Here is a 263,398-nt window from a genome sequence, read left to right on the forward strand (position 1 = left end):
TATGCAGTTGTCCCATATGGGGATCAAACCTGCAAACTTATAAGGATAGTTCAGTTGGTTACAGTGTGGTGCTGATGACCCGCACTATAACCAGGAAGCAGAGAGAAACACTGAGCTGGGATGTACTCAGCAGAGCAAGAGAGGCTGTAGGGGAAGGATGCTGATGTTGCTACTATGGAGTAAGCTGGTGTGTTTTGGGGTGCTGCTGCTGCTGCTATGAGTCCCTCCAGGCTCAGGTTGTACATGTGTGTAAATAAGCCATAAAGACACTATAGCATGGGTAGGCAAACTAAGGCCCGGGGGCCGGATCTGGCCTCATCGCATTCTAAATCCAGCCCGCAGATGGTCCAGGAATCAGCGTGTTTTTACATGAGTAGAATGTGTGCTTTTATGTAAAATGCATCTCTGGGTTATTTGTGGGGCATAGGAATTTGTTCATTTCCCCCCCAAAAATATAGTCCTCTGCCCCGCCCCCCCCTCCAAGGTCTGAGGGACAGTGGACTGGCTATTGTCCCAAAGGAAACTCAAACTCTGGATAAGCAGGCCTGCAACCCCTAGAATCTTGTACAGCCAGTCATCAGAGATTGAGGTGGTAACTATATAAAAACAGTTTAAAAAGGAGGACATCCAAAAAAATTGATCCAGGGCAGAAGGCAACTGGGTTAAAGATTTTATAAGGTTTGTTGAAAGGGGAATGTTGTTAGCAGGTGACAAAAGAAAACAAACACACACCCAGTATCAGATTACCAAATAGGCAGAGTAGGCCTGTGGTCCCCAGGCCATTTAGGGTTCCCACAACAATGGGTCAAAACTGGTTTATTATAATTGTTGGTTGGTGAAATAAAAAAAATATGAGGAAATAATTTGTGAGGGCCCCCCAAAAAAATTTTGACTGCCATGGGGCCTCCACAGGGTTTAATCTAGCACTGCACACACCCGCAATAGAGAAGTAGCCTCTCTGATATGCTCTGGAAGTTCCAAAAATAAGTACCGCTGCACTGAAGGCCTGATTCCAACACTGTGGAACAGACCACCTGATAGGATGGTATATGCAGAATGCCCCCCTTGTGCCAAACACCGTCGTTGGTTAGGTATTTATGGGCTGCAGCACACATCTACCAACCATGTTAGAAAAGGAGATCAAATAGTTCAAATACGTAAGAACCTTCCCTCTCAACTGTGGTTCTTACAATGTCACTGTCACTTTCTGCTAAGATCTGAAATCATGCAGTATTATGAAAAAATAAAACGGAATTTCAGTGAATGATTATCTGGGTCTACTTATTTATTCCCTTCTGCAGTTTGTCCCTCAGGGCTTCTGTAAGTGGCTGCCATAAGTGATAATATATATGGTTGTATATATTGAAGCTGAAAGGAATCATCTTATGGAGCGTCTGTCTCTCTGATAGATTGATAAAGGCACCGGTCTATTAATCAATGTCAGAATTTGGCTTCCCATTCAAAATACGAAAGCCCATGTTTTTGACTGCCTCGATTTGCTTCTTGAAACACGTTGTACTCACAGAAATATCCTTGAGGGAAGTTTTTGAGGGAGAAACAGCTGTATAGCAGACCTCAGTCATTAAGACGGGGCTGCCCCAGTCACATGTAGAGTGGAGGAGGGGTGGCTCCTGCTGGACCAGACCAAAGGCCCATGTAGTCCACCATTCTGTTTCCCACAATGGCTAACCAAATGCTTCTGGGAAGTCCAGAAGCAAATGTGTGGATAGAGTACTGAACCTCTCTCAGGCCCTCACTTTCCCCTTACACTTTGCTTTCAACCAGGCTTTCGTATCAAAGCTTGCATGAAAATGAAATGATCTCAGGGAATGAGAAGCCAGAGGCCAGAGGCAGGATAGGGGTTTCATCTCCACCCCACAGCTTCAGACCTGATGTTGATAAATTCATGTTTAAATTCCTGTACAGCTTGGCTTCAGTTATACAAACAAGCCTCAGCACCAAGTATAATAATCAGGGTCCTTCTCACAGGGCATCTTGCTCTGTGGGGCAAGAGGACAGTCTAGCTAAAACAGGAGAAGGCCTTGGGGCTTCTGCTATTTTAAAATAGCACATATAAAAATTCTGCTGGGTCTACCTTGCTAAACTTGTATTGCATTTCTCATGCATTTTCCAAGACAAAAAGGTTCTTGCTTTCCAACAGACAATGTTTAGAACTTCAGTCTGCTCATATCCTCTTCCATGTTAATTCTGTTAATTGCCAAGTTCATTACACCATAATTGTGGCACCATTTATTTAAATTTTTTGGAGATTTTTGGCATGGTTCCCCCCCCCCCCCACTTGCCCATGGATGATTAAGGCATCAACTTCATTACAGAGGAATCATAGCAATGAGGTTTATGTATAACCCAGAATATTTGAACCATCACTCTTTAATCATTGTGCCATTCCACACAAACCAAACACTTGGCAATGTTAGCCTCTTTGAAGAACTGGACTGGCTTCTGTCTGTTGCAGAAATCATTCCCATTCTGAAAGGTATTTTCTCCATATCTGCCTAGTCAAGAAAGCCAAACACTCTTGGCTTCCTGCAGGGGCAGCAACGTAGTTGTTCTTGGTAGTGTATAAGCAGAAACCACACTGGTAGGCAAAATGATAGCAGCATTGCACTGGCAAGGAAGTGATCGCTTCCTCTGGTACCCTCTTCCGGTTGGTATAAAGCTGCTCCAGAAGTTATATTTTGATTTATGCTGCTGTAACATGACTTCCTCTGATTCTCCAGTGACTCCACTGGACTCAGATGCAGTAAGGACTTGATTGGAAACTGAGCTTGCTGTCAGCACTGATCAGCTGATAGCTAACTTCAAAGGGGCTCACTATAACTACTGATCAACAAGCCCCTTTGAGTTTGGCAGGTGGGCACAAAGTTGGGCACCCAACAGGTGGGTGTGACAAATAAAAGATCAGGCCTGATGGTCAGGTTCAGTTTCCCACTCCTGCTACAGCTCCATAGGCAGTGGGTCGCAAATATTTTAGAAGTGGAGCTCAAGAGAATAGGACTGCATCTTTAACGGGGCTCTTGTTTCTAATATATTTTCATGAGTACAACTGGCAATATACAAATCTGTGAATAAAAGGGTTATTATATTAGCTCATTGAAAACAAAGTCTCATCAAAATAGAAGTTGCAAATATTTATAATTGATACTGTTAAGGTTATGCCATAGAGTCTAGTTAATAATTTTGACTGGAATTCCAGCATTTCAAATCTGAATATTTATTTCCTGTGTGGATCTTTTCTAAATAATGTTGTTCTCTTTTTCTCCGCTGGAAAGAATTTCATTATCCTCCTCTTCCACCCCCCCAGCACTGAATATATTTACTTCAATCCCATAACTGCTATTTAAAAGGCACAAACAAATCATGAATATAGATCTTACATGTTTCAGACTATGACACAGAAGCATTTATAATGCAACTCTGTTCTACCCCAAAACACCGGAGACCATTTCTTTGTATAATTTATTATCTATAACAGTGTATTGAGCAGAGGCTGAGGATACAAATTGTACTTCTGGCTTCAGAACAAGTAGACTTTTAATACATGTTAGTCAGTATTTTTTTACAACTAAAATCAATTTAGAATATGAAAGGGGCAGTTTCAGCTAATACACTGAGACAACTACTAACATTTGAAACTAACATCTAGCAAGACAGTTGTTCCTATGTGGGGGGGCACCCTTTTGTTTGAGCAGGGGGGAAATGGATAATGCAATGGCCTAATTGCCTGTGAAAAAGGAGAGGACTTGGTAAGATGGGGAGAAGGGTGGCTGGGCAAAATGAAAGTCATCCTAGAACTAATGGAGTCATCATAGCTAGACTACTGCCCTACCCAACTGCAATCTAATGCACATTTACAACTAGGAAGTAAGGCCAGCTCAACAAAAGAGAGAGTTCTGATTAAACACACAGAGAACTGGAACACAAATTTGTCATCTCATCTAGGGATTTTGCTGGAACAGGAGACTGTTCCCCCATAGAACACCAGTCCATTTGACCATTTCTGCTGCCAGACAGAAAATGGTCAACAAAGGGTACCAGCTTGCTCTACCTAGGTCAGGGATAGGGGGGACCAGATGTTGTTGGATTCCACCTCCCCCCCCATCAGCATCCACCAGCACAGCTAATGGTCCGAGGTGATGGAAATTTAAGTAGGCTACAATGGAGGGCTGTAGGTTCCCTATCTCTGATCTAGATATGTTTCTACCTGCCCCACACCTGATACCATGTTGGGAGCCAAACATGGAGTTCTTAGAACTGTAGAGCTGGAAGGGACCACAAGGATCATCTAGTCCAACCCCCTGCAATGCAGGAATCTTTCACCCAATTTGGGTCTTGAACCCATGACCGTGAGTTTTATGCTCTAGCAATTGAGCAATTAAGCACTTAGCATTTGTTAACACTTCCAGGTACTCAAAGAACTGCACATGCCATATTTGACCTGTGGTCTTCACTCCTGTCATAACAGAGTGTTGTAGTCAAAAAATATTCATGTATGCCACTGTGGCCGCAGACTCTTGAAACAGAGGATTACAGCTGCCATTCTATATCCACTTTCCTGCGAACAAGCTCCACTGAGCTCAGTGGGAGCTAGTTTTGTGCAGACATGTATGAACTTGTGTTGTAAACTATGATCCTGTTGTAATGAGTTAATCTCCATGGTAAATCCTGAATGTGCTTTGAAACCTCTTGTTTATCTTTTTCACATTATTAAATAGAGGCGATTTCAATAAAGGTCAAAATTAAATTCTGCTGCCACATCTGATAAATAAATGCTCCTCCAGTATTCAATCTTTGGAAGTTCATTTTCTACACTGCCATGTTTCATTTGCTGATAACATAAATAAGAGCGATATTAAAATAGAAGGCAGTAATATGAGTCAATGTGCTGCACACTTTAAAATTTAAGCTGATGTGGTTTATAAATTATTAGATGTATTTAAGAAAGTACATTCTACTCATTCTCCTTGCAGAAGGACAGGATGTCAACATTTCTATTGTGGTACTTAACAGTTTTTCTTCTTCTGAAAATTGCGAATGCATGTATCAGATAGCCTAAAAATGTGGACTACCAAGTAGATCAGAAGCTTACTGTGTTGCACAAACTTTCTCAGAATTGATACTCCAAATTCATGGACAGATTTATCCCCGCACACTCATCATTGTTGATTGTACTCCTTTTCTATGCCACTCATTTCCCACCCATGACTCCATCCCACTCCAGCTGTTTCACCAGTGTATCTGATATTTCTCCAGGGTAGTGGCATTTCTTCCAAATCCTATAGCTCCTCTGTTGCTGAACCTTGACCTTAATCAACTTAAGTTTTTTGACTGGTTGACAGTCCTGTTTCATGGGTTTAGCATTCATTCAATTAAATAACGTCCTATAGTATAAGCTCTTGAATTTACTAGGCCATCCTCACTTCATAGCTCATAATTTTTATAAGGTCAAAGAACTACTGAGAGCCTAATGCAATCCTCCATTCATTTGCCTAGGAAAATCAACTTGTGCCCTTTGCAAGGAACTAAGGATTCCCTTTGTTTGGATGAAGGATACAGCACAAGCCTGACTATTTATGAACATCTAAATATAGGAGGCCTTGGAACCGTCCTTTAATTTCTTCGGTAAGGTGAGCGTTAGCTTCCTACTTGAAGCAGTCTACCTTCCATTTGGAAGCACATTCAGCATGCGTCATTGTGGTAACCCAAAAAAAGTAAAGTGGTGATGTTATAAGGCAATAGGTCCAAAATGAATGACACATTAATAACTTGCTTACTTAAGTACAGCATTTTTTCTCAACTATTTCTACAGAAAAGCCTCATTAAGCTAAAATGGTTTGTTGCAGGTTTGTTTTCCAAGTCACACTTGCTGACTTTGAAAAGCCACAAGGCCCCTTTATTCCAGAAACCTTGTAAAACCAACAATGAAAGCAAGTTGTATTTTATGTTGACACAAGAATCATTGTCAATAAATCCATTGTATAAATACTAACATAGCAAGACATGATATTGCCCATAAAGATCCGTGCTTCTACCTCATGTCATGACATTTAACCCACAGAACCTCATTCCCAATAAAGATTTCAAATGTGCACCAGTTCATCTTCTTCTTGTCCTCTTCCTAAAAGACTATTTAGTTATTAACGTGCATATTGGACAGAACTGAACACTCAATCAAGTACTTCGGAAAAAGAAAAGGCTAAGGAGTAAACACAAATCAGGAATGAGATGGTTGGATGGCGCCCTTGTATGCCTCCTTTTGGCAACTCCTGCAGCCAAGTTGGTGCCAAATGCTCTGTTTTCCTTTGGACCACATCAGCAAGGCTGAGAGGGAGGTACTGTTGTCTAAGCAGCCCAGGACCTCTATACATAATGTCCTGGCTTGCACACTATGGAAGGTAGCTTCAGTGCTGCTAATGCAGCAGTTTGACTTCACCCTTAGAGGCACACTCTACTGTCTCTCGAGACAGATAGGTGCTAACAATATATGTTAAGAATCATGGCCAGATCCAGCCTGTCCACATATAGCCTGGACAAAAATAACAAGGTAAATGTGCATCTGCATTAATACCAACTGTTCACCTGCTTTCTATTTTGTTTTTTTTTAAATAATATTTATTAAAAATTCAAAAGAAGAAAAATCACATTAATAAGAAAATTAACAATAAAAAGGAAAAATACAAAATACAAAAAAGAAAAAACAGTTAAAAACAATTCCATCTTTTCATCACTTCTTTTACATTTACTTGTTTCCCGGACCTCCTCATACCTCCCTCTTTTGTATTCCAATTCAATATGTTAATCCAGCATTTCCTTTCCCTCCTTTTTAATCCTAATCTTTAATCTTGATAAATTATAACATTAAATTTTTACATATTAAAAACCAATTTTTCCATATTTTTTTATACCATTACCGCTAGAAACCGCTTAACTTCAATCCGTCATCATTCTAACATTCATTAATTTTACAATATTTCTGTAAGTAGTCTTTAAATTTCTTCCAATCTTCTTCCACTGACTCTTCTCCCTGGTCTCGGATTCTGCCAGTCATTTCCGCCAATTCCATATAGTCCATCATTTTCATCTGCCATTCCTCCAGTGTGGGTAGATCTTGTGTCTTCCAATGCTTTGCAATAAGTATTCTTGCTGCTGTTGTAGCATACATAAAGAAAGTTCTGTCCTTCTTTAACACCGATTAGCCGACTATGCCCAGGAGAAAGGCCTCTGGTTTCTTCAAGAAGGTATTTTTAAATACCTTTTTTAATTCATTATAAATCATCTCCCAGAAAACCTTAATCCTTGGGCACGTCCACCAAAGGTGAAAGAATGTACCTTCAGTTTCTTTACATTTCCAACATTTGTTATCGGGCAAATGGTAGATTTTTGCAAGCTTGACTGGGGTTATGTACCACCTGTATATCACTTTCATAATATTCTCTCTTAGGGCATTACATGCCGTGAACTTCATACCTGTGGTCCACAACTGTTCCCAGTCAGCCATCATTATATTATGTCCAACGTCTTGTGCCCATTTAATCATAACAGATTTCACCGTTTCATCCTGAGTATTCCATTTCAACAACAAGTTATACATCTTTGACAAAGTCTTAGTTTTGGGTTCTAACAATTCTGTTTCTAATTTTGATTTTTCCACCTGGAAGCCAATTTTCTTGTCCAAATTGTATGCCTCCATTATCTGATAATAATGAAGCCAGTCTCGCACTTTGTTTTTTAGTTTTTCAAAACTCTGCAGTTTCAATCTATCTCCATCTTGTTCCAAAATTTCCCAATATTTCGGCCATTTGACCTCCATATTGAGCTTTTTCAGAGCTTTTGCTTCCATCGGTGACAGCCACCTTGGTGTTTTATTTTCCAATAAATCCTTATATCTTATCCAAACATTAAACAGTGCTTTCCTAACAATATGGTTTTTAAATGCTTTATGTGCTTTGACCTTATCATACCACAAATATGCATGCCATCTAAATACATTGTTAAAACCTTCTAGATCCAAAATGTCAGTGTTTTCAAGAAGCAGCCATTCTTTCAACCAGCAAAAAGCTGCTGATTCATAATAAAGTTTGAGGTCTGGCAGGGCAAATCCACCTCTTTCCTTTGCATCTGTTAATATTTTGAATTTTATTCTGGGCTTCTTGCCCTGCCAGACAAATCTAGAAATATCTCTCTGCCACCTCTTGAAACAGTCCATTTTGTCCACAATTTGCAATGTTTGAAACAAAAAAAACATTCTAGGCAATACATTCATTTTAACCACAGCAATACGGCCCAGCAGTGAAAGCTTCAAATTTGACCAAATTTCTAAATCTTTTTTCACTTCAGCCCAACATTTTTCATAGTTATCTTTAAATAAATTCCCATTTTTTGCTGTCATGTTAATCCCCAGGTATTTAACTTTCTTAACCACTGTTAAACCTGTCTCGTTCTGAAACCTCTCTCTCTCTATTGCTGTTAAATTTTTCTCTAAAACCTTAGTTTTTAACTTATTCAATTTAAACCCTGCAACTTGACCAAATTCTTGAATCAATTCTAAAACCCTTTTGGTACTAGATTCTGGCTCCTGTAACGTCAGTACTAAGTCACACCTGCTTTCTATTTTGAAATGCACCCAAGTCTATTTTATTTGCTAAATGAGTTTAAACCAGGAAAGGGAAACCTGTGATACCTTCCCCTCCCCCCCCCAATACAAAATATTATTTGACTCTCACCAGGCTAATGGTCAGGAATGATGAGAATTGCATTTCAACAATATCAGGGGTGGGGGGTGGGGTGAAGTGTTCTTCATATCTGGCATAAAGAAATAATGCTGTGGGAATATACTTTGAAGTTAAAAAAACCAATACTAAATAACCTTGAGTAAAAATACTCTGAATATTTTATAGAATGGAGTGATATACCGTAACTTGGTAAAGAAAAACAATTCTGAACACAGTTTCTGTTTTAGGGATTATCATTATAAGAAACCTGCCTGATGAAGACATCTGGATACAACACACCTTCATGCTGTTAAACCTTGATTATGAAACGAAAAGGATATCATCCTTTCCTCCCTTCCGTTATGAGGATTGCTCAGAACACATATCTGCATATTATTTCTCCATGTTCAGGAAATAAGCCATTCCAGGAAACGAATCATGGGGAGAATATAGCTGTGGAAACTTTCCTACTGCAACCCTGGCTCTATTCTGCCAGAGGACAGGATGCTGTCAGTGTGACAGAGTGAGCACCCAAACTAGCATGCTTCGCCAAGCATACATGATGCAGTTGTTTCATTTTAATCTTGGTAGCGGAGTGTCCACATAAGGCACTCCTGACAAGATCAGAGGTTTTCTGGAAATGGAGTTTTATTAAGAAGCCATAATGAAAGAGCAAGTTAACTGTAAAAGGAGGGAGAAGGAGATAGAAAGAGCCACGAGGAGTGTTGTTGACTGCAGTGGAGCTTGCAACGAATTGCTTCAACTTCTGAGGTGAGAGGATGGAGGAGTTGCAGTGATAATTGGAAAACTGGCAAGTGGGGCAGAGAAGCAGAAAGAGGCAGAGGGAGAGGGAGAAAGGGAGTTATAATATCTTTCCCTTTTTATGCTCTCTCCAGGAGAGGGAATGGGGTTTGGCAGTGCAAGAACAAGGACCCTGCTGGAAGTTCCCAACAATTTAATTAGGCAGAAGGTCTGTCAGCAAAACTAACAAATGACACACTTGAAAGACTGGGCAGCCTTGAGGAACAGGATTCTTAGAGAGTTTTTTGTAGTTCAGGGGTTCTGAGTCAGCTACAGCCTTGATTGCAAACACTCACAAAAGTGTTGGGTGGTTTTAGAATGACGTTTTGCAGGTTAACAAAAGAAGTCTCCCCTCCCCACCTAGCAAAAGAGAAGCGGTGGGCTTTTGGAGTACTTCTTGGGAAGCGCACTCACAATCTCAAGGGTAGCTGACATGGTCTCCTCCAGATGTTGTTGGACTCCAACTCCCATGAGCTCCAGACAGCATGGCCAATGGTCAGGAACAGTGAGAGCTGTAAGCTGTAGTCTAGCAAAATCAGGATGGCACCATGTTGGCTACCCCTGTGATGAACAATGCAGGATTGCCTTGGTTTTATTAAACATGGATAAAGATTTGGCTTTGTGATTTTCAGAAGTCCTGCACTGTACACTGGTACCTCGGGTTACGTACTTAATTCGTTCTGGAGGTCCGTACTTAACCTGAAACTGTTCTTAACCTGAAGCACCACTTTAGCTAATGGGGCCTCCTGCTGCTGCTGCGCCGCCAGAGCATGATTTCTGTTCTCATCCTGAAGCAAAGTTCTTAACCTGAAGCACTATTTCTGGGTTAGCGGAGTCTGTAACCTGAAGTGTATGTAACCTGAAGCCTATGTAACCTGAGGTACCACTCTATAGAGAGTAAAGGCACTCCTTTGTCCATTAAAATAGAGGTTTTCAGTGCGAACTTCAAATTCAGAGTCTCCAATGACAGGGTGGAATCAAGCAGTAGACCCAGGCTACGTACTTGATCTTTTAGGAGGAATGCACAACAAGCCATGAACCCAGTTTTGGGACCTAGGAACCCCCTAGCCTCCACCTTGTCAGTATATGACTTTTGTTTATTGCTGCCATCTAGGTACTGGCCAAAGACCTGCACAGCTTCCCCTGATTCCGAAAGAGAGATACAGAAGGACTACTACAAAACAATGCTTCCAACTCCCAACCTATGGAATCAGATGGCATCAAGCATCAGTTGCACTCCACTTGCCTTTCTCTCAATCAAGCAGGGTGACCAAAGAAACTGTTTGAAGGCCAACCCCAGGCCTGGTGCCAGATTGAAATGGGTCTGAATAACTGAATGTGGACAGCGTTCTCGAAGCTACCAACATGAGTTTGACCAAACTGCAGGAGGCAGTGGAAGACAGGAGTGCCTGGCGTGCTCTGGTCCATGGGGTCACGAAGAGTCGGACACGACTAAACAACAACAACAAGCATGCCTGAAGCTGACTACCTCCTTCTCAAGCACCTTGTGGCAAAGGTGGAGCTAGCTGCTCCGGCACATGGAGCGGCCCACCGGGGCGGGGCTAGCCGCCCACCGGGGGGGCGGTGATGCACGTCCCAGTGGGGTGCGCTGGTTGCAGTGCGCGTCCCGGGGGCGCTGCCTTTGGTGATGTCACCCCCCCTCAAGGATGACACCTGGGGCGGACCACTCCTGCCTTGCTCCACCACTGCCTTGTGGTAGCTGCCACAAGCTTCTGGTTCCAGAGAGGTCTTCTCCATGACATTGCAGGAGGTTGGACTAGATGACGCTCACAGTCCCTTCCAACTCAACAGTTCTATGATTCTATGAGGGACTGTGCTGCCACCGCCGCCACCAGTCCTGTCTTCCTGCTGCAAAGAGATGGAGATGCTACTGCCAGTACCAGTCCTGAAAAGCAATGGCACTGAGCAGAGCCCAGCAGTGAGGTCTATATTCAGAACAGCAAAACCGCGGGATGAAATGGCAGAACAAATGAACACTTATGGTGGAATAACAATGAAAATGAACTTTACCATCTCTCCCCGCTCCCCATGGTCATTCCTGGTGTGCCCTTTGCTTGCAGAAAGAGAAAGAGATTGAATACGGGTAGGTACGTGAGAGTGTGGGCCATTCCAGATATCCAGATGTGTTATTTATTTTGAGAGAGAGAAAGAATCTATAGGTATGCGTGTTTCCTTTTTTTTCTCTCCTCCCCACTCACTTTAGTGAGCTGCCCAGCTGGAACCAGTTCAGCAGCTGACGCGCGACCCGTTCCCGGTTACCTGAGCCGGGAAACCACGTGAGCGCCACATCATCTGAGCTTTTGAAACGGAAAGTCACCGAAAGGAGGAAACAGGAAAAGAACGAAGCGAAACCCCGCTGCCAGACGCCCGGAGAAGGGCTCGTTTGAATGAGTGGCGGAGCTTGAGCCTCCAGGCAGGGGACGCGCGTAGGGGCCGAGCCGGTGCTCATTCCCCACCCCGTCGCCCGCCCCGGGCGTCCCGCTTCCTCTCCTCCGCGCGCGTCAAAAGGGCGCCGAGCTTCCCGCGCCTTCCTTCCCTCCCTCAGGGACCGGAGCCTCGCGAGTGCTGAGGGCAGGCGGCGGCAGCAGCGGCGGCGGCGGGCTGGCGCCGGGTGCGAGCGCGAGGCGCTGGCGGGGGAAGATGCTGCAGTCGCTGGCCGGCAGCTCGTGCGTGCGGCTGGTGGAGAGGCACCGCTCGGCCTGGTGCTTCGGCTTGCTGGTGCTGGGCTACGCGCTCTACCTGGTCTTCGGCGCCGTGGTCTTCTCGTCGGTGGAGCTGCCCTACGAGGACCTGCTGCGCCAGGAGCTGCGCAAGCTGAAGCGGCGCTTCGTGGAGGAGCACGAGTGCCTCTCCGAGCAGCAGCTCGAGAGCTTCCTGGCGCGAGTCCTGGAGGCCAGCAACTACGGCGTGTCGGTGCTGAGCAACGCTTCCGGCAACTGGAACTGGGACTTCACCTCGGCCCTCTTCTTCGCCAGCACCGTCCTCTCCACCACGGGTAAGGAGGAGGGCGCCGAGCGCCACGCGGGACCAGGCCTTGCCGCGCGTCTCCCGCCTCCGCCCCCCCCCCGCTCCTCTTTCTCCCTCACAGCTCCAGTCGGGGGGCCTCACAGGGAGTCAGTGAACCCCGGAACCGAGGAGCGAGTGCCTCTCCCTCGCCCTCCCAGAGGCCACCCTGAGGGACCAATGGCTTCCCCCCAGGGCCGAGGCCGGTTTCCAGGCGCCGCTCGCTCGACGAGCAGCCCCTTCTCTCCACACACCTCCCTCCTCCTCTCCCTCCGCGCGCGTCCTTCTCCAGAGGCTCTCGGAAGCCCCGCTTGCCGCCCTTTCCATCCCGCCGCATTGCCTTCGCGCTCTGCGTGCGGGACTCCCGCCGGGTCCAGGGCGCTGCAGAAGGGAGCGAGGCTTCGTCTGCGCCAAGGCTCCCGAGAGCTCCTGAAGCCGATCTCTGGACCATGTCTGGGCGAAGTCGTCGAAGCGATAAGAAAAATAATAGAAACTGAAAAGTGCCCATCCATCATCACCAAGGAACCACAGGCTGTCCACTCTGCCCCCTCCCGTGGTTTAAAAGTTCAGGCGTCCCTGGCACTTTATGTGGCTATTGGTCATGCATGTGGCTGCAGAACCTCACACACACACACACACACACACACACACACACATATATATAACAGCACAGGGTAGAGTCCTAGGGCGGATTCTTTTATGATGTTTATATTTGATATTTACTTAAATAGGTGAGTAGAGCCAATTGTGGCTGGACTGGTTGTTCAATTTTAAAATGGCTGTTTTACCCAACCCTGACAATGTACACAAATGTGAAGATGGTGTAAGAAGCACTCAAAGGGCCTTTTCGCACATGACCTTAAAAGAAAAAAGCTCAGCAGTAATATGGATGTGATGCTTACGTTGCCTAAAATGTACATTGAAAACACTCAAAGCTGCTTTTTGGCTGCAGTCCTAAACACACCAGAAAGTGACCACCGAGAGCTTACCTCAGAGCAGACATGCTTGCAGTAAGTTCTCAGATGGTGTAAAGGTCTGTACACTTCCTGCATCTGTAATTCAAGAATAAAAAATGCATTGGTAAGAACGTACATCAGTTTGAAACTTTATAATCTCTTCAGCTTTCTGAGCCACATTAACAAATAATGCATTCCAGGAAAAAAATGAGCATTATTTGTAAAAGTAACTTTATGGAGCTGCTTTGGTTCCCATACAGAACAGGGCCAAGAAGTAGGTTATAGGTTTCTAATTAACCAGAGTTTAACATTTCTGAAGCAAGCCTTTGAGCTGCATGTTCAGTCAGAAAAATAAGCATGTTGCAGTGTCATGTCAATACAGCTTTCAGAAATTAGAGAGGAAAACCTAGGGCTAATTGATGGGTGAATATTTGAGTCTTGTATCTTGTAGCGTGTGTGTCTTCTCAACAGTCTGTTACACAGGTGGAGCTGGACTTTGAACAAAGGACCCCCTTGATGAAACTTGGCAACCATGTTACTAGACCTTTTCTATCTGCTTCTCTGATGTAATATAAACAAATATAAACTAGAGCTACCAGTTGCAACCTTGAAATGCTATAAAAGATGTATAGCATAGTCTGATTTAGTGAAACTTATTCCCACTGACATACAAACAGTTTAGGGGGAGGTTAAACAGTATTAGGAAAGAATTCAGTGCTATCCTGTGCACATTTAATCAAGTCCTGCTGTGTTCATTGTGGCTTACTCACAGATTAGTGTGCATCAGATTGCAACTCTACAGTATTTATTTTAATAATGGTTGGATGAAAGTTGTAGGTTGAACTGAATTTAGGAATAATTGCTAGAAAGAGTTGTGGAACAGGTTCCATTCTGTCAGGACAACTTGATGGATGCTTTACCCTCATATGTACAACCATGGCATGGTTATCTATCTGGGCAGAAAAGTAGCAATAAGGGCATCACTTTTTAAAGAGTTGAGAACCATGGTTATACATGCACAATAAAATGGTTTTCTCTTATTTCAGGGCAGTCAATAGGCTCTGGATCAGTTTTCTGAGCAGAGGGGCCAGGTTGCCCCCAAGATTGAAGGGGACCGGTGCACGTTGTGTGTGCGTAATGCCACGCATCGTCTAGAGGAGGCTGAGTGCTCCAGAGGAGCCGGCTGCTGAATCTGCATCGTGTGTGATGGCATGTGTGTGTGATGGCATGTGTGTGTGTGTGATGTGTGCCAGGCTCCTCAACATTGAGGGGGCCCAGTGCCTTTCCAACAAAGATTTTGAGGGGGCCCTCAAGAGTGTTAGCCCTCTAGAGTTTGTGTGCCTGTTTCTAAGGTATCACTTGAATGACTTAAAAAGCATAGACCATCAGTTCTCTCTCTTTATTTCATAAACATGAGTTTTCAAAATGACGATGCAACTTTCCCCCTTACCTTTGGTTCCTGATTTCCATTTAAACTTCAATGTTCTCTGAAATCAGATTATGGCCTTGGTATCAAGTTTGCCATTCATGACATTCTGCCTAAGAGAAGCCTAGCAAAAATAAATGTTTCCCAGCATCAGAGAAGGGGGTCTAGTATGCTTAGTTTATATGTTTTCAGTCTTCTTAACTGGTAGAACTGGAAAATTCAGAAGCTTTGTTTCTGCAGATTGAGGGCACAAGTTTTTGCAAGTCTCCTCAAAGATCACAGTGCTGTTGAGAGAATGCAAGTCTGCTACTGTGTTTCTCTTGCTTTCTGAATAAGGTGACCTGATGGGGAGAAGTGGGTATTATATTTCCTCTTACAATGGAAAAACCGATTGCTCATCATGTGCGGTCAAGAGATAAAAGCACACCCATAACTAATTCACAATGCACTCTCAATCGGGGTAGCTTGTTGTCTCTGCAGCTACTTTACTGTGAGCTGTTTTCGGTGCTCTAAATATATGTTGTTACAGTTTTCTCCTGCATCCTAAGCAGCCTAATTAGGTTTTGTTAAAGTTCTGAATACAGATTCTTTCCAGAGATCAAATATTCTTTGTTAATCACTTATCAGTTCTGTTGAAGTCACTGAGATAAAACTGCTTAACGTGACATAAGGTCACCGCAGTTCTGCCCATCATGACTCATATCACGTCCTGTAACCTGAGCAACATGAATGGCATGGGTCAAGTTTAAGAATCAGTTGCACCTGCTGTATGTAAAGCTTAAGCAGTTGCAGTTTCTTCCCAAAGCTAATTTATGGTTGCTGGAAACTACCACAGTATGATGTGTCCTCTTCGCAAGATTGCTTTTTGGTTGCACACAACATAGCTGTTATCAAATGGCACTATTCATTGCTTGAAACTTTTTCAACGTTACCATTGCTTTCTAAGTGAACATCAAAGGCTTGTTACCACTTCACAATTTAAGCAGCTTCAATTGTTGTTTGTTTGTAGTTTGTTGTTGTTCAAGCACCACATCATAATGCAATGCGGGGGTGCTGTTAAGGGGTTAAGTTACAAGACAGATGCATATTTTGACATGTTGTGAAAAACAGGAAATGTGATCCCAGCCATATGGAACAAGCAGAACCTGTAATAACACGTGGCACTGTATAAAGGTAAAGGTAAAGGTACCCCTGCCCGTACGGGCCAGTCTTGACAGACTCTAGGGTTGTGCGCTCATCTCACTCTAGAGGCCGGGAGCCAGCGCTGTCCGCAGACACTTCCGGGTCACGTGGCCAGTGTGACAAGCTGCATCTGGCGAGCCAGCGCAGCACACGGAATGCCGTTTACCCTCCCGCTAGTAAGCGGTCCCTATTTATCTACTTGCACCCGGGGGTGCTTTCGAACTGCTAGGTTGGCAGGCGCTGGGACCGAGCGACGGGAGCGCACCCCGCCGCGGGGATTCGAACCGCCGACCATGCGATCAGCAAGTCCTAGGCGCTGAGGCTTTTACCCACAGCGCCACCCGCGTCCCTGTGGCAGTGTATGCCCAACCCCTAAGAAGAGGAGTGCTCATTTTCAAGTTTCCAACCAATCCTAAACAAGAACCTTGTTTTTAAGTAACACGTGGCAGTGTATGCCCAACCCCTAAGAAGAGGAGTGCTCATTTTCAAGATCCAGCCAATCTTAAACAAGAACCATGTTTTTAAGACCTCTAGAGGGGAGGGAGTTTCAGGAAGGGAGAAAGGAAAAGAGACATTTTTTTGTCTGCCCTCCTGAAGTCTTCCCCTGTTGTGCTATGTAACACTGGAGGGCACAGGTTTGAGGCTCTTTGAGGTTTGACAGTAAGGAAGGAAAACATCCCTGTGTAGTGCTTATACAGGATACTTTCTACAGAATAAACTCTTTGGGGCTTCAACTGACAAATTTCCTTTCCAAACACACTAATCAGTATTCTCCATCCCTCAACTGACATCTTTGCCCTGGAAGCTCACATGTCCTTTTTAGGGTTTTTTTTAAAAGGGTTTTAAATTTACAAATGTTGCAAGGGTGGTACTGTTTTGCCATTTGAGGCAAAACAGAAAGTGCTGCTCTGCCATGCTGCCTGCTCGCCACCCCCCCCCCGCTGGGTCACTCACCTCCTTCAGCACTGTCTCCACACTGCCCGCCTCCACCAGCACTGTCTGCTGCTGGCATTGATCAGCATTGATTTCTAGCGAGAGAAATCCAAGCAATCTCTCCATGAGATCTCACTGGAAATCAGTATTGATGCTCTGCCAGTGATGGAGGTGGCAAGGCAGCTGGCATGAGGGTGGAACCTTGTGGGACCTTCTGCTTCTCCCCATTTCATGGGTAGGGCAGCCCTGCAAATGTGTTTATGTATGCCTAAGGAATGTCCCAGGTCTGTCACATTTAATACACGGTGACAATGCTATAATATTTTGGACTTGGTGACAGTGTACTCCAAAAACAGTGAACTAAAAAACTGAGCTAGGAAAACTCAGGTTCTGACACACGATGCTGGTAGTGCAAAAGGCTCTTTTATCTGATGCTGGCAAAACAATATTGCACAGGAGCAGTAGCCTTACCATGGCCTCTTTAGATGTGGGAAACAGCTTTTAAGCAGCATAGAAGTGTCAAGGAAGTGTTTTCAGACTGGGAAGCCCATAACTATTTAAATTGGGGAGGGGAAGACTGGATCAGGGTATAGGAGATCAGTTTTGTGCTCTTTTGTATGGCATCAACAAAGCATAGAATCAAATTAGTGTAGCAAGAGGAATTGAAGGTGTTTTCTACAGACAAGTTATGGAAAGGATGATGGCTCTACCTCATTTTGTCTCACATGGGATGCTGATTTAGTTATAGCTTGGATAGATTATGGGCTGGTAATGTCTCATCTCTTTTTCTTTTTCAATTTGTCAGACTAATGCATTGGCCACTGAATAGAATAATTGTCATCAGGGTGGTAAAAATATCACCGACTTCAGTTATTTGTTATTTTAAAAAATAATCCTCCTTTGTGCAGACTAGTAGTATTGACACTAATGCTTTAAAGGAAAGGCGAGGGGGGAAACACAGCTTAGGTATGGGTGGAATTTGAGTGCTAATTAAATGTGCAGGAAAGTGAGTCATTGAAACATTTTAACAAGGTTTCTTTTCATAAACATGAGGTGCTTTTAAAAAACTGACTCACACATCACAGTGCCCCAAGTGAAACTGTTGACTTTCAGAGTGATATTTGGCAAGCGTCTGTGATGATGAAGGAACAACTTCTTAGAAAGCATTTCACATTTCCATTGCACTACATCTGATAACAGCAGTGGTGTTTTAAACATGGGAGTGGAAACATGCTGTATTAAAATCTGGATTTCGTTCCTTTCTATCTCCTTGAAAGAGAAGAAGGTGAAACACACCATAGACACATAGAATTGTACATTTGGAAGGGACCACAAGGGACATCTAATCCAACCCTTTGCAATAATCTTCTCCCTTGAGGTTGACTGATACAGTCTTACAGATAGGTTCACCAAAGTTACTATTCTAGTTCGCCTGCCTAAATGTACCAATGGCAGGAATTTGTGTCATAAAGAAATCAGCTTTCATAAGCTTCCCTACACGGTTTCTTGTGGACACTTCTTAGATAGCTTTACTAATACTTCTCCTGGTTGAAAACAATCAAAGCTTCCATTTCTGTTATGACTAACAAAGTTTTTGTAACCCAGACTTTCACAACCATAGGTCTGTGGGCTTCTTCTCTTCGCTGCTTGCATTTTTATACAACAACATGAAATATTCATTGCAGATGCATTTATAGATGATGCCTATTAATAGAGAATTAGCAGCAAACTATTTCATATGTAAGCACTTCATTTATTTCTGTAAAATGTTAATTATAGGCACCACTGTATTTTACAGTATAATTCTATGTATGTCTACTTAGAAGTAAGCCCCACTGAGTTCCGTTGGCCCTAGGCTACAATGCTCTATATTCTTGTATTAATTTACTATGCCTTTAACAATTTTAGTCCAGAATACCTCAAGGACTGCTTGGTCCCTTATATTCCTGTTGGATCACTGAGAGCTTCCAAGGAGTCACTGTCAGTGATCCCCCACGGCTTCGGTGCATGGTTCATATCCATGAACCATGAGCTGTAGGCTCAGTATTATGAGCTTCGTTTTACAGAACTTCCTTCCATTTGAAGTCAGATAGGACCCTTCCCTGTTGTTCTTCCGGCACCTGCTGAATACTTTTTTCTTTCAAAAGGCATTTTAATTAAAATCTAGTTTTATCATTTTAACCAATGTTTACCTTTTTCTGCATTATATTTTCAGTATATTACTGGGAGACAATTGTTAAGTGGTATATAAACTGTTTAAATAAATAAACAACACACTTGGGATTCAGTAGACATGCACAGGGTTGCATAATAAGACAAGTAGTGAAAGAGCCTTCTGCTTTTCTCCTCCATTTTCAGGGAGCTTTCAAATTTCTTTAGAATTTTAGTAAACATAAGTTTGAGCTTATTTTTTCATTGCAAGGTGGCCATGAGTGGTAGGTGTGTGTTTTCTTTTCTTCCTGTTACATATTTCTCCCAGCGCTCAGCTATCTATCCAGAAGTTGGCTTATTTAAATTGGCTACAGTTAATGTAAACCATGATTCCCAGTTCAAATGAAACCAGGACCCCTCAAAGGCCTGGAGAGGTCCAGACTGTTAGCAAAGTAGCTAAAACTGCAGCTAGGAAGCCTGCGTCATGTGCAATACTGACTCGTTTTCTTGAAATTAAAACTATGACCAAACATTTGTTAAAATATTCAGATTAGGAAGTATCATGACCTGGTATCATGACCTCCCGACAGTTAACTCAAACACATACACTGCCTGCATTGCACCTTGGGTGCAGTTTAGAGCATTTTTCTGTTCTGTTTCTACAACCCTTGCCAGCAGTAAGTTCTGATTGATTTACATATTGTAATATTTCTGTACATAAAAAGGTATGTCAGTTTTTCATTCAGAGGTGCATTTTGAGGCATAAGGGAGAGTTGGTGGCGTGGGACTCCTAGCTGCTCTTCCCCCAGAAGCACCTCAGATTTCTCCATTCCCTACTGAAAAATAAAAGAGGAAGGACCATTGCAAAGAGACAATGCAAACAGGAACAGTGGGATATCAGGAACCAAGTAATCATTAGCTCACTCCTTGTCCCTCATTTATACTATTTCTCAACCCTACATCAAAGAAATTCCTCTATGTTTCCATAAAAAGAAGTGAATGGGTTTTCCATGATCTTAAGAAATGGTGGGGGGACATGAGGAAAACACAGAAAGGCAAAAAGTTGCTGATGGTGGTGCCATGTGGCCCCGTAAAGGTGAGTGAACAAAGAGTGGTAGTTACAGAGTTTAAAACCTCATCTGGAAACACCCCAAGAGGACAAAAAATGAGGTAATGTCTAATAGTAGAATGAGGACCTTGGGATCTAATGGGAAGCTCTGTGGAATTCGATGAGCTTCTGTTTCCTTACACCTACTTTCTAAACACAGCAGATAATAAGCCAAAGTCCTTAAGCACTTGCGCTGAGAAATTACACATGAATTATATCCAATATAAATTTATTCCTAAAGCATGCAGTTGTATGTAGATTGCTGGAAATGTAATTTTATATTTCAAAAAATACATTATTTTAAGCATGGAACAACATTTCGTGAGCCTTTGGAGGTAGTATAACCTCCTATTAATGCAGATAGATCTTGCTACTTTCTAGCTGGCTAGGTGTCAGATTCCAAAAACTGCAGTCATTGCACAAGGATTTTTGCAACCAAGTTTTGGAGCTAATACTTCTCAAATGAAGCAGTATCTTTGAAAAGATGTAGTACTTGACATCTGCAAAATGCTGAACCAATCTGTCTATTCTGAAATCTAAGTGCTCGAGTTTCTGCATCTCCCTTTCTCTGCTATGGTGCATTCTTAACATTTGGAATTTTTTCAGCCATGGATACTTCACTGAGTTTATCTCCCATGAACTGTAAGGTGCCAATTCACTGCCTCTTAATTCTTCATGTACTGTAATAGGTACCCACATTTGTATCCACCTTTCATCCTGCTCCTGGGCATCCATTCCTATTCATTTTGTATTGAAAACCCAACCCCTGCCTATATCTGCAGCCTTTGTAGATGAGACCTAGTTGTCCCAAGCAGAGAAACCTACCAAGGCCTGGTCCAACAGGAGTATAAAGATGGAGCAGGATTCTGACCTTTATCTTTCATTTGCCATTCCTGGTTGGAAGTTGCTTGCCAATATTGGTCAATGCAGCAGCTTTTGTTTTGCATGTTTCCTCTCTGTAACACAAAAGTTAAAGTATTCCTGGTTTATTAAAGGAAGAATAGAAAATTGTGTTCCTCTTCCCGCTCCCTACTTTTATGAGGTTTATTTTCTGCAGATCATAGGAAAGAGTCATAGCTCAGTGGCCAAACACATGCTCTGCATGCAAAAGGTTCCCAAGTTCAATTCCTGGTGTCTCCAGGCAGGGCGTCCTGCTGATGGTCAGTGTTGATATTAATGAGCTAGATGAACTAATGGTCTGATCTGATACAAAGCAGCTTCCTATATTCCTGTGTTCCAGGATTTTGGCTGCTTATCTAACAGGAAGAAATAAATTTCCCAAGATACATAACCTATTCCTTACTTGGTAGATTGTGGGGGGGAGGGGGGCGGAGAGAGAGAGAGAGATTAGTAGATGGCAATGAATTGCTGTTGACCAAATCATACTGCTGGCATGCTAGTGACAGATGCCATGCACCAGTGTTTAGAAGCCTGTTCTGGATTAATTGCGACTGACATTTGTTCTCAGGCTGAGTCACCATCCTGCACAGGTGCTTTACTCAGCAGTAGCTATCTCCACAGCTGGCAATCGCCACAGTGCACTAAGAATAAACAGTGTTTTTCAAGAGCTTGGATTAATTAGGATGAGTATTAAAAATTGATGCCCATTTGTAAATGCTGCTACAGAAAATGAAAAAGCACTGAATGCATCTTTCTGCCTCAGAGAGACACTTGACTTACCATATTCCTTTTTATGTTCTGTTCTGCAGACAAGATAAATGCTGCTAATTAATAGCTTAATATTAACACATTCACATTTTTGTAGGAGGCACAACTAAGATTTAATCAGTCACAGTGCAAGAACATAGTCCACAATTATTTGCAGTTTTCTTTTTAAATTCGGTTTTGGAGTACAATTTAGTAACTTTTATTAAGATTCCTTGTAATATTTTTAGGATAAAATATTGTTGCACACCCAGAGCCCTTCGGGTAAGCACACTGCAGGTTGAAATAAACAGTTCATCTGAAAACTGGAAGTACTACCCATCCAGCCCACACCAGAGCACATTTATGCTCCATGGGTGGTATCCAGCAGTGTCCATCTGCTGCTGGAATATATTTGTTAGCATAAGAAGGGAAAGAGGCAACCTCTAGCAATTACTTCTCCCCCTGCAACCCCCCCACCCCTTTAAATCTGCACCAGAGTGCAGGGGTTGCAGGTATGCCCCCAAATGCCTCCCTCTATTGGATTCTCTCCATCAGTGGACAGATGCCATTGGATACCACTCTTTCCAGATATGGTGATAGTTAGCAGTTGTTTATCAATTTAGCTGTGCCTGGCAACATCCAGAGATTACTAGCTGGAGCCTCACCCTAATAACTGCTCTTGATTGTCTGTTGCCTAGCAAGTGGGTAAACAGACAGCTGAGTAAATTGATAGTTTTCTAGTTAGAATGCTCAAAGAAACTTCCCAAAGTTTAACTTTCTGGCTTCTTTCATCCTAGCTATTAGGTTTTATTAAGTTGTTGTTGTTGTTGTTTAGTCATTTAGTCGTGTCCGACTCTTTGTGACCCCATGGACCAGATCACGCCAGGCACTCCTGTCTTCCACTGCCTCCCGCAGCTTGGTTAAACTCAAGTTGGTAGCTTCGAGAACACTGTCCAACCATCTCGTCCTCTGTCGTCCCCTTCTCCTTGTGCCCTCCATCTTTCCCAACATCAGGGTCTTTTCCAGGGAGTCTTCTCTTCTTATGAGGTGGCCAAAGTTTTGGTGCCTCAGCTTCACGATCTGTCCTTCCAGTGAGCACTCAGGGCTGATTTCCTTAAGAATGGAGAGGTTTGATCTTCTTGCAGTCCAGGGGACTCTCAAGGGTCTCCTCCAACACCATAATTCAAAAGCATCAATTCTTTGGTGATCAGCATTCTTTATGGTCCAGCTCTCACTTCCATACATCACTATTGGGAAAAGCATAGCTTTAACTATACGGTCCTTTGTTGGCATTTATTACATAGAAATGCATTACTTTGCCCTAGATTTGGTAGATGGTCAAGTTGACTTTGTTGGGGTGGCGGGTATCTAGATTCAGGTAGGTAGCCGTGTTGGTCTGACACAGTCAAAATATATATAAAAATTGTCCAGTAGCACCTTAGAGACCAACTAAGTTTGTTCTTGGTATAAGCTTTCATGTGCATGCACACTTCCTCAGATACGGGGGGCGGGGGGTATGTTTGCTATTGTTATATTAACTAGTCTTGGTGTAGTTTCGTTATTTGAAAGTCTGTTGCCTGGAAACAAGATTCAGAAACTTTGATATCTTTTGATACTTTTTCTTGACGGTAGCAAAAGTTAACCATGACAGATGGGGTAGCGTGCTGGGAATTATAGATGAGGTTTGAAAAATCAGCATGCTTACTATCTCTGATTTTAAGTAGAAAGCACAGAACACCATTTGTTGATGCAGAATTCAATTTTTTTTGCCTTTTATCTAGTCTGCTTAAAGAAATTGTTGTGGTCAGAGTGATTTTGTGGCTTCTTCCCTTCCTCAGTTTCTTATTCGTGAGTGGAGCACATGTTGTCCCTATGAGCTTGTTAATTACACCCAAATTGCAATGGTTTAATGGTTCAGCTTGAGTTGACATTGCATGCTGAGCTTGTGTATATAGTACAAGCTGAGCAGATTAAGCAAGCAAGGACCATACTCTTATCACGATTCAGCTAGTATTCCTTTATTCCACTTAGTCATTTTGTCCTTTATTGGACAAAAACGAACATATATTTTCCTCTGCTGCTATAGCTGGCATTTACACATGTATATGCCAGAAGTTTAATACTGCATTTATCAAAATTACTATTTAAAATGGGGGGGGGGGGAGAGGACGTGTGCCCCTGGCCTAATTTCATGTAACTAACTCTCCAGATGCTGCCTTCCTCTCTCTCTCTCTCTCTCTCTCTCTCTCTCTCTCTGTGTGTGTGTGTGTGTGTAGGCAGCAGAAGAGGCAGCTCCATCCAGAAAACCTTGGGAAAATCCTTGTGCTGAGCTATGGAAATGGGGGTGGGGGAGAGCTCAGAAGGCAGAAACTGAAAAACAAAACAAAACCGTAGGAATAGATGGAGTTGTGAACCTGATGGATCCATGCGAGGAGGGGCAGGAAGCCCTCTGCGTGTGATCAGAAAATATCACTTAACTGGATAACTCATTTAATTGAATCAATTACACTGAATCACATTTGTCATTTTCTTGCCAGTTCACTTGCTATGGAGAGATCTTTTTATGGTCAATCAAGGCTCTCTTTGGGCTTCACCATCCTGAATAATTTCATGTTGCTCATAATCTTGGTACCTTCCAATCCATCTTTCTAGGGAGGAGTTAGAAATGGGGGCAGACAATCCTCAATATGCACAGAGGGATGGAGCAATAGAAGCACAAAGAGAGAGAGAAATGGGATAGCAATCCTGCAAACTCCATACACTTCCCAGGTGCACACATTGCCATTTACTCCAGTTCAGTGTGCTCCCACAGCTAGCAATCAAAGTTGTGTATACACAATATTGGTCACAACCCGTCTGTATCCTGTAGGTTCTTGATAAATACCCCTGTTTTATGCACTTTCCCCCAAATCAGCTTCTACCCGGTTAGATAATGGAAGGTGCAGTTAAGCATGCATAGATGACAACTTCAGTGGAGTTCATTGTGGGAAGACACTGAATTAACATATGCAGAAATAACACAAATCAGAAACAGATTGATAAGTCCATCTCTGCTCTGAATATGATATGCCAGGGTCATAGAATGGGAGAGAACTGTTGCTTTCAAGCCCTGTGTGTAATTTTCCCTGGAGTATCTGTCTGGCCAGTATTCGAAACAGATGAACTAGGAGGACTCTTGATCTAATGCAACAGGTTTCTTCTTGTGTTATTCACAGATTACACTCATTTCCTCCCTATTTTATGATTTTGTATATCTCATGTGCATCCAGCTTAGAGCTGTAACAAGCTACACACTTCTATGAGAGAAAAACTTGTGCTCCCGTACGGTTCATCAAAACAGCAGTTGTGTCAGTATTGCAGGATGGATGGATGGATGGCCCATGGAATATTTTATCTGCTGAGAGATAGGCCTAGAGTGAGGGACAACAAGTAGCTTAAGTCCTCTCCAGGCTTCATGACTTATTACAGTGTTGTTTTTAAAAAAACCTTCTATTTGTAATCTTTGCAAAATGAGCCCAAACAATCAAAGAGGCTGAAAAAAAACTCATCAGTCCTAGGGGATGTTAAATTATCTGGCTAACAGATTATCTAAACGCCAACAAAAAGCAGGTCTATATAAAGTTATCCTGAACGTTGATTTAATGGGCTCTCCGAGGAATAATGCCATAAATTAGGTTTAGCATGCTTATTGGTGTGCTAGAAACTGGGCTGAAAAGCAGTCTTCAAATACGTGTTGAAATGAGTCACATTTGAGAGGGGATTTTGTTAGATTGATCTAATGTAACAAGACAGAAGAACAGACTAACGCCTGAAGTAACTTGCTCCTGGGTCAGAGTCTTGCCACCCGGTGAGAGCAAGCACGATCTTGCCTGTGCTCTCCAGAGCTTGTGATACCTGAGGGATCTATAACAATACAGGTGGAACTTTTTTCTTTCTTTTTTTGCAAATTAATTCAACTTCAAAGGAGAATAATCCTTGAAATTTCATTGTTACAAAGAGAATGATAGCTTTGATTCGTGTTCAAAGCCAAATATCACCAAGCATAGTAATAACTTCTTACAACTCACATGAAAATTACAAGACACTTAAATGGAACACGAATTGCAGTCTACTAGTCTGCTGAGTCTATAGGGATAGCAAATGTTTTGGCCTTAGCACTCAGAACATAGTGTGGGAACTTGCATCCTTCAGATAGTCAAGAAATTGTGCTGGGGGGGTGCTTGTGTGTTTCTGTATATGTCTTAAGAGGTCTTGCAAGCTAATGCTCCAATTATTTCTGCCTTTGCAAATATATATTGGGTCAAAATCTCAACCTGAGACCCCAAACACACAGGAATAATTTGATGCTGGTGTATAAGAAGTTGCTTCTTATAGAGCTTCATGCCTGACATGCAGAAAAATAGTGTGAGGAAAAGTGGGTGGGGTGAATAATGGAAGAGAAAGGAAGAGGAAATTGTGTTTGGCAGCTCTGTCATTAGGCAAAGTGAGGTATTTGCCTGAGGTGCCAGGTGCCAGGGTGCAAAGCTGGGTTTCATGACACCTGCCCTTCAGCCCTGTAGCCTGCTGCCTGTCTGGTTAGTGCCTCTAAGTGAAATGGAGGAACACCATCTCGTGAGCAAATATTACGTTTTAAGTGCGTTTTAAGTACATTATACAAATGTGACACTAGATCAGGCTTCCTCAACCTCGGCCCTCCAGATGTTTTGAGACTACAATTCCCATCATCCCTGACAATGGCCCTGCTAGCTAGGGATCATGGGAGTTGTAGGCCAAAAACATCTGGAGGGCCGAGGTTGAGGAAGCCTTCACTATGGCAAATTCAATATATTTTTCAAAACATTTTTCAACAAAGCATTTTCACAGTGTGAAATGCCATTTTTGCATTTCCTTTGAATTAGGCAAAAGGTCATTGCCATTTTTATTGCCAATTTATACTGAGCGGAGGTGGGGTTAGTGAATGAATGAAAAGAAGAAACATCCACAAACCTTTCTGGTACATGAGTGGAACAAAGCACACTCAGTCAGGAGCTCCAGGTGCAAATCATTCTCTTCCACTGTGATCAGTCCCCTCCTGAAAAACGAGCAGTTCACAGGTCAGACTGTTTTTCCAAATCTCACTCCCGTCTCTCTTTCTATGTTAACAGGTTATGGACACACTGTGCCTTTGTCAGATGGAGGGAAAGCCTTCTGCATCATCTATTCAGTCATTGGAATCCCCTTTACACTGCTTTTCCTGACAGCAGTGGTGCAGCGCATTATTGTCTATGTAACAAGGCGGCCTGTGCTGTATTTCCATGTCCGCTGGGGCTTCTCTAAGCAGATAGTTGCCATCATCCATGCGGTGATTCTGGGCTTCGTTACTGTCTCGTGCTTTTTCTTCATCCCGGCAGCGATATTTTCTGTCCTTGAAGATGACTGGAACTTCCTGGAATCTTTTTACTTTTGCTTCATTTCGCTGAGCACCATTGGCCTTGGTGACTATGTTCCAGGAGAAGATTACAACCAAAAATTCAGAGAGCTGTATAAAATAGGAATTACATGTGAGTAGCAAATTATTGGTACAAGTAAGAGGGTGAATAGTTTTTAGAGCTGTGTTTCTTGGTGTTTCTTTTGTGACTTTTGCAAAGCAGTCCCATTGAGTCCAGCCATTCATATAGCAAAAGTAAATGGAAAAATCCAGATTGGATTTTTGAAATGTCTATCAAAATCCTGTTAAGTATGTTTTTTATTAAGGTGTGGAATCACATGTTTCAGAGGTGCTCCCAAATCCTATTTGCTATGGAACTGTTATCCAAAACACCATTCTGAATGATTTGGAGAAAGAATAAGATGCAAATATACTACATTATAAACAAAAACCAATGTTGTGGGCCACATGTAAGGACATAGTGGGCTACAAAGTGTCTGCCATATAGATATTTAAAGATGCACCTCTCTATGTGGAATTAGTAATAGCTTGTGACTCAAGCACAAGCCATTCCTATCTGGTAGCATTCATATGACACTGTAGATAAAGATTTTTTGGAAGCTTCAGCTGGTGCAGAATGACTTACCGGGCTGTATTCAACATGGCGCTAAGTTGCTGGTTCCACCAGCAGAAGGATTTTTCCTTGTGCAATGAAACATTCTCCTTCCCCCCCTGCCCTATCCCTAAATCTGAGAAGATTTGGGAGTGTCATGGGGTGCACAGAAGGAGGAAAGTCCTGTTGCATTGGCAGTAATCCTTGCACATGCGCAACTATTTAAAGGAATGCCACACATTGTTTTCAAAAGAGTTTTAAAGACCTAAAGATTCCCGTTTGCTCATAACTGAATAACGTTTCTGGTTTATATTTTATAAGCTGTGGTTTTAATTGTGGGTGACGAATTTTTTTTATACTGCTGTTTCATTAGCTGTATTTTATACTTTTACAGTTTTATTTGTAAATTGCATTGAGAGTTCTTATACTCGAAAGCCTGTGTGGAAATGTAGTTCTAACTGGAGAGATAGAGCCCTTTCCATTTTGGAGACCTCTCTGACTTGGAGCATTGTAGCAGACATACCTGTATTACCAGTTCACATTTTAAACACTGTTTCGATTTCTTCCTAGGTTACCTGCTGCTGGGCCTCATTGCAATGCTGGTGGTTTTAGAGACTTTCTGTGAACTTCATGAGCTCAAAAAATTTAGGAAAATGTTCTATGTGAAGAAGGACAAGGAAGAGGACCGAGTACACATAGTAGAACATGACCAGCTCTCCTTCTCTTCAATTTCAGACCAGGCGGCTTCTTTGAAGGAAGATCAGAAAATAAATGAACCTTTTGTGACCCCACAGTCTGCAGTTAACTGTGACGGCTGCATAAACAATTAACCAAGGGCTTCCGTTTCAATATCAACCGTGCACTTACATCCCTTCAGTTAGAACTAGTACCATTAATGAAACTATAGAGGCAGAAGGCTATGCTATATTATCAAGTACTCATTGCTGGGAATATTTTTAAAGTGTATGAGGCAAATAAAGCTCTCTTTAGCTGGAACAACATTATGGGAATGTTGGCTGGGGGGAAATGTGCATTTGGGAACCCCTGGATTAATGGTGCGTACATGGAGCATACATTGGGGACTCTAGATTTAAACAACAATTCAGTTCTCATTTCCCCAGACTGCTGCCCTAAGTCCCCTCCCGCCCCCCTGAAAATAATGTTGTGGTTCATTGACAAAATAGGAGCTTTCTGATGCCATTTGCAACTTCTGGTTTTGAAACATGAATGGGGGACCGAAGCATTGAGTTGGAAGGGTTTGTTGTTGTAGCCCAGAAAACAGGAATAGTCTCTTGCCATGTCTCCTTCAGTGAGATTCCCAAATGACTGGGTTCATGCGCACTGGGCTATCTCTGTACTCTCTCTCACACACACACCCCAAAGTGGAAAGATCCAGAGCAAGTGCATTGTATCAGTTCTGCAGCTATTTTAAAGCTCAGCTGCATACCTTCGAAGCCTGGCTCAGTAAGGATAAAGGCAGACAGATATTCTAAAGTGTGGTGGGAAGTGGTTTGAACTCATTATTTGTTGTATGCCAGTCACACTTCGAATGTATCTGATTTCACCCTCAAGTGTACTATAGTCGTCATTACTGAGCAAGAATTCTGTATCCTGCTTCCTGTCAGAAATCAAACTGGGTGCTTTCCTCCTGGCCTTAAAAAATAAATAGCAAAAGGGGTGTTTTTGCAACTGATTTCAGTGGATATAGGATCAGGGACCCATGAGCACCAGCATATACAGCACTTGTAGGCACAGCTTAGGGGAAAGCCATCTTCATTAGCACTCTCAGACACCCCTTTCGCTCTAATTTTACCCCATAGGCTGTGAGTCTCAAACCATTTATTGTCAAGTGGTTTCAGAGAAATGGTCCTATCTGATCAAAGTAGTAGTCAAGCCGAGCGCTGAAGTATCTAGACTTCTGTGAGAAAAGAAAAATACTTGAAACTTGATCACCTAAAAGCACTGTATATGAGTTTAGTTAATACCTAGTGTTTATTAATAGATTTTATACCTTTACTAGGAAAGTTGACTCTCTTGATAAATCTGCTTTAAAATCTATGCGAGCTGAAGTTTATATTTGAGAAAACACAACTCAGAGATGCTTTTTGAATTTGATTTGAAGCATAGTGTATTTGCATGTTCTCATCCAAGCGGATATTTTTGTACAGCCTAAGTTGGTTCTGTTTATAATGTTTTAACCTTCGTTTGTGTACATAAATGCATATATTTATATACTGTACATATGTTGTAGATCTCCAGAATTTAACTGACTTGGCTGTGAAATTTTAAAGGTATTTTCATCAACAGATTTCTCTTTATAGAGAAGTAAAACTCAGAACTGTGGCGCTGAAAACAATGACTTAACTCTTGACCAAATGAATGTGGAAGGGTAAGTCTGTAGGGCTGCAATTTTAAAATTCTTATTTTTTAAATAGGCCCAGCCCACCCATCTCGCTGAGGCTGCTGGTAAGTAGCTTGTCTGCTGTGGCCTTCATAGTATACTGTATCATGGAAGCCTGGTTTTAAGCAAAATTCTAATGATAGTCGATTCTGGAAAACAGGGACAAGTTGAATTAATTTCAGACTTTCTGTTTTCAAGAGTATGCTCATTTGCAATTATTATTAGTACTAAAGCACAGAACTTAATAATGGACAAGCTGAATACCATACCGTGTTATATATTAGCTAATCAGCATTTCAAAGTTGAATAAATAAAAGTGTGGCTCCAGTTGTCTTTTCGTGTGATGTCTTAACTGCTTGTTTTCATAATTGACCAGACGTATCTAAGGGCTTCGAAGGCCTGCACACTCACTGCTGTGCTCAAGAATCCCTTGCCATTTCCTGCCAAATAGATCACCAGAACTGGCAGCGCTGACCACCTTATTTGATTGTGCAAGACAAAGTTTCTGTTCACAATACATCCTCACTGGATTTTGGCAAAAAGAAAAAATATTTAAGAAAAAATAGCTATCCAAAGATCACAAGTCAATGCGCACTTCTAATATGCTTAGTACTAATGGCAGCTGTACCCCATGATGCTAAGCAGTAGGCAATGTAGAGCCCCACAATGTGGGGTTATGGAGGTGGAGCAGAGTTAGCTATGCTAACTGGCTGCTAAACATCTGGGAAAGGAAGCCAATCCAGCTGATGTGGGGGGGGGAATGGCACAAAGCCCCCACCATTCCTACCATCTACCCTGGCCACCTCAAGCCAGTGGGACTTTAAATGTGTCCGCTCTGCCTCCTGGCTCCTGGCCATGGTTTAGGACTATGGTGCAAGTTATTTAGACAAGATTGTTCAGTCCAAACCCTCATGAGTTTATCTTGTCTAGGTTCTGGCAGAAACCAATGTTTGTGATGCTAGTAATAAGTTCAAGGCAGTGAAATAACATGGAGTTTGTTTCATCAGGACAGAGTTAGGCAGTGCAATGCTGAAATTCTTATTTTCAAGCATCGTTGCAGCTTATGGTAATAAGTTCTAGCTTCTGCCAGTGTAAAAAAATCCACTTTTGAAGCCAAAAGTGCAATAACATAAGGCATCAACATGTTGATGCTAGTCTGAAGATTAAAGGAAAGAGAGGAGATTACTCTGCGGAAAAATTGCCCGTATAAATGGGAATTGTATTGTGTGTTGCTGAAACTAATCAGAAGCCAAGCTGACAGGTGTAAATTGAAATGGAGGGCAAAGGCAGGTGGACAAAATTGAGCTCTGTCAGTTCAGGCATATGACGGAGAACTGCAAGTTATATCTTTGCCCAGCTTCATCACCTTCACAATATCCAACCTGTCCTTAAAGAATATTGCATGTTTGTCTGATGGCTGTCTCATGCGTCCTTTTGAACTTCCAAAGAAGGGAGGCCCCTGGGGTTCCAAAACAATTTGTTACATGGTGAAACTACTCTAAAAGTTAGGGAGCTTATTTTAATGTTTAACCTTATCTGCTGTAGACAGTGTGGCGGTCATTTCAGGGATAGATGCCATATTCTTTGTAACCTTGTTTTTCTTGAAATGGTCAATATTACATAAAGATCACAAAATATTTTTTGTCCTGCCCAGAGATTGTAATGGCAATGGTTTAAGTGCACCCAAACCTTACTAGATTGTGGCCACAGTATTAACAGTAGTAGTATTTCTTTGACTTATTCAACCCCTTTTTCTATGAACATTTGTATGAGAAGATTTCTAAACTCATAATTCAAATGCTCTGTCAAAATGCTGAAGCTCTGGAGACCAGGTGGGCACATGTGAGATGCAAGTGGGGATGTGGTTAATATTAAGTGTCTGACCGTAGGCTGAAATAATCCATGCAATGAGTAGATCATGTATTTGTTTGGAACATTATAAGCTAGGTGTGATTTGTTCACTGGTAGTGAAATGAAATGAATTATTTAGGGCATTATTTGAAATTTCTGTAAATATATTATTCAACAGATTATAATAGGAGCAAATTTGCTTGCAGAGCCCAGCATTTTTGACCACCTGCTTTAATGAGTGTTACTTTCCCAATGGAAATATTCTAATTTGACAGTCTTCTTTCCAATCACTTTGACAACCAAAAAGAAATGCCATAATATCTTTGCTTTCAATTGCAATCTATTGTCCTAGCCTTTATCTGCATTACATTTACCTTGGATTCTTTTTGAAGTCATGTATTCCTAAGCTTTCATCTGCAATGGCTTCATTTTGCTTTATTATCCGTGTTTTAGCATTTTGTATCCTTTATACTTCTCAACAGTTATTCTGAGAGTTGTTCTTAAATTGATTTATACATTGTACATGGGTGTTTATGCATGGAATCAAAATTTTGGTCCAATCAGTGCCTAGGCATCCACAATGTAAGTCTTTTACAAAAAATAAAAATAAAAAATTATTGAGACGGCGCCAGAATAAACCCACAGAATGCCTTGGGGCAGAGGGGGGTTACAAATTGAGTTGATGTGGATACATTCTGAGGCAACATGACACTGAACAGCTTCTGAGAATATACACAATGCATCCCAATTTAAACGCACCCCATTTTAATATGATTGTTAATAGGTTATTATGCTTTTCAGTCATATACAAACAAAAATTTGGAACCTATTTGCTTGCAGAACATAACATATGTCCTGATGACTTGGAAGAATTAGTGGACACACCAGCCAAGAAGCTGCACAAAACTTAATTTCTCTCTCTCAAAGAACAGAAAAGATAAAGGAAACTTCTGACTTACAGCTAAGCCCAGTGCCCCCTAGTGATTACTGATTGTCTCCCCCATCCCTCTCTGAAGAAAGGTAATCAACATGGTTGACCAAGGCAGTTGAAGGCAGGGCTAAAGCCAAATTAAAATGTGTCGCAGTATCTGCAACAGACCTTGGAAAATGTGCCTATATCAACTGAATTTTGTACTTTCTGTAGCCATTATGTACAATCCCAAATAGACTTTGGGATCAGACATGAATTTTCTCCATTTTCTGGTCATTATGCATAATCCCCAGCAGATCGATTGTGCAGATCTTGACTGCAGTTTGTACATTCTCTAGGCAATGTGCACATTCTCTGGTCAGTATGCAGAGTCTCCAAGAAACATTCCTTTTTTCTATCTTTGGTTCAGAAATGTACAGTCTGCATCCCCAGAAGGCTGGGTGAATGTGACTCATGGCTGGTTGTTTTGCACATTAACCACACAACTTGCATCCCCCTTAACACATATACAGCTATGCATAGTTTCCATTCTCCCTCTGTGTTATCCAGCTGCTTGGGTTTCATCACTGACTTCATATGGCTGTTGCACCGTACACAGCAAAGAAAGCTCATGTAGGCACAGCAAGACACTGATTTACCAGTGTTTGTGTCCGCAGAGTTGAAATGCCACATTGTTGTATAATATCATTTTTCAGCTTATCAGACAGATGCACTAGAGCCATTGCATGAGCGACAAAATTAAACTACCTTGCACTGTATGGATGTTGGTGAAGTGACAGGTTTGATAATGAAGGCGGCAAATATGGATGAAAACATAGGGGAAAGCTGACAGTCAATCCGGTTGAGTGGCACGATGTGAAGGCTTCCTGGGATGAGATTGTAAGTCAGGATGATAATGAATGTCTTGGCGAAGACTTGCTGACATTTCGTTTAAGAGTTGCAAGCGATCTGAGCCACGGCTGCGAGACTATTCTGCTGAAGTGAGAAGGGAAAGGAAGTTTGTGGTGGCAAGTCGTAAGTTCTCTGGGTGACAGATCTGCTTAGCAGAATATATTTGTATTAAGGTTTTCAAAATTCTTGGTGCAGATAAAGAACACAGGCAAGCCTACCAAAAGGCAGTAACTTCTGACGGCAGCGATAAGGCACCTTTTATCTGCTCTATCCTCCCTAGACCTAGTGAGTGCCTGAGGCAGGAACAAGATGTTTGCTCCACATCAGAGAGTAAACATGCTGGTGGCAGATGCATTGCCAGTGAAACACTATCTATGACAGACTTTAGAAAGCCAAGATGAAAGAACCAGTGAACTCAAAGGTGCTGCTTAGGAGAATGATGTCAGAATGGGAAAATACTATGGGTTACACCCAACATTAGTTCTGCTAAGAGTGATCCATTGAAATTAATGAACATGACTAACAGGTCCATTAATTTCAGTGACTCTGCATAGAAGGTGGTTGGCTATAGCTCTGTGAGTCCCCAAATATGTAACACGTCCATTGTTAATATGGGTATATCCAATCCCCTGCCCTTTAGCAAGAGTTCTTCTTTGTGCCTAACTTGATGGGGAGAGGGAACATGGGAAAGGGTGAGGCGGGTCTGCTCAGAGCCTAGAGGAGATACCTTGTCTTTGGTCCACACCAGGACAATATATCAGATACTCAACTCCAAGTAAAGATCCAGATCACCATTTATAAAAGCTTGGGGAAACAGTCTAGGAGGGTAAGAAAGTTGAGCTGGAATAATCAAATACACCCAGTTCCAAAATATGCTGTGGAATTTGTACTTAACACCAAAACCTTTGTTTATTTATCTGATTGTTTCTTATACAGTGGTACCTTGGTACTCAAATGCCTTGGTTCCCAAACGCTGAAAACCCGGAAATAAGTGTTCCGGTTTTCGAACATTTTTCAGAAGCCGAACATCCGATGCGGCTGTTGGCTATTGTTTCTGGGGCGCCTGCACCAATCATAAGCTGTGCCTTGGTTTTCGAACATTTTGGAAGTCAAACGGACTTCCAGAACGGATTAAGTTTGGCGCTTTTGGGGGGGGGCACCAGGGAGCGCATTGGAAGATGGCCGACAATAACATCTCTCCGACCCACACGAGGTAATTAAGAGGCTGTTATGGGAGTATGCAGCCTCCCTTGCCCCCCCCAAGGGAATGGGGGGGACTGCCTTGCCTGCTGTGCCCATAATTCACCCCCAGATTCGAAAGAATGGGGTGAGGGCACTAGGCACAAAGCCCTTGGGTGGAGTCGGCTCTCCTGGACGCTGTCTCTGAATCGCGCACTGGTTTGCATCAGCTCGAAATATATAATTGGAAATAGTAGCAAATGCACATACTTCAAGTGAAGCTCGGGAGTAAAGACTGCTAATTAATGGGATCTCTGTGAGCGGAGCGATGGGCTGGACAATAAATCAAGTGAAGACTCATAATTAAAAGATCAGTATGTCGGAGCGAAAAAGAAAGGAGGGGGAGGAAAAACTTTTCTTTTTTGTCTTATGTGAGTACACAATAATCCTCCCTCCCAGAGAGAAAGAATCATTGCAAATTACTAATCACAAGCAGGAGATTAAGAGATGTGGAAATAAATTATTGTTCAAAGAGAGGACTGGTGGGAATGTCTGATGGAAAGAAAGCTTTGTAACGCAGTTTTCAAATGGAGATTTGTTAAGACAGGCCTGCCCACAGGAGGAAGAGGGGGAGGAGAACCATGGTCATTGGAATGTGAATGTATGGTTATCGGAATGTGGATTTGATCTGGCAGGGCCCCCTGAGATACAGATTCGCAGGCCTGTGGAAATCAACGGACAGACTGTGGGAATACTCTTTGCGGAGGTGTGGAAATGGCGTCTGTCCTTTATGTGATATGGCTCTTGGAGAGTGTAAAATCCACACAGGATATGTTTGTTTTCAACCCGCTTGTGAAGATTATCAGAGATCACAAAGAAAGGAATATATGATAACAACAAGAAGATGAGGAAAATAACAAAGAGACTATCTGGACAGAACTGGACAGAACTGTGTAATTAAAGCAGCAACAAGAGTGATGTTTGGATCCCTTTCGGAGCTTGAAGTATGGGTACCCCCAATAAAATTTTAAAAATCTGGCTGTATAATTTGGAACTAATGTGATTTGGAATTAATGTGATTTGATTGGCCTGTTAATAAAAATTATTTTTAAAAAAAAAAAAAGTTTGGCGCTTTTGTTTTTGCTATTTATTTTGCATTTTTGTTTTTGAGACTTTTTCGGTTAATTTGTTTTTGTGACTGTGTGGAACCCAGGTCAGCTACTGATTGATTGATTGATTGATTGATTGATTGTGTGACTGCAGAAATGGATAAAAAGCCCCCCATCCAAACAATGAGTATCATCAGTGCAGGTAACTAAAAAAATGTAATTTTAATTTTTATCATCTACAATGATTTATTTTATAGTACACTACTTTGATTATTGTTTTCATTTTATGCATCAATGGTCTCGTTAGATAGTAAAATTCATGTCAAATTGCTGTCTTAGGGGTTGTTTTTAAAAGTCTGGAACGGATTAATCCATTTTGCATTACTTTCTATGGGAAAGCGTGTCTTGGTTTTGGAACAGACTTCCGGAACGGATTAAGTTTGAGAACTTAATATAGCTGTATAGACCTTTCGACAGCAGGAAGGTGAAAAGAATGAGAATGTAAGAAAAGCCTACTGGATCAGGCCAGTGGCCCATATAATTGAGCATCCAGTTCTCACAATGGTCAGATGCCTGTAGAAGCCCAAAAGCAGGACTCAGGTGCAACAGCTGCTCTCCCCTCCTGTGGTTTCCAGCAACTGGTATTCAGATGCATACTGGAAATGGGTTGGGCATCTGAAAAGGGATTGTTTCTTATATAGCCCTTTCTGTGCAAGAAGAAAGTGGGGGGCAATGAGGAATGAGGGTGAGTAAAATGAGGCAATATATTGTGTGATCTCCAACATAATCAAGGGAAGGGGCGAATTTCCAATGTGTTTCCTATGTGTTGCACTTTAAGCAAACAATTTTACAAGGTCCCTCCTTTAAATTCCTCCCTCGTTTAGATGTGGTTAATTTTGCAGGCCAGATGCACAGCTGGCACGCTTTCCAGTCCTGTGTGTATTCGGCAGCGTAAACATAAAACTTGGTCTAATTTGTATTCAGCCCTTAACACAGTATGCACAGGCCTGTAAAATCCTTGTCAAGGGAACTGCACAAAAAGTATTTGGGACAAGTTTTAAGGCTGCCACCTAATCAGGATAACAAGAATAACAGGTAAAAGGATGGGGTCTTTAATTTGGCTTTTGCAGCTTTGTGTGTTTAAAACAGGTTAACTTTTTAAACAGATATTGGCCTTTAGAGACTGCTGGTTGACAAATTAGGGAATTTTATATGGTAGAACAGATGCTGAAGCTGAGGCTCCAATACTTTGGCCACCTCATGAGAAGAGAAGACTCCCTGGAAAAGACCCTGATGTTGGGAAAGATGGAGGGCACAAGGAGAAGGGGACGACAGAGGACGAGATGGTTGGACAGTGTTCTCGAAGCTACCAGCATGAGTTTGACCAAACTGCAGGAGGCAGTGGAAGACAGGAGTGCCTGGTGTGCTCTGGTCCATGGGGTCACGAAGAGTCGGACACAACTAAATGACTAAACAACAACAATATGGTAGAAGTCTACAATCATACAGTATGTAATGGCTGCACTGTAATTGCTTCAACAAAGTTTGGCAGATAGAAAAGTTCTGTGATGGTGAACAAGCTTGGGATCTCCCTCTGGGACCAGAGAGAGGAAAGTTTACTGAACTTCAGAAAGGACTGAACCCCATTGTTTGCTTGTATTGTGTGGACTTCATTATTTTTTAACTAAAGAAAAAACTATTAAAGATTTTCTTGGTTTACAAAAGTGTGTCCATTGACTCTTTTTTTTCAGGTTGTAGAGTCTTTTCTACAGATCAGTTACATTGGATGTGAGACATTAGTGTTACATAAAGTATAGGGTTGGGGAAGAAGAGAAGGGGAGAAGGGTGGGGTGGTAAAGCTTATATTCTTTTATTTAATGTATGTGTGGAGCTTTTGCGTCAGCATCACTTGGGTAGGTTCTCTTTCTATTCATTTATTATTTTTCCTTGGCAGTGAGAGTGGGGGGAGGGCAGGGAATAGCTGCTGGTCTTTAATTGACTGCAGTGACAGTTGTTTGCGTGGGGGGGGGGGATTGTTGAGTAAAGTTAGCCATATCAATTTGTGTGCTCTCAGTGGGTTCTTGTTGTTGTCTTGTTGGGCTGTGTATGTAATGAAGGGGAGCCATACTGGGGTGAATGCGTCCTCTTTTATTTCTCCCCATGTTAGTTTCAGTCTGACGGTTAGCTTTTCTAGTAAGGCTGTTTACCATAATTTTTAAAACATTTATCTTATTGTAATTACTATTTAAGACCAGGACTTTTTTTCAGCCACAACTTGCCAAAACTCAGTTCTGGCACCTCTCAGGTGGGTGCCATTGCCTTTATAAGAGAATGAGGGAGGCGTTCATGATGAGTTCCGGCATCCTAGTCTAGAAAAAAAGCACTGTTTCAGACTGTTCTGCAGTAAAGCCTTGACATGCATTCATGTTGTGGAAAGAATTGATTTCTACACGAGGTCCAGAAAAAGGATTCTGCTGAACAACTCTAACACAGGATTGGGTGTTCATTTTCCTTTAGAAATGTGGTGCTGGATACTAAAACCAAGCTTGCCATCTGACGCTATATTTAATTTGCTGAGAATATAAATCCTCAAATCCAAGTCACCCATTAGTTGTCTAGGTAATCATCCACTTGGGCAATTTTGCTCATTACCTAACAGAAAAATGGAAAGAAAGTGCAAGTCACTCCTTTGGCATCAACCAGAGCTTCTGTTGAAATTCAGATAACACCTTTAGAGAAGTATTGGGGGGGGGGGGGCTGTGGCAAGGAGAGAAAGAGTTAAACTTCCCTCTTTCCAGGCTTCCTAGTAGTTCCTGTTTACAGATTTAAAAAAACAGGTGTGTTTAATTGCATTACTCCAATTCAAGTCACATCTTGTTGTTCCTCTTATATCCTCTCACACCACACTGTGAAATAAAATTCCCATCCTGAATAGTTCACAGGAAGCATGAAACAGAATATGTACGAGCCACTGGAATTTCCTATTCTGCTTTCATATAAAATGTGAAGCAGTAATAGCCTAGAGCCTTTTAATCCAGTTTATCTACCAGCAAGATGCCTCAGGCTCAAACTAGATGTGATATCATGAATGTAATTAATTTGCACATTTAAAAGATGTAAATAGCAGCTGTGGTGTGTGTGAGGGAACATAAGCAGCATCAGAACTGTAGGCGCTGGGAAGGGAGAGTTTAACCCATTTGCCCTCTCTGCCATGGTCCTGACAAAAAATCCCCACCCCATGGGACTGATCTTTACATTAAGTGATTGTGTATCACATCTTATAATGTCTCATCTGATTTGACCCTAATACCGGCTGTGAATGAGGAGCAATTGGTATTTTCTGCAAAATATGAAGCAAAAGGCCAACCTGGGATGGGGTGAGGGTCACAACAGCTCAATGGGTAACAAACGGAGGGATAAAGGTGGCCACCAGGAGTGACAAGGTGATAGAAATGAGCCCCCTGTAAAGGCCCAAGGCCTGCCTCAAAAAGACCCCAGTGCATTGCCCTTGTCAGGTAACTCAAGGCCTGTCAGTTTCTCTCAGAATTAAAACAGGAGGCTGTCCTTGTTCTCAGGAGATATTCCCCGCCAAAAGCAAATATGATGGCTGAGCCCAGCTGTGTACATCAGGTCTTCCCATTCTTCTCTCATAAAAGTTGAGGAAGTAAAACAGAAGTAACTCCTCGGGGTTTAAGAAAGTTAAGAATTCTTTCACAGTAGTGGACTTGACACTTCAAGGAAGATGGATGGTTGAAAGAAGCAAGGCCCAGGGGGCCTCAGGTGACTGGCTTTTTTACCTGTCACCCAGACAGCAACACATTGCTCTCCTCATTGATTTGGGAAGGAAGAGGCAAAAAAAGAGTGTTGCACTGTTATTTCATGAAGAATTCTTGCCGTCGACTCTCTGTGTTTAGCAGCAGAAACCAGGAGAGTGGTGAAACCCTGCTAGTGGCAAGATCTGCAATTCTTTCCCCCAGCACTTGCCATGAGGGGAAATTGTAAGAAAGAAATACTAATATAGTCTCACTGTCATTCGTACTCTATCAAACCCATATTCCACAGACCTCTTTAAAGATTGATTTGAACTGATACCGCTGTAAATCTTGAGTAATCACTGCTGTTGCCTTGATTGATACGCCACCTGAAAGCATTAAAAGCAGCAGAGAAAGTAACTCTTGGCAGGCAACAGACACACAGCTCACTATCTGCTGCCCAGGGATGCTGCTCCATCTTTCTATTGTTCAGATCTGACATATTTTATTATATGTTCAGGACAAATATTATTTCAATAGTATGAAAGCAAGCATGCTGTACCTTTCCAGCTGCCACTCCACACTCACGTGACTGTTTTTACCATTTGTACCACAGCCAGTTCCCACCTTTTCAGTGTTAAAACAGTCTCAGCTCTCTGCATGCACATTAAATGCAGCAAATTTAAAATTGTCCACTGATTGACTGTAATTAAAATCAGAAAATTTAAAGCTCTCAAATAAATGTGCACTGCTCTGCTCTCTCTCTAAAAAAATACATAAATGTACACTGCTATAAATTTACCACTTCTTCACCCTGACATTCAACACCTAAGAAATAGCTAGATATAGATATTAGGATCCACATTATTCTTCTGATTGCAGACCCTCCAAGTGTCCCTTTTTTCCAAGAACAGCCCCAAATTTACAGACGCCATCCCAATTTCTGATTGATCCAACTCCCGTTCATTCCCCATCATATAGGCCCTCAGGCATGGTTTTCATTATCCTCTACTGCACATACCCCAGCAATAGAAGGGATATCTGGGTTAATGAGGAGGGTGATCAGGAGTCATTTGCAGGAAATGATTATTCTTGTTATGGAAATGATAAGGCGAGAGTACCATACAAGTTTCTGTGCCAGACTCTTGCTCAAGATAATGACCACAATTATTCTCAGCTGCAGACATCCATCCAGACACATCCAGGCAGCATTTTCTGGCATACAAAGGCTATATATGTTGCCACAGACATATACTGCTTACAGATTGCCACTTCTGCAGTATGTTTTTCCACAGGAAAGAGCTTTTCATCGATATCATATTTATGTGAGAGCAACAGTGTTTGAAATGACCCCCAAGTCTTGCCCAGTTGTGGAACCTCCACATTGCTTGAGCTTCGCAAGGCAACTGCTCTACTCAAGTCGGGGTAGCCAACCCCAGCCAGCATGACCAATGGCCAGAGATTGTGGTAGTTGTAGCTCACAGCATCTGGAAGGAAGCACATTGGATGCCACTGACTTCAGTAAAACCAATCCTAGTTTAGTGACTATGGAAATAAGTAAAAATAAATTAAAAATTGTCCAGTAGCACCTTAGAGACCAACTAAGTTTGTTCTGGGTATAAGCTTTCATGTGCATGCACACTTCTTCAGATAACCAGTTTATACCCAGAAGAAACTTAGTTGATCTCTAAGGTGCTACTGGACAATGTTTTTATTTTTTCATTTATTTCAACTGTGTCAGACCAACACGCCTACTTACCTGAATCTAGAATTATGGAAATAAGGCTAGCAAGCTGTCCTCTAACATTAGCTATGCCCAAATGCCTTGTTTGTCCCACAAACACTGGTAACATCATGGAAGAGAAGATCGAGGCAACATTTCCAGCAATAAATTACAGCCTATTGTTCTTTATCCAAGAGCTGAGAAAAGCGTCTTTCCCCCAGTTTTCTGAAATATGAAAGCACAACATAGCCCTTAGCATTATCACTCTTAAATCTGTTTCAGTGGTTGCTGGTGTTATCTTAGATTGCTACTTGACAGGTAGGGGCTCAGGAAAACTTGACATCCTTCCAGTTACTGCCAAGTTCCATGTTACCTTTCAATGAAAGGTTAACTATATGCTGATTAACAGGAAGCTCTTTTTCAAGTCTTTTCATTTTGCCACAGTCATACACTCAAAATAGTGCCTGTGTTTCCTAGCATGAATTTCATATTCCTTATTCCAAACTTTAAAAATATTTGTCCTTCTTTCTTGGACTCTTCCCTGAATGCTACTGCTTGCCTGCTCTGTTCTGCTGCCTCCTGTTAAGTTTGTCACACAAAAAAAGAAAGAAAAAGATTTTAAGTGCTATATAATTAGCCAGTGGTTTGCCAATCAGCCTTTATTCCACTGTCAGTTTGCATTTCATCTCTGCTCTGATTCCAGTTAATGATTCCATTCTTTTTGCTCTTCACTTAGGACTTCGTGTCACATGCTACACACCACAACTCAGTCTTTTCTGCCTTCTCGTTAACACGCAGCTCATGCGATAAGATTTTCTTTCTTCATTTCCATAGCATTCACTTTCATAGAACACAAGCTGGTGTTTCCATATAGCATCTCCCTCTTCCTATAATGGCAAAACTTGGTGGTTTTTTAAATGGATGGATTGCAGGAGAAGGGAGCAGATGGAGGGGAAGTTCCCTTGCATAAGCAGAATTTCTTCCACTCACACAATGACTTTGTTAGATACACCCCCTAGTTCATAGTTCCATTTAATGGTTTGCATTTTGGTATGAACCATTAAATATATTAAAATGCACTTGTTTTTCCCTATTGAGAGAATATTCAGTGGACCACATACATCACTATAGACCACATCAAGCACTCTAATGCTTCTTTGCTCAGTACATGAAGGAAAAGTAGATTTAATGTTTTTCTCTGAAAAGCAACTTATGCACTTTGCTGTGGTTGAGGCATCTTGGGTTACCTTTATTCCTCTTGCAAGGTCTTTGCATCACAGTTCTATGATGGCTTTGGTGTCTCTGTGGTCAAGTCTTCTGTGCCATAAGTCTGGGTCCATCTCATCCTTCTGGTGGGTTTTGAGACACATGCAGACTGGGGTTCTTAAAGATTAGTCTCTTATACATCATTGATTAAATGTGCTTCAGGAAATATTTTCCCATCTCTGGATACTTGACACTTACCATTTTCAAGCAACACACTGACACCGTTTCTGTCCAAAGTAGACACACTTAGCATGTTGCAGTTCAATTCTGGAACGTAAAAAATTGCTGCAAGGGGTTCTGCTTCACTTTGTTACATAGCTAGCCGCTTAGAATTCCTGAGCCTGTTCCAAACACTTTTATGGCTTTGCCATTTGAAATTCTAATGTTGTCATTCACTAGTGTATTAATATTTTTAATACCTCAAAAGAAATTATTATCATGTAACACGTGCAGAGAACTAGGAATTGAGCTCCTTGGAGCAGCTGGTGGTTTGACTGGGTGATGATTTCAAGCTCCTTCTTCATAGGGCTGAGTCAACCCTGAGCTGTCTTTCCCTGAAGTGCTCCCCCTTTGCTGAGGTTTGGGGTTTGCCCAGTCTTCTGGGACAGGCTAGGATCTGGAATATTCCCTGAGGCAGGCTCATCCTCCTAATACAGTGGTGACTCGGGTTACAGACGCTTGAGGTTACAGATGCTTCAGGTTACAGACTCCACTAATCCAGAAATAGTACCTGGGGTTAAGAACTTTGCTTCAGGATGAGAACAGAAATTGTGTGGCGGCGGCACAGTGGCAGTGGGAGGCCCCATTAGCTAAAGTGGTACCTTAGGTTAAGAATAGTTTCAGGTTAAGAACGGACCTCCAGAATGAATTAAGTTCTTAACCCGAGGTACCACTGTAGCTGTATGAGTTTGAGTTCCTTTCATCTCAGAATCCCTGTGGTATCCAAGGATGTGATTCTGACAAAGGATGATCTAATATGTCATGAGTTGAGGGGGTGGGACTGCAGCTTATTATGCAAACCATATAATGTAGCTTCTGATCTTTGACAACTATTAGAGTCCCCAGGGGTCCTTAATTCTAGGGCTCATGGTGTTTAGGAGTCTTACAAAAAAAGAAGAAGCATAGAATCTAGCATTTTTAATTACAGGCATGAAATAAATATAAACAGTCATAGAAGGAAGATTCTAAACCAAAGGGAGGGGAAAATAAATGCCCCAACCCTTTCAGACTACTGTTGCCTGGCAAAAGACTTGTTCCCAGCACAGTTGTTTGACATAATTACCTTTTTTGTTTAGTATTTCCCAGTTTTTCTGCCTTGCATGTGTATGAGGGGTCTGATGGGAGCCCGGTGATGAAATGTGCAGGTGTGGTCCGCACATGTTATTGTTTCTATCTTATTAACATTGTCAACAGATTTTGAAAAACTTTTGCATGAACTACAGAAAAGAGAAACTGCAGAAGCATCATGTTATCTGAAGTTACCTCCCTCTTCCTTTCTGGAATCCCAATCCTCCCCCTCCTTCTACCACATCCCACTTCCCTTATTTATTTTTTAAATGAACAATTTAATAACAAGACAAAACAGTGTGGGTTGGTGTATACATGAAATAATATAAGAATTTTTAAAGGGGAATCTTTTTGGGCTTAAGCTATAAATGTGCATGTGATTTGAACTGAGGACTAGGGCTGAGCAATATCTGGTTTTCCACATGGTGCTATATCACTATCTAAGCATCATGTTACTGTATACCGATATATCACGATGTCTGAAATAAGGATGGAACTATGTAGAGGCATTGGCTGGCTTCATGGTTTTCCCCGCATTGTGATTTTTGCATAGTGTGCGTGCACACACACCATGATCCTCAATATATTGCCAGGTCAAAAATTATGAAACCAATATCACAATATAGGCTTCAAACCATCTTTGGATGATATATTGATATCATCCAAAGCACAGACCTATTAAGGACATGGTGTAAGGGCAAATAATTGGATGCTCATTTTCTTTGGATTTTTTAAAAGCATAGTTGTTGTTTTTTTTTAAAAAAAGAATTTATATAGCTCACCACAATGAGTGTCACCCATATGGTTCACATTCTCAGCAGGAGCTACATGGCTGGTGTGACATATTAAACAAGACATAACTGAGTGTTCAGTGTTTGATTCACAGTTTAGCTATATTTGATAGTTTGTCTGCCCTTCTTTCATCCCAGCTCTGCTTTGGACAATATGCTAGAACTCTCTTCGCAAGTCTGTATCTAGTCCTTCCTCTCCATTTGTCGGCACCACAATTTATCTTTCCTTCTCGCTCTCTGCTATCTTACTCACTGGAAACTGGGGACATTGTGCTACGAAAAAGACAAGATTAAGAAAGAGATGTACAGTATGGATCTTTTTGTACAATTTCACATTAGCCTCAGGACGCAAACATAAAGCTAGTAGCTAGTACCCTGATGTGGTAAGATCGCCCCTTTTTTTCTGTAGTGACTCTGTGTGGCATTCAGATGGGTGAAAATAGGAATTGGCTATGTTCACTTTTCATACCTGTGAAGAGATCAGACGCCGCAACACGATTAACATTTTGGATCCATATTTGTAACAACGTATTATTAAATGCATTATATTAAATGTGTTTCAACTGAGCCTGGAATCTCCAGCTCTTTTGAATGAAGCTCAACGCTACGTGAACATTATTCTGCAATATTTGCCCTGTAGTGCTGGAGATAAGATTAGATGCCTCTGCAGCTGCGTGAAGACATGCTTTTAGAGACAACCTCTTGGACACATGCGGAAAAGCTACTCTCAGCCCAATTTTGGAGCATATTCTGAACCTGGAAGCCCAGAGTCGACCGACCCCCACATTACAACATAAGGGGATAACTCTCTTCCCATGGCTGCCACTTAATGAACAGAATCAGAGTAAGAGAAATGGATGGGAACGGACAGGAGAGTATACCTGACTCCTCGTTTGCCTGCTTCATTTGATGTGTATGAGCTGCAGAGCAGCACAGGTCAGGAATCAGAGCCTAGGTAGGAAGAGACAAAGGCTTTTCTGTTGCCCCAGGAACAGGGGCCTTTGCCCCAAACCACTTCACAGCAAGCTAAGCAGGTCCAGTTCTGAGCTGTGGTTGGCTGGTGGGCTGTAAATCCCTTGCATTGCACAGATGAAAGGCAAGACATCAATGTAATAAATAAAATATTTCACAACCAGCTCCAGTTTTGAAATATTTTTAGCAATAAATCAGTACATATGTGGGTGTGCTTTGAACATGAGTTCATAAGAGTTTATGTGGGAGGCTTCCCTCCCCCTTTGATATATCTAATTAGTTTTTAATAGGAATCGTGGGAAGAAGATCTGTTGGTGTCATGCAGCACGAGTAGATAACTCATTATAAAATGTACCACATAATCATTCTTTTTAAAAAAAACAAAAACCATGCTTTCAATAAGAAGGATTAGCCTTGGGTTCAAAAGTTTTTCAGAGCCATACATGACACTTTGTAGCTTAGAAGACAGGTTCGTTAATTATGTGGCTAATGGCTCTTGTAGGCTGAAGTTAAAGCAGGCCCTCATTAACAAGTTCCATTGTTATGCAAATGGAACAAAGAGAACAGGAACTTTCATTATCGAGCTGAATCTTAATAAAATCAGCATGGCTATGTTTCTAAATAGCTGCTGGTTTCTTGGCTGAGGCTTATGAAAAATCTGTAATAATGTCTCTGCTAGCCACATTGGACTTCATCCTGAATATTCATGATGGCAGAGACAGATATACATGTATGGCCTTCAGTTGCCATCTCTTAGTGCCAGGACCGCAATACCTCAAGAACCACCTCTCCCCACATAAGCTGACCTGGACTCTGCAATCTTAAACTGAGGCCCTTCTTCGTGTGCCTCCTCCATGAGAGGTATGGACGGTGGCAACACAAGAACAGGCCTTTCCCGCAGTGGCTCTCTGTTTGTGGAATGCTCTCTCCAGGGAGGTTTGTCTGGAACCTTCATTATACATCTTTAGGCACCAGGCAAAAACATTTCTCTTCACTCAGGCCTCAGACTGATTCATATTCTACATACTTCTAAATGTGTTTGTGGGAACGGGGTTATTGTTTTGTTTCTGTTTTAACTATTTATTTTGTGCTTTTATCCAATATTTTTATCTTGTGAACTGCCCCGAGATATTTGGATGAGGGGTAGTATATAAATTTCAATAACAACCATAATATCATACCTCGCCTTTAAAATACTATGATAGAGTGGGAGAAGATACAGTTGTGGCTCCTTCCACCCATTCCCTTTGCAGTCCTGTCATCTTGTGCAAACATCTCCCCCTGACACCTGCTGTAGTAGAAATACTTGGTTTAAGTTTGAGAGCTAGGTCTATGTCTTAGAAATCAGGCTTAAATTCTTAATACCCTCCTTGTTTTCCCACCTCAAATCCTGCCCTTTTATTCTACATATGGTTCATAATCCACTGAAATCTCTTTCAAAAACACCATTAAAATAATGAGGGTGTTGTTTCTTATCTGTATGTGATAACTATAGAATTCAATTTTCAATTTGGTGCATACCTGATTCAAATGTTAATTATGGTTCTGCTGTTAATTACAGTTCTCATAGATCTTGCACATGTATGCGATCAATAAGAATTGAGCCTTCTGTCCTATTCTGTCAAGTCATTTGTATTCCTAACTTGCACAGTAATTGTCTGCCAAACTACCATCCTCTCAATGAAAATGGCCCCTAATCGTTTGAATGGTGCAGTTGTTAGAACAATGCAGATTTATATTGTTGTTGTCTTCAAGCATCCCTAATCTGAAGATGGGAGGCATCTGCTACAGTCACTTTGAGAGAAGTGATGCTATCAGTTAGCAATCCTAACGCCCGTTGTCTTGTTTGATACATGCTCATACTGGCTGAAATTGTCCATAAGGTTTGAAAGTACGACATGTTATTTCCTCACACTCTCCATTTGCTACTCCTTCCTTTTGTATAGTGTGATGCTGGGATTTGCTTAAGGATCTCTGTGGACAAGGCGGCAAGAGGAGAATAGCAAGGCATAAGGAAGGTTTCTCTGTATCTGTAGGTCTCAAAGACCAATACCTGAAACGGCTCCTTAAAAGTATTCAACTGTTACTACACATGTAGTAATAACCATGAGCACTAGGTGGCAGCCTACTAAAGTTCTTGGCTGCTGGGGGGCTTTGTGGCTCCTGAGCAGCTCATATCCAGTGCCAGATTTATGTATGAGCTAAACAAGCTATAGCTTAGGGCCCCACTCTCTTGGGGCCCCCAAAAAAATTTAAAGGAAAAAAAATGTAATATTAATATTAATATGCTTCTTGTATTTCATTTCAATAATTACTTTGATAAAATACATATTTTGTTATGTGCAAATGGCTTTAGATACCTATTAGGTCCATAAATTACAATATAGCACATATTCAACACAAAAAACACAGATAATTTGTTGTTGACAAAGCACAGCTGGACATATAAAGGGCCCCATTATCTTCAGTAGCTTAGGGCCCCATCAAACCTAAATCTGGTCCTGCTCATATCCCATCTGAGTGAACTATGCAAGTATTTATATAGATGCTTTTGTGGTCTGGGTGGCTATTCCCTGGGAGATGGCTGAAGAGAACCAATTAGCATTTTGAAAGCAGGCTACGATGATACTAGTGGGGTATACAGAGAAGCTGCCGAATTCACCATTCATTTTTGCCTCATTTCCACCACAGCTACATTGAGCCACCCCATTGATAGTCAATGCATATTCTTTCTGGTTTTCTTTCCCTCAGTTAATTAAAACTTTTACATCGTATCCCACAGGGACTGGGTTTCTCTATGTCTAAGAAAGGGGAGAAATATCTGTTACATATTTATGACAATTTCAAGTCAATGCATTTAATAATAGTAGCAAAATGACTCACGTTCTTACAAGCAATTCTGCCATTTGAATTTTGCAGTTGGAGGAAGTTATAGTCCAAAACAGGGACGTGGGTGGCACTGTGGGTTAAACCACAGAGCCTAGGATTTGCTGATCAGAAGGTCGGCGGTTCGAATCCCCACGATGGGATGAGCTCCCGTTGCTCGGTCCCAGCTCCTGCCAACCTAGCAGTTTGAAAGCACGTCAAAGTGCAAGTAGATAAATAGGTACCGCTCCGGTGGGAAGGTAAACGGTGTTTCCGTGCGCTGTTCTGGTTCGCCAGAAGCGGCTTAGTCATGCTGGCCACATGACCCAGAAGCTGTACACCGACTCCCTCGGCCAATAAAGCGAGATGAGCACCACAACCCCAGAGTTGGTCATGACTGGACCTAATGGTCAGGGGTCCCTTTACCTTTTATAGTCCAAAACATCTGGAAGACACCAGTTTAGGGAAGGCTGCAATACACTCCCATGCAAAGAGGTCCACAATGTTGCAGTGTGAATGCAGATGTCTTAGAATGATAGAATCGTAGAATTGTAGAGTTGGAAGGGACCGAGAGAGTCATCTAGTCCAACCCCCTGAAATGTAGGAATCTTTTGCCCAATGTGGGGCTCAAACCCATGACCCTGAGATTAAGAGTCACCTGCTCTACTAAGCTATCCCTTTTGCTTGTCTTGCAAGCATGGAGAGGACAGGTGTTCAAACAGAGAGTGTGCTTTGGCACACTGGAGCTAACCTGTATATAAGGAACCACCACAACAGAACAATTACATGGAGGTAAGTTCAAGGTAAGTCTACTTAAAAACCTGGCATCTTTTCCTTTACACACAAATTACTCAGCAATTGGAACTCACCCATATTACTTCCAATTCTGTGACACCTGAACAGGCATACCAAACCCTGTTTTATACAATGTCCAGAGGAAACATTTGGGTGTAAATGTCTGTATTTCTTTGCCCTGATATTAAGGGCAATGGTCAGTTTGATGCCTTGCACTTTTCCCTCAATGAAGGCTATATACTTGCAGAGGAAAGGTGTATTATATGCAATAAATGTGTTTAAAATAAAGAATTAAGCCACAGCTCTTGCCATCTACCAAAAAGAAACTTCAAAGAAAGTCTTTTTCAAAGAAATGCTCTGGCATTTCTCAAAGGAATATTGGCTGGTTGGCCAATTACAGAGTGGAAAGTCTGGAAAAACACAAACCACGAGGAATAAATGGGGGTCCCTAAGCAGATGGTGTGAGGCGAGGCAGGGAATTTCATGGTAGCAGATGTTGCTGCATAAAACAAGCAATCAGGCAGTAAGTGGACAACAGGTGTCAAAGAAAACTATAAACACCGACAACTGGGAACCACTGGCCTGTGAGCGCTCCAATTGGAGAACAGCATTTACCAAAGGTGACATGGGCTTTGAAGATGCTCGAACTCAGGACAAAAGAGAAAAACGTGCTAAGAGAAAGGCATGTTTGGCAAACCCACACCGTGATCAACTCCCACCCGGAAACCTATGTCCCCACTGTGGAAGGATTTGTGGATCCAGAATTGGCCTACACAGTCACTTACTATTCATGTAAGACAATCTTACTCGGCTAAGAGTGATCACCACAGAAGAAGAATCAGATGTCAAAGAAAAGTTCTTCTCCTGAGCCACATCTTCATGTTGTTTATTTCAAGGAACAGAGGAATTCACCTGATTTCCATATTTCACACATTTAAATTCCCCTCCTCCCTTCTCGCCCCATCTAGGCTGCAGCTGATTGCAAAACTGAAATGGAATATACAGTCTGCACAGTCAGTTCCCCACTCATTGATCTGATTGATTTATATGCCACCTTCACACATTGAAATGTGCCCAAAGGGCACTTATCAAAATATTAAGCGGGGGAGGGAGGAGAAAAACACATCAATAAATTCAAAGAGGAGAAAAACCACTAAAGGATAACTTCAATATTACAAAAGAAACAATAAATATAAAAAGAGTGAAAAGAAAAAAGTTAACGGCCAATAAACCTCCAGTGGCTGATGCTGGTCTTCCTGTAATCCAAGAAACCTTAGCATCCTGGTCTAAATACAGTTCATAGAGGAGGGGTCTTCTCACCAGTCTAGATGCCTTTCAACTGTCTTCTTCATCTCTCCTCTAGAAGAGGCTGATAGCAGCAAAAGGAAAAGGTTGAGAGGGCTGCAATGGTGTCTTCTTCTTCTTCAGCCTCCCAAAGGTTTCAGCTGCTGACACTGGTCTTATTGCACTCTAAGGAGCCTCAGCAGCCTGGCTTACAGTTCAGGGGAGTTGTGCAAGGATGTCCCTGTGTGCTTTCCCTGGGCCATTTCCCATTGTTCTGGCCGAGCGCTACAATGATGAATCAGCCATTTGATGTCTCCTCAGTGACTAGGTAAAGGTACCATATGCAAAAGAGCCAGGCCAGTTTCAAGGACAGCAAGGCTGGGTGGTGTCACTCAAGTTTCCTCTTATTGTTTGTTGTTGTTGTTCATTCTTCCGGCTGATGTTGATAGGGATTCTGACTGCTGATTGCCTAAGTGCATTTCATGGACTCCATGCAACTCACAAACTGTTTCTTGGCTGTCAATATACCTGCCTGCCCACACCCGTCCACCACCGTACACAATCCTACATGATTTAAAAACTCATACATAATGTGAAGACCAAAGCCAAGAGAGACGGGAGAGAGAAATCTACGGTAAGCATCAACATGTCTTCAAAGACTAAGAAATATGGAGCCTATTCTCCTAAATGTTGTAGGAGTTTGTTAAATCACTGCTTTGTCACCTAATGAATTGCAGCAAAAAGTAACAGTTGGTTGATTATTGGCTGCTGAAAAACTGATTTGTAACTAACAGGAATATAAAGGAAACTCACTTTGACATGTAGGTACAGGCTCTGCAGTTCTCTAACTAGGAGGAGGGGAAATTGTTTCTTTCAATGTGTATTGTTTAAAATTTGCTTCCACTGCAGAGCCAAAGTTGTTAACAAGAAAGCACAATTCTGTGCACTTTATTTAATTGGCAAATGCCTTACCATTCACCTAGCAACATACTTCTTTTTGAAGGATTATGAAATTTGCATGAAGCAAGCTGTTGAGGTACAATGTTTGGCAAGTGAAAAATGTCACAGCTAACAGGCTAATCTGTGGTTTCTCAAAGGCAGCCACAAAGGATTTGTTCCCCAAGGTGCTGTTTACCTCCACTGACTTCCATGCAGTATAATGGCACTGAGACAACTACAGTATGTCTCAGACCACATTAATAGCCACTGTGAGAATCAATGAAATCCTTGCTGATTCATTTTCTGAAACTTCAGCACAACTCAATAAAAGCTCAAAGTTATGGTTAACAAAAAGTCTCCTTCTTCTTCTCTAACAGAGAACAGTATGCCAGTTATATCTCTCTTATTTTGCACTATTATTTACTATTGTGCACTATTTTTTGCACTCCAGTGTCTTCCACAAATCATGAAAATATTATAGTGTTTCTGACATATAGAAATCCCATTTAAAGGCCTCTAACAATGTTTAGACCTCATGACAAAAGATTATTGATATCTGCCATGGGTTAAATATGATGGACTAAGATATTTTTAGGCAAGGAGTTTCTTGGTGCCAGGTCAGAAAATTCTGACAGCTAATTTACTTGGTTCAGTAAAGGCTGAATGAGCAAAGTTGGGCTGGCTTTTGCTTTGGTTATTTCTGCTTCATCTGTAACCTTCCAAGGATAAAATCAGCAACTGAATACCAATATAGTTTACTGGGCTTTTAACAAGTTCTGATTACAGATATTTCTTAGCCATTTAGCTAGCGTCCACTGGCTATTTAGCTAGCAATCTCTTTAACAGATAGGAAGTCTGTAGACCAAATCTGGCCTGTAGGTTTGATCAACTTTTAAGTAGTCTTGCTGGCCCTAGGAGGATTGGTAGGTACTTAAAAGACATGAGGCAGACGCTCAATTTGTATATGCTACAAACACAGTATGTGGATTGGACCTTCCACAAAGTAAGAAGGAGGTGGTTGGGGTCTCCACCAGCCCTTTGCTTTGCAACATGCCTAACTGACAGCAAAGTAAAACAAAACAAAAAGTTTATAAATGGGAAGGATCTAAAGCTTGGGCTGCCTGGGTGAGCCCCTAATAATGCCTCTGTCTGGCTCCATTAAACTTTCCCTGTTTAAACTCTGCAATCTCACAACATTATAACAACAACAAACAAACAACAACAAGCAACAACAACAAGCAGAACAGTTGCCAGTTTTTCTGCACCAGGGACGCCTGTTGGTGGTACCCTGAATATCACTCCCTGGTGATTCACAAGTCTCTCTGACACTCAGCTGCACCACTTTGAAGGAGCTACCTGTTTCCAGCTACTTTCCTGCTGTTTCCTTTGACAACTGAAGACTTCTAAAAGTGAAGCCTGTGTGCTCACTCATCATCCCCAGCAATATTGTACATAGCCGCCCTGCTACAGTTAAAAAGTGGGGTATTAACCTCATTATCTCCCAGCAACAAGGCTAGCCCTGCTATTTTCCATTCTGTGGAGATGCTGGTACCTCGTGGTTAGCACAAGGAGAGCCAATGCCTTCCAGTTATTGCTGGACTCCAACCCCCATCATCCCTAGCCAGCATGGCTAATGGTCAGGGATGGTGAGAGCTGTAGTCCAACAACATCTGGAGGGCCACCCTTGAGTTAGTGCTTTCAGTAAAGTTCTAAGAGATATAGAATCCCCGCAGGCAAAGGACAATGCTCGCCAATCCCCGCCAGGATGACTTGAGAAGCAATCCTCAAACCCGAGAAATAATTTTAGATCGCCTGACAAGGGAAGCAAATTATGCAGGATAAACAGGGCTGCTTGCTAGAAGTTAAATGCAGAAGTCTTTCATGGTACCAAATGAAATTGTCCTAGTTGGGCTCGAGGTGTCAGGCTGCCAGGTGGTTTCGATGACTCTAATAAATCAAATGTTATTTTTGGAAGTGCTGCACATTTAATGAGATTTAAAACATTAAGACTTCATTCATCCTTTGTGCCTCTTACCTGGAACCAAGCCCTCCCACCCCACAGGGCCTTGTGAGTCAACATGCATAGAATTGCTCTGGGAAGCATGAAAAAGGAATATATTGTTGTATATTATAAGCAATTATGGAACAGAAGCAGTAAGGAGGAAGCTTCTAATTAAAGTTGCAGGAGAGCTTTGTTAAATGGGATTTCTCAGTAAACAATTTAAATAGATCTTGGCAGTGGGAATGGACACTGTTGATAAGTGCTGTATGAGACACTCTTTCGCTGAACAAACCTGTGCATGTGTACTGGAAGTGCATCTCATTATTTTCAGTTATGCTTCCTCCAAAGAGTAAAAATAAGGGTGTTGAGTATTGTAGCAGCAGCCTAAAGAAAATGAAAGAGCTGGGCTCTGAGTTATTGTTCATACTGGGAATAAGACAGAAAAGCATATATGAAGTTAGATTCTTAATTTGCCAGAGTGCAAATCTCAAAAATTCATATATAAAGAAGTCCAGGGGCAGTATCTACTCATAACTTTTATAAAACTGCATGTCTCCAGGTCTTATGCTGAAGGATGATTTAATATTGTACTGCTCCACAGTTTCCAAAATGCACTGCTAAGTCTATCATTTTTCATTGTTTATTTAAGAATCTATTATCTACACGGTGTGGCTATAAAAGGCAGATTGACAGCTACAATACTTACATTCTTTTGTGAACCATATATTAGCATGCTGTGATTAGATTATTCATTTGTGTATAGATATCAGAAAATGCATTTATTTCAGATGATCTAGTCTTTTCAAAATCTCCTCTAAAGATATAAGCAATTGTGTGTCCCAATTAACATATATATCTTCTATATTCTTAACAATTCTCTATGGTCTTGTCATGGAACACAATGTGCCCCTCATAGAAAATACATGTGTTCCACTGAGCTTTCACAAGCAAGAGTCAAGGGCACAATCCAACTAAAATAAACATTTTTAAGCCACACTGATTTCAGTGGGGGAATTATGTATGTGCCTAACAATGTAGTATGGAAATAATGGAGATTAATAAGTGCTAACCTTTGACTCTAAACTCTTGTGTTTTTGGTCTAGCAAGAGTGGACACCTACAATAGGAGCACATTGCAATATGTCGTAGTATGTGCAGGAAGCTGCAAGCAGGTGGTGCGTTAGAAATATGCCTCTCTTCAGACATGGTGCTATCCAGATGTTTTGGATAATATCCCATCAACTCCATGTTGAGGCTGAAGGGAGTCATACGTCAAAACATCTGGAGAGCACCAGGTTGATGAAGACTAGTCTAGACATATTGGCTGCCTCACTCCTCTACAAATCAGAATAAAAGGAAGATTCTCTGAACCCATCAAGTCCTCTAATCTGCCACAAATTATGTTCAGGATTCTTACTGAGCTGCAATGGCTTGCTTGAACCAGTCCCACTGCTGCAGATCCTATTTTCATAAACTCTGGAAACTAGCTTGCAATCAAATGTAGCTTTTAATTTAGACTGGAAGCCATATAAGCCATGAAAGATGTGGCTAGGGATGGATGAATCTGTCCATTTCAGTTGCTCTCAGTTTTTCAATCTTAAATACTGTTCTCCACATTTCCAGGTCAATTTGTGATTATTTTTTAAATCGTCATTAAAAAAAAAAAGTGAATTTATCCAAAAGTTCATATTTTTGTCTAATATACACATTTTTGCAAGCAATCTCCTCTAATATGGTGCTTTTTTGTATGTGATTTTCACTAATTCATGAATTTTTATGGAAACAATTTACATAATATATGCATTTTTGTATACATTGCTTGGTTGGAAAACTGCGACACAAAATTTAGTGCAGTGCAAATCTGGAAGGATAGCTATGTTTTGGTTTGCACAAAGTGAGAATTAGGTGGTTTTTCATTAAAATGCATAGATAGTTAGATAGATATAGATAGATAGATGATAGATAGATAATAGATATATCTCTTCCCCAACCCTCAATGTGGCATTGCTACTTAGTGATGTCTGTTTTCAGAGTTACAAGTCCAGATACAGAGATGACACTAACTATACCATGAAAATTACAAACAGTTGGTTTTTGCTAGGTCATTGCAAAAAATAAACATCACCCCAAGACAAAGAGGTAAATGAGAAATATATACAGTATGGGCTTGGGAAATGTAAGACCCAGCAGCAAAACAAGCCTGACTCCAGTAACATGTTAGTGTCATAAAATAAAAAATAAGTCAAAACATAATAATTATTAGAGTAGACTTAGCAGACGGCCCATTTTCATTTGTAGATGTAGGTCTTTGTTTCACCCTCTTGGAACATTTCCCAAAACTGCAAAGTGTTCATGTGACATGCAACCAGCTGGAGAGCTCTCACTCCTCTTCTCTTTCCTGAGCACTAACCACTAATTTGAAAGAAGCCTGTGGGAGAGAATATCTCTGGCATCTTGCTTTGTCTGCAGAGAAAGAACAACAATAAGCTGCTCTGGAGCTATGTGTTGTTTTTGCTTTTCTTGAACATTTTAGAATAAGGTTTGCTCAACCCTTTCATTTCCACTTGGAGAAGAATTTTATTTACTCTGTCGAGAGCTGCTTAGTATTCAATAGCACAACCATTTTTGACCAGTTTCCTAACAATCACTTTTAAATAGCCATTTTACTTAACTTTACTTAATAGTTTGTAGGAAAGTGCTGTTTGGTTTCCACTTACTAAAGGAGGGTGCAAGACCTAGGGGACTACAAAAAACCCCACAGTTGTGAAGAGCCAGTGTGGTGTAGTGGTTAAGAGTGGTAGACTCGTAATCTGGTGAACCGGGTTCACGTCTCCGCTCCTCCACATGCAGCTGCTGGGTGACCTTGGGCCAGTCACACTTCTTTGAAGTCTCTCAGCCCCACTCATCCCACAGAGTGTTTGTTGTGGGGGAGGAAGGGAAAGGAGAATGTTAGCTGCTTTGAGACTCCTTAGGGTAGTTGATAAAGCGGGATATCAAATCCAAACTCTTCTTCTTTATGCATTCCATGACCAGACTTAAGGGAGCAATTCTTACTCTCTACCCCTCAGCCTTTAAGAGTGATGGAGCCATTACATCCACAGCCCTGCCACACATGGCTGCAAGGGTAAAAGGCAATGCAGCAACTGGGCATTCAGTGAGAGCCCTGTTCTTAACATAGAGCAGTAGCTGAATCCAGCAGTTGGCTTAGCAGTGGGGGACTTTGGGCTCTCAAATTTCAGTGGATCCCTGTGCAATGCTAAAATCCAGTGGCCTGCCTCCCCGCCCCGTACTTCTTGCACTGCATTCTACAGCCCTGTTGTGGTGCCCCCTGCAGTGGCCGAACCAGTCAGTCTACCATAAAACCACCTCTGGGCTTAGGGCACTGTAGGTATTGTGTCACGTTTTGTCCTGTTACACTGCTACTGCTTGTGCAAGAAAATGAGCTTGCACAACAATGCTAAGTCTCCTGCTTCTTATGCTAACGTTCTGTTGGATCTGGACCATATATCCCAGAGGGAAGTCTTTATATCTGGATAATTTTAACCTGACATCTGATAGCGTCTACCTCTTTAGAACTACGAGCTGTCTGGTAAAAAATTGGTACAGTGGTACCTTGGTTTCAGAACAGCTTAGTTTATGAACAACTTGGATTAAGAACGCTGCAAACCTGGAAGTAGGTGTTTTGGTTTGTGAACTTTGCCTTGGAAGCAGAACATGTTCCACTTCCTGTTGAGTGTGTTCCATTTGTAAAATGAGTCCCCCGCTGCTATGGGAAAGCACGCCTTGGTTTAAGAATGGACTTCTGGAACAGATTAAATTCGTAAACCAAGGTACCACTGTAATTTACTGTTTTCTTGTATTGCACTTCGGAGAGTAATAGTGTTGTAAATAAAAATATGCCCTTTTCCCTTATGGGGTATCCAAGAGCCCAAATAGAGTCCTTACATAGGTTCCCTATTGGTAGGAGAAAATAACAGAGGCCAACCAGAGAATATTGAGAAGCAAAGCAGCTAGTAAGCTTGATCTTTATTAATCTGTTGCAACAGGGTGCTCCCCTCACACGCAGGAGAGGAAGAGGACCCAGAACAATGGCATGCAAGGCCTTATAAAGACTTTTGAAATTCCCATTCTCTAGATCAGGACCACCCCCAGAAACATTATGCATACATCACAGAAGGGGTGTAACCTAAGACCACCCCTCAGATACATCCCACCTACATCACAGAAATTTAAATATTGTTTTTCTCCTGTTGTTGTTGATCTCCTGTCTAGCAGGTTACTTGATTGGATTTCCTGGGGAGCCTGGCCATTCTTTTGTAGTGGTAAAATACTTATTTCCTGGGCCAGGTCACAGGCTCACACCTTATTCAAACAGACATATCCTTGAGACAGGATTTGTGAGGAAAGAGACAATGGGGAGGCTTTTTCAGGTTAACCTTGCAGAGAAAGGATTTGGTCAGTTTAGGAATCAAAATGGTTCCAGGTTGGCTTTCCTGTGCTGATCTATGTATGTGCAGTTATGAACATTACTATATATCTAAGACCATAAAATTCCTATCACAATAGCAAATGGCATATTTCAAAGTTGCAGCAGGACTGTAACATTTAGGATGCAATCCTATACACCCTTATCTGGGAATAAGCCTGTAGGGGAAGACATGATGGCCTCTGGCTGGTTGCATTACTGCTGCTTACTGGGCAGTAGAGGGGGAAGGGCAAGGCAGTATCAAGGTTGGTAGGGTGCAAATGTGTTGGCAGGGAGAGCACATTGGCTCCGCTAGTTTGTTTGTTTGCACTGCACTGACTTGGCTGCCAACTTGCCCCTCCCCTTCTACCTCCCAGGTAAAAAGCAGCAACACAACCGACAGGTCAAGCGACTGGCAGCACCCCAGCATGCTGTCTAATGCTGGTATAAACCCCATTAACCTCAATGGGGCATATATTTGAGGGGAAAACAGTGGAGTCTAAAGCTTGGGGCCTCATAGATCAATGAGAGGGAGCACATCAATGTTGGCAAATAATAACTACAATTCAGAAAAGAATATTCAGCCCCAGGTGTCTTAGATTTTTAACAAATATTCAATGGTTAGGATACTCAGAATAATTTGATCGGTTAAAAATTAATCAAGAAACTTGTTTGATTTTTAAAAAATGCTAACAGTTTTTAAAATAATAATAAATATGGGTACTTAGAAAAACTTTGGTGGCAAGTAACTGCTTATAACAAGCATTCCTCCATCTTTCATAAAGACAGCAGCAAATGCTTCTTCTCAGATGGTGCTTGCTGTAACACATGCATGCAGTCTCAAAAAGGGAAATAAATATACTTTCCCCCTTGAGCATTATCATTAACTGATTCATACGTATTAGGCAGTAATGATAAGGAAATAATAGCATAACACAATAAAAGCATAATAATCACCGTGGTTTTTTTTTAAAAAAACTGTTATTTAATTTGCATACAGATTTCTGAAGGTTTGATCAATTAATTAATATTTATTTTGCCCTGTTTAAAAGACATCTCATGATTGCCACATAGTGCCTCCACCAAACTGGTTTTCATAGGTGCCAAATATTTAAAGCTGTTTTCAGAATTGGTTGGGATCTGTAGGAGCTCAGCATCTGTGAAAAGCACCCTGCAGATGAAAAGGAGCCATCAAAAACTCCTGACTTTAGAACACCCAGCAATGGCATACCATCAACAAACAACAACACAAGTCTGAACTTTATCAGCCCTCAGGATCTGAAGCACTGAACTTGAAAGAGAAAGCAACACTGGGGATTTTTTTAAAATCCCAAGAATCCTATTTACTTCCAAGAAGTGATTATAAAACTACATGTATAAAAAGTTTTGGTTTTTTTTTTTAAAAGTGAACAGTAGGAAAGGATGGAAAACAGAAACTATAACTGCGCTCCACCTCAGATTGGATCAAGTTAAGACCAAACTGAACATGACTATAAGTGCAAGTTGGCACTGAATGTTGTTGGCAGCTGCTATTCGCATTTTGAAAAAGTGCACAGCCAGTGCAAAGATACATTTAATGCCCAGTCTGGTCATTAACTGACATCATAGGTTTGCTATGAGACTAAGCTGTGAGAAGGTGATTTGCTCTCCCTGTGTGTTGCATAGATAAGCAGGGGTCTAAACCTGGGCTTCCCACACTAATTATCTCAGCTGATTCATGCTCTACACAGAAAACACATTTGCTGTATGAAATGATATTTTTTGCAGTTGCAAAGTTGGGTTGCCATATGTCCTGTTTTTCTAGGACATGTCCTCTTTTTCATGGGAATGTAAAATGAGAGTTGTCATAGCGATCCATAGTTAAAAGCAGAAACTGGCAAATGTGTCCTCCTTTTTGTACATCAAAATATGGCAGACATATGGGTACAAATAGTGGGATCAGACAATTGGTCATTGCTTGCATGTAAATTCCACTATATGGTTACAGAGATGCCACTTCCAGTTATACGGGTACTTTAAAGGAGATGAAGGTGTTTAGCCACGGCATTATGTGATAAAAAGGAAGCAGATGCATTTGCTCCATGAACTGTGAATCAATGCTAAAGAGCTGCTGCTGGAATGCAGAACCAGCTGTGTTTACAAACCGGTGACAGAATCAGGCACGACATTCTCATTCTAGCCACAGGTCATTCTTCTCTTTTTGGCCTGCTGGGATCCAGAGCTTTATTCTTCCTCTGCTCTTCCTACATAATTTACGAATTCAGTGTTGATAGTAGAGAGAGTCTGGGAGGCCTGTTATGTATGATTTATTATGAGTGCAATGTTGATTGAAGACTCCGATCCCACAATCTCATCAAGAGGCACATTTTTGTCTGGAACGGAATTGCTGAGATCAGTGAAAAGGTGTGAGTTAAGACAAAATACTTTTCTGCCATGCATTTGTAAACCACCATAGTTTTCTAGCACAAATACAGGATCACAGAGTTGGAAAGGAATCTGCATATCATCTAAGAAGCCACTTTCTTTCTCATTAGGAGAGAGGAGGAGAAGTGCATGTCAGGAGGAAATGAATTCCACACTGAGGGGCACACAGCAAAGGTCCAATCCCTCAGTGAAATATGACACAGCCCTAGGATATCCCAGCAGCAGTTCTGCCTTTGATATGTATGTTCTTTCTTCATAACTGCAGCCAGGGGTAGTTGAACTGAGTACTCACCTGGGTTAATGTACTGTCTGCAGTGAGCTAGGGTAGCAAAAAGCATCTGTAACATTTTTAAAAAGGTTTTTAAAGTTGTTAGGGTAGGGACACAGGTGGCGCTGTAGGTTAAACCACAGAGCCTAGGACTTGCCAATCAGAAGGTCTGCAGTTTGAATCCCCACGACGGGGTGAGCTCCCATTGCTCGGTCCCTGCTCCTGCCAACCTAGCAGTTCGAAAGCACGTCAAAGTGCAAGTAGATAAATAGGCACTGCTCTGGTGGGAAGGTGAACGGCGTTTCCGTGTGCTGCTCTGTTTCACCAGAAGCGGCTTAGTCATGCTGGCCACATGACCTGGAAGCTGTACGCCGGCTCCCTCGGCCAATAAATCGAGATGAGTGCCACAACCCCAGAGTCGGTCAGACCTAATGGTCAGGGGTCCCTTTACCTAAAGTTGTTGGGGTACTAGCTACGGAAACGACCTTCCTTCAAGTAGCTCTAAATTATCTTTCTTTTTCAATTTCAATTTCGATGTCGTCTGTGCTAGGTAAAAATCAGTGGAATGAAGCTTTACTTTGAGGCAATGTTACCAAGAACGTAGCACTTCAAATAACATAAACACTATGTAAATGATAATAAAATAATGATGATAAAAAGCAAAGTCATAAGCTGTAAAAGGTAAGCTGGATACCATTTATACTTATATTCATTTTTAATTAAATTTATATTATGCCCTTCATTCGAAGATCACAGGGCAGTTTACAATATAAAAACAGAAAAATGCATACCATAGTAACAAACCAAAACAATACCCACACACCCCAGTTTAAAAGGCCTGGAATGTTTCATTAGCCAAAGGCCTGGCTGAAGAGGAACGTTTTTGCCTGGTGCCTAAATATATTGTTACAAAAGCCCAGTGCCTATCCCTGTCTCTGCAAAGCCGTTGGAAGAGCGCATGGGATCTCAGGTGCCTCAAATAATGTTCACAAGGTTCAGGCCAGTTCATATGGGGAGAGTCGGTGCTTGAGGTATTGTGATCCTGAGCCATTTAAGGCAGGGGTTAGCAAACTTTTTCAGCAGGGGGCCGGTCCACTGTCCTTCAGACCTTGTGAGGGACCAGACTATATATTTTTTGTGGGGGGGAGGGGGATGAACGAATTCCTATGCCCCACAAATAACCCAGAGATGCATTTTAAATAAAAGGATACGTTCTACTCATGTAAAAACACACTGATTCCCGGACCATCCGCGGGCCGCCTTTAGAAGGTGATTGGGCTGGATCCGGCCCTCGGGCCTTAGTTTGCCTACCCATGATTTAAGGCTTTATAGGTCAAAACCAACACTTTCTGCCTGGAAACTGACTTTTCATTATTATTTTTAAAGATTTTAAAACGTGACTTGCAGTGGGTAGGAAACATTCTAATCACCTGAGCATGCACGAAAGGTTTGAGAATGTCTGGATCTGAACCTGGTCTAAATGTTGAGTGTAGAATCATAGAGTTAGAAAGGACCCCGGATTTAATCTATTCCAACGTTTCCTGACAATCCAGGAAACTCACTTATACAGCTTCCATGACCATCTAGCCTCTGCTTAAAATTCACTAATGAAGGAGAAACTGAGGCTGCCTGTTCTTCTTAATTGCTTCTTCTCTGAGCTAAATAAGTTCCTTCAACCTTCCCTCATAAGAGTAGTTGGTCTCCAAGCCCCTCGCCATCTTTATCACCCTCCTCTGGACCTGTTCCATTTTCCTGATATCTTTCTTAAATCAAGTGATGTACATGGATATGTGAATCAGGCTTAATGGTCTTTCAGAAGAAAATCTCCTTTAGACATATGGGCATCAAACTGGAGGATCAGCTTAATTTTTATTTTTATACGTTTAAGTGTAGCAGTTAAGAGTTGGGATGTTAAGATTATAATATTATTGGCTTCAATGCATGCCAAACACATTACTAATCATGAGAGGATTACTGGTGGGAGGTTTTGAATTTGCATTTTGATCTTAATGGGCAAAGAAAATACACCAGACGTGAATTTCAGTAAGATGCTTTTAAGTAACCAAAATAATAAACTCTGCTGCTATTTGCTGCTTTTGTTCTGCCTGTTAAGCTTCTTCTGTAGTGGTAGGGGAGGGAAAATACATCAGGATACCTTAGAATCAAGGTCCTCTCAGAAGGTCACCTGCTCCTGACTTAACTAACAAACATGATTCAAAGCTTCCTGAATTTCCACAGCCTGTGCCCTTTGGCAGAACAAGAGCAGGCTGCTGCCAATGCAGGTCAGTGCCAAGCATGTTAATGAAGCATCTTGGCATTTTATTTTATTTTATTTTTTGTTCGACAGGCAAAAAGATCAAATCAGTGGAAAGCTGTTTTCCAAAATTAACAGTGGTGGTGGACCCCACAAATGGAGATTATGGTGGGAAAGAGGCCCTGCTTCCTGTTCCCTTAGTAGCTGTGCAGAAAAGGGAGTTGCAGCATGTGTATCTCGCTCATTGGTGTCTGTGCTCAGAATCCACAAGAACTGTCAAGCAACAGATTCAATGCACCTAAAACATAACTTCTTTGGACTCCAGCACAATGTTCCTGGAAGGATTTTCTCTGAGAACCAAGAACTTGCTTCAATATGGTTGCAGTATGATTACATTTTGCTAAAGGGGGGCCCCCTGGGAGTGGGTTGGTGCAGGGTTACCAAAGAATGATTGCAAAAATGCTAGAGTGATCAATTCTAGTGCTTTATTGTAACCTGTGCTGCCATTACAGATTCAGGTCGGACACTGAAACAGCAAGCCGCCGTCATGACTCGTCTGTGCCTGAGCAAATGTTTATACATTACTTATCCAAAAAATTTTTTTAAAGCATATGTCAGTTTGGTCACAACCTCCTATTAGTCCACCTGCATAGGTGGCAGATTCAGGTAGGTAGCCGTGTTGGTCTGATGCAATCGAAATAAATTTAAAAAATAAAAAATTGTCCAGTAGCACCTTAGAGACCAACTAAATTTGTTCTGGGTATAATCTTTCATGTGCATGCATACTTCTTCAGATACAGTGAAACAGAAGTCACCAGACCCTTATACATAGTGGGAGGGTGGGGTGGGGTTTTTCTCAGAAGAGTAGTAGAAGATGGATGATTGACTCAATGGGTATGGTAAACCTGTTGACGACTGTTAATGACTGCAATTAGTCCTATAGGAAAAAGCAAGGGATAGTATGCAGATTACCAAAAATAGCTTTAGCATATGTAATGAGACAAGAATCCAATATCTCTGTACAGACCAAGTCTCTCCATAGTTTTCAGTTTAGTAATAAGTTGTAATTGAGCAACTTAGTTTGCATAGGTGGCAAACATCCAATTTTTATGGTCAGAGCCCAGCATCCCAGGCCAACAGATATGCACAGCACCAAAGCAAACCAATTAGCACATATCAAAGCAAGTGGATAAACATATATGAGCTCATTCTTGCCTCAACTACCAATTGGTCCCGGGGTAACCTTGACGACCAAGATGGAGTTTACAGGCCTTCTGGAACATCTTCACAAGTTTACATTGCATAAGCCTGCCTTCTTATACAGCAAACATCTCTCAGTCAACAAATATTTACACTTAATTAATTTCCTATTGTCCCTTTAATGTGAACACATTGGAAGATAGTAAAGTTGTCCACTGTAGGAAAATGTCAGAAACAGAGAGACCTCTTCCTTGTTTTTAAAAAAGCTTGTTTCGGAGTGTTTTCACACTTCATAAATATTGGATTTATGCCAAATTCTGGGTGTGCTCATGTAGCTTTGACCTTGCCTCCACCCTGCCCATTTAGGAAAATGGCAGCAATGCCACTGCCAGGAGTGTATACCATCCTCAAGATACAGGGAGGAATTCAGCATCACACCAAGGCAATCATTCCACCCAACATCGCTCAGCCTGGACACTGAGGTTCTCCTCCGAGGGTCTTCTGGTATTTCCCTCACTGCGAGAAGAAATGTTACAGGGAACCAGGCAGAGGACCTTCTCAGTGGTGGCACCCTCTGTTCAGATGTCAAGGAGATTAAGAATAACACAACTTTTAGAAGACATCTGAAAGCAGCTGTGTATCAGGAGGTTATTAATACTGGATGCTTTTATTGTGTTTTTAGAGATGCTGTAAGCCACCCAGATGGGCTGGGTAAAAATAAATTATTATTATTATTATTATTATTATTATTATTATTATTATTTTATTATTATTATTATTATTCCATCACAGCAAGCAAGTTCAGATCCCACTTTGATGCATTTCTGAAGCATCAAGAGCAAGATTCTCACCCAAGGTTAGAAACCTGCCAAATTAAAATTAGGTTCAGGGGTTGGTGTTCTGTCTGTGTGTCTGTGTGCTACACACTTTTAAGTTAATTAGGTGTGTGTGTGAAAAACTAAAAGGGGTTTCCTTCCCTCCCTGTGTTTTTTGGCGCAACTATTTTATTATTAAAATGACATATATCATAGAGGTGCCCTGAGAAAGGTAACTTGCACAGTTTCAGAAGGTTAGGTGTGGGAGCTAGGGAATTGTGATGGATGGGGGAGGAGAACCACTTTAAGCTTGTGTTCCGTTCAATTGGTGCCAAAGGTCGTAGCAACTAATAAGTGGAAAGCTGATTTGACAGGAGTGTTTTGACATGCAGCGCAGACAAAAAAAGGACTTGAAGATACAGCATCCCAAGCAAGCATCACTAGCAGAACTAGCAAAGAGCACAGGATAGACAAGAGAAAGGTGATACTCTAGCACTCTGTGACTAGAGAGCCTTGGCACAATAATGCCCTCTTATTCACAGCTAGACCTGTCTGCTGCAGAAATCTTCTCTTTATACCCACCCTGGCACTTTCTTTATATGACAAGCTTGGGGAGAAATGTTTCAGTTTTTGAAGTCACACTGCCTTTAGGTGTGGGTGGGTGTGGGTGTTAATCTGGATATCTGAAGTACCACCAAGTGAACTTTGGTACAGGCAGCATTGGAGAGATCCTGTTTTGGCTTTGATATGCCCCATGTCTGTTTGAACTGGCTGTGCTCCTGTTCTAGGTTTAGGATTCATCTAGCACACCTCTAGCATATATCTATTTATCCTTCTTCTGAGAACAGTGTGGCATCTATGGCCCTCCAAATGTTGTTGGGCTGCAACTCCCATCGTTTCTATTTGCCATACTGGCTCGGGCTGATGGGAGTTGGGAGTCCAAATCTTCTGGAGGGATGCAGGATCTCCCTTTTGTTCTAAAGGTTCATAATGGCTGAAGCATTATCACTTTTTATTTGAGATCTTGAGAAACATCTTTCCCTTAACCTCAAGCAAGTGAAAAGGTGCATTTTACAGGGGAAGCAGGAGGGTCCTGGGTGTAGAACAGTGTTTCCCAAGCTTGGGTCTCCAGCTGTTTTCTGACTACAATTCCCATCATCCCTGCTAGCTAGGGATGATGGAGGTTGTAGTCCAAAAACAGCTGGAGACCCAAGCTTGGGAAACACTGGTGTAGTCTTATGACAGGAGAAAAGAATGGCAGAGAGGAGCATGCCATTCCTATTAAAGTGCCAGGGGACAGCAAGGAGCGTTCTTTTGAACAAATGGTTGGGAAGGTTCACATTATATATATATTTGAATGAAACTCATACATAGTTGCTTTAGTTTAGCCATGTCTGAAGTCAGAGCAATAGCAGCAAGCCAGTACTGCTGGGTTATTCAATTAGCCCCACACTCACAAATATTATGACTCACATTGGCACAAAAATGATTATTGCCAGTAATCAATACTATTTATTACTTTAAAGCCTCTATCCATAAAAAATGGGAATTCAACTGATTCTCAATAAATAGTGTTGGATTAAACTGTTGACGAAATTATTTAATAATACTTTTCAAATCTAGAACTTGGCAATAAACTCATGCTTTGCATGCCCGAGGTACAAGGTTCAATAACCATCAATTCCTGAGAAAGGCTCTTGGGTAGAAGGTTGTGCGGGGGGGGGGGGGGGCTTCCTGGTATCTTGGAGTGATAAGAGGAAATACTCATCCAGGTGAACGAATTGAAAATGGATGGGGAGTCTATGACCCACCAGATACTGCTGGATTACAACTCGTATAATCCCAGACCACAGACTATGTCATCTGAAATTATGCCTCTGAGTTACAGTTGCTGGGAAGCACCAGTGAACAGACTGCAGCTGCGCTCATGTCCAGCTTGCAGGCTTCCTAAAGGCTTCTGGTTAGCCAGAGAATGGGATGCTGAACTGATGGGCCATTGGCCTGATGCAGCAGGCTTGTCATATGTCCTTATTTATTTAAAAGCATTTATAAACCATTAATAATTTAAAATCTCTAAGAGTTGGAATCCAACAACATCTGGAGAGCCAAAAGCTCTCTGTCCCTTTAGCAGAAATAACTTTTATATTATGTATAGTATTGTGGCATGCCTCAGCAAAGAAACCACATATGACTCACTTATCTAAAGAACTGGAGGTGCTGGGCTTGAAGCTTGCAATCCTGTGCACATTTACTTGGAATAGGTCCCATTGAACTCAGTGGGTTCTCAGAGTGAGACCTCTCTGAAAAGATCAGGCTGCAATTCTAAATATAAATATTTTATAAGAAGCCTGTCTTGGAAATAAGTAGTATTGGTTTCAATAGGATGTTCATAGCAGTTTGCTTTGGACTGTGTTGCTGTAGCCTGTATGTTAATTGGGAATCAGGAGTGTTGGATATGAAACTCCTTGACTTTTGCATTAACTATTTTGTATTTCACATGTAAAAAATACATTGGGCATAGTATATTTTCTGTTTTAAAGTAGCTTCCTTTGTCCTGTCCTACATTAATAGCATGCACAGTGCAGACTAAAAGGAATATACTTAGTCCGTTGTCTTTACTCTGCATATGTACTGCTGAACGTAGGTAAGATGACATAATGCATCTTCTGACACCGGTCTAATCACATCTAAATTGCCATTTTTGTCATGCCAGTCATACTATCTGCCTCTAGGTTGACTCATTTATTTGGTGAAAAAATGTTTGCTTCCTGGGGAAAACACTGACAAGCCAAAGTGAATGAAGGTGAATGTATTGTAGAACAGGTAGTATAGTCATAAAGATGAACATGAACAATGCCATTTTCAAAGAAATGTCTCCTTAAAGATCCTGAAGGAGGATAGCCAGATGATTCTGGGCTCCAGAGAAAATATTGATATGTAGCGTACTGAATAGTTCTTCTGCTGTTTCTTTGAAATACTTATTTTGCAACCATCAGAATAAAACACTAGGTAGAGATCCATCCAGGTCTAAGAATACCAATTTAGATCTGTGTCATCCCCACCATGTTTATTAACAAGACCGATAACTACAGATTGATCCGCCTTCTATTATCTCTGTTTTCACAAGCAAGATGATTGAGACATTACCCCATGCCTCATACGTACTTACGTGCTACAAGAAACCTCTAACAATCAAATAAAATAGACCTATCATTAGAGGTTTTTAAACAGAAGCTGAGTGGCTACCTGCCGTGGATGCTGGAGCAGATTTCCTGCATTGGCAAGGGGGTTGGAGTAGATGGCCTTTCAGACCCCCCTGCCAACTCTATGTTTATAGGATCCTTTTAATTTTCCTTCTGAACTAGGCATTTTTGTTGCCCATCAGTTAATCCAGCCCTGCAAGCAGATCACAATTAATGTGTTCTACAACTTCATCCCCTTGAAATCAGGTAGATGAATCTTTCCAGAGTTAAAATGTAGAACTCTATCCTGCATGATGATGACAAGTTTTGTTGTTTTTCTCCATGTCAGAGGAACAAGACGAGCAGAATATGACGGAGATGTGAGCTGAACCAGTGTCTCACTTCACTGCGCCAATTAGCTGTATATACCTCTGTTCATAAGAATGCTGAACCAGGAGAAACTATACACTGCCGGTGGAAATAACTTACACTTTAGTAGAGGACTCACACAGCCAGGAAAAAGGAAGGGATGGCGCCACATGACGTATCTCATTACAAGTAAAAATAAAAATAAAAATTATCCTCTTTGCCTTCCTGATCTCTTGGTACACACAAGTACCTTGTTGCTAAGCTAGATCAGTTAGGCTCCTTTATATCACACCTCCCATTTGAGGGCCAAACTACATGTTATGTTAAATATACGATCATGTTCAATGTAACTGTTTGTCTTATGGGTTTGGCTGGTGTCATAGTATGGGAGGGGGATCCGGATGGTGGTGTATGGAGAGAGGGGTATTATTCTGTTCTGCTGGGACATGAGGCCTACAGGGAAAGTGGGAATGAGTATTGGAGGCTCCAATGGGTCAGGCCAGGAATATCAGGACCTTGGACAACTCCCAGTGGGCCCTACTAGACAAGTTTGTTGTTCCAGCAAAGATTTACAGGCAAAACCCAAAATAGATATACAGTGGTACCTCGGGTTAAGAACTTAATTTGTTCTAGAGGTCCGTTCTTAACCTGAAACTGTTCTTAACCTGAGGTGCCACTTTAGCTAATGGGGCCTCCCGCTGCCACTACGCCGCCGCCATGCAACTTCTGTTCTCATCCTGAAGCAAAGTTCTTAACCTGAGGTACTATTTCTGGGTTAGCGGAGTCTGTAAGCTGGAGCGTCTGTAATCAAAGGTACCACTGTACATTAAATGCAATTCCACATTTAATGTAACATGCAGTCTGGCCACTAGATGCGATACATGCATGAATCTTGTCTCATTTTCCTAGTGCTGTCATGTTTGGATGGATTTTGTTTGCCATTTGCTGGACAGTTAAAAAAAAACAGAAGTCCTCCGTTAATAAGGAGCTGTCAGATGAATATATATTTTGTTCCTCTGTAATGCATCACCAATAAACATGGTGCATTATAGAGGAACAAAAGCAAAAGAAGCAGATGAGGACTCAAATGCCTTTCATAATTTTGCAGAGGGAAGAAATTGGGTGAGTGCTGCCCCCCATATTGTTTTGGCAACCAAGTATCAGGAACGAAGAGGCACAACCCTGTCTCAAATGCAGCCCCATCTCCACTGAGATGCTTGCCTCTGCTTCAGACCAAGTTCCAGGCTGCTGCTGAAACTGAATTCGAGAGGCTGCTGTATTTGATGGCTATCAGAGACAAACGGGCTGCAGAATGTCACTTTAGGGTCATTCTCACTTTCCTCCATGAGCAGCATATCAAGAAGTTGTTATATAGGCTTTCTTGCTTTCACCAGCTTTTTAATCTTTCTGGTGTTATTGATCCCAAAGCAGCAAGGGATGTAAATCACACAGGACCCTGGAGACTGCACCGTTATCAGGAAAACAGAATGCTTATGAGAGACAAGCCATGTTAAAAGATACTACCTGGATTAGCTGCACTTGTTTTGCAAGGGTGTCCACTTCACACACCCCATTTTTGGTGTAAGCCTGTAATGTTCCAAATGTACACCTACAATGCTTAAAACAGTATGCATTGCTATGGCAAATGTATACCATGCAGGTAACACACTAGAAGTCAGGGATCCACCACTGCCTGCAGCTCCCTTTCGAGTAAACATTTTGCAGCAAATATTTGGAATGGCTCTTTGCATACAAGCTTGTGAACTGGGACTTAAAATGGCCATACCTGCATGGGTGCAGACTTCAGGCTTGTCTGATCTTCTTTGCTTTTTCTAGAACCCCAAGCTCATTCAACCACAGACATAGTTTTAAAACAAAACAGGATGCCTCTGAATGCATTCTGAATATATAACACCCTCCCCGCAATATTATAACTGTACTGAGTTCACAGAGTTGTATCCAGTTGCTCCAGCTGAAGTGACTATTAATGGAAGAGGAAGGAGGGAATGTTTGCTCTGCCCACCCGCACCCCCGCACTGCTGTGTCCCAATCTGTTCTGGATGGCTGGGACTCCCCGGAATAGATGGTGTGGGCATTACGGGAGGGAAGAGTGAATTTGCACCCTCCCCTCCTATTCTTTTGGAAGGTACCTCGGGGGGGGGGGGAGTTGAAGGAGAACCATTTGGTTTCCACTTACAGTCCTTTCACACAAGAGTTAACATAGGAAGTTGCCTTATACTGAGTCACACCATTGCTCCATCTAGCCTAGCATTGCCCAAACTGACTGGCAGTGGTTCTCCAGGATTTAAGGCAGGAAGATCACTCAACCCTAACTGGAGATGCCAGGGATTGAAGGTTCTGCACGCAAACATGTGCTCTGCACCACCAGCCTACTACAGCCCTTCTCCTATCCGCTTTCTTCATTTCAGCATCTTACTTTAGGTGGGAAAAGCCATTTTGTTGTAAAACAGCTGGGATTCAATTTACTGCAAATCGCTCAGAATTCTACCAGTAGGTTCCAATCCGTCTTTTGCCTACGCCTGCTGTAAGGCATCCCTCTTGAAATTATCCACAGCTAGGGCTGCCATATTTCAAAAAGTAAAAACCAGAACACCCCGAAAGTTGATGAAGTCCCCAAAATTGTAGACCACCTGCTTTGCATGCCAAATGTCTCGGCTTCAATCCTCAGCATCTCCAGTTAGGGCTGGGAAAAGATCCCTGGCTGAAACCCTGGAGAGCTCCTCCCAGCCAGTGAACACTGAGCTAGATGGACTGTTGGTCTGATGCAGTAGAAGTCCGCTTTCTATGTTCCTAGTTGTGAATATAGCACCACCATGTTCTTGAGCAGCTCACACTAATTTCAGTGGAGACTGGGCAGGAGAACACCACAAAACATTCTGGGTCAGATTTGCCTATATCGAGTTCATTCTGCCTCCTTTAATGGCACAATTGGGAGGTTGAGGCAGCTGCCTCACCTTGCCTCTTGATGGGGCTTCTGCTTTTGGCTTTGCCGTCATTATTTGTCATGTAATAGAAGAAGCAGTAGAAAGATCCCAAGGTCAAAGGAAGGAGCTTTCAGCTCCCATTTGGATTTTCACAAAAACTGGCTGATTGAGTAAGCATTCCTGGGCTGATTTCAATTGACCCTCATTTTGAAGATCATTCTCATTCTCCCTCTTTCTCTAGAGGCATGGAGTGGTGGGGGCAGGGGGGACAGGAATATAGGAAACTGCCATTGACCTTTCAATAGCCCAGTATTGTCTACACAGACTGGTAGTCCAGGGTTTCAGACAGGAGCCCTACCTTACCTGGAGGTGCCAGGTATTGAACCTGGGCCATTTTGCATGCAATAAAGGTGTTCTGCCACCTTGGATCCTCTTTGCTATGACAAAAGGCTGAATCACCGAGCAGGTTGGCCCAAGACATTTTGCTGCTTGCAGCAGGACAGCAAATCTCCTCTCTCTGCACCTCCGAGACAAGATGCACAGTTCCCAAGGCCAGCCAAGTCAATTTGGCACCTGAGGCCGAAAATCCCACAAGCACCTCTCCGCTCCTGGGTTGTAAAAAACACAATTACAGCTAACTAAATGACTAACCACTTGGTGCCCTTTCCTGACACCCAAAATGCGGCTACCTCACTCAGGGACGCCACTACTTATGAAGGAGCTGGATCCGTAATAGTTCCCTTATTCCTCCCCCCCCCCTTTTTTTTTCCCTTCCAAAATCATCCTCATCACCAATAACAAATGTTAAGGACTGACTGCTATTGCTGAGCGAGCTAATTCTCCTACCCCTTTGGAAACAATCGCATAAACCCCCCTTTCTCTCTTCAAGAATATACAACCCGCTCCACGCTGAGATCAAATAGAAACTAATCTGAGAAGTGTGTCTCGAGCCTTCGCAGAGGGCGCCTGCCTCCCAGCCGCTGCCTTTCTTCCCAAGCCAGGAGGAGGGGCGCCGCTCTCTATGGCGGCCTCGCTCCCTCCCCCTCCCCACGAACTGCGCACGGGCTCCCCCTGTCGGCCGCCGCGCCACATTCACCGCGCGGAGGGAAAGCGGGAGGAGAAGGGCGAGCGGGCTCCCCCTGAGGGGCGCGCGGCATTTCCCCCCGAGAAGAGGCGAGCGAGAGCGGCGCTTGCCTGCGAGGGGGCGACGACGAGCGTTGCTCTCCTCCTTCGCTTCACTGCTGGAGAGGTAGCGGCGGCGAGCAGCAGCGGTAGCAGCAGCAGCAGCAATAGACACGGACAGCAGGTTGCAGCCGGGAGCCGACGCCTCGCCCGCGCTGGGGACTCAGGCAGGCGGACTCTCATGCGGCGGCGGCGGCAGCAGCAGCTCTTCGCCGGCCGCTCCAAACTCCGTGCCTGCGCGGCGGCGGCGGCAAGCGCTAGCTCCGGCTCCGTCCTCCTTCCTCTTCCCGCCTTGGCGACCCGCGCGGGAGCCGCCGCCCCGTCTCTCCAGCCCGCCAGCCCGGGGCGGCTGCACCTTCCTTGAAGCCTGGGAGCCCCCACTCCCCCGCTGCTCTTCCCTATGGGAATTCGGGAGTTTCCCAACGGCACGGCCAGGGGCAAGACCGTCGCCATGTGAGTGGGGGGCGAGGGGGGGCTGGGCGTGGGGGGCGTCGCGCGCAGCAAAGGTTCCCTCACGCAGCCATTCCCCTTCTCCAGGGGGGGCGCCGACCCACCGCCGACCCCGTGAGGGAGGACGAGGGACACCGGGAGCAAAGTTTTCAGCCTCCCCTCCTGCTTGCTGCTCACTTTCTCCCGGCCGCGCTCTTCTTTTCTGCTCCTCGCTGGGTCTGAGAAGCGGAGGAAGCGGCGTGTTTGTGTGGAGAAGGGAGGTGGTGGTTTTGGCGCGGAAAGGCGGAAAGTTCGCCCGGAGCCTTTCCTGGCCAGCTCGGCGGGGAGCGGAGGAGGAAGGCGCGCTCCCTCGCGGCAGCTTCGAGCCCCTCGGGGTGCGCGGAGAGCGGCGTCGCGCTGGGCTCCGTCCGGGCGGACTCGCAGGAGGAGGGGCTTGGCGCCTATTGACAGAAGACCAAAGTAGACCACGTTTTCTGAGCGGGGAAAAAACCCCTCTACAAATCGTTGTACCGGGCGAAATGGTAGTGGAACTCGGCTAAGGGGAGGTGCCCAGTGCCCTCAGCGGGGAAGGACCGCAGCCTTGGCATGCAGAAGGTCCCGGGTTTAATCCCTATCATCTCCAGGTAGGGGTAGCAAGGACGCCTGCTTGAAACCTTGGAGAGTCGCTGCCAGTCCGTGTAGGCAATACTGAGCTAGGTGGACTGGTGGTGGGGCTTGACATAAGGCATTGCAGGGGGTTGGTCTAAATGACCCTTGGGGGTCCCTTCCAACTCTACAATTCTGGGATTCTAAGGCAGCTGCCTCTATTCCTCTTTGTTGCATTCTTAACACCTTGTTCCTGAGAGGGTTTGCATTTATTACATTCGCCTTTGCCTTACCTTCTCCTCACCCACCTCTCTTGTCTCTGCCTCTAGTGGCATGAGGAGATCTCCAGACGTCAGCCCCAGGAGGCTGTCAGACATCAGCCCTCAACTCCGGCAGCTGAAATACCTAGTGGTGGATGAGGCAATCAAAGAGGATTTGAAATGGTCCCGATCTGTGGAAGACCTCACCAGTGCGACCGTGGGGCTCACCTCCATTGAGGAAAGGATTCTACGGATTACTGGCTACTACGGCTATCAGCCCTGGGCTGCCAGCTACAAAAGTAAGTCCCTTGTTTATCCCTGCCTGCTTCACAGCAGCAGTCACCATTCTCTCTATATTACACACACACACATACACAGTCCTCAACTTTCTGTCACAAGGAACCTTCTCAAACTGCCTGGGGAGGATTCAGGTTGTACTCTGGAATTAACCCCTTGATTCCTTTTCTAGGAATCAGTGGGTTTTTGTATCTTGTATTATCAAAGTAGATGAGAGATGGCCTTTGCTGTTTGGCTAGTTTATTGCTCCTTCTTTTCCACAGCTGTCTTAGAATAATAGAATTGTCGAGTTGGAAGGGACCCCAAGGGTCGTCTATTTCAACTCTCTGCAATCCTGCCCACAGCCGTTCTTGGGTGGGCTCGAACCACCAACCTTTCGGTTAACAGCCATGTGCACTGACCCATTGCGCGCTTGTGTATATGCCATGCATTTTATATTTTTGTGTCAGTATAGCAAGACTGATAACAGATGGATGGATGGGGGTGAACTTGCCCTCTTTCTGTGTGTGTGTTGTTTCAAAAGGATGTGGGGACATGAGGAGTTAAATGCAGATCAACTGAACTTTCTGGTTGTCTGAGGGGGGGGCACTGTGGAGATTATTATATAAAACATATAATTCTTCAGATTTAGGAAAGGATTTCAGCTTAGTGCTCAAGCTTGGATCAAATGTGAATTTTATAAAAGGTCACTGTGGCATAAAGGGCTTCTTTACGAATAAAAATTGTTAGATTAAATGGCGAAAGAAGCTTTTGTCTTCAATACAAGGAATTGATCAGGAAAATGTCATACAGCTGGATGATTTAATGAATTGCTTTCAACTTCAAAACAGATTTGCACATATTGTATTATTATGAGTTCGGGGTGCTAGACTCCCCTAAAATCATGAATCAAGCAATGATTAAAATATAAGTCAGGCCAGCTTCCTTAGGAGAGACGGGCCATTAAAGGAGAGCAAAGAAAATGGGCTGTTTACAAAGTAAAGACTCTGTGTCAGACTCTCCCCCTCCCTAAGCTCTGAGATAATTAGCAGAGACAAAGCAGAGTGGAGAGTTTAGGATTGCATTTGGTGGTGATGTAACCTAGGAGGAAAATGGTTGCAGGCTGTGAAAGGCAGCAAGCTAGAGCAGAAGTTCAGAGAGCCATGGCTGATTTCTGTTTGGATCCAAGGCTGCAACCATGAGAAATACAAGACCTTTTTGGTGTGTTAATGCTGTGAACCCCTCAGTTGTAGGCTCAGGTGGTATATATGTGTAACTAAACCATATATCATAAAGACACCACAGTCTCCGCTGTGCCACATTTCCAAAAGGAAACACAGACCCTGGGTAGGTGCCTGGACCCCTGGAATCTCTCACTGCTCTGAGATTGGGGTGGCTTGTAGCAGTCTTAATCAAAGCAAAGTGGACTTTCATGCCAGAATCCTAACTTCACTTACCTGGGAGTAAACACCATTGAAGTTACTCCTGAATAGACATGGTTAGGATGCAGCCATACTGTATTGGCTTGAATATAAGCCACACCCGAATATAAGCCACACCTTTAAAATTGGAGGGGGGGGAAAGAAAAAAATCTGGAGTATAAGCCGCTCCACTCCTCACTGCTCCTGGCTGCATACTGGGTGCTGGGGCGGGGGGAGCCACGCTGCATTGCCAGTGGCCTTTCCCCTTCCTCGCTCTCTCCCTTCCTGACCTTGGGGGAGAGGATGGGGAACTATGTGCTGGGCGGACACCGCTTTGCTGCACTCCTGGCGCTGTTTGTCCTGTGCTCCTGGCTGCATACCAGTGCCACGAATATATGCCACACTTTAACTTTTCACGGTCGGAATTTGAGAAAAAAACTGAGGCTTATATTCAGGTCAATACAGTATGTTAATTTTGGTGCTAAGATATAGTTCTTTATTTCTTAATACCATTAATGTAATATAGTGATTAGTTTACTTGTGATGGGTGCTTTTGGTCAGTTAAATCTGTACTTGTGAGAATATATTAAATAATATACTGTACTGAACCCAGCCAGATGGGTGGGGAATAAATAATAAATTCTTATAATAACAAATTCTTACAGGATTCCTTTAACAACAACCACCACTAGTTAATGCTGGTGTTCCTACCAGGCTGCAGTCCTATACCCACTTATGAGGAAGTATGCCCCATTGAATTTAATGGGACTTCTGAGAAGAGTTGTATTGGATTGTGCTATAAATGTGTACAATAATCAATACAATGTATTACACTACACTGATCATGATTCATGTTTCCATATTTCCAAAGTCTGACAAAATATTTCTCTAATATCTCAGGGCACTGATGGTTGTTACAGTGTGCCCATTTTGTGTGTTTATCATACAAAAAGACAGGAAGGTTCCCCCTCCTGCTCCATTTTACGCATCATCTGTAAGGGGTGACAAATTCCATGTTAAGAATTTTATGCATTTGCATGGTGACATCACAGTACATCACAATAACTTGCCTCCTGAGTTGTCCAGGAAGAAACATATTCATTCTTCTCATTTTCCTTTCTCCAAACATGTTGGTTCAGAAGACGCCATGTTACCAGGAGGTAAGTCTGGAATTTCTGCATTCAGTAATGGTGCAGCTTGGTTGTTCAAGAGCCCATCCTCTCAGCTCTGAAATATGGAAACAGGGCTTTATTCAAATTAAATAACCACTCAATCCCTTGGAAAATGGCTTGTGGAGTGTTGCAAGTTTCTGTTTTGATATCTGCATGGAGTCAGTGGCTGAAACTGTTTAATGTTTTGGAGTTGGATGTCATTAACATGCTGATGATACCCAGCTCTGTTTTTCTATCAAGATCCAGGAGCTAAAGCTCTCCCGTGAGCCAGTGTCTGGCAACTGCAATGGACTAGATGAGGATGTATAGGTTGCAACTGAATGCAGATGAGGCATAAGTGATGACAGTTGGGGTCCTTGGAGAGAAAAAACCCAGTGATGGGATTTGCCTTCTTTTAATTGAGTAGTTGCGCATTATACGGGATCTTTTCAATCCTTTCTTAGTTTGGATTCTAAGAATTCTTGGTTACTGCTTCTACCTATCATTTTTACTGCGCCCTTTCCTGATGTACAGGGACCTGGCCAATATCTCACACACTATTTGTAATATGAATGGATCACTATAATGCGTCCTGTGGGGCTGACCTCTTGCTAATGCAGCACTTCACTTATTTGAGGGAGTAGGGCAATGGAAACAGATAAAATATGTGTAATTGCTGGACACTCCTGGCAAAGATAGGAGAGTCTGAAGCTAGCTAGTATGAGTTTAGAGCAGGGGACTGACCAGCAAGGAGTTTGTACCCACTTGAAAGCCATAGGTCAGAAAACAAAAGTAGTCAGAAACAAGTCTTTCAGTACCTTGGACAGGTCTCAGGGAAGAAACTCAGGTGGAGACAACTTCTTCTTAGAAGGACTAGTTGCTGAGCTCATGTAGTTTTTCAGCTTGACTACCACCTCACCAGGCTCTGCCCCCTTACTGGAAAATGGAGATCTTTTAAGGAGCAAATCTCTGGCCTGGAGCCTGACATTTTGTTGTGTCTCCGTTGCCAAGCACATTGCCTGTGGTGGCGAACAGATGGCACACAAGGCCTTTTGTGTGTGGGTGAGGAGCAAGGATTCTGGTTCTGTGATGGTTCCTGGATCCTGGACTATAGTCTCTGGGCATCCTGGCTGAAGGGTTTTAGGAATGGGTCAGCAAACTTTTTCAGCAGGGGGCCGATCCACTGTCCCTCAGACCTTGTGGAGGGCCGGACTATATTTTTTTGGGGGGGGGGGGAATGCATCTCTGAACAAATTTCTATGCCCCACAAATAACCCAGAGATGCATTTTAAATAAAAGGACACATTCTACTCATGTAAAAACATGCTGATTCCCAGACCATCCGCGGGGCAGATTTAGAAGGCGATTGGGCCAGATTTGGCCCCCGGGCCTTAGTTTGCCTACCCATGGTTTTAGGTTCAAAGTGTCAGATTCCTATGGTTGCTGGACTCAGCTTGAGTTTCAGTTCCCAAATCTGGTGTTTGTGTGGGTGATATTCCTGACTCATCTGATCTCTAGCCCTCAAAGTCAGTGCCCAAATCACTTTTGGTAATCTGGATCTTGACCATTGCAATGACACTGGGATATTTTTCTTTGAGCCATAATTAAAGGGGGGGTTCACCTTGACCTCAGAAGACATATAAAACCTGTACCCTACTGGTTGACTGTGATCTTCAAAAGAGGCTTCCCTTGCCGGGTTAATTTTCACTTTTTGAGAGGTGGTAGAATGAAAGTCCCCTTCATGGATCACTGCCTTGACGTGGCGAAGGGGCTTGAATAACTCGGAGAAGCTATGAGCTATGCCGTGCAGGGCCACCCAAGATGGACAGGTCATAGTGGAGAGTTTTGACCAAACGTGATCCACCTGGAGCAGGAACCGGCAAGCCACTCCAGTATCCCTGCCAAGAAAACTCCATGGACAAAGACAAAAGGCATATAAAAGTTATGACGCTGGAAGATGAGCCCCTCAGGTCGGAAGGCGTCCAACATGCTACTGAGGAAGAGCGGAGGACAAGTACAAGTAGATTCAGAGCTGATGAAGCGGCTGGGCCAAAGCCGAAAGGACGCTCAGTTGCGGATATGCCTGAAAGCGAAAGGAAAGTCCAATGCTGTAAAGAAAAATATTGCATAGGAACCGGGAATGTAAGAACCATGAACCTTGGTAAGTTGGATGTGGTCAAAAATGAGATGGCAAGAATAAATATTGACATCCTGGGCATCAGTGAAGTAAATTGGACGGGAATGGGCGAATTCAGTTTGGATGACCATCATATCTACTACTATGGGCAAGAATCCCATAAAAGAAATGGAGTGGCCCTCATAGCCAACAAAAGAGTGGCAAAAGCTGTATTGGGATGCAAGCTCAAAAATGATAGAATGATCTCGATACAAATCCAAGGCAGACCTTTTAACATCACAGTAATCCAAGTTTATGCACCAACCACTGGTGCTGAAGAAACTGAAATTGACCAATTCTATGAAGAGTTACAACACCTTATAGAATTGACACCAAAGAAGGATGTTCTTCTTATTATAGGGGATTGGAATGCTAAAGTAGGGAGTCAAGAGATAAAAGGAACAACTGGCAAGTTTGGCCTTGGAGTTCAAAACGAAGCAGGGCAAAGGCTAATAGAGTTCTGCCAAGAGAACAAGCTGGTCATCACAAACACTCTTTTCCAACAACACAAGAGACGACTCTACACATGGACATCACCAGATGGGCAGCATCGAAATCAGATTGATTATATTCTCTGCAGCCAAAGATGGAGAAGCTCTATACAGTCAGCAAAAACAAGACCTGGAGCGGACTGTGGCTCAGATCATCAGCTTCTTATATCAAAATTCAAGCTTAAACTGAAGAAAGTAGGAAAAACCACTGGGCCGGTAAGATACAATCTAAGTCAAATCCCTTATGAATACACAGTGGAAGTGAGGAACAGGTTTAAGGAATTAGATTTGGTGGACAGAGTGCCTGAAGAACTATGGATGGAGGCTCGCAACATTATATAGGAGGCAGCAACGAAAACCATCCCAATGAAAAGAAAATGCAAGAAAGCAAAGTGGCTGTCCAACGAGGCCTTACAAATAGCGGAGGAGAGAAGGCAAGCAAAATGCGAGGGAAACAGTGAAAGATACAGGAAATTGAATGCAGATTTCAAAAAAATAGCAAGGAGAGACAAGAAGGCCTTCTTAACCGAGCAATGCAAAGAAATAGAGGAAAACAACAGAATGGGAAGAACCAGAGATCTGTTCAAGAAAATTGGAGATATGAAAGGGACATTTCGTACAAAGATTACCATAATAAAGGATAAAAGTGGTAAGGACCTAACAGAAGCAGAAGACATCAAGAAGAGGTGGCAAGAATACACAGAGGAATTATACCAGAAAGATATGGATGGCTCGTACACCCCAGGTAGTGTGGTTGCTGACCTTGAGCCAGACATCCTGGAGAGTGAAGTCAAATGGGCCTTAGAAAGCACTGCAAATAACAAGGCCAGTGGAAGTGGTGGTATTCCAGCTGAACTACTTAAAATTTTAAAAGATGATGCTGTTAAGGTGCTACACTCAATATGCCAGCAAGTTTGGAAAACTCAGCAGTGGCCAGAGGATTGGAGAAGATCAGTCTACATCCCAATCCCAAAGAAGGGCATTGCCAAAGAATGCTCCAACTACCGCACAATTGCACTCATTTCACACGCTAGCAAGGTTATGCTTAAAATTCTACAAGGAAGCCTCAAGCAGTATGTGGACCGAGAACTCCCAGAAGTGCAAGCTGGATTTAGAAGAGGCAGAGGAACCAGAGACCAAATTGCAAACATGCGCTGGATTATGGAGAAAGCTAGAGAATTCCAGAAAGACATCTACTTTTGCTTCATTGACTATGTAAAAGCCTTTGACTGTGTCGACCACAGCAAACTATGGCAAGTTCTTAAAGAAATGGGAGTGCCTGATCACCTCATCTGTCTCCTGAGAAATCTCTATGTGGGACAAGAAGCTACAGTTAGAACTGGATATGGAACAACTGATTGGTTCAAAATTGGGAAAGGAGTACGGCAAGGCTGTATATTGTCTCCCTGCTTATTTAACTTATATGCAGAATTCATCATGCGAAAGGCCGGGCTGGATGAATCCCAAGCCGGAATTAAGATCGCCGGAAGAAATATCAACAACCTCAGATATGTGGATACACAACCTTGATGGCAGAAAGTGAGGAGGAATTAAAGAACCTTTTAACGAGGGTGAAAGAGGAGAGCGCAAAATATGGTCTGAAGCTCAACATCAAAAAAACGAAGATCATGGCCACTGGTCCCATCAGCTCCTGGCAAATAGAAGGGGAAGAAATGGAGGCAGTGAGAGATTTTACTTTCTTGGGCTCCATGATCTCTGCAGATGGTGACAGCAGTCACGAAATTAAAAGACGCCTGCTCCTTGGGAGAAAGGCGATGGCAAACCTAAACAGCATCTTAAAAAGCAGAGACATCACCTTGCCAACAAAGGTCCGTATAGTTAAAGCCATGGTTTTCCCAGTAGTGATGTATGGAAGTGAGAGCTGGAGCATAAAGAAGGCTGATCGCCGAAGAATTGACGCTTTTGAATTATGGTGCTGGAGGAGACTCTTGAGAGTCCCATGGACTGCAAGAAGATCAAATGCATCCATTCTTAAGGAAATTAGCCCTGAGTGCTCACTGGAAGGTCAGATCGTGAAGCTGAGGCTCCAATACTTTGGCCACCTCATGAGAAGAGAAGACTCCCTGGAAAAGACCCTGATGTTGGGAAAGATGGAGGGCACAAGGAGAAGGGGACGACAGAGGACGAGATGGTTGGACAGTGTTCTTGAAGCTACAAACATGAGTCTGACTAAACTGTGGGAGACAGTGGAAGACAGAAGTGCCTGGCGTGCTCTGGTCCATGGCGTCACGAAGAGTCGGACATGACTGAACAACTAAACAACAAAGAATGAAAGTCTTGGGGAATTTTTAATGGGTTGTTTCAAAATGCTCCTTTCAGAGCTTGAATTTTCTGTGCATGGCTTTGTGCCTGTTGTGCAATAGCCCCTAAGCCAAGAGAGCACTCCCTCCCCTGAGATGTGGCCATTTGTTTTGCATGGTTCTCAAAAAAGGAAGAAGTCTAGAGGCTACTGAGGCCTCTCAAAGACATCTCCCATGACAAGCAGCCCATCATGATCCTTCAAGTCCTCCCTGGAGAAAACCTCAGAAAGTTGGGAGCTATGCCCATGTACATGCTGCCTCCACGAGGGTGTGTAAAATACCACTGGGGATTCCCAATTTGGATGATTGTCATGCAAGGGACTACAGTGCTTTCCACCTCCAGTGTTAAAGGTGCTAGAGCTCTCTTGGGATTATTGGAGATTAATATCATCCACCACCCCACTTAGACGGGCCCTTCAAACAAAAATATGGTGAAAGTAGATGATAGTGAGACTTTGAGTGACAGCTGAGAACCAGTTTGACAGAAATGCCAATCCAGGAGATGCAGGAAGGAAAATACTGGATAATGTCCACCTGAAAATGTGCCATGTTCTCTACATTCCACATCTCTCTGCAACAGCAGCATGCTGCAACCAACAGAGCTATCCAGGCTGTTTTGAAACTTAATAAAAATATAGTAAAAGGGGGATCAATTGTTTACAATTGAAATCTATCTTATCCTGATATCATTCACAGTTTTAGAATTTTGCACTGGAAGAGAGGGATATTCTAAAGGATTGTGAGTGGTTGTTTTTACAGAGTGCCTTGATGTGTAGCTGTAGCTTGATGCAGCTGATATACTGATTTTGTTTATCTGACAGAGACCCATTATCGTGAAGGAGGAGGTGTTGAAAGTGTGCTGTGCAGGATTTTATAATTGTTCATAAAGAGTTACAGTTTATTTAAAATGTTACTGAAAGATACGTAAGAATTTATAACTTCTTGGATAAAGTGTTGTCTGCTTTGTTGGCAAAAACTGGCTTGCTACTTGTACCTCTGCAGTAATTACTGCCTTGCAGGCTTTGTTCTTTCAGTCTTAAAATGAGTGGTACCTTGTCTCATGAATGGCCCTATTGCCCATTAAGAGAAATATCTTTATTGGTGTTTCTGCCAGATTGGACCTTATGGGAGGGCCAGCTTCTGAGCTAGTTGTTAATGCTCCTTTCTGACATGATGACTAATAGTCCAATTGACTTCATGTTGAGCAACTGTGGGTAGACTTGCTGAAGTAAGAAAGATCACATCCGTGGCTCAATTATAACCTGCTTTCTGGGATTTAAAATTTGTCTTTGAATGCTAATTGTAACCAAAGCTTAATGTGCAATGTTAATTCTCCACAGCAATATTTTAATGGCATCTGTTTCTTGGAATCTATTTAATTTGGCAGAAGTTATGACTAAAGAAGAGGTAGCAATGCTTTTGAATTTACATAGCTTTGAATTTAAAGCTATGCAAATGTTTGATCATATTGTTGAGATATGTTTTGCATATTACACCTGAAAAGTGTTGTGTGTTCTGAGAAAAACAAAGAATCACCTGCACTTAACCACAACCATCAGAATTACTATGCAGAAATTAGTGTGGGAAAAGCAATGTTCACTTTTCTGTGATTACACAGCTATAATGTACAGAGAATATACAGTGGAATGCAGAGGAGGGGGGCACAGATGAAGGAACAGGATTGGGAACAGCTGGCATTGTGGTGCAGTTGTTCTGCAAGTGACCACTAACTTGTCTGTTTTGAGTTGTTGGGGGTTGGATGAACTGCAGACTAGAAAGGGTATATGTGGCATGCTCAAGTATCAGTTGTTGGTTTTTTTACATTAGCTTGGGCTGTAATGAATTCAGTTTGTGAGTCGGGCATAAATAAGTGGCAACATATGTGATTGTTGTTTATATGGGTCTGAGCCATCTGCTTCCAAAACTAGTCAGTCTTCTGCGGGGTTTGAAAAATGCTTTATCATGCTAATGGTCACTCAGACAATAACTCAAAGAATGCAAATTTTCTCTAAGAAACCACTGGCTTAGTGTAATATACATGGAGGGAAGGCAATTTATTTTTTTTAAAAAAGGAATAAATTCAGTCAAGTTTTATAAAGGAATTGGCATGTTATATCATACTTCTTAGGATCCCACCTGTCTGATCTTTGACCACAATAAAGATAGATTGAAAGATTGATTGGGATCCACCAAATCAATGAGACTTCCAAGTTAAAATGTTTAAAATTGAGGTATTAAACTAATAGTATTTAATAAGCACAGAACAATCATGGTTCAATTTGTGTTCCTTAACTACTTTCTGTCACATTCCTGGCATGTACTGTGCCCACTATTTTGCATGTAGTAGAACATTAATCTGATTGCTATCTAAGCAAGTAAACATGAAAATGGCATGAAGCCTCATAATATGATTGCACGTTAAAACTTTGAAGGCAATTAGAAATTTCTTTATGAAAAAGTTTTTACAGTGTGCATTGAATTCTGGAGATTAGCAATTCCCTATTAGATTGTTTTTAAACTGTAGGTCATGCAGGGGATGGAAGTAATCTACACTGGTCCTCTGCCACCTGGGCCTAAGAAGCAAACGGCTTCTCCATCTGCCACCTGTTGGAAAGTAGTCTGCAAGCTGTTGCTGATCTATCTGGGAATCTGATAGTTGTAGGGAATACAGAAATTCAAGCACTGTGCTTTTGTGTGCTTTTGAATACACTATGGTGTCATTGAGGACCTCTTCAGATAGCAGAAAAAATGTAGCTGCCTCCCTTTCTAGTAATGTTCTGCTGTATATTTTTTTCCTGGATATAGTTCAACTGTGTTAGTTTATACTAAACTTAAGGGTTCTTTAGTGTACGTATTGGGAGTTGTCATAAAGATATTACTCACTTTTATTATAGGTTCAATCCTAAATATTGTTCATGCGAGTAAGTATTTTAGGTGAGGTATGCCTTTAGCTATGTCAGTATTATGGCTCAGATTATAGACACAATAAAATAAGGATGCAGAGGCTGGAAAATGATGCAGCTGTTTAGAGTAAGCAAGAGGGCAGGGAAGAGCTTTGAACCATCTGTTCCTCTTCTGCATACCTTTGCTTGCTGCTTGAAGATAATGGGCATGTATGGGCCATATTTTTTCACTTGGGGGTTCCATTCTTCTTCATGAGCAGTGTGAGCCTCCGGATTTAAAGCTTCTTATATCGCCAAAATGGCACTATTCATGCCCAAGAGGGGAGGTATCAGCAAGTATGAAGTAACTTGGCAGAAGTTTTTTAAAAAAAACACTTTGAGAGGGGAGCGTAAGGATGGAGAACCCAAAACAGCCAAATTAGACCTTTAAGCTATGGGACACTGGATGAAGGGACAGAAAACCAAGGGAAGAGTTCTGAAATCCTGGAAGAGAGCATGGATGGGCGCTTGAATAGTACTGCTTCATATTGCAACATTTTCTTGCAGGTCACACCTATACTTGTTTCTAATTGTACAGGTGTTGTGAAGGGCAGGATACAGGATGGTCCAGAAGGAAAAGCAGAGAGCTTTGGATTGGCATGCAGTAGCTAGGAGTGTTGTGTTGCCAATCATAGCATCATTGGTGGAATATATGAGAGGCCTTGGGATGCTGCAGTCCACATTCAGAGTGCCAGATCATAGCCTTTGATATCCCAAGCCTTATAAGGTATGGTTGATGGAGTTGGATGTGTTTAGCCTAGAAAAGAGGAAACTGAGAGGAGATAGGATAGCCATCTTCAAATTTCTAAAGGGTTGTCACATGGAAGAATAGAAGCCGGACCAATGATTTTAAGTTACAAGAAAGAAGATTCCAAATAAACACCAGGAAGAACTTTCTGACAGTAAGAGCTGTTTGACAGTGGAACGGACTCTCTTGGAAGGTGCTGGACTCTCCTGCAAAGGTTAGATAGTCATCAGTCATGGATGTTTTAGTTGAGATTCCTGCATTGCAGGATATTTGACTAAATGACTCTCAGGGTCCCTTCCAACTCTACAATTCTATTATTTTATCTAGGCTTTCATAACCCCCAGATTTGATTGCTGTAATGCACTGTATGTAGGGCTGCCCTAAGATTGGCCAAGAAGCTGAAGCTGGTGCAAAATTCAATGGCTTGAATACTCACTGGGACAGAGTGTTGCCACCATGTCACAATGCTGCTGAAAGAATTGTACTGGCTGCCAGTTAGCTACTGAGCTTAGTTCAAGGTGCTGATACTGTTGTATAAAGCCCTACATAGCTTAGGACCAGGACACCTAAATGATCATATCATTTCTTATACACCAATCTGATCACTTCATTCTTCAAGAGAGAGCCTTCTGCAGGTATCTTCTCATCAGGAAATCTTTTAGTGCCATGGTACCTACCCTTTGGAAATCTCTTACTACCTGAGAAGTATCTTCTCTGTTGTCTCTTTGGCACCTACTGAAGGCTTTCCTTTTCAACAAGGCTTTTAAGTGCAGAGTCTTATCCCAGTCAGTCTCTTTGCTGAATTTTAAATTGTTTTTATATGTTTTATTGTTGATGTTTTTAATGTTAGTAGCTTTGGGGTGTTGCATGGATGGAGTTCCTCAGTGAAATGAAATCAATAATAAAGTACTGCCTTTTACTATATTAAAAATGGTAAAACTTTTAAAAATAATAATGGTATGAGTTGCAGTTTCTTTTCCTCAGTGAAAGAGGAATGCTTGAAAGCAATCAATAATGAAATTGTCAGATATACAGTGGTACCTTGTGTTACATACCATCCCCCTTACAAATGCTTTGGGTTACGCGCTCCACTAACCCAGAAGTAGCTGCCCCTTTTTGCGAACTTTGCCCCGGGATGCAAGCAGAAGTTGCTCTCCGTCGGCGCAGCAGCAGCAGCGGGAGGCACCATTAGCGAAACCGCGCCTCATGTTATAAGCGGTTTCCGGTTATGAATGGACTTCCAGAACGGATTAAGTTTGTAACCAAAGGTACCACAGTATAAAAGTTTAGTTTTGTGTGGGTATCACATAGTCTGTTGCAAATGGAGCAGTGCTCAAAGCCAATTCATTTTCCAAGACTAGGAACTGCAAAACAGATAATCATTCCCAAACTATTCATTTTCCTTATAAACTAACTCAGTGGCTTATTTAGGCTCCTTAACAGTAAGGAGTCATGGAACAGTGTGGGTAGGACTCAGTGGCAGAGCATATGCCCACATTGTCAAGGGTGGGCGTGCTCCCGAGGGGGCCGGGGTACGGAGGGGGCCCTTCCAGGCGCAGGATAGACACTCAGGTGCACAGAGTGGTGCACGCACCCTGCAGCTGGGCATGGAGCGAGCCGCTGATGGCGGACATTCGGTGCACTGCCCGCCCGCAACTCCCAAGCCTCCCCCCCAGCTGTCAAAACGAAGGGGGAAGGGGGGAATGTCACCAGCAAAGTGGCGCAGCTCACCCCCTTCCCCTGATGACTTGGGATAGACTTGGGAGTCATGGGTGGGCGGCACACCAAATGTCACCCCCCTCAGCGAAGACACCTGGGGCGATTCGCCCCCACCACACTCCCCTTCCTCCACCTCTGGTGGGACCTCTAAGTAGAGAGTAGCGTTGCAGTCATTAGCGTTAGTCATTTTGTATTGTAGCGTTAGTCATTAGGAGTAGCGTTAGTCATTTTGTATTACCGCAGTCCTGATCCCAGCTCAGTAGTGGCACCCCAAGTTTGGAACTCTCTCCCTTCTGAGGGATGAATAGTGCTGATTTGGTTGGGTTTTCTGTTTCAGTTAAGGACTTCGCTATTAGCCCAGGGCCTTTACTGGAGTTTAGTTTACTGTCAGAATGGATTTCAAGTATTTTTCCAGTTGTGATTTGTCCACCTACATTTGATTGCACCATAATATCTCATAGCAGCTATGTCAACAGGGTAGATAGAGTATGGTAAAGGTAAAGGTACCCCTGCCTGTACGGGCCAGTCGTGTCCGACTCTAGGGTTGTGCGCTCATCTCACTTAAGAGGCCAGGAGCCAGCACTGTCCGCAGACACTTCTGGGTCACGTAGCCAGCATGACAAAGCTGCTCTGGCGAGCCAGCACCAGCGCAGCACACGGAAACGCCATTTACCTTCCCGCTATAAAGCGGTACCTATTTATCTACTTGCGCTTAGGGGTGCTTTCGAACTGCTAGGTGGGCAGGAGCTGGGAACGAAAGACGGGAGCTCACCCCGCCGTGGGGATTCGAACCACCGACCATACGATCGGCAAATCCTAGGCACTGAGGTTTACCCACAGCTCCACCCGCGTCCCTATTGTATCCATAAAGCAACAGAAATAAATGATCAAGGATATGCAAGCTCCATTGTAATGACTCAAATATGCAAAAGAGGCATCTTGATCCCCATCATTTCAGAATTCCTGTTGTTCATATTGCTACCCTTAATATATATGCTTTGCTTGCATCGCCTTCAAATTTCCCATGAGACGGGATTCACTGACTTGTTAAAAACTTCTTCACTTTCCACCCTCAACAAGAGAATTGTGAAATACTGTAGGACAGACCCTCAAATGTTTGTTTAGTGGTGCATGCCTTGTTTAATGTGTCCTAGAAGAAAATGTTGATGTGCTGTTTCTACAGTTATCTTCCACTTTTTTGTTTGAACTAATATAATATAATATAATTTAATTCAGTTTTGTTTTGTTTTGGATTGAGGGTGCAATCTCAGGATGAAAAAGGGGGAAAGGGAACTTGATTGAGCTAGTGGCAGCCCATCAGTGTACCAAGAGCTGTATAAGCTCTTTAGTCCCATCAAAGTTACCCTTGCGGTGAATTAAAACCACTAAAGAATTACATTATTTCTATGGCCTTTTGCAGTTTCTGATCAGGTCAATCAGTTGATTACTTTGGAGAAGAGTGTTAGGTTAGTAATCGGAAATAAGTTTATTAAAACATGTTTAAACAATTTCCCCACAAACTCAAAGCACTTTACACTAAAAACAGCAACACAAAAACAAACAAATCAATATATGATTGCTTAATGGTTTTGTTTAACTGCTTGGAAGATTCTGGTGTGTGCAGGCATAGGAGTCTTGTTGGGTTTTTTAAAGTTACTTGCCAAAAATGCTGTTAATGCAAAACACTGGAAATCTAATGGTCTGTATCAAAACTCAGTGACTGAAAAAAGCACTCTTGGTAGTAGCAATGGACAAGCTAACTGTATTGTTATGATTCTGGAATGATTTTGCGAATAATGAACTGTTGTAGCAATGGGATGCTTTGGCGACTTATTGGAATAATTACTGTAATTTGCCTCAGCTCAATAAACACCTCTCTTTCTGTCTTGTAACAAATACAGTATGTAAAATAATGATAGTTTTAGATGATACTCTTTTTGTTTCTTGTTTATTATTTTGTTTTGCTTATTATTATGGCCTCAGATGTGCTTTCTTTTAAAAAAGGGGGAAGTAAATGTGCTCAGTGGTTCTTACACATAAAACTGAGTCCACTAAGTGATACTAGAACTTTGCCCTTTTTGGAGGGTGGGAGTCTAACTATTAATAGTATATGGTTGAACATTTAACTTTTCTTTGTTTCTTTTTTTACTAAAAACGTTGTGACAAACTGCTGTAGCGAATCTAGTGACCCAAATCTATAAGCAGCTGGACAAACACAGGAACAGATCATAGGATGGGGCATGAAGTGCAGTGATGGTTTGTCAGAGGGCCAAACAAGATGTGGCATTAAACATATATTTGAGTTTAATATGCAAGCAGCTGCTAGAGGCAGGCTATTAATTTCTGACATTGCAGTGTGTCAACCTTTTCTCTGTTACCATGGTCCTAACAAAGCTTTGGAGCTACTATTTGTGTTCAGAGAAAATCTCCTACTGGCAGAAACAGAGCTTTCATGATAATAAGCAAAATGAAATATTTGTGAAATTTGCTGGTGCTCCTCTCAGCAGCCCTGGCTGGCAGCTGACATATTTATGTCCCAGAAAGATGACCCAGTGTCTTTTGAAGGGGCATTCAGTGACATAAGCTTGGCAGCTACCAGCCACTGGCTGTAGGAAGATTAGCCTTCACCACAAAATAGGTGATGGTGGAGGAATCAGAGAAAAATACAGGGCAGGTTTGTTCCTCCTTTTATCCCTAAATCTCCCCCAAGCCCTATGCAAAGACTTCCAGTTACGCAATGAAGCTTCCCCCCCCCCACACACATGTGCCCCTATGTCCCCAATTGGCTGGGGGGAAGGTCAGGAGAATAGCACATGGGGGAAGGAGAGAGGGGTTTCGATGGATCCCGATGCTTGTGCAGCTGGAGCTTTCATCATGATGCAACACAGAATTCCACCCAGTGTTTCTAGAAACAGGCAGTACTCTGCAGATAATTCATTCTGGAGATACTCGCTGGTGTAACTCTGATCTGTATTAATGAAAAGCTGATGTATTGCACTGGTCAACAACAAATTTGTTGTCTGTGTTTTTTCAGCTGATTTAGGACGAATCTGATGCGCTGAATCCAAAAATCACATTGGTTTTGCTCAATCAGGTCAAGTTTTTGAGGTATGACCACATGTCGTTTTTTTACGTTTTTGTTCACATGTACGCTTGTGTGGAGTATTTTAGAAGAAGTTGGTGGGGGTAAAATGCCATGTCGAATAATTGTTTTGATTGGAAATGATTATTTTAATGACAAGAAGTATTCAGGTCCGATAGTTCTGGGTGATTATTTCGAAAAGGGATCAGTTTGAAGTCATAAAACCTCGAAATCTTCCTTAAATTGGTGCGGCAAAGCATAAAGTTGGGGGATCAAAACTAAGTTAATGGGGCAGCCGCCCCACAAAGTGTAAAGCTTGGGTGCCACACATGGTGTGCAAGGCATGCACCGAGACTCTGTGTGGGTGGACCAATGGCAAGAGGAGTCTGAACTTTGGAATTCCCATGGTTTGGAGGGAGCCGACAAACCATGTCACTGACTGCTACTTCTGCACTGTTGATGTGAATGGGATCAACAGAAAGAACCGGAGCAGCCTCAAGTATACTGATCTTCAATCAGCACGTCGTCCTGTAGCTCATTGTGATGAAATTCCAGTGCCTATCTTCGGAGAACTTCCTGACATTAGTGACGAAGATGCCTCCAGTGTTGAAGGACATGAAGAAGAAGAAGTGGTTCTTGAAGATGATGCTCCACATCCATTTTCCCAAAAGGAGTTGAATGATCCAGTTCACGACCTCAGCTTGTCAAAGGACTCTGCCGAACTGTTGGCATCCAGATTGAAGGAAAAAAACCTCCTCTCTGACAGTTTTTTCTCGGAAGAGAAGGACTTGGTGTACTGTGCAGATATTGCGCAGCTTCTGCTCAAGCTTGGAGTGCCACAGTATGAACCCAAAGATTGGAGACTGTTCACTGACAGCAGCAAGCGATCACTGAAATGTGTTCTGCTGTACAACGGCAACCAGTTTGCCTCTATACCCCTGGCTCACTCGAGTACACTGAAGGAGAACTATGAAGCGGTGAAGTATGTGCTGGAGAAAATTGGTTATGATCAGTATAAGTGGTTTATTTGTGTTGACCTGAAGATGGTGAACTTTTTGTTGGGACAACAGTCTGGCTTCACCAAGTACCCATGTTTTCTGTGCATGTGGGATAGTAGGGACCGTGCTCAGCATTACACGAAGAAGGACTGGCCTGTGCAGGAGGAATTGGTGCCTTGCAGAAAAAGGAACGTCATCAACGACCCTCTGGTGGACAGAGACAGAATACTCTTCCCACCGCTGCACATCAAGCTCGGCTTAATCAAGTAGTTCACCAAGGCTCTGGACAAGGATGGTGACTGCTTCACTTACTTGTGCCAGGCTTTCCCAGGATTGACCATGGAGAAGTTGAAAGCTGGCATCTTTGACGGTCCTCAGATCCGTCAGCTCATCAGAGATCCAGAGTTCGGAAACTCAATGAACGAAGTGGAACTGGAAGCGTGGAAGGAATTTGTTCTGGTAGTGAAGAACTTTCTTGGCAACAATAAGGCCAGAAACTACGCAGAACTTGTCAACAACATGCTGACTGCTTTCAGAAACCTGGGCTACAACATGAGCGTCAAGATGCACTACCTATTTTCACATATGGACCAGTTTCCTGAGAACCTGGGTTCAATGAGTGACGAGCAGGGGGAGAGATTCCATCAGGACATGAACGAGATGGAGACCAGGTATCAGGGTCGCTGGGACGCAGTCATGATGGCTGACTACTGTTGGACTCTGAAGAGAGACCTCCCTGCCGCTGAGCATTCCTAGAGTTCCAAGAAACAGAAGTTCAAGCCCTGAAGTTTGAAAAATGGTGAAGCAACATGCAATTTACGTGTACTTACCTTTATCAATGCCCACCATTCAGTTTACAGTAAACCTGACCTGATGGAGAGAAACGAATGCCATTTCCTGATTCAGCACTGCAAAAATACCCTAAATCAGTTGTAGAAATCTAGACAACATTCAAAAAGTAAAAAATTGTTGCCCAGTGTTGTCCATAGTCGGCTGCAAAAGTATTAAAAGTGCACCTGCACGCCATTATTCTTATTGCTGATGGATTGTAGGATCTCTGCTTGTTTTGTTGTATGTGGATTATTTTAAATTTTTAAAAAAGTAATCAGTTTTTAAAAAAATGATTTTTAAAAAAGGAGACTTCAATGAAGGTTAAGCCACAAAAATAAAATATTGTGTTCACAACATGAGAGTTCAGCATTCACATCTAATACCAGAGGTTGTACATAGCTATGATTATTAGTTAGCCATTGACAGTCTTAATCACCATAATTAGTCGAATCCCATTTTAAAGCCACCTTTACTGAGTCTATGCCATTGCTATATCTTGTGTTAGCTAATTCTGTAGGTATGCATTGTGCAATGAAGTTCTCCCTTTTTTTGTCTGTCATGAATCTGCCACCCTCAGTTTCATTGGATGATTCTGAGTACTATATTAATTTCTCCAAACCATGTATAATTTTATATATTCCTGTCCTTCTCTTCTCTTCCCTCCCCCCCCCCAAACCCCCTATATATTCCCAAATGCTGTGACCTTTCTCATAGTGGAGTTATTCCAGCCCCTTGAGCATGTTGGTTGTCATTTTCCACACCTTTTCCAGCTCTATAAGAAACTTTTCTTTCCAAGAAAGTTTTTTGTTTTTACAAAATGTGGCTTGTTTAAAGGAGGCGATCAGCAGAATGGAAGGGGACTTTTAACTCTTTCTGGGCAGACAGTGGCACTGAGACCCACCTGAAAGTTCCGCAGGTCCACTGGTGCGTCCTGGTCTACTGTTTGAGAAACACTATTTCCTTAACATGACTTTCATTAGTGGAATATTCATTTAGTGTGGATCCTAGTGCACATTGTAACCAATTCTTTTAAAGGTGCAAACAGAAGTTGTTTCTTCTTCAGAGTGCATATATACAAATGCTTTTTCAAAAATAAATAAAAATTAAAAACCTGCTCTTGAGGGCTTTAGCTGTGCATGATGCCCCATTCTAAATCCAGCTTAAAATCACAAGTTCTTTAGTGAATAATAGAATGCCAGGATCAACTTTAAAGACAAACAAATGAAACCAAACAGAAAAAAGCTGGGTTGATGTGGCAGCCTTCTGGGACCTGCAGCAGGAAGCTGGTGTTTGAGTTTTCATTTTTCTCTGCTGGTTGGTGGGTGAAAGTATAGTTTTGTTTTTTGCTGATGTGCTGCCAGCATTGTTATTGCTGTTAGGGGTAGGGTTTGTTTTTTTTGTTCTATTTTATAATGTATTTATGTATATATTCTTCATTGTAAGTTGCTTGAAGACATGTTAGGTGGCAAGGGACAGATAAATTTAATAAAGAAATAAAACTTAAAGTGATATGGAAGTCTCTAAATAATGGAAATTCAGTAAGCTGAATACTTCAATGGGCATGCCTCTCTGATTTCTGATACTCTATTTTTTATGGTCTCTTTTCAAAATTCAAAAGTAACTTAGGAGGATACAAACCTTGGCACACATACCCTGGAGTTAGCCCTGCTGAACACAGCAGAGCTTACTTTTCTTGGTAAACATGCATATGATTGTTCCCGCGGGCTCGCAAGGCTTGCGGGCGACAGCCTGCAGCACGGAGCATGGGGCGCCCTCCGCAGGACGCCCCGTGCTTCGCACAGGTGTCGGCAAGCCTTGCGCGCCCAGGGGAATTCCCCCCGGGCGTGCAAGGCTTGCGGGCGGCAGCCTGCAGCGCAGAGCACGGGGCGCCCTCCGGAGGACGCCCCATGCTTCGCGCAGGTGTCGGCAAGCCTTGCGTGCCCGGCGGGAGTTGCCGCCGGGCTCGCAAGGCTTGCTGATAGTAGCCTGTTCTGGGGGCTGGGGTCGGGGGAAGCTCGGGCTTCCCCCGCCCCAGCCCCGCGGCTGGGGGGGGGAATATTTTAAATTCATCCCCCCCCCCCAAATGAGGTGTGTCCTATGGGCCAGTGCGCCCTATAGGGCAAAAAATACGGTAATCATTCTGAAATCTCAGACCACTATTAAGTCTACCAGTTGGCATACTCACAGTGAGAATCTGGTTTCAATTTTTGAAGAATGGATTATTTTTTAAAATTATCTACTTATACTAAATAGAGGAGGTAAGCTACATTTAATGAATAAACTAGAAAAAATCATTTCATATTAAGTAAGCTCATGTTACTCACTGAAAAGGCCATGAATGTCTGTTGGGAAATAAAGAGGCAAAAGGGTAAGCAGAGGAAATGAATGAAAAAGACAGATGTTGGATAAAATCTAGACTAAAGCAGGGAAAAATAGTTTCGTATACAGTTCTTCTGCCTCTGTTTTATTTTATCTATTATATAAAGTGCAGCACAGATCTCTGCAGAGTTCACATTACTAAACAGTAACATTGAGTTAATGATTTTAGGTCCTGATCTTAATCTCCCTAATCAGTCAAAATTTACACTGAGATTTTGTAGAAGCAAATGAAACAATGACTTGGGCTCAGTATACATATGTTAGTGGCATGGAAGCTGCAACAGCATGTGTGCAACAGCACATGACCACATGTGCATCTCCATAAGCTTGGAACCATGTGGAATACTCCAAAGTTCCCTGTTGCCTTTGGACAGACAGATTATCAGTCTGATCCCTCCAAGAAACGTATGGCAGCATACATGGGATTAACCCCTTTTATTTCTACAACAATTCTGTGAGGTAGGTTCGACTGAGACATAAAATGACTCATAGTCACCTAGTGAGCTTAATGACTTGAGCAGGGTTTGGGACATGGTGCAACAGACACAGTTACCACTGTACCACATTGTCAAGAAACAAATATCACAAGGGTCTTTAATTTTTTTTATTTGCAACCTAAAGTAAAAAATGGTTTAACTCATTAGATCATCATCCTACAATATGCATTTCTTATGTATTTATTATACATGTATATAACTTCCTTTAAGAAAGTTTTCAGGGCAGCTCAGTGGCACTGGCAAAGCTTTGTCACTCGGCCAAACCATATCTGAGTTAGGAGATCCATGAGTGTGTGTCCTTAAAATAACTACAACAAAAATCCTCCTTCTCTCGTAACTGCTTTAAATTTTGTTGCCGTCACAGCACTGAAGGGGATGTATGTTGAACCTTTTCTTCCTGCAGCATTTTCTTGATCTAAAGCTCACCCTTTGAAGCTGCTGTTAGCCCTGCTGGGGGCAGTCGTGGTTGGCGGAGTGGCATAGACCTGCTTTCTGAACACTGAATTGACAGGAACTAGTGTCTCTTCCCATTCCTGAAAGGGGAATGTGCAGGAAGCTCAGTGTGATGCTGTTGCAGCAGCAGAGCCATCCTGGCACTCCTACCACCACACCTGCACTGTGCTGAGCTCCCCATGCATCACTCCTCTCCCTCTCAGAAACCAGCAGTGACATTTGGTACTTAGAAGACAGGTAAGCAGTGCTGCCCCACTGTTTTCTACTGGAAAGGGACATAGTTAAGATAGAAATACCTAAATATTTTCTGCTAGATGACTAATAGCAGCTTGGGAAAGTGTTCTCGTTCTGGAAAATGGCATAGGCAAAAGGGTTAAATACCATCACGGGAAATTTAAACCAATTTTTAACACATTAGGAGACCCATTCATGGATTTCCCGCATTGCCTGTGGCTTGAGTCTTTATTGGCAGAATTGCTCTGCCTTCAATGAGAGCATTGTGTAATCACAGTCCCAACTGAAGAACTGGCTGATTTCTTTTCCCCATCCTAATTGCTACTTTATTTCCAAGGTGGAAGAAAAATCAAGTAACTGTGCAGAACAACTACTTCTCTACATGGTACATAAAGTTTCCTTTCCTTGTATAGTTGCTTTTAAATTAGCCTTTTCCTCTAGTCTCAGCAGTGAACAAGACAACTTCAGTATGAAGTTATTTCAAAACACATTTTAATTTTTGACTGCAGTTTTTAAGGGGAAATAAAAACAGACTAGGAGCTGTGGTGGAAAAGCCCATGCACTGTGTTTTTTAAACAACCTTTCTTCTCCTACCCTTTTCATGGAGGGGCTGCAGGACAGTGGTAGAATTTGCCTGCTTTGCATGCATGAGGTTCCGGGTTCAGTGTCCGCCATTTCCAGTTTGTTTGTTTGTTTTTAAGGCTCACCTACAAGTGATGGGAAATACCCTTTTTCTGGAGCTCTGAAGGGCTGCTAGCAGTCAGAGTAGAAAATGTTGCACCCAATGGAGAAATCAAATAACCTGGGTTAAGACACCTTCTTGCATTTGCTGTGTTCACCAGCTCTGTAGAATGGAAATGGACAATCATTGTCATGATGCAAACCACTAGCAGTGACCTAGGCAGTGACCTCAAGGGAGAGATGCCAGCTCAGGAAGGCTGAGATAAAATATGTATTTTTAAGTTAATTTTTGATAATAAAAAATTGAGTTTTCAAATATATTTGAATATAAATCTAAATACAGAGTTCCATGGAATTTTTTTTTTTATTTTAAAAATTGCAGATTAATATAGAAACAAGACTTACAAATGAGCACATGCAAAACTGGCATGAAATGCACATACAGTGATCTGTCCATCCCTGTGTCCAGCAAAAGAATGTAACCTAGGAGGAGTATGTAAGAACTGTGTTAGCACCAAGCGCTCAGGGAAGAAGTAATTTGCTCCCTTGGACCTGTCCAGGGTACTGAAGGAGCTGTCTTTGATTACTCTTGTTTCCCCGATGTCATACTTTCAGCTTTAAAGTGAGCAGACAGTTCTAGCTCATTGACCTCAGACTGTTCTCTATCCACTGACAGACTTTTCCTCCTTCAAACCCCATGTTAGATTCATCTTCAGTAGGACTGGACAATCATAGACCTGCTCTGTATCTCTAGAGTCAGCTCTTCAAGTTATACAAGGACACTTCACAAGTGTTAAAAACTTGTAGGTTTGACAGGGCAGGGGTGCCACCTGTTCACTTGAGTTATAGGAGTAGAACCAGAAATGTCTAAATTCCTGGGTTAAAATCAAGGTGGTTTCCTTGATGAACAAACATGCCTGTGCTTATGTGAATCTAAGGTCAGGTCAAGGACAAAGGAAGTTCTTTTGGTTGCACAAAAAGCGGGTTGTGAGAGCAGAAAAACAGTGACTGTAGTGAACTTCTATGCTCTTATTTGAGGTAGAAGAGATATTTAAACCCTAAGTTCTTGTGGCCTCTCTGGATTGTTGATAGCTTACATTAAATTACTCAGTTAACAAATAAGAATAACATTCTTGTTTCCATCATGGGGCCTGAAAAACTGTGTAGCAAAACAGAAGAGTGAATTATTGCAATGACAGCTGGTCTTCTTCAGGTTTTTGGTTGTTGTTTTTTTACAAATGGCCTAAAAATATTCACATTAAGTTGTACCAAAACATGTACTAAAGAGCAACTACTCTTAATAAAAGGCTTTGTGGCAAAGTTAGTATGATTCTTCACTGAACCTGATGTAATTTCTGTCTGTGTGCATAGCAGTAACCTTGAATATGCTAAGCACTTGCAACAATGGACTTGTTTGTGTGAATTCTTCACATATAATTTCCACTTCTTGGTGGTTGAGTTAGTATTAAACAGATGAAGGGCTTAGGTGCAGCAAATGTTTAATGCCTGCAATCTCCTCTCGATGTATGCTGAGCACTGAACAGGTTTCTGCTAGTCCGAAGAGTACATGAGATATAGCTTGATCAGCATAGTGGTCCAGTGCAAAACAGAGGCTGTAGTTCAATTCTGTAGCTTCTAGCTGGTATCTTTATTTTGAGGAACAATTCTCTTCATTTGCAGTTTAGTGCTTCAGCATTAAATCAGCCCTATAAAAAATTGTGGCCAGGAATCAGCTTTGAGGGAGAAATAAATGACAGGCACATCATAACTTCTCAGCTAAATGAAACAGTGTTTTCACTCAGGACAGTAAGATGAGGATAGATGCAAATATTTCCACTACATTTTCAAGTGGTCAGCAGTGGACATTTCACTGGGTTCTAGCCAATGGTGGCTTTGCACTAGTAGAAAGCAGTTCTGTTTGTAAAAGGTGCAATTTTTCTAATTTAACTTATTCTCCCAGCAGCTCCTGAGGAAACAGCATGAGATATGACACAGGTGGCCACTTTGGAAGTGTGGAGGCAAATCACTGAAAATTAGGTAGCTTAGCTTGTGTGAGTGGAAGTGCTTTGTGCTAGCACAAAGCCACCACCATATACAACTCAATGGTAGTTGGTCAGAACTGTGTTGTATAAACAATAGCTTGATCTATAAGTTTGTTCTGGTATAAGCTTTCGTGTGCATGCACACTTCTTCAGATACACTGAAGCAGAAGTCACCAGACCCTTATATATAGTGGGAGGGTGGGGGGGGTATTTCTCAGAAGGGTAGTAGGAGATGGGTGATTGGCTTAATGGGTATGGTAAAATGGGTATAAGGTGTTACTGGACATTTATTTATTTCTATTTCTATTTCTATTTCAACTGCGCCAGACCAACACGGCCACCTACCTGAATCTTGATCTATAAGCCCTTTCATTTTTATTGTAGTTTGTGCTCTTTTAATTATCAGATTAAAAGGTTGGACTGTAGATGCAACAGAGATGAGATGCAATACGGGAATCAAAAGGAATCTGCTTTCAATAAGGACAGCAATAAAGAATGTTTGCCTGTCTTTTTTAAAAAAGGCAGAATGTTTCTAATTATCTTGTTTCTTTATTGAGGAAAATACAGTATTATCTGCATTTTGATTCTTATATTCCATGCTGTAAAGGCATAGCATTGAATAAAAACAGCACTCCCCGCCCCCATGTTGGAGGAATGCTTGCATGAAAAACGTTGTTTTAGATCACTGAGGCTTATAGGCTAATGAAAGATCTACTTGGCCTACTTGGCTATGACCACTCTTTTGTCCATAACATACATTAAAACCCAATGAATAGCCCAGTAGAAATAAGGCTTCCCAGTGATGCAGTGGGATAGTAAACAATCCGATCCACATGTAACACTAAGCCATGCCATGGCTTAGCATAAACAGGCAAACAAGCAGGTTCCCAGAGAAAAGGTCATTACTGATTTGCTCTTTCTTCAGTGTCACTGCCATGCAGCTGTAAAATAACCTATATTACATCTGAGTCTGGGCTTATCTCCAGACAAACCATGAGAGGTGGCCAAGGTTTGTCCTATGACTTACCCCTTGTGGTTTGTTTGGGTGAGAAAATGCTCAGAACCGATTTGAGTCCACCACACCACCTCAGCAATACAGTTGGATCCCTGGATGCTTTAAGCTGAAGTTCAGCATCAGCTGGAAATGTTACTGGAAGTGGGGAATTGTCTCAGTCTTCACATAAATTGCACATACTCTAATGATGTTCTGCAACACAAGCAACAAGTATCTTGGCAAAAAAAATAAAGTCTGAAAATGATCACACCCTACTGAGTGCAACAGAGCTTACTTCCTAGTGAATATGTTTAGGATTGCAGCCAATGCACTACAATTACCATCTCTGCAATAAAAGCTTTGCACAGTAACAACTAGTGCCAGTTTAGAGAGCTCTAGTCAGGATGAGTCCTTTGTATTTTTCTGTGGCAATGTTAGGAACAGAAAATTAGGAACAATTTCCTGAGAAGTAAAGATTGTGTCTGCCCCATATTAGCAATACCATCACAAGCAGCTCTGCAGTGTAGAGGGTTTTGAAGGAGCTAGGGCTTCTGCTACCAGACTACTTCACTTCTTCGTTATTTTTCTTTTGGTTGCCTTGGTTACTACAGTTAAACTCATTCTAGGTTTATCAGGCATTCTTACCTCTGTATCTTTTTGTTGCTTTTTTTAATCCTTGAAGATTTTGTATGGAACAATCCTATATGGGTTATTCTTGCAATAAAATTGGAACATATTTGAGTAGACAAATAATGTTTACTGATTTATTCTGATTTCTTGTTTTTCTGTCTTCCCAAACTTGATTTGCCTTTAACAAACTACTTTTGGAAGAAATAAGCTTCCATTAAGGAATAAAAAGTTTACAAGGCTTTTCTTAAACTACATGTTGTTGCTTAGAATAGGGTGATGCATGAAAATGTTGAGAACTGTAGCTTTGAAGAAAGTATATTTATTTTATTTTAAAATTTTATATCCCACCAATTTTTAAGAAGAAATTCAAGGCAGTTAACAACACAAAATCAACAGTAATACAAAAAATATTTCAAATCTTAATCATTGCCATGAAAATACACTGGGAGAGATCATATGGAAATTTGGGGTGCGGAGTCAGTCCTCCAACACCACCTTCTAGGTCCTGTCTCTTAGGAATGAATAGAGACAGAGTCTTCATTATGGCAACCAAGAGAATTTCCATGCCAAAGACAGACTGAAAAATGCTTGGAGCTGTGCCACCCAAACTCTCTCTCATACCTTACCCCAAAAGGGACTTTCAATATTAGGTAAGGTAAAGGGACCCCTGACTGTTAGGTCCAGTTGCAGACGACTCTGGGGTTGTGGCACTCATCTCGCTTTACAGGCTGAGGGAGCCGGCGTTTGTGCACAGACAGTTTTTCCGGGTCATGTGGCCAGCATGACTAAGCCGCTTCTGGTGCAACAGAACACTGAAACCAGAGCAGCGCATGGAAACGCCGTTTACCTTCCCGCTGGAGCGGTACCTATTTATCTACTTGCACTTTATGGCGTGCTTTTGAACTGCTAGGTTGGCAGGAGCTGTGACCGAGCAACGGGAGCTCACCCCGTTGCGGGGATTCGAACCGCCAACCTTCTGATTGGCAAGCCCAGGAGGCTCAGTGATTTAGACCACAGTGCCACTCGCGTCCCATCAATATTAGGTTATACTTATCCAAATCAGAGGAGTCCAAATATGGACCCCCAAATATTATGTATTTAACAAAATGTATATAATACTTGATAGAGGCCACATTATTGACTCTTTCAATATGTAAGGTACCAAGTCATTGCTTGCAGCAGCATTTGTTACTCTGTACCAATCAAAATAGCTCCAAGCAATTTTACTTGCATGCCAAGAACTCTGATCACCACAGTCCCTTAGCCTGAGGACCAAGATGTGAGAGTGCCACTCTAGGTTTTGTTTTGTTTTTTAAAAAAATAAATTATTATTTGATGTTTGTGTTTGAGAACAAACTGTTTTGTGACACTTGTTTTTATGAGTAAGAAGACTAATTTCCATTTGGCTCTTTATTTTACCCCAAGGCCCTGGGATTATATGGGCTTAAAATCTAAGTAAATAGATCCTTCACCTCTTAGGTCATGTGGTAAAACTGATTACTTCAGGGAATGCATTAAGCTTCCATTCTTTGTATGTATTTGGAGTTGAGATGCCTCTTCTTTTCAGGTGGGTGGGCATAACAGAGTCTGCCCTTACTCTCCCACATCTCTCCCCACCCCAACACTTTGAAGTCATACCGCTTCCTTCCTCCCCACCCCCTGCACTTCAGGCACTGACTCTACATATCCAGGTTAATGAAGGAACAGTAGTGTTAAATTCTTGATATACTTCATGCATGAAAATTAATAAAAAACTTTGTTAAAAGAAGGAGGAGGAGGAGGAGGAGGGAAGCTGATCTGTTTACTTCCAAATGAGAAAAAACTCTTTTGGAAAGACAGCTTCTGAATCTTTGGCAGCAATACATTTTAGAAATTAATTTTTAGGATATTTTCATTTGAAATTCATGTTTTATTATATGTATAGCCTGGTTAGGGCAAGTTACAGCAATTTCACCATAGCCAAAGTTTTGCCATGATGCAAACTCTAAATTCTTGTGCTTCGCTTCCCCTTCGTTTTAAAGCAAACCTTGCAAGGACTGACAGAAATCAACATCTCAGCACAATTGTTTATATGAGTAAGCTGAGGGATGAGGCAGAAGTATCCAGAGTTCTGAGGAGCACATTCAGTCTTTGCACTACACAAAACAGATACATTCACTGCAGTGCAACTGTTGAATCCACTGTGTTTTGTCGTTGTTACTGTACATGTATAAAACTATACTTTTAAAATATAATTCTTAACTGATCATAGATTGTAGGTAGTTTGTAGGCAGGTGTTTAAATGAGTGGAATTGAAGCAAAAATACATTTTTAAAAATCACAAGTTGTATGAGCTAGCATAAAACAAATAAGCTAAGGGGGCTGAAGGCTTAAGCAATGCAGACATCAGGTAAGGCTCAGGTTCCCAAACATTAGTTGCTTCCACCATCCACTTTCCATTAAATTTAATGAACAATGAAGAGAATGAAGGTGTACCGCTGTGCCTACCCTCTGTCCTGCTGATGAGACTGATTTATTACTTCATGTTGTGTCTTGCCAAGGTTACAAGAAGTTACCTCAGAACTGAAAAGAAAAGGAGTGAGAGAAGGCAAGGGGAGAAAAAATACTGCTAAAATTCTGAAGTAAAATCATTTACAATGAAAACTTACATTTGTTGATTGTGCAAATGCAGAAGGACATTTTATACTGCAACACAGAAGCCCAGTAACACACCTTATTTGCAAGCTTTGGCTTATCTGGAGCAAGATAAACCATGAGTCCAGGTTTGGCTGTAACACTAAGTCAAACCATGGTTTATCTAGTGTGGCAGCAACAAGACTGGGGAGGAGTGCTGTTTTAGAGGCAGTTCAGAAGGGGAAATCAGAGATGCTCTAAACTATGCTTTAAGATTATGGCTTGTTCCAAACATGGTGTTGTACAACTGCTAGAGTTGGTGTTCAGGATTTGAGTTGGCCAAGAAGTTTTATTAGCAGTTTTATTACCAGTAGAACAACAAAGAACAGCAAAGCAGATTTTATGTCCTTTCATCGTTGGGAAGCCCTTTGTCAGCAATGAACAAGCTCCAGACCACGTTCCTTGGCATACTCTGCAGTCCTGAACAACAGTAAGATTTCATATCAATAATAATAAGCAAGGGATAAGCCACAATTTCTCCATTAAAGAAGCCACAGGCAGCTTGGAAGGAAGGGACGCAGGCCCAAGGCTTGTTCATATCTCTGCTTATTAAGCCAAGATATAACCATCTTGGTTTTAGAACCAGGCTACTTACAGTGTTGCTACTGCTATGTGCTCAACAATGATTTCAGTCTAAAGCCAACCTCAGCAATACAGTAATTGTATTCAGTTACAATAATCTTTAATTATACCCATCTCAAGAACAGGTGCAGATGAGTCAGACCTTTAACATGTTGAAGATTATAATAACTCAATCTAAATTATTTCTACATTTCAAGGTTTCAAAGTCCTATAGTTGCCTGGCAACTACAGAGGAAAATGCAAGCATGAAAATGCTTTTAATTGTGGAAATGGCACTTAAAATGTTAAGAGTTTCACATGAAATTTTATTTGATTCCCTGATTCTTTCATCTGGATTATTTGCTTTAGAGCTCTGTTAATGCAAACCTATATCCAAAGACAAAAATAAATAAATCTCAGCAATAGGCAAATATGGTAAATTAATATTTCTCTAGGTGTGCAAAGCTGGGATGGTGCATAGATTAGCTCATATTGATGTAACTGTAGCAACATCTTAGTATAGAAAATGGGTTTTTTATATGCTGCTTTCTTCAGTTTCAAATTGTCCCACCCGTCTTTTATCTAATTTTGCTTATATGCACTGCTGAGCCACAGCATCAATGGCTGCTTCTAATCCCTGCCATTGGGACAGCTAAATCCTCATGGATCCTGTGGCTGACAAAATGTCTAGGATGCTACATAAGGGAAGTGATACCCTGTCTACTCTCAGTAAAATCACATATCTTCTCTACTCAACTCTGTGTTCCATGGCACCTTTGAGTAGCACAGCACTACTACACTTAGAGGATGTGGCTGTTACTTCCCTAGAAGAATCAGCATACCATTTCACGACACCAGAACAATCCCACAAATGATTATGTTGTGTTTGTGCAACATCCACTGCACTCCATTCTGAATATGTTTTTATCAGCACTACTGCTTATAGCTCCTCCTTTGGTCAGTAACTGTGTGTAGGGTTTGCCATCAGTAAGGCTCTGCATTACTGTTATAAATGGAGCTGTTCTTGTCACAGGAACAACAGAAATAAAGTCAAAAGCATCTGAAGAAATCTTGCCTTTCTACTTCAGATCACCTAGACAGCTACCAGTAGATCTCAATCTACCATCTACTGCCTCTGGGTTATCAATTTGAAAAGATAATATCTGATTCATTTATTTGATTTGTGTGGCATTTAAAATCGATGATTAGCCTCACAGAGCTTAATTGATCAATTATCTTCAATTTGGATTTCAAGTAATTGGTTACATGAAATAGTTGGTTACATGAAAGAAAAAAATAGATTTTTTTAAAAGCATGAGCTAAAAATAGACCCTTTCATGTCAGATGCACCTGAACCTACTTATGTTGGGATTACTTTCCAGCCTTGGATATCAGCAATGAAGCTTTGATCCTCCATATAATTTCTGCTTGAAGGTGTAATCATCTTTAGAAGTGCTGCTTTCTTCCAAAAGTGCATGTTGTTCACCTCTTCAATAGCTTCATGGAGAACAATTAAAAGGAGGAAACATAAAAATTGATATTAAAGTTTGCCATCAGCTCTGATGGGAGCATTATCTTGAAACTAAGTAGTGGTGTGCATTTGAGTCGGACAGATCCATAATCCCAACATCCTTTTTATTTCCTTGTAGTGGTGGCCTGGCTCAGTTGTTGGAGCAATCTGGATCTGTTTGCTCCGACATCACCTGTCTCCATTGCATATCCTTTCTATTTGTTTTCTGGATTGCATATGTTAATCTGTTATGGGTTGGTTTGTGAGATAGTTGATAGTTTGTTTCCAGGCCCCAAATTCATGCCCCAAATACCTGAAAGGCTACCTCCATCTGTAAAGACCCTCTTAGGTGCCAAGATCGGTGGAGGGTGCCCTCATAATTGTTTTACTCAGAAGCTTTGGGGGGTGGAGGCCCAGGAGAGGTCATTCTCTATGGCTGCACCAAACTTGTGGAACTCCCTTCCCACAGAGATACATCCAGAGGCATACCTAGGCTCCCTTGTGCCCTAAAACAAGGAGATGTGCCCTAAAACAAGGAGATGTTTTAGTGCCCCAGTCCTTTCCAGAGCAGTGGAGGAGCAGCCTGGGGAGCACATGGGAAGGTGGGCTCCTAGCCACTCCTAGCCAGATTTAGAGGCATGATTTTTACCTGCCCCGCCCCCCAGAACTTTCATTATACTTCAAAGAATGCTGAACATGCACCTCTTTTGACATTTTAGGTATATATGTTTAGGACCCACCTTATTCTTTGTAAGTTGCTTTAAACTGTTTTTACTATTGCATTTTAATATTAATGTTATGTTTTAATAGCTGTAATCCACCCTGGGGCCTTAGGGTGAGGTACCTTAAGGTGTAATCATCATCATCCGGTCTTTTAGACAGGGACTTTGACTAGAGGTCCTGGTTCCTTCAAACTCTTACCTATGACTTTGATGTAGGAAAGAGGGAGTTGTAGGAAGGGACAATGGATGATTGGATTATAAATATTAACTAAACACAATTGTGATTTATTTCATTTCGTCCTTCCAGCTGGTATGAGCTTTTTTTATTAATGAAGTTATTAATATTAATATTTTCAATGTTATAGTGCTGTAAAAGCCTATTTTGGACTTAATGGTCTTGCCAAATAATAGCGTTGATCACATTATTTTAATAGGCAACAGATGTATTCAGAATTCTGATGCAAAGGCAGCAATATTGTTCCTAAAAATGTCAATAGTACAAAACACAGGAGGAATTAAATCAGACCTTTTTTATTTAAAAAAAAAACCCACCCCACCCCAAATCCGCGAAAATTGCTAGCAGGGAATTTAATGTTCAGAAAGCAAAATAAAGATTTGTAGAAGGGATTTGTGCTTTTATGCCTTTAGGAAAGCATTCAGACCAAGTCAGAGAAGTAAAAGGCAACAATTTGCTGCTGCTAATTCCTTCATCCAAACTGACCTTTGTAATCTCTGAATTTAAGCTGTGATTCAAATCTAATGCCTGAGCTTTTGACAAGTGAGGCAAACCCTGGGGATTTGTGGTTATTTGTTTAAAATATTTCTACACAATCTCCTTTGTGCTTAAGGTCACTCACAACAGCTTGTGCACCATGTGTTGCTGGTAGAACTGAGTGGAACCATGGATCCCAAATTTATCTTGTGCATGTGTTTTGATTAATTTAAGCAGTAGTGCTGGTCTTCATTCCCCTGAAGAATTCTTCATTTCCTGAAGAATTTGGCTGTCATGCCTGAGTGCTACATATCAGGGTATAGGCAGAAAACAAGTATTGTAGTTATCATCATAGGCTGAGGAGCAAATACCTGGAAGTCCTCTTCACACATAACTGATGTTGAATATTATAATGATTTTCATCCTGGGGCAGTGCTGCCATAGCATTATCCTCTTGCGTAGGAAGAGACAACTGGACTGATTTCAATTACTCTCCCTCTTTGTCACTGATCAAACACAAGGAGGATAATATCCAGTCACAGTGGAGATGGGGGGGGGGGAATGGTGTGACACATCACAGAAGGTGCGTGATCATTTAGAGGGGTGGTTCGAGTGGAGAGTGATTTATTTACATTTATATATGAAAGTTTAGACTGCCGTACAGAAAATACCAGGGTGTTGTACAACAATAAAACAGCTTTAAAAACAATGCAAAAATCTTTAAAGTGATTGGTGAAGAAGAAGACAGTTCATTTTTTAAAAAATAGAGTTAAAAACGGTGCATCTTTTGATGAAAGTGAGTTTAATCTTCAGTGAAGTCACAATTGCTATCAAACCAATCAGTATCACTTAAGATTCCACCAAGCATTGGCATTTTACCTTGGAATTTTTTTATTATTATTAAAGAGAAATACAAATATGTAACTGAATCAGGAGAGAAGAAATAGCTACACAACATGTTACCATACATTCTGTAAACCAGCAAACAATTTTTCTGAAATGAAACAAATGCTCTACATTTATTGTTTTAAACTTATTTGATTAAATACTGGGCATACTAGCAGAGTAGGTGTGATGTTTTAATATAAAATTATTTGCCAAATTTTAATCAACCATTTTTTTATGTTTAGAACCCATTTCTTATTCTACAGATTCTTCCCCACCCCCACCCCCAAATTAACATTAGCTCTCTTAGGTCATGCATTATGTAAACAGGGGTATAACCTAATAATAACACTTCAGGGGCTTCTAGTTTAGTGTGGGTCATTATTCAGCTGATACCTAAATAATTTCTTTCCAACATTCAACATCCACACCAGACAGGGATCTATGTACCTTTATTATTGCTGCCTATCCAAGACAAATCTACACCTGTCATTTTTAAAATACTGATGGTATCAGCAGCCATTTAGATGCTGCTCTTAACTGTGCCTCTCTCAAGATGTCCTGACATTCCCATCTTCAAAATATATTGCCAAAAATTATCTTCCACTTCTCCTACTTTAGTATTTAATTGCTCTCATATTTATATGTATATTGACACCAACACCTTACACATTTCCCCAATTTATTTTAGCAATGCTAAGTAGAATGCTAAGTAGAACTACTTCACTCATAGTTTCTTCAGCAGCAGCAAATGTAGCCAAATAAAAGTAAATGGAAACTTGAAAATACCGTACTCACCAGGTCCATGTTAGTTAAACATATTCTCTTTCCTCCCCTTTTCCTCCTCAAGCTTTTCTTTGCACAGTGAAGCACTACTTGCAAGTTGTTGCCTCAGATGCTTCCTGTCTTTTGGATTCGCATGCACTCTGGGTCTCTTCCACTGTGTCTGGTGTTCTTCAACTTCTGTACCTGGAGTTGCAGACTCATTCATTGCATGCCTCATCAGCTCTGGCTCTGGCATATTTTTATTGTTTATATGCAACATTAACTCAGAATATTAGCTGCCCTTTTGATTTGTCATCTTGACTTTGTTGAGTCCAAGTACTTTCTTGTTTTGAACTTGTGGCTGGGTTGTTTTTTTGACTCAGAGTATCTTTTTCACTTTACTTGAGGGACCAAGATATTTTTGGGGGGGGGACCCTTGCTAACCCCATAATTCGTTGTGACTGACGATCCATAAGACCTGTCATCCCATACTTTTGTGCATCTGAGCAGCCTGGTTTGTTATGATGGCAGGAACATATAAAAACTTCAGCAGGCAGTATTCCATGTAGCTAGCATTTTGTTCAAACCAGGTTGCGTTGCCTCACCTGTGTATGCAATGTTGTCTAGCAAAGAAGGTCAATAGGTTTAAATGCAGCTGGGGGTCTAATTTAACCATGAAGGCAATCTCATGGAAAGCTCCATAGCCAGTATGCCTATCTAATATAAATGAGTATGGTAATTCCTTTACTTCACTCACTACATGCCCTGTTGTGTCCCAGAATAACCCAGAGTCAGAATTAGCCATTCATAACATACACTGTATTTTCCTTTGCTACATTTTGGATGGCTTGAAGCATGAACTGAAGTATACTCTGTCAACAGCAAGCACTGATCAACCAGCTGCAGTATGTTGGATAGCATCTCAATCTTTGCTATTGATTCTGCAAATCTCAGTTACATTCTGCTTTAAATAATGCTCTCTTTGGCTGTTGGTGCTCATGACCTCATCCACAGTAGTAGAGGTGAACCCTTTTGACTCAGTAAAGATCATCCCATTATGGAGCCAAGTTTGTGATTCACCAGTGCTAGCAGGAAGAGATGAAAAGGCAACTGAGTACCTGCTGTTCAGAACCATTTACGTCCACTCCTGTCTACAAGGAGCCTTATGTTGAACTTCTTCTGACTGCTTTAAGTCACCCCTTGTTTCTCACTGTCACTCTGCTGCTCCTCCTGCTCTTTGGGCTGTGGACTCTTTTTGAATAATATAAATAGCAACTTTTTATATAGCATTTTCTTCAACAGTCAAAGCACTTATGTTTTCTTATGACAATGAACACGTGAACAGCAGCCGCCTTATCTTTTCTGAAAACTGGAAGCAGCTAGATCTGTGCAATTGAGAAACTACAATGGACAGTGTGCATGCGTGTATATATATTTGCTTCCTATTAGCAAAGCGATAAGCCTGAGAGGTAAAATCAAGTATACTGGCAATGCACAAGTTAAGACAAATATCTTCTTAGATACTGCAGTGTGGTTTAATTTAACTAGGATATGATGGCCTGAAATCCTTGCTGAATGATTATGTACACACTTTGTGCTTTTCAGTTTTTAACTTAGAAATCTGCTGTACACAGAGTCGGAGACCACTTGTCCACCTAGCACAGTGCTATGTGCTGCAAATAGCTCCCTGAGGTTCTTTCAGCCAACAGAGTCAGATACTGATCTGGATAAAGTTCTTACATATGCAAGGCATGTACTGTGCTACTATGCTATGTCTGCTATTCAAGGAAAAAGGAAACCCAGTGAAGTATTTTCGCTAAACGTCTTCTTTCCCTCCAAAAGGGAAGGTATTAACTTAGAAAACCATACTGGGGAAAGGCTCAGGCCATGCCTTTTCCTGGTGCTATGGTCCCAATCTGACTTGCATGTGTATGTATGTGTACAAGTGTGTTTGTGTTTGCTGTAAACTTTGAAAACAACTGCAGAAGGTATTGGCCGTGGATCTCATTCCTCACATCTAGTTGTGCCTTTAGTGTTTTAAATATTCTTAAATATTTATATACAGCCCACTCATAAAAAATATCAAGATGATATACAAAAGTATATAGAAATACAATAAAATATAAGACATAAAAAGGACTGGCTCATTTTTTTCATTAGAAAAACAGTAACAGAGATTATTATTTTTCCCCATTTCTTGTTAGAACTCCTATATTTAATGTCTGAATTGGGCCTATGAAATCTCTAGGAGTCAGCTTGAGACTTAGAATTAATTGTTCTGGAAAATACTTAGTTGAACAAATGTCTGATTTCAGCTAACTCCTGAATGGGCAACAGTCTTAGTAATTATCTCCTGAAATGCAAGGTTGGCCTCTCAGGTTGCTTTCTTCAATACATAATGTTAAAATAATTTTATTTTAATAATCCACTTTTCCAATTTTAATTTGACTTCATTTAACTTCAGATAAATGGCGGCATTCTAGTTTTAAGCTAACAGAAAATTAAAGTTTCTTGATACATGCAATGAAATTTTAAGTAGCCTAATCCCTATTCTCTGTTGCTGGCTCTGTTGAACTGTAGCATCACAAGAGAAAAAGTAAATTCTGACTAGAGTATAACTAGGCTGTTTTACATGACATGCTTTATATGTGTCAAAAATGTAATGCCCTTTTCAATTGGCTGTGAGTGATGCTCTAACTTACAAATCTGAAAAGATATTTTAGAAACCTTTGTCATTCCTGTTCTTCATCAGAGATGTTAGTGGAGCTTTAACAAGTATTTTAGATGATATTCCTGCAGTGTTTTCTGTGCACATTTGGCATAATATTTTTTTCTAGAGTCTTTGGGAACAGTCCTAACAAATTACACTCCAGTAGCAAAAATAACCACTGAATGTAATGACATTAAGGTTGTATCCCATGACACAGTAAATAATGTTCACACTTACTAGTTATTTTCAGATTGATCCCTGGAGACAGGGAGGCTCCACCAAAGTATAGAACAGGATAGTTGTAGATAAGAAAAATACTAAACCATATGCATGATGATATAACCAATCCAACCTGATCTGGATGCAAGCAGCCTTGTTTAACTACATTTTTCAACTAACCAAGGAAAATTAAAGAGCTTGCATTAGAAACATAAATAAGGGTACATTTCAGTGGTTACTGGAAGGGCATCCTAGGGACCATAGGACTGTGTACCTCTCCCTCTCCACAAGTGGTAGACAGAGCCAGCCCACCCATGAGACTGCCTTGGGTGGCAGGATCCATGGTGGGCAGCAGATCTGGCCTCATGGAATGCATTCCACACCACTGCTGTTGCTGCCAGCTACATCTGCATCCTCCTGGCAGCCCTTCCCACCCAGTGCTACCAATACAGCTGCCTCCTGGCAAATAGGTCTCTGTTTCCTCCCACCCCTAGGGAGGAAATGGCAGGCGCTGCTTTCTGGGGTCTTCTGGCCAGCATGATTCAGAGCCCCTTCACCACACCACACCATCCCCTGTGACAGACTATGATTCCCACTTCAGCCACTAGGAATGTTGATATTATCTACCCCTCCCCAACACTTTGTTCCCAGTTCATTCATCCCTTCTTCCCTGGCATGAGGGAGGGGGCACAATTTTGTGCTTTGCCTCAAGCGCAAAATTTTTGCTTTCCTCTTTGGGGGAGGAAAATCATTTTCTTTTTAAAAAATAAAACACTGCAGAAAGAGGGGAATGAAATATACAGCTTCCACCAGCAAGGCTGGTTCATCAGTTTCAGGTTCACCCTCTCCTGCCCCCTTTGGCTTGGCTTCTCCAAGTGATGTTTATTCAGAACAAATTGAAACAATGATTTAATCCTCAGTAAATCTGAACTGTTTTCTCAGTGTGCAAGAAAGCACTGGAATAAATTAACAAGCCTTCAAGGTCCACTTTGAATAAAAAGGTAACATATTTGCTGTGTTTGTGTGTGTGTGTTGAAGGATGATCCTACTCAGAGAGAGGCTGTTTAACATTATTTCTCTCTCTCTCTCTCTCTCTCTCTCTCTCTCTGTGTGTGTGTGTGTGTGTACATGTACACACACACATACACACATAGGTACATATCCTTTCTACCTATTGTGTTCTATTTGAGGCTCCTTGAGAAACAAAGAATGATCCAGGACTTTATACACCACAGATGGAGTATTACTGACACCTATGGTTGAGTTTACCCAAGTGCTATCATTTACAAAATTATTTTCCCCCCTTGTTTTTCTTGGTCTGAAACTTCCAGATCTGCAAAGGCAGCACCTGATTCTAAGTGGCAACATTGCACTCTCCTGCTTGGTCACTACTGCCTCCTGGTCAGCCACCCTACTCAGCTGTTCATAGCCCTCCCGAGCCGGCTCCGAGGCTCTCACTTCAGTAAGAAGGTCAGAGGGGAGAGCCAACACCCCTGCTCTCCCCTCCAAAGAGGCTAAAGTCAGGGCAAAAAAGGGACACCCCCCCCAATTACTTCCTCCTGCTGTGTCTGAGCCTTCCGATCCAGGCCTGATCCTGACACTGCAGCAGGGCCAATGACACCTCACAACAACAGCTGATTAATTTTAGAAGCCGAACGTTAGATCCCACAGATTTATGGAGTGAAAGGACATTAGTGACTGTGCTGGATTTGAGACCAGCTCTTCATTGCAATGAAACAGAAATGCAGACACATAGTTTATATAACAGGGATAAAACAACTAATATAATGTGCATTTGCCACATGATAAATGAGCTACAAAGTACTACTGAACATATGTTTGAGTTCAGAATTAGTAAAAGATCTTGATGGATTATGAAATATTGTCACAATCAGGCACTGGGACTCACAGGAGACCATTTAATTAAATACTGTGATATAAAACTCTTGACTTACACCATATGTTTCTCTGTCCCATAGTGCCCATTGTGACTGGCAGAGGCTTTTTAAGGAAGAGATATTTCCCTGCCCTGCTTTTCTGAAATCCTTTTCTCTGGAAATATAAGACACTGAGCTTGAATGGCCATTCTTTTCCTATATGGCAGGATTTTATTTATTATATGACTATTGAGGCACACAGTTGCTCAGTGCCACCAGCATATGCAAATATATGGCTCACCTAAGACTTTACAGAACCTTTATGTGCAGTAATGGTGGAACTCACAAGTGAAGAATGCTTTTATTTTTAGACATATTGTTTGCAAAGTGATTTTTTGTAAATTCTTTATTATCCCTTTGCAGCTGTTCTGCATCTTTGTACTTTAGTCCTTGCAGACTGCGACGTGTTGTGGTTCACAAATTTTATTTTCTTTATTTTTGTTATGTTTTCAGTTTTTTTAAAAATCAACAATTTTTTAAAGTGTAAGACATTGAACCTAGAACTTTAAATAAGCAACAGAGTTCCCTTTTCTGCAGCATCCATAGCTCTCCACCCTTTACCCTCCTCTCACTTGTGTCTTCTTCCCTTCTTACCTTCTTACCATCTAAAGTAACTCAACCTCAATATTGTAAACAAAAGAAAAATGTCCTATCTCTGAAATGTTACATTTTATTATCCATTGATCTGCCAATGCCATTTTTAAATCTTTCATGTAGCCCAATGAGAGCAGTTTTCAAGGAAAAGACTATTATTATTATTATTATTATTATTATTATTATTATTATTATTATTACAAACTACTTCAGTCTGATCTGTATATCATGTTGCAATAAGAACAATGTGTGCAAAAGGCAATTCTCTCTATTTTGGAGATAAAATGAGGTCACATCTGTGGTTCTCTGGGTAATTGCTCTAACTTCAGTGAACTAGCCCTGAAGGTTCTTCACAAGCCTCCTGCACTTGTGACGCTAACAGGATTTTTTTTTTATAGAAAAAAGTATAAGGATACTCTGCTTCTTTCCATGAACATCCAGGTTAAAGGGGGAATGCACTTTTTTTAATCTGTCCTGACACTTCCTGCTGCATAAGAAGCTCCTGGGAACATGCAGAACTTTTGTGCAAGCTTTTGCCTCATATTTTAGTGACTGATCAGATTTTATCTGTAATTTTAGTAAAGCTTGTGCATTATGTCCTCTCTCTGCCTTTGAATAACCAGAAAGGAAATACACAGCTCCATAGATGCGGGTGGGATTATCCAGAGATCTGCAGTGCCACGTTTATCAGAAATTCAGATTTCTTCCATTTCTGTTATTGTCAAAAGAGTTTCCTTTTATAGGAATGATTCATTGTATATCTGTCAGTCACAAGTGGCTTTTTTCTTCAGATAACATACCTTGCTTTCTGGTGCAACTTGACAGCTCTGCTTATCTACGCATATTCTTTGCTGCAAAAACAAGAGAGTCTTGTGGCACCTTAAAAAGTGACAAATTAATTATTGGCTAAGCACTTAAAAAAATCCATTTTATCAGATTTCTGAAGTGTCATCCTACGTTAGCAGGTATGCATAAGAGGGAAATGTAAATAGTGAGTGAAAATGAAATGCAAAAAGTACAGACTCTGACAACTTTAATATCTGTAAAATAGGCAGAGTGACCATTACGAAAGCATTGGTGATAACACAAACATCCTGGCATTGTTACCAGAAATAGTACCTCGGGTTAAGAACTTTGCTTCAGGATGAGAACAGAAATCGCGCGGCGGCAGCAGTGGCAGGCCCCATTAGCTAAAGCAGTATCACAGGTTAAGAACAGTTTCAGGTTAAGAACAGACCTCCAGAACGAATTAAGTACTTAACCCAAGGTACCACTGTATCTGGATTCAGGAACCAACCATCCACAGCACCTCCATCTAGCCAAGATGCAGTTAGTTGACCCTTATCCAGCAGACTACCAAGTCTAGACACCAGTATTCTTGCTTAGTTTTTCAGACTTTTAACAGCAGCAAGCATTTTCCCTTAATGGCTTTAAAGTCTTCTGAAAAGCCAGTTAAAGGGATGTGAACACTGCATGCTTTTCCTGCCATGGTACAAATAATAGGCTGTGATGTTATAACTAAAACACCAAAATATGCTTGTCAAGTGCAGCAGAAGGTTAGTTTAAACATCAGATTTTAATTCTGCCCTTTTACTAAAATGCCAAAGGATAAATAAATTGTTTTTCAAAAAATTCCCTAAATTACAGAAGTAGAAACCCAATCATTTTAACTTGAATCCAAATTGGCTCAAATCAGTAAAATCAAGAGGGGAAGATGCTGGGGCAGTCTAATTTCACATGTGCATGATTTCACTCTGCTTCTTGCTTCTGTTACCTAAGCCAATAGTTCTCTGTTGACTGTTTACCCTCTGCTTTCAATAGGGATCTTAGGTCTCTCTCTTTTTACCCTCTTCTCTCAAAAGGGAGATCTGCCTCTCACACAAATACATTGATAATTGTGATCCTACTGTCTGTCGCCCTCTAAATGTCATTGGACTCCAACTCCCACAAGTCCCAGCCAACATGACCAATAGTTATGGGAATGATGGGAGTTCTCATCCAACAACATCTGGAGGGCTGCATGTAGTCCATCCCTACCCTAGGGAAACACTTCATTGCAAAAGTTTACCAATGTTGATTCTGGTGATAATTCTCTAATGCCATTTGGACTTGAGGAATCGGCACAGCCTGTGTGTGACTTTCTGCTCTAAGCAAATGGAGATCTCTGTTTTATGAGCATATATCAATTTTTAACAGTTTAACTGCCATACCTTACCCCATACAGGTAAATTTGGGAGAGATGCTGAGAATACAAAAGGCATAATAAGTCCCCGACACTGAAAAATCCCTTTCCTCAAAGGCTCCTAAGTTAAGGTTACCAGACATCCCTGTTTCCCGGGGACAGTCCCCAGATTTACAAATCAGTCCCCTGACAAAATCCATCTGTTTAGTAGGAAGTTGAGAAGTGTCCCTGGATTCATTTTTTAAAAATCTGGTAACCTTATCCTAAGTGATAGTGATAGTGCAGTGGATTTCAGTCTAAGTTTGAAATGCTGGATAGCATTGCTGCCAGTAAGATACCTAGTCTGTGCTCAGAAAATCAGTGCTTGGCTTTTGAACACAAGATGGCACCAGAAGACTAGGCTTTCTTGACAGTGTGCTTTTCTCCTACTGTGTGTTCTAATGTATTGGTTTGGGGCTTTTTTGTTTGTTTGTTTTAATTTTGTACATTATAAATTTTTTGAAAGGTTTGTTTTTTGTGAGTGTGTCATGTGCATGCTCTTTAGTGGAACTTTGACACAGGGCAATCATATTTTATGGAATATGGCATACAATCAGTGCTCTCCTCCCTGGGGGCACTCAAGGGTACGCAGTACCAGCACACACACCCAGAAGAAAAGCACTGGTTAAAAATGTGATACTTACTGTACCAACTTCATGGTGAATACAGGCACCCTTTTTTCAAGAAGAAAAGCACTATATACAAACATATTCTAAAAGTCAAGAAAATCAACAGCAGCAACACTGAAACTGTAAAAATAGACACATGGTGTTATATATATGTATATATTACAGTGGCTACTTAGAGTTACAGATATGAATATCTTAAAGTGGCACCACTTAGCTGTGATTTTAACACACACTAATATGCAAGTAATGTTACACAACGTGGCATTTCAGTAGCACTATACACAAGTTAGGCCTATATTGCATCCAGCTTATATAGGTGCAGAAACGTGGTCCACCTTATTGCATGTATATTTCAAGAATAAAAGTAGACAATGTGGGTACAATATAATAATAAATGCATTACCCAAAGTGGAGAAACATTAATGTTAGAAAATCTAGAATAGAGTATCTAGTGCTATTTAGTATTTATATACAGTGCTAGGTGCTGGATCCGAAAATAACAAATGGGTGAACAAGCATTCATCCAAAGTGGTTTCAATAAGTCATTTTATAAATGCAGTCACTCAGAACCGAACAAAACAAAATTGGAAACCTAAGTTTTGTCTTGAGGGGAAATGTTCAGATGGAAGAGATCTCATACGGTGATAGGAGACCCAAGACCCAAAACGGAGGCAGTAAAAGTGGCATCTAGAAGAACTTACACTAGAGATTCTTTGGATCCAAGCCAGTATATGCTTGCCATACACTGTCATAGGAGCCATAGGTCATCCATAGGAGTAGTCTCCCCAAAGTTGATGGGCATTACCATTCAAATGGGGGGGTGTTCCTTGTCATGTGATTGATTATGCAGGATGGGGTTTACCGTATTTTTCACACCATAGGACACACCGGACAATAGGACGCACTTTGTTTTAGAGGGGGGAGAACAAGAAAAAAAAATCTCCCCCTCTCTGCCCAGCGCCCCTTCAGTGAAGCGGCAGGAGGCGCTGCGCAGAGAGGGGGAGAACTTTCCCCCTCTTGTTTTCCCGCTCTAAAACAAGGTGCTGTTTAAGGTGCGTTCAGGCGGCTACCTTGGAAGCCTGGAGAGCGAGGAGTCGGTGTGCACTGACCCCTCTCGCTCTCCAGGCTTCAGGTTCCTTTCGACCTGCTCTTTGGGGCTGGCGGGGGGAAACCCACCACCAGCCCCAAAGAGCAGGTCAGGGAGCAGCGGAAAGGCGCAGCGGAGAGGCTCCTGCCATAGCCGCGCGTCACCTCTCCAGCCGGGAGAGAGTCGCGGGGGGCTGCTTTAGCCCCGCACGCGCTCTCCCGGCTAGAGAGCTGACGCGCAGCTATAGAGGCTCCTGCCATAGCCGTGCGTCACCTCTCCAGCCGGGAGAGGGTCACGGGGCTATGGCGTCTTCACTCCATAGGACGCACACACATTTCCCCTTGATTTTTGAAGTGGAAAAAGTGCGTCCTATAGAGCGAAAAATACGGTACTTGTCCCCTCTCCAAAGAGAGAGAAAAATACAGCATCCTTAATGTAGTCTACACATTAAGAAGTGGCCAGTGGTGACTTAATGGTATTTTAAATCTAGGAACATGCATGCCAGGTAAGTAATATGAGGGTGCCATAGTAAACATGCAGGCAGTATTAGATTAACACATTTGTTCAGTTCCACCAGGATTATAAAGTTAAGAAACCACATAGCACCCCTGTCAACCAGAAACAAAATTCAAAACTATAGCCGTTTTCCTTGCAAGCACAATCTCCTTCTCCCTTTTAAACTGGTTTCCCTGGCAAGTGGATTGATTTGTTATGTCAGCTTAATGGTTCATTGGTGCTCTCCTTGGTGGCCAAGCTACAGAATGCCTAAAGGAAGTCTCTGCATAATAGGTCTGCATGAAACTTGATCCTGTTTTAATTATTCCCAGTGCTCTTTTAATTGCATAATTTTCAGTACAAGTACCAATTATGAGGGTACTTCAGTACTTAAGACTATTGTATTACTTAATGTAGCTGCATTAAGTAGTACAATGTGCATCAGATCCTTCCAGGTTTCACTGGGTACAGATGTGTGGTACCAGCCAGCACCCTTTTTGGATTTCATTTTGCTTTGCTCCTCGTGCCAATCTTTATTTCCATTTCATGTGTGCTTTTCATTACTTATTCCCTCTTTCACAAATGTATACAAGTGGGTGCTCTTGAAGTGTGATTGTTAAGTGGCTGGGTATTTGGTGCCTACTAAACAAATCGGAAAAAGAAATTAAATGTTATATAGGATGGATTGACTGTGATGTTGCATTAGCAGCTTTTCTGAATGAATAGAATTTCAGCAAAAATGGAAAAAGCTATGGGACAGTGGCTTGAAAAGAGCCATTTCTCTTCATGGGCATCATAAGAAGGCTTGTCTCTCTTTAACAAAGTGCAGGAAATATTTCTTCATTCTTTCCATAAATACATTTATATGATTTTACCAAATTAACATATTCAATACCATACTGAGTTTTGTTTCTGCTAACTAGGAAAAGGATAAGGTGTTTGCAGAGGTAACTGCTCTCTCATTGCTCACCAGCTCAGAGCAGGTAACTGACAATAGTAGTAAGAAGGAGCTGCAGGATCAAGATGGTCTAGGAATCAGTAGTTAACTGCTGTCTGTCAGTATATATGTTCCTTCATAAAGAAGAACCCTAGTACACCAAAACTCATGTAGCCTGACAACTCTAGATATTCTGCGTGCCTCACTCTCTTTCTTTTTATGGAGCAGCAAAGTAAAAAAAAAGGTAAAGGTAAAGGCCCCTGGACGGTTAAGTCCAGTCAAAGGCGACTATGGGGTTGCGGTGCTCATCTTGCTTTCAGGCCTGCACGGAAACACTGTTTACCTTCCTGCCACAGCAATACCTATTTATCTACTTGCACTGGGTTGCTTTCAAACTGCTAGGTAGGCAGGAGCTGGGACAGAGCAACATGATCTCACTCCATTGTGGGGATTCGAACCGCCGACCTTCCGATCGGCAAGCCCAAGAGGCTCAGTAGTTTAGACCACAGTGCCACCTGTGTCCCTACAAGCAGCAAGGTAATATTATGGTAAAGTCAACTATATTATGAGTATGCACATGAGTCATGCATGTCACAGACCTATGACATATTATGATGAGTGGGCAGATCACAAGGAAGCAGATTCCAATATGATCTATATCAGATTTTTCTATCTTGATTTAAAAAATATATAATTAGGAAATCTAAAAATAAATGGCATGGAATCTATTAGTCACATTGTGATGAAATTTTGCTGTTTTGGAGTCAAGTAATAATTGACACCAGAGAAACTAATATATAATTATATTTTATGTTCAGTGAGATTGTCTTGCCTTTGATAATAGTTTGATAATCCTTGGTGACAATGCCACCTTGACTGTTGTTGTTTAGTCGTTTAGTCGTGTCCGACTCTTCGTGACCCCATGGACCAGAGCACGCCAGGCACTCCCTATCTTCCACTGCCTCCCGCAGTTTGGTCAGACTCATGTTTGTAGCTTCGAGAACGCTGTCTAACCATCTTGTCCTCTGTCGTCCCCTTCTTCTTGTGCCCTCAATCTTTCCCAACATCAGGGTCTTTTCCAGGGAGTCTTCTCTTCTCATGAGGTGGCCAAAGTATTGGAGCCTCAGCTTCACGATCTGTCCTTCCAGTGAGCACTCAGGGCTGATTTCCTTAAGAATGGATACATTTGATCTTCTTGCAGTCCATGGGACTCTCAAGAATCTCCTCCAGCACCACAGTTCAAAAGCATCAATTCTTCGGCGATCAGCCTTCTTTATGGTCCAGCTCTCACTTCCATACATCACTACTGGGAAAACCATGGCTTTTCCTATACGGACCTTTGTTGGCAAGGTGATGTCTCTGCTTTTTAAAATGTTGTCTAGGTTTGCCATCGCCTTTCTCCCAAGGAGCAGGCGTCTTTTAATTTCATGACTGCTGTCACCATCTGCAGTGATCATGGAGCCGAAGAAAGTAAAATCTCTCACTGCCTCCATTTCTTCCCCTTCTATTTGCCAGGAGGTGATGGGACCAGTGGCCATGATCTTCGTTTTTTTGATGTTGAGCTTCAGACTATATTTTGTGCTCTCCTCTTTCACCCTCATTAAAAGGTTCTTTAATTCCTCCTCACTTTCTGCCATCAAGGTTGTGTCATCTGCATATCTGAGGTTGTTGATATTTCTTCCAGCAATCTTAATTCTGGCTTGGGATTCATCCAGCCCAGCCTTTCGCAGATGAATTCTGCATATAAGTTAAATAAGCAGGGAGACAATATACAACCTTGCCGTACTCCTTTCCCAATTTTGAACCAATCAGTTGTTCCATATCCAGTTCTAACTGTAGCTTCTTGTCCCTCATAGAGATTTCTCAGGAGACAGATGAGGTGATCATTTCTTTAAGAATTTGCCATAGTTTGCTGTGGTCGACACAGTCAAAGGCTTTTGCATAGTCAATGAAGCAGAAGTAGATGTCTTTCTGGAACTCTCTAGCTTTCACCATAATCCAGCGCATGTTTGCAATTTGGTCTCTGGTTCCTCTGCCCCTTCGAAATCCAGCTTGCCACCTTGACTGACATGTCTATAAAGCCAATGAAAATTTATATCTGTTTGTGAACACAGGATTTCTCATTTACTAAGGAATGTAGTAGTGCAGTTCTTTTAAATCTTGTCTGGAATTACCAAAATCTATCTTTTTAATGTTTTATTGGTAAAAGTTGTGAGTCAGGAGAGTAGCAAAAACTATTTCTGGCAACCAAGAGGCTCTCTTTTTTCAGATACTGTTATGGTAATACACTTTGCTATCATAGTGTGTCTTTTGCAAGCAACAATGCAGCCAATGAGCTCCATCCAGTGGGGCACCATGCTTGGCAACATCATCTACCTTGGTTGATTGCCTTCACACAGCAATGGTCCATAACGGGGTGGGCAGAGGCAGTAGTGTCCTCTTGATGACACTATGCTTATTGGGATGGGGCAAGCTAAGGTGGTAGTTGTGAAGCTGGGGGGGGGGGAGTGTCACATAGGGAGGGATCATCACAGTATCTGAAAACAAAAGGAAACCCAGCCAGATGGGTGGGGTGTAAATAATAAACTATTATTATTATTATTATTATTATTATTATTATTATACTGAAAGCCAAAAGTTAAGCATTCTTTTTGTTCTTCTAGCCCAATATTGTAATTGTATAGTGAATTTACTGTATGATGCATAGTTGCCAGGAATACTGGTTTACTGCTGTTCAGGGAATTCTGCTCTTAAGCACTCTTGCTAAATATTCCAAATTACATCTGCTGCAGAGTACAACAGTGCTGTCTCTTATATAATGAGACACACTATTTAGGTAATAAAAAGAGCTCAGTCACATTTTTAATTAGAGCTGTCAAAAATGCATCTTAACTACATGCCCTTGGCCTTCTCAAAATATGCTGCAGCAATAAAAGTAAATCCAATACAGTATAAGGAAGGCACTTTTATGAAACCAGGGGCTGGTTCACACAGGTGAGGCAAGAATCCTGTATACATAAGTGGCAGAGCAGTAGGCATGTATGCACCATGCCCCCAACCACACAAAATGTATGACATGGCACATATTTGCATACATCTATATGCATGTAGATTCAGTCCCTTGAGGATGAAAGGATCATGGGAATCAAGCATACACATATTTGCTCCTTAGTTCAGCTTCCATCATATGCACAGGAGGAGCATACATCTACTTATCTAGTGCACAATTGAGTACAGGCTTTCTACCAATAGCAGAGTGGTGGTGAGGTTGCATGGATGCACTGGGTCAGTTGTGGCACTCCCACCAGCAGTGCACTACTGCTTTCTGTTTCTTAACCTGACCAGGCTTGGTACACTCTGAGTTAATTGGTTTTAATGTACCTAAGCCTTAACGAGGTTAAAGAGCATTGCATTTCAACATAGCATAAAGGGGGGGCAGTGCTGATCCTGTTGAAATGAATAAGATTGTGTTCTGCATTATTCCTGACTGATTTATCCTCTGTGCCCACATTTAACTTGTGCAAGACCTTGTATCTGGCAAGATGCCCCATGGCAATTGCTGCATCCCAAGTTGCCTGAACCCTAGGCGTTCTGCTGCACTAATGCAATTTCAAAGCTGGGTAGGTTGTCAAGTGTTAAAGAGCTCGTTCTGCAGCCTCCAATAATAAGTAGAATTAGAGTACCAGCAGCCCTTAAGGTCTAAGCTACATGCTGCAAGCCTCCCATTAACTGATGCAATGATTATTATGAGATTAGCACTTGCAGGTGATTCAGGTGTTGCAAACAGTATATATAGGCAGCAGCTTTGTTAACTTCTCTTTAGAAAGACTTTTATAAATGTACACTGTAGTTAGTCAATGGGACTTTATAATTAGGCCACTAGTCAAATAATGGATCCTTTAATTACTCTGAAGTTCATTTTAAGACGATCAGTGAGATTTCTAATGAACTTCTCTGAAGGTCTTCAATACTAGGAAAGTAGTTGCAGAGGGAGCATGGATTAAGGGATGAATATATGTAATATATAACACTGATCATGTGCTATAATTTTAGAGTTATCACCTGAACATTTTAATATGTTTTTATTTATTAAATTTCTATACTGCCCTTCATCCAATGATATGCCCTCATGTTTAGTGCTTTTACACTTGCTAATCTGTAGATAGCTTTCTCTTTTTTTTTTCCATTTGTTTGGTAGTTAAAGCAATGATGTTGCAAAAAAAAGTTAAGAATTGCTGATAAGTCATTTTTCTGGAATAACTTGCTTGCGTTTTGCAGTCAAATTAATGTATAACAGGAAGTTAATTGAAGGTATAGTCATGAAATCAAATGTCTTATGCTAGTATACTTTCCTTCACATTCTGGGTGGAGTTGTTTTGTTACAGGAAAAGTAAGTCTCTGATTAAAGAAGTACCTATTTCCCCACAATATTCAGTGTAATGTCTGAATCGACATTGCAAGGAACATTGGATCAGTGTACCATAAAAGATTTATCTAATAGCTGATAAAGGATTTGCTGCATGTAGCAGCCTGCAGTCATCTCTTGAATCTACTCATCATGAGTAGCCTTCCCAGGTGGGAATCAATTACCAGCGAATTCAGGTTGTACAATTAAAGCTAATTTGGAGTTCTATGATGTATACAAATTCATTGATCAAACAAAATCACAGTTTGGGAATGTATGCACACAGATTTTATAACTACCTTGACATCCAGTTGGGAAGGTATGTGTACATGATTATAATACAACATGTCCTTAAAGGTACCTGGCTGTCTCTAAAATAGATTTTCAGTTTGTCATGCATTGGACAAAAATCTTATTTGAAAACTAAACTGTAACAACCAGCACAGTCCTGAAATAGGCTATGTTCTGCAGTCTGACTGCATTTCGGTAGTAAAAAATATATTAATTCCGGTCTCCCACTGTGGCTTCTGTGGAATGAGCAGTTGGAAATTAAAAATGACGTCTTGTTCTTTTCTAATTAGGCCAGTCTTCAGAATTCAATATTAAACTTAGCCATAATGCAATAAAACACTTTCACTAAAGCTTCTCTGCATAAATTTCATTTCTCAGCAGCTGCTCTTACAAATAATATAGCAGAAACTGTCTCCAAAATAAAAGAGGTGTTCTGGATTTGCACTGTAGGGTTTCCCTAAAGGCTAGAGGTCCAAGGTAAAAAATAATGAAAGCACAGTACTAATGCTTGCCATTCAGCAGAGGGAAAATGAGAACATACCTGAAAATGCTTTCATGGTTGTTTTTAATATGATGTGTCCATCCTTGATTTGTCAAGGCTTTAAATTGTAGAGAAAGTATGGGCTGTTACACTGAATCTTAGCAACCTTTGCAACAGGAGTACAGTACTTAGTTCTTCAGGTCGTTGTGTTTTGTTTGGGGACACCTATATACCTGGTTTGTTTTATTTATTTATTTTATAGCCCACCCTCCAAAAAGTTCCCAGAATGGCTTACTCAGTAAGTTAAATTACAGACCCTCCATGTATATCTATATTCCAGGGACAGTTCCGAATTTACAGAAGCTCTCTCGGTTTCTAATTTGATCCTGGAATGTTTCCTTAGGACGTCTCTATTTTCATCAGAGAAATGTTGGAGGTTATGGAATTATGTGATCTCCAAGCCAAGGAGATAAGTATATAGCCTTTAGAAGACACCTGAAGGTAGCCCTGTATAGGGAAGTTTTTTTTTAAAAAAAGGTTAAAGTTTTATTATGTTTTTATATATGGTGGAAGCCACCCACAGTGGCTGGGGCAACCCAGTCAGGTGGGTGGGGTATAAATAATAAAATTATTGCCATTATTATTATTATTATTATTATTGAATAGGATGTCCCTATTTTCATCAGAGAAAGTTGGAGGGTATGAAATTAGGATAAAGCTAATGAAACGAAAACATGAAAACATTTAAATATAAAAGAGAAGCATGAAAAGAGTAAGTGGAATTAAAAAAAACAACTAAGCAGCATAGAGAGGATTTTAAAGGCTGGGAAAATAAAAAGGTCATCCAATTTACATTAAGGTGAACCTCCTCAGGGAAAGGGCTCCACACTCAGGGTGCCACCCCTGAGTGGGCCCTTTCCCCTGTAGATAGCTGTCATAATGGGAGCACCCAAAGAAGGGCCTTGGTGTTATAGGTAGACACATAGGCAGCAGCGTAGCATCAGTTGTTGGTGCCCGGGGTGTGCGTGTGTACCTGGTGGGGGAGGCAGCATCCCAACCCTCGCTGCCAATGCTGGCAGAGCGACCCCACCCCCACTGGAGCAAAGCAGGGCAACACAGCAGTGAGCCAAGTGGGCCAACGCAGCCCTTGGCGGGTGGAAAGGAGCACTATGCTGTGCTGGGGACCCCTATGTGGGGGTGCCTGGTTCACACGCCCACAAAAAATTGTGCCAGGGGCCACAGCCTCCTAGCACCTGCCCGCATGATGCCCCTGTGCAGAAGCAAGTGGTCTTTGAGGTTCTATGTCCCAAGCAGTGAAGGGCTTTAAAGGTAAAAACTAGCATTGGAACTGAGCCTGGAAATGAACTGATGGCCAGCACAGCTGAAAAAGCGTAGGTGTTATCATGTAGTCCCGGGTCCAGTGAGAGGTGTGGCCTGTAGAAGGGACATGGCTCAGGCAGAGTCCTGAGAGCAAGACAGAGATCCCTGGTGGACTACATTCTGACTGAGGTTCTGTACACCAAGCTGAAAATGTCAACAGGCTAAATTTTTAAAGCAACAACTATTTAGACCTTTTTTCCAATCCTCTGCATGCAAATGAGTAAGATTTTCTCAGAGATAAATCAACCAAATAATCTGAGGAGAAGAACAGAGATCGTTTCATATGGGAATTTCAAACTCTAAACCTGTGCAAAATACCAAAATTTAGAGCAGCAGTCCTGTTCTGCTGCATTTAACTCATCTAACTTTAATTCTGAAAAAAGGTGTATTAAGTAGTAAATACCTAGCTAAAGTAGAACTTTTAAGATCACATGTTGAAGAACAAGAAAGTTCAAGGATAGTAAAATAAGACCTTCATCAGGATGACAGTTCATAATGTGGTATGTGAGCTTCTGAGTGACATGGAATGCTTTCCTCAGGCTCAATGCAGTTTAAAAAAGTGGGGTTATACATATGTTGTATGATACGCAGTTCTGTCTGCAGCCCATTTCAGTTATCAATACCAGTATTAAAAGTTCAAGCTATACCTGGTTTTTAAAAAATAAAGATTGCTATACAGCTTTTTATGTGTAGTCAGAACAATTTCCCAGAACTATTTGCATAAGACATTAATAGATAACAATATCTTATGCAAATTTATAGTATCTTATGCAAATTTATAATAAAATGACAAAGCAGTACAAGATTCATTCACTTTTCTTACTATACTGAGACCTGCTGGGCCAGAGTCCTTTGTGGGCAACCACAAATAACAGTTGGCTTCCAAAGCAGCTCATGAGGAAAGGCCGTAGGGCATCTGCTTTGCAGAAGGTCCCCAGCTTCTCCAGGTAGAGTTGGCAATGTCCCCCATCTGGAACCCTGGAGAGCTGCTGCCACTCAGTGTGGACAATATACAGCAAGATGGGCCAAAGCAGCTTCCTATGTTGTGAGTTGCATTTGCACATGACATATAGTTGTAGAACTGACAAAAATATGGAATGAATACTAAACTGGTGTGGATTGCTTCCTAGCTCTTGCTAGTTTTATGTATCCAAAATATGTATTTGAATCCACAAAGCAACTTCCTGGTCACAGATGGCTTAGCAAAAACTATTGTCCATTTATTATTATTATTTAATTAAATTTATATACCGCCCTAAACTCCAGAGGTCTCAGGGTGGTTCACAGAACAAGTTCAACATAAAACACCACAATATATATAATAAAAATAAATATATAATATATAATAAAAATAAAAATTAGACTTATCTAAGTAATAATTAATTTCAGTTGAGTCTGATGGTAAGAAGCTACTAGCTCTTTAGTATTTAGTGAAAACCCAGGTTTTGACAGCAAAACGTTGTACTATGAAGTATTGTAAATGTTGCAGGACTTATTGCCTGTATATCCTGCCTTCATTTTATGGATATTATAACCCATCTCCAGTGCTTTTGAATATTTGGCTAATGGTATGGAAACCTCATCCATTCTGTCAATGCTGGGAACAGTGTAATTTACCATATGCTTAGCACCTAAGGGCAGCTTCCATGCTGGAAAAAAAGCTAAGCTGAAATTTCAGATGAATGCAGTATTCAGGTTTATTATTGTTGAATCTAGAATGCCTGATTCTGCTGATGTCTAACATGATAATTCACTGAGCACAACTGAGTCTGGTCCTTAAACAATACATGCATTATGTTGACTGCTTTGCTGATGCAAGTTTTTAAGGAGGTCATGCATAAATCTTTAAGTTAGTATTTTAAAACTCTGTGTTGTTAAGCTTCTCTGCCAGCATTCAAGCAGCACTAAGGCAGCTGTTAATACGTTACAATGCTTCTTACTGAGTCATGCACCAAGCAGGCAAAGCAACAATCATGCTGTCTGTGTGATTCATATTTTCCCACAGTTTTTATGCCATCATTCTGGTATATAAAGCAGGTTTTCAGACAAGATTTTGATAGTTCAAAAGTATTTTTATATTCCAGTGTATAAAGAGAAAGGAGATTGAGGAGAAGCACAGGAAGGTGGCATTAAATGGAGCAATGGGTTGGAGAAGGAGTGGGAGGTGGATGCTTGAAGAAGACAGGACTCCTAGTAGCAGGATGGAGAGAAAATATAAACTTAGAGATGGCCAGGGAAGTGGGCTAGCTGTTGGAGCCTGGTGGTCGATTTGGTCTTTGCATTCTGCTGCAACTTCTGCATGTCTAAAACCACCATTATGTTCCCAAGTGTGAAACACATTTTCCTATACATCTGGAATATTGTTTCCTTCTCCTCCCATGTATACAGCTTACTCCGGGAACAAGGATATACAACCAATCAGTGACTGACGATGCCAGCTTTATAGTATTACAGGCAAAATGTGAACCGTTTGTTACTGATCAGACCATCTTGTGTGGCCAGGGCAGGCCCTATGATTAGGCAGAGTGAGGCAGCCACCTCAGGTGGTAGATGCTTAGGAATAGCCCCTGCTTATGTCTCCTGAGCCCCTGGTAATTCCATTCTGTTGCCACATGGCCTCCTAGCTTAGCAAGCTGCATCAGGTGGGCTGAGGGATGCTATCCCATCCCATAATCAGTGTTGGCATTAGATTCAATTGCCAGTCTGGGCAGCTTCTGAATTAGGAGGGAGTGTCCTCTTGTCCTTCACCTGAGACAAAATGTCTTGGAATGGTCCTGTGTGTGGCTGGCTAATATTTCAACTGTGTATCTATCACACTGAATGTTAGTCTTGTATACAGAAGAATGTTTGTGTAACAAATATGATAGTTGGAATATGAAAAGATCTTAAGGTTGTTGTTATTTTTAAAAAATGATAGCACTGTGTTCATTCAATGTGAGTTGTTAAAAGCTTTCTCAGGATCCCTTTTGTCAGGACTTGCGTTATAATATACTGTAGAAGAATTGCTGTATTGATGTTGAATAGTAGCTGCGCTTCACTTATTGACTGGCACATGCTTTCTCCATTGCATACTTTGATACAGAAAATAATACAATTTCATTATCCTTTCCCAAAAAATGAATGATTATTCCTATCATCTGTCTGTCTTTTTGTCTATCCATCCACCCACCCACCTCAGTATTTTTTCACTTAAATAATGCAGCATACCCTTCCTTGATGACAGTGATGCTTGCATGCAATATATCCTGGTATATAATGCAATTCTGAAGAACTAATGATTCAGTACTTGCCATAATCAAAAAGTAAAATTGAAGTGACTGCTAGAGTTAGAGAGGTTGTGAGACTGCAGAAATCACGAATCACTGTGGTACTACAACATTATTTGGGAAGAATAAGGATATGTATGGACAGGACTTGGAGAAAAATCTCTTTACTTTCTTATGTCCAGTCATTTTTAAAATAAGACCAGTGTCAAGAACGCAAATCAACATGCCTGATCCTTTTAACTGGAGATGCCACTGGTAAAATATAAGACCTTTTGTAGTGTAAAGTTTGTGTGCTAACCCTTCCTTTGTCTCCTTCCTTTTATAAATTAATATACAACACAGGGACAGCACTAGTTAGCTGAATGAATATTTGAAATCATAATATAGTGGTTTCACAATCAGAAGAGGAGTTAAATAAAAAGTACACTCATTTTTAAAAGAAAGAAAGATTATGACCATAAGATAATTATCAAATATGTTGGCAACCAACTGTCTCAGAAGACAATGGAGAAGTGTGTGATATCAATATTTTATGTATGATGATCTTATTTAGAAAATGGTGACTACTTCCTGAGTAGTTTACTATTTTTGCAAGCAGTTTCTTACTGTTATGTCTACATTGGCGAACAGCCTGAGCCACAGTCCCATTAAAGTGATTTAACTTAGTTTAAGATCATTGTTAATTACTTCAGTGCATCTTGTTCTTCAAAGATGGGGAAGTGGGTTATGTGCTGCACACTCCCAAGACCCCAAGCAGCTCCCTGTAAAGCAATGGAAGACAAGCAGAGCCACTAAGGAGGCTTACTGGCTAGCACAGGGAATGGGGCTGGTTTTGCAAAGGAGGGATCCAGAAATTCTGCACAGCGTACATTTATCTCACCATACACATCTCTGCCCTGTGATCAGTGACTAGTCCTATCATTACAACTAACTTCAAAAAAATTAATCTGATGTGTCAAGAATTATGAAGTACAGATAAAAATTGGCAATGGTGATAAATAAGTTGCTGATATTAGACACCCACTCCTTATAATATGGTCTAAAGTACTAGTAGAATAGGTGGCAACAGGTGGCTTGGATGCTGGTGCTCACATTCCATAGAGTGCCCTTGTTCCTTTGTACATTGTATTGAGACATATATGTGGAAGGTGATTAAATAAGAAGAATAGTTTAAGCATGCTGCTGCTGCTGCTACCTCAGTACCAGGTATTATGTGTTAGGAAATCTTGATCTTTGCAGTACCAGTAGGAAAAATAGTCCTCCCTGAAAGATCTCCAGGAAAGGATTTTGAACCTTACATACTTCATGAATATCTGTAAATGGATCTATGCCACTATTCTTGCTCTATAGTGTGAACACATTGGATTTAAAATTTAGTTGCTGCAAATATAAAGGACTGAGCTCCTCACATACCAGCATTTCATTTGCTGGCCACAACCTTTCTGACATGCTGGCTGGCTATGGCTTTACTTCATTTTCTTGCATTTGTTTACTTTAGTTTTTCAGCTGCTATTTGGAAACTCCAACCACAAGGGGGACAGACAAGTGTCTGAAGTAGGAACAGCAGCACAGAGGAATGCAACCAGCAGGCGCCTTGTTAATTGGAGCCCAGTGGAAAAAACTGTTGTTGGATTTTATGTAAAAACAACAATACGGATCCCCCCACCCCACAAAAACAAAAAATTCCTATGGTATCATTGAAACTGTTAGGTTTGAAGAACAGAGCAATGCTGTAGTTTCTGCTTTCTATTTTGTAATTATATATATTTAAAAAGACTGGATTGCAAAAATAAAAATTCCCAATAAGAAAAGATATACAATTTCAAATAAATTTCAGATTTCTGCTAAGAAATCTTTTTTTCCTCCCAGTGGGCTGTTGATCATGTGGAGTCAGGGATCCCACACAGTTCATTCTTCTCACATGATGCTAGTACTGTATACATAGAGGCACACTGAAGCTGTGGGGAAATCTCACAATGGGGATCATATGCCCATCTTGCAACAGGTGTGCATGAAAACAAGGCGCGAGTAGTACTGTGTGCTTGTAAATACATGGAAGAAGCAGTATTTATGGGAAACCTTTTTTTGCAAGCATAATTGCTTCAGAGTTGGATCTAAGTACAGTAAGCGTGTTGGCTCCACTAAAGTGTTAATTAAACAGCTAGTTACAGAAAAACTGCCTTTATGAACATATTGAATTGCTTAAAGATGATTTCATTTTGGAATGAGAGTGGTCCACTTAGAAACTGGTTCTGCAAATACAGTAAAAGGTTCCATTTTTATTGCATTCAGAGATAAGGCCACACACTTAAGCAGCTACCAAATATCTCAGCGATGACTGCGCCTACCATACATACGTGAATTGGAAGAACACCAACTATGTACCTTGGATAGTGTTACATCGAGGCATTCTAATGGATTGCAAAGTATCCCTGCCCTCGTGGAACTCAGCTTCTCAGACGAACCTTACAGTTTCTGGATCAGCCTGATAGCAAAGGCTAACCTACTGCAGAGATTAACTGAACAACGAGCTTCACGAGTTAACAGGCGAGACAAACTCTAAGCCTCGCAGCTGCCTCTGAGGACTCGTCCTTTTCTGTTGGGCCTGGAAGGAACTCGTCGGTCTTTCTGGCCACTTGCGGGAATACCCAGCCAAGGCAAAACTGCGGCTGTTAACGGGGACAGCCTTTCCCTGAGCGTGTGGAAGAGCCCGACGCTCCAGCCCCGCCGCCGGTGGAGGGAGGGTGGGCGGAGGGGATGGCTGGGCTGGTGACGTTTTGTTTGCTGCAAGTAAAGGAGAGCGTGCGGGCGAGGAGGCGGCGAGAAGCTGCTGCAGTAGCAGCAGAAGGTACGCGAGGCCGGGCGAGAGAGGCAGGCAGGCAGGCAGGCTGCCGCCGAGGCGGGCTGATAGCGGGCCGGGGAGCCGAGCGCTCAGCTCCAGCCGGCGTCAGGATGTAGGCGCTCGGCTGACGGGCTCTTACTGGCGGAAGGGCTCATCATGAAGAAACACTCGGCCAGGGTCGCCCCTCTCAGCGCCTGCAACAGCCCCGTGCTGACTCTCACCAAAGTGGAAGGTAATTTCGGCGCGCCAGCCTCTGCAGCAAAACTAGTGCTCCGAGCGGGCTTCCTCGAGGGCGAGACGAGCCTTGGGAACGCGGCATTCCCGGCCGCGCCGAGCTCCTTCGGGGAGGGTTGCGCTGGGAAGCGGAACACCTGCTCTGCGGCGGCTGGACGGCGGCAGGCGTGGCGGGGCTGAGGGGACGCGGGGCTGAGCGGCGGGCTGCTTCGCCTGCTGCAGTCTCCGCCGCTGTGCCGGCGAAGGGAGAGGGAGGAGGGGGGCGCTGGACTCCCTCAGAAGGGAGCTTTCGCCAATGCGGGCTTTGGGGATGCCCTTCTCCTCCGGCTCGTCTCTCCCTCCCTTCGCCTCTCTCTCGGGAGAAAAGTGAGCGGAGCGGGAGCCCCCTCGTCGCAATAAGTTCTCTCGTCAGGTACGAGGCGTTTCCTCCGGACGGGAAGGAGCCGGGGGCGCCTGAGGGAACTTGGTGCATTGGCAGGGGCGCAGCCCACGTCGCCCGGCGTCACCAGTGGGAGATGGAGCATCATAACGCTCCGCTTCGGGGTTTGGGTGGAGAGAAGATGTGAGGTAATTTTGGCGGGCATCCATTCCGAGGAAGAAACTCCGCGCCCTTCTGTTGCGTTTCGCCGCCAGCCAAAGATGCTGCCCTCAGGCTGCTGCGCCTTCGTTTAAGATCTGTCTCCTCCGATGTCCTGGTCCTTTTGGGGAGAGGGGAGAGCTTTCTGGAAACGCTTCCGGGCGGAGGATGGGGGTCTGGATATAGGCGAAGCCCAAACTCTGCCCGCAATTTTATGAGGCGGCGTCGGGTCGCCTGGGCTCACCGAAGTCTGTGAAGCAGCTGTGATGCCAGGTAAAAAGGACCCGTTCGAGCCAGGCAGATGGATAGTGCCAGTCGCTGGCGGGGGAGCCTTGCCGTATTTCAAGTTGGGCTGCAGCAGTTCCGAGAGATGCTCTGCTGCGCTGAGGCAACCGCACGGCTGAACTTGGAAGTTGGCTTTCAGAGGCTGGCCGGCCTGTGCCGTGGATACAGGGCGCTGGGAGAAGAGGGGCGTCGCGAGAGCAGCCCGTGAAAAGCCCGGGCGGGGATGCTCCCAAGCCTCGGGCGGGAGGAAGAAGCTGAAGGGCGCCTGTGAAGGAGGAGGAGGGGGAAGGGGTGCATGGGTGAATCAGGGATGGCGAAGGGCAAGAGAAAAATGGACATTATGAAAGGCGAGGAAGAAGATAGAGGTGCCAAGGGGGAAAGTTAACTGTTGCAACTGTGGTGGAAAGTGCTGATTCTGCCGCTAGAAGCATAGGGTGGGGTGGGGTTTGAATTGAATTTTATTATTACAGTCACAGACCACTTCCGGCTCACTTACAATATCAGGAAGATATTGTAAGTAACACAACAGGAATACATTGAATTGCAGTTGGGTACGCCGAGGTCCCTTCTCCCACCCTGCCCCCCCCCAATAAAATATTTGAGGGCATTGGGGCCCCTCCAAAGTTGATGAGCATTGCCATTCAAATGGTGCGTGTGCACTGCATCATGTGATCAATTGTGTGTGCGCAGCTGGCACCCCTGTGGCTGAAGGAGCACTTCAAGAAATCTTGTTTACTGTGTTTTTGGTTTTGTTTACTCATTGTTGTTACCTGGCTTTTAACTGCTTTAACTGTTTTGTATTTTTTTCCATGTTCTAAATTGCTTAGAGTCTTCATTTTTCTTTGGTATAAAGCGATGAATAATTGAAACTAGTAATAGTAGACTTTAAGAGTAAGGAAATCAGAAAAAGAGAATGGGTCAGATTATAATGTTGGGGGAGGTGGGGACATGGCTCAGGAGAGAGTAAGAAAAGGTTTGAGCCTTGCAACCCTAACTCTACATGTCTTGAGTCAGAAGTAAGTTTTATTTATTTCACTGTGACTTACTCCTAGCGTGAAAAAGTACGTAGGGTTGTGAATGTAATTTGAGTTGCAAGGGACTTGATGGACCCTTTAGTCTGACTCACTCCATTGTCTTTAAACAACAACAACAAAAAACCTCATGTAACTACAATATTCCCCTCCCCAATGTCTTTCCCATCGTTTCCTGAAAATCTCTGAAGAGTATTTTGCAGCCTTTCTATACAAGTTATTTATTGATGAAGTGCTTTTGTAGTTGAGAAATGGTTGGTAAAAGAGACGATGACGAAGTGAGAGAATTCAAGAAAGGATAACTTCTTGAAGGAAAAAACTGGAATGTACAGAAACAAGGACAGAGGTAGCTTATATGTAGGTCTTGTACTGCACGGCTAGAGGATGGAATAGAAACCATGATAATTTATCTTTGAGTGTTTAAAGGAGGAAAACTAGATTAGCACGTAGAAAGTAAGTCATTGCTGAAAACAAATAAGGAACATTTGTTAACATTTGTCTATTCAGAAGCAAGTCCTATTGAGTTCAACAGGGATTATTCCCAGATGCAATCCTATAAATATACCTGGGAATAATTCCCATTGTATTCAGTGGAGATTATTATTTCTGAGTAGACAGGTACAGGACTGTGTTGTAAGAGAGAGAATTTTTAAGCTTCACTGGGCTGGAAACAAGTGTTCTTTTTTTTCTCATCACAATACTAAGAACTCTTCCATGGCCATAGAGATTAAAGGTAAGAAAAATGGGAAGAGTCATATTGTCACTTTTTGAATGGTCAGCTTCATAGTTATGTCAGAGTGTTGTGGTTTTTCTCTGTGTTCTGCAACTTAAATTGTATTCACATGGCTTTTGTGTGTGTTGGCATTGGTTAGTGGCTAACTTTCCAATACCAAACATAGGAAGAGTTCTGCTAGATCAAATCAAAGGCCTGTGTAGTCCAACATGCCAGCCAGATACCAATGAAAAGGCCAAAAGCAGGACAATAACACTCTCTTGTTTGTGGTCCCCAGCAACTGGTATTCAGAGATGTACTACCTCTGATACAGAAGTTAATATAGACATCCATGAATTTGTCTAATACTGTTTCAACATCCTCCAGGCACTGAACTGAGCTAGTAAGAGCCTGACGTCTTTAGTTGCTGTAAGTCCAAATCCTGCTGCCATTGTAATCATGGGTAAAACTGTAATCATGGGTAAGCTGCCCACCCCCCAGGTTCCAAAGCTAAAAAATAGAAACTCAGTAATGAATAACTTCAGGATCTGTGGAATTTAGGCACATTTAATTACTTCAGGCATTTATATACTGCTTAATATGCAGGATTTAAAAGCCTTTTGACAATTTCTTCTATCAACCATGTATGTGCTACTCTTGTTACAGTGTACAAAATTTTATCAACAGTATATTTTTCTTCCTGGAAAATATGAGTGAAGAGGTTGCTTGAGGGATGATTTGCTTCAAGAGGGAAGAAAGTTCATGTAAAGGTAAAGGGACCCCTGACCTTAGGTCCAGGCGCAAACAACTCTGGGGTTGCAGTGCTCATCTTGCTTTATTGGCCAAGGGAGCCGGCATACAGCTTCCAGGTCATGTGGCCAGCATGACTAAGCCGCCATTTACCTTCCCGCTGGAGCGGTACCTATTTATCTACTTGCACTTTGACATGGTTTCTAACTGCTAGGTGGGCAGGAGCTGGGACCGAACAACAAGAGCTCACCCCGTCACAGGGATTTGAACTGCTGACCTTCCGATCGGCAAGCCCTAGGCTCTGTGGTTTAGACCACAGTGCCACCCATGTCAAATATGAGTGAAGAGGTTGCTTGAGGGATGATTTGCTTCAAGAGGGAAGAAGGTTCATGTACTCTGTCCTATTTCACATCAGCAAAAGCATGAAGCTATTATGGTGCTAGTTTTTCTCACTAGAATGGTGCTAGAATGGAAATGCTTAGGATTCTGCAGTAGGAACTTAGCAGGAAGTCAGCAGCTGCTTCACTGGTTGCCCCTCCCATGGCCATTGTAAGATTGATCCAGTTCTAGACAGAGGTACTAGATCCTGAGTGGATGTGGCACCTACCAGATGGAGTGCCTGGAGGAATCTTTCATTGATATGCATGCCCTTAATGCCTTCAAGCATTTCCCTCTCTTTGCTTGTGCAATACCTTCTTTGTCCCCAAAGGGAGATGAGAACGTCCTGCTCTTTCCAGTACACAACTGCCATTTCAAATTATTCCTCAATACCCACTGAGCCTGTAAAACCACCACTTCACATACCTGTGCATTATTCTTCAAGGCAGCAAATGTAGTCTTTTTGTGTGTGTGTCTACCTCTGTAGCACACACACTGAGGTTGCTTCAAAAATTAGGCTTGGTGTCCCTTCATGTATATTTATGGGAAGGGGGATGAAACAACTGTCTAAAAGCTTTGTGCTCTCTTACATTTTCCTGCTCATTATTTTCAGATTTCTACTTACTCCACAATGAATATTTGCCCCTAGATCACAGTAGGCAGAATTTCTAAAGCTCCTCAGTCTTTAGTGATTTCTTCCAATTTCTTCCAATGGCCATCAATATTTCTGTCTTGGTGGAAACATTTTCATCATTAGTTTGTCCACCACATAAATTATATTCATTTTTTTCAGGTATATCCTAAAACACGCCCAATGTCTTCTGTGGTGCTTGCACATTGCAGTAGCTGTGGGCAAACTGTCCTTCAGAGAAACTCCCCATCATTATTGATATTCTAATTGAGAAACCCTGGGGTTTCCCATAACGCAGGCTGGAAATCATTTTTGTATAGCATAATGTCATGCATGTCTACTTGGAAGTAAGCCCCATTGAGTTAAATGGTGCTTGCTCCCAAATAATTGTGCATAGATAGAATTGCAGTCTCAGGTGCAGTCACTAGAAAAAGGTGAGTAATATACAACCTGCAATTCATATTGTCTCCCTTACTATCACAACTCAATTTCCGGCTGCTATGTCTGCCAAAAATAATGCTCCTCTTGTAGGATTTCTGTACATTGATTTGAAATACCTTTATTTATTTAGCTTGGGATATTTTTTCTTAAAATAGTTTACAAAGATTTAAAAAAGCATCAGCAAACAACAGAACTGATTTAAAAGAGGTTTCAAGTTCTTGGTGAAGAATTGCTGTCCTTCAGCACCTGCCATCATACAGTAGCATTAAAATGTGGATCTTTGGGCATATGAAGACATCCAAATTTTAATTTAAAAATATTATTTATTATTAAGGAGGTTTGCCCTCCTTGATTTATCAAAAAGCCATTCCTTTTCTATCATTCTTCTTATCAGTGACAAGTCCTGGGGAACGTGGCTTGAAATAAATTATCTTCTTTTTGCTTGGAATATTGCTTCTTTAAGGATTTTCTAAATGTTAAAAAAAAAAGTTTAAATGGACTTTGTTTATTTATTTTATTTATTAAATTTATAGACCATCTTTATCTTCCAAGGAGCCCAAGGTGGCATACATGGTTCTCTCCCCCCTCCCCCCACTTCATCCTCTCATCAGCCCTGTGAGGCAGGTTAGGCTGAGAGATGGTGACTGCCCCAAGGTCACCCTGTGAGCTTCATGCCTGAGTGGGGATTTGAGCCCTACTCTCCTAGGTCATTGTCCAACACCCTAATCATTACTCCACACTGGCTCTTCTAGTACTTATCAATTGCCCTCCACTTCTCTATGGCTCATCTGGTACCTTGAAGTATTAATGAAGTCTAGCTATAGGAACTTTAGTTTCTCTTTATCTGACATCTTTGGTTGGTTGGCATCCATCTGTCTTGGGAGATAATGGAGGGGGGAGAAGTCAAATTGTTAGTGAGTTACAGTGCTTGCTGTGACTGTAGAAACTAATATGGGAGAGACATGTTTTGTCACAGCTGGGGCAGATGAAGGCATCTGGTTGTGCTGCTGCAGATGCACAATGGCATTTCTTCTCACTGCACTCCTTCCAGTGGTCATTACCTGACATTAGATTAGATATTAGATATTTAGCTCCTGGGAAATTTAACTTTACTACCCATCTGACTATGGGAATCAGGTCAGCATTGATCCAGAAAACCACCTGGTTTGTGAGATTACTCACCACTCTCAAGTGTTGCTGTGTTTCAAATGTCACTGATAGAGAATAACAAGGAGAAAAAGTGTAGAAGTTTACTACCTGCTCTTGGTTCTGCCTGTTGTTAGTTGGGGTTATCTGTATGAATAATTAAGTGCCTGTAAATCAGTGCTTCACACTGTTATGAATATTTGAGGGGGCCCTTTTTTGCTGCATGCTAATGGGCACAGGCAGAGAGGCCAGGTTTAGGGCTTCAGCTTTGAATGACATAGGCTGTGGGGGAGGTCCTTGGAGTCTGTTAGCAGAGAGGAGGAGAAGGAGGGACAGAACTCCAACTGAACTGAGGATGACAGGCTGGAACAAAGAGACACAGAATATGGCTTTTTGCTGTCCTTGGAATCTGATGCTGCCCTTATGGGGAAAGCCAGACCCTCATAGGATGTGAATGTTCTGCACTCCCTCAATCTAGATGCAGGTTGTACATATGTGTAAATAAAACCATATACAGTGGTGCCTCGCAAGACGAAATTAATTCGTTCCGCGAGTTTTTTCATCCAGCGAATTTTTCGTCTTGCGAAGCACGAAATCCCATAGGAATGCATTGAAATTCAATTAATGTGTTCCTATGGTCAAAAAAAGTCCAAACAAAGCCAAATTTGGTACAACAAGAGTTTATTAAGTGCTCTTTAAAGTCACACATACTGTAAAGAGCATTTCAAAAATTGAAGGAACAATAAATTAAGTTTCTAAACATGACCGAAAAACATTTAAAAATCAACAAAGTGTACAGTACATTTTCTAAGACTCTGGGGGACAACTTGAAGAAGGTTCCTCTTCCACTCTTTGCTTCTTGCTGAAGAACCTGTCCATGGTCTGCTGCTTCATCCGCCTTTTCAGCACCTCCCTGAAAGGCGACATGACCCTCGTATCAAAAGTGTTCACAAGGTCATGTGCCACGTGCTTGTCAGGGTGGTGCCACTGTGCAAAAGCCTGCACATCCTTCCACTTCAGGCAAATGTCCCTCAGTTCTTTGGAGGACAGCCGTTCCTCAGTTGCTTCCTCCTCTTCCAGCGAGGCCTGCTCCTGCGCAGCCTCTGCCTGCAGTTCGACCAGCTCCTGGGTGGTCAGCTCGTGGTCGTGCTCCTCCACCAGCTCGCTGATGTCCTCCCCTGTGACCTCCAGGCCCATGGTCCTCCCCAAGGCAACAATGTCCTGCACCACTGTTGACTCTGGTGCATCAGAGTCACTTGGTGCCACACAGTCCGGCCACAGGCTGCGCCAAGCGCAATTCAAATTTCTCTGGCTGATCCCGTTCCAGGCCGTGGTGATCATCTTCAAGCAGGTGACGATGTCGAAGTGGTCCTTCCAGAATTCCCGCAGGGTGATGGTGGTGCAATCAGTCACCTCGAAGCATCGCCTGAAAAGCTCCTTGGTGTAGAGTTTTTTTAAATTGGCGATGACCTGCTGATCCATTGGCTGGAGCAGTGGCATGGTGTTAGGCGGCAGGAACATGATGCTGATGAAGCTGAACTCCTCCAACAAGTCCAACTCAAGGCCTTTAGGATGAGCAGGAGCATTGTCCATCAGAAGCAAAGCCTTCAGTGGCAGGTCGTTGTCCAGCAGGTACTGTTTGACAGCAGGGCCAAAAGCAAGATTGACCCAGTCCACAAACAGCACACGTGTGACCCAAGCCTTACTGTTGGATCGCCACATGACACTCAGCTGCTCCTTGTCAACCTTGTGTTTCTTGAAGGCCTGTGGGTTCTCCGAGTGGTACACCAGCAGGGGCTTGATCTTCAGGTCGCCGCTTGCGTTGGCACAGAAGAGCAGGGTCAGACGGTCCTTCATGGGCTTGTGGCCAGGCAACTTGGCCTCCTCCTGTGTGATGAAAGTCCTTTTGGGCATCCTCTTCCAAAACAGCCCGGTCTCGTCGCAGTTGAAGACCTGCTGTGGAACGTAGCCCTCCATCTTCACAGCCTCCAGGAACTCCGCTGCAAAGTCTTCAGCCGCAGAAACATCAGAACTGGCAGCCTCTCCATGCCTGACCACGCTGTGGATTCCAGATCTTGCCTTGAACCGGTCAAACCAACCTCTGCTTGCCTTGAAGACTTCTGGCTCGCCTGAGGTTCCTGGCCGTTCCCGGACGAGGTGTGCGTGCAAGGCCTTGGCCTTCTCACAAATGATGGCCTCAGTCACTGTGTCCCCTGCACGCTGCTTCTCTTCTAACCAGATGAGCAGCAACTTCTCAACCTCCTCCAGAACAGCTGGGCGGTTCTTCACGATCCTGGTGACTCCCTTGGCTGCATCAGTCGCAAGGATCTTCTGTCTCATCTTCAGGATGGTCCCGATGGCCGATGGATTCCTCCCGTACTCCCTGGCGAGGTCTGTCACACGCATTCCACCGTCATGCTTCCGGATGATCTCCTTCTTCATTTCCAGCGTCACCTTCTCCTTCTTCCTCTCGCCGGCCTCTGCAGCAGCAGTCTTCTTGGGTCCCAGCTCCTACCTTCGCAAACTCAAAAAAAGAGAAAAGAATCAGTGCTTCACATCCAAAAAATTCAAAAGCACCCAGCCACCCACCACACAGAAATTCAAACCCAGAACCAAGTCCTTGAATTCCAAACACCCAACCCAAAATCCAAAAGCCCCCCAAAAAGTTTTAAAAGTTTAACTTACCAAATGGCTGCAAAAGAAGTTTTGGAAAAGCTTCAAAAATCACCAAAGTCTTCAAAAACCTCAAAAAAGGCTACCACACCGCATGTTATGAGTTGCTCCTCGAAGTCAAGTCACAACTGCACCTCTTCAAGCAATGCACCTTGGGTTTTAACGGTTTTATGAAAAAGGAAACAAACTTGCAAGACATTTTCGTCTTGCGAAGCATGCCCATAGGGAAATTCGTCTTGCGAAGCAGCTCAAAAACCGCAAAACCCTTTCGTCTAGCGAGTTTTTCGTCTTGCGAGGCATTCGTCTTGCAGGGCACCACTGTATCAAAAAGACACCATCGTCTCTGCTGTGCCCTATTTTCCCAAAAGGGAACACAGACTCTGGAAAGTGTGCCTGCAACTCATGGAATCTCTCACCGCTCATGGAGATTGGGGTGACATGTAGTAATACTTTAAATATTTCTACCTTTGGGGTGGGGGCAATATGTAGCAGCTCTTCCTCACATGGCACATGGTTTGGTTGTGCTCCTACTATCTCTTTGTGCCTAAAATACAGCTAGACTTTCTATGAGATTCACTTTTTCACATTGGGCTTGATTCTTGTTAAGAACTTGATGACTGTAAAACAGCCTGAGTTTACTAATGCTTGGGGTTCTGTATGTAAGCCCATAATGGTCAGATGCTGCATTGGAAGGGAGAAAAGAACTATTATAAATTAACTCTGTGTCTTTTGACATCATCAAAGTAGTTTCTGTGGGACTAGCAGTGAGTTACGTGTGAATGCATGTAAGAGACCTTAACACCTTAAAAAAAAACTGTTTCAAGAAAGGAGATTTTTAGAGTGGGTAAAATATGGGGAGAGGGGTAATATGGTTCCCCACCACCATCATTTTCCAACTCTAAGCCGCTTACCCTTCCACAGGGTTTGAGTAGCATGCCTAGCTTTGCATTTTGCATTACTATACCGTTATCAGCAGTGTATTGTAAAATAAATTGCAATGAGACTTACAATGCTTAGGAAAGCACCTTTGCCGAAAGTTGTTGCTTATTTATAAATCCAGAACTCCATTTGTACTTCTTTCCCTTAAACAGATACTTTTAAGGTCTTGAAATTGGGTTCTGTGTCAGGATTCACTGGGGAATTGCACCCTGACTGTTAACAGGGTCAGAAGCCAAAGTTAGAAAGGAACCAGCCATCAGCTAGGTGGAGGCCTAAGGCAAGCAGCCAAGACTGGCAAAGGTTAGGTTACAGAGACAGCAGCTAACAAGCAGATGTGCCAGAGCAAGCAGAGTAGTAAAAAGAAGGCAGGTGGCCAAGTTGAAAGACAGAATATAGGAAAGGGTGCTGAGCAGGCGCTTAGTCTGGCACATTGTTCTCACTAGGAACCAAGATACTCAAAGATCAAGCTGAGGTTTTATACATTGGTTGCCTGGGTCTCCTGATAAGGTGCTGAGTCAACTGCTAGGGCTTGTAATGCTATCCAGGTGTCACCTTTAAACAACACAGGTCAGCCTGCACTCTTTTCAGCAGACATACTGTCTTGGTGAGGCAGGCAAGAAGATACTAGAGCCTCACTGCTGGGTCACCTGGCTTGAGAGACTCGGCATCCTTACACTGTGTGAAATAAAAAAACTAACTGTTGTCCCCTGAGGCTTAACATCAGTGAGTGTTCACACATAAGAGAGAGTGTGTGTAAACTTTGGTAACACATATAACTTCCACAAGCAGTTAAAACATATTAAATGAAAAAGAAATTAGTTCTGTTTTTCCTTCCTGACACACAGTCTCTTATTATTTTTGTTGTTGTGCATTTGAGCTTCGTGCCAAATATATCCCTTCATCATCATCCAAGTTTCATTATTAGTTCAGTTTTATAGCTGTTTTTCATCCTCATCCTGAAGCTCCCAATTCACTCTGCATCTTTATTTCATCAATCTTTCCACAAAGATTCCATTTTATTTCCCAATAGCATATTGACAAAGCCTTATTTTATTATTCTGAGATATCTACCTGAGTACTTCTCACCCACTGTATCGTCTACAACTGTAAACTTTTTGTATTTTCCCCCAATCTAAAATGAGGGCAATAGGTCCCAGATTTTGTTTATCTCAGCCATAAAAACAAGAAGCTCTACTCTTTGTCTCCAGTGTTTTTTATTCTAAGCTGGAGAGCATTAGTGATATTTAAATCAACTTTGCTTCTTCATAAACACACAGCAGCTATTTAATTAATCCTGGATAATAAGTGCAGATTTATACAATCTCCCATGGGGCTGATCAAGTAACCACTGTTTGATTTATCAAGAGCTAGTACTTCAAACACTGTTTACAAATGAAACTCGGAACAAGAGAACAACTCAATTAAATTTTTGTGTTGTACATGTTACACACATACATATTGTAACCAATGACTCTTCCTTTCTGGGAAACCTGTAAAGAGAATGAGAAGTGGCTGGTGTATACAAACTGTTTTTGTCTGCTATTTCTTTGTTCCAAATAGACCTTCCTAAGCTGCCCTTCGAAATTAGTTGCATCAATGCAACTAATGTTTTTCCTTAAATTAGGTAGAGAATCTATTACTGGCCATCAGTATGTATCTTGCTGAGTTTGTACTAATTAGGGTTGCCATGTGTTCTCTTTTTCCAGGACACATCCTCTTTTTCAGGGGTAAAATTTGAGACAAATTGCATTTATTTGCTTTGAATGGCCATCAGTGTCTTCTTTTTTTGCTCTTCAAAATATGGCAATCCTAGTACTTCCTGTTGTCTCTTCTGTTAAAGATGCCACCTGTAGAGTGTTTGAAATTTTTGCTTTCCATGATAAATAAAGATTCAGTCAAATAGATCTTCTGACTGATATGTGGCACCAATTAAAGAATAGTAATAGTGGTGATTTTAGAAAGTATAATGGCAAATACTAAAAGTTTACTTGATGCAGTTTTAATGGTCTCCCTAGTAAGTGATGCTAGATGTCAAATGAAATGTAAAAAGTGTACTTGCATACTGTGTGGAATGTTCTTCAGAAATAGTTGTATTAATGGACATGGGGTTTTTTAAGGCATTCTCAAATTAAAGGCTCATTGTTAGGGAATCTGGTTTCAAATATTTCTAATATGGGACTGCGTCTTACATTAATAACAAAAACATGATGTTACTAATAACAAACATTAATCATTTTGTTGTTGTTGTTTAGTTGTTTAGTCGTGTCCGACTCTTCGTGACCCCATGGACCAGAGCACGCCAGGCACTCCTGTCTTTCACTGCCTCCCGCAGTTTGGTCAGACTCATGTTTGTAGCTTCGAGAACACTGTCCACCCATCTCGTCCTCTGTCGTCCCCTTCTCCTTGTGCCCTCAATCTTTCCTAACATCAGGGTCTTTTCCAGGGAGTCTTCTCTTCTCATGAGGTGGCCAAAGTATTGGAGCCTCAGCTTCACGATCTGTCCTTCCAGTGAGCACTCAGGGCTAATTTCCTTAAGAATGGAACCGGCAAGCCACTCCAGTATCCCTGCCAAGAAAACTCCATGGACAAGAATACTTAAGAGAGTTCCAATCCAGCTCTTAAGGCAAAAGAATATATTTTTTAAAGTTTGCACAGATATGTCAGACTACTCTCTGTGTTCATCATCCTGTCTTTAGAGTTAAGATTTTTCTTCTAGTTACTAAATAACAAAATTAATTATGTTGCTATTAAATCTGGCTTACTAACTGGGATTTATTCTTGTATAACTCTGCACAGGAATCTCAGCCTCTAGCTGTGATCCCTTTCAAGCTCCTTACTTCATGTTTATCTAATATTAATCACATAGACTTGACTGAAGCAACTCTCATGATGCTGTTAGCCTCTCTGATTAAAAACAACATAGGATCTGGAATTCTTCAACATTTATTGTGGGATAAGCTGTTCATCAGTTTTGTTAAAATACATCTTCTACTGGTGATTCTTACAATTCAAGGGCAAAGGACCCTCCTTTTGGTGTGTGCACTTAATCCTTCCACAGTGTGTGTATACAGTCAGTCAGATAGTCAGGACTCTCAAAGCTGGCCATTTGTTTAGTCTCTGTTAAACAAAGACAAGGGTACATGAAACAATAATTCAAAACATCCATTCCCACTTTGGTTAGTGTGTTTAGTCCAATGGCAGCATGTTTATTTTTGCAAGTAATGTTCCTGCCCAGTAGTGTACTGCCAGAAAAGGATGCATAACATAGTCTTGCTAGCTTTCCTATGCTATGTCTGGAAATATCTGGATAGATAAGATGCATGGCTCACCTCCTCTTTCTACTACTGTTAGTTATAGTGTCTTTTGATGGCATAGCATGACACAGAACCAGTAGTGCTGATTGCCGTCACTACATGCAGCAGGAGTCTGTGGCCCTCCAGAAGTTGCTGCACAATAATAATAATAATAATAATAATAATAATATATTATTTGTACCCCGCCCATCTGGCTGGGTTTCCCCAGCCACTCTGGGCGGCTTCCATAGAAACCAAAAATATACTAAAATATCACACATTAAAAACTTCCCTTCCCCTTAAGATGTCTTCTGAACATCAGGTAGTTGTTTATCGCTTTGACATCTGGTGGGAGGGCGTTCCACAGGGCGGGTGCCACTACCAAGAAGGCCCTCTGCCTGGTTCCCTGTAGCTTTGCTTCTCGCAATGAGGGAACCGCCAGAAGGCCCTTGGTGCTGGACCTCAGCGTCCGGGCAGAACGATGGGGGTGGAGACGCTCCTTCAGGTATACTGGGCCGAGGCCGTTTAAGGCTTTAAAGGTCAACACCAGCACTTAGAATTGTGCTCGGAAACGTACTGGGAGCCAATGTAGGTCTTTCAAGACCGGTGTTATGTAGTCTCGGCAGCCGCCCCCCGTCACCAGTCTAGCTGCCGCATTCTGGATTAGTTGTAGTTTCCGAGTCACCTTCAAAGGTAGCCCCACGTAGCGCGCATTGCAGTAGTCCAAGCGGGAGATAACTAGAGCATGCACCACTCTGGCGAGACAGTCCGTGGGCAGGTAGGGTCTCAGCCTGCGTACCAGGTGAAGTTGGTAGACAGCTGCCCTGGATACAGAATTGACCTGTGCCTCCATGGACAGCTGTGAGTCCAAAATGACTCCCAGGCTGCGCACCTGGTCCTTCAGGGGCACAGTTACCCTATTCAGGACCAGGGAGTCCTCCACACCAGCCCGCAACTTCCATCACCCCTTCCCAAGCTGGCTGCTGCTGCTGGGTATTGAAATCCGACAGCTGGAGGACAGCCGGTCTCCCATGCTTGTGCTACAGAGGCTGCATCAAAATCTATGGCATTGCAAAGAGGGAGAAATATAATATGCAATGTGCCATAGCATCAGGTAATTGGGCAGATGCTTACTATGACCCAAGAATATGAAATTGGGTGGGGGAGAATAAAAATCAAGGGAGGGGGACAGGTTCACATATAATACTAAGTCAAACTATGCCTTGGCACAAGTTCACAAGTGTGAGGCTTCTCAAAGAGGAGATCACAGCTGCTGTGCTCCTCTCACAGTCCTGCAGTTGCTGCACTGCTGTGATCTTAGCCATGCCACCCACAAGCCAACCTCGTGGTTTGTCTTGCTTGAGACAAATCACAAGTTGCAAACCCAAGAACAAAGCTTCAGAAGGCACTGATCTGCTTACATGAACACCTCCACAGTGGGATAAAATATATTTATGAAGGCATCAATTAGGTTTGGGATAGGAGAGAGAACTGTATTGGAGTGCAGTTATGATGCCAAATCAGGTGAAGTTAGGAATAATTCACAGTAGGAGGTCAGATTTGGATTTGAGTAGTCCATTGTTTTCAGGGAAACATAACTGTAGGCTACTTCCATTCTTATTGTATAGGTAGACAGCTGCTAGTGTTCAGTGAGTTCAAGCAATACTTGCTAAGATGGTTGAATCTTTCATCTTTCTTCCTTGCTTCTATCCCCTCTACTTGTTTACTTCTCTTGATTCTATTGGCTTACTTAGTCTGGTATCACAGTTGGGCATGCTTTACTCTTGCAAGAGAGTCAAAAGCTTGTACTGATAGAAATCACAGATATCACAGTTTCCATTCCTGTCATTGGCTGTGCTGCTCTGACATTATAGATGGTCTTACACACCAGGGGCTAAACAGTAGGCTGTACAGGGATGATGGATGATCCATTTGATACTGAAGTGTATTTATGCCATGGTATAAAATCATATCATTGGAAACAGGCAACACTTGTTTTTTTCATATTACTGAATAGGTAAGGAAGTTTTAATGACGCTCACTGCAAATAGAAAGACATTTTGGGGAGCCCAGGTACTACTTCCCAAAATGGTGCTGTGTGTTTTGTCTGGCATGTGCTTTACTCCTTCCAGTAAAAGATCAGAAGAGCATCCTTGGAATTCAACTCCTGATGTGTGAGATCATTTTCACAGTAAAGTGATACTTGAAGTATTGTGTGTCACAGTATTTCTGCAGTGTAAACACCTTTGCTAGTGTATTTAACACATGGCTGAAAAGTGCACATAGAAGAGTTGTATGTAACACTTGGACAAGTAAAGTTTGAATATATATGTTTTGTGATTGGTATAGCAAATTTCAAGAGAAATTGTATTTCCTTCTGCTCCTAAATGGCCATGACTTCACTGGGTGCTTTCTAAAGATTATTTAAAAAGTGACTCAGCTAGAGCAAAGCCAATAAAGTCTGAGTTACAGGTAAAAGCTCAGTAAAACCTGCTGCTAGTAATTCTAGGATTCCTTTTCTTCAAATATGTATATTAATGGTGTGATATGCATCTCATAGCGGTGCCTTCCTCTTTTGTTATGTTTTTTGGTTGTACTCCAATGATAAAATCAATCAAACACATAGTAAATATTACATTTGGACTGGCTATAAGTCTTCTTTTAATACCTACTTGCATTTATTGTGATTGCTGGCTGGTTTGGCAGTAATATCCTTACTCATTGTATTTTACCCTTCATTCTTATTTTTTCAGGCTCTTTCTTTCTTGGTTAGAACTAAATAGTTTGGCCATTCCCACCAACCCATAAAAAACTGCAGTGCCTAGAATTCTTTGAAGGAGAAAAAGTGCTTCAGGTGTGCTTTAGAAGTATAGCATGTATATAGCTGCACATTCTCTACTTGGGTAGAGAACCATGCATGAAATATCTCAGTATTTGCTGCTTGTAAAATAAAACTGTGCAGAATATTCTTTGCTGATTCCAACATCCATATCTTGTCTTCTCTTCTCCCTTTTTCCGCAGGGGATGAGCGTTCCCATGATTCCCCAGCCCCAGCAGAAGCCCAGGCACAAGCTGGGATGGAAGCTGGTGGAAGAGGGAGCCGATGTTGCTGGACATGCTCTGTGACCCAGCTTAAGAAAATTTTCTGGGGTGTATTGGTGGTGCTTGGCGTCTGCTCCTCCTGGTCAGGTTCAACCCAGCTAGCAAAACTGACCTTTAAGAAATTTGATGCACCCTTCACTTTGACATGGTTTGCAACAAACTGGAACTTTTTATTCTTTCCTTTGTATTACATTGGACATGTTTGTAAGTCAGCTGAAAAACAGTCTCCACAACAAAAATACAGGTAAGGCAGATTCATGGCTTTACTTGTGCTGCCTTATGTTATCTTCATTGGTATTGTATTAAATTCTCCTTCATATTGTTGCAAGATATGATTAGGAATTGTTTGATAAACAAGAGGAAGGAATGGAGGTGTATGGGTCAAAGGAGAGAGAAATAAAAAGGGAAATAGCAAAGGTTTGGCGTTGGGGAAACAGTCAATGTAAATGAGATGTCTTTAAGTGTGACAGTATTATTGCTGCTTCAAAACATCATGCTACAAACACAGATAGCACCAATGTATCCTTCACTTGATATTTCTAGTGGTCTTCAAAAAGTGCAGCCTGCATTCAGACAGAATTTTATTCTATTCCCCCCCCCCAACAGTTCCTTACCTGATTTGATTTGTGTTTTATGTGATATTTCACACAATGTAAAAACTTCATCTGAAAAAGTTGTGGAATCTACTGGGAGTTTAGCGCACATTTCAGTTTTAATTGCTTCCAGGAAAATATCATTTGCAACCCTGTTATTCCCCACCCCCACCCCTTCAAAAAAAAATTGCTTGTTGACATTTGATGCAGTTTGCCAGGATACCATTCTTTCCAGACATTTTCATGGGGGAACAGACGTGCACATGTACATAAATGGGGAGCAGTGGTGCCATGTCCTATGATGTCTGCTGTTATGCCACACCACATCCCCTGGTGGATATGAAAATTAGTGTGACATGGTAATATATCTATCAGAAAGCCACAGTTCCACAGTGCAACCAGAAATAAAGTGTAAGGGGAATAAATAAAGTTTAAAGTGTTAGAAACCAGAACAGAAGTGCATTATAACCAGGAAAACTATAGCAATATGCATATCTGAATGTGGTGTAGTAGTAATTATTTTCTTACACAGCTGAGAGGATTCCCATTTTATAAAGCATAGAACCTGCTGAGACTTTTTTCATATTTTATCCTTTTCCTATTTGATCTATACATTTTTCTAAGATTTGAGTTTCTACAATATATTTTGTGGTCCAGATTTCTCTCTCTTTATTTGATCACGGAGACATTACTTGTGGACCTGCCGGCAAGGTCCATCAGGTGGATTGATACAAGATACAGGACCTTTTCAGTAGTGGCCCCATAACCATGAAACACTCTCCTGTGGGAAGTGCACCAAGCTCCCCCATTGTTTTAAAATGGACTCTAAAACATTGAAACATTTCCATCAAAATTGATGAATGACTATTATAGATAGATAAAAGAGTATTTACTCTACTCAACTATTTTGAGGACAGGTTGTAACAATGTATAAAAGCCATAGAAATTGGTGATTGAGCAGGTGTAGGGAGAAGGGATGAATGGATTTTGAAATGAGAGTGGAAAAGTTATTTTATTGGGAACAGCGAAGGAAGGAGGAAACTAGAGGGGACATGGGGGGGGAGTCAGCTTTTTAAATTTGTATTGAATTTGTATTGAGTTGGTGACAATTTGTTTAAAATCATGGAAAATCAATTTTTAAAAATTGGTTTTAAAAAAGGACTCTAAAGACCTGGCTGGTTACATCCACTTTTAATTAATTTGAGGTTAGCCTTAGCTTTATGTTGTAATTTCAACCACAACTGCTGTTTTACTGCTTTACTTCTGACCTTCAGATTGAATTGTTTTGAGACTGCAAATTTATCCTTTTTTATTGGTTTTATTATTCTTATTGTGTGACGTCTTCTTGGAGAGGTTGTGTAGCCCTGAACTGCAGTATATAAATAAGATGCTCTGCAAAGATTAGAAAGATTTCAGTAGGTGAGAGATCTCTGTTTCCTGGATCTACCCGAACACATGCATAACAGTGCTAGGAAGCAGCCAGAAGATCTAACCTAATTTAGGACTAACCTAAATTCTGTATATACTTTCTTACTGATTGTTAGTCAGATACATTACATCCATTATGTCCATATTACTAATATGTTGTCTAACAAAAATCAAATGCTACTTGGCTGCTGTTTTTTCTCACCAGGACATTCTTTGTTTTTGCATTTTATCCAGAGATTAGTACCTTTTCTTCTATTGCCTCATCTAAAAATATTGCACTGCTTAGAGAAAAGTAAAACAAAAGTACATTGTAGTAGGACTGAGCAAGATGTATACCAAGCTCTTCTTAGAACATTGACTCAGAAGTCTCACATTTCCTCAAGCTTAGTTTGCGGTTGTGAAGAAAACCAAGATTATGTTTACAGTCAGGTTCTTAGAAATCCAAACGCCAATAAATTGACCACATGATTGTCTATGAAAGGTAGACAACATGTAGAGAAACAGCTGGTAGAGTTTTGAAGATGGTATTCCAGTCTTGATTGTGGAACAATGCTAGAGAACAAAATGCCTGTGCCTAAAACACTGGAAAGATAAAAATACACCCACTAAAGAGGAATGGGTAGTCAAATTGTACGAGTACTTGGAGCTCGCAAAGCTGACAGATGCAATAAGAGATAAACCTAAAAAATTGGTGAAAGAAGAATGGGAATGTTTAAATAATTATTTAGGGGACAAGCAAGAAAGATCTGGCTATGTTTAGAATGATACCGCATAGAGAAATGTTCCCTGATATCAAGATGAGGGATTCCTTTGGAATGCAGATAGAGCTAATTGATAAGAATAATGATCTGTTGTGAGCTTGACGGAAGTGTACAATAGATGAGCTTTCCTGCTTTGGCTCATCTTCCTTTTTCTTTTTTCCCCTGTTTTTCTTTTTTCTTTTCTTTTATCTTTCCCATAGTTGCTTATGTTCTGTGTCATGTACTTCAATATTTTTTGTAGTTTGTTTTTTCCATTACTATTAAGGAATTTTCCTTTGTAATTTTGGTTGTCTATATTTATATGTACCAGTTTAAAGCAAATAAAAGTTATTTAAAAAATAAATAAATAAATGCCTGTGAATAGCTCAGCTGGTTAGAGCATCCTGCTGATAACGCCAAGGTTGCAGGTTGGATCCCTGACAGCTGCATATTCCTGCATTGCAAGGGGGTGGACTAGATGATCCTCAGTGTCCCTTCTAACTATGATTCTCTTCTATTCTAAAATGTCTCTATTCTATTTACTTTCTAGCATTTATATCCAACTTTTCATCTATCATGGAACCCATTGCAATATAAATTTGGTTCCCAGGCACTGACTAGACCCAAACATCTTTGGCTGCAGCAAGATTGGCAGCCTCATGTTCCTTTAGAATGTACCTTGGGAGTCAACAGACCTGGCACAATGGTCTAGCTTCCCCATTGCATAGAAACCTACCTAGCACATTTCAAGCATTATCCATGTCCTTAGGACAGAACTCACTCCGTATAAATCTCATCTACCAAGAGTAGACTGGAAACTTCTCTTGGTCTCACCTTTTACTTCCACCTTCCTAATTACTGAAGCATGCCAATGGCCCGACTCCCCAAGGTGCTTATTTTGTGTGTGTTGGACATGTCATATCCAAAGTGTCAAACTTTGCCCCTAAAAGTGTGTCCCAGCCCACATGCTAAAGCTTGGTTGACAAATCCACCTGCTCCATCAAAGTCCCTCCTCTGATTCCACTGGGTTAAATAAAATGGGCATTATTTCCTATAAAATTTTATCATCTATTGAATATCATGGGTAATTCTTACTCCTATATACATGAGATTCCTCGTTATGTTTGTCTCCAGTAGGCCATTTAGAGAGTAGTTTTGATTCTTGTTTTTATATATGTATCTGAAATATTGCAGGCTAGTCTTCTTGCCTTCAAGCCAGGCAAGCATCTCCAAACTATTTAAAAATATTACTAAGAGTGTTTCTCAGTAAGTTTCATACATTTAATTTATTTAGCCCAGCCCCATCTGGTGCCCTCCAGACATTTTGTTGGACTACAGCCATGCTGACATGGACAGGTGAGCAGTTATAGGCCAAAACATCTGGAAAGGACTAGGTTGGATGGGTTGGTTTAGCCTTTAGAGCTGAAAACATATTTATTTTTGCAGTCATGGGGCACTACACAAATCTCAGAAATCCCTGTTTTAAATCTCACTTCAGCCATAAAGCTTTACAACATTATCTCCAGAATGCCTAAGTATGCCAAATTCATAAACAGATTTACAGGCAAAATCAAATCATAACACAACTGTGACAGTGATCCTCAGTTCTTGCCAAAAACCTCCTACAGGAAACAGGCTGAGAATTAACTACACAGAATTACATTATTCACCATTTCTTCCTGCTTTTCAAGAAATCTCAAAGTCATCTCACTAGTTCTAGTCAGCTGACTATGATTAGATTATGGGATCTGTTGAGGTCATAGCTGGAAAGGGATAGCTTTGGAGCAGTTTTATTGATTTATATGTCCAAGTACGTGAGTCAGTACATTATTATGCCAGAACCTGGTTTTCAACTGACAGTATACTATACTGGATTGAGATTTCTGATTCTGCCAGGTTGAAATAGATGATAGCATAACTAAATTAATTAATAAGGCAAAAAAGACATTAATTTCTGATACATTTTAAACACTTAAGCAAGGGTTGTCCCAAAGTTTTCTGTTACATAATGGTCATTTGCTTTGTTTGTTTTTGGTCATCTGTTTTGTACACCATATGAACTCTGTTTTGAGAACAGCCATGGTGTCTTAGGGCTGTTTAAAATGTTATTGAAGAGTTACTTGATGCTTAGAATAAATGGCCAATGAGGTTTACCAAGATGATTCACTCATATAATATTTTATAGTGTTGTTGGTTTTATAGAGGCCTTGGCTTTATGGATATGTTCAAGGTTATCAATTACTTTATTGACTACTTGAATTTTGACTTGCATGAGTATTGAATTTTTACAGGTGATAGAGTGACTATATAATTGTCTAAACTTAGAAATGTCAGAGGTTCTCTGTCCTGCTCCTCACCTAACTTAGAACCATTACAAAGAGAAGTTCAGTGAGAACTAAGTGTTAGGCGTCAACACAAGAGTATCAGGCACTTTGGAGCTGATTATTCAATTATTAAGTTGTCAAGTGCTTAGACTTTTATCAGCAATTGTACAATTGTGGCTTCCAGACATCCTATTGTAAAGTTCTGTTTCCCGTTCTTGCAGGTTTTACCTTCCATTTTGTTGTTTATATTCTAGTATTAGAATGTTAAAGCTTTGCCGTTTTTATTTCTCTAGTTTTGGTCTTCAGTGCTATTCCAGTTCAGCCTTCTCTAACCAGGTGCAGCCCCCTGCAATGTAAGAATCTCAACTAAATCATACATGAAAGAGGGCCATCCAGCTTCTGCTGAAAAACCTCCAAGGAAGGAGAGTCCACTACCTCTTGTGGGAGTCTGTTCCATTGTGAAACAGTTCTTATTGTCAGAAAGTTTTTCCTGATGTTTAGTTGGAACCAGTGGTTTTTCCCCCAAGGGGTACTCAAGGGTATGCAGAACCAGCACCTCTTTTTGTTGTTGTTGTTAAAACATGTGGTACTTACTGTAACAACTTCATGGTGAGTACCGACACCTATTTTTCTAGAAAAAAAGCACTGGTTGGAACCTCCTTTCTTGTAACTTGAATCTAGCCTGGTCATTGTGTGTGCACACATGTATACATGAGGGAGAAAGACTGCCTAAAATAAAAACTAAAAATACGGTAATTGGATTTTTATAAGGAACTTTATTGGAAGCTTTAAACCTGCAGCAAGTTCAAAAGTTAAGTCCTGTTCTTGGGGTTTCATGTCTCTCTCTGCCTAAATTGTAACTGGAGCAAAATAAAGCTGTACAGTGGTGCCTCGCAAGACGAAATTAATTGGTTCCGCAAGTTTTTTCTTCTTGCGAGTTTTTCGTCTTGCGAAGCACGGTTTCCCATAGGAATGCATTGAAAATCAATTAATGCGTTCCTAGGGAAACCGCTTGCCAGGCTGGCGGTGCGGAGAAGGGCTTTTCTCCCCACCGCAAGCCTTCAGGACAGGTACGGGAACAGAGGGGAAGGCGCGCAGCGCTTTCCCTCTGTTCCCGGGGCTTGCGTGGGAGGAGGGTTTTTCCTCCGCACCGCCAACATTCAGAACAGCATTCTGAATGTTGGCGGTGGGAAGGAAAACCCTCCTCCCACCCCAAGTCTTCAGGAAAGCCATCCGAAGCTGGGCGGCGGGAGGAGGCGTTCCCCCCCCCCGCCCGGCATCGGAGCTTCGTTCCGATGCCGGGCGGGGGGAGGAGGCGTTCCCCCCCCCGCCCGGCATCGGAGCTTCGTTCCGATGCCGGGCGGGGGGAGGAGGCGTTCCACCCCCCCGCCCGGCATCGGAGCTTCGTTCCGATGCCGGGCGGGGGGAGGAGGCGTTCCACCCCCCCGCCCGGCATCGGAGCTACGTTCCGATGCCGGGCGGGGGGAGGAGGCGTTCCCCCCCCCCGCCCGGCATCGGAGCTTCGTTCCGATGCCGGGCGGGGGGAGGAGGCGTTCCACCCCCCCGCCCGGCATCGGAGCTTCGTTCCGATGCCGGGCGGGGGGAGGAGGCGTTCCCCCCCCCCGCCCGGCATCGGAGCTTCGTTCCGATGCCGGGCGGGGGGAGGAGGCGTTCCCCCCCCGCCCGGCATCGGAGCTTCGTTCCGATGCCGGGCGGGGGGAGGAGGTCCGAGGACAGTGGGGAAGACGCGCTGCGCTTCCCCGCTGTCCCGGAGATTTCCCTATGGGCTGTCGTCTTGCGAAGCAAGCCCATAGGGAAATTTGTTTTGCGAAGCGCCTCCAAAACGGAAAACCCTTTCGTCTAGCGGGTTTTCCGTCTTGCGAGGCGTTCGTCTTGCGGGGTACCACTGTAATCTATAGATAGGTGACTGACTGGTATGTTTTCATGCAAGCTTATTATCATAGTATAATCAGAGCATTTTGAAGTTTTCATTTAATTCACTTAATTATGATTTAAAGGCACTGTTAGGCTATTTTGGTAACATGTTATTAGTTTAGTAAATAAAGTTGATGGCTCTGTTTCTCAGCCTAAACATCTTAAGGAAGACAGACAGTTCCAGTGGCTGCTGCAAGTCATAAAAGCCCATGTGACAGATAGATAGGTCTAAATTCTGCTTGTGATCAGCTAAATAATTTCTATTCCTCCTTCCTCTGAAGATGGAAGGATTTAATTTCAACCACAACTGCACAGCATATTTAAATCGATGTAGTTCTACAGCATCAATGAAAGTAAAATGTGTTTTCCCATTCAAGTTGAAAACGTCTCATGTTAATATACAAAACATCTCAGATAGTTGAAATACAACAGAAATACAAACTGCTTATGAAATTGTTTACTGTTTTGATAACCAGCAGTCCCCCAAGTGTTGTTGGACTGCCTGACCACTTTGTGGGGGCTGACAGGAGCAGTAATCCAACAATACCAAAGGATCATAGGTTAGCCACCCTCCGCCACTCTAAGGCATACAGCAGGTGATCCTGACAGAAATTGCACAAAGGGACAGCCAAAGCTTCATCCAGTCAGTGTGGTCTGGTGGTCAGTGGAGACAGCAGACGAACTTAGGAAGAGTCTGAAGAAGAGCCAAAATCTCTTAAAAATGGAATTTGTGAGATTAGTAGTAGTAGTAATAATAATAATAATAATAGACTCTACATTTAAAGAGAGCAATTCTTGAACAATATTTGGGTAGCTGAAGATGCAAAAAGGGCCTATACATATTCAGACTATAGGATCCATCCACATGAAAGTTTCACATAGCTTACCAACACAGTTTGAATGTGTTTAAACTTTTCCTCACACCTTTACCCAAGTGTGGGTACAAAGCAGAAGCCAGGGCAGAGTACACAGGGTACATTCCCCTCACCTTCATAGTTATGTTTAACATAATGTGTGAAAAGGGCCTCAGCAATTATTAGAGAAGCACAACCGGTATATCAGTAATATAGATAAGCAGAGTTGCAGAAAAGATTCAGGTCCCAGCATATAGTCTGAAGACTCATGTGACCACCATGCCAGTGATGCTGAGCAGGTTTGATTCTAGTCTGTGCTTGAATGGGAGACCACCTGGGAAGCCCATTTTATGCCTTGGTTTCCATGGTGGAAGAAAGGCGAAATAGAAATGTAAGAAAATAAATAAATTTTATTAGCATGATTGTGGGGGGGAAGTGGTGGTTTTAAACAATGATAGAGGTTTTACTAGATACTAGAGGTCACTGAGTGGTTGAAATGGCAGTTTAAAACAAACTTTGAATATAGTGTAAAGAGAGCAGGAAAAATATTTTTGTGTTACCTTCTGTGTTGTACTCACCTCTGCTATATCTCCTTGGTAAAACTGTTTTTAAAAGAAAGAAAAATCCTCAGTGTTGATCCATCCCTGCTTTATTCAAACATCTGCTGTTTAAAAACACAATTTTCCTCTCAGTGCTTCTCCGCTCCTCAACTTTCTTTACTCAACTTTCTGCCATTGTTTTAAATCACTGCTTTCCACCCTCTCATCCTTTCCTTAGGGCTGATGGAAACAAAATGTCTAAGTTGTGCTCAGGCGATAAAGCAAAAATAGTGGGTGAGGTAATTAGACAGCACCCAGCAAAACATCTTATACACACACACACACACACAGACAGACAGACAGACACAAATCCATCCACACAATGTGCTTCAGTGTTTCCATATTTGGATAACATACCATTTTGTGTTTGTTTCCCCCCTCCTTTATCACATTACCCATGAATCAGAAAAATCCAAATTGAATTGGGGACAGGGCAAGAGTGCAGGCTGTCACTTGAATGAGGTCAATGTTGTGTGGACAGTACTAAAATATGCAGACATGGGATGCATCAAATCCGCTTTAAACTGTTGTGTGTGGTGCCTCTCAGTTCCATGTTTTTCAAACCTTCAAATCAGCATGGAGCTATACCCATAGCAAGGCTGTCTTCCCTGCAGCCCTGTTAACATTCCCTCATTGATTACTTAGGTGCAGGACAGGATGTCGGCATGCTAAAGGGAAGAGCTAGATTTTTTTAATCTTCTGGGAAGATCTTTAATGAACTCCCCTAAAGGAATGGAACTCTTTAGAAAGATATACGGTAGTTGGTTAGGCATTTACTTGAATGCTCTGCTGTTTTAATGTCTGGAATTGTTACTGCATCTTAGTACTCTGGTGTTGGCACCTTGCCTACACTGCAGCAAATTCCTCATACTTCTCAGCAAGGAAGATTTTGCTTTTCTCTTTTTCATTTGGATCACTTTAGCAACTTTTATGTTGATCCCTTGAGGAACACAATGGCATTGCTGAAGACAGGGCATTTATTTTGCTCTTGGGATAAGAACCATGCATACCACCTTGAGCAACTTGGAGGAAAGGTGGGGGAAAACTAATATTTAAGAAATTCTGACTCCCACAAAGTGCTACTGGCAGACTGCACTCCATCACTCCCCCCACCCAACACACAAATGCTTTGCATTTGGATAAATACAGTGAAAAGCCCTCATTACTGAGTATTGAGTGATGGTGCATTTGACTCCCTTATGCAATTCTGTAAGCATTTGCATTTACATTATAGTGTTTGATCCACCTTCCTGTTCATCCCCCCCCCCAGCTAAATGTGAGTATTACTGCACCAAATATGCTTTGTTAGCAGAAATAAGTGGGCCTCATCCCTTTGATGACCTTGCTATACTGTCAAGAACTTCATCACAAACAGAATCTGACATGTGCTCTGTAATATTGGAACCTTGAGACCTTTTGTTCACGCAATAATTTAAGCAGTGTTATTCTTTCTGTTCTGCTGTGTTATAAAATTAATTTTCCTGCCATTCTTTTGAACCTACTTCGCAATGAAGTGATATTGTGTAATTTGCATTTCAAGAAGGCTCGTTGGTTCCTTAGCACACAGATCAAATTTGACTACATTCACATAAAGATGTCTAATACAATTTACTGCATGCAAAGGGGGAAAGGGGGAGTTAAGATCTGTGTTTCATTTTTGTTACATCTTGGAATTTCCTTGAAAACTTTAACTCCCTTTAAAAAAAAAAAAAAAGGCTTGCTTAATATTCATGGTGAACCAAAAGGGTTTTTAATGTAAGTTAGCTTAGGAGCCATCAGTCCAAGTGTGTCACTGAACCTTCTCTGCATTCTTACAGCCCCATCTGTAAGGTCTTTGAGATACTTTTGCCATAATAAACTACAGAATTATTGTTTGTGTTCATTGTTTGTTAATGATACCTTGTGGGTTGGTTGAACAATTTCAGATATTGTTTTGGGAGAAATGGACAGCATATGCTTATAAACTACTTTCAAGACCTAACTTTTGTTGCCCTTAGAAAAGCTTTTACTGCCCTTCATTTCCAAACAATGCCCTCACCCTTTTTGGAGGGAAGGTAGAAAGGGATTCCCTATGCACAGTAGACATGTATCTGTAGGTTCTTCAAAGTAGGTTCTTCAAATATTCTTAAATTATTCTGAGCAACTGAGTCAGTCAAGACTCTGACAGCCACATTCTGCACTAGTTAAAGCTTCTAAATTGTTTTCAAGGGCATTACAATAGTCTGACCCAATACTGCCTTCAGGCAGTGCTCTAGCATCTGCCCAGTCTCACCTGATTCAAGTGACAGGGAGAAATAAGAGTTGGGTGTCATTCACATATTGATGGCACTTCAATTCCTGAATGGCCACTCACTGCACAGCTTCATATGGAGGTTAAAAGGCACAGGAAATACCGTATTTTTCACTCTATAAGACGCACCAGACCACAAGACGCACCTAGTTTTTGGAGGAGGAAAACAAGAAAAAAAATATTCTGAATCTCAGAAGCCAGAACAGCAAGAGGGATCGCTGCGCAGTGAAAGCAGCAATCCCTCTTGCTGTTCTGGCTTCTGGGATAGCTGCGCAGCCTGCATTCACTCCATAAGACGCACACACATTTCCCCTTACTTTTTAGGAGAGAAAAAGTGAGTCTTATAGAGCAAAAAATATGGTAAGTTGGAACTTTGCAGGATGCCACAACACAACTCCCTTGGGGCCAAGCAAAAGTCCCCTACACCGGTCACTGGAACTTGCTCCTCAGCTAGGTGTGGAACCATTATATTACTGTGCCTCCCTCTCCCAAGCCACCAGGTCAGCCCAGAAGAATATGTCACTCCCAGAATAGGGCAGAAATAACTAAATAAAAGCCACACATGTATTAATTTTCCCAAATATGTCTTAATTAATTTATGATTGTAATGGAACTGGCAATAGAGGGAATTTGGAAGGATACAGTATCTTCTTTAATTCCAACTTTTCTCTCATCTCGTAACCTGAATGTTTTGTTTTTCAGTCCCAGCTGAGGCTCTGCAGAAACTTACAAATAAAAATTAAGGTTTTTCCGGTTTGAAAAGCAAAAGAAGTTTAACCAAGTATTTGGTTTGATTCTACAGCTGCTACAGAATATGAAACCTAGAGGGTCTGATCATTTTCTTTTCTTGTTTTAGGGAGTGCTGTCAATTTTTTGGAGATAACGGCTTGACACTGAAGGCATTTTTTACCAAGGCAGCACCCTTTGGTGTTCTTTGGACACTCACAAACTACCTGTACTTACATGCAATAAAAAAAATAAACACCACGGACGTCTCCGTGTTGTTCTGCTGCAACAAAGCTTTTGTGTTTTTGCTTTCGTGGATCGTTCTCAGGGACAGATTCATGGGAGTGAGGGTAAGTGATTATTGACCTGTTTTTCCACCACTCGACTTTTCAGGAATTTCCCTACTGGGAAAACATCACTATAACAGATTGCATTTTACTTGTTAAAGTGGTTCTTCCTCTGTTATTTCCTAAGATTTTGAATGTTCATTCCAAAACAAAGTTACTGGTGAACATAATCATTTAAACCTCCTACTTTAATTTATCACTACCTGATACATGACTATATGATGTTAAATCTATTGCTTTTCTATTCTAGTTGAAAAATATATACTAAAAATAAAGTGAAGCCTCCTACAGCCAAAATTTAGACTTTGTGCTTTGCCAGCCTTACTAATGATTTGCATATTTTAAGAGGATTTCATGCTTAGTAAGTTCTGTTGTAAAGCAGATTTATCTCCTACTAAGTATAAATCTCAACCCTTCCTGGACTACTGGCCTTCACTAAAGTGCTTTTCAGATGGTCTTTGAGTATACAAATGTACATGCTCACAGGGGTGCAGGTTAGTGCCTCCAATTCCCATCAAGCCCAACCAACATGACCAGTAGTCAGGGATGAAGGGCAGTGTGGTCGAGCAATATGTAGGGGGCAAAGGTTTGCCATTTCTGTAATAAATAAATAAATAAATAAATAAATAAATGTACACTCATAACATGCACACCCCCCAAAAAAAGAGTAAGCTGAAATGTGATTATAAATTCACCCTCTTTCATGGCCATCAATTGCTTTTAAAACCTAATGCAAGCATGTTTAAAGCCAGATATTCTCTCTTTCCACATGCAGAGCAACATAGGAAAGAAGCTCAACTGTGTATAGCATTATGAAATCAGTTCAAGAGTTTGAGGCTAAAACTTTCTTTTTCTAATTTGTAGAGCTCAAAAGTATTGCAAGAGGTCTATAACATAAGTAGCAAAAAGAATCATGCAAAATTTATAATACATGGTGCATAATGTGTTTGATAGATTTTGCTTTTGAATAAAATTCTTTATAAATTGTACTGATAAAGAAACAACATAAAGCTCATACATATGAATACAGTATATATTTTTGCAATTAAAGAAATTAAATTTTGGCAAATAAACTTTCATTGAAACATAGAAACATGACTTGTTAGCCTGTTGTCCTATGCTATCTTTGTATGTAGCAGAGTGTTACAACACTGCTATGGTCAAGTTAACTATTCCTTTTGCACCTATTGGTGGATGTTATTTTCTTCTGTAATGTTGCCTCTATGCCAGTTACACTATTTCCCATGAAAAACATTCATCATTTTATTAAAAATGTAAATATACTTGCCTTGTTATTTATTTAAAACATATATATTTAGACTTTCTGCCTCGGAAGAGAAGCTCAAGACAGCTTACATCACAATCATAAATTATTTCAAAATATGCACGCTACAACAATCAACACAGAGGAGACAGCAGGTTTTTTTAAAAAAAACTATAGCAAATCAATAGCAGCAAAAGGGGGGCAAAAAGGTACAGCTTTTATTGTACTATATAGTACTAAGATAGCAGGCTAAATAGGGGTAAATGGGTGTTAAATATGCACGAGTGAAAACTCTAGACTCCATAAACCACATCCATGGGCAAAATCTGAATCAAGGTACGTTGCACACATTTTGAACTTCTGCATTTTTTGCATGATGAGTCCAGTCATTCTTTCAATACATTCTGTACCTTTCCCATTATTTTGGGCCATCTTCCACCCAAATTAGACAAAATGAGTGAACATTTTAATCCAAACTTTGAAAACCAGAAGGCTGTCAAAATGGGTTTTAGTGCCTTTAAATACATCTTGACAAATAATTTCAAGAAACCTCAAAGGCTATCGGGTGAAGTTGTTCCTAAACAGTGGAACCAAATACTCTTTGTGAGCATATGGTCTTGGTGACTCTGATAAATCTAGAATTTTAGTTTGCACCTTTTCCCACTTATTTTCTATTAATGATGTGACAGAACCTGAGTTGCCAGAAAATTAGTAGTAAACACAGGCCTCAAATACAGGGGGGTGGGGAGTGGAGGAATGCTCTATGTTCAGTTGAGAGTTCAGTCATACAAAATCACCCACCCACTTAGGTCAAGCTGCCTTCAAAGGAACTGAATGAAAGCAAAGAAGGCACATTCATCTTTCTTGGGTGGGAGGATATTTTAGTTGTGATCCACGCTTCTTGGAATATGTCTCACAGACATCAGTGGGGATCATAGTGCCAAAGGTGATTGATTGAAAGCTGTAATGTTCTTGGTAAAGCTGAATTAACATTACTTCCTTCTCCTGGAACATTGCCAGCTTTCCCTTGAGTAAATGATAAATGGTAAATTAAAGGTAAAGGGACCCCTGACAGTTAAGTCCAGTAACGGAAGGCTCTGGGGTTACGGCGCTCATCTCACTCTATAGGCCGAGGGAGCCGGCATTTATCAGCAGACAGCTTTCGGGTCATGTGGCCAGCATGACTAAGCCACTTCTGGCGAACCAGAGCAGCACACAGAAACACCGTTCACCTTCCCGCCGGAGTGGTACCTATTTATCTGCTTGCACTTTGATGTGCTTTCGAACTGCTAGGTTGGTAGGAGCAGGGACCAAGTAATGGGAGCTTAACAGTAGTGTTACCCCGCTGTGATATTGTCATATCAAAAGGCATTTTCCCCCTCACTACACCCACTTTTACACTTTGGCCGCACCAACCTTTACATTTCAACCACAACCACTTTGAGATGTAGCGCCTAGAGTATTGAGCATGGCTGAAAAAGGTTAGTCACTTGTTTTTGAAAAAAAGATATTTCTAAGATCAAGTTACTAAATGTGCAGAAATAAAGACATGAATTAAGTTTAAATTAGGCATGTAGTCATAGAAAAAAAGTTATGAGAGCAATAATTTATGGGAAGATAGGAATCAAGTAAGTATTAGAAATTCTAGAATGTTATAGATACTGAAAATATTGAAGAATAGTAAGTATATTGAGAATTCTAAAAATATTAAGGACTGGGTCATAAAGTAGAATGGAAAAGTCAAAAGGTTGTATCCTATCTTCTATTATTCCAATAATTTATGACTAGAGACCATTTTTCAATACATCTATCATTCTGTGTGTTTTGTTTGGCTGTTGTAAATCCTATTTAAGATGCCCTTGCTGCAAATGTTTATGTTCCCCTATAGCACACACAAAAGTTTAGAGATGACTAACCAAACAGTTGAGATTTTGATACTTGCATTAGTACTAATGATTGCAATACCCTGTAATTTCTTTGTCATGGAGCATGGTACTTCCAACTGCAGACTGTGAATCAACATGCTCTAGTGACCGTAAAGTTACCCAAGGAATATTGTACAGGGAGATTGTACTTTGAAGAACAATACTCTTGCTTGCTATGTTGGGATTTCATAGAGCCCCACTGTGACTGTTTTTTCACTTCTTTTGCTTTTTTAATACAAGCAATTACTGTTTAAAAGTTCTTAATATTGGTCACGGTCTTACAAAAGATACAAATTAGATGTCTTCTTTGTTAAGGTAGTCCTTTTTCCTGGGCTTGAGAGAACATTAACATGTTTCTTCTATGTATCCAAACAGATTGTGGCTGCTATACTTGCTATTGCAGGGATAGTCATGATGACTTATGCTGATGGATTCCACAGTCATTCAGTTATTGGAATAGCACTTGTTGTGGGATCTGCATCAACATCAGCCCTCTATAAGGTGAGTATGCTTCAGTCTTCTGATGGCCAGAAGGTAATAAATGGGTTCTCTTCCCATTTTATCTCTCTCTGTGACATGAAGATCTAGTATGTAATTTGGTAAGCTGTTCTTATTTATGCCTCTTAAGAATCTTACAGTGTTATTTGTTCAGACTGTTGAGAATCTATTCAGTCATGTTTTAGACAGATCAGGGTTGTTTCCCTACTGCGCATAGTGAAAGGCAGACATAAGAATAGTGCATGGAAGAGAAATGTCTGCCACCAGCTGGTGGTTTAAATCCTTTGCTGTCATTTTTTCTGCATTTGATCGAGACGAGCTCTTTCCATTGCCTTCTTTCCACTGCTGTCTTATTTCGGCGAAACAGCTATCAGACAGGTTGCCTGTGGGTGTTAGGAGAACAGCAGCTGAAATTTAAATTTAGAACCTTCTGGTCCATAATTGAGTCAGCATAAGGAGCAGAAAATATGGCTACAGTAGCCAGCTCTGTTTGCAGAAGCACTTCTGCTATTCTGTCTATAACACTCCTTCATGTAAAATCAGAATGCTGTCAGGATAACAAAAAAGAAGAGGGTTGGAAAGAGGGAGGTAGACATCATTAATACTGATTGTATAAAAATAGGATAGTAGGCACCAGAATGAGCAGGGCTCTTTAGTACATTAGCTACATTATTGGGGATAAATAGCCATATGAGCTTCTTAGTAGAGGTGGGGGGGGGGGGGGGAGTTGATTTTTGCAGGACTCCAGAACAGAAACTTTATACAGTGTTCCCTTCATGACCTGAAGCACGTCTTCTGAAAGTAAATGGGGGCAGTAGATGTCATCCAATGTCATGTTAGCATATCACTCCTAAGCAAAGTTGTCAAAATTAATTTTCTGTATATCTGCTGTTCATCTGAAGGCTTGCACTCATTCTTCTTACAGTGTATAGTGAAAAAATAGCCACTGTGTAATGCCAACAATTATACCTGGCAGGTCATGGGGGTGGTGGATAGTTATCACAGGCAGCAATCAAAATATGCCATTTAGAGAATAATGGTTTCAGTATCAAGAACAGTGGAAGGTGTCCTGGCATAGCCTTGGGCTATTCAGTGCCTTGTGCCACTTTGTATGATACATGTCATGAAGGTAAGAGCAGCAGCAGCAGCAGCAGCAGCACACTGCTAACTCAGTAGCCTTCTGAGTGCCAAGTGCACTGAATCAGCAAATCTGCCACTCACAAGCAATACGGGAATCTATGGCTTATGCATATGCTAGGCCGAACAGCAGATCCAGAGATAGCATGAGTGGCACAATCCAAAACAGGGTCTATAGCACAATACCCTCACATTAGTCAGCTTTCTTCCTTGAGGGACCTTTGCTCCAATTTCTGTTTCTACATTCCAATATTAAAGTCAGCTGAGGTTGGAGCAATAATAGTGTTGTGGAAATCATAACAATAATATCTGCTGCTCTTCAAAGCAGTGCAGAATGAATTATGTATATCTCTTTCCCCTGGCAACAACACTTTATCTAAACTGCATGTCACCTTTGGGTGAAGGAACTACCCATTTTTAACGGTGCCTTGTGGTAAAAACACAAAGCTGACAAAGCCTGAAGCTACTAAGGATTGGCATTTGCAACTGAAGGCCTATCATTGGCAATGGGCTTTAGAGTTCCTGAGTAATAAATATGAGGTAAAGGTAACTGTTCAGTGAAATATAGGCAGTTTGCATTAAAGAACTGCATCAGAGTTTAGTGGAATTAGCATCCTAGCTAGAAAGTTGCTACATGTTAGTTACAGTGGTGCAGACACATACACAAGACCATGTAAGATAATTTGCAAGTTCCTTGGAAGAACCTAAAAACAATTTGTATTCATTACCTCTAAGTCTTAAGCTCATCAGGTTGGATGCAGTCTTATGTTAGTTGCATTTAGATCCCCTTAAAATCAATTAAACATGACTTACCTCCCATAGGTGTTAGTGGGAAATAAGGGCATTTTAATATTGATCCAGTCCATTAGGGTTGCCACCAGTTCCCTAACATTCCCTAATATTGCTGCCAATAGCAGGTAATTAAATGCCTGTTCTCAGGCTGGCATAAGATCATATAGATCCTTAATGACCCCAACACACTCCCAAACTGAGCTGTTTTCAGCCCCATCTCCAGTGAAGCACTGATGACATTGTAACCATGGGGGCAGAAAGCCCCAGCATCCATAGCTATTTCTTGCTCGTTCACAGAATACAGAAAGCACTAACCTGCCTTTGCATGCTGGCACAACCTATATATTCTCTATCCACTATGATGTTAGCACAGGGAAAACATGATTTAAATGGGAAATTACAGTATATGCTTTGAGTTAAGGTTTTAAAACCAAATATAGATAAATACACCTGGTTTTCAATCTGTTTATCTTTCTGTGTTACAGGTTTTGTTTAAGCTTCTCCTGGGGAGTGCTAAATTTGGGGAAGCTGCCTTATTTTTGTCAGTGTTAGCAGTCTTCAATGTACTTTTTGTTACCTGTATTCCTATCATCCTTTACTTTACCAAAGTTGAATACTGGAGTTCTTTTGATGACATTCCTTGGGGAAGCATTTGCGGATTTTCAGTCCTATTATTGAGTAAGTGAATGCTGCGTTTCTGATAATCTTCCAATAATAGCAGTGCCTCTGACCCGTGCCAGACCAGCTGGCCAACTGGGCTGGATTGAGCCCTGCTGAATCAGGCCAAAGGTCCTTCTAGTATAGCATCCTGTGTCCCATGGTGGCCAACCATGCACTAAGGGAAGCCCCACAGGAGGACAGGAGCCGCCTCCTGCTGTTGTTCCTCAACAACTGATATTTTGAGGCATTCTGCTCTGATTCTTGAGGTACCATATAGATATTGAGAACCTTATCCTCCATGAATGTGTCTAATCCCTTTTTAAAAACGTCTAAGTTTATGGCCATCACAGCACCTTGCTTCTGTAAATTGTGTAATGTAACAATGTGCTATGTGAAATACTTCCTTTTGCCTATCTTGAATCTCCACCTTCAGTCATCTTTTTCAACACCCCAAATCAAATTGCATATCTGCTGGAACTTTTCCTTTTTATACAAGAAGTTAGACATGAGGAACCTCTTTATAAGGGCAAAATCTAGAGAATTTTGATAGATTTTAATCTTTACACTTTTTACTAGCAAATGTTCACTCTGGTTGAAATGAGACTGCTTAAAGTGAACTAATTAAACCTGCATGACTAAAGAGGATTTGTTTTACAACTGCTCTCTCAAAAATGAAATAATTTTGTTTCTTATTTCAGCATTCAATATTTTATTAAATTTTGGGATTGCTATTACATATCCTACCTTGATATCTCTTGGAATTGTACTAAGTGTACCTGTAAATGTCGGTAAGAAAGCTTTTTAAAAATTTAAATTATATGCACATGTATGTATAGCATATACTTGGTTTATACTTAAAGAACTACAGAGTTCTTATTCTTCCTATATGCAAGTAGTATAATTTTATAGTATTGGTCTTTAGATTAAAAAATTAAGAATGTCAAAATAAATTGATTTCAAGCATTTATCTCTAATTTTCTATTGGCACAATAATGAGGTTTTATGCATGTCCCATTTATTTCAGTGCCAGGTGTGAAAGTGATGGTTTGAAAAAGTAAACTGATTGATTCCTAATGATATATTAATCATTAATCATATTCAAGAAAATGGAAAAAGATAGCCATTTCAGTAGACAATATGAGCTTTGAGAATATGAATGCAAGTTTTGAGTGGGGGAATCTGTAAGGAATAAGCCATTTAAAATACCCATCCTAAACTACTAGTAGCTGTAAGATCAAACTCAGGGTTCATCCACACTTCAGCTTGTTCCATACCCAGAAAGAAAAACTGATTGATGTTTGCTCTGATTCAACAGTAAACAGCAGGTTTACTGGGGGAAAACAGCGGGACAAGGAGAAGGTGACTCCTCAGTGAGATAAAAAGCAGTATCTGATAGGTACTTTTGGCTGGAGCTTAAAAGGTAAAGGTAAAGGGACCCCTGACCATTAGGTCCAGTCGCGGACGACTCTGGGGTTGTGGTGCTCATCTCACTTTACTGGCCGAGGGAGCCGGCGTTTGTCCGCAGACAGCTTCTGGGTTATGTGGCCAGCATGACAAAGCCGCTTCTGGCGAACCAGAGCAGCGCACAGAAACACCATTTACCTTCCTGCAGGAGCGGCACCTATTTATCTACTTGCACTTGACGTGCTTTCGAACTGCTAGGTTGGCAGGAGCTCATGACCGTGCTATTTCTGCAATATTCTTTAGCACCTAATGACATTCAAGCTTAATTGATTGAGGTTTCTGGAAGTGTGATCATCTCTATCAGAAAACCCTTCTGTCACAAATTAGGCCCTGTCACAAATTAGCCTCCATAACCCCTGTGTGCTCCAAACAGAGAACAGGAGCACCATGCCCATAAAGCAACCTTTTCAAATGTTTTGAAACAAGGTATCTAAACCACATGCAACAGGAGATGACCAATCAGGCTTCTAGGCAACTTATTTCTTTATAGGATTTATATTTCACCCTGCATCGTGTATGAACTTGATTTGAGGAAAAATTAACTGCTGCTGCTTGTGTAGTCTAACCCAAATGCAAAAAGCAAATGAATGAGAAATGTTTTATACCAACAAGAGTACCTACAAGAATACATGCCCTTGAGTATGCATAAACTAGTTATGTGTATCCAGGCCCATGCAATATTTAATGCCACTGATAATGTTTAGTTTCATCAGTGTTGTTTGGTTGCATGTTTGGGGCCTTAAAGTTGTGAAACTGACTTGAAATGGAGGCTCTTTGCTATTAGTTATGTGATATTCTGTTGAGTATGTGATACTTTGTACCCTTTAATGATATTAGTTCAATGTTTCATGCAGTTGTTGATCACTACTTGAGTGACATTGAATTCAACAGTGTCCGCGTAATTGCCATTGTCATCATTGGCCTGGGCTTCCTGCTGCTGCTTTTACCAGAGGAATGGGATGAGTGGTTGATAAAGCTCCTCACTCGCCTCAAAGTACGAAAGAAGGAAGAGATACCGGAAGGAAATGGAGACATTGTTTCAGGATTACAAAATAAAAGCAGGAGAACACGCCCATCCATGTCATCATTCTCACATTAATGTTGTTTTTTTATGGAAAGTCTTAACATTATATGCTATAATTCACAGATCTTTTCTTGCAAAGCACATATGTTCAATACAGTGTACATAGATGTACAGTTTTGATAATAATAGAGTCTGAGGCATCACGTTTCAGCATGTCCAAATTGCTTGCACTGTTTCACATCAGATACTTCACTTGAGAGAACTCATTTAAAAAGGCAAAAACAGAATTCTTTTTAAATGAATGTAACGTATAAATGAATTATATTGCGTATATTGTTTTAATGATCAATCATCATGAAAAGCAGGGCATATAATTTGAACATTAAGTACTGAATGACACATCGCACACTGTGATTTACAAATATATATAATATATATAGAGAGAAAAACAGATGCTATACTATGTCATAAGCTTATTTTTTAAACAGAGCTGTACTCTATAAATGTTTTCATATAAACCAAAAGAAAATCTTTTGGTGGGGGAGGGAGAAAATGGGGGGGGGGGTTGCTGTGTGAAGTTTAGTGCCCTTGGTGCCAGAGCAGAGGCCGGATAAAATGTTAAGTTTTGCACAAAAGCATGAAGGTGAAAGCAGTCAAGAGTATCAGGGCACCATTAGCCAGGGATTTTTCCTGTGAAAGCCACATTGAAGTGAATAGCAGGTGTGCAAGAACATGGCAGGCTTCTTCCTGCGTGGTGTCTTGCATGACTCCCATCCATCTCAATAGAGTTTGTGCAGGAAAAGTTCTCTGGGGTAGTGCATCCATTCTTTATAACTGTGCATGTTGACTGCAATCCATGCTTTTTCTCATGCAAGGGAAAATACAGTGCCTTCTACAGAAATCTAGTCCATTGTCTGTGTAGAATTAGGTCACACTGCAAGTTGCTTCTGCATTGGTCTTTACAACATGAAAAGGTTGTTCTGCAGACACAGTGCTCTTGAAACTCCCAAAGAAATCAATGAGTGCCTGCTTCAAGCCACTGATTAATGGGAGTGCTGAACACTTGGGGACTTCAGGGTCTCTTGCCAGGTCAGATTTGCTTCCCACTTACATGGGTCTTGAGGTGGGACTCTCCTCCTGATCTGTATTTCTGTGAGTGTGAAAAGAATCAAGCCCTGCATGTAAGAACCTTGCTTAAAAACCAACAATAAAGCTAGCAGCCACTTACAGGGAACACAGTTTATGATGTATACAAAAGGGGACTAAGAGGTGAATTGCCACTTGCTTTTATTACATTGCTTTGAGGGTGGGGTTTTTTTAAAGAACACACAAGAGACTAACATCAAACCTAACACTTTTTACAAAACTTGTAAGCACCAAGCTGTTTACTTTTACAATTTAGGTTCGCCATTAAATTTCTATCTGTGATAGACTATGTGATATGTACAAAGAAAGAGGCAAAGGTTATAGTTTACTATTTTTGAAGTTTACATTGCTACATACAAATTAAAAATGTTATTTTGAAATGTTGCCATAACCCAATGGTACATGCTGTCTCTGTGGCATTTTTACATGTCAAATGGAGGTGGTGTTCACTTCTCAAATTTTTATTGAATCAATTTCAGATTCAATTATTTGCTTGACAAAACTAATAAAACTACTGAAAGTTCATACCAAGTCTATGGTTTCTGCTTCTGTTTCCCATCTTCTGGTGAGATACCGTGTTATTTTTACTAAGAAATATTTTACTTGTGTGGAAGTGACAAAAGGAAAGAAAGGGATAACAAGCCCAGTGCTGTGACCCTGAAAAATACTTTCTCCAGGTTGTTTCAGCTACACTGATTTTGTTTATATCAAAAAAGACTTAAGTGGGAAGAGCAGTACTTCAAGGGAGCCATGGAGATGCAGAGCCACAGATCTGCAGGCACAACCATAGCCCTGTCAGCTCTTTCCGTATAAGGCAGAAGATGGGGTGGGCATTTTCTTTTCTTTTCTTTACAAAAGTGCATCAGCTCCAGTCCAGAGTAGTAGATGGGGCCCAGGAGCTGGACTGGCTTACAACAAAATGGATCCATGGTCCAGCCCAGCTCCAGCCCCAACCCAGACCCTGTAACACCCCACTTGGGAGCCACCCCCTGGACCAATGTCTCTTCCACTATACTTGCTGAGGCCACAGTGGAGAGCTCTATGGTGGGCAGAGGCTAGTGGGCAGGGCTATTCACTGAATCCTACACACACACACACACACACACACACACACACCAGCAGTATGGTTGGGGGTTAGAACTGCAGCCTCAATATTTTAAATACATTTGGGAATAGTTAAGGAAGTAAGGTGTACCTAATTTTTGCTAGAGTGCACCCATATTTTTCTAGTTTTCGAGACCTACCAGTGCATCACTGACCCGAAACACTATGCATTGCCAACATTGTACTAGTGGTAGATGTAGCATGCAGATAAGAATGACCTCCCCAAAGATCTAGATACCAAATAGTAAGACAAATTTATCTACGCAGTTTATTATTTCCTCCCTTTGTCTTGTACATTTCTTAAATTAAAAGCTAGGTTGAAAATGTTATCCAGGACATGCAGCCCAGCCAGCCATGTGAGCAATGAGTTATGTAACACCCTGTTAGTTTGCAAGATTTAGGTGATAGGAAAAAAGCCTGAATGTGGTTGTTCTATTTGTTAATATTTCAAAACCTTTTAGAAATTATTCTAAGCAAGTGCGCTATGTATATATACTGTCTAGAGATTTTACATATCTGTAATTCCCCCTCCCCTGCCCACCAAAAAATAAAGATAGTTGCCAGAATTAATCTGCACAGTTCAAATGAAAAATGTGAGCCATTTGCTTATTCAAGTGTGCATTAATTCATATGGAGTATGTGCAACTAAGATCAAAGCAAGGGTGTTAATATTCTGACTCACTCAAAACAGAACAGTCTCTGTTCAAATGTCAACAGAATAGGGCATTTATTTTGTTCTTGCATGCACTAATGAAAATTAGGTTTCTAAAACAGAACAGGAAAATGTGTGCAGTAGTTAAACTCTTTTCTACAACAATTCACTAGGCTCATGGATTATTTTACTCTATTTAGAAACTCTGCTCAAGTCCTGAACACACACAATAAGTAGATCTTCCTGAAAACAGTGCTACCTACTCCCAAGGAACTTGAGAGCTGTAGTTGTTTGGCCCAGCAGCCCAGTCCAGCATCCAGTGCAAGAGTTATGGTATGATGCTATGAAACACCTCAGCCCTTGACTTTGGAACTGTGGGCCAGCCTGCCTACCTTCTTTGCTTATACAAGAGAATTGGTGGTTGCTACTGTGCCTGTGTCCTGGAGAAGCCTATGCACTGTGCAGTTGTGTTACACAAGGAGGGCAGAGAGGATCGAGATGGAGACAGACACAGGTGAGAGCTTCAGCTAAGAGCAGCAGTCCAGCTCCTAGCACAACCTTGTGCCATCAAATTAGTACTTACTGGGAGAAGAGGGAAATCTGAGGGCATGAGGCTCCTAGATGTTATGCTGCACGCATAGCAAAATGCCACTTGACTGCAGTAAAACAAGGCTTTCTTTGAGCCACTACAACTACCACAACTACAACTAAACTAGTACTGAAAGATACTGTAGTCGGTGGTACTCCATGGTGTATAGGTAGTTTCCTATGGCAACAAGGAATTTTCAGTGAAAGCAATGGCATTAATTCAAAGACCCGCACATCTTTTCACATACTGATACTGCATTGTTAAAGCACAACAGACCTGCACTTGAAATGGCTAGTTTATTTAGCTACTTAGCTGTCTTCAGATTCTTATTACTATCTGAGAAATGTTATACAATGACTTGGATATAAGGAACATCCATTATCTAAAAGCATGAAGACTGCAGCTCAGCATGCTCCCTTACCAAAATAGTTTTCAGGGCAATACAATAGGCACACAAAAAATGAGGCTGCACTCTGCTTGGAAGTTTTAATGCTAAGCAGAGCATGATAACTATTGAAAAATTAACAGAAGCTTAAAATCTCTAAGTGAAAACCCTAAAGTGCATCCAAAATTCAAATTTATGTAAATTAAAATATACTTTTGTTGTTGTTGAAAGCAGTACTTGGCAACCTTCTTAGCTGTCACATTCAGAGTAAGCATAGTATGATATAAATCAGTAGACTTGCTTATGGGGTAGGCTGCCAGCCAGAAGAAGAAGTACTGAGCTAGATAGATGAAGTTGCTTTGTTATGTCAGACTATTCATTGCCAGACAGCCCCCCATGATACATAGCTTGGCTCAGGGAATATAAGTATAGAGTTAGTTTGACTAGGAGCTTTCTTTCTTTAAAAATGTCATCATCCACCATTGCCAAGGAACTTCTCTTGAATTCACATGAACAAGAAGCATTAAGTTAGTGTAATATTTCAGGTATATTCTGTAATGAGAGGGAAGTCCCTGCTCCAGTGAGAACCCTGTAGTGTAGGCTAATAGTCTTGAGGGATCTGTCCTAGCCCTTTCTCTCTGCTGCCACTGCTTGCTTATGCATCATCAAGGCCTTACCGTGGTCTCCTCAAGATCCCTGGCTTGGCAACTTCAGCCTGTCTCCCCTCCACTTTCCTAGGCACATTAACAATCAGTAGCATAGGCCTTGAGTGTGTTCACCTCTAATTACCATATTTTTCGCCCTATAGGACGCACCATCCCATAAGGCGCACCTAGTTTTTAGGGGGGGAAATAAAGGGGAAAAGAATTATTTCCCCCCCAGGCGCGGGGCTGGGGCGGGGGAAGCCCGAGCTTCCCCCGACCCCAGCCCCCAAAAAGGCAGCTCTCTGCAAGCCGTGGGAGCCCAGCACCAGCTCCCGCTGCTTGCGGAGAGGTCCGCGAAGCCTGGACGCGCTGAGCTCAGCGCACGCAGGCTTCAGCATGCAGGCAACTCTCCGCAAGCAGCGGGAGCCCAGCGACGGGCTCCCGCTGCTTGCGGAGAGCTGCACGAAGCCTGGAGAGCGAGAGGGGTTGGTGCGCACCGACCCCTCTCGCTCTCCAGGCTTCAGCGAAAGCCTGCATTCGCCCCATAGGACGCACACACATTTCCCCTTCATTTTTGGAGGGGGAAAAGTGCGTCCTATAGGGCAAAAAATACGGTAACCAGTTTATTCAAATGGAGTATGTATTTTTTAAAAAGGCAGAAGGGGGAGAAATGGCAGGTGTGCAGCTCAAAATACCAGAATATTGGTCTAACTAATTCTACACTTAATCCAAACTAACACTGCAAACTTGCTCTCAATGGTCACCTCTGGCACTGGCAGCTTCAGACATGAGCTGCAGGTTGGGGAAATCAAGAGGGGCAAAGGCTGAATGGCCACAGACCCCTTTTTAAGGGTTTAGGTTTTAGTGACAACTGGTAGTTTCAGGAATTAGGGGATATGGTAGGCAGCTCCTGGGGGCAGTAAAAGAGGGTTCAGTGGTAGAAATTACCCCCTGGGTTACACTATATTCTTGCCGGTCAGGATTTAATCAATGACTTTGTGCACTGGAAGAGGGATCTGCCGCCTTCACTGAGGTAATGGGGGAAGAACACCAAACCTGGCCAGATTCTAGCATATCTATCCTGAGGTTTTTGTTCCTTGTATAAATTTAACATGGTTTCTCTGAGAATAACTACTATTCATAGGAAGATGCCTTACATCCTGACAGAGTATTATCACCCATACTATCAATTCTGAGCAGCAGCCACTCTTCAGGGTCTCGGGCAGAAATTGTTTCCCTCACCTGATACCTAACCCTTTAAACTGGGGGTGTGGGGATTGAAGATGGGGTCTTCTGTTTGCAATGCATGTGCTCTGCCAATGAATTATGGTCACTTCCCTAAATAATGAAATGAAATAAGCCTGGGATATTTATTTAATTACCTATATAAAAGTTGAAGCTAATTTTTAATAATGCACACGTCTCATTCTTCCTTTAGAAAGCTCAGAGGAGCTTACATGAGGTATCCAGTGGTCTCCAATCCATCAAATGAAAAGGTATATAATTTGGTAGCTTCATCATTGCTATAGGACTTAATGTAAAACATTAATTGGGCCTATTCTGACCACTAGGAGTTATTTATCTGGGAATACATAGGACTCATTGCAACAGAGAGATGCTATTTTCATGTAAATCATGACAGGGCAACTCATTCTATAAGACAATGAGGAAAAAAAGATCAGAAGGCCATCCTCTTCCAGACAGGGGAGCTTGTCTATAGAGTTACCCACTCTGCATTTTCTCCAGCCACTAAGTATCAACAATATTGCTTTAGGTTTATGCCCCACAGACAGCAAATTATCAACAAGCCACCAATTTTCTACAGAAAATCATACAGCAAAATAAAAAGAAGAACCTAAACAAAGCAAGTACATGTATGCCAACTAAAAAGATAACATTGTAAGTGTCTGTCTTGGGAGTTCAAAAGTGGCATAGTCCTGCAGTGTTTTATGGAAGGCTTTTAAGAATTATAATCATTCAATACTTTTCAAGATCAACCCTTACCTCAATGCTGTGAAAAAGCCACAGAGTTCAGAAGCGCAGCTCCTTGGTTCCCATGGAAACGAGCCAGCACTTCTTACTGTTCCACTAGTAGAATGTAAAGGTGTGTGGGGTTTACAATCAGTTTAGGAAACTGATAAATTATTAAGACACTGGTTGCTTTGGTTTCAGTCATTAGACCAAAAGACCATTCTGTCCAGCACTTGCCTCAAAACAGGGTCAGCAGCAGCCAAGGGTAAAACATTGGAGGGGGGGGAGATAAGCCCTGCCCACATAATCACATGATGCAGCACACACACAAACACACTATTTGAATGGCAATACCCATCAACTCTGGGGGAGCCAGCCCCCCTCAAATATTTTATTTGGGGGTGTTGAAGGGACTTTGGCCCCTAGGAGTTGGCTCCTGTCAGAAGCTCCCCCTCCCTCAAATGCCATAATCCCATTCACAATACTAGAAGTAAAGAGCAGGAATCAAGCTTCACCACCAAGATACCTGCAGAGCAGATAGATCCAGTTCAGATGCATTAGTCACCCTACAATATTTAATCTGACTTGGGGAGGTGGGCAGAATCGGTCCCAAACCCCATACTGTGATCATTTAGATCAGACTTTAGGCTTGAGGACCCATCTGCTTCAGCATTTTGCTGCTTGGGAGGAGAGAGTTCACTCACACACGAAGGGAAGATTTTTGTAACTCTCGGCCTTTAGAAATAGGCTGTGACTGAATTGAGAAAATCTACTCAGACTTGGGGAAGTAGCTGTTTTTCATTGGTCCCTCATGGTGTAGCCCGGAACTCCTCGGTTCCTGGGGTCCATGAATGCTTCCCTCAGGGATGAAATGCAACTCTCAAGCCACCAGCTGGACACTTTGCCCTCCTTAAACTGTCAGAATATGGGAAGTCTGGGCTCCTATGTTGCTAGATCAACCATAGGCGGCGCTGCGTCCAAACTGAAGCCGCTGCTGCTAAATCAGGAGGAATTAATAAAGTTGTTCCGTTTTGTAGCCGTTTGGGGCCTCGTCTCTGTCGCGACTCACAGAGGTGACCTGACAACTACAAAGCAAAAACCTCCTGCAGAATCCCTGCTCGGATGGCGGCGGCAGGCAGCCCTTGCGCGACAAAGGAAGGCTGCGCTTTCGGAGCCTCCCGAATTCTCCGCTTCTGTTCCTCGTCTCTTAACAAATTCTGGCCTGCCGTGACTTCGAAAAGCGCGCATACTTCATCACACACACCAGGAAGGATTTTTTTTTTTTTTAAATGTGGAATTTAACGGGCAGCACAATTGCAAGCACGGCGGGTGCCAAAGTGGCGTAAGGACAGTCCCGTCCGTTTTCTACCAAAATCAGCTGCAAATGTCAATTTAATTGGTCTGCTTCCATCCTCAAAAAAGCCCCACCTGCTAATGCAGACGCCGCTGCTTTAACACTGAAACTTTAAAAAATACATGGTGGCAATTTTGAAGATTTTCACTCGATTGCCGAATTATATTATTGCCATTTATTCGAAAGCACCAGAATATTAACGGCTAAATTAGGGCTTCCAAACCTGTGGGACGCACGAAATGTAACTGCAATTCATGTCTATTAGGTCACTGCCCTGTCCCAGGGCTTCATCCTGAGCCCATTTGTTTTCCCGCCCGCAGAGCAGCACTGAAGGGGGCCGGGCAGTAGCCTAGCAACAAAGCCGCCAAGCAAGCTGCGTAAGTGCGCACGCGCAGCCTATAACGCAGCAGGCGGAGAGAGACATCCTCTCTTCTCCGCCTCCGCGTTATCATAATAAGCTCAGGCGCTCCATGTTAGCTGCGCATGCGCTTCCGGTGTGTTGTGTGTTCGACACCTGGATGCACATCCGGGCTTTTCAAGCTCAGCCGGAAGTGCGGCGGGTAGGTGAAGGCGTCGCGTGTAGAATCCTCACCTTGTCTGGAGGTCGGGAGCCTGGCTTCCCGCAGAGGAGCGGCCGCTTCTGTCGGGCGGGGAGACCCTTTTCAGCCCTTCTGCGGGCGGAGAGGAGGAGGTGACTCCCAAAACTGCAGCAGCCGAGCGTGGAGGGCAAGCAGAGCCTCCTCCGCGCGCTTCCCCTGCCTTGTGCCCACTTGGCATCGCTCTCCAGGCGCGGCGAGGGCGCGGGACTCGGTCACGCGGCGCCTTCCGTGCAGGCGGCTCCGCGGGGCCCCTGGAGGGAAACGGCGGGAGAGACCGCGCGCGCTCCTTTCGGCGATTCACTGCAGAAACTGGACTTTGGGGATAGGTGCCCTGGGGAGCCCCGTTATTTAGCCCCGAGTTCAGCAGCTCAGGTTGGTCGCGTGCAATGTGGCAAATGCCCAGCAATACAATGTTTTTCTTAAAACTCTTCACCTGACAACCTGGGATTGTTTTATGTGCCCAATGCAGGTGGCAAACTGTAGGGTTTCTAGTGTTCAGTAGTTTTGTACGCTGTTTGTACGACGAACCAGTCTTACATGGTGTTAGTGTTCTTGAAATACTAAGTAACAGTGCACTGTAGACATTGTTGTCTGCTTTTAAGAAGATTGCGTTTCAGAGAGCTTATGAAATGGTGCCTCCTTAAACATAAGGTGTGGCAGGTTTTTTTACTACAGTTAAAATCTCTGGGCTTTAGACTCTGCTGTGAACCAAACAATGCCAACCTTGGAATCTCAGTATATTTATGTAATAGTAAGGCAGATTGTGGCCCACACAATTGCACCCCCTCCAAAGGCTCCCAAAACATAAGCAGCACCTGCTGGATCAGATAGATGGCCCATCTAGTCCAGTGTCTTGATCTTACATTGGCCAACCAGATGCCCATTGGAAGCCCAAAAGCAGGACATGAGTCGAACAGTGCTTTACATGCTAGAAAAAAGCCAGCTCTAACCCTAGTGAGCTCCTGTAACCAGAAGAGGTGGTGGTAGGTAAGGGCTGCCAGCAGTTGTGCCAATGTCCTTATATAAGGGGCAATATATGCAAAGTATGGTAAAGCAAAGCTCAATAAAGCAAGCTGTGCCTGAATTTAAATCACCTGAATCTTGGTCAAGAATACTCTCTTAAAATGTGAATACTGTTATTGCTTTCACGAATTCAATTTTTAAGAGATTTCAGCTCTTCACACTCTTTCTAGGTTCTTCTGTCTCCACTGACCACCAGACCACATTGACTGGACAAGGCTGTGACAGTCCTTTCGGGCAATTACTGTCAGGATCATCTGCTATATGCTATAGGGCGGGGCAGCTAATTTATGACCCATTTTTGTTGGATTACTGCTCCTATCAGCCCCCACCATGGTCAAGGATGATGGGAGTTGGTAGTCCAACAACCCCTGGGGGGCTGCTGGTTAACCATCCCTATTTTAGCTGTTCACAGTTATAATTCAGATAGCTGACATAGGCCTTTAACTGCTTTCTTGTAACTGTAACAATGTTGACAGGCTACATATAAAGTATCAGGCTTCACAGCCTGATTATCTTTTCAATTCAGTATTGCCCCCTTATAAATACAGTGCCTTTCAAAATATTTTTTTTTAAAAAAACACACTTAAAAAACATTTTACATTCAACATTAGACTCAAGTAAAAACAGTTTAGGTTCAATAAAGTGTAGGATTGGATGGTGACTTGTTATGTTGTAAGTTATGTTAAGTAGTTCAAGAATAACAGCGATCTTTTTGTTTCTTGTGACAGAAATGACAGCTCCATCAATGAAGGAAAGGAAGGCTTGCTGGGGAGCTCGGGATGAGTATTGGAAGTGCTTAGATGATAATATGGAAGAGGCATCGAAGTGTGAGAAACTTAGGTGCTCTTTTGAAAATGTGTGTCCACAACAGTGGGTAAGCAGCACAAATCCCCCCCCCCCCCAAATATTCCAGCATCTCCTGATAGGACTGAGAAAGACTTCCTGTCTGAAACCCTGAAGAGTCACTGGAGACAACATTAGGCTATGTCTGACTCTTGTAAGGTGGCTTCCTAGGTTTCCAGTATGTACTTGTCTTTACCAGCAATGAGATAAACCCTATAAACTGGCATAGCACTGATAGGGGTGTAAAGCGTAGTGTTCTGTATCAAATACCTCAAGGGTTGTGTGAGCATCTCAGAGATATTTGCCTGACCAATTAGGTAGGGTTGATTGTGGCACCCCACATTTCACTGTAAGAAGACATTAGAACTGTTTGGTAATAGAACTAGGGGAGAATTCTCCCTTAAGGGAGTTGAGGACCCTGAAATGCTCAGAGTACATCAACATGGTTACATACCCAGATCTGAAATGCTGCAATGATAATCAAAAGAGGTCCTTCCTGTTTTCATTACACTAGAATTTTACTGTGTCAATCTCATTTCCTAACAGCGATCTTGTTCAAAACAGGTTAAATATTTTGATAGAAGAAGAGATTATCTAAAATATAAAGCAAAGTTGGAAGCAGGAGAATTTCAGCCTTCAGAGACAACTGAGAAGTCATAGCTACTCATCAGCTTTTATAAATACAGCCACGACAAAGGAGCTTGCAGAAGAAGAGCACTTGAGTGATACTTAAAAGTGTCAGTATCAGTAAAGGACAGTGATGGCCTATAAATAATTTCAAAAGCTATACTTGTTTATCTGGCATCGGCGTGAAGGCTCCTAGCCTGTATGTACTTTGAAGTGCACGGTGAAGAGAAGAGGCTCCCAACCACACCTCATTGAAGTTGCTACTACCAATAAAGGGCAAATTGGTGCACTGTATCTACTCAAATGTTACACTGTGAGTTCATTACCAGTTTCTTCTTTCAAGTAGTTTCCTTTGTATTAATAGAACGCTTACATCCATTTTGATAGTCGATCTTCACAAGTGAATAAATAAAATTAGCCAAATGCTAGTTATTGTGCAGTCATGCCAGTGTACACATTGAGTCTGTTTGCATATTAATTTGATAAAATAGGAGCATTGCCCCAGCAGCTCTGTGTATGGTTGAAGGGAACCCACAAACTTGAGTTGCCACCCTGCTACAAAATGGTTATTTGGAACCCACCTAAGAAGAATATAAAGAGATTTTTTCAGCAACATAATCTACACCAAGAAACTTGTATACTGAAAGAATATTTATCATCAATGAATATTTCAATACAGTCATGGTTTAAGGCATTTGAGTTCTTTTAAAAAATGAAGGCATGCAAAATACAAAACTTATTCTTTTGTGCAGTATCTCTACTCCATGAATTCCAAGCACCATCAGAGCAACAGCTTTGACAAGATTCATGTATTTCTCTTCATTCTTTTTCCCTGACGATCTGTTGCCTTATATATTCCCAAATGAGCAGAGCTCCACTTACATGGACATTAAGTGACCGGATAACTCCTTGCTGAGGAATTTCTACACAGGTGTCCAGCTGCTGAATTAGATTTGCAGGGATTCCCTCATGCTCATTTCTGACAAGAAAAGCACACAAACATATAACACAGTTAGCAGAGGGGGTGCAGTTCAGTCCGAGAGCATCTACTCAGCATGCAAAAAGACCCAGGTTTAATCAAAGGAATATCCAAATAAAATGATATTGGGTAACAAGACCCTGTCTGAGGAGTCACTGCTGCTACTGGGCCAGATAATGTTAATCATATATTTAGCAGAGAAGACAGCACTGTGATACAGTGATAACATTTCCTCAGTCCCCTTTCATAAATAATATTGCTTTTAAGACAGATCAATTGCAGTTAATATGACTCTTGCCTCACTCCCTAAAAATATTGCTCAGTGCAATTAGCTGATGTGTTACTGTTTTACATCCATTTCAATTACATGAAAAATAAGCCTACAGCCCTGTTGAATGGGGAGGACAAAAATATCTGGAATGAGTGAGTTCTACACCAGGGGACCATCAGAAATAAAACTACAATGACGGACAGCTGGGTGGTTGAGGCCTTCATATATTTCTATTCTAGTCCTATTCAGCCACTACAGTAAATGGGAACAACAATTATAGCTGATCTTTTCATTTTCCTCAAACTCTACAATTCTCAGCTTTCACTACCAAAAAAATTATTTAGAATCATTTTATATTTAAAAAGTTTTGTTTTTTTATTTACCCCAGCAGCAAGAGGGATTTCTCTGGAAAACAATATTCTGTCAGATCACAACTTTTAGCCGTTTGCTCTACACCTATTATAGTGTAGCCTTCCATTTTCTTCTGCTCCAAATAATCAGCAAGCTGGAATGGCTTTACCTGCGCATTTATTTATTTTTAGAAAAGTGAGATTAGTATAGAAATGTTTAAATGCAAACCTCTATTAATATACAGTACAAATAGCTGTATCAGTCAAAATATGTCAGATTTTGATCAGCTGAAAGGCTAACATCATGTGGACCAATACAGTATCCTTATAAGATTCATAAAGCCACACTGCTAGGTTCAATCACTCAAAACAAAAAAAGCAGGGATCAGGTTGGGAATCCATCTAGTGCAGCAACTCGTTTCCAACTGACAGCCAGATGCCTCCATAAATGCCACAAACAAGCTATGAAGACAATAGCCCACACTCCAGCAATGCTAGTCAGAGATATATTCAGGAACACACATGCTTAACGTTCCCATTAAAATCAAAGAAATGTCAAAGTGCTTAACCGTAGTAAAACAGCCAGAGGCTCAGCCCAGTCAATCACAGGAAAGAGTTGTAAAGGTAGCAGACTAATACATAACACTTCAACACTAGCATAAAGAATTTTAATCCCATACAATGTTAGGCAAGCCCATTCATGAAAAACTGAGGCAAGTTAAGTTACATTTAAGTAGTCTACAAGTAATATACTCTTTGCTCACCTCAATAAGGGAAAGCCATTGTTCAGCAGAAACACTGAGGTACTGAAATTGCTTGTCATTTATATAATGAAGGCTGCCAACAATGAGAGCCGACACCCCAAATATTTCACATGTACGACACAAGCCTACAAAGAAGCAGAACACTTTCATTTAATATGAGTCATATTTCATTAATTGAATGGCGCACTTAGATGCTGAAGAAGGGCATTCATGGTGGGTCTATCAGGCTATACAAAAATACAATAGCATGACTCACTCTTCCCTTAAAGATCTTAAACTAAGCATCATCAGCCTATAACATGGCCCTGCAAACAACTAATTACTACAAGTGGCTACACTAATTTATGGTAATGTCAGGGGGAAAAGTGAAAGGCACTTCTCTTTTGTGCTGTAGTTTGAATGATTAAATGCAATTTCCATTGGAAATCCTTTATATAGAGAGGTTGAATATATAAAGTTTGCTTTAAAAAAAATGTAAGTCACATAACATACTTTCAAGTACTGGTAGTTTCAAGTGGGTAAGATCTTACCTCCTAAATTGGTAGGTTTATCAATGAGTGAAGCCACTACAATCAGTTTATTGTTTGCTTTTCCAAGTTTAGTAGCCCGATCTTGAAATACAAGCTCCAGATCAGGAGTACTGTCCTTCCAAGGAATTATCTTTTTTTGAACATCTGTCCATTGCCTTTGGCTGCTTGATTCAGCTGAACTCAAACCTAAGATTGAATATTTAGTTACCTGAATGCAACAAACTCTGCTGAGAATCCTAGCATATTAGAAATTAAATACTGAGGGCAGATAATATTCTTCATAACCATTTAACATTTTGTGTTGTTAAAATACTGCACAATTAATTTTAAAAGAAGTATATAAAATATATGTGACTATTTAAGCCAGCACTAGTTATTTACCCAAATCTTGCTGAGACCAGTCACACTGCTTCAGATCAAGAAGTGAAGTTCGAGAATGAGAGAATGGAAATGTTGAGCTCAGTGGGATGTCTGTGAATGCTTTAAATTTAGATAGAGAAATCAATTCCTCTTCTGCAATTTCTGAAAGATGCGGCAAGGTGTGAAATATTGTCTGAAAAATAATATTTGGAAAATTGAACTAGCACTGAAAATGCCGAAGTATATTAGCCATGAACCAGTCGAAGTGAAGCATTAGTGCCCTATTATAATAAGAGAAACAAAATGATGATTCGGTCTGTCCTACTGATATTTCAGTGTACAGTCGTACCTTGGATCTTGAATGCCTTGGCTCCCGAACAAATCAGCTCCCGAACAATTGAAACCTGGAAGTGGGTGTTCCGGTTTGTGAATGTTCTTTCGGAAGTCCAACAGGAGCTTCCTGCAGCCAATCAGAAGCAGCGCTTTGGTTTTTAAACGTTTTGGAAGTTGAACAGACTTCCGGAATGGATTCCGTTCAACTGCCGAGGTATGACTGGGCTTAAATCTCATTGACTTTAATGGAAGGCAAGCATATTTAGAGTACAACCCCACCTGAAATGTCAGTAGGGAGATAAAATGGACATCATATGGGTATATTAAGAAGATCTGCCGTATCCAAAACCTTCCCACTCTCCTGACATTGGAGGGAAAATACCAAGAGTTGGTGTACTTCGTGTCTTGCCACCCTGGTCAGGAGGACTCTGGATTTGGCGGTTCTTCCACCATAAATTCTCCACCCTAATTGAACTGCTCTGCCCACCTTCTCTAACTGCATAATGGCAATCCATAAAATAAGACATGTTCCAAGTAAGTAGTCATTTCTCAAAGCACACGCTTCTATATGAGGTTCAGGGTTGTGTACATCCTGTGGTTGCAAAGAAACGTGAAATTCAGACCCTGGACTTTCATTTTCTTATTTAATGTCTGTTTCTAGCTTTTATGAATGTGTATAATATTTGATAAAATTTCAAGAAACAGAAGGGGTTTAGTGAATTTCCAAATATCTGGGGTGCGTGATTTAAGGGTCCTGTAGCAAAAGCTGAATAAGGAAGCAATCATGTATTATCTGGAAGTAAGTCCTGTTGAGAACAATGGGGCTTATGCCTGTGAAGACATGCACAGGACTGAACTGTACATTAGGCAAAGTAAGCACACATATAAAAACAAAATGGTGCAGAATTAGGATAACTCTGGCAGTGAGTTTGATGTTTTCAACACACACACAAAAATGCCTTTGCTTAATTACCCAAGGTCATCCAGTTAGTTTCTTGAATGAGTGGAAATTTGAAGCCATGTCTCCTTGATCACACTAGCAGTGTCATTAATTAGACAGATCTAAGGTTGTTTTTTTAAAAAACAAATAAACAAACCACTGAATATTTATGTACTTACCTCAACACAGTAATCCTTAAGTGGATGAAAGTTTTCAAAGAAAAAGTGTTTTTGGATGCGCTGCCAATTCTTTTTAGCATTCCTGCATTGTAAGGATAATATTATGATGTACGACAAGAAAATGTCTCAATAAGCCTCTTTTTAGAAGGTTACCAAAAGGCAATCCTAACCATGTATATTCAGAAGTAAGTCCTATTTAATTCAATGGGGCTTACTCCCAGATAAGTTGGGTAAGGACCGCAGCATAATTCTTCTTTTTTTATATTACGATTTGGTCACTTTCCAACTAGTAAGCACACAAGGGTAATTATGAGGTATTACACAACATCGCCTCGATCAAGGGAATTTCTTTGTGGTGCAGAAGAACTAAAAGAGCTCCACATGGTTTCCTTTCACACTAAGCTGAGGTCTCTCCGCTGAATAAATCACATTTGAGCATACACATATCTGTGAGTTAGATTCTATGGCTGCGACTCATTGATTCATTGTTAAAACTCATTGTTTTAAGCAATACGCATCACAATTCTTCCAGCCCTTTTCTGTGCTGAACACTTGGGGCAAATTACATATTGCAGCTGCTTTTTATGGAATTTAAACAGTAGTTCCACGATCTGGCAGTGGAAGCAGCTACAGAACAAACAGCTGGGAAAACTCATTTGTGGGTCTGTGAATCACAACATATATATATATATATATATATATATATATATATGTTATCAAATTTAGATCTTTATCTTGTCCCATTTCAGAGGCTCTGGCCAGGTTAATTATAATATAATATAATATAATATAATATAATATAATATAATATAATATAATATAATATAATATAATAATGAACTATATTCAAAGGATTAAACCTTCTTCCCCAGACCGGGCATAGTTCAAAGTTGCAATTCTAAGCATAATCACCTCAAGAGTAAGATCCACTGAACTCTATGGGACTTTCTTCTAAGTAAAAATGCTTAGGACTTCATTATGATTTGTGTTTATATACAATGAACTATACAAGAGCAATCCTACTTTATACACCTACACTGTTATTACTTGCCTTATTTGGTTCACCACTTAACATTCTTCCAGACATTAAGTCATATATTAATGCAGCACTTTCAGATCAATTTAACCTCACAGTCTCCCAAAGAATAAACAAATTGCCACACTATTGGTCTCTCCCTTTTACTCCACAAACCACCAGTATCTTCTATCTAATCCATCAATAATAATATGGAAGTGATTGACCTATATTCAAATAAGTGGAGTAAGTCAGTTTATTAAAATTCAAGAGACAAGCAGTCTAGTTTTCTGTTTCACAGGCCAGGTATGCTTCTGATGAAAAAGAAATCCCCAGACATTTTTCATAATTTCACTTTATCTGTTACTGCTGAATTTGGTTTATTTTAAAATGTTCTACCTTGTTCAGATGAGACAACACAACTATGGGTATAACAAAGTGCTCCTTGAGAAAATTAGATTCATCCATAAGTGGTCTAGAAAGTGTTTTCATTTTGGAGCATCACTAGTTTCAAAGCAGTATTTTAAAATAATTATGAGCTACTAACCCTGTTCCATGCATGCTTTCTGCTTGATTGAGACTACATTCAATAACTGGAGCTAAAGCTTCAAAATCTTCCACACACAATGCTTTGCACATTCCCCAAATTTTCTTAAGGGCAATTAAAGCATAAAGTCGAACACTGAAATTGTGATGGAAACACCACTGTAGAACAACGACGAGGGCTTTCTTTAAGGCTGGTGTCTAGAGGGAGAAAGGCATTCCTTTAGTAGTTCATACATTTCTTGTAAGAAGCAATACAACTATATGTAAGAAGTCGTATAACTATAACTCATCTAATTCCTAATGAGAAACATTTTTAAATTGACATGGCAATGAGCTGGAAGTTCAACTGAAGTTTTATCAAGAAATCCTACATCCAAACATAAGATTTACTCCAGCTTTTAGTCCATATAGAATTATACTTCTATGCATAGCCTTCAACTCTTAGCTAACTTGCAGCATTATAAACCAACATATATCTGCAAATGTATATTAATTTTAATAATTAATAATAAATTGTCTTCCATCATTCAATAACATATTTTCAAAGTGGCCTACAAATTAAAAACAGAACAAAACAAATGCCAAAACATTGCAAAGTAAAAACTATTAACATTTCTTAATATTGCTAAACAACAACAACAACATTTTATTTATACCCCACCCAACAACAACAACAACAATATTTTATTTATACTCCACCCATCTGGCTGGGTTTCCCCAGCCACTCTGGGCGGCTTCCAACAAAATATTAAAAATATAATAGAACATCAGACATTAAAAACTTCCCTAAACAGGGCTGCCTTCAGATGTCTTCTAAAAGTCAGATAGTTGTTTATTTCCTTGACATTTGATGGGAGGGCGTTCCACACTACCGAGAAGGCCCTGTGCCTGGTTCCCTGTAACTTCACTTCTCACAATGAGGGAACCACCAGAAGGCCCTCAGAGCTGGACCTCAGTTAACAGACCAATACATTCTAAAGCAGGCACCCGCAAACTCGTCCCTCCAGATGTTTTGGGACTACAGTTCCCACCATCCCTGACCACTGGTCCTGTTAGCTAGGGATGATGGGAGTTGTAGTCCCAAAACATCTGGAGGGCCGAGTTTGGGGATGCTCTAAAGTGAACATTAGTGTTGTGATGTTACAACGTAGTTATTAAAGAGGCTGGAGGCGGGGGGGGGGGGGGGGCTGTTTTCACGTGCAGCCTAAAAGTCCTAAGTACCGACGCTATGTGCACAGACCTGGGGAGGACATTCTAGAGCCAGTGCATCTCTGCTGAGAAGACCCGATTCTCAATCACCATTCACTAACTTCTGTAGCTGGAGGTATCTAAAATAGGGCCTCTCCAGGTGACCTTAATGAACATGCAGGCTTGAATGGGAGCAAGTGGTCCTCAAAATACTGAACTTTACAGGTTGGAACCACTTATTTAAACCTAGAAATGCATGGGGAACCAGTGAAACTTTTAAACATCCAAAATATGGTCCAAATGACCTGTAATAGTCAGCAATCTAGCCAAGTGAAGGCATGGGGGGGGGGGGATTCTGCCAGGAGGGGTAAGATGAGTAGGGTGTGGGGGAAATGGATACAGAAAGGTTTTTCTCCCTTTCTCAAAGCACCTGAACCCAGGTCATCTAATTAAGTTGAATGGACAAAATGAAGTACTACTTCACAGCATATAGCTGAACTATGGGATTTGCTACCACAAGATGTGATGGTCACCAATATAAATGGCTTTAAAAGGGGATTAGACAAATTCATGGAGGACAGAGCTATCAGCAGCTACTAGTCATGATAGTCATATTCTACCTCCAGAATCACGGGCAGCATATCTCTGAATACCAGCTGCTAGGGCAGGCATAGGCAAACTCGGCCCTCCAGATGTTTTGAAACTACAATTCCCATCATCCCTGACCACTGGTCCTATTAGCTGGGGATGATGGGAGTTGTAGTCCCAAAACATCTGGAGGGCTGAGTTTGCCTATGCCCGTGCTAAGGGATTAACAGCAGGAGAGACAGCTACTGCACTCATACCCTGCTAGTTGGCTTGTAATTGCTATACAGTGGTTTGCCACTGGTTTGGAGTAGATAGGCCTTGGTCTTTAAAGTTTCTGAGTGGTCTTGAAAGGCAGCCCCGTAAAACACATTGCAGTAACCTCAACAAGATATAGTTAGCGGATTATTATTATTTGTTCCCTACACCCCATTTCTTAGTTTCAACCAAAAAAATGTACCTTCTCAGATATATTTTGGAGAATTACGTCAAAATGTGACATCACTGCTAAAAATGTGCAAATGCTAGTTTTAAGCTGGTCTTCACCCTGAAAAATAAGCCATGTGTTAGTATCAAGGTTTCCCAATGCATGTAGTTCCTTATAGTTTAATGACATCTTATCAACCAATTTTGAACCCAGAAACAGTCATTCATGCCTCCAAAATACAGGGGCTTAACTGTTTTAACACAATTATTACATATATTATCAACGTCAATATATTCAATGGTAAATGCTACCCCTGTCCCTGGAATCCATTTAAGAAAAACAAAATTAATACTTGAAAAGTACTTAAGGACTCAATAAAAACATATATGATTTATTCACAATTGAACAACCAAATACCTTACTACTCACATAGTTAAAACAATCCCAGAACTTTTGAAGAAAATGAGGAAACTTATGTAGAATCAATATGATATTCCATTCTATTAAGTACTTTACTGATGCTTGATTATTACTATGTCCAGCTTGTAGAATCCTGTCAATAGTTCTTGTTAAAATATCCTAGATAAAATAACAGGTATGAAATCAATTATACTTTGTAAACCTACATCAATCACACACAAACACACTACTCTTTCCTTCCTAGGGTTTTAAAAGGGTTTTCTTTCAAAACAGACAACAAACTAATAAAAATAAAAAGCAGTAAAAGAGCAAATGAATCATTTCAATTTAGCCAGTCAATTAAAAAACTAATAGTACAGCCACAAAAGCAGCCTACCTTCTTAATTCTAAGCAATTCTTCTTAGGGAAATTATATGCTGGAAGGAAGTCTTACATACTTGTGGTACTATGCACCCCATTTTATAAATAGAAAAGCTGTTTTATTAATTAACTTTCCCTTCATAAGTAATAAAATAAGTAATAAAAACAAATGCTATGAAAAACAGTACCTCATGAAGTTTTGGAAACAGAACTAGCAATGTCTGCCACAGTCGATTTTTAATTCTGTGTTGTAAGGAGTTCACATAATAGCGGTTTTTTGATTTGGACATGAGTTCACCCTGCAGAGAATATAAATTTGCTCAAGCTGAATGCTTTGGTACTTTAGTTTCTTTCAGTTCTGGTTGAAAAGGTTAATCACAAGGGAGAGTCTAGGTCAAAAGGGCAGCAGATGCAGGACACTTCTTCCTAGCACCTCCAAGCTGGAGGAAAGATCACTGAATGCAGCGATTCGCAAGTAAGGAAGACCCTGTACACAACTCTCATAAAGATGACAGTACTCTAGCTGCAGAAATACATCATGGATTTGAACACTGTAGATATCTACAGTATACACAGAATGCAAAGAGGAGTTTTGGTTCTCAAAAGCAACAACTATTAAAATCTAGTGTAGCTCAATCTAGTTTTAGAACTGGTTCCTTCTTCAGGAGCAACCTTACATATTCTAAAGCAGCTAACACAAATATCTGACGTAGCTAACACAATGCTGCTGTATATCTTGCCCCATGATTAATAGGTGTCATATAAGCAGCAACTTTTGGATAAGGTGCTTCACTCACACACCCCAGGCTTTCACATTTTCCATCCATTATTTTCCATCATTTTCCATCTTATCTTTATTACAAGCTACAGTGACAGCAAAGCAAGCAAAGAAATGAAGGGCACGATTGCCACAAAATAATAACAGTATGGAACTAATGTCTGTGAGGGTAGGGGGGCTGCTATGTCCCCAGCAACCAGAGCAGACCAACTGTCAAAGCCAAGACATATGCACAAAGCACCATAAACAGATACCTACCCTGTCAAGTAGTTTCATCACAAAGTCTTCTATAAACTTCTTGTGCAATGTATTTGTCTCATCCAGCAAGCACAGAAATTTGATGGCGCAAACTCTCACATAATGGTCATCCCTGTTCGTACTGTAATACAATATATTCCTTTTTTTATCCTCTGACCGTGTGCTCCCTTTTTTTGCATTAGTCACTCTTCATTTCAGCTTTATATTTCAGTGGTGCAAACATCTACTTAAGGGAGCAACAATAATTGCTCCCCCCCCTTCTAATTTGGCTGGGCTGCTAGGATAAATCAAACACTTGCATTTTTACAGGCAGATGCCCTACCAGGATCAAGTTTGAAACTGTGGAATTAATCTTGTTGCAGCTATCCAGCATGATTTATGCCATCAATCAGGAATGAGGAATCTGAGGCTGGGGGAGCCAAATGTGACTCTTATAGCAAGATTAAGAATTTACCTAGCTCAACATGCTGTTTCTGTCTGATCAAATCATGGAAACAAAATCTAAAGAGCTATTTTACACATGTCCAAAAGGCTTTTGGCATGCCTAGGAGGGTTTTCACTCCCCATCTTCAAATGGCAAACAACTTCTGAAACTCTGCTCAGTTTCAAAAGCATGGAAGACTGCTGTTCAAAACACACAAGCCCAGAATCCCATTGGATGAACAAAACTAGTTGTGTAGTTCTCTGGATCCTGGCTATAGTGTTTGTAAGAGCACAGTTTCCTTGTTATTTTCTTTTTCATGATGACTTCCTAGCACCCTGCTGTTTAGATAATTTTTTCTGAAGCACAATTCAGGAAACAATGATTCAGAAGAAACAGAAGTGGGGAGATGAATGTTATGAATGGTACAGATACAGTGAATTATAACTATTATAAAACCAGGTGACGAAATACCGACCTTTCTGTAACAACATTTGCTGCACATTCATCTCCAAGATTTTCTATAAAAGCACATACTTCCTGAACGAGTCTTGATGTATTTAAAAGGAGAAGAAAAAAATATATATATTTTTCAATATTTACTTATTATAGTTTAAGGTTCCCTGCCATCATAAATCCACATAAAAGGGAGAAATTTCTTTGTTCTACATTATTAACATAAACATGATAATCATACCAATCTCCTTCACCCCCAGCCTTTAAATAGATGATACAATAAAGCAGGAAATTTGTGCAGAGCTTCAGAAACTAAGGTTTGCTGGAAATGCAGTTCACTACCCTGAGAAATTAAGGACTCTCCATATTAATTATGTTTCTATTTTTATAGACTTGTTCTAATTTCTATTATATGAAAAGTCTGGTATGTATTGTACATATCTCTGACCCCCATCTTGTCTCTGCTTCAATATTTCTAACCTGTTTCCTGTGAGGATTTTGTTTATGCTTCATTTTGCATTTAATAAAATAATGAAAAAATAGATAAATCCATAAGGACAACAGAAAGTCTTGTGGTACAGATCCATGCAAAATAATACATAATAAATGTACTGATCTTTAAGATGACACAAGACGCTTTGAAGTCCTGCTTGCACAACAGGATATCCTCTTCCTCTTCTCCCTCCAGGCTCAAGATCTCCTGAGGAGGATCCCTAGACCCTCAAGCCAATACAGTCGTACCTTAGAAGTTGAATGGAATCAGTTCCAGAAGTCCGTTTGACTTCCAACATGTTTGAAAACCAAAGCACAGTTTCTGATTGGCTGCAGGAAGCTCCTGCAGCCAATCGGAAACTGTGGAAGCCCCGTTGAATGTTCGGCTTCCAAAAGAATGTTCAAAAACCGGAACAATCACTTCTGGATTTCAATTGTTCGGGTGCCAAAATGTTCAAGAACTAGGCTGTTCGAAAACCAAGGTATGCCTGTATTGAGGTTATGCAGAGAGCTGGAGGCAGTAGAAGAGGAAAGGGAAGCCCCATTGCTCAAGTGAACTTTGTTCCCCTTCTGTATAGACACCATTGGATACAACCCTTTGTTATTTTTGCTACAACAAAAACCAACTCTGGAAATTATTACATAAATCAGCAATACATTTCCCAAGTGCAACACAAAAGTAACATTGCTTTTGTTTTTACCTTTGATCACGCCTGAAAACAGTTCCAAATAAACAGGCCTCTACTACAAGTTCACTGTAATTGCTAGCATTTGAAAAAGCCTTTTCAACAGCATTCGGGTCATCAGAAGTAGGAAATAGCCAAGACTGACAGCAGTAAGTCAACAACATATTAAAGACGCCAGTCCTCATTGAAGACATTTCAATCATCTGAAATATGATCTTAAAGAGGGGGGAAATCATTTCAATCATTTACTGGTTTTAGCATATTTTAAAAAAAGCAAGTCTTGTTTCAGTGGGTACAAATGAGTACCTCTGTAAAAGCAAGTTAGCATTAAAAGTTCACATTTTGCATACTACTGTTTTAAGAAACATTTTTCTCATATACTCTCTTGCATTTTAAGAAGTTTAAGAAACATGGATTTGAAGTAAAACAAAAGCATACATAGTTTATATAGTTATACAGTTAAACCTTGGTTGCTGAACGTAATCTGTTCCGGAAGCCCGTTCGGCTTCCGAAATGTTTGACAACCAAGGCGCGGCTTCCGAATGGTTGCAGGAGCTTCCTACACTCAGCGGACGCCACGCTGGACATTTGGCTTCCGAAAAATTTTCAGAAACTGGAGGATTTACTTCCCGGTTTTCGGCGTTCGGGACCCGAGGTTTGACTGTATAGCATACATCGTTTATATCCTTAGCTGTCATTTTTACACAAGTCTGATGGGAGGCAGCTTATATTCTGCATAGGTACTGTCAGGTGCTGGTGTGGTTGCTCGAGAGCAAACAGGCAAGACTCCAACCTGTCTTTTCCAGGCTTTATTATCTGTACAAAACTATTTTCAGTGCAGAGTGTTGCAAGTCCATGCCTGCTCAGTTGCTAGCAGAATCTGGGAGTGGGGGGTCCTTATACCTTCCCCAGCATAACAGTCATGGGACCCCCATCCTTCTCCTCCCCTCTCTGCGCCCAAACCTACTGCGCTGAGTGGGCGCTGGCAAAGGGGGACTTGCCTCCCCTCCGCTTTGCTCAGGCTCGGTGTTAAGGCTCTCCCTAGCATCTTCTGATCCCTGCGCCCCTTCCCCACTGGAGGTGGGGCTTCCCTCCTTGCCCGAGGAAGAACTGCTTCGCAAGATCTTCGGAGGCTCCCTGTAACACAGTTGCCCTTCCACCTCTCACCTCTGAGCTGATGGCAGTTCCCTGACAGGTACATAGGAGGTGGCCTTTTACCAAGTGAGACCATTGGTCCATCTTCCTCAATACTGTCTACACTGAGTGGCAGCAGCTTTTGTAGTTTCAGGGAGGAGTTTCTCCCAACCGTACCAGGGATTGAACCTATGACCCTCTGCATGCAAAGCATATTCTTTACTACTGAGCTACATCCCTAGATTTAGTGGTTAAAAACATAACAGCAACCAAGCTTCCATATACTTGCTTCATGCTGACCTGGGGGAATGCTCAATTAAAGATTATGAGCAAGTTTTGAAAATCATAGTTCTTAAACAAGATAGCATAAGATTTTGCCTGGGCACAGGGCCCTTTCACATGAGCTGCCATCATATCAGAAAGTCTCTAATTGATTGAAGAATCTCCGAACTGGGAAACTAGGTTACCAGCTCCAGAACAACCTAGGATATTAAACCAAATTAAAACAATGATTTGATTCTGGCTTCTTCCAGAGTTAGTAACCATAGTTTCCCAGTTAACCAGGGGATTCCAAGTTTAACCATGGCTCAAGGGCTATGTGCAGAAGCAGAACACTTGTGCACACCTAACAGGTTAACAAGCTGAGATACGATAATCTGAACACAACTGCCAAGAATAGAGATTGCAGGAAGAACAAGAAATGTAAAACGTTTACCTCTTTTATCCTGGTGTATGCCTGACTCTTGTTCTTTGCTGCGGCAGCAAGAATTTCAGGATCAAACACAAACTGAACAAAAGCTTTTAGATTGGGCCAAAAGATCAGCTGTGTGTTACTAAGAGCAAATATAATTTTCCATGCTAAGTCAAACGCCTCTATGCACAGAGATTCAGAGGATTCCAAAAGCTAAAGGCAAAAAGAAGTAGCATTTAGTTTTTCATAAAATATAAAGCCATGTAATAAAGTCAAACATTGTTTTAAACCATTTACCTTGGAAACGACTATTTTCATGGAATGAAACACAGGTAAGATATGATCAGAAGGAAGAATTGTCACTGCTTCCAGTGCAGACTGTAAAATTCTTGTGCATTTTTGAACATCTGGCAAAAAGTGCTCTCTATATTTGTCCTTAGAAAGCTTTTGATAATTATTTAGAACAAAATGAAGACAAACCCACTGATCATGTATATAACACGCTACAATTTTCCCCCATCCTTGATGAGATGCTGGCTCTTCAAGATAACTGTAATAAAAGTTGAAAAATATTTCAGTTCACCTTTGCTTTTTTTAAAAAAGAGAAATGTACTGTATTGTACTCCAAGGAAAGGAATAGACTAAATTAAATGTCTAGCAACAGCTCAAGACCCAATAAAATTAATTAACAGCACAACCCCACAGACATAACTGGGAACATACTTCCAAGCTCATGATCACATAGAATTTAACTAAGGCTGCAATCCTAACCTCACTTACCTGGGATTAAACTTCATATAAATCAATGGGACTTACTCCTGAATAGACATGGTTAGGATTGCAGTCTAAATCCTAAGAGTAAAATGCTTACATATTAGGAAATGGGATAATAGGAACACATCTAGAACACGAATGGCAGAAGACTAAAGAAGCCTTTAAGGTATTCTGCTTTTATATATATATAAAGGTAGGATTTAAGAAAACAGATAGAAGTTAGAATAGTAGATTTCTCTCCAATTAAAATTTGTTAAACAAAGTGATTAACACAAATACCTATCTTTTTCCATACTGCAAGGCTTCTTTAATACATGGTTAAGTTGAGCACAGGAAATAGTTGTTTTTAGGGTTTCAACAGCTGGGAGAGATTCAAGCTGAAGATCTGGCTTCTGATCAATAATTTCACAAATCACACTTAGCGATGCCATACTCACTACCTTCTGAATCTGTTCCCCAAGTTTTACCTCCTGAAAGCGAAGTTACACAGGTAATTTTCAAACTCTTACAATGTGTTCTAATAAAGTATGGAAAAAATAAAAATAAATAACAATAAAAATAATTATGCTAGTCTGAATATAGAATAAAAGGTCGGTTCCACATTACCCTTTGACTCTTAAATATATTAAAGAGTTCAATTTAAAAAAGTAAGTGACACATTTTATATGTAGCATTTCAGCAAATGAGGTAGATGAAGAGAAGCCCCTTTTCCTCCCCCAGCATATATTCAGCTGCCAGGTGGTTTGAATAGATTAGATTAACGTTGTGAGGAGGAATCATGGCATGTTCTACACAAGATGGAGACAAAGGGATGGGAACAGGGCCTGTACAGCGAAAGTAGGATATGAAGACTGGGCCTGAAGGAAGGTGTTGCCTTTGGGTTGGAGGAAAGCAGCAGGCTGGGTATGGAATTAGGCAGGGACTCTATTTCCTTCTAATGTCAAATTGTAAGGATTTGTATAATTGCCACGTGAACCATCTAACACAAGATGATTATCAGAAAATGTGGCCACTTTTTATTTCAAGGTTTTCCTCTTTCTATACCTATTGCCCAAACTCTTGATATCAAAGCACAAATAGAGAAGTGTGTGAGTCTCGCTTTACATTCCTTTTCACTAGCTACATTGAGGTATTTTGTACTGGCTTGGAGCCAAAGCGGCATCACAAATTCTTTTTGAAACTTCCCACCCACTTTCAAAAGCAATTTGCCATTAGACATGGAGGGCACTTGGCTCAGGTAATCAGTTTCACGGCTCTTTGGACCCTGGCCCTAATAAACTGATCTGGTCTTATTTCAATACAGCACTAAAAATTGGGATATCTGACCATAGTCTGCTTTCATTACTTTTAGACCACACATCAGAAAACTGGAAAACATTAGCTGGTAAATGTATCTGTATCTATTATGGCATATCAAGAGTATTTGGTTTTCTACTGTAAACAGAAGAGTGCCACAACATTTTAAAATCCAAGCTGCTCTCTTCTCCTTTCAAAAGTAGTACAAAGGAGTATTTTGTGAAAATATGTGCACTGTGCCTAAGCATTATGACTCAATACCTTTTCACTATTTCCCTCTTGAACACTGCAGAGAGAGGTCTTTATCAGAGAGGAGATGAAGCTGCAGATCGATGGTCCTTTTTTCCAGCCATTGACTGAGCAAATGTTCATCAGCTCTGACAACACTTCTAGATATAAATTACAGCGCTGCAGATCTGAAATCTGAAGGGATACGTTATTACAGGTGTCCATTAAAACAAAACCTAGGAGATACTGTCTGCACAATTAGTTACTTTAATATTAATGCCAAGTTCCAAAGTAGCTGCTTTAGACATGCTCAGTATAATTTTTGACTTTTCTTTAATTGGCATGTTGCCTCCAGGCCACACCATAGATTGCCTTGAAAACAAACAAACAAATCTCTGTTTCAAAAGCAGATTGCCATGTGACACAGAAGGCTGCTGATATAAGATACATTTGGGCATGCAAAACTATGTTGATGGTTAATTAGATCCAGATCTAATCATTCTTGGTCTGCAGAGAGCTCTTCAAAGCATTAACAGAGCCCTAATGTCCTTCCGTCCCCCTGCTTGGCATGAATGCACGAATGTGCAGGCAGGCAGCATGCAAGAGCAGGTCACAGAATCAAAGGTCTGCATGTCCCCATCCATCCCCACATTCTGCTCAAGTTATGGCAGGCAACTGCTTCACATTAATCTAACAGCCTCAATGGCCTGGTTTGCACTAAGCCTCAGTTAAAAACCAGTGTGAATACTACACCAGCTCCTCCATTACAATAACGTGACAACCAACATACTCATTTTAACTTTGTGACTGGATCTGCACTTTTGCATTTGGTTTCAAATATTTTTACATGGCTAGAGAGAAATTTTAAAACATCTGTTTTGGTAAATGCTTTTCACAATGTTTGTTGACAAAGCATTTCTCTTTTAATTTTTTTTCTGAACATTCCAAATGAATACACTTTCACAATATTGCTACCCTTCTGAATTAAAATAATAATAATTCCAAGCCAATATTTACACTAAGTACTTACAGTATTTAATTCATTTGCTGTAAGTCTTCTGAGGAGAAAATCCAAAATACTTTCTGTGGCAGTCATAAATGAATTCTGGAGAAATGCTATTATCCCATCTGTATGAAGATACATGTAATTAAAATACTGGTAGTACCATTATTCCCAAAGCTGAACAGTAAGCCTGCAATTTATGCAAGGGCTGCATTCCGGGGATTGCCCCTGAAACCAAAATTGTGTCTAGCCAAAACTCACTGGGTTCAAGAGCAAGTAGGATCGCCAAAGTCCAGGAACCCTGCCTGCTTTCTGCCCGGTTTTATTGAGTGTTTGGGGTTTTTGCCATGTGTGTAAAAGCTGAATGTGCACAAGTTAAATGTTGCAGGCTTACAGTATCATACACATGTGATGTAGTACACAATGAAATTACCATGGTAAAGCATATAATAGGATATATCATTCAAAATGACAGACACACACCCCAAATCACAGTTCACAGTCCCCAATTGCATGCTTTTACTTTAAAAAAAAAAAGTAGAATGCAGTATTAATCACCCCAGTTTCCAAATGTCTGGCATTCTAAAAGCAGCTCTTGGGGCCATTTTGAATGGCAATTTTAAAGAATTAATCCAGAGATAAAGCATGCTGAAAGGGGCTGGTAGAACCAAACTTTCCCACCCTCTCCCTTCCTCCACTGTCCTGAAAAGCCTCTTCCTGTGGACAGGAGTGCCTATTGAATGAGGCGGAATGTGGGGCAGAGGCTGGGATGCTGGGTATAGGGAGAGATCCCTGAAAAGTAGAGGTAACTTCTCCCATTCTCCCCACCCTCCTGTGCCAGAGGGCAGCCCATTCAGCAGGGTCCCAGGACCTTCAGTAAGGACTTTGAGGTGGGGTGTGGATGTTGGGGGCCTGCTGATGGGAGGATGGGGCAGCAAAGCACTTCCACCAGCCCCCTTCACCTTTACCAAACCTCTTGATCAAACCCACAAAGATGTTTATAACAACAATTATATGTTAGAAGTACTTTTCATTCTGTATGCCTCATTCTAAAGAAAAATAGAACCCTTACTTGTAAGGCAAAACAGGACAAAGATTACCAGGTTTATCAACACTAACTGTATACCACACAGTGGCTTAATATGCCTATTTTTTTCCTGTGGTATCCAGATTATCTCTGAATTTAGATGTTTGTTAAGAATATAGTAATTCCTTATTAGATGCATTCTGGACATTTTTAATACGGCCATTTGCTTTTAATGTGAATTCCTGTTTCAAAGCGACTTACTACAATTTGTTTTGATGAGTCTATTAGCCTAATTTTGTTACACCAGTTAGAAGGGCAAGATTCATAAGAGCAACATACTGAATATACCACTAACCAACTCGTGGACTGGAACATTTGATTGAACAAGTCTGCAGTAGCTTCAATAGCAGCTGTAGGCTTTTATCGGTTTTCAGTGATGAGATGTAGGGATTAGTGCCAAGTTTCAGCAAGACATCTAGCAGAGGGTTTAGGAGAGCCTTCAGCTCAATCCGTTCTGTGCTGCCATTGACACTACACGAAACAAACATTAAAAAGAGAAACATATTCCACTGTCTGTATTGCTGACTTCTGGGTAGATAAACTGCATTCACCTTCCAACTGAGCAAAAAGCAGGAGAACATACCTCAGCCTACATTGTATGCTATCAAGCAGGAATGGTGTCACATTCGAACACCCAGTGCTGACACTGTTTATTTAGTTATTTTTAAAGAGTGGATAAACCAAACTTAATACACAAAATGTTCCAACATTTGTTTATACTCTGGGAAAACACAACAGTGGTTAGTAACAGATGACAGGAGGTTTTTTTGATAGCTGAAGGCAGTTTGAAAGACAGAAAGCTGCTTGTACTGGGGACAGATAACCAACTTTTGGCTCCCTCTCTGTCTCTCTCATTCTCTCTTGTATTATTTAGAAAATCTGTAAAGCCTGTTTGGCCAGAGACAACAGCGGAACAGAAGAAACACATGCAATGTGGTCTCCCAAACCACTTTCAATTCTCTTAAAAAAACAAATGCCCAATCAAGTCATTTTTTTTCTTATGGTGCCAGCCTCTAGGTAGTAATCAATGAACAGACAATAAGTCAACACTCCACCAATCCACAGTTGCTCATAGGAATTATGAACTCAAAGCTCCTGAAATACCTCTAAATACACTGGCTGTGTCACAAAAGTTTGTTATTATCTGTACAAATCGCTTTGTCCACACACGCTGAAAAGAAACAATAAATTTCTATTCAAGATGTAGGCAAGGTAATCCACAAAAGATTCAAGCAAACATCTCTGTGCTTAAACCCAATTTGTGAGCTGCCTTTCACCAAATATGACCAACAGCTCATTTACAGCGAACTCAAAATGTCATTGTTAAGAAAGTGTTTTAAGAACCCAATGTGTTTTTTGGTGCTATTTCATATATATATACAATCTTTACATTATGCCACTTAGCTCTAACCTTTCCTTGGATGTAATATACTAAAGCTAATAGGACAAAGCAGCTCAAGAGACTTGTGGTCCACATCCAAAGCAAATGCAAAGAAAACAGGGTGTCTACCTGTATACATGTTTCATCTCTTCCACATCTGCAGTCAGCAGAATCATCGTAGCAACAAGTTTAGCTTCAAACCAGTCAGGCATAAGGCAGTCTTCTGCAGCTGTAAAAAAATAATACTAGTTTGTACAATGTTGCAGAGCTCTGCCTGAACGAGTATGTCATGCCGTTGCGGCATGGGTGCAGGTGCGCTGGGCACCCACAGTCTGGGGCCCTGAGTCAGCACCGCTGGCTTCTCCTGTGCCAGCAAAGTGGTTCTGGAGGGAAAGGGAGAAGGATCAACAATGGTAAGGGGCTTTGCTAGACTAGAGAACACATGCTGAGATAATGCGTTCTGTAGCTAAAAGTCTCTGACAGAAGTGTCACGCACAGAAATAAAATGAAATAAGCAATGAAGCTGATTGTTTTTATGAATGCTGTTGTACGATATGCTTTGAAGTAGACTCTTTAGTTAATAGAACATAGAAGCAACTGAGATAAGAATTGCGCTTGAGAACTTCAGTCGTTTTAATAATTTACCAGGACTTTGGAAATCCTATTCCCAGTTAAATTAGTGAACAATATGCCTAGTGATTTTAATGAGGGATAAACCCCAGGAAATTAATACAAAATGACTAAGAAGCAAAGAGCTACTTTATATATGCTGAAGGGCTTGTGCACACACAGTGGGATTTTTGACATTTTTGCTTTGAACAGCATGTCACACCAGTGCTTTTCAAACTCCTCTTGGATTCAAAAGTGGTTTGCCAAGAGGCATGAGAGGCTACTTTTCCACAAGCACAAATCCAACCCCCTTCTCGATGCATGTAATTCATCAAATCTGAGTCTTTATAAATATTTGCAAAGAGCTTCTATACAAAAGCAAACTTGGTGGCATTGTCCCAGCAATAGGGCAGTGAAACCCACAAACAAAGGATTTCAGCATAATTGGGGATTCTGGTAAGGTGTGCAGAAATATATTACATTGCAATCTACCTCTGATCTTCGACCCCTCCTCACAAAGCACCACCTTCAAAACAACATCATGTATAAACCAGGAAGTGTTCCAAACACTTTTATGCAGAACTAAATAATCCTTAATCCTTAGGAACGGAACTATTTAACAAATGTGCTCATTGCTTACATAAACAGTATTATTTATAATATTTATAAAACTACTTACAATTGGCTATAGGTGTTTTCAGATAATCCTCCACAAGGGATTGTGCATAAACACTTAATGCAGTTTTGTCTTGAGGCACATTGCAGTTTAAAGGCTTTCGAAAGTGCTTGTCATTTACACGCAACCAATTACAAAGCTAAGAAAAACAAAATGATTTATTTATTTATTTTTGTTTTATTTATTAAATTTCTATACTGCCCTGCATTCAAAGATCACAGGGCAGTTTACAGCATAGAAACACAAAAGGCTTAATCTGAATAATAATAATACACATCTAAAATGCCATAATGACTAACCAATTTCACAATAGTTTGCTTTCACTTCTCTCACCATTGTCCACAAAACAGTCCCTCTGCCTAATGACTCTTCTGGTTTCAGAGATACAATGAAGTTTGCAATATCTGAAAGGGACACTTTCTCCTAAGGAAAGAAATGTAAGTAGCATTCATTTGAAACTAAGAAAAACAATATTTAGGTTCAGAGTTGTGTTAATCATTTTGCAATGTTATACATCTCTCCCTACTCCAAACTCCTTCAAGCTTAATAGCAAAGTACCACAATGCAAGTGTTCTACTCAGAGCAGTTCCAACAGAACGAAGTGCAAGGTGCAATATGCAAAGATGTCATCGCAAGTCTAACACAGTACTTAGGGTAGTCATGCATTTTAATGCCACAATGGTGTGTAAGAATGCCCAAGCCAGTGGCTTTTGTTTTCTGAAAACTTGGCATCTAGAAAAATGAAGCAAAGGAGGAAAACATTTCACCTGAGATTTAAGAATGGTAATCAAATGATTCTAAAATTCTGTATCTTTTAATTCAAAGAAGTAGCAAACCTTATCCACTAAAGCTTTATAAAAGTACTCAGCTATATTTTATGCCTTTCCAGTGCGACTATATTTCAGAATAGGAAGACTTACTACATCTGTCAAGAGTATAGCTGCTTTAAGAAGATAGCACTGAGCAGCTCCCCGTAGGAGAATCTGATGGGTGATCATGGTGCACTGCAGGACATCTCTGCAAACGGATAAGATACATGCTTTGAAAAGTTAAAACAATGAACTGAGGACTAGTCACACAAACAACACTCAAAATGGTACCTCAGAGCTAGGAGTCCTTCGGTATCTAGTACTCTATATGCTGGAATATTTGCCAGTGCCATGGACAGAAACAAAATTGGAACAGCACACCAGTGCCTATTGCTCATCTTCTGTATAAACTTTAACAAAAAACTACCTTTAAAAAACAAAAGAAAAACAAGATTTTTGTTAAATCATCTAACATAAAACAATGCTAACCCCAAAAGTAAGCTCAGCAGTAGAAAGCCATTTTTCCAAGGGGAAAAAATGGATTACATTCCCTAAGTCCAAATGATCTCTTCATTAATTCCAGCCTCAACAGCCTGTTTGACCGAGGGCTCAGATGTATGTGACAGCAGAGAAAAACATGGTAGTACAGGCGGTAACCGTTTCGCACATGTCCAATTGCTGTATGACTGCCAACATGAAGGTCCTTTTGGACCCAGAAGAAGGGCGGAATGGGGACAGAGTGAGACGGGGCAGGACAGGCTCCCCCAACATGCACAGGGGCCAGGAATGCAACCCTCACACAAAACTGTTGCTGTCTGTACGACACACAGCAGGTGCAGGACAGAGCAGCATTATGACACTGTACACATGCTGACTTAAATGGGCAGAAGAACACCACAAACCTACTATGCACTGTGAATGATTCCTGAGTGTAAACGCTTTCACCATCTCCCTCAGATTCTGACCCCAACCACCATGGAAAGCATAACTAAAGGAAAGTCAATGTAGGGCAGTGCTTAGAGTGTATGACTAGGATCAAGGATCCTAGCTGAGCTATAAAGCTCATTGGGTGACCTTGAGCCAATCAGTCTCTCTCAGCCTAATGTTTCTCATGGTCTTGTTAGGAGCTCAAGATGAGTCCTGGGAAGAGACACACGGCACCCTATATTTTGGACAATGGGATGACAATATAATAAATGAGAAAAAAGTAAAGGTCCCCTCAGGACCTCCTATCTCCAGTCAAGTTAGGAAGAATGGAAGGAAGGCAGCAATCCAAGAACAGAGGTAGTTCTGTGCCCTTGCACAGTAGTTGCCAGCTTCTCCAGTCTTTCCACCCAAAGTCAAGGGGAATGCATGTAAACAAAGCTATGAGAATGAAGGCTGGGCACTTTTTACATTCAACTGTGGTAGACTCATGGCATAAGCGGGGTGGAAGTCTAAGTGAGATGGCTTTATATGCCGGGCACACACAGCCACTTCCTCTCTTTCCAACCACCTCCCTACTTTGGCCACTTGGCATGAATGAAGCGGACAGGTGACTTCTATGCAATTCCAAAACATAATATTTTAAATAAACATACTTTTTTCTTTCTCGGGGAGGCTTGTGAAAAAGGTAGCCAAGAACATTTGCAATTTCGTTCCTAAAGGAGGACAGGTTCCGATAATCTGACCTGATAACCTGTTAAATTAAAAACAGAAATATGGTAGAAGAAATTCAAAGACAAAACTGTCAACTTTATCAATTATCCTAAAGGAGGACAGGTTCCAATAATCTGACCTGATAACCTGTTAAATTAAAAACAGAAATATGGTAGAAGAAATTCAAAGACAAAACTGTCAACTTTATCAATTAAACAAATACATTTTACATACTACTAGAAACTCTATGCAGATATTTGTTACACTGAAGTATAAAATAACTTACAGGTTATTTTATAAAATAACTTACAGGCCACCTTTAATATCAGACCAATATGTCGTAACCAAGCTAGCCTCTCTCAACGAGCAAAAATATTCTGAGCTAGTAAACCACTGATTAACAGAGCAATTCTAACCCCTGTCAAAGGAAGGTACATCCATCCCAGAAACCTCCCAGTACATCCACAGAAAGCTGTGTAAGTGTATGAGCAGCACCAGCTGCTACTGTCATAGCAAGGGCCAAAATGGAATAGGTTGGGAATGTGTCCCCTGTACCCCCTGCAGATTAGACCCCATAACTACACTAGTCTGAACTTGGTGTAGTTAATTTCCCCTCCCATTGGTTTCAGTGGGTGGGACAATTTAAGGGTAAGGAATACAGAAATAAAAAGGCAGGAAAATGCTGAAGCCCTGGTCACATCGAGCCTCTGGATGTGGAAGTGATTCTGCCCCAGATTCCCACTTCTACTCCAGAACTTAGAATTGCTCTACTTAGAAAAGTTTCCATCCCAACAAAAGAACATCCTCCTAACACACCTAGGAAGTTTTTTTTATAATTATAATCGTCATCATTTAACACTAAAAATCTAGAAATCTGAGAGTAATGTTTTCTGTACTTGCTCCAGTTCTCTCTCATCTTTTGTGGGATAGGACACTTAGAACTGCCTGCAGTACTGTAAATGTAGATGCACCATATATTTACATAATTCTATGGCAATGAAACCTGGTGGGATTTTTTCAATCCCTGTCCTCAATGGAGGAAAATCCATAAATACCTGCAAATATTCAGCCCTATGTAAGTGGCATTTAAAAATCTGTTTTAGTATCTATAGAAATTCAACAAGTTGTCAATGAATAATATATTACCTGCTATAGAGAGAACTTTCCGAAAGAGCATCCATTAAAGGGCCAATAATAAACTAAAGAAAGAAAAAAAGCGTTCTTGTATTAAAAGCTGTAACACAGACAAAAATGGTATTTGTCCTGCAAAACATGTATGGATGTTTAATCAGACCTGTATTAGTAGAAAAGCCAGTATGAAACTAAAATTTATTTCTGCTACAGAAAAACTGTGGATCTGGCTTTACAACACATTCAATATAAAAAATGGGTAAAGAAATTATGAATCAGCCTTATAAACATGCTAAAGAAAAAAATTTATATACATGACAGGAGGAAGTAAGAGAAACGAAAGTACTTCCTGAACTGTATTATGTAATGAGGCTATTCCTGTAAAAATAAAATTAAAAGTGCAGATCTGTTACCATTACAATTAATCACCAAAAATGCTGTGGCTAGAAGGATCCTACTCACTACCACTTTTCCCGCATATCAAAAATGAGATGAACCTTACTAAGGTAATGGGCACAATTGTTTTTCTCTGCCCTTATAATCAGAGCAAACCAGGCAGTGTGTACCCTAGACACTGGTGGACAAGCTGGTATGCTTACGAAGAGAATTATGTTTTCCTTGTGTTCCCTTCAAGAGCAGCAAACTTTTAACATTCCCCCCACCCCCCAGGATAATATAGACAAAGGAGCAAACTTCAGGAGGTACAATACAGGAAATCTTAGGAGGGGAAAGGGAAGAAAACTTTACCTCTGAAAATCCTGGTGACATAGGGATATGTTTCGTTTGCCAGATGTCAAGAAAGTGAATTACACCTTCCTTTGTCAATGTTTTGTTTTCACTCTCAAACATTCTTTTGTAAATGCACATATGCCACGATGGGTGAAACACCCAACTATCTGTTGCAAAAAACAGAATTTTTACAAGGGTACACAATGGCAGTAATCTCGACATATATTTTATCTGTATGCAGGAAGTAAGGAGGGAGGGACGCATATTATTCATATGTACCTTTATAGGTTTTCACAATATATTTACATCTAATCACATTTGAAAAAGAGTTTTAAGAAACTGTCATTTCATTGTCTAGCACATCCACCTGAATCTGGCTGGGAAGGCCCCTGTTATCTCCATGTCTCTCACCTTTCATATTGACTTTTGTCCTAATATGCCCTATACAACTGAGGGATAATTCATGCAATTAACTGCCAATTTTTTTCTACATTATGTAAATGTGGCAGGGCATCTCACACACCTCTCATCCCATGAATATGTAAGTAAGAAAATATTAGCTTGCAACCCTCCCTCCACTGTGGTTTTTTTCCTCCAACTTGGTTTTTATGGGAAGGAATTGCAGAAAGACTACTCTCAGGCTACACACATTATGTTGAATGTTCAATGTGGGGTACAATTCTGATGTCCCATTGTTCTGTACTGAATTTCTAAACTGATATTGTATGAACTGGCCTTTAAACTGCGTCCATTTAGAAATTATCAATGTTACAGCCTTTGACCTGAAAAAGGCATTATTTAGGCTGTTGAGCAATCAAGTGCCAGGAATTTTTGCAACATATAAACCAATCCTTTGATTCCTGTCAAAGTTATTGGCACTTTTCTTTAAAAAAAATAGCCTTACCATTTTGCTCTGATACTGCATGTTCATATAAACTATTTAACTTTGGCAATACTGGCTTTATAACATGTATCTAAAATTGAAAAACAGACATTATTACATTAATTTGATTTACTCTGTAACTGAAAAGTATCATAACTACAGTTAAGAGCTAGATATTGACCTCTGGCATGAAATTACATAACGTAGTGACTTTACAATAACAGAAATTATAACACAGTGTCTCTGTGTAACCAAGATTCAGCCCCTTGTGAACAGCAAATCTATAAATAATTCTGATGCTGTGATCTACTTCAGTGGAACTTGGAAGAGTTTAACTTAAGACTGAGATGTCGTTTTCATTTTTTAACTCGTTTCCCCATAAACATGCAAAGGGAAATTGATACATTCAAAATGCATGGAAGATTTTTGTTTAAGAAAAAAATAGTCTTTACACTTCCTGACTTCAGCATTCAGCGTTTGTTCACTGTATAGAACAACCCTCTGGTATTTTGCGTATTCATAGCAACAATGAAGAACAGCGACTCTCAGCAGCACTTTGTAAAAACGTTACATATTTACCTGATTTCCTTCCAAAGTCTCCATAATTAAGATGTAATTTTCCCAAAACTGAATAAGTTGATCATTTTTTTCGGCACACCACCAGAACAGACATGGTTCTGCAATACGATACAAGCAAATTAGAGGCATTTCTTCTCTTCCCTCTAATCAAAGGGAACATATGAATGATACTACATCCAGTTTAATGTCATTAGCATGAAAAGGCTATTATACCAAGCCTATAAGTGTCAATAAAGATATCTCTTTCCATGAGAACAGTATGCACTGAAAGCACAGGCTGCAATCGTTCAGTATTAGTGGACAAAACTTTAAATGGACAGCAAAAAAGTATTAATGTAGGTCAAGAGCATGACCCTTTCCTTCCCATGCAGAGGGGAATGCAACCTATTTCCGTGGAAGCCTCCTCCTATCTTGGCGCACTATCACTGTGTCAGGCATAATATAACAGGGAGTGCAATGCAGATGTGATACTATTGCAACTCACATCTTACCATCCAGCAGCTCCACCACCTGTCATCAAACTGGCCACTCATGTATATCACAAGCACACCACATCCGATGGGTTTTTGTTTTGAAAAAAGGCTCCTCCCCATAAGTATATCTGAGGCGTGGAACAACATTAAGTTACCAGGAAAGACTGTGATAGGATTGTGCCACCAGATTTTTAAGTGTCTTTCTTCTATCATTAATGTTTATTTCTAACCTTGGGTTTTGCTTTCATTAGCATTTATCTTCCATTCTCAGTGAAAAGGTAAATTCATGCTTAATGAGGTAATGCATGAACAATTAAGCAACGGCCTTCACTTTGGTTACTGTTTCGCCCATCCTCCTTCACAGTCAAAACATTTTTAAAAGGTTGTTATCTCCCTAAGCAGTATTTGCAAGAATAGCCCACTGACAAGAAATGGTGGTTGGGGATAGAACTGTAGCTCAGTCATAGCGTATCTGCTTTGCATGCACAAGATCTGAGTGTTCATTCCTTTGTATTTCCAGGTAGGGCTGGGGGAGACCCTTGGCTGAAAACCTGAGCTGCTGCCAGTCGCTGTAGACCATGGGTAGGCAAACTAAGGTCCGGGGGCCAGATCCGGCCCAATCACCTTCTAAATCCGGCCCATGGATGGTCCAGGAAATCAGCACGTTTTTACATGAGTAGAATGTGTGCTTTTATTTAAATGCATCTCTGGGTTATTTGTGGGGCATAGGAATTCGTTCATCATTTTTTACAAAATATAGTCCGGCCTCTCACAAGGTCTGAGGGACAGTGGACCAGCCCCTGCTGAAAAAGTTTACTGACCCCTGCTTGTAGACAATACAGTGGTAACTTGGGATGCGAACGGGATCCGTTCCGGAGCCCTGTTCGCATTCTGAACAGAACGTAAGATGCGACTGCACGTCTGTGCGTGCGTGGGTCGCGTTTCGCCGCTTCCGTGCATGCACGTGACGTCATTTTGACCATCTGCACATGCGGTGAAACCCGGAAGTAACACACTCCATTACTTCTGGGTCACCGCAGAGCGCAACCCGAAAATACTTATCCTGAAGCGTATTTATCTCAATGTATGACTGTACTGAACTAGATGGGACTGATGGTACGATTCAGAAAAAGGCAGCTAGCTTCCTGTGTGTCTCTAGAACACTATAATTCCATAGTGAAGGTCCTCTCATTTTGTTTGCTCATCTAAATAAGTTTATAGACACCTTTAGAGGCACACCACTGTGGGTTTGCTATCCACATTTGCTATGATAGACAAACTCCTGCTTTCGCTACAGCTGAACCAAAGAGACTTGCTCACTTTCTACCAGTCTCTTAAATTTAACGCTACTCAGAGCATCTCACCAATGTGCCATTCAAGAAGTTTGGGGGCTGCAGCTTTTAAGTATAACACAACAATCTGGGGCTACTTAAAACTAAAGCACAAGTGAAGATGGCACTTCTTGTGCCTACAAGGGGCATTTTTACAAGATACAGCATTGTGGCAAGACATGTGTACATGTGCCCACGTTCTCTCTTTGACAAACGCTTGAAGGAGACCTGGTCTTTTATTACATCCCAGCTAATGCACACAAATGTTATGCACTGATTGTAATCTTGTACAGATGCAGACAAGATAACTGGTAATGTAATTCATTTCAGAGTGTGGGAGTCATGGAGAAAAGGCCTGTCTTTCACTTGCAGCCTATGGCTTGCTGGTCACGGTTATTCTCTACGTAAAATTCAAAGTCAGCGCTAACCCATATTTAGAAAGCTCTGTGGAGCCAAGCCGTAGGTCGGATATTATACGTGGCAAATAATACACATGTCCAGCCTGCCACGGGTCACACAGCCGACCAAGGCAAGGCTTATCTCCACAACCTACCACATGCTGAAGTGGCTGAGAGAAAAGAGATTGGTGTGTGTGTGTGGCATGGCATTTGTGGAAGCAAGTTAAGCAAGGATGCTACATCACCAGGGCTGTACCATTTCCACTGTGCCGGTTGCACCTGCACTCCAGGCGTAGTTTATCAGAGACATCCACTGCTCGCTTCAGCAAATAACGGGCTCTTTTCCTGCACAGGGCATCGCTCTCCGTCAGCCCCTTTTGCACCACTTCCCAGAAACTGCTGCACTGCCTGGCGTCGAGTAGCTGAGCAGCCGCCTCCACCTGCGCGCTCGAGGGAAACAGCGCGTCCGAGAGGGCGCTCAAGACCAGCAGGGTCCGGCTCACCCGCTGCGGGGCACCCTTGGGCGGCGGCGGCGGCGGCGGCACCATCAGCCCTTCCCACACGAGCCCCAATGCGGCGCTATTCCGCCCCAGCGCCGGCAGCAGCCTCCCGGCCGCCGGCCAGGCTTTCTCCTCCTCGTCGTCCTCTCCATCTCCCCTCAGCAGCTTCAGGGCCGCCGCCACGGCTCGCCCGAGCAGCGCCGGCTCCTCCAGCCAAGGGGCCACGGCGGCCAGGACCTCGACGGCCGCTTCCACCTGCAACCGCCCGCTCCCAGCGCTGCCTTCCAGGGCCTCCAGCGACTCCCGCGCCAGCCGCTCCGCCAAAGGGGCTCCGCCAAGCGAGGCGCAGCAGCGCAGCGCCCCGCACGCGGCTCTGGCCAGGCGCAGCCGCTCCTCCGGGGACTCCCCCGGCGAGGAGGCGCCGCCGAGCAGCACCGGCAGGCAGCGGCCCAGCGCCGCCTCCCAGGCCACGCGCCGAGCCGCCGCGTCCCGCTCGTCGCTCCGCCCGCCGGCCGCCGCCACCCGCTCGAGAAGGAAGCGCAGCGTCTCCGCTTGCTCGACGGAGAGCGGCCCGCCTTCGGCGCCACCGCCGCACACGGCCCGCAGCAGCGCGCCCCAGTCCGGGCATTGCGAGAGCAGCGTGTCGGCTAGGACCGCGTCCATGGCGGGGAGCGCGCGCGGCCTAGCAGGCCTGTCGGACGCCTTTCCTCGCGCTTTCTTCTCCCAGCAGCCCTTGCGTTTAAGGTGGCTGCGGGGAAAGCGAGGGCTAGCATGATGACAGGCCTGCCTAGCAGTCGATGCTTCGCCTTTCGCACGGGTTGCCTTTTCGGTACCCCTGACAGGCAGAAATTCAGCAGGTGAAACCACACTACTTCCCCCTGCCCGCATTTGTCTTCTAGCCACCCCGTCACCGTGCCGGGTAATGAATGGGTTTCTAATGTCCTTGGAACCGCTTGCGACCAGGACTGGGTCAAAGATTTGAATGTTAAGGCTGCGGAGTGTAGACTAAAGGACAGCTTGCCTGGGAAGGCTGCTTATGTGTCATGTGGGTTTCGCAGGCCAGTCTTCAAATCACTTATTTGGTGATTGCACATGCAAAAGAGCTGCACCAAAGTATAGGGTTTGTGCACTGCAGCCAGTGACAGTTTTTAAAAAGTTGTTTTCATTGATTTTCAAAAATAACACACAAATACTTCCCCTCTGTACCCCACTCTTCCCCAGACTACAGAGTCTTATAGAAAAACGTTTTCCAAAGTTGTGATTGTAAGTCCGGTGGTTGCCAGCCAGTGACGGCTTTGAATTGATCAGTAGGCTGCACCTGCCAGAGCCATTCTCTAAATTGATCCTATAATGCTGAAACAAGACCTGTTGCTGGGGAACGACAGCAGCAGCAGGAGGTGGCTGTTGCCCTCTTCGTGTTTGTGTGCTTCCTGAAGGCATAGAATTGTAGAGTTGGAAGGGATCTTGAGGGTCATCTAGTCCAACCCCCCTACAATGCAGGAATCCTGCCTACAGCCATCCCTATAATATGGACCACCTTGGGAAACAGGATGCTAAACTAGAAAGGCCTCTGCTCTGTTCAAGCAGAACATTTATGTCAGAATTTGTGCTCCACAAAATTTACCTTGGAGTGACAGCAGAACCCAGTAGTGTTCTAGGCCCTTTTCAAAAACTTGCACTGCATAACTAAAGCAAAATCTTAGCATAAACAGACACATGACTATTGTCCATTCATGTCCGAAACACAGAGCATGAGGCTCCTAATATCAGGGTTGTGAGTTCAAGCCCCACGTTGGGCAATAGAAAGAAAGAAAGATTCCTGCATGGCAGGAGTTGGATTAGATGATCCTTGGGTCCCTTCCATCACTACAATTCTCTGATTCTGTGCTGTAATTTTGAGGGTAGGGTTGCACTCGGTGTTCTGGCTAAATCAAAATGTTCACACAAGTGGGTGTAAGGGGATATCAGTGGGAAGAACCTAATTCCTATAAGAATTGTCCACAGTATCCTTGTGAGGTTCTTCCCACCCTTAGAGGAGCAGAGCAACTCATGAACTGGATCATACTAGTTCATTTGCACCCAAACATATGTCTGTATGTGCAGCTAGTGAAAGGCTGTGCTGGATTATTCATGCTGGAACAAGATAATTGTTTTCACCTGCTTCATTGAAAGACACAAGCAACTGGGTATGTTGGCCTTGATACAGAATGTGTATTTTTGTTTTGTGTCTGAACCCCTGTGCATAAAGAAGGTGTGCACTCAGATTTTTGTAACATAGTAATTTACAGTAAAATATATGATTTCACTTTCTCTGTGTCTCACATGATAGCAACATTACTATAAATGCTGATATGGCAAACTGGCATAGTGACTAGAATAAATTGCCCCAGAGATAACCTTATTTATATGAAGTGGAGTGATTAAAATTGAATTAATATAGCACAAAAGGAACATGATACCAAATGGCATTTAGGGGCCAACACAAATATATTTTCCCGTGAAAACACATATAAATAGGATTTGTTTATATGACCTTGTTAGATTATCATTCTTATCCTTCAACATGGAGAAGGCATTTTACCATAACAAGCTTTTAAATGAGCATGTGACTCTCATAGCAATCAGTAGCCTCTCAATGAGATATTCAGGAGCATGGCATCTGTCCCATTTTGTTCTCTGCTATTCTTTTTATCTTTGAAGTCTGTTCTTTGGAATTCGTTACAAACCTATGACTGCATTAGAAACAGCTTGCTGTGTTTCTCTCAGAACACCAGATGGTGCTATCGTCAAGACTTCCTACTATTTTGCACACACACACACACACACACACACACACACACACACCGGTAAAAGGACAGGTGAATGGAAATAAAAGTTTAATAGCCTTTCAGAAATTTATAATCCTTAAAATAAAAAAGAGATAATTTTGATCTGTATCAACCTTTTTAAAGAGCCTCATAAAACTGGTCCAGGACCAAGAATTTTGTGCCATGAACGTGTAGCAAAATGGAGACAAAATTTAGACAAAGGCTATTCAACATTGATTTAGTTTTTGAGGGGTGTTTTATTAAACATTTGTAGCAGGATTCACCTAACTAGCCGTGTCAGCAGAACAGGAACATTCATGAACATTCAGCAGAACCTGAATGCAAGGACTTCCACTTGTGCAAAAGGGCTTTACCCCGTCTCTCTTTAGACAATAGAATTGTCTCTGGTGTTGGTCAGGAGAGCCCCCAGAACAGTGCGAAGGGGGCAGAACAGTGGCGGGAAGCTGCAATGCTTTCACAAATGGAACAACTGGGAGTAAAATTCTACCCTTAGGAACTTACTCTTTCAAAGGTGCTTTAGATCCCACATGTTCTCATTGGCTCATTGAACTGAGTCAGCACATGCCTTGATATTATACCACATGCTTCTTTGTACAGTGGTACCTCAGGTTACATACGCTTCAGGTTACAGACTCCGCTAACTCAGAAATACTACCTCGGGTTAAGAACTTTGCTTCAGGATGAGAACAGAAATCATGTAGCAGCACGGCAGCAGAAGGCCCCATTAGCTAAAGTGGTGCTTCAGGTTAAGAACAGTTTCAGGTTACGAACGGACCTCGGGAACAAATACTGAAATGCCTTCTTTTATGGAAGTTACAAAGATAAAAACATACTTTTCAGACATCTGCTTATGAACGACCTGCGGACTGTAGCTTTTCTATACAAACCATCAAGTCCCATTTCTTTTTAGAAATGCTCTGCCCAATGCATTTTCTGCATTTCACAAGCACACGCAACTCCCATCATTTTTTTAAAAAGTTGCCTATTTTTAGAAAGGTATCAAATAAATATGCTACTTCACATCTTGACTCTTCACATCTTGACTCAATAAAGCAAAACACGGTACAACTGGGGCCTAACCATCAGGGCCATCTGGGGGCAAGAGCAAGGGGTGGCAGCCCTGATCTTTGTACTTTACTACAGGGCACACCTAAGTGCTAGCCACCAGGAGGAGAGCTTGGACAGCTAAGGCAGTAGTAGCAGCAAACAAAAATGTAAGCCATGGATGAGAAAGAGAGAGAAAGAGAGGAAGAAGTCATTGCCATTAAAGTGACCACAGAACAAAAACAAGGGATGGGGATATGCTACCCACAAAGCAATGCTATATGCCAGTGGGTGTAGAAACAGCCCTAGAGTAAATTATATGTTGTTATTTTTCTGAAAGCCACCCTGAAAACCTTCTGATGGCAGGAATAAAAACAAATGGATGAATGAGTAAGGATTTTTGTGTCAATATCACATTAGTTTGGCTTGTGCTTCAAACACCAAACTTCAAAGAGTTCCTTTCACTTCCTCTGATCCCTTTGAAAGTTTTTTCCCCCAGGGTAAACATACAAGTGTCTCATTTGTTTGGTTGGGGATGATGGCCTCCAAAAGAAAAGAACCCCCCCCCACCTGCTAACAAATGCAAAAGCATTAGAAAACGCATCCTAATGCAGCACTTTCCCTTTAATAAGTGGCTAATCCTCCCAGTTGGCTCATATACACAGCAGCCTGGGCCCAGCTGATCCTTGCCAATTGCTTTGAAAACTCCTGACTCACTCCAATATCACTTAGAGTCTCCTTAATTGAGCATCAGAGGTGGGCCCTTGATGGATGCTATAAAAAGGCTTTCTTTGAGCCTCCTCTCTTCCTTCTTGCATTTTAACTCAGAATAGGGGTGGGGAACCTTTTTCAGACTGAGCACCACTAGCAGTGGTGAGCTAAGGCAAAAATGGGGAGGGTTGGAGAGGAGGTGTGGTGTGAGGAGAGTCCCAAGGACGAGACAGAGAGGCCTGAGAGTGGTGATCACATTTGGTTCCAGGGCCTGTGGTGCCCCACCATCAAAGGATCAGAAAAATTCCAGGATCTAAGAGCGGCAGTTGTTTTTTTTTAGGAATGCTCACTCCACTAGTAAATGCATTTACAGTCTATTTTTAAATTCTGTGTACAAGTTCTACTTTTTCTTGACCCACATATTTAAGAGCACGCTACCCCATTTACTGAGGGACGCGGGTGGCACTGTGGGTTAAACCACAGAGCCTAGTAATTGCCAATCAGAAGGTCGGCGGTTCGAATCCCCGTGACGGGGTGAGCTCCCGTTGCTTGGTCCCTGCTCCTGCCAACCTAGCAGTTCGAAAGCACGTCAAAGTGCAAGTAGATAAATAGGCGGGAAGGTAAACGACATTTCCGTGCGCTGCTCTGGTTCGCCAGAAGTGGCTTAGTCATGCTGGCCACATGACCCGGAAGCTGTACGCCGGCTCCCTCGGCCAGTAAAGCGAGATGAGCGCTGCAACCCCAGAGTCGGCCATGACTGGACCTAATGGTCAGGGGTCCCTTTACCTTTACCTTTAGCCCATTTACTAAGCTATTACTAAAATGCTAGTATTAACTGTAGTCTATTAAGTGCCCTGGGGTAGCAAAGTCCCACAGAAAAACTTGCTGTTGGCAGTGCTGCAGATAGCCTGGATAGATAGCACTCTTCACGGATGAGTTTCGTCACTGTTAGGTATGGCCAAACAGTGCCTGCCACTGTGGAAGGACCTGTGGATCCAGAATTGGCCTACACAGTCACTTACAGACTCATTGTTAAAACCGTGTTTATGGAAGACAATCTTACTTACATTCTCCTGCTGGGATGACCAAGTGCTGAGAAATATGGCCTCCAGCATCTTTTGTAAGTGTGCAGAAAATTATATTTTGGCAAATGTAACTGGTCCTACAGAGGTAAAGCACTTGCAGCTACTGTTTGGCAGAGTGAGGCAGCTGTGAGACAGAGAATAAGGCATGTTTTTTGGGGGGCACAGCTGTGTGTGCCCCTTGGCCTTGCTATGCATCCCCTAAGCAATGGATTTTTTGTGTCATGTTTTCACTGTATCATCAATGACATTTTTCTGACTGGCACTTTAAACTACCGGTAAATGGTTTTATGGCCCTTTGGCCAGCCATTTGGCCACACCATTCACTTTGTTAGGTAGATTACTGGTTGGTTGGTTGGTTGGTTGGTTGGTTGGTTGGTTGGTTGGCTGATGGTTCAACAGTGGGCGAGGAGAGGGTTTCCTGATAGAGAGCCATCAGAACTTAGCCTGAGGCTTGTCCTGTTCTCTGAGGGGAAAGGGCAGGTATGTGTGAAAGAAAAAGAAAACGACCTTGAGTAGTTAGGAAACAGCAGCAATTCTGCAGTTTGAAAGAGGATTGGAGAGAAAGTGGTCTGTTGGCCTTGTGGGTGCAGCATCTCTCTCTGGAGTTAATGTGGGGTAATATCTTGCAGGTCTACTTGCTGTTTGCTTCTAAAATATTTGTAAATAAAGCAAATATCACTATAGTTTTTGTCCTAGGGGTAGCCCTAGGTGCAATAACCTGAAACCTGTAAAGCCCCGTATCTGTTCAGATCTTCTATGCTCTCCCACATTCCATCTGAAGTCTGTGACTAAATGTGGATTCCACAACTTCAGCATGTCAGGGTCCCTTCCCCACTGCTACAAAACCCTTGTTTTCTTTAAGAACCAGTCTGAATCAGGTTTTGGAGAATTTGCTCACTTGCTTTTCTGTGAAATTTGTTGGGAAAGATTGAGGGCATAAGGAGAAGGGGACGACAGAGGACGAGATGTTTGGACAGTGTTCTCGAAGCTACGAACATGAGTTTGACCAAGCTGCAGGAGGCAGTGGAAGACAGGAGTGCCTGGCGTGCTCTGGTCCATGGGGTCACGAAGAGTCGGACACGACTAAACAACAACAACAAATAGTTATTGCCTTACCATAAGTTTTGGATAAATCTCCATTGCTCTTTCAGCAGAAAGAAACCAAATTCAGGTAGTGCATCTGCCCCAGAAGTTTCTCACCGCTCAGGGAAGCTGGGAGTGCAGGAGTTGACAACAGAAACAAATTTGAAATGTTAAGGATTGAATCTGAGGAATGCCTGTGGGCGTAACGTAGTCTACTGAAAGCTGTTAACAACTGAGTGCTTTACAACACATGTTCTACATCCTTCTTACATTTGAATGCACCACAGATACTGAGATTGTGCTGTAAAAATTAACCATAGAGGGGGAGCAACTGAATAGCTGGTAGTGGAGCAATCTTGTAACGAAATAGCTCAGTTCAGAGTAGACGACATAGCAAGAACAGGTTGAAGGCTCTATGGTAAGAGCAGGACCAGAGGAGCTAGGCGGGAGAGCTTGGCTAAGCCTTTGCTAGTTAGCATGGGGTCTTGCATAGTTTATATAAGCAACTTTAGGCTGCAATCCCAAACCCATTTACCTGGGTGTAAGACCCATTGACTCCAATAGAGTTTAAAAGGCATCAGGATGGCATTGCTGCTGCTTAAATTTTGGCCTAGGCTAAACCAACCAACCAAGAGTTAAGACAATATATTTTTTTAAAAACTAAACTCATTCTGTATTTGAGTTGTTTCTATTAACAAACGCTTTCATTTTATGCATAAATAAATCAAATAAAGGGAGATAATGTCTATACAAAGAGGTATTTTTTCACATAGCAGGCACCTTTATAAAGCATATTTGAAAATTAAATGTAAACTAAATGCAACTCAGAGCTTTCCCACATGATCAAGGAGCAAAGCCTCCTCAGCCGCTTTATATCCTATACAATGGGGATGCTCCTGCAAGTCCCAGCAGCCTAGTAGCTCTCCCAAGTGCAATGATTTGGGGGAAAGGTCAGGAGTGGATAGTCATCATGTTACATGTAAAGACATGCTGGATGATGCATATTCCAATGCTGGAGCAGGGAGCGCTCAAATTCCACAGGAACTGGTATGACTCAAGGCTTCTCCATTTATTTATTTAGCTAGCCTTGGCAAGTGCCTCATCAGACATTTTCCACCCTCCCTTCCCGGCTCCTCCTCCTTAAAGCTTGCAATTTAATTTTCTTACAGGTTTGCCCACCACGAAGATCTGGGTTGTGGGGCACAGCATTGTCCATTGGGTGGTGGATTATGCCTGGTCGCACAATGGGGGCCATAACCTTAAAATCCACCCCAACATGGGGCATGCGTTGGCCGGGCTTGATGCCCATGCTGATTAAGGCCGCGGCGGCGCATGGCCCTCCAAGAGTCTTGATTTTGCACCTGGGAGAGAATGACCTAGTTGAACAAAATGGCATTGCCCTGACCCTTGCTGCAAGGCCAGATATAGAAAGCTTGCATACCTTGTACCCAAGAATGACCATTGGCTGGTCCAATCTCCTCCCCCGCCTGCACTGGAGAGGGGTTTCCCATCCCTCTCGCATCAATTATATGGTGGAAAAAATCAACCGGGCCATGCACAATACCATGCAGCTAATTGGGGGATTCTCTATTCCACATCCCATCATCAGGGCAGATACGGCCGGCCTATTCAGGGCGGATGGAGTGCATCTGACCCCACTTGGTAATGACTTCTGGCTGCACAACTTGCGACAAGTCCTCAGGGCCTGGGGAGACAGCAGGTGTTGATGGCAGAGCATGGGTGATTGTTCCTCGGTTGTGGGACTCTTGGCGGGGAGGCCCTTAGGGGGCCTTGGGTAGCGGTTTTAGGCCTTGGCAAGGTATCCTTTAGTCTATCATCAAGCTGGGGGATGCATTCATGCTCTCTTTCCATGCGGCGACGCTTGCAAGGCCTGTTAAAGGTCAAAAACTGGGAGTCCCTGGCCCTAGAGTGGAGGCATGTAGGTCAAACTCCCGGGCCGGGAAGGGCATGCTGTGTACGTTTGTGCTTTACAGTCCCCTCCCACTGCACCTCATCAGCCTGCGTATCCTCAGCCAGATGGGCTGAGAGGGTTAGCTGCCAAGGCCTATGCCAAGTTTCCCACTTCTGAGGCTCAATAAAGTTGTGGCCAATTTGAACCCAAACTCTGGTCTCTTGTCTCATTCTTTGGGGGGAAGGGGTAGGCACCACAGACAGGGTTTAGCGCGTGTGTCTGCAATTGTTTCAGATCCAGTGGATTTGATGGGATTTCTGCAAAGTTTGCCTTAAGACTTGCTGTCACTGTCAGTTTGCGCGTGGTGGTGTTGGGCGTAGAAGGATGCAGCCTCCTGATCATTTGGATGCAATGGAAGATTAAAATAAAGAAGCATCGCAATTAACCAGCATCATGCTGAATTTTGGCAGCGGTGCACCAATGTCAGGGACCAGAATCTGCTTTGAAAGCCAACATCAGGCTCTGGAATGCAAACCCTGTATCACATTATCTGGGAATGTGTTGCTTTGTAGATGTAAGGTGGATGAAGCTATCTTCCCCATGTATTGGGTAACCCAAGCAAGCCTTGCGTAGCTGAGATTGGGAAACATGTCTTTAGGGCAGACTTTGGCCTCAACAGCTTTCCTGTGCAATTTGCGCAACATGCTAACTGCAGTTTCCCCAAGAAGGAAGGGCAATTATTTTATTCCCCAGCTACTCCCACTTATGACCCAATAAGTGGGAAGGAGCCAAAGACACTTAAGTGAAATGAATTAGTATACGTATAGACTTTGAAGAAAAGTTGGAGCACTCTAGCAATTTGGACTGCTGTTGCAATTACAGTTACAATCCAGCAGGTGGCAGAAAACCATAATTAAAGAGGTTTCCACTGGATGTAAAGAAGTTCAGTACAGTACTGATCTCGTTTCATTTTAAAGCGACTTTTGGATAGGGTGGAAGAAATCAAAAAGTATTGTAGCAAGAACTGAACTGTTTGAGATATGGGGCAGTGCATAAAGACACCCAAGTTAAGAGGAGCCATCCAAAATATTTGTAAAAATGAAATATGTTTGATTAGATTTTTAGTTAAGTTTTAATATAAACATGATATCATGTTATTCAGTAAACATAATGGTTGTAGGATGCATATGCAGCTGCCCACCTCCTTTTAGGGAGGGTAGGTGAAAAGGGGGGCAAGACTCCTACCCTTTAATACATGTGAAATAACTTCAGTTTGACATGCTGTTCAACACAACTATTAAAGGTGAAAAAATTCTGTTGTTTCTTGAATCTGGCTACCATAACTCCCTTAAAGTTATGGGAGTTCCAACGCATAAGTTTTGGTTCTCAGTGATAGGGGGTAGAGCATGCAAGGCAAGGGGGAAGGGGTCTGTGTCCCTGAAAAAAGTGTTGACGCAGGCACTATCCAATAAATGCCATTTATGGTTACAAATCATTGCAGGGAAAATGTTCTGTCTTTAACAGTGCAATCCTGCATGTCTACTGTCAGAAGAAAGGTCAAATGAATAGACCTTATTCCCAGGTAAGTAGGTATAGGATTGCATACTTCCCGTATAAGACGGATCCTGTGTGACAAATTATGAGCAACTGTGTGTTTGTTATTGTTTGGAAAAGACCTCAAACTTCTATTTTAGCCAGTTCATAGAGGAAATGGTCTTCTAAATCTTAAAAGGTCTTGTGTCTGGAATTGAAGAAAACTAAGCAAGCCAAGTTATTAGTCATATCAAATACTTTTAGTTGCTTCCAAAGAGCAAATGTATTTTAAAGCTATAGGAGCTTTGGGGTAAACAGTTTAAAAGGGGAAAGGCTTCCCATACCTTTAAGTTATGTAAAAGAGGTTTCTAGACAGGGGTGATGGAAAGCTCTACTTGCTGAAATAACCTCTTTCCCACTGGTAAAAGGGGCTGCAGTCCTATATTCACCAGGTCAGCCCAGGGGAATTCCAAGCATTCACTCCAATAGATGCTTGATGGAGAAAACAGATGCCTAAATATTTTCTGTGATGTTACCACCCTCAAGAGTTTACAAAGTTCTGCCTCTTGGATGAATGGGCTTAACTGAATTAATCATGCTGTTGAAGAATGAGAGCTGTTGTACTGTGTGACACAGGTACTAAGGGCAACTGGCAAACCACCAGGGAAATTAAACAATTGCTTCAAAATATGAGGTCAGCAAATGAAACAAGAAAAAATATAAATAATACAGGCATGGTCAAGTAGCACATTAATTGGGGTGTTGACTATTTACTTTCACCATACTTTCACCCCAGAGAAGCTTAGAGTTTGTTAAGGGGGCTGGAAATTGTAGCTCCCCAGGATTCTTTGGGGAAAGTGATATGCTGTAGATGAGAAAGGGCTGCATTAGATGGCTTTTGAGTTTCTTCCAGACCTGAAGCCTGGAATGGTCTTTATGCAACCCTTGAAAATGGTGAAAAAAATAGAAATTCTATTAAAATATGGTAGATCCTTAGGCAGGGGCGAAACTAGGGTCGAAGACCCAGTTTGGCACACCCACCCACACGCATTTGTGTAGACACACACACACACAAGTTGGGAGACTCAGTGGCGCCCCTCTGGAGGCTTCACCTGGAGGCTTCCCCTGGGGCAAAGCACCTGGCTAGCTACAACTCTGCTTGAGGATCAACTCCTAAAGTTGCCTGAGTGTAACACAGTTACATTGGCCCCTTTAAATCTCTGCAAAAAAGCCACAGCCCAAGCAAACAAAACTCTCTTCACACTGGATGCCTGAAGGCAAATGCCCCTTCCTTTTTATTTTCTGATGCATCAGACACTCTGCCTGTGAAACCTATTTACTGTGGGCCACCAGTGCCTGCGTCATCCTCATTTCTGTTCATGTATTATGCTAGCTTTTAACAATGGAGATAGTTCATTTGTATACGACTATCAAATGATCCAATCAGTTCATTTTCATTTAATGTGTGGTTCAAATGGGCATTAGATTACCAAATTATGAAGGGAAGGGCCTGAGCCGTACCACTCTGTCAAGGGGGTCTGATTCAGAGGGAGGCCTGGGTTCCTTAGTTTCATCTGTTTGGTTTGTTGTTTTGTCAGAGTCTATTCCTGATACTGTAGCAGGTTGTAACCAGTCAGAAAGATGAAACAAGAGCTACTAATTACCAGGTTTTAAAGCCTAAGGGTTGGGAACAGAAGGCATTCCACATGGCTTTAATTTAGGGGACCAGATGCCATGATTTAGCAGATTCTAATTCAATCCTGCACCTCAGAGACAGGGCTCTTTATCCCCAACTGGCCTTGCACCAGTCCATGCAAGTGATGGTGCTTCAATAGTCCTTATCATATTAGCAATATAGTGCTATGTTTTCCTCGCAATATGTACACCTGAAATCTAGCTTCGGTCATCAAAATCACCTGTTACATCAAACAGCACTTAACAAACTGGGTCAGCATTTCCCTAACTCTGATGAAACAAGCTGAAAAGTCTATTATAATGCAAGTGTCATTTATCCGAATTACGTGTCTTCATTTTAATACGTTTTCTTTTGCAGTGAAATGAAAATGTCCATAGATCTTTACTTTCCAATGACATCATTTTTACTTTCTACAGCACAGGTGCTTGAATCTAAAGAACCCAATGTAAAGAAAATATTTTGCTCCTCCGCTCCTTTAACTCTTTCCACTGTGGCTGGTCATTATAAGAACTTTGTAACTAAAGAACTAGTGTCTGAGGTTGTATGACAGGGTTAAAAAACCCCATGAAGCTTCCTTCCCACACCCTTCTCATCAGAACCTAAGCTAACAGTTCTAACAGACTCATGTACAGAAAGTCAACAGCCTGTGAAGCAAATCCCTGTGTCAAGAACCTTTCTCTGCAAACTGCCTCTAGGGTATCAGTGTTCAAATCTAGGTATTGTTCAGAAAAGATGTCATGGCAGATTGTAACCACCATGACGTGACAAAAGGAACTAGACATAGAGAGAGGGACGGAGAGTCTTTCTCAACACCTGAATAATTCCATTCAACTCTCTAAATCAGTGCTGGTCACTTTGTGCTTGCCTGTCCGTTGAATAACACAACTGGGGTAGTATTCTTTCACCTCAACTGAGATATTATTCTCCCACCACTTTCCTAACCTGCTGCAACCCCTTGTTGTAGAGGGGAGACGACAACCAATCACTTTCAAAACTAGTGCACTGTACCTCCAAGCCCACCAGCCGCCATGTTTCTTGGGTGGGTGGAGAAACAACCAGTGAGCGTCTTAATAGAATGGTGGGGTGGGAGGATGGTGCTTTTTTTCTTTAAAAAAATGTTTAGGGGTACTCTCGTTTTCCTACTCATATTGAAATTCTACCCCTCTATGAAGCCAAACTTAGATTCACAAAATGTTTGGGGGTATGCGTACTCCTGTGCCCCCCCCCCGAAAAAAACACTGGGTGGAGGAAAAGGCATGTAAATTAGACTAACACAAGCATGTTCATGCTGGTGCAGAATCTATTTACTTGCCTTATTCTTTCTTAGTTTTTTCTCAGAGGGAATTGTGATTTTATTCTAAAGTTGGCGTGCTCTGCAAGGAATGGCTATTTTATATGAAGAGAGAGAATATATTCAATCATATAGCAAGAGGGGAAAGTGCCCTTTGGGGAAGCTACATTTAAAGCAATGTCAAACCATCCTTAACACTTCAGCAAATTATTTATGGAAGCTAGAGGTCACTGCTGTCACAATTTTAAAAACCAGAGAGCTTTCTTTTTCGAGGCATCTTATTTAGCATCCATTTCTGAAACAGAGTCAGAGAGCACCGTTTAAATAATAAGAAATACCGAACGGACATTCTTTCATTCTCTAAAACATAGAGTAGAAATGGGGGGAAAGCGAGCAAGCGAGAGAAAGAGAGAGCTGTTTTGTCAAGATGCCTTGCGTTTCTCCTTAATGTACCCAACAAGCCACTCTTTAAACAGAGGATTTGCTTTCCTCCAGCATAAATATAAACCTTAAAAGACCATAATGACTTTAAACGTTTATATTCTTTTAACTGGACTTGTGTTCTGTGGAACACACTGCAAAATCTGTCACCTAACTGTTTTGGGTGAAGGAAAAGAGCTATTCAGCATTAAAGATTTAGGAATGTCTGTTGACATATTAAGGAAACAACCTCGGGGGACAGCTGACAAGGCTCCAAGAAGCATTACCAAGGGAACAGTGACGCAAATGCATTCATTTTTACAGGCTGGCATGCTGCCAGATTCTCTCGCCTGATGTCTGATGTAATGCTAAGCCCTATCTGGGTTAGTGCTTAGCTATCAACCACAGCAGCTCTCTGCTGCAATCAATATTCTGTAGGGCTCTTTTTCACAAGAAAAGCAAGAAGCAAAGCAGGTTTCTTTAAAAAAACGGAATGCCTCCAAACACATAAGATCATGAAAAACATGATAAGAAAGTCTGTAATGATCAAAGTGAAACATTCTTGGTGCTTTTGCATATGTGGCCATGGGTTCGTAAATCTCTGCATAGAAAGATGTGGAGGCTAGTTTACAACCTCCCCGCCCTGCAAAAAAATGAAAATAAAAAATGAATGGAAGCCATTTCATTGACTTCAGCCGACTCTCAACCAGGAAGAATAGAGTGCTTGTGCTAGAAAGCACAGAAAGAGGAGAAAACAAGCAGCGTGAATCTGGAAAAAATAATATTTGTTTTGTACTTAAAGCGTGGGAAAGGAGGGTTCTAATGTAATCGTTTTCCTGTTCTAACTCCATACCTCAAAGTGATAAACGTTAATTATGCTTTGTAAAAGCCAAGACATACTAGAATGCCTGTGGAGCTGGGTGATTAAAATTTGGACTGAAAGGAAAAGGATATAATGAGAATTATTTCACTCGGCGGCTGTTGCCCCATGGAGTGTCCAGTGCTGCCTACTCCTGGTTTTGTCAAAATCTCCTTGAGTTGGGATGTTGTCTTGCATATGGAGGAAAGTGTGTATTGTGAACACTCAAATCTCTCTGTATTTAAATTTTTCAGTGTAAATCAGAGGTGAAAAGATAAAGGAGAGTACTTCAACTAATGATAAGGTATGTTACATGGAAAAAAAAACATACGAGGCATTACACTTACACTGTAAACAAGAAAACCCTTAATAAAATATTTTTAAAAAATAAAACTAATGATACGGTAGCTTTTCTCTGTAACTATTTTGGAAATGTAGCAAAGCATCTCCTTGAGGTCACAGAGGGCAGTGGGGATTGCAATAGCTAAGAGTTTTAATTTAGAGTTGGTTTGTTTTGTATAAATGTTTGCAGTCCCATGATGAAAGAATAGTTAATACACAATCTTGTTGGGTTACCAGCTTGTCCACCTTAAATCAAACTGCAAGCTACAATAGCTGCAATTTGCCCTTTTGATCAAGTTCATAGTGTTAATGCTCGCTTACTAATTAACTGACCAGACTCTGTTCTACATTCCATTGGTTGGCCTCAAATTAGCATCTGGGAATCATTGGCTTATTGGGAATGATAGAAATAAGTCACTAGGCATCTCCCTTTTCTCTGAATTACCTATGCTGTGTTCTCATTATGCTTTGTTTCTATGCAAGCAGAGGATGGCAGAACACAAAGCTATAGTTTGCTATGTTTGAAATTTTGCAGAAATAGGAGTGTGATGCTTCAATATTAAACGTTGTCCAGCTGTTTATAACACTGAAAGCATCTTCAGCCCTCTGACAGGCATTGGAGGTACTGTAAGAATAATGGAAGTCTGCAAAATAAAAAATTATATCGGTACCAAACCTCAAACAGAAACAGAATATTAACCGAGCAGGCTGGCAGTCTTTCCCTAACATAGAAGTGCAAATAAACCACCCAGAACTAAAAACTAATTTATGCTTTTTATAGAAACAAATATTAGGGGAAGCACATAAGAATATATGTTTCATTGTACACTGTGCTTATCTAACACCATGCAATTTTAAATTCCTTGGATGCAGTAAGAAATCTAGGGCACACGAAGATTAGAGTTTATTCAATATTGCGTTCTCGGCTTTATCCTTTCTGTAGAGCCTCAGTGTGTTTCTACTCAAGTTATATCCTGGTCAATGGAATAGCAACTGACCTTGATCCTTGAAACACCTTGAAAGCATTTTGTCCAAACTGAAAATCCCAATGTCAATTAAACATAACCTGGGGTACCACTGACCAGGTAAGTACTCTGGGGGAACCATATTACATGTCCACATTAGTTCATTCCCAGAGAAATTACATCTGCCCCCTTAAAGAGAAGCCCAGGCCTGTATGAATACTTTCACAGCTAACACAGGGACTGGCCAGGAAGTAGCTGGATTTTCCCACATTACCTGACTGTGCATCACCACAGTTTTACTAAACCAAGTCTTGACAGGTAGCAAATTAAGAAACGAGATTCAAATTCCATTAGAGATGACAGGTAACCACAAACCACATGCTGAGTAGCCCAAGTTACTCAGTGACCCTGCACAAGCTTATTCCATTCATTTGCAATACACACAGAACTCTTGATTACAGTCATTGTGCTAAACAGTGCTTCCATTACACCTATTTAATGTGGTCCATGAAAAAGGGTTTCTTCAGCTGAAACCTGGATCTGCTCATCTAATGGTGCAAAAATTATTTCATTCAGTTGCTTCTCTCTTTGCCATCACCTGTGTTGTAGCTGGGCTTCTCCCAGTTTTTCTCCATTCAGATAAATGAAGCAACTGAGCTCTGTGAAATGTGTGTGTGTGTGTGTGTGTGTGTGTGTGTGTGTGTGTGTGTGTGCGCACACACACACACACACACACACACACCAATCATTGCAAATAAATGAAGTGGTTTTCAAAGATAGGAATAAAAACTGCACTAAAACAATTTCAACAATAGTATGGGCAAGGGGTGAGGAACCTCTGACCCACAAGTTAAATTTGGCCTGCCCATTTGGCCCATGAGGATGTTTTCCAAGACCTACACCCACCTGCCCCACACCTGATACATGTGAGATCATGTGTGGGGCAAGTGGAGATGTGCCTGGTCTTGCTCACCTGTCAGAGTGCCTGTTTATTGCAGGGGGAGGGATAAAGATCTGGTCTGCTGAGCCAAAAAGGTTCCCCACCCCTGCTATGGGAAGCCCAAGCAAACAAATGAGTTTTTAATAAACGTTGGAAGCACATAAACAGTCATTGCCTCTGAATTACAGGAGAGCAGGCATTCCATAACATAGGTACCACTACAGAGAAGGACCTTTGCTTGAGGTTGCTGCCAGATGACATTATACAGGTTGCGGCTCCATCAGCTAGAACTTCTCTGAAGATTTGTGTGCATTGTGCAGTCCTCTGTTCAGTATTCTAGCCACCAAATTCTGCACCAGCTGCAGCTTCTGAACCAAGCTTGAGGGCATATAGAAACAGCAAATTTGGATTTTTGTCCCACTCTTTACTCAAGGAGCTCAGGAGAGCATATGCAACCATTAACCCGTGTTGCCTTTCCTACGGCCCTCTGAGGTAAGCGAAGCTGAGAGATGGCAGCTGAACTTGCTCAAGGCCTCTTAGCAACTCAAGTGTCATGGCTGAGTAGAGATTTGAACTTGACCTTCCCATACCCAGCTTTCAAACATCATAGGAAGCCTCTCCAAAAGTCACTCTGTCAAAGTGACGCCTGGTCACCCAGCCAGTTGCCCATCCACCAAAATGCTTAGCCTGCACATCATTCAAGTCCCATTTCCACAGCTGGATATATTGGGCATTACAGGCACCACAGAGCCCTGCCTGCCTTCTTTGCTTCACAACTCGGAGGTCCGTCATGCTGGGAGTCCCCAGCCTCCCAACATGATGGAATCTTTGGAAGCTTCCTGCTTTCTAGCAGATGCACAAATCCCAAGGACACTTTGTCTTGTAACTCACACAAATCCAGTGGTTGTGATGCTGGCACAGTGAGGTTGCAATTCAGAGGGAAAACTTGAAGACTCTGAACGAGTCTGCCTAGGTTTCTGAGTAGGCACGTAGTTGACTCCAGGTAAGGGTGTGCTCAGAATATTAAAAACAAGATACATATCAGTCTCAGTGCCCTGAAGGGTGTGTTGCCTTCTTAGTCTCTCTCACACAGAGAATGCTCCAATTAGTATGACTCAGGTGTTATCATGCAATGCTTCTTACTCATAACACCCCACCTCGCTGGTGTCATTCTGATATTACGGCATGCCTCGGAGAGAAACTATTTGAGAAAGACGATGATATCAAATAACAAGTGGTAATTTTAGACAAGTCATCTGATCTGGGTGCACGGCGTTAAATACAGTGGTACCTCGGGTTAAGAACTTAATTCGTTCTGGAGGTCTGTTCTTAACCTGAAACTGTTCTTAACCTGAGGTGCCACTTTAGCTAATGGGGCCTCCTGCTGCTGCTGTGCGATTTCTGTTCTCATCCTGAAGCAGAGTTCTTAACCCGAGGTACTATTTCTGGGTTAGCGGAGTCTGTAACCTGAAGCGCCTGTGGCCTAAAGTAAAGGTAAAGGGACCCCTGACCATTAGGTCCAGTCATGGCTGACTCTGGGGTTGCGGCGCTCCACTGTATTATTTTTCCTACACAAAGCCTGCTAATGTGCATCGCTTACTTTGGTTCTCTGTAACCTACGTCCAGTGGAGTATTCTGTGCAGGAGGTGAATTGGATAAGGATCTTGTACCTCCAGAATGGCAATGCCACCCAGGCATGGTTCCTGTACCATTAAAAGTCTGTGGCAGACCTAAATTCAACAGGAGCGGTTTCTCCTACTGTCGATGCAGTGATGAAGAAAGCTTCACCTGTTGGGGTATTTTCATGCCACGTGAGCCCCTTCCACCTCCCCAATGACAACCTCACCAAAAGACCTATAATTGTATAAAATTACCATGCAAATCCTGATTTGCATTTCATTCCTGGCAAGGCCACAATCAAGACAGGAATGTCATCTACAGGGAAGGAGGATGTGGCAACTGTTTGCAGTGTCCTCTGACTATATCACACACACACACACACACACACACACACTTACTTACCCTTTCTGTTTGATGTCATCTTCCTTCAATTGCAGACTAAACACATGTCTTTCTCATGCACAAGCAAAACAAAGCAGGGTGTGGTTTGTTCTCCCGCGCGACAGAAACTTCTACTACTACCATGTCAGGTGAAGCCCTGTAATATTCCACCTCCAAAATTAGAATAACTGCAGTGTTGTGACAAAAGCTGACTCAATGGGAAGTTGGGTGGACATGTGAAACGTCCATGCTAATAGGAAGGTCAATGCTGCCAACTGAGAACATTAAATGGACACTCCCTTTAGGGTATGTCTTCTTACACCCACAAATCCCGGCTGAGAGCTGGTTGTTAAATACAAGTCAGCTCTCATACTTTGAGGTGTGACAGCACCTTGTCTTGCTGATCATTTAAGTTTGGTACAATTAAGGAACTATTATGGTAAATAAAGGAAGAGACTGTGTAGCAGTAGGGATTAAGAGAAGGAGCTGTAAGGTCCCTTGGTTCAAATCTCACCTCAGCCATGACCTTCATGGGTGGCTTGAGGCAAGCCACTACCAGAGTCTAAATCAGGGTTTCCTAAACTTGGGTCTCTAGCTGTTTTTGGACTACAGCTCCCATCATCCCTAGCTTGCAGGATCAGTGCTTAGGGATGATGGGAATTGTACAGTGGTACCTTGGTTCTCGAACGCCTTGGTACTCAAACAACTTGGAGCCCAAACACTGCAAACCTGGAAGTAAGTGTTCCGGTTTGTGAACCTTTTTTTGGAAGCTGAACGTGCTCCGTTTTGAGTGCCACGCTTCCGTTTTGAGTGTTACATTGAGGTCTGTCTGTTTTTGCCATTTATTTTGCATTTTTGTGGCTCGTTTCTTGTTTTGTTTTTGACTGTGTGGAACCCAGTTCAGCTATTGACGAATTGATTGTGAGACTGCAGTACATTGTTTATTGCTTTCATTTTATGGATCAATGGTCTCATTAGACTACTTTCTATGGGAAAGCACACCTTGGTTTTGAAACGCTTTAGTTTTGGAACGGACTTCCAGAACAGATTAAGTTTGTGAACCAAGGTACCACTGTAATCCAAAACCAGCTGCAGGTCCAAGTTTGGGAAACCCTGGTCTAAATGAAATGTGCCTGTTTTCCCCCTTTAATTAGGGCAGCCAAGGCTTAAGCCTCCCCTCTGCCATGAGCACACAAAGGGCTCACCCATACGCCCCATGATTTCTAGGCACAGACCCTCTTTCCCTGAGAAACTCTGCCGTTTGCTGCTGAATCAGAACAAACGTCAATAAACAGAAAACCTGACTGATGTTTGCTCCAATTCAGCAGCAAACAGCAGGTTTTCCTGAGGGGAAGTGGTGGGTGGAACAAGAGGAAGTGTACAAGAGTCTTAAAGTTCATCCCAAGAAACTTCCAGGAAGATTCAATTGGTGTCAATGGAAGTTTCCCTTCCAGAGCAAATAAAAGCTTGTGAGGTGAGGGCGCTTTAGCAAAAGAAGGGTTATCATCCCTCTCCTGAATGTCATTCTTCCAATCCTCCCCCTCCCTCTCCCCCATGGCTGCTGTCATTAAACAGGCACGTTAAATGCAATTCTCACAGAATGACCCTCTCTTTCCAGAACTGTCTTATGCATATCTACTTAGTCACTGAGTACAATTGCTCTCAGGTAAATAGGTATAAAATTACAGCCTTGGTGCCCAACCAGATGCGATGTGATCTCACGGCCTCAATTACCACCTGTACTATATGAATGATGACACTTGCCTACCATACATGGATACTGTGAGGATTGCTGACCTAATGGCAGCATCAGCATGCCACAGTAAACCAAGACAGGGATCTATAGCCTTCAGACTGCAGATCCCATCATCTCCTCATTGCCCATGCCTTAGGGCTGAAGGGTGTTGGCAGAGGTGCTGAGTTGCGCCCAAAATTGGGGGGTGTGGGTGTCACCATGTATGTCTGTTGCAGCTGATGAAAAATGGGTTTTGAGTCCACAAAAGCTTAGTCCATGAAAGAACATAAGAGCCCAAGTGAATCAGACCAAAACATCCTTTTTTCACAGTGGCCGATCCAATGCCTATGGGAAGTCTGCAAAGGAATGTATGAGGGCAACAGCAACTGCAGTCCAGAGGCAATATGCAGCCATCATGACAAGTAGCGACTGAGAGTCTTAACCTTCATGAAATTGTCTACTCTAAACCCCCTTTAATGCCAGCCAAGATGGCGGCCATCACTACATCTCATGGTAGCAAATCCTGCAGTTTAATGATGTGCTGAGTGACAATGTGCTTCCTTGTGTCTGTTTTGGATCTTCCCACATCCAGTGTCATCAGATGGCAAATAATGCAGGTGTCGGTCTAGAAGGTGCCACAGGACTTCTCCAGGCAGAAAGAGATGCCAAAATTAAATCAGAATTGATGTAAACCTATGCAACAATGCTACAGTTTCAGGCAGCATCTGGGGGGCAGCTTCCTCCTCTCAGTGCTGAACTGAAAGTGAGAGGAAAGGTGTCTCTAGAGCAGGGGTAGGCAACCTAAGGCCCAGGGGCTGGATGCGGCCCAATCGCCTTCTCAATCCGGCCCACAGACAGTCCAGGAATCAGTGTGGTTTTACATGAGTGGAATGTCTCATTTTATTTAAAATGCACCTCTGGGTTATTTGTGGGGCATAGGAATTCATTCATTTCCCCCTCCAAAATATAGTCCAGCCCCCCACAAGGTCTTAGGGACAGTGGACTGGCCCACAGCTGAAAAAGGTTGCTGACCCCTGCTCTAGAGGGTGATTTGCAGTTTGAAGATAAGCTGGGAAGCTGAGTGCTACAGTCAGTGGGGAAGAATGCACCCAGGCTATTGTCCTTGCAGCGGACGGCAGCATGGGAATCCTCACAACCGTCATGTGACTTTTAGGTGCAAGACATGCTGATCATGCCTGACATCAACAAAACCGAAAAGCCTCTGTCTGGGAACACCCTGAGTCAGAACTTGTCCAAACTAGCTGCTCACTTTCTGGAAGTGCTGGTTTGAGGCTCTGGGTTGTGTACATCAGACAGGGAGCACCATTTAAAGAGGGTGGGGACAGTTGCCTCCCCACCCCCCTCCTCACCCCATTGTGCTTCAGACCACACACCATTATTCCTCAGGAGCACCTCTGCATTGCTGGTGACTCTGTGGTATAAAAAGTAACCGCAGCAAATGCTTTTGAACATACTGCAGTTCAGTTTCGCAATTTAACCCTGAGCGAGTCTTTGAACCTTGCTGTGAATCGCCTCTAAAAGGCCAGCTTCGTCATGCTTCTGCTTCAGTTGTCATCTAGCACAGGCCATTACATCAGGCTACAGGGAAGTGAGAGAGGAGATCGCACCTGTGGCCGTACCGTCCATCCCATCTGCTCTGGGAAAGATGGGACTACAGGTTCGCTCTGTTGGCTCTGCTGAAAGACCAGCACCTTTTGGCTCCAAATTGCTCCATTCCAGCTATTCACTGTGAGAACTTTGTAACTTAAACTAGTTATTAAACTTTGCTTTTTTCTTCCTCCCTCCCAGTACCTTTTCCTTTTGTGTCATATCTTTTAGATTATTAATCGGAAGGAAGGAACTGCCATATCTTTGATATTGGAAGCTGCTCTGGACACCCCTTTCAGCGAAAGAATAGGATAACACTACTTTAGATAATACAGATTATAGAGGGGGGGCATAGGTACTATGCTTTTGCTTTTGCTGGGGGGTGTGGGTGGAGAAGCAGGATTTGTGGATTTCATTAAAGAGCTCCTTCTCCACTACCCCCTGCCAAATTCCAAGCCCTGAAATAAAATATAGCAGAGTTTGCCCCCAATCCCCCCCCCCGAGTAAAATGATGCAGCTAATAAAACCACCTCCATTTGAATGATCCGAATATTTCTGACTCAGTAGCAAGTTCTGCGTTTAAAATGAGCACCAACCATTGCTAGCTACCATCATTATCCTTTCTGGAGAAACTGTCCCACCGATTAAGGAGACAAATTTCTTTTGCCTTATGCGCGCCTCTGATATCTTGTGTGGTATTTCCAAGAGAAGGGGGCTGGTGGGGGGACGACAGGAGGGGAACAAGAAAAGCAGGAGGAAAGGGAAAGAAAACATGGTCTCTCACCCAGGCTCATTTACTATGTGCCCCTGAGGAAATTTGTTTTGAAAATATCTGACACTCACTGTAGAATCTGATTAATTCCCAAGGCAAAGATTTTACTCTTCAAAAGTACTTTCATGAGTTCTGGGGATCAGTCATGTCTGGCAGGGATGATTAGGCAGAAAGAGAAGCAAGTTGCTTGACTCCATCAGAGGCAATGAAATCACCTCCAGCTTCCCTTCAGTTTGGTGGTGGAATCTTAACAAGTCGCCCAGAGAGCCCCCTTCCGACACACACACACACACACACAGAGAGAGAGAGAGAGAGAGAGAGAGAGAGAGAGAGAGAGAGTGTCTTAGCTAGAAGGGTCTGATTCATACAACCATGTTGGTGGGAAGTACACTGCCATTTAGGGATAGACGACTCTGGAATGGTTTCTTTCCATTTCTCATTTTTCCTGTCTTAAGTTCGGTTCTCCACCTTTCTGCATCAATTTGCATTATATATATATGGGGTGCGGGTGGCGCTGTGGGTTAAACCACAGAGCCTAGGCCTTGCTGATCAGAAGGTCGGCAGTTCGAATCCCCGCAACAGGGTGAGTTCCCGTTGCTCAGTCCCTGCTCCTGCCAACCTAGCAGTTTGAAAGCACGTCAAAGCAAGTAGATAAATAGGTACCGCTCCGGTGGGAAGGTAAACGGCATTTCCGTGGGCTGTTCTGGTTCACCAGAAGCGGCTTAGTCATGCTGGCCACATGACCTGAAAGCTGTACGCCAGCTCCCTTGGCCAATAAAGCGAGATGAGCGCCGCAACCCCAGAGTCGGTCATGACTGGACCTAATGGTCAGGGGTCCCTTTACCTTTATATATATATATATATATATATATATATATATATATATATATACCCTCATGAAAATTAATCTGCATTTTAAAGTGAATTTCTCTCTAAATGGATGCAGTTTTGTCTAATATACACTATTTTGCGAAATAATGTTCCCTGTTACAATGTATTATTGTTACTACTATTTTGTATGCCTTACTTGGCTGGGGAGTTGCATTGCAAAATTCATAGAAGTGAGAATGTCAAAAGGTGGTTTGGGGAGGAGTTCAGCATAGCACTATGGCTATATTCCAATGGAACAATTCCCTCTCCCCTCATCTCCCCTCACATTGTTCTGGGGGGGTCGCTCACCTCCCTGAACCAAGTCTGGATGCACTGGGGAGCAGTGGGGTGGGAAATCCTGTTTCACTAGCAGAAGTTCTTACATGAGCTTTTGCTAGAGGGACTCGTCAGTTGATTCCTGCCCCCTGTATTTCTCTTTTAATCTGTTTTCATATTTTAACTATTGTATGCTTTAAAGCATGACTGTGATCCCCCCCCCCCCAATTTTCACAATTTATGAAATAAAATAAATAAGTAAATAAGTAATCCCACACACATTCAGACAAGCAAAATTATCAATTAAGACTGCAAATGTCAGAGTGACTGTAAAGGAAGCTGAGAAATGGATCAGTGTAAGCCAGTTGGGAGGACTTTTGTTAATGATGATGATAATAATAATAATAATAATAATAATAATAATAATAATAATTTTTAAAGTTATATCCCGCCCATCTTGCTGGGTTTCCCCAGCCACTCTGAGCAGCTTACAACACAACAATGCATAAAACATTAAAAAACAAAACAAACAAACAAACCAAGAAACCAATAATAATAATAGCAATAATAGCAATAATAAACAGTTTACACTTATACCCAAATTAAAATAACCACCAACCCTAATTAAACATTTAATCCACATCAACTCGACAAAAACAAAAGCAAAATTGGACCCTTTTAAAACATTTACCCAGTTGTCCCAACCCCAGAGTTGTTCCAGCAATGTCTCTCCGACCTCCCAGGAGCCTCTTTTAGGAAGGACACAAAGTGACTTCAAATCAGTGTAAATGTAAGTACAAATATGCATCCATTAATACAAGCGAATAATACAAAAACGAAATTAAAACAACAGCAACAATAAAAAGTACTGTGTATTTTGGGTCTATGGACCGCAATAAAGTTGTGTGTGTGTGTAAATAAAAAAAAACAATACAGTGCCATGCATTCCAAATTCTAGTATAATAGGATGGTGGATTTTTACTGTGGCCCTTATTGCTAACATAAAAAATACGTGAGTGCAAAGTCAAAACAAATTTATGTGATTTTTTTAATACCATGAAGAAATATCATTTTGTGTCACTATTTCCATGAGGGCTAAATATCACACCTGTAGTCCAAAGGCACACATTATAAGTCTCTCCAGTGTCTGGGCAATGTAAATCTAGATGCAATGAACAATTGGCCAATTAATTTTTAAGCTTTTGTTTTTTATTTCAATATACAAGTTCTTTCAGCTTGCTTGGACAAAGGGAAGTGAATGCTTCAGTAAATGGAAACTCTGAACAACCACAAGCAACAAGCGACTAATAATGTACTGACAATAAATTTATAACATTATATTGTTTCACAATTCATAAACAGCAAACATGTAACACGTGCATAAAGTCACAAATAATAAGAGTCAAATAAATGTTCCATGAACAGAAAAAGTACGGTAGGCGTGGCCAGTCATATCAAAGAACACTAAGATGGAGGCAAAATGCCTTTCAACAGTCAATATCCTGCAAATATGCGGTGACAGGTGCTCCAAACATAGAAATAAGGTATTCCAAGCACAGCAAAAGACAGCAGCAAACAGAACAGTTTTTCCTGGATGAACTGTTTCAAAGATGATTCTTCATCAGCAAATAGATTGTCCCCAGAGGTATATCTAATAGCAATGGATCAGCAATCACTTAAAAGTAAACGGAAAGTCAGGTGCTGATCCCAGACAAAGGCACTAAAAGAACAAACTTTATTGAAAAACTTTAAAATATACTAAATTAAAAGTTAGAAAACAAATCTTATATGTAAGGGTAACCCTGGAAGGCATTGGCCTATCACTCAACATCCAAAAAACCAAAGTGCTGCACCAACAAGTACAAAATAACTCCTCTGCAGTGCCACAAATCCAACTCAGTGATGTAACATTGGAAAATGTGAATCACTTCTCCTACCTACGCAGTTATCTTTCCATAAGGGCCAATATTGATGCCGAAATCCAGCATCACCTGAGCTCTGTGAGTGCGGCTTTCTCCCAATTGAAGTGCAGAGTGTTTGAGGACTGGGACATTCGCAGGGAAACCCAAACGCTTGTTTACAAAGCTATTGTACTACCAACCTTACTGTATGCTTGTGAAACATGGACCACTTATAAACGCCATCTCCAACTCCTTGAAAGATTCCATCAATGGTGTCCTCGGAAAATTTTACACATCACTTGGGAAGACAGGTGAACTAATATCAGTGTACTGGAAGAAGCAAAGATCACCAGTTTTGAAGCAATGATTCTTCAACATCAACTTTGTTGGACTGGTCATGTTGTGCGGATGCCTGACGATCGTCTTCCAAAGCAACTACTCTATTCCGAACTTAAAAATGGAAAGCGTACTGCTGGTGGTCAACAAAAGAGGTTTAAAGACTGTCTCAAGGCAAATCTTTAAAAATGTAGTATAAACACTGGCATGTGAGCGCTCCAGTTGGAGAACTGCCTTTACCAAAGGTGTCATGGGCTTTGAAGACACTCGAACTCAGGACGCAAGGGAGAAATGTGCTAGGAGGAAGGCACACTTGGCAAATCCACACCGTGTTCAACTCCCACCCAGAAACCAATGTCCCCACCGTGGAAGGATGTGTGGATCCAGAATTGGCCTCCACAGCCACTTACGGACTCATTGTTAAAACTGTGTTTATGGAAGACAATCTTACTTGGCTACGATTGATTGCCAAAGAAAGGAGGAGGAGGAGGAAGGCGTTGGGAGAAGGAAAGATATTGCTTTGCTGCCAACTTTAGTAATCTTCAGACAACATTTGTATGGGGTTTGCAGCTTGATAATCCTCATTGGCAGTTAAGAATACAGTGTGCAAAAGCAGATCTGTTCAGGGCAATTCTTGAGATGGTTGCCACAATTTTTCGCTCATTATAAAAATTGCAGGAGACAGAACTGGTTGTTTTCCTGGGAATGAAAAAATAATTGAGCCTGCAATTAAAGTCATTAATTCATTTTAAATGACTCAGGTAGCAATCCTCTACATGCTTACCTGGAAGTAAGTCACACCGAGCACAAAGGGACATACTACTGAGTAGGCATGCACAGAATTGTGTTATTATTTGTCCTTGCCTTTGTTGTTCATTGCTAAATATGGTCTGTATTTTACATGTATCAAGCAAATACAGTTTCGGAGAAGTAAAAATGTCTGCCAGATGTTCCTGAATGTTATTTTCTGTTTCTTTCTCTTCTTTTTAATGAAGAGTTCCTTGCAGATAAATAAGACAGCCTTCATTAGAACAAAAGAAGATACCTGCTGTCTGAGGCTAGTGGCCCATCTAGTCCAGCATTCTGTTCTTACAGTGTCAATTAGATGTCCACGAGAAGCTCACAAGCAGGACCTGAGTCAAACAGCATTCTCACTTCCTATGGTGTTCAGAAGCATTACTGCCTCTGACCGTGGAGGCAGGGTACAGCCATCATGGCTGGTAGCCATTGATAGCATTATCCTGGTCCCTCCAGAGGTCTTGGCCTACAATTTATAGTCCATAACATGTGGAAGGCACCAAGTTGGCAATGGCTAGAATAAGGCACCAGACAAGCAAAAGCTAGCTACTGTTCTACCTTCTTACAGATCAATATCTCCTAGCTCAGTCCTGCAGGATCCCTTAAGTCATTTTCACATCCAAGGTTTGAATTCTCCTTGGTTTTAAGCTGATTTGTAACATGAATGCAAAAGTTGGCCTAAATAAATATTCACTTTTCCCCCTTGTATGTTCCAACCCGCATTAACAATGTTCTTAGGCGGAATCAGTGGATTGTATCCAAAGCTACTCCTACTTAGAGTAGACCCACTGGCATTAATCATGAGTAACTTAAGTACTCAGAGTAGACCCATTAAAATTAATGGGCTTAAGTGGATATAACCCAGTAGCCCAAGACAGGCTCCAAAGGTACATTCATGTCCCATATGTTAAGCAAACAAACAAACAAACAAACAAACAAAACACAACCTCTATGGCTTTCCCACATGTTGTGGTTAACCTAAGAAGAGCTATAGGGCACAGGAGCTTATGAGTGGGGCAACTGCTGTGTATGCAATCCAGTAATTGGAGTTGCTGGCAAGCTGTAAATCTTGTTGTGGGTGTTTTTTTGTGGGGATGGTCATGTGATAATGTCTGTGACATCATTGCTGGGTACACAACAAAGCCTTCTCATTGCTGCACCATGCACTGTTGCAATTTTGATCAAAACTTTCCCACTTCTTTCCACTTCATAAGCTTTTTGCTCGTCTTATACAAGTCTCATTCATGAACTTCCTGCTGAGAGAGATGGAGGGGGAGGGGGCTACCCTGTACCAGGGCTGGCCCCAGCCGCGTCATAGTGGCAAATATCTCACTGCCTTTGACTAAGACAGCTTCCCGTCTGCCACTATTTCGCAAGCAGGATTCAGCGACTACCGGTAAAATCAAGTTGCACAATCCAAGTGCATTTGGCACTCTTGTGCAACAAACCTGCTTAAAAAGAAAAAAGAAAAAAGAAGCTGGACCTTTCTCATTAAAGAAAGTCATGGAGAAATGCACCAGAAATGGTGGAGTAACAATTGTTTCTGTGACGTCTCATAACCTCTCCACAAACAAGTCAAAATGGATGCTCATTAAACAGTCGACATTGTCTAACCTGCTTTGTGCAAACAAGTCATGATAGATGCCAAACGAACAGGTCTTCTGGAAGCAACTTCATACTATCAACACTGTAAAATAGTATTTACCCAATATATTTTATTAGATTAACTTCAGTCTGGCAGGTAACATTCTTTTATTTTCAATGTTCATTGTGGCCACCTATACCTGAAGAGGAGTTTTGTGCAATTCGAAATCTAGTTCCCCATCTCCTGAACAGTAGCTTGCTCTGTGTTCCTTATTCCAACAAAGTTGTCTGACTCTGCACATGTCTAGCTTGAAGAGCTCTGGATCAAAGCCAGCAAATCCCTTTTCTATGAATTGCTGATGAAGAGGGAGATTCTGAAATCTTGTCATGAATCAGAATCTTGCCATGAGTCAAAACCAAACAAGGGTTGCTGTATCCACAATATCCTATCCACTGAACACTGGGGGAGAAAAGAGACTTCCCTATTGTCAGCTTCCATCATTTCACCATCCATTGTTTGCATAATTTTAATCCTTAGAGCAGGGCTGGAGATGTTGTGGAACTCCAACTCCATCCGCCCCAGCAAGCATGGTCCATGGTCAGGGATGAAGGGAGTTACAGTCCACCAACGACTGAAGGGTCACAGGGCCCCACCCCTGTGTTATAAGCTAGAACTCTGCTTTTCAAATGTTGATGTTTTAAGGATGTCATATTATTGGTAGGAGCACTTTTTCTTAAAATTAAATCGATTTATCTTAAATATACGTGTGTGTGTGTGTGTGTGTGTGTGTGTGTGTGTGTTTATATATATATGTATTCCTTCCCAGATGCTGGGCAGTATCCATGAAATGAGACAGTTTTCCTTTCAAATTTTTCCAGGAAACAGGAGTTCTCTTCCACATGTTACATTTAATGTAACTCAAACAAATGTTTTAGGAAATTCCTACTAATTCATTGAAATGGTGACCTTGGCAATAGAGACATGGAAATTTGACTCAGAGATATTGTATTTCTTTTTAACTGTACAGACGAGCGAGGACTTAAGAGCCGACTTGCTCAGGAAGAGAGAAACTCATGTTACGCATAAAGGACCTGGCAGGCCCAAACACAGAAATTTCCAGAAGTGTTTGCGTGGCAAGAACTCTGTGCCAATCCACATATTTTAGCTATTCTGGCCGGATGCCCAGAGTACAAGAAGGTTGTGGAGCTGCGCAGTTTGCTGGCTTCCCTGATGAGTTTCCATCCTGCATGGCAACACTGGGTAATTTTGCATGCCAAAATCTCCTGCTACTTATATTGTTACAAAATACCAGATGTGCTTAATAAAGAGTAAGTGAAGCCAAACCTAGGGTAATCACATAACCTATCATTAACATTTTCTAAAAACAAAACAAAAAAATAAATATGCAATCGGAATGCCAGATTACTGTTTTGCTTTGTTTGCTTTACGCCCTGTTGTTGGAACCCCCCTAGGGTGATGGGAACAAGACACGGTAGGAGTAGACAGTTCTGGAGCATTTGACAACATTGTTTACAATCACACCCCTGCACATCTGAAACATGTGTGAGAAAAGCAAAGGCTAAGCAGATTTCCTTTGTGATCAGCACGAGGACCGAAAGGGAGGGGCTGGGGAAAAGGCTGCAGGAAGAAGTCTGCACAAAAGGAAAGGAAGGAAAGAAAGAAAGAAAGAAAGAAAGAAAGAAAGAAAGAAAGAAAGAAAGAGAAGAAACATGAAGTGCTAGGGAGTCATGTTTCCTTATCCCATGGAGAGGAACAGAACAGAACAAAACAAAACAACAACACTAGCTTCATTCTCTGTGCCTTGGACATCCATAACTCACTCATAGGCAAATAGACCTTGTTAGATGAAGTTTGAGGACAATCAAATCTGCCCAGCCAGCTGAAGATCTGGCTTGTACAGGCCAGGCATCCAGTCACGAAGGCAGCTGCACACACGCACGAATGCCTCCCGTCCACTTTAAAAGGGTGTTGCACGTGTGTATCTCTTCAGATGACCCCAGTTTCAGGAATAACAATTAAGGGTGCAATCCTGTACTGTAGATCTGTTAGCTAAGCAGTTTGAGTAATCAGCAGAAGCCTCATGCCTCTCTTTGTGGGAGCCTAGGCCTTGCCACCAATTAATATGGGGGACCTGGGTTACTTCTGCTCTTACACAGTTAGGAAGTCCATCATGCCTGCCTCATCATTTAACCACCTATCTGCTTCCATAGGCTTTACATGAAGGAATACAGCTTGGTCCCCACAAGGCCCCTGCTGATATATTCCCCAACCCACAGAACATCTGCCCCTTGGGAGTAGGGGAACGTAGAACACTGCTTTACACTGAGTCAGGCCATTGGTCTATCTAGCTCAGCTTTGTGTACACTGGCTGGCAGCAGCTCTCCAGGGTTTCAAGCTGTGAATCTTTCCAAGCCCTACCTGGAGACTGAAGCTGGGGCCTTCTTCGTTGCACAAAAATGCACCCTGGCCTTACAGCACATTTATTTGAGCCTATTGCTAATGCTTCTCTGCCTAGAACCCCAACAGATGCACTGCCTCAGAACTCCAGGCACAAACAGCCAACACAAAACCCCACTCCAATGACTGGGCACTGATGGGTAGACTGTATTTTTGTGTCTGTGTATGTTTTCCCTCCTGCCCTTGCCTTGGATCTAATTGCTGTTCTGTAGCAGCAATATATCTCCAATCGTGGTACAATGTAACTGCAAGACTGCTCCGCAAACAAGTACGGTACTAGCCTCTGCTTTAGTAGGGAGAAAGCGATCCAAGCACAATGTTTTTATAGGCCCCCTTTAAAAAACACATAAATTTCCTCTAATGTAACAGGAGTACCAGAAAATACACAAATCACTTCTTCTTTTTTTAAAGGACTCCTTTGGATATAAAATGTATGTCAGAAGGAAATGGCCATTTTCTCCCAATGAAAGGGTTTGTGGTTACAGTTAAGCATTTTAAACAAAATAAGCAGGGAAAGAAAAAGACAAAGAAATATCTATGTTTATCTAAGTCGTTTTATTACAGTTATTATCCAGACTGGCAAAAGTGCACAGATCTGAAACTCGTCAAGAATCTTAATTATAGCATAAAGGAAAAATGTGTTTAGTTTTTCATTGTAGAAAAGCGATCTCTTACATATGATGAATGACAAGGCTATGCTATGTTTGGGGGAAAGGAAGGTGTGAATATTTGCGCTCAAAATGAAAGACAGGAGAAGCTCCTACAAAGCATACAAGTGTTGCTGCATGACAAATGCAAGGCCGGTGATGAAAATGAATCACAGCAGGTGAACCAGTTTTGATAGGGTTGAGTCATCGCAGCCCAGAGGGAGCAGAGTCAACTCCTTGACTTGTTCTCACTGTTGCATAATAGGATGCCAGCCAAGCATTCAAGAATGCAATAAGGGTTTCTTCATGGAGACACAAGTCCGGGTGGAAGCAGTGTGCTTTCCTTGGAAGGCTTAGGGCCTCTTCATGCTAGAACCCTCTTAATTTGGGGGCCGGTGGCATAGGGATGAGCACGTTCTCTCTGCTCCCCTCATCACCATTTTGATCACAATTCATGAGTTGGAGGGAGGCCTTCTGAAGTAGGGCGCCTCCTATAGACTTGGAGGATCCATACACAGTTGAAAATACAAGTACAGTGGTACCTCGGGTTAAGTACTTAATTCGTTCTGGAGGTCCGTTCTTAACCTGAAACTGTTCTTAACCTGAAGCACCACTTTAGCTAATGGGGCCTCCCGCTGCTGCTGCGCCGCTGAAGCACGATTTCTGTTCTTATCCTGAAGCAAAGTTCTTAACCCGAGGTACTATTTCTGGATTAGCGGAGTCTGTAACCTGAAGCGTATGCACCTGAAGCATATGTAACCCGAGGTACCACTGTACAGAGGGCTCCCCACTTCTGAAGATTGTCCTCTATCTCATGGAGAAGAGTTGAGGACCCTTCTTCAGCCTGAGGTCCGCATTCCCTTCTGTGCAAGCTTCTGGGGGCCACATGCCAGTGTTGGTTGGGGCAATGAACATAAATGTCACCTTTGTACAGTACAAAGTTTTTTGTGTTTGATTATGTTTTTATATGTGTTGGAAGCCATCCAGAGTGGTTGGTGCAACCCAGCCAGATCGGCAGAGTATAAATTTTGTTGTTGTTGTTAGTTTCTAGTTTCTAAACACACCCAACAATCTATCCTTCATCCCGGTAAGCAAGAGGCATTATCAGAGTTCAAGGACACATTTCAGCCAGGTAAAAACAATCCAGGAGGGTGTGAATCAGGTCACTGGGTAGGTGGGTGGGATGGCAGGGAAGGCGCATGACCAAGAGACGGCTGTGAGGGCCAGATACAAAGACGTGGAGGGCCTCATTCCGCTCTCAATTCCCCACCTGTCACGGAGGGTGATTAGAATGGTGAAAGCAGGGGCAGGCAGCACACTCACCCCTTGTGTGTTAACAACAATACTGAATGCCGAAAGAGGAATTTTATGTCCCAGTGAACTGATTCATGATTGCCATTTGTGAATGGTGTGCTCATCTCTAGATTCCTGTTTTTGCAAGCAAACTGCGGCAAAGTGAGAAGCAGTACAACAACCCCATTCCTCCCAGCAAACTGTGTGAATATGCATACCTGTGTTTGCATTCAGAAATTATGCTGATCATTGTGGCTGCTTTTATTGACACCTTGACACAGAGAGAAATCTTGTATATAATATGCTTGTACAACTTTACCTTGGTACAACTTAAGTGGTTGCTATTGGATTGTGCCTATGACATTATCACTGAGAACGCTGACACACACATGCACATAATTTTCTGTACTTTAAAATGGTTCAAATGTTCTTTTTTTTGTGAGTGTTGGAACTTTCCAGGAGGAGCGTATCTCTCTGATCTATTGCACAAGTGCCCGTATGGCTCTTCAAAGCTGGGGGAGTGGAGAACTGACAGCTGTGCTCTCTGCAGCAACGTCCTACATTTCAGCAGACATCCTTCTTTATTCCTTTGGAGAATTTGTGCCTCCCTTCGACTCCAGCATAGAGTGCACACCTCCCATTTTGTGTTTGTTTCTTTGAACTTCAAGCTAGAGAGGGAAGGTTTAGCCTTCTTTCCCTTCCTCTGTGCTGCAATCTCCACGAAGATTGTCCTCCTCTAGCAAATTACTCTTGAAAAAAGCTCCAGTGCTTTTTCCAGGTCTAATTGCTGTTGAGGAGGGGTTAAAAAGTGTGTGTGTGTGTGTGTGTGTGTGAGAGAGAGAGAGAGAGAGAGAGGGAGGAAGGAAGGAAGGAAGGAAGGAAGGAAGGAAGGAAGGAAGGAAGGAAGGATTGCGTGTGAATATGGATGTGTGTGAATATAAAGTGTGGATGTGTATGAATGCATCTCTCTGTGTGTAGATGTATCCAAATGGGTGTTTAAGAATGAGAGGTGACTTCATCCACTTTTTCCATTTCCCCATTCATTTTTTTGCATTGGCCCCACCCACGACTGTTCTATCTCCTCCTGCCTGGCTATCAAAGATTAGGCACAAGGGAATGCCGCCCTTGGGCTGGAAAGGATTCCCCACCCATGGTTTAAAGGGTCACGCTGAATTTTCTGTAGCAGGAAAGCAATCTGCTTTGTTGCAGCAGGATTCCTCCCCTCTTCTCCTTATTGCTGTAGGATAGAGGCTAGCACAGTGCATACTGCTACAAAAGAAGCCACTGCCTCTGCATTAGCCTTAATAGCAGAAAATGCCACTAATTTCCAGATTGGAATCATACCCTTCTTGCAGATTTTTGTGTGTGAAGTGGCAAACTGATCTGCAACCTGCTGGCATTACAGAGAACACAGCGAAGTCCAGTGCTGGCCCTTATGGTTTGGGGGAACCTCAGAAAGAGAGAAACCCAGGGCCCCTTGAAAGTGTGAAAGCATGTCAGGCATAAAAAAATCACTTAATTCCATAAATGAAGCTGCAAGGAAAGTATGGATGAATGTATCATCATATATTCATTGTGGTCAATTTTTTAAATTACAATTGGAAATGAGAGTACTGCTTAATACGTCATATCAACCCTACACAGTAAATACATGAACACAAGTCCAAAACGAAACAAGCCACGGCCTCGATATGTGATGCTCTTACATAAGCCGAGTCAATTCTCTAGTACTCCGTTTGACCTCCCACCCCCCGCAAGGCCACAGCTGACAAGTTTGTGCACGTAACTGACTACAGGACTGCAGCCTGAGATGCTCTGGATTTGAATACAATACTACAGAAGTCTGAATAGGCTAAACTAGAAGCACTCCATTACTCTGACCAGTAGCAATGGTTTTAGTTTCACAAGTGATGAAAGAGGCTCAGGCTCTGGCCTGGAAGATTATCCAGAAAGCAGAGTAGAGGTCAACTGGGTGTGTTGGGTTTCTTTGCCAGACAAAAGACACGGCAACAAAGAGGCAGATCACTTACATATTTCCAGTGAAACTCTGTCCACATTGACTTAGGAAGAAGTTGCCTAGGCTCCATGCTATAGAACTTGCTACACAAAATGCCACATAAAGCTGCAGCAATATAGGCAAAATACACTTTCTGAGTGCACACACACACCTTGATTTTTAACACAACATATTACATGGGAACTAATTATGGAGCTCATCACACAGCCATAGCCCTTGTTTGAAGTGAATCACACTGCCAAGGACATATTCTACCTGTTCCAGTCTTTAAACAACTTCAGAAACTCTCTAAGCATAATCCAAAGAGGGCTCTGTATAAGTAGCTTGTATAATGTTCAAGCTACTGAGTCAGAACCCTTGAGTCAGATCAGATAGCCAGGGAAATCAAAAACCACCTCTCTGGGGGATCTAAGAACTGGGACAATGCAATCCAGAGTCTATACCACACAGTCCCCCAGGCTGTGGCTATCGACAAGGCCTCCTAGTTGGCTTTTACGGAAAAGAATAATTATTATGTGAGCATAACAAACAGCAGACAAAAATCACAGGACCTCTCAAAACAATGAAAATGGTACACAATGCGATTTGTGGATATTTATTTAGTAACTGCCCTTCACCCTAAAGTTCCAGGATAAGTTACAGCATCAAAACGCAATGTTACAAACAGTTTAAAACAACTTACAATCACAGAAATAAGGCGGGTCCTAAAAAGATACAAATTAGTTTCTTTAATTCATTATATATCATTTCCCAGAAAGCTTTTACCAGTGTACATATCCACCACATATGGTAAAAAGTACCCTCCTTTCCTTTACATTTCCAACACAGATTTGAACTTGTTTTCTACATTTTCGCAATTTTACTCAGTGTTAGGTACCAATGATACATCATTTTCATATAATTTTCTTTCAACGAACAACAGGCAGACACACCTCTGTGTGGGGTTTCCTTCACAACTTAGAGACTGCCACAGAGAATGCCCCCTCCCTGAACTTCTGAGGGCAGAGGAACTACGAGAGAATCTGTAGACAAAACAAGGTTTCATGTAAATGGGTGTCATTATTTACTGTATTATATACTTTTTAAGATGAATAAGTCTATTGTTGTTTTGAAAAGTTATGCATTGGGGAGTGGCGTTCTACAGTTTCCATCTGTGAGAAAATCTCCATTTTGCTCTAACGAAGCACAAAGCAGGATGCATTCCGGGCGATCTCATCATAATAAATGTATGCGCTTGGAGAAATTGTTGTAATTGTCCCACTACAGTGGCTGCCACTAGGGAAGGGGGAGAAATTCAATTCAGTCCTCATTTAAAGGCACAGCTATCAATTCTGCACTATCTGAAATAACATGAGAACTGAAATGCATACTTCAAAATTGGCACGTATCTGAATTTTGCAAGGCAGTTTTCCAAACAGTGTTTGCGAAAATGCATACAGAAGCCTACCCTTAGCTGCAGCCAGGGCCGGATTTAGGTTTGATGAGGCCCTAAGCTACTGAAGGTAGTAGGGCCCTTTATATGTCCAGCCAATCGTAACTGTTTTTTGTGTTGAATATATGCTTTATGGTAATTTATGGACCTAGTAGGTATCTAAAGCCATTTGCACGTAACAAAATAGGAGCCTACACAACACAAAATACTGTTGCTGTATGTAGGTTTTATTTTATTTGTTTTTTATTTTATATTTTGGAAATGTACATCCAGTTTCTTTTTCCTTTAATTTTTTTTGGGGGCCCCCAAGAGAGTGGGGCCCTAAACTATAGCTTGTTTAGCTTATACATAAATCCGGTGCTGGTTGCAGCACTGACTGTGCACATATTACCAGCTTAAAACAAGGTGAGGCTGCCCTTTTTCTGATTTTTCAACAAAGCTACTTTGGAGAAAAAGACATCAAAATGCAATATTTCATAAGAAATTGATAGGGTAGATCTCTAGATTGTGTCTAGCACTGTATACACGCCACTTCCCAAACCAGGAGAGGGAGCGCCCTGGGAGCAGAGTAACCAGGTCAACTGCGTGACCACTGTGGCAACATCATTTACAGAGACACAACTGGCTTTTCTTCTGCACAAGGCAAGTAAAGGAGGTGTGCACTTCTAGAGTGCTGCTGCCATGCTCATTGCAAAGAGGCTTGTTGTAGTAGGAGAACTTCCTGGTAGATTACTATATCGGCATCCTTTGAAACTGTCATTCACTGTTGCAATTAGGCGAGATTCTTCAGATTCTTCAAGGCCCAGTCGTAGGTTGTCTACACCCAATACATTTAAAGTGTGTGACTTTCCCCCCACAGTTCTGGGAAATGTAGTTAAGGGTGCCAGGAATTGTTGCTCTGGGAAGAAAACGAAAGTTCCCAGGATTCTTTGAGGAAAGCCATGTTCTTTAAATGTATGGTGTGCACACAGCCTAAATAAAGACCATGTCACGGAAGTCCTGTGTGTGTGTCACCACAGCTGCATTATTTATTCACCTAAGCAAAAGCTGCTTCTGCTGCTACTGTTGCTGCCACTCTATAGTTAGTATGTGATGTCAGCGGATTGTTTGGAACCCTGGAAACTGGCAGGGAGCCACCTCACACATGATATATGAAATCACTGATAAATGCTTCTTTTCAGCGAAAGAAAAACAGCTTAATAAATGCAGCTCTTTTCGGCTTTCATCTTTCCTCCCACCACTTCTGGGATTTGTCTCTCTGTGGCATGGCTCAGTCGAGTCTGTGAAGTGGAAATGAGTGCTCAGAATCACAGATCAAAATTAGGCATTTGGTATGCTCAGGATGCTGTCCCTCCCTCCCTCCCTCCCCCCCCCCGCCCCCACCTCCTGGCCAATCTCCTAAATCTTGGAGTGCTGCCAAAGCCCTAGTGAGTCAGACAAAAAGGAGAATTGGTACAGCTGAGGCTTTGTAGGGATTCTGAATTTCTGGTATGCGGCTTCATTTTTATTGTTTTTGGGCTGCTTTTTTTTTTTTTAAAGAAAGAAATATAAAACTGATATGCAGGAGTGACATTCAAGAGCAATTCCTTTGCTATAAAAAAAAATAGAGAGGCATTATTGCCAAGTCAATTAGAATCAGTAACAAAAATCAGTCTCCTCCCATGCCTGGGTTTAGCTAGACAATGTTATGTTGAACACATATACAGAGAAGCTTCTATAAGAGGCCATTGGCTGCCATGTCTGTGAAAATAAGAATAAAGGGCTTTTGACAAAGGAATACTGTTTTGCCTAGGCCAGACTCTACCCTGTTGGAAGATGGCACAATTCCACCAAAGGCAACTGAGTTGATTTATCGAGCTCTTTTATACCCAAATTAAAATATACATTTTAAAACTACAACTTCACAGTCTGGCACTTTAAATGCATCTGCATCAGTAAAGCCATTTGCTATAATAATGAGCGAGAGGGGAACGAGTGCCTCCAAAAAAGGCTCTGTTCCCTCATTGATCATGGCTTTCTGTGAGTGGATTTGTACAAAAGCCACAACTTTGGTTAGAGTAGCAGCATGTTATCAGCAAGTCCTATGAATAATGCTTCTGTGCTGGATTTGTCTTTGTTTTGTTTTGTCATTTTAAATGTTACCTGTACAAATTAATAACATGGTTTTCCCCACATATAACGCTCCATGGCAAGAACATACTGTTTGTGCTGATGGGATGAGTTGCAGCACAGTAAATGAGGCATGAGGCATTTTAAACTCAAGGGTGGGGAAGAGATCTAAAGCATAGGCCTTAAAAACAGGCAAGTGAGACGGATAGACTGAGATTGGTCATTTTTGTAAGAATGATACATTGGGGAGAGTTGCAGAACTGGAACCGTTCATTCGTTCGTTTTTTTTAGTCTCATAAATTTTCAGTAAAGTTCTTTACTGCTGCTATTAGTTGTGCAACTAGACTGAGTACATTTACTTCAGTGCTACTGCAGACCTATCAAAGCAAAAGTGGATAAGAGACTGTATCGTGCATAATTACTGAAATACCAGTAGTTTCTTGTAGATGGGAAATGTTAAGGACCAAAGTACATGTAACACTGCAGCTGTGTTACTTTATGTTGCAGAGAATCACAGATCTCTCAGGGAGGGGCAGCTGTGCCAACATGTCCCAGACCCTTGTTGGTTCTGTGCATGGCGCATGGCTTATGAGTTTAACTGCTTACATAAAGCCAGTGCTTTTTTTCTGGGGGGACGTAGAGGTACACAGATCCTTAAACATTTTGTGAATCTAACGGGAGAAGAAACTAAAAATTTTAGTTTCTTCTCAAGCATGGTGAATTGTCAGCTCTGTTGCCAGGGGCAAACGAAGGCGTTATGACACCCGGGGCAGGGCATTGCTATGTAGGGCACATGTGCGGCGGCACTATTTACGATGCATGCACAGTACGTAGTGACGCTGCACATGCACTGTACATAGCGATTTGCCGCCACCACCTCTCCAGTGCCATATGGATGTTGCCGGGATCCCTCTATCACCGCTACAGCCGCGAACGGAGGATCCTCTACATGCAGCTGTAGCAGTGACGGAGGGATCCCACCACCTTCCGTATGGCGCTTGAGCGGTGCCGGCGGCAAACTGCTATGTACAGCGCATGTGCGGCGTTGTTATGTACAGCGCATGCATGCAATGTCGCACATGCGCTTTGCCGCCGGCGCCGGGATCCTCTGCTCGTGGCTGCAGCCTCGAATGGAGGATCCTCCACATGCGGCTGTGGTGGCGCGATGGCTGCTCGCGCTGCCACGAGCCCCCACAGGGTGCCTTCTTGTCACCCCCCCAGACATGGCCCCCCGGGCACACACCCCCCACCCTCCGTTGCGACGCCACTGTCTGTTGCTACCCCCGATGGCTGCCTCATTTCCTGTCACAGTGTTTCCTGAGTCTCAGTGGAAAGCGAGCATTTAATGTGTGAAGTAGAAGTTGGAATCTTGCATGGTGATTGGTCAGTTTCGTTGTATTTACTGTATTTATTTTTCCCCATTTGAACTATAAAATGGTGGTTTTCTTGAGTCGAGAGTACCCTCAAACATATTTTTTTTAGAAAAAAAGCACTGCATACAGCAAGAACCTGTCGGCAACTGCAAAACAAACACAGGCTTCATCCCATCTGATTACGGCCTATACTCAGGTTTCAATTCAATTTCCAAAAAAGACAGCCATGTTAAATGAAAACAAGCAAGGAAGCTTGCAGGTCTGTTACCCTTAGTAGTATCCATGCTAGTCTGCTGCAGTGAAAACAGCAGAGACTAATGGCAGCTTAAAGCTTCATGCAGGTCGTGTTTGTTTCTTTTTTAAACACAGGAGCAATTCCTTTGAGTTGCTTCCTTGATTGCTGTCATGGTGGTCGAAAGAGAACTGAGCAAGATCGCACTCAGGCATGCATAGAGAATCCCAGATCTCTCGAGGAGAGAGGCAGCAGCACCAGCCTGCCCAACCTTCTTCCCTAGCATGTGCCATGAATTGGTTCTCTGCAGATACAGGACTCGTATGAGGAACTGCAGAGAGCCATAAAGAACTGGCACAATCTCCTAGGAAGTCCTCCAGCACAAGCTTCATTGAGATGCATGGCAACAGCACATGAGCTTGGGAATAGTCGAGGGCCATAGCTCAGTGACAGAGTCTCTGCTTTGCTTGCAGAAGGTTCCTGGGTCAATCTCCAGCATCTGCAGGTAAGGCTAGGGACGTTCCTCTGTCTGAAAATCTGGAGAGTTGCTGTCAGTCTGTGCAGATGATGTTGAACTAGATGGTCTGACGTGGTAGAAGGAAGTGTCTTATGTTTCCAGTCTGTGCGCAACTCTTATTCATTTCCTCAAGTCTCATGCAGGAATGCCTTCTGGTGGATTTCACCCCAACTGGCTTCCTTTTTCATTCATTTTTCAGGGCACAAATACAGACACCCAAATGTCACTGCATCACAAGGTAATCCACAGTGCTCCTTCCGACATGGGATCTTTGTCCCTACCTTCTCCTAAAGGCAGGTTCAAAGGATGAAGATGACACACAACATGTGGCCGCTTGCTGTGTGTGGGTGTCTAAAAGCTACCGTTGAATCAGGCCAATGGTAAGACAGCAGCATCTATTAATGTGGGATGTTTTCCTGTAAAAAGTTTACTTTCCAAATTCCTAGCTGGCTTTTAAATGGATGCCACACACTGTTAATCACTTTTAAGTCCTCAGATATAATTATTTAAGGGCACCCGTCTTTAACACGCACTTTAATTGGCTTTGTGGCATTATTTTCCACCCATGAAGAAGCTAAAGAAAGATTAGGAATTATAATTAAATTCATGATCCTCCACCCACCCCCAGCCTACCCAGATTTAAGAGACTGTGCAGGAGGGGCGGCTTGAGAGCAGGCAGGGATGGGAGAAATTAGAGCAGGAAATAAGAGGACAATGCACCATACGAGCTGCCGCAAGGTGTCAGATCCGCATGAATCCTTTTCTTCTACTGTCTTAAATACAATAGAGCCGGTTGCTATGGAAACAGGCGTAAAAGCACCCACACAGGCAAGCAGGCAAAGGCTAGAAATGAAAGGGAACATAATATTTTTAAGGCCACTTATAAGGAATGATAAAGAAAGAGATTAGCTGCATTCATCATTTGCACCCAGGGTATAACACCTTGTGATTTATGCTACGGGGAGTTAAATGAGGATGTGCAAGTTATATTGGTGAATTATAAAGTCTGCAGTAAAGTGAATTTAGCAGAATATTGGACGTTTTCTGCAATCAGCAGCTAAGGGATGTTTACTACAACTATGCTAATCAGAATTCGTCATCCAGAACGAGAAATGCTATGCAATGCCAATGTTCATAATGCTGTCAGGAAGTAACAATGATTTATTTTCCTGCTACTATGAGATGTGAATAATTTTCTACATCTTTAGGAACGGGAGGGAGATCAAAACTGATTTAGCTGCAGTCTTAAATAGATATGCCCTAACGCTTAGAAATAGACCACATTCATCTCTTATGGATGAGATGCATGCTTGTTGACCTTCAATGCAGGCTGTTTACTTCTAATTAGCACTTAGCTTGTACTCTGCTTCCTTTCGCATACAATCTCTGCCCCCTAATCCCAGATGTTTGGGAACAGTGATGGTTAATGTGCACATGCTTAAGTACACTCTCAACGACTAGCATTTTACATAGGCCTGCCTTTCAAGACATGTTCTGGACGCAGCTATGGATGAAATGAAGCCATCATTCTAGGCAACCTGTCAGTATGTCAACAACAAATTGGAGAGGTAAGTAAGCCAATGAAACAAAACACCTTCCCGCTGTTAAGCAATTGGGGGAGGGGAGTAGAAAGGTGGATCGGTCCACAACTGAGGATGTACCACGGCAGCTTGGCCACAGCTCTGCCCATAGTGGGCTGGTCTATGATGCTGCAAGAAAGGAAAGCTCACTGTGAATAGTAAGCAAGGCTATTAAGGACATTTTGAAAAGACTTAGGTGCATAGAGCACTGCGTAAACAAAGGGGAATTTGTCCTTACAAATGTGCTCAGATCAATCCTTTGCTCTTACAGATATAGGTGAAGGAAGATTAACAAGAAACTAAATAATCTATGACACGTCCCACTACGCTCTATAAAGGGAGGGTACAGAGGGGAGTAGCTTCTAAGTGAGCGGTGTAGAGAAAATGGTTTGGTCTTGTTTGCTTTGCATTGCAGTGCCGGCACGTAGCATCCGCTGCTGCACTTGAGAGACCTGAATTGCTATTCAAGTCACAGCGCCAGCAATAAAAGTTAGAAGGATGAAGCCCAAAGGAACATGTTTCTTGTGACTGAGAAACTTTGAGTCTGCTCACCACACCAGAATAATGATTAGTGCATGTCATGCTCAGCTAGAGAATACAGTAGCTGTCACTGTTGTTGAAGCCCTTCTCCAGAGCCAAGCAAGAGCTGAAATCCCCAATTCACAGAGGATTCAAATTACCATAAATAATTAGCTTCCTGAAAAATAGCTTCCAAAGGCTTGCAATCAAGTTGGAGTAGAATCATGTTTGTCTCCTCCAAAAGACATATTGGCAAAAATTCCTCATTGCATATAAGATGGCAAACACCTTTTTTCCTCAATCGGTGCAAAGCTTTGTTCTGCTGTATTCAGTTATTCATGAACGGTGAGCACAAAGATCACCTTTCTGAACACACACACACGTATACACACAATGATTGGAAAGGGGTGCGCATGTGATTCTCTGCACTGCATATAAACTCTTTCACTTTTGAAGACTCTGCTATCAAGCCTCCCAGCTTAAGATTAAGTAGTAATATTTGGCCTCCTTTTTCTTTACTTCCAATAGCAGAGCTAGCTGAACGTAACATTGGAGACCCTATTGCAAGGTTGCCGCTATATGGATCAATGTCATTTTCCAGGGCCGTCTTTAGCATATGGGCCACCAGGGTGCAAATATCCGCCCAGCGGCCCCCCCCCCCCCCCGCGCCGGTGGCCCCAAGGTCACTGTACTCCACCGCCGGGCCCCGGGCCTGAGGGAAGTGCCTTCCTGCTCCATCCCCACCAGTGAAAGGCAGTGACCTCCCGCGTTTCCCCTTCAAGGGGGAGGCCAAATTTCGTTGTGTCAGGAACCTGGCGGGGTTTGTCTTGTCGAGACCCCGTGGCAGCAACATTGCATTCTCTTGTGCTGCCTCCCAAGGGTTGCCTTTGCAGTTTTCGCATTTGCTCCTCCCAGCGGCGGCCGCTTGACACCCCCCAGAATTTAGCGCCCAGGTGCCCTGCACCCCTTGCATCCCTGGGTAAAGATGGCCCTGTCATTTTCACATGCGCATATGAAGGTGCAGGCTGCTTCTGCTCCACTGAGAATGTGTCCTGGGGATGATGTGCTTCAGCCCCTTAATGATAAAAGAACACACACTGCAAGCCCTGTGTGGTGCTTTGAAGTCCTGAAAATCCTTACCTGACATCATTGTCACATCAGGTGACTGACAGGTGAGCAGCCCTGACTACCTTTCAAACCTGGTCCACAATAATAATAATTAATAATAATAATAATAAATTATTTATACCCCACCCTTCCCGGTTCAGAAAACCAGGCTCAGGGCGGCTAACAACAGATTTAAAACACTTAATTGATGAACAAAAAACAGCATAAAATACACAAGGGGCCCCATCTCTGAATTAGAGAGCAAGGCAGACTCTTGGAGACTCTCAGCCCAAGAGAGAGAAAGAGTGCTTCATAACTGAGCATTGCCAAGGAAATCATAGCAATACATGCTTTGATGAGGAAAAGAAGCCATTTGAAAACAACAACAGAATGAGCAATGGTCGCAAGGAAAACAGCAGCCAGCATTAAATACTTCACCCACTGTTGGTGACTAGCACACAAGAAGGCCTCAGTGCATATGGCACAGAATCAGTAGAGGAAAGTCAGGCTGGACAAATGACATGGCCCAGTCACGGGAAGCAAGGTTCCTGAAAAACTGGGGGCCGCTGCTATAGACTATTCACCCAAAAGCATCTCCTTGGTTGTCATGCAGACATTTCCTCCTATAACTACAAAAAGGGCCTGGCAAGTACCTCACACAAATCCAAGGGATTATTCCATCACTTTTGTCATGTAACACGTTTTGCTGCTTCTGCCCTACCAGAGACCTTCCAGTCAGTTTTTGGTTCTTGCTGTGCAAGTGCAGTAGTCACGTTGTCTGGAGAAAGGATAGCAGATCAGGTATTTGACAGAGTACAGAGCAAAAAGGCATGTATCAGTCAAGAAAGCAAAGGGATAAAGCTTTCCTGGAGAAAGAGAGATGCTCTTGGCAGCGGGTGAGGAATCCACTGATGCACTTATACTAGTGCCATCCATATAATGTTCATTCTGCACTTGGGGGAGTCTATTAGTGGGACAGCACGTGTGATGGAACTCCCTGCCTATTGTCATTAAGAAGGTGCCTTCACTATTAGACACCTGCTGAAACTTGTTTTATTTCAGCAAGCCAACCTAGACATATTTAATGTGTGCTCGTTTTTTAAAGTTGTGCTGAATTTGTAATAAAAATTTCTGATTAAGCAGACTATATTTTTCCCTAAATGAATAAAATAAATATAAACAAGTAGCTTATATATCTTAGTTCAGTAGTAGAATTTTTTTCATGTTTTCACACACGTGAAGTAAACAATATTCATTAAAGAAATCTTTAACACAAATGTAAAAACTGCTTTCACTGCATCCTTTTTCTCTTCAGTGGGTGCCTTCAGACCATCACTATTTTGCAGGAGAGATTTGAGGGCATAGCTTTCCAAATTTGAAGTGGATTAAAGAAATCTGTTGCTCTAGCACAACAAATCCTTTTTCTTTCTTTTCTTTTTTCTTTTTTCTTTTTTTTTTTGAAAAAAGGAAGCAACAACACCTTTTGTAAGGTGACGGGCCAATGCACTGAAAAGTGTGAGATGAACTAATGACTGACAGGAAGACATGTAAACAACCCACAAGCAAATCAGACTGAGTGCAGGATGAATGCTTCATTGTCATATAATGGCTCCAGGGGGGAAAAATCAGAATGAATGCTCAATAAAGATGAGATATAATCTAACCTCCACATAAGCTTTGTGCAAGCTAATTTGGATTTCTCAGTAAGCAGGTTGTTTGGAGGGGGCCTATGTCACATTAATTAGCCGATGGCACAAATTGTATACATGATGCTAAAAAAATAACTTTTCAGTGTTTTGTTCTGGAAACTGATTGGAAACAGACTCAGGCTTGTAGCTAGACCATAATATATATTTAAACTTGGATTTATGTTAGAAAATGCACAGCCTTGTTGTGCAAATATCTTTGCTCATCTCCAGTCCCTTATCGTTTCTAACATTGTCCTTGCATGTTTTGTCAGCTTTACAGAGTGCAGGCTGAGACAATATACTCTGTGATTCTTGGAGCTGGCAAATCCATACCAGTTGTGGCAGATTCTCCCTGTTCTGAAGCATGGAGTGCGCTCACTGTTGTTTGGGAAAGTGAGGTATAGGGCTGGCGGTAGCCTTAGAGCAGGGGTCAACAAACTTTTCAGCCGTGGGCCGGTCCACTGTCCCTCAGACCATGTGGTGGGCCAGACTATATTGGGGGGGGGGGGAATGAACGAATTCCTATGCTCCACAAATAACCCAGAGATGCATTTTATTTATTTTTTATTTTTTTATTTCCAATAATATTTATTAAGTTTTAAACAAATACAACACATACTGTGAAACCAATAAAACAAAAAGAAAAGAACAAGAAAAAAGAAATATAACAAATAATAACCAACAATATAACCACAAACAGATAAACAGTAAAAATTAATTAATTAATTAAACTTCCAACTTCATAAACATATTACTTGATTTCCTCTAATCTCTTCTCTCTGAATTTCCTTGTAACTGAATGTAGCAGTTTTCCAATATCATTATTCAAAAAACAAAATTCCGATTATAATCAAATTTCTTAACTTTTCTTAACATTCTATATCTCATTTATTTAATTTATCCTAATTTAATCCTAGGCCTATTTAGTACAAGTAACTACTAATCTTTAAAATTACAATATTTATTCAAATAATCTTTAAATTTCTTCTAATCTTCTTGATATTCCTCTTCTTTCTGGTCACGGATTCTCCCAGTGAGATCAGGCAGCTCCATAAAGTCCATCATCTTCATCTGCCATTCTTCCACAGTTGGTAATTCTTGTGAAGATGCATTTTAAATAAAAGGAAACATTCTACACATGTAAAACCACGCTAATTCCCGGACTGTCCACGGGCTGGATTGAGAAGGTGATTTGGCCGCATCCGACCCCTGGGCCTTAGGTTGCCTACTGCTGCCTTAGAGGAACTGCATCCAGGTTGGAGTGTCTGGAGTCAGCACTGCTGCCGATGCCTCAGAGAGGGAACAAGTGAAGGTTCATGTGTACTGTTTATAAGCCGCTTGAGTCTGGGTACAGAGAGGCAACCGTGTCATAGAGAGAACTGCCATATAGCAGATAAATCTGTATTGCTGTCTGTGCCGGGCTCCCAAAACAAGAGAGCAGTAGTAAGGTTTCTCTTTTTGGGAAATAGTAAAATAGTGAAAGCTTCCTCAGCATTCAGAAGAGAAAGACCATATAATGTGCACAATGGTTTTGAAGTGCCAGAAACAGGAAAGGATGCTTCCTCCTCCTATTTTTGCCTCTGTGCAGAGTTTATGTTGCTGATGTGCTGGTTAATAATCAGTCCACTGTGCCAGTGAAACAATTATAACCAGCAGGTTAGCATTGCACTAGACTATAAATTAGAGACACAGTCTTCCAGTAAATTTATAACTGATGGCATTGAACTTAATCCTCAGAGAACATGTATATTGCAATAATATGCGGTATGTTGCAATAAGCCATCTAAAGCTTTTTAAATTTCTTGCATGACAATTAAAAAGCCAAAGTGTTACTGGAAGAAATTATCCGGTAATTAACAGCAAGGTTACTGCATCTAGCTAAGAGATGTGTGCTAGTGTTATCAGAAGAGCATTTTTTTTTCAAAGTAATGTGACTCTTTTAATAGATCTTCACACAAAAACTGGCTGCACTAAGCCTAATCCTTGTAGCTAACGGATGGCAATATGAATATTCTGCAGGCTGCAGGATCAGGTCCTATGGGTTATTTTATGTGGATAATTTAAGAAAACTGGGAAACAAAAACACAACTGATTCCAAAATCAATTGTTAAATATTTGATGACATAATTAAGCCTTATTAATGTAGTGGCATTTATTTTGCAAATTAAAATTCCACAGGAATTCATTTTTATCATGTTGGGCCTGTATTTGTCATATTTGTTTGCTAAGTATTTGATTAATATTAGATGTTGAAGAGCTAAAAAAAATAAGTTAATACTTTAGATATAGTAGCTATGTGGAAATAGTATTAATGAGTTAGTATTTATGATGCATATGAGTTCTAAATATTACTTTTGATATTTTTATTGCCACCCAGGACAAATACAGTTCATTACAAATGAGAAATTGTTTAATCTCCAAGCTCCATGAAATAATCAGCAGAACAAATTATTTTAGTGCTACTTTTGTATTCCTCTCCCTCTGCCTTCTTCATACTTCTAAAAAAAGCCATTTTTGCTTTTGTTTCCATTTGCCCATCTTTCATCTCTCTCATCTCTTCCATTTTGATTATTCTTGTTATTGCTGCCCTTGCTGTGATTTTATCTCCTCCTTTTATTTATTTTTTTATGTTTACGATTGTATGGGTTTGTTTTAAAATTTATATCCTTGTACCCCTGCCCTGGATATCACATTGTGATAAAGGCCAGATTAATAATGTTTTAAATAAAATAAAAAGGAAAAAGAAATATCCTATATAGCTTCTGCCAGAGCCCTGATGCTAGCAGATTGATAGCTGTAAGAAGATCTCATTTCCAAGCTGGGCTAGGAATGGAATTAAGGGATTGGACAATGGATGAAGTCTCCTTTTGGGCAATGACACATACCGGTATATCCATGGAAAGTTAAATATGGGCTCCTCCAGATGACCAGGTTATTGAGCACTCATCCTGATTTTTTCCTTGAAGAAAGCTCATGTGGAGGTTATATTGCACTGTCCTGTTTGTGCAAGGAATTCTACTTCTTCTCTGGAAGATTTGTTCCTCAGCACAGGTGTTTTTTTAGGGGGGGGTATAAATTATGGTGCTGGAGGAGACTCTTGAGAGCCCCATGGACTGCAAGAAGATCAAACCTATCCATTCTTAAGGAAATCAGCCCTGAGTGCTCACTGGAAGGACAGATCCTGAAGCTGAGGCTCCAATACTTTGGCCACCTCATGAGAAGAGAAGACTCCCTGGAAAAGACCCTGATGTTGGGAAAGATGGAGAGCACAAGGAGAAGGGGACGACAGAGGACGAGATGGTCGGATAGTGTTCTCAAAGCTACCAGCATGAGTTTGACCAAACTGTGGGAGGCAGTGGAAGACAGGAGTGCCTGGCGTGCTCTGGTCCATGGGGTCACGAAGAGTCGGACACGACTAAGCAACAACAACGTGCATCAAAGTGCACAGGGGGTGGAGAGGGAGTGGAAGGTCCTTGCATGGGCAAAAAAAATTCATTGGCTGCAACTAGGGATGGGGCAAATAGGTCACTTTTGGTTTCTCTTCAGCTGCAGTCAGACAGCAATTTATTCAGTTTTTACAATGTTTCCTTGCCTGATATAACCACTTCAGGAAAACCAGCAAAATCTAGCAGAAGATTAGCACTCGTTTCCATGTTATTTGCTTCCAGGGAAAAAAAAATCTGTTTGCAACCCTGCTATCTTAGAAAATCGAAAGACTTTTGCATTGTAATTTCATTTGACAAAATTTGAGTCAATATTCTGGCATACAGTTATCTCCACCATAACACAATAGGGAAAAAGAATGATAGGATTCAGGACAGAAGCACTAGCCTTATAATCAGGAAAACTAACACAATAATCCCTACATCTGAATGCACCCAGAGTTGCTCAATTCTTCACATCATTTCCACATCAGTTTTCAAATTCTATCTGATGGATGAAAACCCATCAACAATTTTAGTGTGAATTTCTTCTAATAAACACATTTTTTGCATGCCATTTTGATTAATATATATTTTTTTTCAATCAGTTGTTCATAATGCAATATAATTCTGCCCAACCCTGATCTCATTGCCCTCCCTGACCAAAATCTGAAATTATGCCCTGGCCAAAACTTTAACCAGGTCCAATTCGCCCCCCCTTCCAATGTTGCTGGTTCTCACACAAATAACTTTTTCTTTGCCATCCTCAGTCAGAGATAGGTTGCACTTTCCAGATGCCTAAAAACTGCCCAGGGGACTCTGCAGGTAGAAACAACCCATGGAACATGTTGAACTGGTGCTAGGATTCATCAATAGCTAGTCATTATTTTTTAAAAGGTTGAAATGTCTTAAATAATACCTTAAAATAACACCACAGTAGCTAAGTGTAGGACAGAATTCAGGCCTATTATTTCCATTTCATGATTGAGTTTACTAGGTTTCAACACGGCTTTCCATAAAAACAGAGCCATTAACTCCTGATCTCACGTATCTAAGGAGAGAAAGAGCCTGCTCAAGACTGAAAGAATTACCTGATCTGTGGCAGGTAATGTATGGTTTGCCACTGAATCTCCATGTTCCATTTGCCAACATTTTTAATTTTATCTGGATTACCGCTGAGTCTATACTAAAAATGTAAAACTTAATTTCCATTCTAAACGGTCTCCCACATTTTGTTTTTAACAAACCCAAACACCTCTACCCCACAAAACCAGTTCCTATTGTCACTGCAGCCAGAGCACCATGCCTGTACAACAGCACCTGCTGTTGCTTCCCACTTGTTGTCTCTAAGAGGCAGCAACTGCCCTTGCTTTTGGCACTAAGAGGAAACAATATTTGAGCCCTTTGGCACAGTTTGCTAATGGTGCTTTTCTAAACCCTGCAACATTAGCATTGCAAAAATTACAAAAAAAAAAAAAAAAAAGGCAACACCATAACACAGCTGTGTCTCCTCATATCTTCTAGAAGTGTTTCAGGGACCCTGATATCCCCAATGCATTGCCTTGGATATATTTAGTTTAATGTCATTTTCATTCATTTATATCACACCTTTTTTCCATCATGGATGTCAGGAGCGCAGCCTACACTCGAGTAGGACCCTGGCAGAGACACATGCCCGACTGGAATGTTCTCTCCCTCCTGGTCAATCGTTCAGGAGCTTCAAAAGCTTTCTTCTGCCCGAACATCACAGTGACCAATGCCAACAGACATCGGCACACTTAGGGATCCGCAGAGTCTTAACAACTTGCGTGACAGACCTCAGCAACTCAGCATTTTGGCTAATCTACTTTATTTACATATAAACACACACAGAGCACTGCAACATCCCTCTCTCTCTAGCAAAGAGAAAAAGAACAAAGGACAATAGTCCCACTTCACGGAACACAGTAACACAAACATCCTGTCTCCATCACTTCCCACTCTGTGGAGTCAAAACATATACTGTCATGTGATAGACAAAAATCCCATGACTGCAATCATGGAGCAGGAATTCTAACATTGGAATGCAAGGTGGCATGTATGTGGTTCTCAGGAAGCCTCCCATCCAGGCACTTACCTGATCCAGACCTGCTTATCTCTCTCAGATATGTGTGTGTGTGTGTGCGCGCGCGCATGCCTTCAACCCATAGGGGACAAAAAATACTTTCTGGGATAGAAATATAGAAAGCTGATGCTACTGAACTGAATCAGACCCTTTGTCTATCTAGGACATTATTGCCTACACTGACTGGTGGTGTCTTTCTGGAGTCTCAGGCAGTGATATTTCCTAGCCTGCCTTGGAGGTGATAGGAATGGAACCTGGAAGCTTTTGTATGAAAGCATGTCGTCTACCACTCAGCTTACAGCATTTCCACTCAAGTATGTCTGGAAAGCAGTCCAGAGGACAGGGAGGTAGGTGCTTTCACTTCCATTTTCAATTAGCCGTGGCTTATTGTTTCATCCGAAACTGGTTAATCTTAACTACGGTGCAGGGAAGCAAACTAGAATCATAAGCTGCGGTTTATTTGTTTCCCTAATCCAGCTTTTCCAGATTCTGAAGTAACAGTAAACAATGGTTAGTTCAAAAAAAAGGAGGATATCCTCCATGCAGCTTGGCTGGAAAGGGATGGGAGAGCCTAGGAACCCTAATTCTTAACTGAATAAGGCCAAAGAGTCACCTCGATTAGGCTATGATCATTGCTGACTTTTTGTAATTTAGGTGCTTTGAGCCTAATCCAGCCAATGTCACTGACGTTGTACACTGACTAGGATATGAGCCCCATCAGACACAGGATGACACTATGACTCCTATTAAAATCAGCTGGACTCTGTCATAGCTAAGTCTCAGGAAACTCATGCAAATACCTCCATCTCAGTAAACCAGTAGACAACTCACCTGAAATGTTCCTGGGAGCAGGGCTATCTCTTACAACAGGAACAAAATATCATACTCTTTTTACAGCTTCCCATTTTAAAGGCAAAAAGATATGTTCACTCTAGGCTGAGCTTGCCTTATGAAACAAGGCCACACTTCATCAGCAAAAATCTTCCACGTATAGTCTTGTCAAGCTTTCTATTAAATCAGTCAACTTCAGTCTATTCCAAATCCTGCAGATAAGATCTTCCAAAGCTGCCTAGATCCATCACCAGCTTGACAGGTTGTATCCCCTTCCTTCAGCATAAACCTCTTCTCTCCAGTACCTTAAAAATTCTCTTTGACACTTGTGGGAACTTTCATGATATAGCCCAAAAGCAGAGAGACATGCTAAACATCCTATAAACTGTGGCTACCTTGGTGTCCTCTATGCACAAGCCAATCTGTGTGAGAGAAATGTGGTGCTTTCCTATTTGGCAGCAGTCTTATTCCTCTAATGCTGTTTCTTTATGCTGTGCATCAAACTAGACAAGATGGGAAATGCATTATTGCTCTCCCATTTCTAACAATAACAACAACAATAATAATAAATTGTTGCAGGAGCTTCCACCCCACCCCGCATCGAGATCATTATTGTGGTGTCGAGAGTGAATTATTCCCCTCCCCAGCACCATTCAGGGGATCTACAGGGCACCTGTGAAAAACACTTTACAATTTGACTTGTATAGCATTGTATAGAATTCAAATTGTAATACAATAAAATACAATATAAGAAATAAAAGAAGCAATAAGTTGAATTTAAAAAACCATACAGTGCCTTACAACTGTTACAACAGGCAGAAATGAATATTAAGTCATCCACCAATACCCTCCGCAATTTTCAAGTAGTCTCTTAGGGGCAAAGTATCAGAGGATTCGTGGATGCCACCAGAGGAAGACCTCAAGCATAGGCACCAACTCCCTGGGCCCCTGGGCACCCGAGCACCCACAAAATTCCCCATGAAGGGGCCGGGCACCCACAGATTTCAGTGCCAGGGCCATGCACACTGCATGGCACCAACGGCCTGGGCACCCACAGTCACAGAGCCAAGCTGGCACTCCTGACCTCAAGCAGGCCAGTGCGCCACATGAGTAACCTCTGCCTTTGCCCAGACTGCTGGGTAAACTCTTCTGACTCCCCCCCCCCCACTTCCAGGTTCACAGCCAGGACATGCAGAGCAGAACCAAGGCAACCAGAGGCAGAATTTGAATGCTGCTCCCACCATTGGATGAAAATTGTCCTGGCAACAATTATCTTTCCGCCAGCCTGTGCTGTGTGCAAGATGAGATTGCTGTGAGTGAGATGATGATGCAGCTGTCATAGACTCCTATTGACTACTAGTGCCTATGATATCACTAATGGAAAAAAGGCACATGATCCCTTGCCCTGCCCTGTGCAGTCTTCTGTATTTCAAAGGTTTTGTTTTTGGTTTTCATTCTTTTGAGGCAGAGCACTTCCCCTGCTGTTTTGCCTGATTGCACATGTAGTCCTTTAAAACAGAATAAAAGCCATCCTTTCCCTTACAGCAATTGCCTTGCAGTACAAGGGCCTTTTTAACTAATGGCATCCCTGTCTACGCAGACCTATTCACACACCACACACACAGGCAACCAGCCTCTCCATGCTAGACGCTCTCCAATTCAGTAGGGCTTCCATCCTATCCATTTCATCTAACCAGTTATTCTGCTATCAGTGCCGAATGAAGGACTCAGTAATAGAACTGCTAAGAGCATGTGTGTGTACATACTCTAATTGCTCTGACAAAATTAGAATCTGTAATCAAAGTCCAAATGCTCATGTTACAAATTATACCAGTAGCTCTAGTATAATGACTGGGCAGTTCTCTCACATTCCAAGGGAAGACTCTCCTCTAAACCAGGCTCTGACTTGCTGGCCCTCTCAGTATATAGAACCTCTTTTAACCCCTAGATAAAACCTTGCATCTATTAGCGATCTCAGATATGGTTTGTGCAATAGTAAGTCACAAATTTCTAGCAAGATTCAATTCCCAAAACGAGAGATCTGATAAACATCAGAACGTGCATCTGATAGGCATCTTTAGGCAGAGTGGAGAAGGTAGGAGAGATTTATTTTTTACTTATTGAATTTCTATACCGCCCTATATCCGGAGGTCTCAGGGTGGTTCACATGAGGGCAATTCAGATGAGACCCTTTCAGGTGCTTTGCGGGTTTTGGGTTGCACCCAGGCATCTTGGGG

General features: G+C 41.9%; 4 protein-coding genes and 2 long non-coding RNA genes across 10 annotated transcripts; 3 read left to right on the plus strand and 3 right to left on the minus strand.

Moving 5' to 3' along the window:
* Window positions 1-11,165: 11,165 nt before the first annotated feature.
* KCNK1 (potassium two pore domain channel subfamily K member 1) lies at window positions 11,166-30,708 on the plus strand. Its single transcript, XM_080998710.1, has 3 exons — window positions 11,166-12,549; window positions 27,105-27,500; window positions 28,551-30,708. Exons 1-3 carry the CDS (start codon window positions 12,195-12,197, stop codon window positions 28,808-28,810), a joined length of 1,011 nt encoding a protein of 336 aa, XP_080854836.1. The 5' UTR covers window positions 11,166-12,194; the 3' UTR covers window positions 28,811-30,708.
* Window positions 30,709-59,457: 28,749 nt separating this feature from the next.
* LOC308472739 lies at window positions 59,458-73,265 on the minus strand. Its single transcript, XR_013983693.1, has 2 exons — window positions 73,134-73,265; window positions 59,458-60,854 (listed from the first exon to the last, which is right to left on the minus strand). It is a non-coding gene; the product is annotated as an uncharacterized lncRNA (long non-coding RNA).
* Window positions 73,266-73,403: 138 nt separating this feature from the next.
* On the plus strand, window positions 73,404-170,273 carry SLC35F3 (solute carrier family 35 member F3). 4 transcript variants are annotated; one of them, XM_080997746.1, is made up of 9 exons: window positions 73,404-73,574; window positions 74,486-74,715; window positions 77,253-77,273; window positions 147,916-148,240; window positions 159,616-159,835; window positions 163,397-163,522; window positions 165,934-166,126; window positions 166,807-166,896; window positions 168,427-170,273. In XM_080997746.1, the coding sequence occupies exons 1-9, from the start codon at window positions 73,522-73,524 to the stop codon at window positions 168,669-168,671; spliced, it is 1,503 nt and encodes a 500-aa protein (XP_080853872.1). In that variant the 5' UTR covers window positions 73,404-73,521; the 3' UTR covers window positions 168,672-170,273. The 4 variants fall into 4 exon arrangements, with proteins under 4 accessions (XP_080853872.1, XP_080853873.1, XP_080853874.1 ...); XM_080997747.1 differs by lacking the exon at window positions 77,253-77,273; XM_080997748.1 differs by lacking the exons at window positions 73,404-73,574; window positions 74,486-74,715; window positions 77,253-77,273 and adding an exon at window positions 131,753-132,036.
* Window positions 170,274-170,383: 110 nt separating this feature from the next.
* On the minus strand, window positions 170,384-176,796 carry LOC308472699. Its single transcript, XR_013983641.1, has 3 exons — window positions 176,665-176,796; window positions 175,121-175,204; window positions 170,384-172,970 (listed from the first exon to the last, which is right to left on the minus strand). It is a non-coding gene; the product is annotated as an uncharacterized lncRNA (long non-coding RNA).
* A 63-nt stretch (window positions 176,797-176,859) lies between these two features.
* On the plus strand, window positions 176,860-179,976 carry COA6 (cytochrome c oxidase assembly factor 6). 2 transcript variants are annotated; one of them, XM_080997830.1, is made up of 3 exons: window positions 176,860-177,001; window positions 178,792-178,937; window positions 179,471-179,976. In XM_080997830.1, exons 2-3 carry the CDS (start codon window positions 178,794-178,796, stop codon window positions 179,564-179,566), a joined length of 240 nt encoding a protein of 79 aa, XP_080853956.1. In that variant the 5' UTR covers window positions 176,860-177,001; window positions 178,792-178,793; the 3' UTR covers window positions 179,567-179,976. The 2 variants fall into 2 exon arrangements, with proteins under 2 accessions (XP_080853956.1, XP_080853955.1); XM_080997829.1 differs by lacking the exon at window positions 176,860-177,001 and adding an exon at window positions 177,261-177,412.
* Window positions 179,977-180,166: 190 nt separating this feature from the next.
* TARBP1 (tRNA guanosine 2 -O-methyltransferase TARBP1) lies at window positions 180,167-211,527 on the minus strand. Its single transcript, XM_080997604.1, has 30 exons — window positions 208,978-211,527; window positions 206,520-206,617; window positions 205,962-206,031; window positions 205,076-205,224; window positions 204,344-204,396; window positions 203,140-203,237; window positions 201,851-201,986; window positions 201,671-201,767; window positions 201,084-201,173; window positions 200,754-200,889; window positions 199,595-199,694; window positions 198,380-198,555; window positions 197,025-197,122; window positions 196,028-196,189; window positions 194,750-194,940; window positions 193,994-194,246; window positions 193,721-193,909; window positions 191,887-192,086; window positions 190,716-190,787; window positions 189,817-189,937; window positions 188,969-189,079; window positions 188,430-188,579; window positions 188,034-188,120; window positions 185,802-185,998; window positions 184,240-184,321; window positions 182,809-182,980; window positions 182,428-182,613; window positions 181,898-182,022; window positions 181,167-181,303; window positions 180,167-180,512 (listed from the first exon to the last, which is right to left on the minus strand). The coding sequence occupies exons 1-30, from the start codon at window positions 210,107-210,109 to the stop codon at window positions 180,353-180,355; spliced, it is 5,028 nt and encodes a 1,675-aa protein (XP_080853730.1). The 5' UTR covers window positions 210,110-211,527; the 3' UTR covers window positions 180,167-180,352.
* Between the last annotated feature and the right edge of the window lie 51,871 nt (window positions 211,528-263,398).

Source organism: Podarcis pityusensis (assembly GCF_964106645.2).
Source record: "Podarcis pityusensis genome assembly, chromosome: 3".
Lineage (NCBI taxonomy): Eukaryota > Metazoa > Chordata > Lepidosauria > Squamata > Lacertidae > Podarcis > Podarcis pityusensis.

Bases quoted from the DNA above. Each gene is read 5' to 3' on its own strand.
- TARBP1 (XM_080997604.1), bottom strand. From the start codon at position 210,109: ATGCGGGCAGGGGGAAGTAGTGTGGTTTCACCTGCTGAATTTCTGCCT. The intron at 199,695-200,753 runs GTAAGTAGTTTT...ATTTTTTTACAG, and splicing joins GAAAACACCTATAGCCAATT to CTGCAGAAGACTGCCTTATG. The intron at 193,910-193,993 runs GTAAATGGTTTA...TTTTGCCTTTAG, and splicing joins TGAAAATAGTCGTTTCCAAG to CTTTTGGAATCCTCTGAATC.
- KCNK1 (XM_080998710.1), top strand. From the start codon at position 12,195: ATGCTGCAGTCGCTGGCCGGCAGCTCGTGCGTGCGGCTGGTGGAGAGG. The intron at 12,550-27,104 runs GTAAGGAGGAGG...CTATGTTAACAG, and splicing joins CACCGTCCTCTCCACCACGG to GTTATGGACACACTGTGCCT. The intron at 27,501-28,550 runs GTGAGTAGCAAA...ATTTCTTCCTAG, and splicing joins GTATAAAATAGGAATTACAT to GTTACCTGCTGCTGGGCCTC.
- COA6 (XM_080997830.1), top strand. From the start codon at position 178,794: ATGACAGCTCCATCAATGAAGGAAAGGAAGGCTTGCTGGGGAGCTCGG. The intron at 178,938-179,470 runs GTAAGCAGCACA...TGTTCAAAACAG, and splicing joins ATGTGTGTCCACAACAGTGG to GTTAAATATTTTGATAGAAG.
- SLC35F3 (XM_080997746.1), top strand. From the start codon at position 73,522: ATGGGAATTCGGGAGTTTCCCAACGGCACGGCCAGGGGCAAGACCGTC. The intron at 73,575-74,485 runs GTGAGTGGGGGG...CTCTGCCTCTAG, and splicing joins AGGGGCAAGACCGTCGCCAT to TGGCATGAGGAGATCTCCAG. The intron at 159,836-163,396 runs GTAAGTGATTAT...GTATCCAAACAG, and splicing joins ACAGATTCATGGGAGTGAGG to ATTGTGGCTGCTATACTTGC.